The sequence below is a fragment of the Sciurus carolinensis genome, chromosome 4, assembly GCF_902686445.1.
Source record: "Sciurus carolinensis chromosome 4, mSciCar1.2, whole genome shotgun sequence".
NCBI classification, from domain to species: Eukaryota; Metazoa; Chordata; class Mammalia; order Rodentia; family Sciuridae; genus Sciurus; species Sciurus carolinensis.
Window position 1 is genome coordinate 39005571 of NC_062216.1, and position 288358 is coordinate 39293928.

The following is a 288358-nucleotide window of genomic DNA, read 5'->3' on the forward strand; positions in this document are numbered from 1 at the left end:
TCCCTGCAGGAAGTCACTGCCTTGCATGGAATGGGAAGAGAAAGAGTCACCTCAGGAGGCCAGTGTGGAACCTGACATATGTCAGGGGATTTGGAGTTGGTGCCCCAGGGGCTTTCCAGAGAACCCCAGAAGCTGTCCACACTGGACAATCAGCTCCTGGAGATAAAGGGGTACACAAGGTGGCCAAGCAGGTGGTGGAGTGTGGAAGCAGGATGTATGTGGTGGGCACAACCCACTGCAGTGATGGCAGCAAGAGGCTCATGGCAAGGTCCAGCTGGGAGCTGCAGCTCACATGGTAGTGTCCACCAAGCTCTGCCAGTAGTGGTGCCCATGCTGAAGATGGAGTAGGGAGTGGATAAGAGAATGCTGCTGTGGGACACTGAGGAGGTCAGCCTTGAGGGGCCACAGCAGGCTGCGAGACAGAACTGGCTCATATCCATGCTCTTGCAGTTGCTGCTGCTGAAGTGTCCGCCCACGTCACTGAGCAGCGAGGCATTGTCCCTGGTGAAAGTTCAGGGAGCCCACTCAGCACCCCTCTGCAAGTTCTACACCACTGAGGGCCAAGCGGGCCTGTGTTTCTTGTAAAACCTAATCACCAAGAACCACTGGGAGTGTTGCAAGCAGAAAGACCTCCTGGAGCAGATGGTGGCACACATGACTGGAAAGTTCCCCCTTCTGTACCACATCATCTTGTAGCCTGACCTCCAGCCAATGGACATGATGCAACACACTTCAGGTGCTTAAGCTTCCACCAACCCCAAACACCAAGTCAAAGACATGTGCTTCCTTCTGTGCTCGTAGATGCCACATTCTTCAGCCATGGACTCTGTATTCAGAACTGCAGTGCCGACTTCAACATACAGAAGATCATGACGCCCCTTTGCAACCCATCTCCATCTCCATCAGAGTGTCCTGTCTGATTGTGAAGGTCACCTCCTTCAATTGCTGGGTTACTGCTATGTTGGTCTGACCAAGACACCCTAAGCCTGGTCTTGTTGCTGCCCACCCTATATTATCCCAGTGTGACTTTTCAGTCCAACTGCCTCAGTAGGAGGGCCATGCAGAAGTAGTGACCACGGGCTGGGGATATGGTTCAGTTGGTAGAGTGTTTGCCTTGCAAGCACAAGGCCCTGGGTTCAAAAAAAAAAAAGTAGTGACCACACCAGCCACTGGTCATGGGCAGGGTTCCCAGGAAGTTCCTGGGGAGCCAGCATTTTGGAGAGCTTGCTGGATGCAAAAGTTAGGAGTAGCAAATATATGATATTTGACTATACTAACAGAATTATAACTTACAAAGAACAGAATTCAGGTAAATATGAAATTCTAGAGAACTTGATCAAATGACTACTATCTTAAATGCAATGTTCTAAGAACTCTTTTCCTATATATGGTAGGTTAGGCTAATAGTGAGTTCTAATTGTGTGCTAAACTTAGATAGTAAATGGAAATAAATTCAATGCAAGCATAACACCCTCCAAAGAGACAACACTACCTATGAATTATATGTAGCAAAATGAAAACACTGATCAAGGCCTTAGATCTAATATTTTATCAGCCTTCTGATGCTGTGACAAAATACCTGAGAAGTTCAACTTCTCAGAAGAAAATGTTATTTTGGCCCCTGGTTTCAGAGGTCTCAACCCATGGTTACTTGGCCCTACTGTTTCTGAGCCTGTGGTGAGGCAGAACATCACGACAGACAAGACAAGACTGCTTACCTCATGACGTCCATGAAATAAAAAGAGGGAGAGAACAAGATTGAGAGAAAGAGAAGGGGTGACTAGAAACAAAATAAACCCTTCAAAGGCACCCCTATGACCTAGTTTTCAACCTGGTCCCACCTCCTAATGTTTCCACCACCCCCAATAATGCCATTAGCTGGGGACCAAGTCTTTAGCACATAACCTTTTAACATTTATATATCTGAAGAATGTTTAAAGAAATACTAAAATCGAATATAATTAAAATTTAAATTACCATTGTGGTTTCTGTGTGTGTGTGTGTGTGTGTGTGTGGTTTTTTGTTTGTTTGTTTGTTTGTTTTTGCAGTACTCAGGGAATTGAACCAGGGCTGCTCTACTACTAAGCTACATCCCCAACCCTTTATATTTTTTTATTTTGAGACAGGGTCTCACTGTGTGGCAGAGGTTACAATTCTCTTGCTTCAGCCTTCCAAGTACCTAAATTATGTTATTTTCTACTTTAAGATTTAAGATAAGTTTTACTTTGGTCCTTATGGTTGAGGCTTAACCTAGCCTCACCCATGCACATTTTTCAGGGTGCTAACCTGGTCCCCTTTTGCCTTTCAAGGCTCAAGATACTCACCCCCCGAATGCCTTATGCCAACTGCATTATGTGAAGAGAAAGAAGAAACACGCATCTGGCTCAGTTCTGGAATTTCTTCATTTCTCTAACTAATCCTTCCATTCTTCGGTCCCATGGTACTCAGTTATTGTCCTTCTGCAGAATGACACTGCGAGCAAAACAGACCCCAGATTTATTCCTAAAGAAGAAGCCACAAAGACCGCCTTGCAGTCACAGCAGGCATCACTGTATAACCTCAGCCCTCCTCCTGGTGAACAGGGACAACCTTAATTCTTTCTCAACATAGCGTCCTAGGCATCCCCCAGCAAATGGATTTGACACTCAGGGAAACACCGCTCTGCCATTCCTGCCTGTCAAAGAGAACTAGAAGTGGACTCTAGTTAAAGTGGTAAATCCAGGTCTTATTCAGAAGCTATTGCAACAGAGAGGAAAAGAGATGTCAATAGAGAACTGAGTTCAATTGGAATAACAGTGAGCATAAGAGGGAATTTATAGCTGCAGAGCAGGATGGGGGACAGTATTCAGAGGATGGGAAATTAGGAAGAGGAACTATCTAGTGTGTGGGTCCTTGCTAAACTGATTTAACTAATTCTGGGGCAGACTAGGGTGATTTGATACCAAAAAAAAAAAAAAAAGGATTCTTCTGTAGAAGAGGAAAAATATCTTTTCTTGTGTACTTCAAAGTTCTAAGTTGGGACCCCCCTGTAACAAACAACAGATTAGCAAGAGAAAAGCATACAATTTTTTATTTGAGTGCTTTCATAAGGAAATGAAGACCCAAAATAGTGGTTAAACTTTAGTGTTCTCATGAAGAATGGAGAGTTGTGGGAAAGTGAGGTAAAATGAGCACTAAAGTGGAGAATTTTTTAAAAATATTCTTAGTTATAGATGGACATAATACTTTTGTTTATTTTTTTATGTGGTGCTTAGGATCAAACCCAGTGCCTCACATGTCCTAGGCAAGCACTCTACCACTGAACCACAACCCCAGCCCAAAGTGGGAGAATTTTAGCAAAGCTGTTCATTTAGATTCTTTGTCTTTAGAGATTATGATGTTCCTTTCCTCTGGGCATAAGGTCACCTGTCACATGCAGAGTCTTATAACCTTCTTCAAGGGAAGGTCAGAAAATTCTTCTATCATCTTCTGTTTCACAAATTCTATCAGTTCGAAATATTCAAGGTGCCAAGGTGCCAAACTGGGGAGTGGTTGTGTCACTGAACCCTGTCACTCTCTAAACCGACTTAGCAAGGATTTATGCTACAACTGAACTTAGCAAAGATGAGCACAGAAGCCAAGGTCGAGGCCTGGTCAAGAATAGGGCTCCAAGGAGCATAGTGAAGATCTGGTTAAGGTGAGAATCTTGTCATTCCTCAGAGTTTGGAGTATGTACACCTGGCAAGCTAGGAAACAGCAAACTCTAAAGCACTCCATCTGTGGTTCTAAGGAGACAAAGCTGTAGGTATAAATAGCTGCTTTTCACACTACACAGTTCTGGACTGTTGGGGCTTAGAACTGATACTCCAAAATATGGTGCCTTGGCATGCTCAGTATTTTGAGATGAAAGAATTGAGAGGGACTCAGAAGCATCAGGATCTCTCTGTTCCTCTCCCACCCTCTTTGTCCCCTGAAGCATGTCACAGACACTGAAATTTCCTTTGCCCAAAGCAAGATATAAACCCCAGGAAATTCACACTCTGACCTCTTCCCTCCTCCACCAAAGGCCACCATGACAGGTGTCCTGCCCTATTCCTGGGGAGAGAGAGCATCCTGAAAGGACACAGAGAAGAATCTGAGAAAACAGGCCTTGCTGAGTCCCCCGACCCAATTCTTACCATTAAATCATTTTGTGTCCCATCACATTGCTCTGCTACTATCCACTTCTTTCATCAGATTTAATACAACAATATTAGAGTTCTCCCTGGGTCTTTGAGTCTGCATTTCTGAAGGCTCCCATGCCATGTAAAATTCTGTTTAAAAACATCTGTTAGACTTTTTTTTAGTCTGTTTTATATTATGGTATTGTTAGTCATGAATTTTTCAAGGGGTGAGGAAAAGATATTACCTTTTCTCTCTTTGGGGGTTCAAAGCACAAATGGGTATTTAAAAAAATTTTTTTAAATTTAGAAACATGAGTCATACAGCTCAATTTTATTTTTCTTCTGAGACTATACAGATAAAATTGAACAAGAATTTAATAACTTGTTTAAGAAGGCAAAAATATAGAGCACTGAAAACAGTCATATTGAATTACTAGACTTTAATTTGATCCTTGTAGCAGTTACATCAAGAGGAGTCTTTTCTATGGCATTTTCTCTTAGTTGAATACAGTTTTGAAGGCAGATGCCAGTGACAGAGCTGTAGGTGCTTCACTCGACCTATTATGCTGCTGACATCCAGGGCTACAGGTATTAAGCAAGAAAGAAATGTCTTCCTTTTCTCTGGAACTGATTCCAGAAGCGTGATACTGATGATGTGGGAGGAAATGCTTTGCGCTGGTATATTACTGCTAGCATTTTTTCCATATTAAAATTTTTTTTTTTTTTTTTTTTTGCAGTACTGGGGATCAAACTCAGGGCCTTGTGCTTGCGAGGTAAGCACTCTACCAGCTGAGCTATCTCCCCAGCCCTCCATATTAAAATTTTAATAGAATAGGCCAAGTTTTCACAGTCAGCTATCAACTCTGGGTACCTATCACTCTAGCTGTGAGAATTAAGATTTTCTTTTATGGACAGTCTAGAAGACTGGACAAAACATTCAATATTCAGCCACTTGGCAAGTCTCTAGGCCTGCTTTTCCTGCCTCCCCATCTCTAAAGTCTCCATTCCAGATTCTAATTCAGGAGCTCAGAGATATAGGCTGGAGCCTTGATATTTATCAAGCACCCCAAGTGATTCTCATCAGCAGAGAGGTTTGAGAAGTTCTATTCCAGGAAAATCCTTAGTTTGGGGAGTTAAAAGATTTTCAAAACCATTCTAAGGATTTTAAAGAGAACATGCACCCCACAAAAAAAGAGAAACCATAGTAGATATCTTCATCTTGGGTTACAGGACTTACTAGCTGCTGCTACCCCTGTCAAGCCGAGTGCCATGCAAACCTCTTCTTCCATCTTAGCAATGGCAGAGAAAGGTGAAGACTAGGGACAGAGTAGTGTGGAAACATTGCAAGAACCCCTCCCAGAGATATCAGCGACACCTCCCTCCCAAGCCAGTATGCTCCACCATTCACAGGAAGGTTCTGAGGACTAGATAAGAATACACATCTGCACACATTTCTTCTACATTTCAGAGTGAGGCATCACCCTCTATAATGAGGTATTATCATTACTGTTTTTATCAATCTTTTGTGCCTCCACAGTACCATTAGGAAAACTAGGGATTCAATAAATAGTCTAGATGACTTACCAGGGCATCTAGCAGAGAGGAAGTTTCTGAAAGACTGAGGGAGGCAAAGTTGGGGAAAAGTGCATGAGCATGAAGTAGCACAGGAGAAAGAAACAGAAGGAGACAACAGGGGAGAGTGGCCTGGGTGGTGGTGAATGTTCTCCACACTTTACATTCTGGCAGAATTAGCTCTATCAGTTCCTGGAGCAGGAGGCTGAAGCAAATAGATGTCATTGTTTAAGCATCCACTTTGATAAATTCAAACTACAAACAAAAAAAAAAGGAATTTGTTTTGGGTCTTAGAAATTGCAATCCAGGAGGGAGACACTGGTTCAGATAAATCTGAATCAATGTTATTAGGAAGGCAGGAAAGGTGGGAGATTATGTGGACTATTGAAGGTTGAGAAGGAATCTTAGACTATGAGATGTCTAGATGATAAAGAAGGGAATGTACAAATAGAATGGAAAGGCCCATTAAGACAAGGGTCTGGCATTGAGCCCCTAGGCACAATGTAACTGGTTGTTCATGTGGTTCCCGATGCCTGTATCAAAAGGTGGAGGTGACATTTACAGGAACAGCTGGAATCATGCATGAGCTCTGCTGTGACAAGGACTTAGAGGCTGCTTTTACTAAAACAGCAACTCTTCACTTGGGCCTGTAAATGACCGGTGGGTTGCTAAAAGCAGGATAAAGAAATTGGCATTTTGCCTCCACTTTTCATCTGTCTCCTTTGCTCCTCATCACCTTGAATTCCAGGAATAGCAGGCTGATCAATAAACATTTTGTGATGAGTTAAAACTAACCCCCCCGCCCAGCAATGGCAACGTTTTTACCACTGCCCACAAGGTCCCTTCTGGCCAATCCTGAGATAATAACCAACCAGACACCAGTTTGACCAAGACTGCCTAACTGTGTTTACTTCTGGCCCTCCTTGTCTATGTATCTGGGAGCTCATGTCAGGGCCCCTGAAGGCAGGGCTTAGTGAGCTTGTCTATCCAGGATAACTACACTCGTTAAAGTTCCTTTCCTGCTTCCCATCATGGCTTTTTCCATTTGATTTTTTTGGGCAAGTGTTGAACCTGAGTTGTTGGGACTACCAGAGTTGAGCCTCTGACTTTGGACTCTGGTCACACTGATCCCTACTGGCCTCCCAATTCCATTTTGAAGACTCCCTTTATATTATTTTTATCATAATTTTCCCCTTTTGTCACACTTCCCACAGTGATTTTCATTGCTTTTCTGACAGCTGAAAGGGTACCCTGAATCTCCAAAGCACATCTTGAAAGGTAGTTTATATTTAGGCTTAAAACATCATGTGTTACCTCTGTCAGAAAAATTAGTGGTGTTAGGAAGCTAAAGGGGAGAGAAAGAGAGAGAAAGAAAGGGGTGTGGGAGAAAGGGAATTAATTGAGGCAAATTTCTTGAGCAAAATGTTTGGAGGGAAGGAAAGCTGGAAGATGGCTAGAAAGCTTCTCTCTGGGTTCCATGGTGAGAAACCCTACACTGCTCAGTATAAATCTGCATTATTCCTCAAATCAGGAGTCCTACTTCAGCTTTGAATCTCAAATCTGGAATCCAACTGCTGCTTTGAATGCAGCATCATGTAGAGAGACCAAGTCACCAGGAAGCCAGCCTTATACAGGCACAGTCACATTTCCAAACCCACATCCATTCTTGATTGATGGACACTTCACATGTGGTGAAACCAACCAGCAGATAACCCATTTCCTGCACCCCTTCTATCTATTGCATCCTACCATGGAGACAGCAAGTCTCCAATCCCTGCCCTGGAGCTGGGGTTTCTGTCAACTGGCAAAAATGTAGCAGTCATGACACTCATTGAAGTGACCTGGGACCTGCATGTAAAGTGCTAACGGAGAAGAGAGTCTCCAAGGGGATGTCAGAGGCAAGGTGGAGGCCATACACTTTTTAAGTAAAAGCAAGAAATCAGGAGTTCTTTGATGATTTTATTTTATTTTTTTTTAACAATTTTAAGTTCTCTTTAAATAAGACCAAATTTTACAGTGGTATTTCATTTTTACCGGTCCACCCCTTTTTTAAATGAAATAAAGAATATAAGGGAAGCCAAAGAATGGTAAAAGATGTTTTCGCAATTTGGAGCTCTGACTACCAAGAAAGCAGATAAGTCACAATGTGTTGCTTTTTTTCCAAAAGGGTAAACAACCTTCTAATAAGACTCAAACTGAAGAGAAGTTCTGTTTTCATCCCTGTCTCCCTGCAGGAAAACTAGCTCACGCTCAATTGAGGGAACAGAGTATGAGGCCCAAAGCTGGCTGAAGGTGCACATGGTGTCCCAAACGAAAGCAATGTGTCAACAGACACAGCAGAGCAAGCACCAGACTCCAGATTTGCAGAGGGCTATCACTGAGTGGCAATTATGAATGGAGTCACTGGGAAAAGTCACTTGTACTTGCATCACAAGCAAAACTTAAAGAAAAGATCTGATTTAAAAAAAAGGTACAGTACTGCTAAGTATGTCACTTAAGATAAAAAGAAAGAAAGAAAAGTATTTGTTTAAAAACGTTCTGCAAAAGCATTGCAGGAAGCATGGGGGTGGTCTGACATTTAGACATCCGGTCACTTCATTAACAGTGCTGTGCCACATATGTGCCGATGAGCCCCTGGTTTTCTTCTGTGCACATGTGAGCTATGTGTCAATACACTCCTGGTGGATTTTCTCTTGTTAATCTGCCCTTTGTAATAGGAGTCCTAGTAAAGAACTATGGAGGGTAGAGAGAAACTCATTCTTCTTCCCAAACAGGGGTAATTGTGTGTTCCTATGGGCTGGCGAATGTGCCCATCTCCAGAAAGAGTACGGGGTTGCTAAGAAAGCAGGGACTGCCTCATTCCTCCTACCTTATCCCACCCCACCCCTGGCTTCCCACCTGGAGCCATTGGAAGACTAAGAAAGCATCCTTCAGGAATTCGATTAAAGTCCTCCTCAACCCAATGGACCAAACTGACAGAGCGTCTCTGTGGGAGGAGGGAGTTTAGAAGACAATCCCTCTTCCTCCAAATCCAAGGCACGTATATTCCCAGTGGCAGGTGAAATCAGATCCTTGCTCACACATAATTCTCTGAAGTACGATTGGAACTGGTTTCTACTTCAGCCAAAGCTTGACTTTCAGCAAGTTATGTTCTTTTGATGTAAAGCAGCAATAATCAGTTTAGACAAGGTGAGCCTTAAGTGATTGTTTTTTTTTTTTTTTTACTTTCACATGTGACCTCATTTAATTTTTACTTGGTCCTGTGAGAAGGTGATCGTGTTGGTCAGTTTTCCATCGCTATGAAAAAATGCCTGAGATAAACAACTTAAAAGGAGGAGAGGTTTATTCTGATTCCTAGTTTCAGAGTTTTTAGTTCATGGTCAGCTGGCTTCACTGCTTTTAGGCCTGTGTTGAGGCCAAACATCCGGCCAACAACATGGACAAGAGAAAACCCAGCAGGAGCATATTGACACATACCTCACATGTGCACAGAAGAAAACCAGGGGGCACATGGAAAAGCAAAGCTGCTCACCTCATGGCAACCAGGCAGGAGAGAGTGGGGGAGGGGAGAGCTTGCTTTTGTAACGAAGTCCCTTCCTCAAAACCCATTGAGCTATGAATCCATAAATGCATTAATCCATTCATGAGGTCAGAACCCTGGGGATCCAATCACCTTCCTAAGGCCCAGCTCTGAACTCTGCTGCACTGGGGACTAACTTCAAATGTGAACTTCTGGGGACATTTAGGATTAAAAACAACAAGCTGCTGTACTCAATTTAGAGATGATAAGAACAAAAATCAGAACTTAAGGAATTAGCCACAGTCATGGAGCTATCAAATTACGGAACTAGGTGTCTGACCTGGTTGGCTTAGCAAGGAGGAACTTGTCAAAGACAAGTGACCTTTAAGCCCAAATACAAGAAAATTCAGCTGCCATAGCCTTTCAGATCTGAAGCCTTAATCAAAGGAAATGTTCAAACTTTTTCCTCAAATCAAAAATTGCAAGGTAAATTCCAGATAATGCTGTCTTATCCAGTGTGGACTCAATGTCTGAGAACATCACCTGAACCTGAGTAGACTATAGATAAATTAGCCTCTGAATAAATTCAATAAAGAAGGTATAGTCTTAGGGGTGCTTCCTGTTATTTTTGTTTGGGGAAAGAGTGGGGAAGTTTCTTTTGCCATATCAAAAATGTGCATATTAAGTTTGCTTAACAAAATCTATAGCCTATGTAAATATTCCCTACAATCCTCTGGAAAAAGCAATGTAGAAATTCTTCACAAAGTATTTAGTTTCATCTATTTTGGAGGAAGTGTTTTAGCATACTGACTGCTGATTAAATATATTTAAACATGTTAATAAGTTAATCATGTAATCTTTGATTAAGACTATCAATGAAATAAATTATAATTATACAAGTAATAATAATAATGATAATAAAACTTCTAATCATGGCTTAGTTCATTACAGTAAAAAAAAGTATCTGGATATCTGGAAACAGTATGAACTGAAAACAGTATGAACCCTGCAGACTATCCTATCCATGTAAGCCTCTCCCTTTCTTCCCACTATGGAAATCAATAATTTACCAAACACAACACATACCTGGCTCATGAAAAATGCAGCAACACATTCAGAACTGTCTGTCTAAAGATAGTGACCAGAACACGCATGGCCATGTTCATGATCAGCAATAGCTTGGACACACAGGTCTACCTTCTGGAATGTCCAGGCATTCCAACATAGGCCTGGGTCCTCCCACACAGGTCAAGATTATAGCAGGAACAAAACCCAAACACAAGTGGCCTGACAGAAGATGTGTGCCTATTTCTGGATATAAAAGAATAAAATAAATTTCCTTGATTACTACTGTTCTTCATGCAAAGTCTGAGGGTTATTAAAAAAATATGAGCTATAAAAAGCAAGAAAATAATCAACTCACCATCAAAAATAAAACAATCAGCAGAAAAAGGTCCAGGTATAAACAAGATGTTGGAATGTCAAACAGGAACTTAAAATAACCATGATCAATACACTTCAATATTTAGTGGAAAATATACATGAGCAAATGAGTGATTTCATTAAAGATTCAAATAGAAATACTAGAGGAACAGAATCAATATTAGAGATATTGAATTGCAGACCAGCCATGCCTGAGGATAGTGGCAGTGAACTTGAATATAGGGCAACAGAGCTAGCCAGCCTGCAACAGAGAGAGAAAAACAGAACAACAAAACATAGAGGAGTACCCAAGAAAAGTGGGACAAAATTAAACAAACTAGCAAGCATGCACTTGGGGAAAAGAGAGGTAATATTCTGAGATAATAGCTAATAAATTCTCAAATTCAATGAAAGAAAATAAAACACAGATCCCAGTTTAGAGAATTCTACAGAAAAGACATATAAAAAAAAAAACCCACAAAATTAAAAACAAGACCTACATATTATGGTCAAAACCAAAGATAAAAGGTACCAGAGAAAAAAGAAGTATTATATACACCAAAGTGAAGATTTATAAAAGACTTCTCATCAGAAAACATGAAAGCCACAGAAAAAGGAAAAACTTCTTTAAAATACTGCAGAAAAACTGAATTTTAAACAGTGAAAAGATCTTTTAATGATCATCAAGAAAGTATAGTTTTAAATGTGTATACATTTTCCAAATAAATAAAACAAAATTGATATAACTGAGAGGAAAAACAGACTAATTCGCAGAAGCAGCATCCAAAGACAGATCAGTAGTTGCTTGAGAGAGAAATCCATTGGTTCCCGCAGAGGCAGGAGGGAACATTTTGGAAACCTAGAGAAGCACTGTATCTCAGTCATGGTAATAGTTACACAAGTACGCATATTTGCCAAGATAGACTGTACACTTCTGGGTGGGTAACACTTTGTTTTATGTAAATTATGCCTTAGGAGAACTGAATAAAAATTTTCAAAAAGTGTCTTTGAACTTAATTTTGTTTGTTCTTTTGTATTAATATTTCAAAGTAGCTGTGCTTATTTTCACTACGGACTATTTTTGTTCTCTGTGGATATTGGATCTCACAATAGCAAAGCATGATTCATATGGATGAAACATAGAAAAGATTACAGTTGGTATATGATTGACATAAAGTGAATTTCCTGGCTCAACAGATTAAGTATACTTATGGAATAAGCTTTGGTAAATTAAAAAATGGAGTAGAAATGACATGGTTTTTGTTGAGGCTGTAGCTCAGTAACAGAGCATGTGTTTAGCATGCACAGGGTCCTGGGTTCAATCCCCAGCACCAAAAAAAAAAAAAAAAGACATGTTGTAAGAAACATAAATGCAAAAATATTATTTTCTTTTTTTTAATTTTAATTTATTTTTCTTGTAAACAAATGGGATACGTGTTGTTTCTCTAATTGTACATGGAGTCAAGGCATACCATTTGCGTAGTCATACATTTACATAGGGTAATGATGTTTGATTCATTCTGTTATTTTTTCCTCCCCCCCACCCCTCCCACCCTTCTTTTCCCTCTATACAGTCCCTCCTTCCTCCATTCTTGCCCCCCCCACCCCCATTATGTGTCATCATCTGTTTATCAGTGAGATCATTCGCCTTTTGGATTTTTGAGATTGGCTTATCTCACTTAGCATGATATTCTCCAATTTCATCCATTTGCCTGCAAATGCCATAATTTTATCAATCTTTATGGCAGAGTAATATTCATATATATATATATATATATATATATATATATATATATATATATAACAGTTTCTTTATCCATTCATCAATTGAAGGACATCTAGGTTGGTTCCACAATCTGGCTATTGTGAATTGAGCAGCTATGAACATTGATGTGGCTGTATCTCTGTAATATGCTGATTTTAAATCCTTTGGGTATAGGCCGAGGAGTGGGATAGCTGGGTCAAATGGTGGGTCCATTCCAAGTTTTCTAAGGAATCTCCACACTGCTTTCCAGAGTGGCTGCACTAATTTGCAGCCCCACCAGCAATGTATGAGTGTACCTTTTTCCCCACATCCTCTCCAACACCTGTTGTTGCTTGTATTCTTGATAATCGCCATTCTAATTGGGGTGAGATGGAATCTTAGTGTAGTTTTGATTTGCTTTTCTCTTATTACTAAAGATGGTGAACATTTTTTCATATGTTTGTTGATTGCTTGTAGATCTTCTTCTGTGAAGCGTCTGTTCATATCCTTAGCCCATTTGTTGATTGGGTTATTTGTATTCTTCATGTAGAGTTTTTTGAGTTCTTTATATATTCTGGAAATTAGTGCTCTATCTGAAGCATGAGTGGCAAAGATATTCTCCCACTCTGTAGGCTCTCTCTTCGCATTGCTGAGAGTTTCCTTTGCTGAGAGAAAGCTATTTAGTTTGAATCTATCCCAGTTGTTGATTCTTGCTTTTATTTCCTGTGCTATGGGAATCCTGTTAAGGAAGTCTGATCCTAAGCCAACAAGGTGAAGATTTGGACCTACTTTTTCTTCTATAAGATGCAAAGTCTCTGGTCTGATTTCGAGGTTCTTGATCTATTGTGAATTGATCAAAAATATTATTTTCAACAATTATTTTCAACAAAAATATTATTTTCTATTACCTATTTAATATATGACTTAATGTACAATTGTCCCTTCATATTTACAGGAGACTGGTTCCAGAATCCCACACAGATACCAAAATCATTCACATAAAATTGTGTAGTATTTGCATATATTTGTATTTTAATGAGTCATTCACATAAAATTGTGTAGTATTTGCATATAATATATGCATATCCTCCCATATACACTTATTTAAATCATTTCTAAATTATTTATAATATCAAATCAATATAAAGAGTAACAATACTGTATTGCTTAGAGAATAAAGATGAGGGAAAAAATGTACATGTTAATATACAGAGGCAATTTTTCCTGAATATTTTAAATCCACTCTTGGTTGAATCTGTGGGTACAGAACCCACAGATATGCTAGAGAGGTCCAACTGTACCCATATTAAAAATCGCTTAAAGAACTTTTACTTTAAAAATGTTTATAAGTACTTGTCAACCTAATATCTCAATATAAGCACTGATATTCCTTAATTAAATAAATGCTCTGGTATTAATACAGTGTAGTAATTCTAATTGGAACAAAGACATAGAGTAGGACTCTCCATCAAAGATTTTTTAGGCATTTCAATTGGGGGGAAATAAGTGAATACATGATATGAAATTATTAATCATTTCATCACTCATTAAAATACAAATATAAAGTGCCCTTGAAAGTGACATTAGAGTTTCCACCCACCCCCCCAAAAGACTATCTTAGATTTTCATAAGTACAGACAAAGCAGAGATCCCAGCCATTCCCTTGCTCCTCCCCCTTACCTCCATCACGGTCACTACCAGCAGGTGAGCGCTTCTGATGCACCAGGCTGTACTTAATTTCCTAACACATTATACCTCATTTAATGAGCTCAAAAGTCCATGGGGTAGATATTTTCATTATTAATTCCCATCTTATCAGTGCATAGACTGAGGCTAGACAAGATTATCAATTATTTCATGGTTGGTTAAGAAGCAGAAGCAGGAGCATTACAAGTGAAAGGTAAGTGAGAAGCAGGCTAGTCACTCAGAAACCAGGCAAAGAGATCCACATGCAGAAAATATATTTGTCAGTGAGGATCCGACAAAGACCATCACTCAAAAAGGTGAGAGAGGACAGGGAAAATCTAACTGGGGTTATTTTATAGGACTATTTGCGTAGGCTTGCATGAGCTCTCCATGTGAAGCTTTGCGGTGAACTATTCTAGTAACTGCTTGGGTAAAGCCTTGCAGTGGGCACTTAGAAGAACAGAGATATTTTAGTTAAGTTGGTTAACAGGTGATGAGGGGGATGGGGAGTTAGCTGCTAACTTTTGTTTTTTATTTTTATTTTTTGGTAAGTATCTCTCCAGGACAGGAAAGTGAAACTTATTTTAAGCTTTGGACCTAATAGCAAGGTCAAGACCAGCCTGGGCGACTTAGTGAGACAATATCTTAAAATAAGTAAAAAGGACTGGGGTGTGTAGCTCATTGTAGAGTGCTTGCCAAGCATGTGCAAAGTCTTGGGTTCAATTCCCAGTACAACAAAATCAGAGCTGGGTTTTTATTTTTACAGTTTCATATTGGAAATTATCCTTTTAAGTATAACTCTGTGTTGTGACCAATATGGTAATGTGTTTCAAAATACAAATATCGTATACCAAATTCCAGGAGTCCATCCTGAGCCACAACAGTCTTAGGAGAGGGGCTCTGGTCAATAGCCAAGGCAACCAGAAGTTTTCAAACATAAAGATTCCCAGATAAGGAACATTCACCAACACCTAAGGCAGGTATGCCCACAAACAGGAGGCAGAAAACCTAACTAATGCCAGAGAAAAGATAGTAAAACAAATAAAAGTATGCTTTAGAATGAGTATATTACTACTACTGGTGAATATGAGGTGATAGTGCATAATTTTCTTTCTTGTGTTTTGTTTTAAGACAAGGTCTTCCTCTGTTTTCCAGGGTGGTCTTGAACTCCAGGATTCAAGGGATCCTCCTGTCTCAGCCTCGTAAGTGTTTGAAACTATAGGCACATGATACCCTGCCCAGTCAATGAGGGAAATTCTTAAAATTCTAATTAAAAGAAGATTTCCGGGGGGATAGAAACAAGAAAAGATCATAAGAAAAATCTTTGTGTACTCATGTTAAACCAAGTAAGATGTAAAATGGTATCATAATTATTTTTTGGGGGTGGGGATGAAACGGCAAGGAACAGGATAATCACACTACAAAGCAGATTAGTGACAGTGAAATAAGACCTGAAATATCAACAAAGAAGAAAAAGACGAAGATTAAAGACGTTGAAGGGAAAAGATATGGAGGGCAGACAAAATCCAGCTATACAAATAAAGCAAAACTTAATATCTTTTGCAATTTTGGAATAAGTGACAGGAAAAATGTCAAATTAGAGAAGAACTAAGTACTCCTCCAGGTCAAAAGGAAGCAAAATTTAAAAGGTATAAAAATGGCTAATTAATATATGGAATGATTCTGTGCCAATTTAGGGAAATGAAAACCAAACAGCTGCGAGTGATAGCACACACCTGCAATCCCAGCTACTCAGGAGGCAAGGGGCTTGCTCACAAGCCTAAGGTAAAGCTTGCTAATTTAGCGAGATCCTGTCTCAAAATAAAGAATGAAAAGGACTGGGACGTAGCTCGGTGTTACCATTTGCCTATTATGTGAGGCTCTTGGGTTTACCAGCACCTTAAAAAGAGGGAGGAGGAGAGGGAGGAGGGTAAAGGGGAAGGGAGAGGGGGAGGAGGGGGGAGGGGAATGGGGAGGGGGAGGAGGGGGAGGAGGAGGGGGAGGGAAAAGAGAAGAGAAGAGAAGAAGAGAAGGAAAGGAAAGGAAAAAAAAGAAAAAGAAAACCAAAACAATGTGTAGTACTGTGTTATGGCTTAGCTATGAGGTGTCCCCCAAAAGTTCATGTATGAGACAAGATAAGAGTTGTTTGGCGGTGGAATGGTACGGTGTTGCTAGAGAAGGTGGGTCACTGGGGACATGTCTTTGGGGTTATTTCTGTTCCTGATGAGCTGTGCTCTCTCTGCTTCCTGTTGCCATATCCTGATCTGATTTACTTTGCCATGCCCTTCCACCGTGATGTTCTGCCTCACCTCAGGCCAATAGTTATGGAGTTGGCCAACCGTGGACTGAACGTCTAAAACTGTGATCCAAAATAAACTTTCCCTCCTCTACATTGTTTGTGTCAGGTCTTTTGGTGACAAAAGATGATAAAAAAGTTGACTAAAACACACTGCTTTTTACAGATAACAATGTAAAAAATTGAGAGTATTTATAAAACCTAGCATAGAAAAGAATATAGAAAGAGGAACTTGAATATAATGCTAGATAAAGCTATTACATAAAATTGCAAATACTTTCACTCCAGTACATTCATGTTTAGGCATTTACACTTACAACTAGGGAAGGAATAGGGAAGGTCACAGCAATAATTTTAGTCATTATAAAAATCAGAAATAAGTCTAAATTTTCATTTGTAGGGGATTGGTTAAGATTATGGAATATTCATATAAGGGAAAAGGTAGATAGAGACTGAAGAATACAGCAGCTGTCCATTTTTCATATAGAAAGACCCTCAAGATTCATTCCAGTGATACAAAACATATTTAACATTATTACACTATCAATTCATGTATTTATCAAAGGGATATCATTTATATTCATAAAATGTATTACAATCATAATAAGCTGTAGTGATTACATCTGAATTGTACTGAGCATTTGAGAATAAAAGAGATATTTTAGTTTATACCCCTCCTATTGCATTAGAAATTTTAATCACATACCTGTATTTCCTTCTTTTTTAGTGCTGTAAGAATTTAAAAGTTTCCAATTAAAATCTTGGAATGTTTTTAAGGTTTAACTTTTTATGGAGAAGAATATTAATTAGAAAATTAGACTATTCAGAGAGACATTCCCTTGCATCTTAACATAGTTAAGATTTCATTTTCAAACGTGGCTAAGAACTTACGTAACACAGTGATGAATAATTTCTGTTCTTTCTCTCTCTCTCGCTCATTTCTCCATTACTGGGGATTGAACCCAGAAGCATTCTGCAAAGGAGCTACATCCTCAGGCCTTTTAAAATTGTTCTCTTGAGTTAAGTTTTCTCTAAATTGTCCAGACTGACCTCAAACTTGCATTCCTTCTGCCCCAAACTCCCAAGTGTCTGGAATTATAGGCAAGTGCCACTGTGCCCAGCTGAATAATTTCATTTTTATAAATGAATTACTATTCATAAAGGAACATGAATAAATTATATATAGCTATAATTCAAATCTAAAACAAGTATTAGTTGTATTAGTTAAAATGACCTGCATACCATTCATTTTTCTACATTGCTGCAAGAAAATATTTTCTTCTCATGACAATGTAATGCAAGCCTACAATGGAGCCTTAGAAAGATGTCTAAGAGTTCATCAATGGGATTTTAATACCATTGAGATAGAAATTTAGGGATATAGAGAGAAAACTGAGTCTCTAAAGGAAAAATATTACTGTTCAAATATAGAACAAATAATCTGTAAGCAACTTGTGAGACAAATAAAGGGGCCTAAGGGACAGAAAAGGGCCAGAACATAAGGGTGCACTGGACAGCCCATAATTACTTTGTAACTTTCCAGTGCCCTATCAGTTTTCTGGAGTATAGCAAAATAGGAGGAAGACCTCAATAAAAAGAGATCATTACCCTCATGAGGCTAGGAGCTAACATCATGGGACCGTGACCCTCTGACAGACTTACCCAATCTGCCACCCAACTGCCAAAGACATTGGTGAAATGATGAGATCTTAAATTTTTTTTCTATAGAACAGTAAGCAACTGAGATGGATGACCAAAAAGCAAATTATTCTTAAATTATTTATCCTTTCTTATAATATGGAACTTAAATGCAAAGCAAAGCTGCTGGTGCCAATTAACTTTTAGAAGTTTTATTCCTTACGTAAATTTGAAAAGACTGAAATGTCTCCAGATGTACTTAATGCCAAATGGAGAAAGGCACCTACTTTTTCAAACTCTGGATTCATTTCCCCTAACTTTCCTGTGATTCCAACTGTCAAGAAGAATTAGAATACAAAGCCAATGCCCAAGGAAATTCTGTTTTCACCTAAGAGAAACTCACTTACTTGCAGATAACCACTGTCCTCTTGTAATTCCAATGTCAAGTTAACCTGATGAGCAACTTAAACACCACACACACACACACACACACACACACGCACGCACACACATTTTGCTTTGAAAATCTTGGAAAAGCCACAGGACACAGTTTCAGAAAGAAGTGTGTGTTTATTCTACCTAGTTTTTGTTACTAATTATAATAGTTTGGGGTACCTCAAAGTCTTCTCCCCATTGTGCTCGACATGGCCTCCTTTGTGACTAGCAATGAGTGGCTCTCCTTGTACAAAATCCAGTGAGTACTTTAAAGTCCCTGTCAGCTCTTGTTTGAAAGCCCTAGCTCACTGACAAATCAGTAAAGGGAGATCCTATCGGAGAAACACTGAAAGGTTCAGCTGGTGCGTTAAAGCTGAACCCAAGAGCTCCAATTTTTGACTTTCAGATGATCGTGGGAACAAAGTGCAAAATTAGTGGTCTGTCGTTCAGTCATTAGGGATTGATATGGCCAAGGAGAAGTGAACTCTGCAGACAAGATCTGGTTTAGGTTTTCTCTTGGAACGTGAGACTGGTGGACATCATCAGGATAGATGGTTACCTTGGTTTAAATTCTGTGAAACTCCTAAAAAGATGTTTCTAGTTAACAAACAGTTATTTTAGATCTTACTATATTCCAGACACTATTTTTAGCAATTATGCTGTAATTATTAACTTATTAAATCCTTCCAATAGTAACACTTATTGGTGAGTTCTATTAGCCTGATCATTTAAGTGTAAAGAAACATAGATGATTAGTTACTTGCCCAACATCACACAGATAGTAAATATCACAGTTTTGATCTGAACACAGAAGTCAGGATCTTAAATAGTTTGTTAGACTGCTCCTGTGATCAGGATAAAATAGGGTTTCTCTACCTGAGCATTATTGACATTCTGGGCCACATAATTCTTTGTTGTAGAGGGCCATCCATTGTAGCATCTTTGGTCTTGACCCCCTTGGTCCCTGTAGCTCATGCCAAAATTGTCTTCAGTCACTGCCAAATGATCCCTGGAGGAGCCCAAATCATCTTTTTCTGGGAAACCATTCCCTATCTCTATCATGGAAATACAATGGCCGAAACAGAGGAAATGATAATAGAAAATATGAGCTTGCTAAAAATAATTCTACTCTGCCTCCTTGCTTTTGGGGACAAATTTATTAGGAAATATATTAATATAGTTCTTCATTTGATTTTTACTTTGTCTCTCATTCCTATCTTTTTTCTAAACTTTTTTCTAGATTAAAAGGAGCTAAACCTTTTACATAAGCCATGAGTATTTGAGAAATAATTATATTCTCAACATGGTTAGATACTATATATGAACAGAAATATAAGGAGCTACAGACATTTAAGCCTACTTGAAGAAAAATATCCAAAGTGAAATTAGAATCTGCAAAGCAGTCAGAACATTCAAAATGTTGCCGGGCACGGTGGAGAATGCCTATAATCCCAGCGTCTTTGAGGCTGAGGCAGGAGGATTGTGAGTTCAAAGCCAACTTCAGCAAAAGTGAGATGCTAAGCAACTCAGTGAGACCCTGTCTCTAAATCAAGTATAAAAATGGGCTGGGGATGTGGATCAGTGGTTGAGTGCCCCTGAGTTCAATCCTTGGTACCCTCCTCAAAAAAAAAAAGTTCAGTTACCTGGCACAAACCACTTGCTCCATGGGAATGAAGAACAGAATGACCAGTGAGGGCAGTAGTGAGCAAGTTAGGCTTTATGGAGGTCAATGAGTAGAATGTGGGGAGGAAAAGTTACAGCAAAGGCGAACTGGCATTCAAAAGTCATATGATCTGCAGAACATAGTAAATCCCCTGCCCTGCTGCTTGGCTAGAATGGATGGTAGAAGAAGGGTGCAGCGGTGCATGCCTATCATCCCAGTGGCTTGGGAGGCTGAGACCGGAGGATTTCAAGTTCAAGGTCAGCCTCATCAATTTTGAGGCCCTGAGCAACATAGCGAGATCTTAACCCCCCCAAATAAATAAATAAATATGTAAAAAAGGCCTGGGGATGTGGCTCAGTGTGGAGAACCATCCATGTTTAGCAGAATCTGCTTGGCTGAGTCATGGGATACAGAGGTCTGACTCCCAGGAATTGGCAGTCATGGGAGACTATTCCAGACTGTTGGGGAGTGGCTGGTCCTGTCCCTGAGGATGTGCTAATTCCCTAAGCAAATGGTTTCCCTAACTCCACCCCACAGAAGAAGTCCCTCCCAGTCTGGACCCCTTTACCAGTGCAACTATAAATAAAGGTGAAGGTAATCATTTTTAACCAGATACACATACCAAACATTATATTTTACATCATTAATATGCGTAATTTTTACATGGCAATTATGTCTCAATAAATCTAGGGGATAACAGAAAGTGAAAATCATTCTGTATTTGAAAGAAAGAGGAATAGACATCTGTTGCAGTGTAAAAACCACAAAAGAAATAATGTAAGTCCCAAGAAGGGAGGAATTTTCCATGTTTTCTGTGTGATCCCAGAGCCTGGAACATCTTAATAATTAGTGAATGAGGTGAGTACAGTTAATGGTGGCAACAGAATTGGAGTCCAACATCCCTAAATATAAAGATCAAAGCAAAAATGCTTTATTCTCCACCCCTACATAATTCTATATTAACTAGCCTGCTCTAAATTGACAAACTTACCACATCTTGGTGAGTGGTTCTATTATTCAGACTCCCAAGCACAATGCCAAGAATGTGAGCTGTCAGTCAGTTTCCCAGTCAGTAGTTTCCAGAAAAACAGGAGCAATAGGATGTATATTAATTTTATGTGTCAACTTGACTGGACCATGATGCTGAGATATTCAGTCAAACGTCATTCTGGATGTTTCGGTGAACATGTTTTTTGTATGAAATTTACATTTAAATGTGCAGACTGTGAGTAAAGAAGTCTGTCCTCCTTAATGGGAGCGGACGTCATGCAATCAGCTGAAGGACTGAACGTCCCCCAAGCCAGGAGGAATTCTACCATCAGAGAGCCGGAAGGCTGTCTCTGCAGCACTGACTCTCCTTTCATCTCCAGCCTGCAGGCTCAACCCACAGATTTTGGACTTGTCAACCTCCACAATTTTGTGAGTCGGTTCTGTTTCAAAAAGAAAAAGTAAGGTATCAACTTTTAGCAAGATCTGATCAAACTCTATCAAAACTTCAGTGTATATACATTTTTGTAGTAAGATAAAATTCACCATGTTAACCATTTAAAAGTGTACAATTCAGTGTTTTTAAATATACTCATAAAGTACCCATCACAACTAATTCCAGAATACTCTCATCACCACCCAAAGAAACTCTGCTCACTAACCAGTCATTCTACATTCATCCCTCCCCAGCTCCAGACAACTACTATTCTACCTTCTGTCTATAATTATGGGTTCTGTTTCCTGGACATTTCATGTAAATGGAATCATGCAGCCTGTTACCTTTTGTGTCTGACTTCTTTCCCTTGGTACATCTTCAGCGATGTTCTGTGAGCGAATACTGGCATAGTTAGGTTCCAGGAGTACAGGTGAGGCACTGAGGTCATCCGTGTCGCCTCTAGTGTTGGTAAGTTCTCAGACCTTCCTGAGAAATCAGAAAAGAGATAGCAGTCAAATATCCCAATAGGCCAGATTCTGTCCACATGATCAAGAATTCTGTTGAATTCTTACTAAGAAGGGTAATCTGAAGTAACTGGATATTAACTAGTTTTTATTTTGGAAACCAGACTAAATCTAAGTATCCTACTCCATCTATATCAAAATAGCTTATAGGTTGTACTGATTTCTAAGAATATATGAAGAGGTGAGTAACTTCAAAAACAAATAACAAACAAGACACTTTCTGAAATGTAGCTGTATCAGTAATTTAAAAGAATTCATTGTTTCTAAGCTTAAGCCAAAAAACATACATGACTTTAAGGAGGTAAAATGCCTATATCCTTACTCCTAATTTTAGAGTTCCATCATCTCCATGCCATTGAGACAGGGGCAAAGGGGACAAGTAGTCAGCACAGATAGTAAATGCTCAGGTCACAAAGATGAGGGCTGATTACCAAAGAAAAGGAAATGAGTTGCTAAACTAGCCTCTGGGATTGTACTTCCTGGGGTGAGGGGGCATGGGTTGCTAACAACTCCACTTCCTACCCCACTGGTTGCTAACACCTCTAGGGGATAGAACTTCCCAACACAACCCCCTAGGCTGATCCTTCCTGCCTTAGGCAAGTTCATTAACTGAGAAGAAAGAGAAGATGGGGGATTCTGGGGAGTCTATAAAAAAGCAAGATGCTCCCCCTCCCAAAGGCATCCAGCTCTGCCCCCCCCCGCACACCCCCCACTTCTATCCAGAAAAGTCTGTTACCTCTGTTTTGTCTTTTTCTTAAATAAAACTTAATTTCTACCTTGCCTGGCCAACACCATGGGAACAAGTGCTTCTTTCCTCAGAAGGTCATCAGATCAAGACTTGCTGTCTTGGCTTAGACATTACTTCTGAAATCTTCCTTGATTTCCATGGTATCATCTATTCTTCATCTTGCTGACAAAATTGCAATTTCAGTGATAATAATTTCATCTTCTATTTCTGTCATCTCACTAAACCTTAAACTCCTACAATGGTGAATGAATATATTATTTGCTTCCATGCCTCTAGTACCTGGCACAGATAGGTTATAAATAATTTGTATTTCTTAAAATATTTATAAATCTTTAGTTTTAAACCATCATTCTTATGTATAGTTTTTAAAGTCAACTTAGAAACATTAAGTGATATAAAAGGTCCAATTATAGCTATCTCTGAAAAGATTTAAAAAATACTCCATTAATCAGTAGCAAAAATGAAAATGCTTTCAAAGGATAAAATTTTCTTTTTCGAAATCAGATCACACATATTTGCATTTACTTACTCACACAGTAAGCATGCTTTTTAGACATTTATTACCAATAATTCTTAGAAAGGAAAAATTTTCTCTTCTTGCATTCTTATTAGCTTATTCATCTATTTTTATTCCACCAACTTGATCACTCTTTGGCTTTCAGATTACGATTTGAAAAGACGAGATTAAGATAATGAGTCTTGACAGAAAAGACTCTCAAAATACACAGCAGCTCATCAGGGGATCTCTGTAACTTAGCAACCACTGATAACACTCAACGTTCCTTAATAACCTTATAGTTTCAACAAGTAATTTTGCAGTAGGGCAAATGCATGCGATGATGTGTGTTTCATATTTTCTCATGTTGGGAAGGCAGTTTCAACAGAAGACATTTCTTTCAAAAGTTGTTGAAGCACTCCTGCTTCTGTATGAGCCACTATGGATCATAGTGACATATTGACTTTTTAGAGTCTCACCTTTGAAGTGAGTGAAGCCTTCATGGAAATTACTTATTGTGTTCCATTTTCCCTCATGCTTGCAGGGCTTCTTGGGGAAAGCAGTAGATCAGAAGCCAGAGAACCTGGGACATCATTCTATGTGAACTTAAACTTGAGCTGTCTGACCTACAAAATGTCAAGCGTAATGGCTGCTGCACCTAAGGACCCTTCAGAGTGTTAATTGAGAGATGTATGAAAAGGTATCTAGAAAGCATAGCATTGAAATGTGAAGGATCATTACTATTATTTTCAAATTTTAAATCATGAGATTTTCTCTCTATTGGACTAGAAAGATTCAAGTAGTATATATATATTTTTTTTCTGCTAGAGGATGCTGTATCAAGTTTTCAATTTAAATAAAACATCTATTATATTCCTATAATATTGTGTCCTCAAAAACTAGACTCCAATTTTAATTAGTTTTCTTTGCTTATCCCTTTCAAAATCCCAGAGTTGGAGGTTCCATTTGATAATCAATGTATTTTTAAAAGTGTCTAAAATACCCCAAGACCCAGTCTAGTCCCAAGAATCATCAAACCAGGAGTAGGACCTTAAAGTGACATGTGGGTCATCTCTGGACAGAGAGGCAAGGCTGCCATGCTTTTGTCTGAGTCTCCCATCCCTCGTCTCACTTCAAGCATCTTGGCAGGTTTCCTAGCCTTCATAAAAAGGTAACCAAGGGATAAGAAGGAAAGCAGGCGGGACTGGAAACAAACATGGTGAATGACAAAATAAAAAGCTATAGATTTTTATGGCAGGTGTTTGACCTCATTTATGGTCTTCTAGGTTGATACTGGGTATAAAAAAAAAAAAATGGGCAGAGCTTCCCTTGGGCATGGTACAGGAAGCAGGAGATGCCTGAAGCCTTAGGACTTTGGGATGCACATAGATTATCATTCAAAGTGAAAGGTTGTGACCAAATAGACAATCAATCAATAAAGATAACTAACTCTTAGTGGCAGGTACTTTAAGCAAGGAGCTTACAAATGAAGTGGTGACTCTCACCATCTGCTGTCATTTAATTCTCAAAACAACCATATAAGGTAGGTACTATTTTTTTTTTAATCATTTTCCATTTGAGGAAAGTGAGACCCAGAAATTTGAAGTAACTTCCCCAGTTCACACAACTAGTAAGTCAAGGAGCAGGGAATGAAATCAGGCTGTTCGATTGCTGAGTCCTGCCCATATTGTGCTAATCTGTAAAAACAGCTGAGCCTCGAACTCTTCCTAAACTCCACCAGATACTCAGAAAGGCATTCTTCTATACATCGAGGAAGAATGGCCTCGCAGTGACAAAGTCGTTGATGAAGCACTGAGGATTTGGGGAACGACTGGTCAAATGTTCAGTGGCACAAATAAAAAATATAATATGAAGTCAAAAGAAGGATGCATCTTTGGCTTATTGTCAACCTGAATAGGATTACTTTATACAGATGATGTCCCAGGGGCTAAAAGAATTTTAAATGCTTCCTACGGGAAGTAACTCTGCTCCACAATGTGGGTCATAACTAGTTCAATCAATTGTTTATCATTTTCCTGTCCGTTGAGCCTTTTTAAGGTTCCATCATTCTATGATGTTCATCCAGCCAGGAATAAGGCTGCTCTTTCCCTCAGCATCTCATAATTGACTGGAAGCAGCAGGACTTTAATTTTTTAATTTTTAATTGACATATAATAATTATACATGTTTATGGAGGCATAGTTTGATATTTTAATACATGTATACAATGTGTAATGATCAAATCAGGATAATTAGTAAATTCATCATCTCAAACATTTGCCATTTCTTGATGTTAGAAGCACTCAAAATCCTTTCTTGCAGCTATTTTGAAACACAAGATAAATGATTCTTAACTATAGTCACCCTACTGTGCTATAGAATGCTGAACTTATTCTCCTATCTAACTGTGTTTTTGCACCAAATAACTAATTGTTTTAGTTAGATTTTGCATCATTATAACCAAAATACAAGAACAACTTAGAGGGAGAAATTTTTTTTTTAAATTTTTAATTTTTAAAATATATTTTAGCTATTGATGGACCTTTATTTATTCATTTATTTATATGTGGTGCTGAGAATCAAACCCAGGGCTTCACACATGCTAGGCAAGTGCTCTACCACTGAATCACAACTCCAGTCCCAATGTGATTTTTTGGGGGGGTGCTGGGGATTAAACCCAGGGCCTTGTGCATGTGAGGCAAGCACTCTATCAACTGAGCTATATTCCAAGTCCTTTATTCTGAATCATGGTATCAGAGGCCTCAGTCCATGGTCACCGTCTCCTCTGCTCTGGTCCCAAGATGAGGCAGTGCATCATGGGGGAAGGGCCTGGTGGACGGATGCTGATTCCCTCAAGGCAGCCAGGAAGCAGAGAGAGAAGGGGGAAAGGACTGCAGGTGAGATGCTCCTTCCAGGGCACACCCCCAGTGACCCACCTCCTCTGGCCAGTCATTCCCTACCTGCCTATGGTTACCACCTGGTCAGTCCACTCAAAGTCGAATGGACTAATAGGTTACAGCCCTCATAAGTCAACCATTTTACCTCTAAGTATTCCTGCATTAACACAGAAACTTTTGGAGGACACTTCACACCCTAATAATAGCACCAATCTGTCCCCGTCCCTCCAATTTACCCAAACTGTGTTCATCTCTATTCTACTGCCCAGTAAACTGTGTTCATCTCTATTCTACTGCCAGTAATATGAGACCAACTTATTTGGCTCCTTCATGTGAGTAAGAACATACAGTATTTGTCTTTCTGTTCCTCGCTTATTTCATGTGACATAATATTCTCCAAGTTCATTACGTAGTAGGCAAAAGGATTTTTAAACCAAATACAGCTCACAGAGATCTGAACTAAAGGCTGTGGCTTATTAAAGAGCAAATAACAATCTCTTCAGTGGAAAATGGAGTAGTGGTAAGAAGACCTACTATTAAAATTGCCGTAGCCCTGTCTAAATTCCACTTTTATTACCCAAACCCTACTACAGATAAATTTTAAAATAGTCAATTTTTAGCTTAAAGTCTCTTAACTTCAGTTTCCAAAATAAAAAAGCAATCCATAAGACAAGAAGTACAAAAATTGGAAGTTTTTTCTTTGAAAGAGAATTTCTCTAGATCTTGGGACCCCATTTTAAGAGAGAAATGTGGCTTTAACTTCTTTGGGGAACATGATAGAGTATAAAACAAATTGAGGAAGTAAATGCTGGGGAGCTTTATTTCACTATCAAACAGTACATTCTGTATGTGGTAGGAGTGTATCTTCCTCTTTAACCCCTGCTTTGTTTTATGAAGTTACAGCTGCCACTCCCCTCAACAATGACTTCCAACCTGGAGACGATGCTATTCTACTGGGGACAATGTTAATATTAAACAGAAGATGTCGCCAAAGATAACAATGGTTTATAAGGAGACATTTGGAGCTAGCAGAAATTCCCATCACTTTTTCCCCAAATCTTGACTGTTCACTTAATACCTCCACTGCTAACTGCCGTGTGCTGCAAAAGATAAAAAGAAACACAATACCTGATGAAAATCTTTCAAAGTTTTCATTTTTTGCAGAATTATGAGATACTAAAGATTGAGAAATCCTGTAAATAGCAAGATGAAATGTCAAAGTGTCATGGTGTGAACGAGTGCTGTTATGAACTGGATGGTATCCCTTCCAAATTCATATGTTGAACTCTAACCCCCAAGAATACAACTATTTTGGAGACAGGGCTTCTAAAGATGCAATTAAGCCAAAGTGGGATGGTTAGGGTGTCCCCTACCCAATGTGGCTGGTGTCTTTATGAGGAGAAAGAATCAGGCCACACAACACAGAGGAAAGACAAGGACCACGTGAAGGCAGGGAGAAGGAGGTCATCCGCAAGTCAAGTTGGGAGGCCGCAGAGGACACAACCCTGCTGATAGCTGGATCTTGGACTTCTGGCCTCCAGAACTTTGAGACAAGAAATTTCTCTTGTTTACGCCACCCAATTTGTGGTAGCAACCCAAGACAAGCATCCAACTGGCAGCAAACCAAGACAAGCACCAAATGAGTGTTCCAGTCAAACTGTGTTCTTTCTGTTAAAAGAGAGATCATTTTGAGCCTGAGTGGTCAGGTGGGAGGTGGATCCTGAACTCCTCCTTGAAGAATATACCAGACTTGCAGAGAATAAGAGGGAACATTTAGCAAGCCTCAGCAGCACAGTGACAGATACGTGGATCAGCAAAACACTTGGAGTAGTTGACACAGAGAATCAGGAAGAAAGACTGGGCAGGTAGATTACAGGTTAACAGAAGTCTGCACACATTTCTCAAAAGCATATCAACTCAACCAAATATGTATTTCTTTATATGGAAGTTAGCTTACATCCATCTCTAGAATAATATAGTACAGTCATGTCAGCTTGACCTTCTCAGAGATTTACATGAAGCACTTCATTTTTTCATAATAATAACCATGATTTACTTACGTTGCTTTTAAAGTAACCACTTTATCATGAGATCCAGGTGCAATTATTCCTGTAGCTAAAAGTTCAAGAGATAGCCTGCTGAGATTTTTACACTAAAAAGTAAATTGATAAATAACCTAATTTTTTTAAAAAGTTGAACAGCTGTTAAAAACTTAAGTATCACTTTTTCTTATTAAGATATAAACATGAAGCACATGAAGTCAATGTTGAAGTCACTGGTACTTCAATAGCTGAGCTAGTTTTGTCAAAACTTGCTTCTTCCATGTCCTTTCTTCCCTACTGTGTATGCACTAATTTTTATGTTGTGCCTCCAAGCATAATATACTTCTCATGTAAATTAGATTATTCCAAAAGAAAAACTTCTGTCATATAATTCAGAAATTATGGTAACTAAATAGTGTTAGTCAGCTTTATGTCACTGTGACCAAAATACCGGACAAGAACAATTTAGAGAAGGAAAAGTTTATTTGGGACTCACAATTTCAGAGATTTAGTCCATGGTCAGGTGACCCCATTGTTCTGGGTCCCAGTAAGGTAGAACACCATGGAGGAAAGGAGTGGCAGAGGAAAGCTATTTAGCCCCTAGCAGCCAGGAAATGCTGGGGAAGGGAAAGCCGGGTGGGGGAAAAATATAATCCTCAAGGGCACGTCCCCAGTGACCCACTTCCTTTAACCATGCCCCACCTGCCTACAGTTACCACCCAGTAGTCCATTCTAATTATTAATCTCTTGAATGGATTAATCCACTGATTCACTTACAGTTCTTATAATCCGATTTCACCTCTGAATATTCCCATACTATAAGCAGCAGCTTTTCAAGGGACACCTCATATCCAAATCATAATACTACACTTCTAACGATTTTCATTCCTAATATGGTCTAAGACTTTTAAATAGTATTCTGTTTAGTTCTCATAATAAGCTTTGGAGATTGGTAGTTTTTATTGTTCCTTTTTGTTTACTTGTTTCTTACATGTACCTGTAAGGTATTTCTCCTTAAAATCTAAATAACAATAAAGAAAATGTCATTTTTATAGGCAACCAGTGAGTAATTTCATTTCCATGCGACTTTCAAGCCATAATTCCTATGAATTTTGAGGACTTCATATATGGTATACAAATCCATCTCCTGATCACTGCTTACTCCTGTATTCTCTAGGTTTTCAAGACTTCTAATAATCTCTGCTGTTTAAGGATGTGATAGTGTTTTCACTTAAGATTTTGGCTGGATGAAGGACAGAGTCAGATGTTTCAGATCCTTCAATTTGTCTCTCCCCACTGTAATAGTTCTTACCACACAGGCCAAGGTACCGATGTTGGGTACCATTCTACGTATACAAGCTGGGAAGTGCAATGAACATCAGGTAGTTCTCTAAGTCCCAAAAGACTTATGGTAAAATAGAACTGAGGCCTATACCTAACTCACATACACCTACAATCTGAAAAAGAGAGACACCAATGGCACTTTGGATCACTTTGGATCACTTTGGATGACTTTGGTATAAATGTCAACCAGGACCTGTTTTCAGTTCACCAAATATTTGTATATTTTTCCTTTTCCCAGGGTAACACTGACTGAGGAATTAGTGGTAGGTCCTTCTGGAGAAGAACTGGCAGAATCATTACTAGTTCTGTCATTAACAGAACTGTATGTCACAACACAGAACATGATACACGAATGTGAATGGATACACTGAGAATCCCAGTAATGCCCTTCTCACTGGTGAAATACTTACGGCTTTAGTACGTAAGATTTCCTTGCCTGGGCACCAATGGGCATGGTCGCCTGGTTGCTCTCCTGCTGTCTTAGTCATCTCAGGTTACTACAACAAAATATCATAGGCTGAGTGGTCTTAACAACAGAGGTTTATTTCAAACAGTTCTGGAGGCTTGGAAATCCAGTATGAAGGTGACAGCCCATTGGTTCCTGGTGAGGGCCCTTTCCTGGTTTCCAGACGGCCATCTTGCTGTGTCCTCATCGGGGAGAGAGAGCGATGGTCTCATTTTCATATAAGAGTGCTGATTCCATCACGGGAGCGCTATCCTGATGACCTCATCTAAACCACTTTCCAAAGACCCCATCTCCAGATACCATCACACTGAGGATTATAGATTTAAATATGGTCTCTGTCCACATTTCTCCTTTTTTTTAAGATACCAGACATATTGGATTACAGCCCACCCTCATGAACTCATCTTAACTAGTTAAATCTGCAATGACCTTATTTCCAAATAAGGTAGCATTCTAAGATACAGGGGATTAGAATTTGAACATATGAATTCTGGGGAAACAATTCAACCTATATCAGGGATATATAATGCAAAAGTTCAAAACTTTAGTAACTGTACCATAAAATCAAATATAAATAAATATAAATATAAATATAATCAAATAAAAATCCTTCTATTCTCTTATGTATTTATATAAGTATATATATGTATATATATGTGTGTATACATGTATATTATATATATGTCCTATTTTCTATGGAGATATCACTATTTTATATTGATATATTTTTTCCATATTTTAAAACAGATGTGATGATTATTACCATATCAATGTAGTCATATCATACCTTTCCAGATATATGTCTTTAATCCATGTGTATTTTCTGTTGATATATATAATATATATTTATATATAATAAATATTTAAATCAATATAAGTATTTATTTTCTACTTGTGATGGGCTGACAGATCTGACTCCATGAGAATGTTATAGGCCAGACTCTAAGGGAAATGACTAAACAGACTCCATTTTGCTCTGAGACTCCATATTATGTAGGAAATAAGCTTCTCCCATGGGAACACCCTGCCTCTGTGCCCATCATCAGTTGGTGTGACATGTTTAATAATATACAATGGCAACTCCTATGTAGTAAAGAATTGCTCTCTTTTGATTCCTATTGCTCCTAAACAATGTACCATGTGAACAGTGACTGTGTGGATGTTAGCAACCATTCTTTAGTTTGTAACTAGGTAAGGGTCATTTTGACCCACTTCCCCCTCTGTCGATGACCTCATGATGTTAATGTATAATTTCGAATCATAGCAACAGACACTTATGATTAGTGTGATTTTTGGTATAAGAACCCCTACAACCCTGTGGTCAGGGTTGTTCTCCCAACAGCCATTTTTTGGGGCATTGTGTGAGACAGTCAGCTGGGCGGCTTAATAAAGACTCTCAAATTTGGACTTCTCAGTGGTGATGGGTCTGTTCTTAAGTTGCGCCCCATAACATTACTGATATATATTTTGTCTACTGATACATATCAGTAGAAAATAGGAATAGAACTGCCAATTGTAACAATAGGAACAAGCACCAATTTTCAAAAACCTCATTAAGAAATACATGTCCACTAAAATTTTTATTTAACAAATGTCAATATTTTATATTCAGTTTTGATTAATTACATACTATTCATAATTATAATCTGAATTTGTCAAAATGTTTTATACTTTATATCCATGTTCTTTTATAGACTATTTGATTTAAGAAAAACATTTTCCAGCATTAGAAAATACAGTTATTAAAGAAAATTAGGGAAGAACACTAGAATATATTTGAAATTTTTTTCTAATGAGGTAAAATTGCCAATAAAGGGAAGTTTTTCCATATTTTCTTTCAGATTTTCTATTTATTCATGATTAGTCTTGGGAGGTTGTGATTTTAGGAATTTGTTCATTTAATCTAGTTATTCAATTTGTATGCATAAATTTTTCATAGTGCTCTTATAATCTTTTGATTTCTATAAAATTTGTTGACACCTTTCTTTCATTTCTGATTTTTAGTTATTTAAATCTTTTTATATTCTTCACTCTAACTCAAGGTTTTTCAGTTTTGTTGATATTTTCAAATACACAAGCATGTATTTTATCCTTATAAAAACAGACGACCAAGACATTATTTCATTGATTTTCTCTATGGTTCTTCTTTTCTCAATTTAATCTTTCCTCTAATATTTATTATTTATATTGTCTGCTAGCCTTAGGTTTATACTGTCCTTTTAATTTCTTAAAATGTGAAGTTAGGTTGTTGATTTGAAATATTTTTTCTTTTTATTGTATGTACAACTATGAATTTCCCTCTTAGTCTTGCTTTTGCTGCATCTCATGAGTTTTGGTGTGTGTTTCAATTTCCATTTGTCTTATATATTTTCTAATTTCCCTTGTGATTTCTTCTCTGACCTTTATTTGTTTGCTAACTTCCACACATCTGTGTGCTTTTCAGTTTTCCTTCTGCTGTTGATGTCTAGTTCCATTCCATTGTGATTAGAAAGAATGAATTGAATCATTTCGATATTTTTAAAGTTCTTAAGACTTTTATAGCTTAACATAAGGTCTGTCCTGGAGAATGATCCACGAGTACTTGAAAAACTATGTATTCTTCCGTTCTGGGGTTCCATGCATTTTTACAATAGATGTGGTGATTATCATATCAACATCGTCAGTATCACACCTTTCCAGATTTATGTATTAAATCCATCTGTATTTTGTCTATGATGGGAAGAAGGAATACAAATTAATTTTTATAGTTAATTTCTTCCACATTATACACAAAAATAAAAAATGAATTAAAAACATTTATTTTTCATCACTGCAATAAGGTAACACCCATAATGTACACCAAATGCCCCTTCAGACACTTTGCTGACCTATTTTCCTGTTCATGCCCTAATATGGTTCTGCAGTATGCCTTCGCACGTGCTAGAATACGTCCTCTTGAGACTTGGATCATTCCCTCTCTCATTCTCTTAAGCAAGTTATCCTTTTCACACAACTTTCAAAATGCACTTTTTAAATTCTTCAAAAATATTTTCTGGAAATGTGGTATATATACACAAAGGAGTTCTACTCAGCCATAAAGAAGAATGAAATTATGTTATTTACTGGTAAGTGAATGGAACTGTAGAACATCACACTAAGCAAACTAAGCCAGACTTGAAAGTCAAGGGCCAAATATTTTCTATGCAAAAGTTAGAGAAAGGGAAAAAAGGAATAAATAAAGGGATCTCCAAAAATAGAAAAGCAACCAATGGAGTAGAGGAAGGGGATCAAGAGGGAGGGAGGGAGGACATGGGGAAGTGCTGGGGAATGAAATCTACCAAATAACGCTATGTCCATGTACAAATACACCACACTGAATCTTGCTTGTATATATAATTATTATGCACTAATTAAAATAATTATAATAGAAGGGAGATCAATAGAGTAGACCAAGTAGATTAGAGATAGAAAGGAGGAGAGAGAAATGAAAGACCCTGAGGAATGAAATTGATCAAATTATGTACAAGCATGAATAATGGATTTATTAATCCCACTATTATTTATAATTATAATGCACCAATAAAATTTTTTTAAAAATCTCAACTAAACTTAAAAATATTTTCTGGACTATAGAAAAGCAGACTTTAACAAAATTTTTAAAATTATACAAAGAGATTAGGACCTTTGGAAACAATTATTTTGGGCTAGAAACTCCTTATAAAGAGACAATGGAAAATTCCTATATATGTAAAAACTAATCAAAACATTCCTAAATAATCTATCGGTTAAGAAAAATACTATGTAAATATAAATATTTTTATTAAGCTCTTATGAACATTCTGCATATCAAAACTTGTCGGTATAGCTAAAACCATGCTTAGAGGGAGATATGAATGAATTTAAAACTAATAAAATGCATTGGCAGGAAATAAAAGTTTAAAAATTAATAATTTAAGCATTCATTTCAAAAAATTAAGAAATAGCGGTGCAAACTAAACTCCTTTCTGTCTAAAGTGCAAAGAAATAGCAAAACCAAGAGAAGAAATAAATGAAATAACAAGCAAACATATAATAAAGAAAAATAAACAAAATCAAAAGGTGTTTTATAGGGAAAAGAGAAACTACCAATTTGATAGACCCCTGCAAGAATGAGCAAGAAACAAAAAGGCACAGATTAACAAAATCAGGAATCAAAAATGGATAGCATTATATATCCTATGGGCATTAAAAAGTAATGCTAAGATGTAAGAATAGTACCTTGCTAATTTCATAATTTAGATGAAATGGATACATTCTAATGAAAATATTAGGTTAAAAAATCCTGACATATGAACCTACAGAAACAACTGGATAATTCTATATCTTTTGAAAAATTTAAATCATTGTTATTATCATTATTATTATCCTACAATGAAAAACAGGCCCAGATGCTTCATTGGTGAATTTTGCCACACATTTAAAGACAAATAACATCAACTTTCCACGACCTACTTGAGAGAATATATAAAGGGAACACTGCCAATTCAGTTTATGAAGTCAGCATAAACTTGATACCAGACCTAAAGAGATCATTCCAGAAGAGAAAAATGATGAAACTACCTTTTGCAAGAGCATAATGCTAATATGCTAAAAATACATTAACTAAATTCTAGAATGTGAAAAAGAACAAGTTGGTTTTATTCTAGGAAAGTTAGCTACATATTTGAAAATCCATCAGTACAATTCATCATATGAACAGAATAAAGGAGAAAATCTACATTGTCATTTTAAAGCCTAACTGTGGTTAAGGAATAAACTTAGCAAACTTTGAAAGACAGGGATCCCTCCTTTATCTCATGTGGAAAATATATAAAAATTTCTTTGAGAATACCCATAGCAAACTTTACATCTACTGGTGAAATGTCAACACTGGTTTAGTAATTGGAAATGAGACAAAGATGCCTCTATGACCACTCTATTCCACATTGCAGTGGAAAAGTCTAGGTAAAGAAGCAAGAAAGGAAAAGCATAAATAAAAGTTTTCTGACAGGTTAAAAAAAAAAGAAAAAAGAAAGAAAAGGCACAATTTAAAATATAAAACTATTATCCAAGAAAACATAAGTGCACCCGTAATAAAAAAAAATCTAGCTATGTGAATTTTAAATTTACTTTCAAAGTATAAAAATCTATTCTGTTCCTGTACTCTAGAAACAAATGGTTAGAAGATGAAATTTTATAGTATCATAATATTATTTGAAACACCTACTATCTATGAATAAATATATGAATAATTTTTTTAACTTTGTTTTGGAGACATGATCTTGCTATGTTGGTCAGGCTAGTCTCAAACATGTAGGCTCATCCTGTGTTTCAACCTCCCAGGTAGCTGAGATTACAGGAACACGTCACCATTCTAACATGGATAATCTCTAATCTTATATTCAGTGGGGAAAAAAGATTTTAACAAATGGAAGGTCCTATCATGATATGGATCATAAGACTTGGCATTAAGATGACAGTTTGCTTCAAATCAGTTTATTAGAAGAAATGGAATACATGTTGTCAGAAATACTGTCCAAAACATGGAAATTGGAAAAAAAGATAACTGTGGAACTTCACATATCATGCTAGAATATTTTCAATAAGCTGAAGTCATCTGACCTTGAAGAAATTTTAACTTTTTTGAATTAAAATAGACATGTATTTAAACTGATGAGGTTTTTTTTGTTGTTGTTGTTCTGTTCTAAATGACAATCTTAAAGTTTACCATTTTATTGTTCCGTGGGTCATTAATGCGATGTGTATTTAATGTACCAATCTTACTTCCATATTCTTTTCTCCAGTGACTATTTAAGTCTTAATTCTTCATTTCATCTTTGAATTATCTCTGTCACTCTTCAGGTTTCCTCATTAATGAATTAAATGAAGCTTAACTACAAGTTTCCAGTATATTTGTCTGACAATTAGGGACTAAACAATTGAAAATGATAATACTACTTTCGAGAGGGCCCACTGACTTATGCTTATCTATTAGGACACTGAGCAAAGAGAGACCTCAGATCAAGATCCTTGACACAGTGTCCTCCGGGATCCTTTGTTTCCCTGTCCTTCCCTTTCTGCTGAGTGCAGCAAAAACTAGGTTCTATTTAGGGTTCTCATGTGTCAAAGTCAGGTGGTCATTTATGTCTGTGTTCTCAGTAAGATATTGCTGTCTTTAAATGTTAGAGAAAAGATATGTTTCTACAGTATATGACTTCATAGAGTCAGAAGCTAGTTATTCCTTCAGCAATGGTAGTTTATAAAAAATAAAGGTGTCCAATATTTCCTAAATTTTTAATGTACTCAGAAGCTCAAGGTTCAGTCTCATCTCTTCTAGTAACTCCAGTAGATCATTAACAGGACAGTTCATTTGTAATGAATCTCACCTTCATGGTCTGTAAAATGAGGAAATTGGCTTGAACCTAACCTCTAAGTTCTCTTTAATGATCATGGTTATGCAAAGGTCAAGAAAATAGGCTGCCTTTTCCCTCCTAAGTTCTAAGAAAGAAAGAAGTTCATTCTGTGCATGTATACTGACCAAGAAATAGTGATTTCTGGGGGAAAAAAAAGAAAGAAACACATTTGTTAAATAATGCAACAAATCTGTATTTGGACTAGAACACAGCTTATTGGTTGCCTGTGTCAAGGTGGAGCAAAGTTCAATTAAATTCAGCTCCATTCCATGACGAACATGAATATATGAATATGTATGATATAGATGCATGATATATGAACACATATGAATAACTGACTAGTTTAAACTCTGCTAAGAAAAATTCCCCAAACTGGAAAAATAAGTTTTTTGTCCATAAACAGGTACATATCTTAAGTAATTATCAAACCACCCTTCATTTCTTTGTTTGTTTTGAGTACTGGGGATTGAAGTCAGAGTCCCTCAACCACTAAGCCACATCCCCACCCCTATTTTGTATTTTACTCAGAGACAGGGTCTCACTGAGTTGCTTAGCACCTCACTTTTGTTGAGGCTGGCTTTGAACTCTCCATTTCCTTCCTCAGCCTCCCAAGCCACTGAGATTACATGTATGTGCCACCATGCCTGGCCCACCCTTTATTCTTAACCAAATTTAACTCCTCAAAATAACATAAAAACTAAACACCTTAAAAATAGTAAGAAATCATATTCATCTTCATATATGTATGCATATATGCACATGTACACATATATAATTTATCAAAACAATATGTACAAATAAAAACCTCACTCAAGTTCATCCTTGGCAGTGACAAAGTACATACATGGTAAAAAGAAGTAAAGGAATACAAAAGTATACTGTATCATGGCTTTATTTTCAAAAATATAAAATGAATGTGTCTTTTGGAAAAACAGACTTCCTGCAGTTTTATACACACACTCAGGCTGCAAGAAAATAATGACAAGCAGAAAATAATGTCAGAACTGAGGTTAGCATCTTATATTTAACTACTTTGAATTGTGTAAACACTGTCTAAGCAAACATTTACGTTGTAACTCAATGACCACAGAGTTAATGAAGATATTATAGCTCTCTAGGCAGAAATTCTATCAGCTCTTTTAATGGGCAAACCAAATAGCTGAACTGATTCTTCCTCCCACATCCCAAGCATGGAGGTTCATTCAGTATTTATTAGGACAGTGCTCAGTAGATAATCACTTGCCCTTTGTGCACCAAAATTCAAAAGTTCTCAGAGGTGTTGAACATCATAGAGATTGAAGGTAACATTCATTTCACTTTATTCCTCATTTATTTGGAATACTTTATTCCAAACTGGATATATTTGCATCACACACATTACTGCAAAGTAACATTTCTGCTAGAAAATAGAGAATCAGGCTATCTCAAGAAAAGAGAGGCTCTGTGTCTAATTTCTAGATGAAATAGTAATCAATTGGTTTTTCAATGGGCATGTGAATCATAGATCTGTTATCAGAACAAAGAAATGTATCCTCATAATAAAGGAACACAGCATAATCTTATTATTACTAACATAACACACACCTAAGTCTTCTTTTGACTCTTTAAAGCCATAGAAGCTGTTCTTATTTCCTCAGATCAGCAACATTAAAAGTGAAATGAGAGCTAACTGGCTAATGCACACAGTATGCATGCAAACACGTGTGCACAACCATACACAGTCACTTTGTCCCATGGTAAACTCTGTGATGTAAAAACATTTCTAAGTGGTTGTTTCTATTAACTTAAAATGTCTGCTTCAGAGATAGAAAATAGAATAACATATGAGTAAGTCTTGTGCTTCTAAAATCATTCACTTTCTACATTCACTTATGATTGCTTTTCCATAGTTAAATTCAATTTTTTCCTCAGCACTGTGAAGCAAGGTGATTGCACAATGACTCCATCATCTTTCTGGTGACAGACAAGTGTGAGTTGAATCCAATTAGGGCATGTCCCAACATTTCAGAAACTTGATGGCCACAGCCTAGTCCTGGTACTAGTTTAGTTTGTTACTGAATTTTTATCCCACTTGTTATTGTTACGTTATGTGTATACTAAAACTTTGGTTAAATATCTGCCCCTTTTGATCTTTCCCTATGTTTTACAAATTTAGTTTACATTCAATCTTTGGCCTTCTAAAAGAGCTTTGGTAAAATAAGTACTTACTTACCATCAACATAAATATTGAACAGCACTAAAATAACTTTGTTATTGTCTAAATTTTTACTCACATGCAGTCATAGGAGATTTCTCAAAACCTATAATCAATATTGCAAAGTTGGTTTTACATTGACTTGTACATGATACTTTTTTTTTTTTCCAGCATAGAGGAGAGTAGCTGAGCCTGGTGGTGCGCGCCTGTAATCCCTGCTACTCGGGAGGCTGAGGCAGGAGGAATGCAAGTTCAAGGTCAGCCTCAGCAACTTAGTCAGACCCTGTATTTCATTTTAAATACAAAGGGCTGGGAGGTGGCTCAGTATGATGGTGGCAGTGGTTGTTGCCCCTGTCACTGAGTGTTCAGCCTTTCACTCCATAATGAGTCACTCATCTCACTTGTCCTTTTTGTTCATTCACTCATTTATAAATAAAAGGGTCTATTCATTTTTCCATTTAAAATATTTTAACAAGTAAGGGGGAAAGCAGTTATACTCATCCTCAAAATCCCTAGGAGACTTGTTCCAGGAGACCCCAAGAAGATAAAAATTTGTGAATGCTCAAGACCCTTATATAAAATGATACAGTATTTGCATATGACCTATGCATATCTTCACATTTACAGTTTTAAATCATCTCTAGATTATTTATAAAACCCATAGCAAGGGAAATGCTATATAAATAGCTGTTATACTATATTGTTCAGGGAATAACAAGAATAAAAATACATACATGTTCAGTACAGATGCAATGTTTTCCTAAATATCTTCAATTCATGGTTGCATGAATCCGAGGATGTGGAACCCACAGAAAGAGGGATGACTGTACTGTGTTTGTGAAACTCATTTACAGTAAAATAAAGATTTTCACACTATTCCCTTAAATTCATCCAGTATTTTACTTTAACCCCCTACCCCTGAAACATATTCTTCAATTAACATATGATTCTCTGTATGTTCTGGGTTTCTCTTGATAAGCACTTTTTCACAAAGCACACTAGCTCAGAAACTAAGGTAACCTCTTAAGAGCTTCCGTTTCTCAACTACTGTTTTCTAGACCTCTATCAAGAGCAAAGCAGACATGAAAAGGAGTAAGATCCTGAGACACGGACATTGTACCAGAAATGCTTTGCTTTTCTAAACAGAGTCCACCTTGATTAAATTCTTGTTGGTTATCAATGGAGAGGGTTTACATTTAATCTTATCTGCTACATCATTCGAGCTATCGACAAAGAACATCTTGGCTGTACACAGTGAAACTATAATTCTTCTGTATTCCTTTCTGAAATTTTGGTTCAGTAGTCCATATATAATTGCATTGAGGCAGCTATTGAAATATGCCATGTAGTAACTAGTCACAAATAGCCACTCTGGTATCCTGGGCACCATGCTGGTAGGATCTGTGGCCACAATAAGACCAATAAAGTTTAGAGGAGCCCAGCAAATTGCAAAAAGTACAAAAACCACAAACATGGTGACAAAGTTCCGGAAGTCCTGTGGTTTCAGTTTGGGTTTGTTGTCAGACTTCACCCTCCGTCTAACCTGAAGAACCAGGATCCATATTCTTAGGTAGCAGAAGATGACTATGACCATAGGAAGTATGAAGTGGAAAACCACCACAGCTATTGTGTATGCTGAACTGACAGACTGTGCAAACGTACAGGAATAGATCCTCGGGTCATACTGGAGTGTTTCAGTTCTCAAGTTGGGCACAATGGCCACTAGTGTCAACATCCATATCAGGAACACGTAGCAAAGGGAATTCTTGTTACTGTACAACCTGTCGTACTTGAGACTGTGGCAGATGTAGCAGTAGCGATTAATGGCGATCCCAGTGATATTGAATATGGAGCCAATGACACTCAAGCCCATCAGGAAGCCACTAATTTGACAGTGCAGAGATCCCAGGTTCCATCCATTGTTAAATATAGATGTCAGCACCAAGGGGTATGGATAAATGGCCACCACCAGGTCTGCAATTGCTAGGCTCACCACAAATATATTTCCTAAAAGAGAGAGATTTATAAATATAAGTCAATACCAGTTTTGCAGGAGTCGTAATTTTTCTTTTCACAATTAAAGAGCTGCTTAGCTATTTCCACAGCTTGGATGATCTGCCATCATAGCTACTGTCCACACTATAAATGAACGGGAGGACGCCAATTTAACCAGGAAGTAAGCCAATTGTCACTCCTGTAAAATCAAGTCCCCTTTTCATAACATTGCGCATTACCACCACAAGGTATATTCTATATCCCAGACTGTTGTCTTTCAAACAGTCTTGAAAAAAAGTCTCAAGTTTATTATATGTCTTGTATCTTTTGTTTCAGAACCTTCTATATTAACTGAGATATCTCATATTTTGTTATTCTCAAGTCCGCCATGATTTCTTTAAATTCCTGGTCTTCTATTCTCTTTAGTTCCTCAACAGTTCTCAAATGAACCTCCAGCTTCTGTTGTTGAGATCAATGGATCTTTGTCCACAGCTCAACAGTTAATTAAGACAGAAAGGGTACGGGGCGATCCAAGATGGCGGACTAGAGGGTGACTGCATCTCCTGTTGCTCCAGAACCCAAGATTCAAGAAGGGGAGGCTTTAAGAGACTCAGACTAAAATAGAGCGACGGGGTGAGTCTCCCCCACCGGGTGAAGCTCAGCCTGGGCGGCAGGCCCGGATAAGAGTGGCTTCTCAGAGCAGGGCAGGGCAGCTAGAGTCTTCCCCAGGTAACCCTGCTCCCTCCGGCGGTGGGCACCTCCCACACGGTCAGCTTCTTGGAGCAGGCCCCCCAGTGAGAGCCTTTCTGCACAGAACCAGCTCCAAGTCCCGGAGCCAGTGGTGAGCTCCGGCCCATAGGCAGCTTCAGGGACCAGGACAGGGCAGTCAGGGACTTCCCCAAGCAGCCTGCTCCCTCCGGTGGCAGGCGCCTTTCAAGGCTAGCTTCTCAGAGCAGACCACCCAGTGAGAGCCTTTCTGCACAGAACCAGCTCCAAGTCCCGGAGCCAGCGGAGAGCTCCAACCCGCAGGCAGCCTCTGGGACCAGGGCAGGGCAGCCAGAGACTTCTCCAGGCGGCCCTGCTCCCTCCGGCCACAGGCTCTTTCCACGGAGTGATCCAAGATGGCGGACTAGAGGGTGACTGCATCTCCTGTCTCCAGAACCCAGGATTCAAAAAGGGGAGGCATTGAGAGACTCAGACTAAAATAGAGCCACGGGGTGAGTCTCCCCCACCGGGTGAAGCTCGGCCTGGGAAGCAGGCCCAGACAGGGGCAGCTTCTCAGAGCAGGGCAGGGCAGCTAGAGTCTTCCCCAGGTAGCCCTGCTCCCTCAGGCGGTGGGCTCTTCCCACAAGGCCAGCTTCTCGGAGAAGGACCCCCAGTGAGAGACTTTCTACACAGAACCAGCTCCAAGTCCCGGAGCCAGTGGTGAGCTCCAGCCCATAGGCAGCTTCAGGGACCAGGACAGGACAGCCAGGGACTTCCCCAAGAAGCCCTGCTCCCTCCGGCGGCAGGCTCCTTTCACGGCCAGCTTCTCGGAGCAGACCGCCCAGTGAGAGCCTTTCTGCACCAAACCAGCTCCAAGCCATGGAACCAGTAGCAGGCTAGGGGCAGCTTTCTTCAGAAGCACTGCATTATCAAGTTCCTCCAAGACTTCAGGCTACTGAAGGCTGGGAGGTGATACACTGGAAATCTACAGGGACACTATAAGCCAATAGAGGAAATCTGCAATATCTCAGAGTCCCACTGACATCTGACCAATATGAGAAAACAAGGGAAGAAAATGTCCCAAACAAACCTAGAAACTATATCAATAAAACCCAATGACAGCACAGCAGAAGAAATGTCAGAAAGGGAGTTCAGAATGTACATAATTAAAACAATCAGGGAAGCAAACAAGGAGATGAAAGAGCAAATGCAGGCATTGAAGGAGGAGATGAAAGAGCAAATGCAGGCTTTAAATGATCACACCAATCAACGGTTAAAAGAGCAAATACAGGAAGCAAGAGATCATTTCAATAAAGAGTTAGAGATACTGAAAAAAAAACAAAAAGAAATCCTTGAAATGAAGGAAACAATAAACCAAGTTAAAAACTCCATAGAAAGCATAACCAATAGGATAGAACACCTGGAAGACAGAACCTCACACATTGAAGAAAAAATATTTAATCTTGAAAACAAAGTTGAACAAACAGAGAAGATGGTAAGAAATCATGAACAGAATCTACAAGAATTATGGAATATCATGAAAAGGCCAAATTTAAGAATTATTGGGATTGAGGAAGGCTTAGAGAAACAAACCAAAGGAATGAACAATCTATTCAATGAAATAATATCAGAAAATTTCCCAAATCTGAAGAATGAAATGGAAAACCAAGTACAAGAGGCTTATAGGACTCCAAATACACAAAATTATAACAGACCCACATCAAGGCACATTATTATGAAAATACCTAACATACAAAATAAAGACAGAATTTTAAAGGCCGCGAGAGAAAAGAATCAAATTACATTCAGGGGGAAACCAATAAGAATATCAGCAGATTTTTCAATCCAGACCCTAAAAGCTAGAAGGGCCTGGAACAACATTTTTCAAGCCCTGAAAGAAAACGGATGCCAACCAAGAATCTTATACCCAGCAAAACTCACTTTCAGATTTGATGATGAAATAAGATCCTTCCATGATAAACAAAAGCTAAAGGAATTTACAAAAAGAAAGCCAGCATTACAGAACATTCTCAGCAAAATATTCCATGAGGAAGAGATGAAAAACAACGATGCAAATCAGCAACGGGAGGAACTAGTCTAAAGGAATAGCCAAATAAAGGAGAAACCAAATCATGTCAAAAACAAAAATGAGTTAAATGACTGGGAATACAAATCATATCACAATAATAACCCTGAATGTTAATGGCCTGAACTCATCAATCAAAAGACATAGATGGCAGATTGGATTAAAAAGAAAAATCCAACAATATGCTGCCTGCAAAAGACTCATCTCATAGAAAGAGATACCCATAGACTAAAGGTGAAAGGATAGGAAAAAACATACCATGCACACGGACACATCAAAAAAGCTGGAGTATCCATCCTCATTTCAGATAATGTGGACTTCGAGCCAAAACTAGTCAGAAGGGATAAAGAAGGACATTACATGCTGCTTAAGGGAAGCATAAATCAGCAAGACATAACAATCATAAATATCTATGCCCTGAACATTGGCTCATCCATGTACGTCAAACAAATCCTTCTCAATTCCAGAAATCAAATAGACCACAACACAATAATACTAGGCAATTTTAACACACCTCTCTCACCACTGGATAGATCTTCCAAACAAAAATTGAATAAAGAAACCACAGATCTCAATAACACAATCAACAATTTAGACTTAACCGACGTATATAGAATATACCATCCAACAAAGAACGAATACACTTTCTTCTCAGCAGCACATGGATCCTTCTCTAAAATAGACCATATTTTATGCCACAAAGCTACTGTTAGCAAATACAAGAAGATAGAGATACTACCTTGTACTCTATCAGATCATAATGGATTGAAATTAGAAATAAATGACAGAATAAAAAACAGAAACTTCTCCAATACCTGGAGACTAAATAATACACTATTATATGATGAATGGATAACAGAAGACATCAGGAGGGAAATAAAAAAATTCTTAGAAGTAAATGAGAACAAAGACACATCATATCAAAATCTCTGGGACACTATGAAAGCAGTACTTAGAGGAAGATTTATTTCATGGGGCGCATTCAACAAAAGAAGTAGAAATCAACAAAATAAACGACTTAACACTACAGCTCAAAGCCCTAGAAAAAGAAGAACAGACCAACACCAAAAGAAGTAGCAGACAGGAAATAGTTAAAATCAGAGCCGAAATCAACGAAATTGAAACAAAAGAAACAATTGGAAAAATTAACAAAATAAATAGTTGGTTCTTTGAAAAAATAAACAAAATTGATAAACCCTTAGCCACACTAACAAAGAGAAAGAGGGAGAAAACTCAAATTACTAAAATTTGGAATGAACAAGGAAATATCACAACAGACCCGAGTGAAATACAAAATATAATTAGAAGCTATTTTGAAAATCTATACTGCAACAAAACAGAAAACCTCGAAGACATCAACAAGTTTCTAGAGACATATGAATTACCTAAACTGAACGAGGAGGATATACACAACTTAAATAAATCAATTTCAAGCAATGAAATAGAAGAGGTCATCAAAAGCCTACCAAAAAGAAAAGTCCGGGACCAGATGGGTTCTCAGCCAAGTTCTACAAAACTTTTAAAGAAGAGCTCATTTCAATACTCCTCAAAGTATTCCATGAAATAGAAGAGGAGGGAACCCTCCCAAACTCGTTCTATGAAGCCAATATCACCCTGATACCTAAACCAGACAGAGACACATCGAGGACAGAAAATTTCAGACCAATATCCTTAATCGACACAAAAATTCTCAACAAAATTTTAGCAAATTGCATACAAAAATATATTAAAAAGATAGTGCACCACGATCAAGTGGGTTTCATCCCAGGGACGCAAGGTTGGTTCAACATCCGGAAATCAATAAATGTCATTCACCATATCAACAGACTTAAAGTTTAGAATCACAAGATTATTTCAATAGATGCAGAAAAAGCATTCGATAAAATATAGCACCCCTTCATGCTCAAAACACTAGAAAAAATTGGGGTAGTGGGAACATTCCTTAACATTATAAAGGCCATCTACGCTAAGCCCATGGCCAATATCATTCTAAATGGTGAAAAACTGAAAGCATTCCCCTTAATGGAACAAGGCAGGGATGCCCTCTTTCACCACTTCTTTTCAATATCGTCCTTGAAACTCTAGCCAGAGCAATTGGACAAACTAAAGAAATTAAAGGGATACGAATTGGAAAAGAAGAACTCAAACTATCCTTGTTCACTGATGACATGATTATATATTTAGAGGAACCCGGAAATTCCACCAGAAAACTTTTAGAACTCATAAGTGAATTCAGTAAAGTAGCAGGTTACAAGATCAATGCTCATAAATCCAATGCATTCTTATACATAAGTGATGAATCTTCAGAAAGAGAAATTAGGAAAACTACCCCATTCACAATAGCATCGAAAAAAATAAAATACTTGGGAATCAATCTCACAAAAGAGGTGAAAGACCTCTACAATAAGAACTACAGAACACTAAAGAAAGAAATTAAAGAAAACCTTAGAAGATGGAAAGATTTCCCATATTCTTGGATAGCCAGAATTAATATCGTCAAAATGGCCATACTACCTAAAGTGCTATACAGATTCAATGCAATGCCAATTAAAATCCCAATCATGTATCTTACAGAAATAGAGCAAGAATTATGAAATTCATCTGGAAGAATAAAAAACCCAGAATAGCTAAAGCAATTCTTGGCAGAAGGAGTGAAGCAGGGAGTATTGCAATACCAGATCTTCAACTCTACTACAAAGCAATAGTAACAAAAACGGCATAGTATTGGTACCAAAATAGAAAGGTGGATCAATGGTACAGAATAGAGGACACAGATACAAACCCAAATAAATACAATTTTCTCATACTAGACAAAGGGGCCAAAAATATGCAATGGAGAAAAGATAGCCTCTTCAACAAATGGTGCTGGGAGAATTGGAAATCCATATGCAACAGAATGAAACTAAACCCATATCCCTCACCATGCACGAAACTAAACTCAAAATGGATTAAGGATCTTGAAATCAGACCAGAGACCTTGCATCTTATAGAAGAAAAAGTAGGTCCAGAGCTTCAACATGTTGGCTTAGGACCAGACTTCCTCAACAGGACTCCCACAGCACAAGAAATAAAAGCAAGAATCAATAACTGGGATAGATTCAAACTAAAAAGCTTTCTCTCAGCAAAGGAAACTATCAGCAATGCGAAGAAAGAGCCTACAGAGTGGGAGAAAATCTTTGCCAATCATACTTCAGATAGAGCACTAATCTCCAGAATCTATAAAGAACTCAAAAAACTCTACACCAAGAATGCAAATAATCCAATCGACAAATGGGCTAAGGAAATGAATAGACACTTCACAGAAGAAGATCTACAAGCAATCAACAAACATATGGAAAATGTACAACATCTCTGGTAATAAGATAAATGCAAATCAAAACCACCCTAAGATTCCATCTCACCCCAATTAGAATGGCGATTATCAAGAATACAAGCAACAACAGGTGTTGGTGAGGATGTGGGGAGAAAGGTACACTCATACATTGCTGGTGGGGCTGCAAATTAGTGCAGCCACTCTGGAAAGCAGTGTGGAGACTCCTTAGAAAACTTGGAATGGAACCACCATTTGACCCAGCTATCCCACTCCTTGGCCTATACCCAAAGGACTTAAAATCAGCATATTACAGAGATACAGCCACATCAATGTTCATAGCTGCTCAGTTCACCATAGCCAGATTGTGGAACCAACCTAGATGTCCTTCAATTGATGAATGGATAAAGAAACTGTGGTATATATATACAATGGAATATTACTCAGCCATAAAGAATGATAAAATTATGGCATTTGCAGGCAAATGGATGAAACTGGAGAATATCATGCTAAGTGAGATAATCCAATCTCAAAAAACCAAAGGAAGAATGATATCGCTAATAAGTGGATGATGACACATAATGGGGGGTGGAGGGGTTAGTGTTAGGGTTAGAGTTAGGGTTAGGGAGGGGGGCAAGAATGGAGGAAGGAAGGACTATATAGAGGGAAAAGAGGGGTGGGAGGGGTGGGGGGGAAGGGGAAAAAATAACAGAATGAATCAAACAACATTACCCTATGTAAATTTATGATTACACAAATGGGATGCCTTTACACCATGTACAAACAGAGAAACAACATGTATCCCATTTGTTTACAATAATTAAAAAAAAAAAAAGAATACAAATAATCCAATCAACAAATGGGCTAAGGAAATGAACAGACACTTCACAGAAGAAGATCTAGAAGCAATCAACAGATATATGAAAAAATGGATGAAACTGTGGTATATATATACAATGGAATATTACTCAGCCATAAAGAATGATAAAATTATGGCATTTGCAGGCAAATGGATGAAATTGGAGAATATCATGCTAAGTGAGATAAGCCAATCTCAAAAAACTAAAGGACGGATGATCTCGCTGATAAGCGGATGAGGACATATAATGGGGGGATGGGAGGGGTTAGCGTTAGGGTTAGGGTTAGGTTTAGGATTAGGGTTAAGGAGTGTGGTAAGAATGGAGGAAGGAAGAACTGTATAGAGGGATAATAGGGGTGGGAGGGATGGGGGGAAAGGGAAAAAAATAACAGAATGAATCAAACAACATTACCCTATGTAAATGTATGATTACACAAATGGTATGCCTTGACTCCATGTACAAATAGAGAAACAACATGTATCCCATTTGTTTACAGTAAATTAAAAAAAAAAAAAGACAGAAAGGGCTCTGTCACCTGTCTGGAGTAGAACACTAGCCTCATGCCTACTAGCTGTGTAACGGAGACAAATTACTTCACCTTACCAAGCTTCAGATTCCTCTCTGAGAGGGGGATAATGATAGTAGTGACTTCTTAAATTTTATAAAGCACTTAAGGTACAAAAATTAAACTCTAAATATTCTGGATAAGTTTTAATTTTCTATATTAATGTAATAACAAAACATTTTTAATACATAGAAAAAAACTCAAATTTCATAAGATGTTCTACAAAGTATGTTCTTTTCTTTTGTGACTCTTTTTCTTTTTCCTTTTGCAGTGCTAGTGATTGAACCCAGGGTCTTAACATGTGCCAAGCAAATGCTCTACCACTGAGCTAACCCCCAGACCCGCTTTTGTAACTTTTTTTTTTAACCTTTGTTTCTTACTATTCCTTCTGCCTCGAATGACTCTTCTCCATCTTTTAAAATGCTGCCCATTTTTCCATGTCCATTGTAAATGGAAATGCCCAAAGTTTTTGCTGATCTGCCCAATCAGAGGTAAGCTTTTCCTCTTTGAAGGCTCCTAAGTCACTTTATACCACTTGTAATGTGGATTAAATTGTAATAAATTCCATTTAATAAAAAAATTATTAAATGCATACACTAGATGCTGGGGAGACAGGAAAGAGGAGACAGGAAAACTCAGAAAAACAAAAGCACAATAATCAGAAGCACAAGAGTATGCAACTGAGTAAGAGGAAACGAGGAGGTTGTTAGACTGGGAAGAGAAGGGACATTCTAGGCCCACTGATAATATATTTTGTCTTCTACACATGCAAATATTTAGATATCTATTTTTAAACTTTGCTTTTCTACACTTCTATACCACAGTCCCTCAGGTTACATCTTCCCCATTCTTATATCTTAGAATCCAGTACAATGACTTTTGCTCACGTTTGATGATGTAATTTGTAACTTCCCAACATCTGAAATAAAATAAGCTCTATACTTGAAGTTCTTAATTCACTAACTTTATTCCCAATAAATTATTACCAAAAAATGAAGTAAAACAGCAGTCATGAAATGATACAAGAAAAGCAAAGCTTGCAACTATTTAAGAATCTCAGATAAATTGTCATAAAGCAAATGCCTTAAAGATTGGTTATATTGTTCAAGTTAAAGGAAATGGAAAATTAATTGTTCCCACAAATAAATTTCAACTACCAATGTAATATTTAAATTCCAAAGTCAGCATATATTCATAAATTTTAACTGAAAATATTTAACACTTGAAAAACATGAACAATATATGAAATTCAAGTACAAGTTAAAATGTCATTAAAATGGCACCTTTTTACCCAGAGTGTCACAATGACACACTGGCTTAACATAGATTTATTTCTACAGAACTTAAATTAAAATCATTTTTATGGCTTTCATTCTGTGCTCCATTTATTTTATTGCAATTATGCCTCATTACTATTCAAGTAATCATATTAATTAAATTGCCGGTTTAATTTTCTTTGAATTAATCTCATTTTACAAATGTTTGGAGAAAAAATTTAAGTCACAAACTGTATGGAGATGTGGGTATCAGGCAGCTTAGCTTGAAATTTTATCACGTCTGCTCATTTTTGTAAGGCGTGTGTGTTGGATGGGGAGGACAGAAAAGGAACTTTTTTTCATTTAGTTCATTCACTCAAGAACAATTAAATCAATCATAATTACTCACATCATAAGGTCATGTATTCCATTCTCAGTTCTCTGCTACTCCAGATTTTAGCAGTCTACCCATTTTTATAGATATCAAAGACTGTATACACCAGCATAGTAATGTATTCTGAAATTTAATGTCTGTCAGTAGCTAACAATTTCTTTTTTGTCGTATTTAGCTCCAGTCCTTACTGTGGAGGAATTTTGGAATCATCCAGGTAAGATGGATGACCATCTTGTCCAATTCCTACTTAGAGAAAAGGGAAGCAGAAATACTGAGTTAAATTGGATGAAGTCATAAAACTAGTAAGAATTGAGTGTATGACATATTGCTTATTTGTTAGTTTTGCCGAGTGCACTTCCCTAAAGAAGTTCCTGTGCTCCTACAGAGAGCCTCGATAGGCATCATTCTTTAAAAGAACTACCTTTAAAAGTTAGATCTAGAAAATTATAGAGATGAAGCAGGAGGAGAAACCACTTTGAGGTCACTTTTCTAGGAACAGGAAAAAACAGAGCCTTGCAATGATCAAATGCACAAACTATAAAATGCAGAGTAGATATTTGTACTAATAAATTTTAAATTAGAAATTAAATACAGCACAGGAGGCACAAATTAAAAGACAATTATAGAGATGCCTTGTCTAACTGCCTCCCTTGGAACTAGTCCTGTGACTTCCCTCTTGTAATGGCCCAAGTAGAGGGACAGTGCTTTTCTATTTGTGACAATGACTTCTCCACCTTTTCCAGTCTCCTCAAGACCCACACCATCAAATCCACGAGGGCAGTGCCTGTCTCAGATGTCTCCCTGATGCGACCACCACCTTGAACAGTACCTGGCATTGAGTTAGACCTAGTGAATTCACATTGTGTTGACACAGCAAGACTAAAAAGACATTTCCTTTTATAGCTCCAGGCTGGTATTCCCCCACAAGAGACAATTTGCATGAGATTTTATTAAAATGTGAAAATGAAGCGGTAGCCATATTCTCTTGCTCAGAAGTTCTTCATAAGGCGTGAGGTGCCACAGCAGCTCTGGCACTTGAGTCTCTTCTACTGCCCTCTGGTGGTGGGGGGGGAGCATCAGCATGTCCACAGCTTCTCCAGCTTCTGCTGAATCCCGCTTGGAGAAACCCCGGAGACTGACCCATTGAAATGAGTTCAGTTCATCCTCTTGGGTTCCAGTCATTTCTCCAAGGTTCCAGTGTCCCTTGCAACTAACTCCTCTTGACATTTATCTTGCCATATCAACTGCCTTTTCTGTGGACTTTAGTCTCCAATACCAGAATCAGAAACAATAGCCCTAATAAATTATCAGTTTCCACAAAATCTGGACATTCTGCTTCTTGAATTGATGGGACTCTTATTGATGCAGAATTTGGTAGTGGAAGTGAACTAAAAGAACCTTAAGGATGATTTAACTGTATTGGTTCTGGGTTCTATGATAGGACTAGATTGAAAGTATTAAAAACCCTATTTCTAGTAGGAAAAGGGACACTGGTAGTTCATGGCATGCAGTGGCAACAGAGTTACTTAACTTGTCACCTGTATCACCCTCTAAGGTAAAGAAAAAATTGCTGCATTGCCTCTCTTATCACTCAAGAAAAATTTTTAAAAACTGCACGTACCCCATTTTGATATACTACATAAATCCATTTACTGAGTAACCCAAAACACTGTCCATTTTTAAGGGAGGAGGAAAATCCTATGAAAGGCTGCTCTGTGACTCAATCCATGTCACCCAATCGCTCTAGTCTAAAGTGCCCCCACAAATTCCTACGTTGAAACTTAATCACCAGTGTGACAGTTACTGAGGTGAGTTACTGAGGTGAGGCCTTTAGGAAGTGATTAAGTCATGAGGGTGGGCCTTATAAGACAGGTACAGGGGAGTGTTCATCCATTCTACCCTTCCACCCCTTCCACCATAGAAAGACGCAGCGTTTGTCCCATCTGGTGGATGCATCAAGAAAGCACCATATTAGAAGCAGAGAACAGTCCTCACCAGACACCAAATCTGCCTGCCAGCGTTTTGATCTTGGACTTCCTGGTCTCTAGATCTATGAGAAATATGTCAATTATTTTATAATTACTCAGTCTAAGGTATTTTGTTATAGCAGTATGAATAGACTAAGATACCAATAGTGCTTAATTTAGACCATGAGGTTGTAGGGAAGTTTTAGCAGGTATGTAGAAGCAATTTATGACACAGACTCAGGATTTTGCAGCAAATCTGTGCTATCCTCTGCAGGTAAGTATGCTCTATTGAGACAGAGTGGACTTGCTACTCAGTCTTAGTAGAGTCTGAACACTTGACCCAGTGACCATGTGATCTGAAAGGTCCCTCACTGACTAGGTATTTTCTGACCCACCACATCATAAGATTTTGCATGCACAGCATCAAATAGAAGTGGTGCGTGGGAAGAGGCTGCAGAGTTGTGGCGGTGGTTACTGTGTTGGCAGTGTTTCTTGGCTGCCGGAGGGGTGAGATACACAGAAGCATCATGGCCAAGGAAGTACAGAAACATTCTGTACACACACTTGTGTTCAGGTCATTGAACAGAACCCATGACATGTTTGTAGCTGATAATGGAAAACCTGCGCCTTTAGATGAAGAGAGTCGCAAATGAAAAATGGCACTCAAGCTCCTTAATAAGTACGGTCCTGTGTTGCATATGCCCACTTCAAAAGAAAACCTGAAAGAGAAAGGCCCTCAGAATGCAATGGATTCATATGGTCATAAACAATATCCTGCCAATCAAGGACAAGAGGTTGAATATTGGTTACAGGTACCCACCCATATCCACCAGGACCTGGAGTTGCTTTGACAGCGGATACTAAGGTCCAAAGAATGCCAAGTGAATCAGCTGCACAGTCCTTGGCAGTGGCATTACCTTCCTCTCAGGCTGGGGCTGAGGCAAATCGTACTGCACCTGGTGGAAGCAAATATCGACATCCTAGGGCTTCTGACCATTCGCAACCTACAGTGGTGAATTCAATGGTTATGGAGACTGGCAATACTAAGAACTCTGCACTGATGGCCAAACAAGCACCTACAATGCCAAAACCCCAGTGGCACCCACCATGGAAACTGTACAGGGTTATCAGTGGGCATCTTGGTTGGGTTCGACGCATTGCTGTGGAACCTGGAAATGAGTGGTTTGTTACTGGATCTGGTGATAGAACTATAAAGATCTGGGACTTGGCCAGTGGCAAATTAAAACTCTTGTTGACGGGGCATATTAGTACAGTATGGGGTGTGATAGTAAGCACGAGGAGCCCATACCTGTTTTCTTGTGGAGAAGACAAACAAGTAAAATGCTGGGATCTTGAGTATAATAAGGTTATAAGGCATTATCATGGACATATAAGTACAGTGTATGGTTTGGATTTGTAACCAACAATAGATGTGCTGGTAACCTGGAGTCGAGATTCAATTGCCTGGATTTGGGATGTGAGAACGAAAGCCAGTGTACACACATTATCTGGATGTACAAATGCAGTTTCTACAGTGAGGTGTCTACAATACGATTATGGGATCTGGTGGCAGGAAAGACAAGAGTGACATTAACAAATCATAAAAAATCACTCAGGGCTGTGGCTTTACATCCTTGATGTTACACATTTGCAACTGGTTCTCCAGATAACATAAAGCAGTGGAAATTCCCTGATGGAAGTTTCATTCAAAATCTTTCTGGTCATAATGCTATTATTAACACATTGACAGTAAATTCTGATGGAGTACTTGTATTTGGAGCTGACAATGGCACTATGCTTCTTTGAGATTGGAGAACTGGCTACAGTTTTCAGAGAGTTCATGCAGCTGTGCAGCCTGGGTCTTTGGACAGTGAGTCAGGAATATTTGCTTGTGCTTGTGATCAGTCTGAAAGTCGATTATTAACAGCTGAAGCTGATAAAACCATTAAAGTGTACAGAGAGGATGATATGGCAACAGAAGAAACTCATCCAGTTAGCTGGAAACCAGAAATTATTAAGCAAAAGAGATTTTAATGTGGCATTGTCTTCATGGTGGTTTTTTTGGTTGTTGTTGTTGTTGTTTTGTTTTTTGTTTTTTTGTTTTTGTTTTTTTAAGCTCGGCATTGGTAAGGATGTTGGTCATTTTGTGTTCTGGCTGGGAGTATAAAGTAGAAACTCACTTATTGGAATCATTGCTGCTTCATATTTTACAATAAACTGTCCTCTATGGTATGAAATATGGCTCAAGTAAGTCCTGAAGGCACAAGTAGGTTACACAGATACCCATGTCCCACATTCCCGTCACAAAGACCCCTTCTCTCAGTGTGTACCTATGGCTTCATAGGGATTTCCCTTTGACCAGTCAAATAAGAAATAAAGAAGTTCTGGCCTAGTTTACAGAGGGTTCTTCATGATATACTGGCACTCTTAAAACTGGATCGTTGTAGCACTGCAGACCCAATCCAGAGTGACCCTGAAGGGCAAGAGTGGAGGAAAACACTCCCAATAAACAGAACTTTGAACAGTGCTTCAAACTGAATTTCAAACTGGCTATTCATTTTTCCTGGAAGAAGATATGGTTACAGACACAGATCTACATTGATTCATGATGGCTAGTGGTACAGCCAGATGATCAAGGACTTTGAAGAAAGGGGATTAGAAAATTGGTGGCACAGAGGTTTTGAAAGCTTTCAGGATGGTCATTTAGTATGAAGATATCTGTATCCCATATGAATGTGCGACAGAAGAGAAGCTTGATGACGTAACTTGTGGACATCAGTTAATCCTCAGCCATGACTGTCCTCGACCAATGGGCTCATAAAGGTATCACAGAAGCAAGGATGGAAGTTATTCGTGGGCTTAGCAACATAGTAAAGATCAATACATAAATATTGATCTGGCAATGGCCACTATTGCATTGATGAATGCTCAACCAACATTGGAGATCAACATCAATATGGCGCCATTCCGCAGAAAAATTGGTCACTGGTGGTAAGCTGACATCATCAAAAGGGAGAACACACTGTTCTGACTGGAACAGAAGTTCATTCTGGACAAGGAGTTGCTTTTCTTACTCTTTAATACCTTTAATTCTTTTACCAAACTAACATCCATGGACTTAAAAGAATCCTTTGTTCACCATGACAGTACTCCTTCCAGCACTGCTTCTGACTAAGAAATTAACTTTAAAACAAATGGAGTATAACAATGGGGTATGCTTCTAGAATTCATAGGACTTTCCATGTTTCCCATCTTAGAATATCTGGCTGATAGATGAGTGGAGTGGTTTTAAAGATTCTGTTTCACCACCAGCTAGGTTAGGCTATGGGACTGTCCCCCAGGATGTGGTAATGTGCTTTTAAAAAGTGATTAACATAAAGTGTCGTTTATCCCATAGTCATGATTTATGAATCAGAAAATCAAGACTGGAAATGTATTTTCCTTTTACAAGTACACTAGCAATACCCTAGCAAAATGCTTTCAACACCCTGGCCCTAAAACTAGTTTTTTTTTTGGTCTAAAGTCTTCACCAGGAGACAGGCCAATGGTTTTATTAAGCTGGAAGTTGGAATTGCCACCTGGCTACTTTGGGCTCCATACTGCAATTAATTAATTTAAAAATAAGGAAGTTACTATGCTGGCCAGGGTGATTAGTATTGATTATCAGGAGTAAATCAGGTTGTTGTTACACAAAAAGAGCAGGGAATTATGTCTTAAATGCAAGAAATCTCTAGATTGTCTTATTATTCCCATGCCCTATGATTAAAGTCAATGGAAAACTAAAGCAACCCAATACGGGCAGGTATATGAATATGCCAGAGCTTTAGGAATAAAGGTTTCAGCTACTTTAACCAGGCAAGAAACCACAGTGAGTGGAAGGCAGAGTGAATGGGGGATGGTAATTAAAGGTAATTATAAATTCCTATTATGACCATGTGACCAGTTGCAGAACTGAGCATTAAAATAACATTGACACTTCTTCTTTACCATGAATAAATGATGAATCTCTTTCCCTCTGCTCTTCTCCTGCCATCTAACATGGTTAGAAGTGAACCTTATATCCCAGTAATTAAGTTAGCATATCAAATGTGTAATGTGCCTCAGCTAGACAAATAATGAAAATCATGCAAAGATGGACAAAAAGACTATATTGTCTTTTGAGAAGAGGGTTAGTATGTTTTCATTTTTATGTTAATAAAATAATGTTGCATTATGTTATATGGAAACAACTCGATGTTCCCTTTATTTGGATAGACATCAAGATGTCAATTTCCTTTATTTGGATAGACATCAAGATGTCAAGGGGTGGGCTGTATTAAGTTTGTACAGTGTTAACTTAGTAAAATTGGCCCCCAGAATTCCCTTTCCTGCATAGCTATGGGTTAGCATCATCCACAAAAGAATTTTGTAGAAGATTCAGGAGGTGGAAATGCCCAGAAGTTTCAAGCTGGGAACTAGGTACTATAGCAGCTCTGTCATTAAACAGTGAAAGTCTTAGGCAAATGCTTTAAGAATGTCCTATTGTTTGCCAGATTCTTCTGTTTTATCAGTTTGCTGCTTTTTCAAAAATTCTATACTCTGCAAGCCACCAGCTGATTTGCATCTGAATGAATACTTCTGCATCACTTTGCTTTAATGTGAATTACTGAGAAATTTGTCACCCTGACATAAGCAAAGTTTGGGCCTTGAATCTAAGGTTTTCATCACCGTTGTTTCTATGGCACTAGCAATCTTGTTCTAATTTGATGATAATCAAATATCTGCAATGATGAAACCTAAGGATAGTTAATTTCCTTCTGTGTGCTCTCTTCAAAATGCTGACTACAGTTACCCATTACTAAACATGCTTGGTCTTCAGCCTGCTTCAGCACATCCTCCTTGCTCCACAGGCCTGTAGTAGAAGGTGCTAGTGCCTGTCCCAGGTCCCCTTTGACAAGCCTATGCACTCATCCACAAGGTTTCCATTTGGCTTCTATTTGCATCCTTCTCCAGAGATTTTCCTCAGTGGCCAATCCAATGGCTAACCCTGGAATACAGAAGGCCAGTTACCTTACCTCAAATAACAGCAACTCTTCGGATGGATCTATGTCCAGAGACCCCAACTTTTGAATCAAGCCAAGTCTAGGTTTTACCAGAAGTACCATTGTCTTCTGTATTTTTCCCCCCACTCTGTCCTACTTTGGTTTCCTCACTGCTGATAAGCTTCTGCTGAGAGTAACCTTCAACACAGCCTGAAAGCCAAATCTGTCTCAGGTTCTGTTTCTGGAAAATTTAATATAGATCATGCTGGGCTTGGTGGAGCATGCCTGTAATCTTTGGTCCTCAGGAGGCTGAGTGAGGAGAATCTTAAGTTGGAAGCCAGCCTGGGCAACTTAGCAAAATCCTGTGTCAAAATAAAGTGTTTTAAGGTGGTGGGAGGCAGGTGCTGGGGATGTAGCTCAGGTAGAGCACTTCCTAGCATGTGCAAGACTTCAGCTCTGTGACGAGATCAGGTGGTTTTCTAAGGTGGTCACAGGCTTCCTGGTAGAAAAGGAGGAACTATTTACTGTGATACCTTACAGAAACAAAGCTTACTGAGAAGAAGGAACCCGTTCTAAAGGTTTCCTGGTAATACTCTTCAATCTCTTCATCCTCACAGTGTGTGGACATGCTTCCAATCAAAGCAGCACAACACCACACACATTTGCATGTCAGTCTGCCTCCTTCCATCCTGGACTATGGGTATGAATCTTTGCATTCTCACTGTGAGCAGAGAACTTGGCAGATGGTAGGTGCTCAGGAACAGTCTGCCGGATGAATTAAATCTCCTAAGTCTCAAAGAGTCACCCATACAGAGGCAGAAATTAGTTGCTATTCTGAGGATTAAACCCAGGGTCTCATGTATGATAGGTAAGAGTTCTGCAACAGAGTTCTACCCCCAGCCCTTCTTTAAGTTATTTTGAGACAGGGTCTCACTAAGCTGCTCAGTATGACATTGAACTTGTGATCCTCCTGCCTCAGCTTCCTGAGTGGCTGCTCTTTGGCTCTCATCTACCAGGATGCTGGTTTTCTCAGTAGGCCCTACTCACTCCTTAATTCACTTAGGCTGCACTTTAACTGTGTAGAAAGCAAAAGTAGAGACCCACTGAAATACTATTCATAAGAATTAAAAAAAAAAAAAATACGTGAATTCATCAAAGTGATAAAGATCAGTTTTAGTCAGGAAAAAAAAAGTATCTCAAACACTCTTGGGACATGTTTCATTTGTTTTACATAGCAAATCCACAGATTCAGAGATAAAAAGTCTGGTATAATTAAGAATCCATTTATAAACCTGGGTATAGAAAAAAAATCCAAGTGCATAAATGTTAATGGTTTGACAAGGGATAGGTGACAGGCTGAAGGTGGTTGAGGCGTATTTTCTGGTCTTGTGAAGGAACGGGAAAGGCTGTGTTTTTGGACATCAAAGAACACATTCTGAAGCTTCAAAGGACTATGTTTTAGAAACTTGTCTTTTTAGATTACTAGAGGCAGTACGGACCCATAAGTTTAGAAACAAATCTATACCTCTGGATTCAAATCCTGGCTAAGACCCTTGCTAAAATGACCCAAGTAATTCATAGCTTCCCAGTGCCTGTCTTTTACGTGTAATAAATTGAGATTACACAGGCCCTGGTGAGGAGCTGAGAGAAGCAAGGTACACGTTTGGCTCTGGATGAATGCTCACCTTCCTGCCCTCTCCAGTACTGGGGATTGAACCAGGGGTGTCCTACCACTGAGCTACATCCCCAGCCTTTTTATTTTGAGAGAGGGCCTAGCAAAATCACTGAGGCTGGTCCCATATTTGCAATCTTCCTGCCTCAGCCTCCTAAAGTGGCTGGGATTACAGGCGTGCGTGCCACACCCACTTCTTATTTCTGTTCCTCAATGATGGAAACCGGATGTTCTGCTTCACAGAAGGTTCTTCCCCTGGTCAGAAAGTCACAGATAAGGAGGCTCCACCCATCATCCCTGCAATAGCAGGGGTCTCTCCAGGGCAAAGAAGCCTCTCTTACCCTCCTGTTCCCTTGGGTTATCAGCCGCCTCCTCTCTCAACATTTCAAGCAAGGCTGCCCATTGCACAGCCTCTATTTCCTTTCCACCTATTTTTCATCCACCTCCCTCTAATATCTGCATTTTGCCCATAACACATTATATAAACACCCCAGTCCTTTTTACAGTCTCTGAAATATAATATCCTGTTCATATCACACACTGCCCATGTCATTCTGTTTATATAACACTGTCCACACCACTCCTGTTCATGTAACACCATTCACGTCAACCATGTCCAACAACACACTGCTCACATAACACATGCACATCACACCCTATTCATAAAGCACACCATTCATACGCACTGCTCATGTCACGCCTTGTCAACATGTTCTTCATATAATACACCACCCGCATCATTCTGCTTATATAACACATGTCTGAATCACCATATCCTGATCATGAGACACTGCCCACATCACACTCGGTGCCTGTCACACTGTTCACATAACACACTGTCCCCATCATACCCCGTTAACATGATGTCATTCATATAACGAACCGCCCACATCACATTCTGTTTATGTAACATACTATCCACATCATACCCCATTACACAACATACTGTCCCATCTGAGAACATCTTGGCTCTCTTGCTTCCTTGATCCCACTTGTCTTCCTAGCTCCTCAGTCTCGTCCTCTATCTTGCAGCATCCCCAGTTCCTTGTCCTACTCTTTAACTTGATTATTGGCTTTGTTGCCATAAAGAAAGTTGATGAATCGATTTCCTTACTGGCTGTATAATATAATACCTATACAACAAAAGATAATGGTGCAGTTCAAGTCATTTGAAGGAAAGAAGCACAAATAACCCTCTTGTTCTAGTCTGAATTGCAGTCAGTTGTTTTTTGTTTGTTGTTTTGTTTTCTTTTTTTGTACTAGGGTGCTTTGCCACGGAACTACATCCCCGGTCCTTTTTATCTTTATTTTGAGTTAAAGTCTCACTATGATGCTAAGGCTAGTCCCATATTTGCAATCCTCCTGCCTCAGCCTCTGGGGTCACTGGGATTACAGGCGTGTACCACCATGCCTGGTTGTAGTTCGTTTTCAAGGTGCAAAATCCTGCTAAGAATTCTTCTTATTTTCTAGATCTAGTTACTCTTTTCTCAGAAGGATGGTTTAGGAAGACAGAGTGTGTACAACACCCATGTTATAGCTAAATTAACTTCAGCCTTTCCTCCTTATGCTGAAGACAAATTACTGATGTCTGCACAATCACTCACCTTAGAGAATATAAGATAAAATGCTAATGACAAATTTGTAATATTTCAGCCACAAACACAGGCAATCAAAAAAAAAAAAGCATAGGGCTGGGGAGATAGCTCAGCTGGTAGAGTACTTGCCTCAGGCCCTGAGTTCGATCCCCGGTACCGCCAAAAAAAAAAAAAAAAGCATGTTAACTCCTTTTAAGATACTTTATATACTCAGACATTTTCCCAACCTTGAAGGACTCCAGTTAAAAGAAAAAAAAAAATTAGTTGCACTTGATAGATCTAAATCGCTAAATTCCAAAAGAGAACTGTCATTATTAAAAGTAGTACAATCCTAATGTTGCCTATTTATGTAATAAAATTAAATCAATAAGAGAGAAAAAAAAAGCAGGAAAAAGTTAAGATTCTCATAAAAGTAGTTTTTAAAAATTCAAAATTTGACTCTGTTTTTGAAGATGTACAGAGGAGTTAAGGATCTGGAAGTGACAAATATTGCATTCTGCCTCAAAAATAATCATATATTCACCTGCCATACCTCTATGTTAAATAATTTATTCTGCTTGCTGCAATGTTACATTTAAGTCATAATGAACTTGAAGCATAGCAATCCACTTAACTCTTGCAACATCAGTATTGTCTCAAGTTAAAGAGTGGAGGAAACAAAGGTAAGTAACCTGACCAGGATCACAGATAATGGATGGCAGAGCCAGGGTTTACTCTAGGCCATCTGATTCCCAAGGCCGCATTCTTCAGAGGGTACAAATTTTTTTTAAAAAATGAGTCTACAATAGGACTGATTTTTCATGCACAAGAAATGCTTTCCCTATAAAATTACATACATAAATATATATATACATATATATATATAAAACAATCTTTTTTAAAAACTTATTTGGTAAATTAATATGTACACACACACACACACACACACACACACACACACACACAACAGCTGAACGTATTCCAAACTTAAGTAGAAAGGTAAAAAGAGAGAGGGAGAGAGAGAATGTTAAAAAAAGAACCCCCAACCACAAAATCTTCAAGTAGAGGGAACAATTAACAGTAAGCTAAAAGTAAAGCAAGAAACAAAAGGTATAAATGAAATTAAAACTAATTGGCAAACAAACTCTCAAAAGTAAAAATTAAAATGTAAGTCAAATCTTAAATAAAAGCAAATTAACAAGAGTTTGGGTTGCCCCAGAACTGTGTCCCAAGCCCCTTGTCCTCCACTGGCACACAGGAGACATCCAACGGGTATTTCAGTAGAGAAGAAGGAAGGGACACATGGGAGATGAAAGCACATATCCCTTCCAAGGTGACAAGAGAGTTTTGTATTCTGAGACATAGAAAATCATAAAAAGGAAATCACTGATCATCTGCCATGAAATAGCTACATGAGAAATTAAATAGCACTATAAGTTAGCAGGCAGCTCTCAAACCATCCTTTGCCAACAGGTGTCCTCCAGGCTGTGTAATTTCTTCAAAAGATATGGAGCCAATGTATTATTCTCATGTAGCTCTGTTTTGTCTCTATCACTGACTCTTTTTTCTGAAGTGCTTTCATTAATTCTGACTCCAGTAGATGTTATTTTATGTGTGGACTAGTTTTCACATTTCCCTAGTTATCATCTATTGTCCTTTCATCCTCATGTAACAGCTTTTAAAAATTCTCATGAGTGCTTCAGGCTCCAGTTACCATCTACCAACCAACTTTCAAATTTCTCTTGAAAAGCTTTTCTGCTGTATGTTTCTATTCTTCAACTTTTGTTTTCTCTCATGTTTATTTGAAATAAAAAGAACAAAAATTTTAAAGTACTTTGATGGAAATTTCTTTGAACGTAGGAGCCATGTTTTATATAAATTTAGCACAATTTCATTTTGACAAATCATTAAGAATTTACTGATCAGTTACATTCTGTCTCATACTATAGGATGAAATGACTATTTATTCAAATGAATAATCAATTCAGTAAGCACCCAAACTGTTCAGTGTCAAAACAGGTAAGCGCCCTTTGAAACCCATAAGCTCAACAACTCAATTACCCACAATAACCTGAACGGTATTCAGCACCAAGTAGATATATTTTATTTCTTATCCCATCTTCTGAGACTAACTTCTTCAATGTGATTGCCAAATTGTACAGCTCCATGGAGGATAAGACGTTAGCATCTCAACCAGAAAACCCAGAAGTTTACTTCTCATCTGCAGCATTATCAAATTTCACTGGAAGTTAGGGAGATATCATAGAGAATCCTCAGGAGTCAGGTCAACTTGATTGGCCAACCTATTCGAACGGTGAGAAAGCCAGGGAGATGATTAAGGGACTACCTTTATGAAGAGACGGAGATGAGATGATATTGATGATACCACACAGAGTTATGCAAACACACAAACACATCTTTAAAAAAATATCTACTAATTTCCTCTTTGGTAACTTAGAAAACCCTAAGAGAGTATGTGATTTTTTTCTTTTAAAAGACAAAGTGTTTTTAGCGAGCTAATAACTTCAAAATAGTGAGGAGGGAGGGGAAAACTCCAGACACCAGGTAAAGATCTTACTATTCACCTTAGATACTCTAGTTATTATTTTTTAAAGGCGACAATAAAGAATGCAGAACAAACTCCAGAGAACATATGGAGATTTAAAATGGCTTTCAATGCTGACACTTTTCAAAGTAGGTATTTAAAAAGCAGAATCATCAAATGTTAGTAAAAACTAATAGAGGAGGTTTAACCTAGGACTATTTTATCCTTATTTAACTTTCAAAATTGCCAAGAGAAAAATGATCCAGGAAGCTAAAAAAAAGTTCTATCTTATCCACGATTAATTTAATTGTGAAAACTGCTACCAGGAATACTTTCTTATGAGAGAAGCAGCTAGTGGAACCTAAGATCAGACTCAAATTCAAGCATTTACTAGGGAGTCTGAAACTATTGTTCTAAAGTTTCTAGGGGATTCTTGGAATTACTCTGGCAAATTCATAAAAACTTGAAAGAGTTTCATAACAATATACCACACAAACCAGGAAAATTAAAAAAAATTTTTTTTTAAATCCTAACACTTTAAGCAGTTGCTACACATGCAACTTAAAACAAAAAATCAATAGAATATCTTCAAAAGTAAAACTTGGCTTGAATCAGTAAGTTCAACTATCACAGAGAACTACTAAAAGAAAAGGACATTAGTTCTAACAAGAAATCTATCAGACGGGAGACTGTTTGAAGCATGGACTTTGTTGACTTGAAGTCTTCTCCAAGTCTGCACAATAGAGTGTAAGCCTTAACTTTGTGAATTGGTGGTGTACTTGTCCAAGAAAGTTACTGTAGTTTCTAGAACTAATTCATTTAAAATTGGAAAAGTGTGGATAATAAAATCATTAGTCTGTGAATCTGAGATCTGTTTGTTGTGGAGAGATAATGGGAAAATGATAAAAGGGAAAGCTGAGACATAGAGAATTTGTGTAGTATTTGTAGAACATCATTAATGAGCATTAGCTCCTTACATTTCTGGCTGATTTCACTTTTTACCAATTCATATTGTTTGTTTGTTTGTTTGTTTTAAATACACTTAATAAGAATTGAACATCTAAAAATTTAAAAACAACTAAAAATGAATCATAGAATATATAATAGAAATAATACAATAATACTATAATTTGTACAGAACTTTATAACTTCAAAACGGTTAAGTGGAGACTAGGTGGGTGGATGGATGGACAGATTGATTAACCAGCTGACTCTAGATTTATCTTTTCAGTTTATCCCATGAGAATGGAAGTATGAACCCCACTGGATGGATGGAGAAACTAACTAGACCTCAAATACACTACAAATAAAAGTATGCACATATAAGACTCAACTGGCATGGATCTCCTGACTTTAATTCCTGTGCTCCTTTCACTTTACCACACTGGGGTGTGTTCTGAAATAAGAAATGCAGAAATGCAGATCATTTAACTGAATTTGGGGTTCAGATCTCTTATCTGCCCAAGGATAATATGAGCGAATAAAACAAATTATGGGAAAGTGCTTTGAAAACTGAAAAGTGCGGAGTCCATAAATACAAAGCACTAGACATTCCTAAACAAGAAGTTATTTTTCTATCTTATAAAGTCAGAAGTCAGACCAAACCAGCTATCTGTAAAAGCATGACAGGAAGTCCAATTCTACTACCAGTTTTATACTTTAATTTTCTCATGAGAAGCTATGTGGGTCCCAGAGCACCAATCCATGGTGTCTCAAAAATGCTTCCAACGCTAATTCATGAATAAACTTTTAAAAATAAAACTGTAGAATTAAAAACCTAATTTATATAATCATTGGGATTGGTTTGATATGGGTAAACTATCTGGATTTTAAGTAGAAATGTTCAACAAAAAGATGGCCAGCAGTTTTTGTAAAATCGATTACAGGCCACAAAACCAAGAAGGAGGATAAAGTTTTATAGAACTAAATCAGATTTTTCAGGCATACTGTGAATCTGCTCCAATTACTCAGTCCCAAAAGCTAGACTTTTATCTATTCTATTTATCAGATGCTTAGCTCTGATGTCTATTAATATGAGATGAGAGTATAAGACACAAAATAAGTCTTACGAGAAAAAAATATTCCTGATAGGATAAAATGATTTAGAAGGAGCATCCAAAACACATTAAATTTTTTTTTTCTTTTGGAATTTGGACAACTATCTCCTATACAGATATTCTGTTTTCTGATTGTGCTTGTAAAAATCCCACAGAGCACAAGTCTTCCAATCAGCAAACCATGTGGCTAGTCACTTTGATTACCCCAGGAGAGCATCCTGAATTGACTGTGCAGGAGAGATGGTCTGATTCTTTCTTTTTGGAAATGCTCATAACATGGTGAAGTGCTTATCTTCCATTCTCCTTTGAACACCTGGTGAGAGCTACGTGCTCACCTGTGTGAAGCCGAGCCCCGCTGTTCTCCACAGGTGTCTTGTTACAAACTGAATGATCCAGCTAGCAGCCCATTTAAGCCATTCCTCCCCAGTACGTACATCTTGATGGGGTCACTACGCTTCTAATCTTTCACGTTGGCTCAACTAAAGGCAAGAAAGTTAGCTCAGTAAGGAGAATTGCTCGCTGGCACACACCACAGCTCAGAGCTGATCGTGAGCATTCCCTGCTTACCCAGCCCAGCTCATGAGTCCCTGCAGAGGTCCTGGACACCGATCCATGTGTCTCAATCAGAAATGGTCCCACCAAAGGAGGCTTGAATTATCCTGTGTGTTGGTTACGTCATTCTCTTTCCAGTGGGGGAAAAACGTAGGGAGTTTTTAAAACTTGTACACAGTCCTTAGGAAGTAAAGTGGGGGAAAACAGATGTCATTAAGAGATCATTTTCTTGCTAAGCATAATGGTGACTGTAATCCCAGTGACTGAGGAGGCTGATGTAGGAGGATTGCAAGTTCAAAGTCAGCCTCAGCAACTTAATGAGGCCCTAAGCAACTTAGACCCTGTCTCAAAATAAAAAATAGAAAGGGCTGGGATGTGGCTCAGTGTTTAAGTACCCCTGGATTCAATCCCCAGTACCCTCCACCCCCCAGAAAAAGGGAGAATGGGGAGGAGAGAAACAGGGAAAAAGTGTGAGAAATGAACGAGAGTTTAGGAAAAGGGAAGCATACTTTCCTAAAGCCACGTGTTCCCAGATCTCTGATGCCTGTAGTCTATGTATACCTACATGTATGATACTGTATTCATGAGACTATGTATAACAACGTAGCATTATAATTTCCAACTATGTACTGAGCTTAATAATCATGAAAATCAAAGGACTTCTCCATATAATATAATATGATTGTCCCCGAAAGAGGAACAATTTATGAGCATATACTTGTACAGTTATCCCTTAGTATCCACAGCAGATTGATCCCAGGATCCTTGTGGTTACCCAAACCCAAAGGTGCCTATATCACATGATGTGATATTTGCATGAAAACTATGAACATTCTCCTGTGCACTTTACACCATCTCCAGGTTACTCATAACACTTAAAACAAGGTGAATGCTAAGCCAGACACAGTAGCATACTCCCAAAGTCCCAGCTACTCCAGAGTCTCAGACAGGAAAGTCATGTCAGCCTATAATCTGAGACCAGCTGAACAACATAGCAGACCCTATCTCAGGAAAAAACAAAACCAAAACCAAATGTAAATGTTATGTAAAGGTTAGAAAATATTGGCCAAAAATGTCTACACATGTTCAGTACAGATGCATTTTTTTCTGAATGGTTTTGGTCCGCACCAAAATCATTGGTGGATCTGTGGATGCAGAACACACGGATGCGTAGAGCTGACTGTCCTTGTTTCTGCCCCATCTCTGACATAAAATCCATCCTCCATCGTCAGTCTTTCCCTGAGACCTCTCCTGACATTTCTGAGGCAGTAAATAAAGCATTCCTCTGATCCCTTAACCACCACTGTCCCACTCTCACAGAATCCCAAGAGGCCAGGAACTCAAAGCCAGGTAGGTTGCTTCCAGGAGTTCAGAAATCCCAGGTGACTTGACAACTCTGAATATTATTCACATGGTTCTTTGCATGATTTTGTGGACTAGTGTAAGAGCCAAACATGTAAAATTTTCCTTTAAGAAATTCATAAAGGAATTTATAGAATACAATATGCATGTAAGTTTAGGGCTGCCATTTTTTACTGGTACACACAGACACAATTAGGAACCAGAGATTCGAGCGTGGTTTCTACTAAGGTGGAATCCAATTATGGTGATGAAAGAAGAATGGAGGTCAAGGAGTCAGAAGCAGACAAAGGGAAAGAAGGAAGGGAAAACAAAGAGGAGAAAGGAATGGAAAGGGAAGGAGGCAAAGAGAAGAGAAAGTCCAGGGTAGGGTGCACGATGGTCAAGAGCTCAATCCAAGTGTCTCCGTGGGGAAGGCTACAGCACTGACCACATGGTGCTGAGGGTGCAAAGGTGATGGAGAAACCAGTGGGCTGCGGAGAAGCCTGTGTCGCCTGAGTAGTGGACACTAGCAGAGTCAAGTCCCACATGGGCAATGATTTGTTTCTAAATGGTGGAAGGCAAAAAAAAGCAGACTGGTGATTTTCAGAACTCAGGCTTAACCATAAATTCTCGTCGAGTTGTGCAGATTTGTACTACCATCTGGCAATACCTTTTTTTTTTTCAAGTCCTTTCTGAAAAGTATATGCATATATAGAAATGCATTAAGCTGTACACTTCAATTTTGTGCACTTTACTATGTGTAAGTCGTGCTTCAATTTTAAATAATTCTTTTAGTAAGCATGCCTAGGACCTATAAGCATCTTACAACAGCCCTACTGCAGCCAGGGTTCACACCTTGGATCTCAGATCTCTGAGGCCACAATCCACGTTTTCTCCATATTCTGCAGCCTCTCTGAGGCGCAATGCAGCAGGGACAGAAATCATATTCTGTATGAACCTGAAGGGAACAAGTGCCAGAATAGCAGAGCACAGTGTCAATCATCTAGTTGTAGTCACTCTAAGGAATTTTTATTTTTATTTATTTTTTTACAATTACTGACAGTTTATTCTGCTGTGCACCCAGATTTTTTTTTTAAATAAGCATGTATTGCTTTAGTTGTGCATTCTTCTAAAAAGTATTATGATCTTTTCTTCTAAAGCAGAACAAACTGGACATGCGTGCACCTTTCTTAGATGGGTCAGAGTCATAATTAATAAATGGGTTATTGTACTGTAGGGTTTCAGGAGCAGTTAATAGTAAGCAAGGTTGTCTGTTTCTTCAGAGAGCTTCTGCAAAAAGTTATGCTTGTTTAAATTGTCAGACCTACAGTGTGTGTGTGTGTGTGTGTGTGTGTGTGTGTGTAGTAGGGATTGAACTCAGGGCCTTCACCCACACTAAACCCAGGCTCTACCAATGAGATCTCAGGCTCCCATACTTGTTTTTAATGAATCTGTTTCCACTGTGCCGTTTGCCTGCATATGCCTATCTTTCTCTTAATTTACTGCTTACATCAATAGGGATCTAGACCTTAGCATCATAGTTTTATGGAACTCTGTTTTAGAACAAAACTGGATGTGGTTAAGAGCCTGTTATTTTTGCTAATTTCCATTTTTTGGCTGTGTCCTACACAGGTTAGATCTCCAGATAGTCAAATTTTACATAGGCAAGATATTTTAAATTCTCGCTTTATATTTTCTTTAATAAAAGTTGTACAATTTACATATGAAAAGTATACAAGTCACAAGTCTGATTTTTAGCAAACTAAAAAGTAAAAAATACTCAAAAACACAATAGCATCACCGGCTCTCTTCCTTTCAAAGTATTCTCATAGGCTTCATTTTACTAAGTAATTGCAAAAATCCTGTGAGGCTAAAAGATCAAATTATTCTTTGTATTTGATAAATGTGGAAAATGAAATTTGGATGATACCTGATTTCTCAAATCAGGAGGTAGATAACAGCAATGATAAAATCTTAGTATTCCACCACAAGGATCTTCCCAGCATATTATGAAAGTTACTCAGAAAATATAAGGTGAGTATCAATTCTAGTTATCAGATTTTGGACAGGACCACAGCAAACATCCTGCCAGTACTTTAAACCTTAGTGGTTGTTTGGACAGTGTCTGACTTGACTAGCCAATGCCTTTCCAGTCAGGCAGTTAAACATTCTGAATTTCTTCCTTGGGAAGTCAAACACACCAATATACTCCCTTAAGGGGAAGAAGGTGCATAAATAACTCTGTACGTATACCAGGTTTACAAAAGAAAATATTCCTTCAAAGCTTAGATGCCTTAGTATTCCTACCTTGTTTTTCCATTCTCTCTCTTTTCATCTTTTCATCTGTAGAGCCAACAAAAGAAATTTGGTGGCAATGGAGGTCCTGAGCCACCCTAAGAACTTTTAATAAGTGCTATTGTTTGGATCTGAATATTCCCCAAAGGCCCATAAGCTGAAGGCTTGGTTCCCCAAGGCAGCAGTATTCAGAGGTGGGGCTTTTGGGGTGACTGGATCAACAGGGCTCTGACCTCATCACTGGATTAATACTGATGGATTCATAATCTGGTGGCATTATTAGGAGGTAGTGGAAACTGCAGGGGATGAAAACTACTTGGAGAAAGTAAGGCAATGAGGTCATGCCTTGGTTCCCCCTCATGCCCCACACCTCTCTCTCTCTCTCTCTCTCTCTCTCTCTCTCTCTCTCTCTCTCTCTCTCATTGCTTCCATGACCATGAGCTAAGCAGCTCTGCTCCATCATGCCTTCTCCTCATGATGTTCTATGATGTTCTGCCTCACTACAGGCCCACTGGCCACAGAATGAAACTTCCGAAACCATGAGCCAAAGTAAATCTTTCCTCTTCTTAGTTTTTTTTTTTTTTTTTTTTTTTTTTTTTTTTGGGGGGGGGTGCATTTTTGTCATAGCAATGAAAAGCTGACTAATACAATAAGCATCCCAAAACTCATATTTGAATCGACTACTTCTATCACTATTTCAAATTATCAACTATTCTTGAAAGCCTCAAATGGTTTGATTAAAGTTTTCCCAGTCAGATATGAGAATGCAATGTTTTATAAATGGTCCTCTCAAAAAGCTGTTGAGGCAAATAAAATACAAAATAGTGTGGAAGGTGCATTTTTCATAAAAACACACAGGAATCAGAATTGTTCCAGGCATGTGAACATTTTTTGGACAAATGTTACAAAAGATTCAAATTTCCCAAGGGCTGTCGTTACTGGTGCCAACCAAGCAGGACCTGCTCTAGACAATCCTTTTGTGAGTTAAACCCCACACAGTGCTTCCAGTCTATAAGACCAATGTGTGTCCTTAGGTCTCTGTAAAGTGGGTAACAGGGTTGACCTGAGGATTCACTCCATTAACACAAGCTCAGAACCATATCTGACCCCTGGAAAGTTGCTATTTTTTTTCCAGTTCTAGTGATTGAACCTGTGGGTATTCTACCACTGAGCTACATCCCCAGTTCTTTATTTTTTAAGACAGGGTCTCTTAAAGTTGCCCAAGTTGGCCTTCAACTTGCAATCCTCCTGCATCCGCCTCCAGAGTAGCTGGGATTTTCCAGCTAGAACTCTGAGTGCTTCATTTTTTTGGAGGAAGGGTACCAGGGATTGAACTCAGGGACACTCAACCACTGAGCCACATCCCCAGTCCTATTTTGTATTTTATTTAGAGACAGTGTCTCACTGAGTTGCTTAGGGCCTTGCTTTTGCTGGCTTTGAACTCTCAATCCTCCTGCCTCAACCATTCTTGAGGTTGTACATGATGTGGACTGTTACACTGGTGGCATATTTATATATGAGCATAGGAAAGTTATGTCTGATTCATTCTACTGTCTTTCCTATTCCCATCCCTCTCCTTTCCCTTCACTCCCCTTTGCCTAATCCACTGAACTTCATCCGATCCCTTCTTGAAGATAGAATTCCTCTAAGTTAAGCTAAACATCTAAATGGAGGTTATTCAATTTACTAATTCAAATTCAATTCATATTATTATGTCCCTATTAATCCTTGTGCACTGCTCCAAGCATTACAGAAAACAACAACAGGGGGGTGGTCTTCTCAATAGGAAATAAACAAAATTAGAGTTTTCATCGATATCTGATTTAGAACAAAAATACCACTTTGGGCAAATATTCAAGCACACCATTTTTCCCCATCCCTTCTCCCAAAAGTCCGCCTCCAAATAAGGGGCAGTAAACCAAGCATCTCAACAATATTTAGAGGTATGAACATTCAATGGCTTATTTACAAATTGTCCACCAGCTCCTACCCAGGATAAACCAATTTCAATTCATTGCCAGGAGGAAAAAGCAAGTTTAACTGAAGCACAAATTAGCTCTGGCTGTATATTATATGTAAATGTATTCTTTACTACAACTATTTTTAAAATGCAAACTTATTTACTTGCATGAGCAAAAGTGCTTTCCAAAGCAAATTTAGGAGCATATGGGTTTTTTATTCAATTATGTGCTAATAACAGAAAACCACTCCTGACAACAAAGCTAAAACAGTTGCTCTGTCATTTTGCCAGTTTATATATTTTCTCATATTTTAGCAAAGTTGGGAAAACTAATTTATATGTAAAACCAAGCAACTGATGAGTTCATTGATTTGATTTGAAAGGGCGTCTTGAGGAACTTTCTCAACCTGGACCCGATGCCTCTCCGTCTAATAAATCCCAGAAATGGAAATCTAGAGAACCGGTTTTCCCCTTTAAAGAAAAGTGACTTTGGCAAAGTTTTCTACTCCTGAAGGACTGGAGACTTCTGATTGTTTTTGTGAAAAGTCATTTTAGACGGGCAGGCTGAAGACAAAGTAAATCCACATCCTTCAACCTGCAGCAGGAAAAAATGATCCCAATTTTTAAAGAAAAATTTATTTGATCTTTTTAGCTGGGGTGGCGGGGCTACCCTCTGACAAGGTGCCCGGCAAGGGGGCTGGCGCTGGGCGAGGCAGGGGCCACCTACCTGCGTTCCTGAGCTTCTTGTTCCGATACACCGACAGGATGACCAGGAGGTTGCCCAGGATGTCCACCACGATGGTGAAGATGAGGATGAAGGCCAGCGCGGAGGCCTGCCAGGAGGGTCGAGGCCGCGCGCCCTCCTCCCCGCCGGGCGCCTGCTGGGAGGCGTTGAGCAGCGCGCTGCCGTTGCCCTTCATGGTCCCCCTCGGGGCGCCTCAGGGCCGCGCGCGCATCGCCCCGGGCCGCCCGGCGCCCTCCGGTGCCCCAGCGCGGCGCAAGCCGCTGCCCCACTTTTTATGGCTCCACCGTCTACTCCTCATCCCAACTGCTCCTTCGCGACCGTCCTGCCCGCTCCACCCACCTCCCGACGGCACGACACCTACTCTGCACTTGGCGGCCACCGCCTGGTGACACCTGCGGTCCGCCGCCGCCGGGGAACTTGGACTCGGAGGCCCCCGGGGCACGTGCCAACAGCGCCCCCGTGCGGGAAGCCGGGGCGGAGAGCAGCGAGAAGCGGTTCAACACAGGGGACCAGGCGCTGTCGCACTGCCCGGTTGTTTCCTCTCTCTGGAACAGGACATTTCAGCCTGTAGGGCCGCACTCCATGGGCTTGAGCCCTAAATCGAATTGAAGCAGAATTTCTTAGCCACGATGTGCCCCAGTCAATAATCTGCAAAATGGAAATAAAATAGTACCTAATTCATCAACTTCACAGTTTGTAAGATATGAAAATAGTCAAGGAATCTTTTCAGTCTGGTATTGCACCATTTAAGACTTGGGCTGGATGTTTCCGATAATGAAATGAGATTACAAAAGAAAAATGTAAGAATCGGTATTGGCAGATGATAGGAGTATTTCCTAAAACACCAGCAAAAATGAGACAGAACACATAATTAGATAGAACCGACACATAACAGAAATCAATGTAAAATTGCTAAGAAATGGCTTAACCAGCTGTGTGCAGAATGAGAAAGAAAAAAAAAAAAAACTCAAAACTTTCTAGGAATCATGAAAGGAAACTTACAGGGCAACTATATCATTGTTTTCACATTGAAAACTTGACATTTTCATGTTCTCCACAGATTTTATGCCACCTCAATAGAAATACCAACTGACCCTAAGATTCTTTTGAAAGAGTAAAAGAGAAAGTGTAGGGAAAGGAATTTGCATGAGTAGGTGAGAAGTGTGATATATATTAAACTGTACATTTAAAATTATACTAGGTAAGCCAGGAGTGGAGGCACACTATAATCTCAGCCACTCAGGAGACCGGAGGCAGGAGGATGACAACTTCCACTGTGTCCCAAAATAAAAACCGTAGCTCAGTAGTAGAGCATCCTTGGGTTCAATCCCCAGTACAAAAAAAAAAAAAAAAAAATGAATTTACAATAAGTAAAACTTCATCAAAATATAAAATGTACATTGAGAAAATTAACATTTTAAATCAGTGGAGAGAGTGACTATTAAAGCAAAGATGGATTTAAAGAAAATGTCAGTAAATAGTTCTACAACCTTGGGGTGGAAAGGAATTCTAAGCATGAAAACAAAAACAGGATGGAAAATAATCATAACCATAGGAAGAAGGGTAGAAGCAATCGTTGACTGAGCACTTGATTCCTAGCACTGGGATCATTATTTTCTATGCATTGCCTTGCACGATGTTAATCTTACAAGGTCTGGCTTTGCTAAGACCATGTTATGGATGAGAGGTTAGGTAATGTGCCAGAATTAAGCCACAAATAATGGGTGGGGGAGGGATTTGAACTTTGCTCTCTCTGCCTCCAAAGCTATAAGTCTCATCACTAAGTGATAGTGCTTCTTGGCAGTGATAGATTTGACTAAAGAAAAGTTAAAGGTCTTGGCTTAGACATGATGACACATGCTGATAGTCCCAACTGCTCTGGAGTCTGAGGCAGGAGGATTGTAAGTTTGAAGCCAACCTCAGCAACTTAGCGAGACCCTATCTCTAAATAAAATACAAAAAAGGGCTGAGGATGTGGCTCAGTGGTTACGTAGTTAAGCTGGGTTCAATCTCCAAATACCAAAAAATAAATTAAAAAGTTAAAGGTCTTCTATTAAAAAAAAAATCATAAACTAGTAAAAGTCAGATAAACTGGGGGAAAGATTTATGTCATTATGTCATATCTAAGAGACAGAAGCATGAATGACCTTATTTATATAAAGAACTTTTTCAAATTAACAAGGAAAAAATAGAAATATGTCTAAAGGTCATAATTAGACAATTAAAAACTAAAACTTTGGTGTTGGAGTATGTGGCTTAGTAGTATAATATAGTACATGCTTAACATGCATGAGGCCCTGTGTTCAATCCCAGCACCCAAAAGAAACTATAAAGTTTATATGTAACCCTTTTTAAGAAAAAACAAAGTGATAGTATGTTATCATTCCAGCTATCACTTTTAAAACAAAGTGTGATTTTTTAAAATGCAAGGGAAAAGCATTCCTACCCATTACCTGTAAAAATTTTAAGTTAAACACGTTTTACTTATAACGTGTTTTAATCCATCTTTGCTTTAATAGTCAATTACTCTCTCCACTGATTTAAAATTTTAATTTTCTCAACGTAAAATTTTGTTAAACACATTTAAAAGCATTTTAAGTTAAACACGTTTACTCGGTAATTCTAATGGAAAATAATTGAACAAGCGTTCACATATATAAGGACACAAAGTTGTTCCTCACAGCATGGTGTGTAATACAGTCCTACGTCACTTAAAGATGGAGATATGTTCTAAGAAGTGTGTCATTAGGCTGTTTCCTGTTGTGTGGACATCACAGAGTGGACTTACACAAACTAAGGTGGCTACGAGGTCTCTGGGGCATACGACTATATGTGACCACTGCTGTGTATCTGTTCCAAGCTTGACCAAAACATTATGTGATATGTGTCTGTGCTTACAACCTAAACCTCCTATAATTGGAGTTTTGAGGAAGAAATTAATACCAATACAGGAAATGCAATGGTACAGGTGGCTAATTCTCTTCCAAAATGGGTTGCCTAACCAGTGGTGGGGTGTACATAGAATAGCTCAAAATCTCCATAGCCTGGAGAAAGAGAAATGTGAAGTTGGGAAAAGATATCTGAAAAGAATGCAGACATCTCGGACTAGAAGGAGCCAGAGAGGGTATCACCACCTCTCTCCGCCCGCATCAAAATGTGAGGAACAGACTCCAAGCAGCCAGCTGCTGGAGTCTGAACTGAGACTGGAGCTGCCACACAAGGAACAGGGCTATGGTGGTCCCCGCCTACCTTGGACACTACATACAGAAACCAAGAAGAAACTCTCGGCAGAAAAGAGTGGAATCTAGAATACTCCCAGTTAAACATCTGTGCTATCCATGGTACAGCCCAAATTACTGAACACGTGAAGACTCTGTATCTATCAAACATATTCTTAAGATACAACAAAATCAGTCAGATCCACCCCCCTAAATTAATCAGATGTGAACTAATCCCAGCACAGAAATGGGAAATCTCAGGAAACAATTACAAAGAACCAAATGGAAATTCTACCAAAAAAAAAAAAAAGAATTCCTGAAATTAAACTGGATGGACTTAATAGCCAAGTGGGCATAATAAGAGGAAAGAGTAAATATATGTAAAGATAAATCAATAGAAATTATTCAAGCCGGGTACAGTATCACACTCCTGTAATCCCAGTAACTCAGGAGGCTGAGGCAAGAGGATCAGGTGTTCAAGGCCAGCCTTAGCAACTTAGCAAGGTTCTAAACAACTTAGTGAGACCCTGTCTCAAAGTAAAAAATAAAGAGATGAGGACGTGGCTCAGTGGTAAAGTGCTCCTGGTTTCAATCCCCAGTACAAAAAAAGAAAAAGAATTATTCACAGAGAAAAGTTATCTTTTAAAATGAATAATAACAATGAAAAACTCAACACCTAGCAAGTATATTAATTGGAAGACTATCTATAGGGATAAAATGGTATAGAAAAAACATATTTGAAGAAATCACGATCAAAAAAGTTTCCCAAACTGTAGGAAAGACATAAATCGACACCTACAAGATACTAAGTGAATGTGAAGCAGAATAAGCAGAAATAACCACACTAAGGCACTTTGTAATCAAAATGCTAAAAGCCAAAGAGAAAAAGCTTTAAATGCAAAGCGACATATTCCATAGTGGTGAACAATTAACACCAATCAACAGCTGACTCATCAGAAACTATTAATCTTCTATTACTGTCATAACAAATTACCTTAATTAAAGGTTTTAAATGACATCCCATTTACTATCTCACAGTAAAAGAAGTCCAGGTTCAGAGTGGCTCACCTGAGCTCTCTGCTAGGGGTCTTAGAAGGACAAAATTAAGTGGTCAGCAGGGTTATCTTTCTTTCTGGAACCTCGAGGGATAAATCCACGTTTAAACTCCTCTGCTGTTGGCAGAGTGCACCCCCATGTGGCTGTAGGACTGAGGTCATCCTCAGCTTCGGAGGCTACTACATTCTGACTCATGGCCCCTTCTTCCTTCTTCACACCGGCGCTCTTACTTCATCTCCCTAACTTGACCTTCTGCCTCATCTCCTCCACCTCTAGCTGGAGAAAGTTCTCTAGCTTCAGGACTTGTGTGATTAGATTGGGCCCAACCTAATAATTCAGATGAATTTCCCTATCTGAAAAGGCCCTTCCCCAACCTAGTGAAAGATTGTCACTGGTTCCAGAATTTAGGGCATAGATGTATTTGGGGGACAGAGACCTTGAAGGACCAGAGAAAGTTGGAAGCACCTGTAAAGAACAAATTGTCAAACCAGAATTCTACATTCATGAAAATAGCACTCAAGAATGAAAATAAAATAAAGACATTTTTAGCTTTAAAAATCATTAAAATATGCAGGGCACAGTGGGGCACGCCTGTAATCCCAGCAGCTCAGGAGGCTGAGGCAGGAGGATCTCGAGTTCAAAACCAGCTTCAGCAACTTAGTGAGGCTCCAGCAACTCAGCGAGACCCTGTCTCTAAATAAAGTATTTTAAAAAGGGTTGGGGATGTGACACACTGGTTAAGCGCCCCTGGGTTCAATCCCTGGTATCAAAAGAAAAAAAGAAAAAGAAAAACGTTAAGATAAGTTGCTGCTGGCAGACATACAGTATAAAGAATATTAAAGGGAAGTTCTTTGGGGCTAAAAGAAATAGTGCCAGTTGGAAACTCACACTTTCAGAAACTAAAGGAAAGTATCAGAAGTGATAAGTAGCTGGGTAAATACCAAGAATAGTTTTCTCCTTGCTCCTAAATTCTTTGTAAACAACATAATGTTTAAAGCCTAATTTATAACATTGGTTTGTGGAATTCATAAATATAATAACTATAAATCCTGAGGAAAAGGCATGTACGTTTGCTAATTTCTATATTTTCCATAAAGTAGCAAATTAATAACCAGAGTGGACTGAAAAAATATGGATTTTGTAATCCTTAGAGCAATCATTGCAATATGTGTGGCCTGAGCCCTTAGTCCCAGCTCCTTGGGAGGTTGAGGCAGAAGCATGGCTTAAGCCTAGGAGTTTGAGTCTAACCTGAGCAACACAGTGAGACCCAACTATAAAAGGCGGGGGTGGAGGGGTGGGGGGAGAGACTGTCCTTATCAGATGTTCAGGAAAAGGAATGAAGTCGTCACAGTGGGACGGGATTTGTCTGTCAGCGAAGGTTAATAGAGATCTGCTTCTCAAGTGGAGTTAAGAAATTGCCTCATTGATTTCTCAATAAACGTACTTGCTGCCCCTCCAAAAGCTTGCTGTACACAAGCACCAGATACATTAGGACACCTCTTTTTGTTTTTTTTTTTTTTAATCCAGGGAGAAGATGCTGCAATTACATACATTGTAAATTTGAATATTGCCTGCTGTGCTCAAATAAAGGACAATGATGAAGTATAAACACACACACACAAGAAAAATTCCCAGAACCCAGCGGCCTCCAGAATTTGCCTGATGCTAAAGCAACAGGGACTTGTCCAAGATTTGATCAACTTAATTCTGCCTCAGTGTAACACTGAGCTGTGAGTTCATTTCTAGCTGGGCTCAGCCCTCATCTTAAACTGTTGTCCCTTTGATCTCCATAGGGATATTTGTCCAGAGCAGCCTCCACCAGGGCCTGCATTCCATAAGCCATATCATCCCAAGCATCTACTGAGCATTTCTGAGAAATTGCAGGAAATCAGAACATCAGTAACCCAGGGAGTACAACCGTGCAAATAAGGGTTTTTTTTTACCACAGGAAAAGGGTGTGGAATGGCACGTGTGGACGTGTGCTGGAGAGGAGACATGTTCAATGGAGATCGCCAGGTGCAAATATTTCATTAGCAACGGAAGACTGCACAGTGATAACGACAGAGTTTCCACAGGGACATGATTCACCGTGACAATGCATGAACACACCAGACCCAAGGTCCATCAACCCTGCCTCTGCTGGATGTGTTGACAGCAGGTTAAGAGCTCGCTCTCTCTGGGTTCCTGGTGCCTTTTGGTGAACACCATCAGTAATCAGTGGCAAAGTTATGCCTGTTATTGTCTTGAAACTGCAAATTACTCCCACTTGTCCCTGGTTGCCTCATGACTGACAGGTCTCTGTTCTATAGGAATGCAGGACTGATTCAGAATCACGTGCTTTCATTTTGAGGGAACATAGAGAAAACTCATAAGTGATTAGAAAGACCTTTTGATTTTTTGATCTCTGACTTCAAATGTATAACTGTTACTTCAGCAATTATATATACAAAGGCTTATTAGGAATTTGGGAGGAAAAAAAAAGACCCACACATATTTCAGTTTTTAGTCAAAAGATTGCTTCATAGCACATAACTCCTGGACCACACTGAAAAATGGTTTCTCAGTCGACGTCCATGACCGCTACTGGGCAAGTTTTGTTCACTGTTATGTACATAGGGTGTAAGCGAGGCTAGAGGTTGTGTAAATATTTGTTAGTGCAACTCATACACTCAACAGAACACAGAGAATAAAAGAAGGAATTAATGAAGCCAGCTGAAGAATGAGGAAGAGCCTCTGAGTTTCAGGAGCCCAGAGCTCTGAGTCAGGATAAAATGAAGAGTGTGGTTTTTATTTTGTTAAATGAAGCAGGGTGAGAGAATGAGAGCCCAGAGGCAGGGAGGCTGGGAATCTGACCCCTTAGGACACACTTATCTTAGTCCTAAAGAGCAGGGTGACCTTGCTCATCTTTCATCTAACAGCAAAAGTCATGCTTCTGATATTTGTTAACTCTCATAGGTTTTCAAATACAATTTTGAAAAAATGGACAGAAAATGGTGCACTCTGAGACTTCGCTGCACCCCATATCATAGATAATCTCCAGACCAAATGCACCAAATATGTGGAAAATAACAAGGATTCAAATGACCAAGGCTCTTCGGGACTGGAGTCAATCTTTGACCAAATGATCTAAACTAACAGTTTAGGAAACTCTTTTGAGCTGAAGCATGCTCTGTAAGGACACTTAGAAAACTAAGTATTCTTAAAATGTAATTTTTAAATGTTAAACTATTAAAATGCATATTGGAAGACTGGAATGGGGGCGAGGGAGAAAACATTAATTGAACATGGACTTTGTGTCCAAACCACTGCTGTGAGGGGCTTTCGCGATTTGGTTCACTTTACAGGAGATGTTTGGAAAGGAGGTCTGAGGGAAGGAGCTTGGAGCCCAGAGCGAGGGTTTTTAATTTCAGTCTCAACACTGACCTGCAGTGTGACCCTCCAAAGATTCTTACCTCTCTGTGCCTTGGTTTCTTGAAATGGAAAAAGGGGATAATGAGGAGGGCTGCTGGTGGATTACAAGTTCATTGCAGCAGGGCTGGTGTGTAGTGAGCACTTAAGAAGAACCTCTCTCCTCGGGGTTGTTAGGGTTGATTCCTCACAGAACTCCCGTGAGCTATCAGTCATACCTCAGTGAGAGACAGGGTGCCATTGTGAACTCAGGTGTATGTCTTGAAAGCCGGCAGTCTCCACCTGTCACTCTACCAGGGGGTTTGAGTGCTCGGAAGTTGTCCTCCAGCTCACAGAGATAGAGTGGACTGAAAATTGATCTAGGAAATAAGCTGAACCCCGAGGCTGCAAAGTAACTAAACATGCTGTTCTAGCCAGTGATGGACACTCCATCAGAGTGAAGCAGGGCTCCTGCCAGGTACAGGGGGCTCTTGGTAGTGAAGCCAGAATTAAGGACAGGTAGTTAGTGTAGAAATAGGGGATCGGATCAAATCGAGGAAATGAAGCCATGAAGCCATCTGCCTCTGGAAGTTGGAGGCTGCCCCTGGAAAAATGGAATGTCAAGGATCTCCGGAGCCCATTGATGACCAAATTTACCTGCCCTTATCAAGGACTGCAAGCATGGAGCTGCTAATTAATGCCCCCTGGGCCCTTACCTGCCTCAATCACCTTGGCCCTCCCGCTGCCCATGGCTTCTCACTTAATGCAAAACCAGGCCTAGTCACATAGGCAGGAAGGAGAGATAAGCAGGGAAAGGACTGGAGAACAAAAGAGACTTTAACCTATAAAAGATGTAGGGTGCGCTCACTTCTTGGGACTTTAGAACATCAGCCATGGCCCCCTTCTTCCTCCTGGGAGAAGTCTGTATTATTACCTTTAAATAAAACCTGCTTAATACGCTTGCCTTGGCGTGCTTCTCTAGTGAATCTTCAACACTAGAGGGAGCAGAATTCGTCACCGGTAAACAGCGGTATCAGTAGCATGGGCTGTGCCACCACATCACCAAGGTTATGAAGCCAGAATTAAGGACAGGTAGTTAGTGTAGAAATAGAAAATCGGGTCAATTCAAGGAAATGAAGCCATGAAGCCATCTGCCTTTGGAAGTTGGAGACTGCCCCTGGAAGAATGGAATATCAAAGATCTCCGGAGCCCATTGATTACCAAATTTACCTGCCTTTATCAAGGACTGCAAACAAGGAGCTGCTAATTAATGCCCCCTGGCCCTTACCCGCCTGAATCACCTTGGCCCTCCCCCTGCCCTTGGCTTCTCACTTATGCAAAACCGGGCCTAGTCACGAAGGCAGGAAGGAGAGATAAGGGGGGGAAAGAACTGGAGAACAAAAGAGACTTTAACCTATAAAAGATGCAGGGTGTGCTCACTTCTTGGGACTTTAGAACATCAGCCATGGCCCCCTTCTCCCTGCCGGGAGAAGTCTGTATTATTCCCTTTAAATAAACCTGCTTAATATGCTTGCCTTGGCGTGCTTCTCTAGTGCTTAATCTTCAACATTAGAAGAAGCAGAACTCGTCACCGGTAAACGGCGGTATCAGATTTGGAGGTCCCACCGAGATTTACGCCAAGGTAAGTAAGCTTCTCTCTCCACACACCCCACATCTGTTTGAGGTGCATCTTTCTTTCTGTCTCTTTATTTTTGGAGGGCAAAATGGGCACCCGTCGGCTACTTAAATGCAGTTAGTGCAGCCGCCATCCTTAAGACTCGGGTGAGAGGTTTCCCGGCCCAGGCAAGTTTCCAATCACCTGCTCTGTAGGCATGTTGGACTGTGCTGAAGCCGTTTCCTACTTTTCTGTCCAGGCCCGGAGCGCAATTGCCGCCAGTACACAGTGTCCCTAGTCCTGATCTGCCCAGGATGCGTGGAGGTGGAGGAAGGGTTGGAGCAACTGCGGGGTTCTCGGCCCGGGCTACTCTCGGGTGGACCCCAAAGGTTCCTTCTCCAGACTCCCCCTCCCGACAGCCCTGAAGGGTATCCAGGCTGATCGGTAGACAATGGCACTGAGGGAAAGCGCCAATCACCCTTGCCTCCGTATGGGCCGCACAGTGCACAACACTCCCGCAAATCCACTCCCTCCTGGATGCTCCCCTTCCCTTGCCGGTCAGACATTAGGAATTCAAGCTGTAGGATTAAGGCCTGGGATGATTAGTATGAAAATGCCCAGGTTCCCTTTGTTCACATAGTTAGCCTTCACTAGTCTATCTAGAGTCTCCCCATTACTGTTCCCATGCTTAAATGTACTCATGGTGTTCTCTTTAAGCTGCAAGAGGGAGGCATTTAAAAACCCCTCCCATGAGACCCTCCAAGCAAAGGGCGTTATACGCCTAACAACCAATAGATGTCCCCTCACCCTCCGGAGATTCCTTTCGTCTACAGGGCAAGAAGATAGGCAAAAGGCACACTTTTTACTTTTGTCATCATTTTTCATAATTAGGAGTTTATAGTGGCAGGGAGGAAAGCAGTAATGCCCTTAAGTCTGAATCCTCCAAGGGTCTCTAGCACAGGGCAAACTAGAGCCCCAGCACTTTGCCAAAGGAGGCCAGAAATACTTTGGCAAAGCCAGGTAGTGAGAGACGGGTTTTCTGGACCGGATTGAAGCTCAAACTTAGGGAGACGTCCCTGCACATAGTCTCCGGCACGGGCGCCTGAGGTCTATTTTTCTTTTCTTCCACTTAGATGGGAGCTTCTCTCTCAACAGTATTGCCAGGTTCACCACTAGCCTGCATACTGCTAAATTGCAAATGAAAAGTGCCTTTCATATGTTACCATGCTTGACAGCAATAATCTCTACCATGAGAGGAGAAAGTCTTGAGGAATCGCCCACTAAGGGAGGAAAATTGAGGGAACCCTCCCAACTTAAGATAGACAAAAAATTAAGGAGGCTTTTGGAGGATCCTAATAAATATTGAGATGTTTCAAAACTTATGCCAGGTATTTGACCTCACCTGGAAAATTATGCTATTAACCATCTAGAGCACAGGCACTTCCCAGAAACCATCCTAACTGGGATTCAAATAATGAGTAGGATGCCTAAAAAAACTATTATGCAGCCTTCAGGAAAGTACTGCTATTTTCATGGAGAGACTTAGGAAAGCAATAAGAAAGCACACCACTCTGAATCCTGAATCCATAAAGGGCCACCTACTTTTAAAGTATAAATTTATCATTTAGTCAGCCCCAAATATTTAGAGGAAATTTCAAAATTGGCACGTGGCCCTGATCAATCCTCAGATGATCTTCTCCAGCTTGCATCTTCCATTTTTAATAGACATCAAAGGAAAGAAAAGGGAACATATAGGCAAGAAAAAGGACTTATTAAAGATCATTCAAACTGATAGAAACTTTTAATGCCTTGCAATAGCCCATGCAATTTGCCCATTTAGGAGTTAAAAAGCAAACTGCCTAGTCCAAGACCTTAGAATAATGAAGAAGTAATTTCCCCCACCCTGTAGTTCTTAATTCATACACTTTTATCTTGGATTCCAACTGCTGCTTGGTTTACTAAGTTAGATTTAAAAGATGGTTTTTCCTGTTTATGCTAGACTCTGAATAACAATTTGTTTGCCTTTGAGGAACCACATACTGTAGCTCAACTAACCTAGACAGTATTGCCTCAGGATTTACATGGCCCTCACCTGTTCCGGACAAACCTTAGCTAAGGACTTAACAAAATTCAGAGATAAAACATTCTGTGATTGTTCTCCAGTAAGTAAAGTACATACTTTATGTGCCTCCACCCAGGAGGAATATCAAAAGGCCATTGCAGAACTCCTAAACTTCTTAGCTAATAGGAATTAAAAGATCTCAAAAAATAAAGCTTAATTATGTCATCAACAGGTTCAATGCTACAGGAAATAGCCACCATAGCACAATATTCTGCCCCAGGAAGGGGCCTTACTTCAAGCTCCTGTCCTCAGCTTACCTATGAAGCAAGATTTAACCTGTTTGTCACAAAAGGGGAAAATAAATCCTGGATAGGCAGCCATAGGCAACTCAATAACCAATGGCATATCTCAGTGAGGAACTTAGCAAAGTAGCTTCATTCTCTAAAGTAATGGAAAATAAGGTCTCATAATTTTCTTTGACATTCAACCTGTCCTGATGAGATGACTAAAATACCCTAGGCACAAAGTTTCTGTTAAAACCTGTTAGGTCCTTCCAGATCTCAGTCAAGGCTTACATTGAAATGTAAATAAAAGGAGCCCAAAGGCTCAGTAGGAGACCGGTCTCAAACCCAAGGAAAAAAAAAGGTAAAAAAGAGCCTTACTTAAACTCCAGCAAAAGTAAATTTTATGGTGCCTTACTAAAGTAATTAACGGCCGTATCATTTTTCCAGGACTCTTGTTTTTTTTTAATTCTATATATTTTTTTGAGCTCATGATTTTTTTGATAAGTTCTATTTTTTTATTCAACTACAGCTTTTGAACATCTGTTACATTGCAATGGAGATTCACCTATAAAGTTACAAGGCCTTTGATTTTGTGTTATTTGTATGTCGTGCTGTCTGGTGTTGTCTGTATCAAAACTGAGCGCTCCTAAAATTAAAATTTAAAAATGGATCCAAATACTTTTAATTCACGTGATTTAAAGGTTCAATTCAAATTGGGTAAACTAATGAAAGTAAAATGTCTTTGAAAATAACTCGCAAGTCTCTAGGTGGTCAAGCTAATAAAATATTGATGTTAATAAAATGTCTAATATCAATTGTTTCTAGGACTTTTCTTCAACAGGAAAGAGACAGCAAATACTGTTCAGGACACTTGTCTGATTTCTTGGTTTTTACAGAATAAGTGAATTAGAGTTATCATGTATGGGATTACTCAAATGTGTTTGTAGAGACATCTGATTAATTTGCGAAGTTAAAATGCTAATTGTTAAATAACATCAAGTACTCTTAACTCCTTAAATTCCATGGGGTATCATACTTAAACATTATTGGTGTTTTTATAGGTTGGTAAATAAAAGGGTTTAAACTTGCTTTGTGTCATCACTAACCTAAAAACAAGGTTACTAAGAGTTATGTCCTAACAAGTGCAATTCTATATACAAAGGGTCCCAAAAGTTTAACTGTGTTTCAATTAGAGTACTATAAACAACAAAATATTTAATCTTATTAAAATAGAGCAATTTATCTAAATTCAGAAATTTCATAAGAGTTGTTTCAGAATGTGAACAAAAAGGGGTCAACAAATAGGAAAGAGAAAATAAAAGGTTCTGGGTATGGAAATATATTTAGTAAAAGGGAAAAGGAAATGTTTCTGTGTAAGAAAGTGATTGTGTGATGAAATACATGAGGGTCTAAGTAAGTGCTAAGAAAGTCTGTGTAAGTAAAGGGCAAGTTTCAACAAGTTTGCGTGTAACTAAGTTGGTTGTATGTATGTGAAACAGCTAAAGCTATTTAAGGTTTTTCCTAAGGTGAAATACTAATGTTCTGAACAATTAGTCTTAAAAATTTTGGTGTATACAATTATGGTTAAACAACTGTTAGAGTATTGTACTATGTTACAGAGTCTACATTTTTCTTTAAAAACTAAATTTGGTAAGATAAAAGTGTCAAGGTAATTGTGAAATGGTTACTAGTTGTATATTAAATGTGTTCATATTTTCCAGGTATACAAGTTTTTAAAGCAGGGAATTTATCAAGCTGCTATTCTCCAGATAAACTTGTCTGTAATGGTAATTTTAAACTTATAAAGAGTAAATTTTATTGGGGATTATTTCTATCATTTAATGTTCTATTATAGGACCTGTTATCAATAGGGTATATGTAAAATTGGTTATATTTTACACTGAGATAAAGAATTTCAAATGTAAATGTATTTCTAAACATTACAGCCTGACTTGTTTAAAGGTTAATTTTGTGAAACATGAAAATATTTTGCCACTTTGACACACAAAAGGAAAGTTAAAAACTCTCTCAGCCTTTCTTTGATTCATGTTTTAAGTACAATGTTAAATTGTGTTAATTATAAAGTTTATATAGACTCAGGAAACAGTATACATAAACTACTTAATGATATTTAAGGAAGAAGCAAAGATCAACATCAGAATTAGAACACTTAAGGTCTGTAAAGAGCCATGCCTTACCTGAGATAAGGCTCTGCCTCCCACCTTACTGCATGTTAGAGTGACTCCAGCTTATTTATTTGTTAGTCAGACTTCAGCTTATTTAAAGTTATAGTCAAAAGATTGATTCTTGTTGAAAAGTAGTATGATCTCAAATAGGGAATATAATGTGGTTCTCAGTCAAAATTCAAGATAGCTATTATACAAGCAGAATATATTTTTACTCTTGCTAATTTCATTTTGTAAAACTGTTACCTGTTAATGTTTTGCAGAAGTAGCTGCTTCAAGAACACGCAACCTAGGTAACTTGTGATAATAAGCCATCACCTAACAGATAGTGGTAACAGATACCAGAACAGATAGCAGTAACTTCCAGTACTAATGCAGACTCCAGTTAGATAAAAGGGTAAATAACTGTAAAGTTATGGACATTAAAGTTAAAGCCCAGTACTCTTACTTTATGACTGGTGAGACTGGCTTGCTGGATGATTAAGATCAAACTTAGAGATTGGAATTAAATACAGAAGGCAAGATAGACCAGTATTTGGATCTTTTGCTCTCAGTCAGCCTGAACCCAGGGAATAAGAGGACTTCTCTAAGGAGTGCTGCAACTCTGGGTCGCACAACCTCCTGATCAAGGAGATTGTTGAGACTAGAGGATGAAAAATCACTCAGTGCATCTGCTGCAAAGGAGGGTCATGGAAAAAGGGAGACATCCCTTTATGCTTCCAAAGGAAGTCACCTCATCAAGGAGACCCTACCTAACCAATAGCACTGGTGGAGCTAAGAAGCTGCTCTTAAGTTCTCTATGAGTGGCCCCTGTGGAAAATCAGCTGACTCTTTAACAAGACAGGAACCAGGTCAATTTGACCAGCTTGATCTTAGACACCCAGCAAAACAGTTAAAACCAAAATATAGCCATTCTTGGGCATTTAAAAGAAATAATAGTTAAATGTAACTTAAGATGTACACTTGTATTAGCCCACTAGAATAGAGACTGGAAGCTACAAATAAAAGATCCTTCAGCAAATGTGCCTGAAAACTCTCAAGAGAAACTGCCAGAAGTTTTTAGTCAGTTTAAGGTCCTGCAGACCTTCCTAAGCTACACAGGTAGATTTAATCTATGTTTGCTCGTATGATTATCTAGCCCTAAGTAACAGAAGTATAGATATCTCTACTAAACACAGGTTATACCAATAAAGGGATATTATTACAAAAATCAGATGACATTAAGTAGCTTAACCATATTTTTTTTGGGACATCTATGACATTAAGAGTTAAATGTTGTGTTTACATTCCTGATAACCTGGACAATGTTAAAGTTCCCAAATAAAGGCCTTGTCCTTTCCAGCCTTTGCTAGGCCTAGTTATGGGAACAATTTCTCAGTTCTTCCACCGCCTGGTGAGAGATTGACTTCTGTCATTTTCATGATACTCGGTGGCATGTTCCAGATGCTGCAACATTTACTTTGTACTGATCTCATTTCAGTACTCATGTCTTTTTGTTCTTCTATCATAGAAGCACCCACCCCCAGATGACTTTACAACCTGCTATTCCCCAACCAGACTTCTACCTTGGACCCCTCGATTGACCCGATTTTTAAAAAAGGAACTCCAAACTGCTTTGCCCCTCACTGCCCCCTTTCAGCTTCGAAGCAGCCAGAACGACCGACGCCCCCTTTTCCTTAAAGCAGTTAGGAGTTCCTATAGCTAAAGGGGGGAATGAAGCCAGAATTAAGGACAGGTAGTTAGTGTAGAAATAGAAAATCGGGTCAATTCAAGGAAATGAAGCCATGAAGCCATCTGCCTTTGGAAGTTGGAGACTGCCCCTGGAAGAATGGAATATCAAAGATCTCCGGAGCCCATTGATTACCAAATTTACCTGCCTTTATCAAGGACTGCAAACAAGGAGCTGCTAATTAATGCCCCCTGGCCCTTACCCGCCTGAATCACCTTGGCCCTCCCCCTGCCCTTGGCTTCTCACTTATGCAAAACCGGGCCTAGTCACGAAGGCAGGAAGGAGAGATAAGGGGGGGAAAGAACTGGAGAACAAAAGAGACTTTAACCTATAAAAGATGCAGGGTGTGCTCACTTCTTGGGACTTTAGAACATCAGCCATGGCCCCCTTCTCCCTGCCGGGAGAAGTCTGTATTATTCCCTTTAAATAAACCTGCTTAATATGCTTGCCTTGGCGTGCTTCTCTAGTGCTTAATCTTCAACATTAGAAGAAGCAGAACTCGTCACCGGTAAACGGCGGTATCAGTTAGACACCTGACTTGCTAGATTTGTCATTGAGGACAAATGACTCTGTTTTCCACATAGAATATGGGGATGGTGGTACCAAAAATACTACCCTATAATTGTAAAGATCGGGTAGCCAAAGTTCATGGAATAAAGCATGGTATCTAGACTCAAGGAAGTTTGTTATTGTTGTTCTAGTGAAGATAAAACCTAGCCTTGTTATTCAGTGTGTGTGGTAACTGGAAGCCCAGGGTGTGATTCACAACCACAAGATCAAAATTAGATGCAGGAAGCTCAGTGTTCAAGGACCTGTGTGTATTTGAATGCTTTGTGAAATTCCCCATTGGGAATTAAAACTCAGCATCTTTGAGAATTTATTATTAAAAAAAAAATCTATCTAATAAGAGCTTTTAGTCGGAGAAGATTTTTTTTTGCATTTTGGTCACTTTAAGTAGAGGAATTTGTGTTTTAGTAAGGTTTGTGAGTAAAATTTTATATTGTCCATGTTAATTGAAAATATCTATTTTCAATTAAATATCTACTTACTCTTAGGATACCAAGAAGACACAATGGGAAAAGGTTAGTCTCTTTAATAAATGGTGCTGGAAACAATAGGTGTTGGTGAGGATGTGGGGAAAAAGGTATATTCATACATTGCTGGTGGGATTGCAAATTGGTGCAGCCACTCTGGAAAGCAGTGTGGAGATTCCTCAGAAAACTTGGAATGGACCCACCATTTGACCCAACTATCCCACTCCCAAAGGACTTAAAATCAGCATAGTACATTGATGCAGCCACATCACTGTTCACAGAAGCTCAATTCACAATAGCTAGATTGTGGAACCAACCTAAATGCCCTTCAATAGATGAATGGATAAAGAAACTGTGGTATATATACACAATGGAATATTACTCAGCCATAAAGAAGAATAAAATTATGGCATTTGCAGGTAAATGGATGGAATTAGAGAATATCATGCTAAGTGAAATAAGCCAATCCCAAAAAACCAAAGGTCGAATGTTTTCTCTGATAAGTGGATGCTGATGCATAATTGGGGGGTGGTTCAGGGAAGAATGGAGGAACATTGGATTGTGTAGAGGGAAATGAGGGGAGGAGAGGAGGTCGAGGGAAGGAAAGATAGTGGAAAGAGACAAACATCATTACCCTATGTACATGCATGATTACATGAATGGTGTGACTCTACGTCATGAACAACCAGAGAAATGAAAAGTTGTATCTCATTTGTGTACAAAGAATAGAAATGCATTCTGCTTTCATGTATAACTCAATTTTTTAAAAAACGGTGCTGGAAAACTGGATTTCTGGGCTGGGGAGATTTTGTCTTATGTCATATGCAAAAATCAACTCAAAATTGATAAAAGACCTCAAACCATAAAACTAGAAGAAAACCTAAGGGAGAAGCTCCTTGAAACTGGTTCTGGTAAGGGATTTTTGGATTTCTTACAAAAAGCACAGGCAACAAAAGAGAAAATAAACTGATGGGACGACATTGAACTGCAAAATTTCTGCAAAGCAAAACAAACAACAAAAACAATCAACAAAATGTAAAGGCAACCAAAGGACTGGAAGAAAGTGTTTGTGAACCACCTATCAGATAGGAGTTATGGACTAAAATACCTAAGGAATTTGTTTCCACAATGCAACAGCAAAAATCAAACGATTCAGTCAAAAAATGGACAAAGGACTCAATAGATATGTTTCCAAAGAGGAGAGAAAAATGGACAGAAGGTATATGACAAGGTGCTTAGTGTCTCTAACCTTAGGGAAATGCAAACCCAAACACAGGAGATACCACCTCACACCTGCTAAAATGACTAGGATCAAAAAGCCAAGAGATATCAGGTGTTGGCAAAGGAGTGGAGACAGGAAACGCTGTTGGTGGGAATGTAGACTGATACAGCATCAGGGAAATAGAACTAGCAACCTTGGAGACCCGAGTGAAGAAAAAGGAAAAAGAAAAAAAAAAAAAATTAAAAAGGGAAAAATTGAAAAGAAAAAAAGAACTACCATGTGTCCTAGCTATTCTTTTTCTGATACCCAAAGATAATGAAATCACCATGCAAAACTACCTGCCCTTTCATGTCCATTGCCACAGTATTCATATAGCCAAGAATGGAAATAAACCTGTGCGTCCACTGATGGATGAATGGATTAAAAAATAATTGGTATACACACACACACACACACACACACACACACACACACAAAGATGAATATTATTCAGCCATTAAAAAGGAGAGTCTGTCATTTGTGACGTGGAAGACATCATGCTAAGTGAAATGAGCCCGCTGAGGAAAGAAAAATGCTCCCTGATCTCACTTGTATGTAGAATCTAAACAAACAAACGATCAAAAACCCCTCAAATACACAGAAATTGAAAGTAAAAAAGTAGTTTCCAGAGTAGGGAATTTTGGAGGAAAAGGAGAGATATAGGTTAAAAGGTACAAAGTTTCAATGATGTAAGATGAAAAAGCCTAGCCACCTAAAGTACAACACAAAGATTCTGGTTAATGGTGTTGTATTGTATGCTGGACATTTACTCAAGGGGCAAATTTTAGATACTTTCACCACATATAGATCTATGTGAGATGATACATATGTTAACTGGCTTGATTCTAGTAATTAATCATTTCAGTGTGTATATGTATTTACATATGTATATACACATATATGTGAAAACATGTGTAACTTAAATATACATTTTTAAAAATTTTTTCTTGTCAATGAATGGACCTTTTATTTTATTTATATGTGGTGCTGAGACTCGAACCCAGTGCCTCACACAAGCTAGGCGAGTGCTCTTCTGCTGAGCCACAACGCAGCCCCATAATATACATATTTTTTGAAAAAGTATACTTCTACTTGAAAGAAGAAGCAAATACCCATTTAAGGTTAAAAAAAAATTTAAAACACTGTTATGGTTTAGATATTAGGTATCCCCCAAAAGTTTGTGTGTGAGAGAATTCAAGAAATTTTAGAAGTGAAATGATTGGGTTACTGTTCTCTTAACCTTATCAGTAAATTAATCCCCTGATAGGGTTTAACTGGGTGATAACGAGGCTGGTAGAGTGTGACTGGAGGAAGTGGGTCATTGGAGGGGTGTCTCTGGGGTTTATATTTTGTGAGTCCAGTTAGTCTCTCTCTCTGCTTCCTGGTACCATGGCCACAGCTGCTTTCCTCCGCTACACACTTCCTCCATGATGTTCTGCCTCACCTTGGATCCAGAGCAATGGAGCTGGCTGTCTATGGACTGAGACCTCTGAAACTGTGAGCTCCAAAATAAAACATGGCTCCTCTAAATTGTTCTTGGTGGGTCTTTTGGTCACAACAGCAAAAAAAGCTGACTAAACCAAACACTGATCACAAAACAAGAGCATCATTTAAAAAATCTCTCTTTGTAATCCTCATTTGCCTGTAGGCTAACATTTCAAATTTGGTAAAAGAGTAAAACTGTGCTTCTTTGTCTAAGACTAGGGTGTTGACACACCTGGGTACATTATTTGTTCCTTTTCTTATATTCTCCCTTTACCCTAAAACTATTAGTGCTCATAAACATTAAAATGAATTGAAGTAATAGTCCATAGACTTTGAGAATTTCATTTTACTCCTTGACATAATTGGATTACGGCTGCAATTTGGAAAACTGAACTCGAATTTATCATCTCTTCCACATAGACCCTGTGCTGTTAGTTCTTTACAAGATATATTTGGTCTGATGACATTTTCATTCAAATGTGTCGTACATTTTCTTCTTCCTCTTGTCTAGCATCATCTGAAAATACAGCCTCTTGGATGTCCATACTCTGTGACACCACAGTGACAAGTGCATTAATTACCTAAGCGTTCACACGGGTCATAGTTTTCTTGAGAAAAAAAAATACTTGCCATTCTTTTCAAGTGACTCATTCTGTTTGCAGTAGAGGCAATAAACTGCTAGTGAGGAAATTAAATTCTGACAAACAACTCTCCTCTCTGCTGGTGCACTAATTGAAATTGAACTTCATGTCTTTGATGAAGAGCAATCAGAACGTACACAGAATGCCAGTCTGCAAAACAGAAAGAGCAACCCACATTGACCTTCAAACAGTTACTGACCAGACTTCAGCAGACCCATGGTCAGTCACAGCACAGATTGCAGTTCAAGGGGAGACCATCAGCTAACAGACTGGAGGTGGCTGGGGAGAGAGGGGCTTGGATCACTTTCCATGGGATCTGAAGGACAACAAATGTTAACCTTACATTTTAAAAAGTCACCGAAAATTGAATAAAATTAAAGCTAACTTCATAAAGATGACAGGCCTTGTCTAGACTGTTTTTCATAGAAATAAATTCACAGGAAGAGAAAGAAAAGCAGGATTTTCCTGAGTTCTCCATAGCAGAACGTCCTTGCACAGAGATGTTGACCTGATTCTCTCTCTGGGCAGATGGGTGAAATCACAATGCCTAGACCTCTGATGTGGAGCAGCCTAGCCCTTTTATACCACTGTGCAATAAAAATATTACCATTCTCTGCATGTAGCACGGCATGGGAAAATCATTGTCATAGCAATATCACAGCAGACAACTGCATCAGTGTTAAAGAAATCTCTAAACAGTGTCCAACAAAGTGCTACCTATTATGTTATTGGTAGTTCTAGAATTTTGTAATGTTATATGCAATACAATGAAAACAATCTACTTATCTTTAACATTGTAAAATTTGTAGATAACTAAGTTATGTCCATATTAAGAAAAATCATGCAACTCTTAAAAGGTTTTTGCTTTTTTGCAGTAAATGGGGACAAAACTCAGCCTCCAGCATGCCTAGCAAGTTCAAGGCCCCCTGGGGTAACTTAGTAAAAGTTCTTTTGTCAAAATAAGAATTAAATAAAAAGGGCTGGGGATGTGCCTCAGTGGTGGTAGAGTGCTTGCCCATCAGGAACAAGGCCCTGTGTTCTACCCCTGGCATGCACACACACACACACACACACACACACACACACACACACACAATCACATACCTTAAAGTGAGAAAATCAGGGTGCAAAACTAGATACAATATGTCCATTTTGTAACCCATAATTAGGTAGTACATTCACCAGAAAATAAAATTAGATTGATTATACACAGAAAATACGTGTTTCTGGATGATTGGATTATACATCTGTGCTTTTTCAAATAGTTTACTTTTCTAAAATAAAAATAATATGCTATTTTATAGACTGGCAGTTTCTAATGTTGGATTCACTGCATTCAAGAAACCTTAAGAAGTAATCTTTTGGTTTGCGTCCTATAGACCTGTTAATTACAGATTTATAAATACAGTATGAAAACTTTCTATTAAAAAATTAAAATATATAAAACTTTGCAAAGGACTTTCTTCTTACGCAGGTGAATGACAAAAAGAACTGTCAGTTCCAATGCTGACTACTAATGATTTGAACAGAAATATACTGTGTATAACTAGAAACATCATCCTGAAAGATAAAAAAGGGAACCATCTCAAGTCCATAGGCCTTTATGGATGGCCTAAGTTGAGCTAATTCTGCATCATCCCTGAATGTACAAATGCTAAAAGGCGATAGTGAAGGGAAGCTGGTATTATTCCCTTTCTGGAGTTTATTTTCACCAGTTTTATTAAAGTATGACTGACACATAAAATATAAGGATGATTTGGTTTGCATAAACATTGTACAATGATGATCACAATCAACCTAATTAACATATCCATCCCTTCACATAATTACCTTTTTGGTGTGTAGTGAGAACAGTTATGATACACTCTCTTAGCAGATTTTTAGGATACATTAAGTATAGTCACTGTTGTCCATTAACTCTGCAGAATGTGTTCATTTTATAACCAAGTTTGTGACCTTTGACCGACATCTTTTCATTTTGCCTGAAGAAATTAAAGACATTTAAATCTCTTAGAATGTTTGTGTTTAGATGTTTTAAGACCCTAAAAATCTTCCACTATTCTTAGTAAGAGAATTATCCCTGGATTATTAGAAAACACCAAGAAGAGAGACTTCAGGGAAGAGAGTGCCACCAAGCCTGCTGGTGTCTGGCACACAGTAAAGGCTCAGTGAATATTTAGATAAACGCATGAATGAACACATCAGTGGATCACCTCATTTAACACACACCAATAAATTATGCAAGAAGGCATCCTCTTTCAGCAATTATTCTTCATTTTCCACAAGCAGCCATGCATGACAATGATGAAGTTAATATGGTCTTCCAGTTGATCACATCCAACTCTTCAAAGTACCCTTGAAACAGGAAGCTTGGTGGACTTCACTGGGCACCTACCTCGCTTGTCTGCTCCCGTCCTTCCCAGAGCCTTGCCACCCTATTCCTCCTACCCCTGTCTATTCCCATAGTATCTATCCTTCTCTTTCCAGTTGGAGACAGCAAGATTTATTTTTCCCCCACCCCATTTTGAGATTGAGGATTTCAACTGCCTTTTCGCTCCATACCTGGAGTGTCTTACAGCTAAGTAGTTACATGAGAGGAGGCTTTTGACCCCATGGCTTATTTACTGTGTTTCCCTATACTTTCAGATGTCATAAGAGAAAGAACAAATATTCAAGATTTCTGCTAATCACTGTTGATATCTTGGCCATCATTTGGAATTTAAGGTACCAATGAATACTAGTTTTAATGAAAGCAAAATTCTCTCATAATACATTTTGGTAATTCCAAGTACCGATTTCATTATAAATAATACAGAATTTTCATTAAAACTAGTATAAACAAACTGTTGAGTTATCACTCATACTAACAATGAATATCCTAGGTGCCTCGTTCAATCACCACTTTTTGGATTAATTCCCCATTTCTCAGGCTAATGGTTACTATATATGTTGTTGTTTTCCAGAGCTGGGGATTGAACCCAGGGCCACTTGACCACTGAGCTACATCTCCACCTCTTTTTATTTTTTTATTTTGAAACAGGGTTTCACTAAGTTGCCTGGGCTGACCTTGAACTTTCCATCCTCCTGCCTCAAACTCTGGAGTTGCTGGAATTAAGTCGTGGGCCATGCACCTAAACAAGCTAATATTTAGTTTCTTTCAGAAGGTACATTAAAACAGGTGGCATTCAGATTCCTGCTTCCACACATTAAAAGCAGTCCCCCAAAACTAAATCAACTTTTGAAAAGGCATCTGACGCCTATGGGTGCTAGGAAAAAGCTCACTTTCCAGCAGGTTAGTATGATGGCTTCACATGCCATATGATACATGTAAGTATGACAAGCCCCATCCTCTAAAGTGACTTTATTCTTACCATCAGACAAATCCCAAACCGAAACACACCTCAATTTTAAATTTTAGGAGGCAACATTTAAAAAAAAATAATTTTTCACAGATAGAAATTCAGAATTTCAGATGTTTACTAGCAATTTTCCCCCAAGTGACTATTTAACTTGTGAATCTCTTTACTTTTAAACTGACCCATCATTTCCAAGGGTAGCAGATAAAGTTCGTGACCAATAGCAAGTTGTCTTGAAAAATGACATTAGCAAATATCCTACACTGACATAGTTCGGCAAGATTCTAAGGTACCTGAGTTCTCTGAGGGACTCTTAAATGGGCATCTGGCAAATAGGTAAAAATGACATCTAGGGAGGGGAATACTTGCCAGACCCGACTTTGCCTTGCTTATCAAGGGATATGGAGATAGGGCTTTTAGGATCGACACTGGTAGCACGCACTAATTGTATGTGATAGGCTTTGACTGTTCCATATGTCAAAGGAAAGTTTTGAAGAATGACTTTGAGACCTCAAATTGTTTAGTCACTCACTTCCAATTAGCTCAAAAGATGCTATCTTGAAAAACTAAAATACAATGCAAATAGTCTTCAATTAAGAAAAAAAAACCCAAACAAACAAGAAATAGGAAGAAATAACTGTCAAATGGGATAGGAGAATTCTAAGATAACTCCTGGGGACATGGTATTTCTACCTTCATGAGTATGGATGCGACTCGTGAATGTGATGGGAAATTCCCAGGATTAGGACACTCATCAGCTGACTTTCAGTTATTCTGAAGGAAGATTTCTAATCTCTTGGGTGGGTCAGGTGAAATCTTATAACAGGTACAGCTCTCTCCGAAGCCAGAGATTGGCAAGCCTCCATGTTGTGAGAGGGCCAAACCCAAGCAAAGAAACTGTCAAGAAAGAGGGAACCTCAGGCCAGAGAGCAGGAAAAGAGGACCTCAGTTCTAGAATTCCAAGGAACCAACTTGTCCCAACAACCATGAGAGCTTGGAGAGGACCTGAGATAGGGATTTAGGAGAGAGAAATACTGAATCTTAAAGGAAACACCCACAAGCCACTGAGATGTAAAAAGCATAGTTGTAAATCTTGAACAACACGCCCTTGTAAAATGAGGCAAATATACAAGCAAGAAATTGTGCAGCTCTACCCAGGATGGTCCACGTCCAGTCCAGCCCAATACAGCCCTTCTATAAATGTTGGATCCCCAGCTCAAGTCAGGGCTGCTTTCTTACTTGAGACAGCCCGCATTCTCCCTTGAATGTTTATCTACCTTCCTAAATAAACCTCTGTCTGTGCCTTTGTCTGTCTTGTGCTGAAATTCTTTTCTGTCACTTATGCCAAAAACCCTGCTGGTCCCAAGTTGAATTCCCCCTCTGGGAACTCCCCGGACCCTTCTCTGGAGACATCTCTTCTCCCTGGGGACAGATGAGACCTCAGACAAAACCACAAACCAGCTGACAATTTGATTTCAGTCTAGAGAGACTGAGCAGAGAACCCACTCATGCCATGCCAGGGGCTTCTGATCCACAAAACTAGAGCTAATAAATTGGGGTTATTTTAAGTCACTAAATATATGCTAATTTGCCATGGTAAAATAGAAAATTCATATACCAATTCTTTCCAGAACTAGAAAACAATGGTTAAGAGCTTATTACAGACCTGCAGTTTAAGATGGTAGAGTATTAAAATCTCTGCCCTCTTTCTTTTCCTGAAAATCATCCAACAACAAGTTTTAAACTAAATATGATTAAAGAAAAACTTCAGAACAGAAAAAGGGGGAAAGAGTTAAAAGGGAACTCCACTTTTAATGCAACCAGAGGTACTGTCAGCTTCAAATGGACGATGACGGGTAGAAGTGAGAAGTAATGTCTCAGCAGAAAAGGAAACTGCCTGGAAAGGACCTTGTTAACAGGTCAATTTGTTATGCACAATAGGAAGGAGATAAAGAAAGAGGGGAACAGCAGGGGAGCTGTAGGGCTGTGTACTCTCTCCAGGGTGGACTGGGAGACAAAGGACAGAGTGAAGGAAGCAGGAAGTCCCCATGACTAAGGGAATGATAAAACCCTCATTTCCCTTAGCTGACTTCAAAGAGCAACATTCCTCAGGCTGGAAAAAGAAGATCCCTCCCCTCCTCTAGAGAAACCTGTCTCTTCAAGGAGAAGACCTGCAGCAAAGGGGCAAAGCAAACTCTTGTCACCCCTTCTTGCAGGAAAGCCCAGGAGTCAGCAAGCTTCACCTGCAGCTTTCTTCAGCTCAGAGGAGAGCTTCCAAGGGCAAAGGAAGAATAAAAAGCAGCTTGGGAGGAACAGGTAACCAGGAAGTGTCCTCTAAAAATATTACAGTTAGAAAAATGAGATACCAGGGATCCAAGTAATAGGGGGGAAAATGCCTATAGGAATAATCAGAACAAACTCTTACAAATTAAAAATATGTGAGTTGAAACATTACTTTTTAACAGAAGGAATGGAAGATGAAAGTGGAATGGATCTTTTTGGAAGTAGAGCAAAAAAAACAATGATGGACAAATGGAATTAGATTAAAACATGAGAGGATCTATTTAGCAAGTCAAATAGCCTATAGTTTCAAGTATTGGAAAGAGAACTGAGAAAACAGGTATAAAAAATCATCAAAGAAATAACACATTCCCCCAAATGTGGATTTCCACAATTAAATCTGAGTATCAATATAAAGGAAGGGAAAGGGCTCACACCACGACATATTTTCAGGAAATCTACACCATTGGAGAGGAAAAATGGATGTTCCCAAAAGAAAATCTCAAAAAGATTTGTGAGAATAATATTGGGTCACAAATAATAAACAGGGAACGGTAACATGGAAGACAGTGATTCAATGACTCCAGAATTCTGAATGAGATTTACTGACAAACCAGAAATCTAGACCACATCTATTTATTCATCAACTGTGAGAGGGGGCTAAGGGCATTTTCAGAAATAGAAAGTCACACAGACACAAAAATGACCTCTCAGGCACTCAGCGTCAGAAAAAAATCAGGATGTATTCCATCAAAACGAGAGTTAAGCCAAGACAAAGGCATGGAGTCCAGAGTGAGATACTCCAGGTGACAACAAAGGCAAGTTCCACCACTGCAGACATTCCAGGGTGACTGGGTCCCCAGGGAGAAGGGCTGCATGAGAACTGACAGATTTTCTAATAGTTTGGGCATGAAAGACATGCCAAACTTGTCTCTTCTTTGTCTTTGACTTTCTATTGACATTCCAACCTCAGGCCTTGTATCCTAGCTGTTCTCTGCCTGGAGGGCTCATTCCTGAGAGAGCCATATAACTTCCCTCTTAATCAACTTTAGGACTTTATGCAAATGGAACTTGTCAATAGATGGTTTCTCAAACTGTTCACCCTCTTCCCCATTATATACATTTGCTTCCCAAATCCAAATTTTTCTTAGTCCTTGTTACTCCATAGAATATTATATATTTTATTTATTGACCACCAAATATCCCCACCAAATGTAAGGCCCACAAAGGCAGAGAATTTTGACTGTTTCAACAGAATAGTACACAAATATTTTTGAATGAATGGTCACGTCTTAAAAAATGAGTAAAATAAAAAAATTAAGTCAACTCTTTAAGAATGAGAGATTTGCAAAGTCAATTGGAAGTAAGCAGCACACATCACTTAGTTCAACAGTTAATACTAATGCAATTGACACAGTGAAAATACTATGTGGATTAATCCAAAAATTATGCTGGATTTGCGATTATGAATTTCTTTCTAATGGAAGGATAACAAGAGTAATGGAAGTTTGTTAGGTTAAATGGTCTTCCTCCAACATCATTCAGAGGCAACAGGAAATTTCTAAATTCAGTGATTCAAGAAATAAATAGAGTTGTTAAGTGGCCACAGTGGAGTGCACAGGACTGCTATTATTTCATTACCTATGTCAGCTCTCGTAGAGGTTAGAAACTGCATGTGTATCATTTGATAAAAACGAAGTAGGCCTATTTAAAGGAAAAATGATGGCTTTCCAAAGTTTTAGGAAAGGCTGATTCTTTGTTATTCATATCACAGTGACTGGCACATAGTAGTCCATAAACACTTGTTGGATGGATGGATAAATTTTGACTGCATAAAACCACGTGGATTATAGTTTCTGGATTTCACATGAATTTTTTTTTTCCCCCTGGGGGGGTGGGTACTGGGTATTGAACTCAGGGCACTCAACCACTGAATCACATCCCCACCCCTATTCTGTATTTTATTTAGAGACAGGATCTCACTGAGTTGTTTAGTACCTTCCTTTTTGCTGAGGTTGGCTTTGAACTCGAGATCCTCCTGCCTCAGCCTCCCGAGCCACTGGGATTACAGGCATGCACCAACGTGCCTGGCTTTACATGAAATCTTAAGTATAAGTTTCTGACAACAGAAAGATCAAATGCTTTATATAAAGAATTTTTTTTATAAATCATTTAAAAATGTTGCTTTAAAATTACTGTGAATAATTATTAATACATTGAAGACCAAATAAAAGAAAATATTCTTTAAAGTTTTAATAAGAAAATAATTCATTATAGAAGTTATGCTTTAATAGCCACATACTGCCACCTAGTGGCTACGTCTGTAAGTACTGCTGGTTTCTGGCATCTGGAAAGAGGTCTTTCCCATTTAAGCCACAGAAGAGAATATCTCTATATCCATGCTTTCCTCAATACAGCTACTAAATCCTGAACAGAAATACAAGTACAGAGGAAAAACACTCAATAAAGCTAAAGTATTTTATTAATAATTTATTGTCAGTAAGAAAGACTGGCTAATGGTAGTTTTCAGTAAAAACCTTTACAAGACCATTGCATCACAAATATACAGACACTATAAAAACTGTGTCATGGTGGTTTTGGTCCTAAACAGGTCTGCAGAAGGTCCCCATTACACTTTCCAATAATGAAAAATGTTTATAATTCTAAAATACAGCAACCCATTTAAGACATGTCCATGTATCAGATTTTCCCTCATCCTATATGTACAGCTAGAAATAAATGACTATATTGAAATGTGTTAATGAAATGTCATACTTCAGTGGAAAAGAACATATAGTGAAACCCTGGTTATAGTAAAGAATCAGGGTGCTAGGTAATGACACTTAATACCACCAAAATTCAGCTGAAAACAAATGCACAAAGTGTCTCCAAAGTCTAGTTAAAACTATGAAAAAATCAAATCTGTACATAAAATTTACAAAAAAAGAGAAAGGAAAATTAAAATAATCAAATCTATATAAATACACGAACCATGCTAACAAGATGGTAGGACTTATTTTCGCTTCATTATTTTAACAGACAATGTAAATACAAAAAGATGTTCAGAAATGGCACAGCCAATGAAATCTCATCCAATTACAGTGGGTTAGGACACTGGAAATGGCTAACGTCAAGAAGCGCATGATTCAGTGCAGCCATGCCCATTTTAGCTCACCGAAAAAAAGCGCTTAAGCACTGCTGCAAAGAACAATGCAGATTATTGATATAATCTCTAGGTTCGATAAAGTCCAGGCACTTTAGGGGGGAGTTTGAGTGTCAGACTTCTGTATGTTGTTGAGAATCCAGTGGAGGAATTGTCACCTCTTCAAAGTGGCCGTCATCTCCACTCTCATAGTCACTCATCATGACCTCAGACTCTACTTCACAGCACGCCGACACATCGGAGCAGGAAGCTGTGGAAGTGTACACAGACATGGGCATGTTTTCTACAGTGGAGGAGTCAAAGTTTCTTTGATACCCTGGAGGGTAAGGGGCATAGGGTTCTCTACAAGTACTATTCTCACCAGTGCCTTTGTTTTGAGGTTCAGACATATCGACAGGATAGAAATTGGGCAGGTACTGGTTCAAGTTGAACCTCTGCCGATTTCTGGACGAAGACCCCAAGCTACCTGCAGCAGGCATGTCTCTAGGTGGGTGTATAGATTCAAACTGATCGCTGAATTCTGGAGGCAATGGTGGTAATTCATCAGGTGCAGGGAAGTCTTCCGGAGGTGGTGGAAAATCACTTTCAATGTCGTAACCTCCAGGATAATAGTCTGTATCGATGGCATTTGGATCTGCTGAGTACAGGGGTGTATGCTCATCAATAACCTCGTAATTGGGGAACTCTTGAATATCTGGCAGAGGAACACTTGGCATCCAATCTGATGTATCCCAGTGGTACCCTTGGTAGAAAAGAAAACAAGAGATTTCAATGTGTTTTCTCCTAGATTTTGTGCTTTGGAAAAAGAGCTCAATGTTTCAAAGACACAGAGATGCAAAGAATTTATGCGTTCATTCAAAGCACATCACTTTGGAAACCCTTGTCTTTGCCCTGAATACAATGCCCCACCCTGACCCAGTTCTGAAGATCTTTATGAACCTGGTTCTGTTTCTAAAATATGAACTAGTAGTTTTAACACACACCTAACATTCAAAGAAACAAAGAGTTCTAAGAAAAGCAGTATGTAGCATCCAAATTACATGCACTTTTCTACAAACAACTCCATTACCCTTTCAAACTACTTTGTGTAATTTAGAAATCATTGTTCTGTATGAACAAAATATCAGCTCTGTCTTAGGACATGAGTTAAGAAGTTTTTCCCTTCAGAAACAAGGAAGCTCCAGTCAATTAACTATCAAATGTCACTTGATCTGAACTACTTGTCACTAAAACATACTAGTTAAAATAATAAAAGTACTTGTCAAAATAATACTTGTCAAAATAGTAAAAGTACCCTTGAATGTGTTAAATTTAGAAAATAAGCTTCCTTTACAATAACTTAGTAAATGTAATATTTAAAAGCAGTACTATTTTTCATTAGTCCTAAGGAAAACAATGAATTATAGTAGCACAGGTATGTTTCAAAGCATGCTTCCAAATCAAGCAAAAATACAAACAAGTCTTGAAAAACAGAACTGTTTTTGACAGACTACAACAATCGATCTTTGCTATTTTTGAAAGGGCTGAGGATTGTTTGAGTATATAAAAGGATCTTTTTTCTTTTTTTTTTTTTTTTTTTTAAAGAAACACCTCCTCATTTTGGGTTACCCACCCCACTCTTAGGATTTTAAAAATCCTTTAACAGCTAGGAAAAGGTTAGGCAATGCATACTTAGAAAGCAGTGCACAACAACCACAGGACTAGGTTGCTGCTGCAAACACTGAGCAACCAAGTGAAGCAAGTCAGCACTGGGGTCAAATCGTTACCAGTTACTTTTAGTGATTATCAATGAACAACTGGCATGCATAAATCACCTCTTGATTTGCTGAGGTCAGGAGCAGCCAAAGATTCTTTTGGTGGCAGAGTAGAAAGAAAAGAAAACATTGATAATTAAAACAGATAGCTGAAAAGGCAATAAAGTACACAGTACACTGTAAACTGTAAAGGCCCAGTCAGCCATATGCTATGTCTTTACACCATTATCTATAAAAATTCCAAATGGCTGAAAAATCAATGTAGCACACATAAAATGGAAGCGGAAGAAGATGAATGATGATGAACCAGAGGCTTTGCCAGGAAACTCAAACACATTTGACTTTACTTTCCTTGTTCCTGGCAACCTAAACCTGAAAACAGAATTTTCTTAGGAATAAATAAAATCTACAGGTTCTAAAAAACACAAATTGATCAGGTTACTCAGGTGATTATCTGAATACATGTAACGCTACATAATGTGCAACTTGACAGCACACTATAACCTTGAAATGTATAAAAGTCATGAACTTAGTTATACGTAAATAAAAGCTGAAATCTCTCCAAAGCTTATCCAACATTCAATGTGATTTTATATTTACACTGTTAATCTTTCCCTAGGGAGATCAGTAGCTACACTTATTCCTCAACCTCCCCCCCCCAAAAGTATAATTATACCTGCTGTTTCAGGGATGGCATTTATATACAGGACTCTAGTGCTAGGTCAAAGGAAATAGATGTAAATCTCAGGGTCATGGGACATGGCTAAGCTTTGGGTTCTCTCTTTAAAAAGGGCTTGAAAAACTCCCTAGTTGTTAAGAAGATTAAACAACTGTAGTCAAATGCTGTTAGGTACTACTGATATCTGTAAAAGAAGTAATCAAGGTAGAAACAGGGTCACTTTCGTGATTTTTCTAAGTAAGACCAATGCTTCCAATGCACTCTAAGAAATACTTGAAAACCCATGTACATAATAAACTAATTTGGAACAAACAATATTTTATTGATGCTTCTTTTCTAGGAATTCAAATAAAAAAATGAAGACTGATGGTTCTAAAAGTCCAATAAACCAGTATTTATGAAACATATCTATGATTTTGTTATTAAAAATGTAACAATTCCTTTAAAAAATGAAGATTGGCAATTTTGTAACTAAATAAGTGCTTAATAATCTTTAGAATTTAAGCTAGCTTTCAATTTTAAATTCAATTTATACTTAAGAAATTTTTCAGTGAAGGAGATTGCAGCGAAGGAACTGTTTAAATCAGTGTTTAAAATGTTAGAATGTCATTATGTTAAAACTAAAATTCCCTAAGACAAAATAAAGATAGCCTTCTGAGTCACTAAATAAAAACATGGTACTTTTTATGGAAAGCAAACAATGACACTGAAACCTCAACCCTATCCCTTCCTCTCAAATCTGGCAAAAAAAAATTTATCCTAAATCTTGACAGCATACGTTTCTAGCAAAAAGAATTCCTTGAACTTTAGTGATGATTGTTTGCATATATTTGGGGTGGGGTGGGCAGGGAATTGAACTCAGGAGCACTTTACCACTGACCTACATTTCCAGCACTTTAAAAAACTTTTAATATTAAGACAGGATTTCACTAAACTGCCAAGGTTGGCCTCAAATTTGCCATCCTACTGGCTCAGCCTCCTAAGTAGCCAGGATTCCAGGTGTGTATACCGCCTGGCTGGATGCTCTCGATGGCCTATGTAAGTCAACTCTTAGACTATAATTCCTAAATCAGGGACTTTATAGAGTTAAATGGAAATTTGTTAAAAATGTAAATTCTCAAGGCCCAACCCAGACCTATTTGATCAGAAACTCTGGTGCTGGGAACCAGCAATCAGGCTTAGAGCAAGTCCTCCAGGTGATGTGATCTGCATTGCAGTTTGAAAACTACTAGTCTGTGCCTTTCAAGTGTTACTCTAACTTGCAGTAGCACCACATATAAATAAATAAGAAATCTAAAAAAAAAAAAAAAAAAAAACTACAATAAGTTGCAAGGTGTGTTCTATGTCCTTTCTTATAATTCTAAACAGATATAAGCTTCAAATTAAATGGTTTTCACTAAATCAGTTATGAAAATATGCCTCCTACTATTTTTCACCATTTCCTTTGATCACACTCAGAGAAAAACCAAAAGTCAGGGGTCAGTTTTAGGTAATCAGAAAAGTCTTGTGGTAATTAGTTCTATTCCTGTTCACAGGAAGCTTTTTCTCTTAAAACTTTTAGATAAAATTACTTCTCAATTTCTTGGCATTGTACCACATAAAGATAAGTTCTCAGAATCCCATGGGTTACTTCTGATGTCAGGATGAATCACTATGAATGATGAAAACTAACAAAAAGATGTAATGCCCAATGAAATGTTTCTGCAATACCCCTGTACTGTGAATACACACACCCTCGCAAATTAAAAATACTAAAACTGAACCTCCCAAAACCACAAACTGTTTTTCAAAGACATTACAACAGGCAAAGCACAGCCTCCATTTTTACAGTCAGTGTACAACAGAAACACAAAGCACAAGCATTTATGACTATACCTTCTTTAGTCACCGTGTCAACTACAGCATTGACAAGGTGTATTACGGTCACTATGGAAGCTTGTGAAAAGGTACAAAAGGAGTCAATTAGGAAAATCTTCAGTTAATTAGAAAACAGAGTACGAACTAAAATTTCTTAATATTATGCAAATTCTGCCTTTTAATTTAAAAATGTGGAAAACAGAAAGCTCTAGTACAACCATATAATTATGCATGACCCCTGCACTCTTGCTGTTTGCTATGTCTCAGAGTCTTTTCTAATCAAGATATATATATTCGTTATTGTTAATGAAAGGAATAAAGCAACTGTTTTAGTGAAATTTAGGAAATTCTTTTGAGCTATAAAATTACTCACGATTGTAATTACAGGTCATGTTGGGAAAATTCTTATTTTAACATCTCGGACAAATAAATGATTTCATATTAAAGAGTAAAGAAATTTAAGAAAATACATATGCAATAAAAATACAAAATTGGTTTTGTGCTTCTCTGTTCTCCCCCCACACCCCCATAATTTCTTATCTTACTGCAGATGGACTAACAGCTGGTGAGCAAACATACCAGCAGAGAAGTACAAAATATTTGGCTGTTTCCTGGGTAAATTCCCTTTTCATCTGTGTAACAGATTGTTTTAAAATATCTGTGCCATGATAAATAAGTATGCACGTGATGGGCAGAAGGATGGCCCCCCAAAATGTTCACATCGTGAAACTGGGAACCTGTGAAAATGTTAACATATATGGCAAAAGGAACTTTACCAACATGGTTAAGGAGCTCCTAACGGAGGGATGGAGAGACTCTCCTGAGTTATCTGGGTGAGCTGAATGAATTAATAAGGGTGTCTGCAAGGAAAAGGGAAGAACCTTTCCCAGCTGTGGCTGCAAGGAGCTATGACTATAGATGAATGGTCAGTGACAAGCCATTCTGCCTTTGAAAGATGAAGAAGCTGTGAGAGTCAAAAGATGTGGGCCTCATCAAGAAGCTAGAAAAGGAAGCACACAGATTCTTCTCCTAGAGCTTTCAGAGGAATTCGGGAGCCCTACTGACACCATGATTTGAGCCTAGGGCAATGCGTAGTGGATTTCTAAACCACAGAACTATTGGATAATTATTTGTGAGGTTTTGAGCCACTAGGTTTGTGGTAAACTGTTTCAATAGGCTTGGAAAACTATTAATAAAATGTAAGTACAGACTCAGCAGAGACTTAAACTTTCTGATTGAGAATGATTATATTAGGGTGATTATTAAAATATAACCACTCCTGTCTTTTCCTCATACTGTATTAACTGATAATTAATTTTTGTAACTGATCTGGTCATAATATGTTCAAAGAATTTATAAGTATTAGTAAGAAGAATATGGTTCCAACAAAAACAATTAGAAAAAGAAGGATAACTATTGACAACATTCTGAAATGTATTTATGAAGAACATTTAAGGATCAAAATGTGAATTACTGGCAATATAAACTTTTTAGAATTGAAACTAATGGGAGAAATAGTTCTGACTTGTTTTTATTGATTAACAAGTGAAGATATATCCATATACTCCATTACACACAACACAGGTACACGCTGATAGCACATAAAACATGCTTAAAATCAGAAATGACTGGTCATCTTTAGTTTGGAAAAGAGTTCTGCAATGTATTACGGACAATGTGGATTTATGAACTATAAAGATGCAATGTATTATGAACTATGTTACTCTAGATTATGGACTTTATTACTTAGGATCAGATAATTATTTTATTGCTTCTTTCCACCAATAAAATATTTATAATATGTAAACTTTAGATTTTCATGCAAGAAAAAAATTATGGCTAAACCCACAAATTTGAGATTCAAAAATTTGCACTAAAACTTAATTTTACTGTGTCACTGAATATTGACAATTTCTCTACTGGTATGTGTAAATAAGGCAAAGCTGGTTACCAAAACAATTTACCCTAGGGAAATCAGATAAGTATAACTGATGCCACGGATCCCACTGTCAAAAATTTTCTCCGTTAGAAATATAATCAAACTTACTAGCAATCTCTTAAACTGTGCTCTCAGTCAGTACGCTCTGATCCAAATGGGAGCTGGGGCCGCAGTGGAGTTGGGGGAAGAGACAAATAAAACCTTGTAATACCAAAGGTGAGACTGAAATTGAACACTTCACATCGCTTCTTTAAAGGATGCATGTGTATGTGGTGCATGTTGTGTAGTCAAAAAGCCTAAAGGACTTTTTACAAAACCCATAAAACTTCCACAACATTTATTGTTATGCAAAAAAAAAAAAAAAAAAAAATAAAGGAACACAAGATTAGTCAATAAGACAGAAATGATCTTTCAGTTAATTGTATCTTCTTCCCTATTACTGCTGACATGTTGCTACAGTCAAAACACCTATTCATTAGAAACTCTTCAGTATTTTCCCCAGCAGACGTTCATGCAAGTGTGTACAGGTATTACTTAAAGGTGGTCCAAGAGAAATATGGCAATACTTAAGACTTAACTGGGGGCCTGGGGCATCCACACTGTTATGTGACACGGCTCGAGCAGCACTGTGCACAACAGGCCAGGGACCACACTCACCATTGTCGTCACATGATTCAGACTGGAAGGAGCTAAGAGACTGCACTTCAGACAGGCTCTCCCGGGCACTGTAGGGCTGAGAAGGCTTTTCTTCTAGAGGCTTCTTGGAAAGACAGGGATCGAGATCCACCACTTTAGCTAAAAGAGATGAGAGACGGACAATAAGTTCTATGTGGGCCAGGAATCTTCAGTTCTTTGCTGTGCTTTACCAAGTGACTGCCTAAAATTTATTCAAATCAACAAACAACTAAAATAAAAAAAAGAGAAACAAAGAAACAATGAAACAAACGCCCCCCAAAAGTGTGTAAATATTCTGTGATATTCAAAGAACAGAATTTCTCCATAAATAGACTTATGGATATTGTTAGAAAGTATTGTTAGAAAGCAAAAAACAAAATTTGAATTTTATTTTATAATGGTACACAGAAGCTAGGTGTGGCAGTGAGGGCCTGTAATTCCAGCTATCTGGGAGGCTGGGAGGATCACAAGTTCAAGACAGCCTAAGGCAACTTTAGCAAAACCCTATGGTAGAGTGCCCTGGCCTCCATCCCCAGTAGGAGGGGAGGAGGGGTAGAAAGCACATAGAGCTTTTTTTAAAAGCATTAAAATAAATGTTAAGCCGGTCAATTAAATACTGCTATTTCTTCTGGTCATATTAAAAAATAACTCTAATGTGGAAATGCTCCCCTCCCATTACTTTTTATTATAATAAGCATCCAAAGATCCAGTTGAGAGTTTTTATCAGTTACAAAAATGAAATGATTTTTTCGGAACATTAACTGGAACATGACACTGGAATAATAATTGGAACATTCATTAAAATAACACCACAGCCACAATGCTGAGTTAGAATTCAAGAATCCAAAAAAGTTTCTCAAATCATAAGGCTTTCAGATTTTAAGCATATATATTTCTAACAAAGTCTCCACGTTTTGACTTGAATCACCAGTGGTTGGCTGTGGCAGAACTTTTAATTTCACTGTTTATCTCAGTAACATCTTAGTGAGATGAAAACAGTTTCTCTTACCGTCATAGTCAAAGTCCCAGTTAGGCTTCTGTATTGAGTCACTGTCAGAAGGAGAGTTTGAGGGAGGTGGGGGAGGCAAGTTTGGTGCTACGCTGCAGACAGCCACTGCTTTCCGGTGTCCGTGCATAGACTCAGGATTAAAAGTACTGAATTCGGGATGCTCTGGTATAGCAGATCCTTCAAAAGAATTTCTGTCAAGATTATTTCTAGAGTCACTTGGAATGCTCGGAGTGTAGGAGATAGGACGGACAGGCACCTGGGGTGGTATGTCTGAGTAAATGTTCTTATTTAGCTTTGAATCAAAATATGGTCTTTGCAAGAAAGCTGTGGTTGGTCCCAGGTGTTTGTCTTCTGGTTCAGCCTGGTGTTTCTTCTTTCGACTAATCATTTTTCGGCAGAGGACAAACACCACCACAAGTAAAAATGTCCCTGCTAAGAAAACCACAATTCCTATGCCTTCGGCCAATCCGATGTTCCATGGAGTGGACACGTATTGATTGGGAGCAGCATCCTCACAGTGTTTTCCTCTGTATTCCTGGCTGCAGTTGCAGTGATAGGAGCCGTGTGTGTTCTCACAGAGGGCCCCATTACGACAGGGGTTTCCAGCACATTCATCAATGTCACTCTGACACCTGCCAAGAAAGTGAAGAGATGTTTGTGATATGTCAGACCTATAACCCTTCAGAGACTAATGCTAAAATCCTTCCTTAATAAGACATGCCAGAATAAAATCAAGTATGGAACAACCAGAAAACAAATATCAACAATAACAACAACCATAGATCTTTAATCATTTGATTTTATGTTTTGAATGTATATGTATTTGGGAGATGAACTTATCAAGTCAATATTTAACTATTTTTTTAAGGATTCAACAAATTACTAAATCAACCCCATAAGCCAAACATCAGTTTGTGTCTAGTTCTCACAGACAAGCTATCATTCAGAAATTTAGAATGTGCATTTTGAAAAATTCCCAGTATGTTGCAAACTCTTAAAATAGACTAGATTAAATTTCTAAGAAAATGTTTGTGTTTGGGAATATGAGAGTTCCATAAAACATTGTAAAACCATAGAAAGCATTATGCTTCCATTTAAAAATGTTATCCCTGTTGAAAACCTTCCTAGGCTCCTCACCCCTCAGGATAAGTCACAAGCAAGTCCCACCTGCCTTTCCAAACATGGCCATGTTGTATACCTATGCAGATCTGCCTTTCATTTGTGAAATCTATCTATTTATCATCCCTCATACTCTGATATAAAAATTCTGATTAATGATACATTTTTTTCAAATATGCTAAGAGTATTCATTGACTAGAATTAGGAAAGTCACTTTATGAGTTAAGACCATGTGACTAGAGGCAAAACACAGGATTACCATACTACAAGAGCAAAACTATATGGGAACACCTGCAAGGTGTGGCCACCAACAGCCTAATAAGACCGATAGCAAAGGCTTATTTAAATATGCTACGCGAGTTGGGCATGGTGGCGCATGCCTGTAATCCCAGCAGCTTGGGAGGCTTAGGCAGCAGGATTTCAAGGCCCTAAGCAACTCAATGAGATCTCGTCTCTAAATAAAACATAAAAACGGGCTGGGATGTGACTAAGAGGTCAAGTGCCCCTGGGTTCAATTCCCAGTACCTAAACAAACAAATAAATAAATAAGCTACTCTAGGCACTTATAGATAACATGTGCTGAGGAATTTTGTTAACTGAGAAGTCTAACATAAAATGGCATCTCGGGCTGGAGTTGTGTGTGGCTCAGTGGTACAGCACTTGCCTAGCATGTGTGAGGCACTGGGTTCGATTCTCAGGATCACATATGAATTAATAAATAAAATAAAATAAAGGTCCACTGACAACTAAGATAGATACATAATTTTTAAAAACTTGAAAAAAAATGGCTTCTGAACTAAAATCTCTCATCCACTCTTTTTAAGGGGTGTATAACATGCCTCATTTGTATCACTTAGGAAATAGTAATCACCTCTTAGAATTAGGGTAAGGATTATAAAATGAGAGTTGAAAAAAGTTTCTAAGTCTCTATAAATGTTAGTTATAATATATGATGATAAAACGTCATTATCACTGCTCTCAAAGATGGACAGTTCGGCTTCAGAGGCATCTGCTATAGAAAACGATAAACTTACTCCAAGCATTTGCTGCCTGCAAGAGTACATACATTCTTTGTTTATAAATAAAACCTTTGAAGTACAGAGGTACGTTTTTTCAAGCATAATATGTATTAATCTGCTTGTATTTTCTCTTATCTCAAGAGTAAAAAGATAAATTATAAAACTGTCAATGAGGATTATCCATCTCTGAAGCAAAGAAAAGTCTAAATTAATGAAGGCTGGTTGTGTCTGCTACTGAATATAATACCACTAAAAGGTGGAAATACAAATCTGGAAAGAAACCATTTACCTTTCTCCCTTAAAACCTGAATCACACTGACAAACAGCACCATCCAAACTGTCAAAACATGTCCCACCATTTTTACAGGGTTCATCTTTGCAGTAAGGACTAAGCTGGCATCTGAAGAATAAAGGAAAAATATGCATAAACTACATGAGTCTACAACAAAACAAAATACTAACACATGAAGAATGCCGAGATATTTTACATGCAGAATTACATATTTCAAAAGATTTAAAAATATAATTCATTCTGAAATTTAAGAAAAATACACATACCTCTGACCAGTGTATAGTCCTCTGCACTGGCAAACGAAGTCTCCATTGTCTACGATGCAAGTACCACCGTAGAGGCAGGGGTTGGAGGAACATGGGTTGACGCTCACCTCACAGTAAGTTCCTATGTATAAGGCACTGCATTTGCAGTAATAACCTGTATTTGTAAAAAAGGAACAAGACAGTCCTATCATTCCGTGATTCAAAAATAATTCTTGCTGTACTGGTTTTTACCTTTATATCTAAGTGAAGATTTAATCCTCCAAGATCCATAAAAGTTGGTAAAATTCCCATGCCTTCTGGGTGGAAGCCTTATGGACAGCCTTCCACTGCTGGTATAGGATAAGTATCCAAAATGCTGGGATCCAAAGTATTTCAGATTTTGGAGCATTTTAATTTTAGAAAATCTACATTAATACTAGTTGAACATCCCTAACCTGGAAATGCAAAATCCACAATGCTCCAAAATGTGAAATTTTTGAACATCATGTTGGCACTGAAAAAGTTTGGGATTTTGAAGCATTTCAGATTTTAGATTTTCAGTATCATCTGAAAGTGACATAGTGAGGCCAGCCTCCTTGCTGCCCTGATTTAGACAGGTAATTTATATAAACATAATACAAACTTTTATTGTGTACACAACTGGGATTTTCAGAGTGCTACTGGGAGGATAAGCTGGTCTACTCTATTAGCTTTATTGCACACACCCTCTCTCCAAAGAAAATGGCAGACAATCAAATATCTTTGAAATCTCACTTACAGTATAATTTTGAAAATTTTTGCTCTATCAGTTACACAAAGCTCTACTTATATAAAACATGATGGCTGTCATTTTTTCCTGACTATTTTCTATTATAAGTGGCCCAACAGAAACTCTGAGAACGGAAGCTCCAGAGTCCCCACTAAGTCAAGGCTTCAAGACAGATAACGCAGTTCTTCAGGAGGGTTAGAGGCCTTCTGGAAAATCACACTCCCATCTCGAATAGATAGCAAGACTCTAGGAGACCTCTGTGTTGAGCCATTGGATAAAAGGTGGTTCAAAGAACCAAAAAGAACTAATTGATACCAGTTCTAAGTTTTCCACGGTCAATGTCGGTGGAGTTGGAAGAAGAGTTCAGAGGTGGCTGTGGTTACTGGGGCAGGATGAACCGTGTATAGACATGCGTTCAAATACCTCATCCGTGCCTGTAGAACTTCAGCAGCCAGAGAAACAGATCTCTTCAGCCTAGTTGTTGGGAAGAATTTTAAGACCTGCTCTGCTCTCTCTTTTTTTTTTGTGGGGGTGGCAGCCTAAGGGGGGGGCTACTGGGGATTGAACCCAAGGGTGCTTAACCAGTGAGCCACAACCCCAGCCATTTTTTGTGTTTTATTTAGAGACAAGGTCTCACTGAGTTACTTAGGGCCTCGATAAGTCACTACAGCTGACTTTGAACTCACGATCCCCCTGCCTCAGACTCCTGAGCCACAGGGATTACAAATGTGTGCCACCATGCCTGGCTCCTGCTCTGCCCTCATATAATGCAAACTACTCATTTCTTCTGCAGTATTTCGCAATTTTATTTGAATGAAAGGAGGAAAAACAAAAGTATTTAGGGTTCTGCCCCTTAAATGTACACATATGCAACATTTTAAGGATTTTAATAATATAAACAAAGCCTACCTCCAGTAGGTGATGGATTGCAAATGCCTCCATTCTGACAAGGGTTACTTGAGCAGTCTTCTGTAGCTGTTAATAAGCACCCAGGAGATATGTCCACTGACTCTTCGATGTGTGCATAGCTTCTTGGTTTGCTATTTAAAGGTAATTCCTGCCCATTCAAATAAATGGAGTCCATACAGCCCCTGAAACCATTACCAACTTGGGGGCTTCTTCCATTCCTTGTTCCTTGCTGCCGGATGTGGCCACCAAAAAACACATAGTTATCTAGATTCAGAGTTTTCAGAGTTCCTGGGGCTGTGCCCGATGCAGTATGAACTTGGTCTAGAACCAATCTAGCATAGTTTCCATTTACTTCAAGAGATACTGCATGCCACTGTCCATCATTGACTTGAATGCTTTGAACAGAGACAATTCCAGGGCCACTTCCACAGTCAAATTTATATTGCAGTCTTCCATTATGAATCTACAATAAAACAATTACTTTCCATATTACTTTCATAGAATTTTCAATTATAATCTCTGACCAAAAATTTATAGGAGAGGTATGTTTGGTAATGAAGGTAGAATGAGTAAGGCCTTGCATTTAAGTACTATAAAGCACATACTCATTTGTCCAAGGGATCTTTTAGGGGTATCAAGTTCCAGCCCCAACTACATACCCAAAAAACACTATGGAAGTGAACAATTTTTACCCCCTCTCCACACATAACACCTGTACACAAACAAAGCACCATATAGCATTAAATGTCAAAACCCAGTAAATTAAAAAAAAGGAAATTATCACTTCAAACATATGTAGGCCCTCTCTACAAACTGGCTATATAATTGATAATATACAGTATTCAGAGTTTGAATATTAACTCTCACATATGCCTAAAAAGTGTTTGTAAACATGAAATAAATCTCCATATTACTGCAAAGTAAAAAAGAACTTTTTATCCCACAAAATATAAAACTTGAACAAATGTCAATGAAGTCATTAAATATGGAATTCACACATCTTGCTTAATTTTTTAAAAGTGAACAATCAGAACATAAAATAAATTTATATTTTTTAAAGGCTGCCATGGTTAAAGGTGTAAAACTAAAACTATATGATCACCTACCTCCAAGATACTATAGTCAGTTCCTCGAGCATACATTACAACTGCATGAGTAGAGTAGGTCCTGAGCCTCATTGTCAATTTCATCTCTAATTTGTTTTCATTTTCCATTAGACGGTATTTCACAAAGCTGTTTCCAGTAAATGTTATAGATGAACTTCCTGTGAATCACAGAAGAAGCAAATTTAAGTATACTTTTTAAAGTATGAGTTCTCCTCCTAGATGCTGATTTTTAAATTTAAGGTTATAACATTACAAAATTAAATTTCATGGCAAAACATCTAGGTGCTTAATTAACAGCATAGCATGGATTGTTGGCTCTCCATCTGAAAGAATAAATTAGACCACTGTATCAGAGAAATAAATTCAATATTCAGTGGAAATTATTAGAAGACAATCTCAGAAAATGGTTACATAGCCTCAGGGTAGTTTGGTAAACCTTCTCTGGCAAAACAGAAAACAATCTCCAATCTTCGGGGAAACTATAACACAGAGAATGTCACTACTCATAATGTACAAAGTGTTCTACATGTTGGTAATAAACAAGTAGCCCAGACAATCAAACAGGTAAGGTAATGAAAAACAGGTAACCTAATGAAAAGGTAACTACTGAAAAGATACAAACAGCCAGAGAAGTGAAAATTAAAATCACGAGATATCATTTTGTGTCCATTAGATGGGGAGGTTTTTTTAAACTGGACACCATCAATAATGATAAGAGGTTGGGCAATGACATATTTGTACATGACAGGAAGCAACAGGAATTGGTTCAACTTTTTGGGAAATTAACATAATGGTATCTTTAAAATTTTAAATGTACTTAAATCTTTGACACAGCAGTTCCTGGTTTTAGAAACTACTGTAATAGAAAAGAAAATAATAACGCACAAGAATACATATGTAAAGATTTTTTTTAAACAAAAAGATCAATTGGAATCTCTCTACATAAGGAAAATGTTGATTAAAACACAGAAAAGTCATGCTAGAAAATATTTCACAGCTATTAAAAAGAATTAGGTTCACAGGTACTGGCTTGGAAACATGACCATAATACATTAAGAGGAAAAAAAGGCAAGAAGTTAGAACTGTGTAAGATATAATTTTCTTTAGTTTTTTTTTTTTTTATTATTTTTAAAAAGAGAGGATGAGAGAGAAAAAGGAAAAATAATCCTCTAAAATTTACACAATCATTGATGATACAGAAGGGGGAAGATCAAACTGAATTCCAGAACATGTTGTTATAAAAGAGAATGGAAAAGTCATTACCGTTTTTCTTTATTCATTTCTACATTTGACTTGTGATAAACATGCTTTGCATCAATTTTTCTCCAATAAAGAAAAAATTTCTAAGAAATATTAGAACTGATTTTTTTAAATAAAACTTTCCTCAGTCATTGAACTCACCTGGGCACTGACCAAACCTGCCCCCAGGACAGACGCAGGTGTACTTCTCCTCTCTTGGGTCAGCAATACATTCAGATCCTGCAGGGCAGGAGTTGTCTTCACACCCATGGTGGATAGGTGGGCACTTTCCCTCTTTATTTAAATAAAAGAGAGGGGAGGAGAGAGAGAGAGAAAAAAAAGAGGAATTTCAGGAAGACGATCTATATGCTGTAGTCATCAAAGGCTGTACATGAAACACCTGTTCTCATTTACTGACGTGCATTACCTTGGCAGAGACACACTGCTGTTCTATGGTGGCGAGGGGTCACAAAGCTCAGTCTGGCCGTGCTATGCGTTGACATAACATTTTCATCCATGGACACCTTTTCATCACAGAATTTCCAAGGGCAATCCAGTCCTGCACAGAGCTTCTGGAATACATCCAATATCCTAACACCAATGATTTCCTCAATATCAGTCACAGAAGAATTAATCTTATGCAGAAGTTGTTTCGTTGAAAGCTGGGCACTACCTGATTTCTCTACAAAAAGTAAGACGTCCAGATGTGGATGAGGTTCAGAGGGCTGCAAACTAACAATCTGTATGTCGTTCCTCTTCACACCCAGGATGTTTCGTAAAGCTCGCTGGAAGTTGCGCCAGTAGTCACCAACGAATTCTTCTGGAGTGAGATTGGCAAAGCGAATAGCAATGGTGTGGTTCAACATGTCTTGTGTTATTTGTCTGATGTACACTGTGATGTCAGCCACCGTGGTAAATTTTCCATCAGTTACGCTGACATTTAGAAGGTACTGCCCTATATCCAGCTTTTTGTGTGCGATCAGCTTACCCCCTGTGCTGGAAACAGAGAACAGGTTGTCCATTTGGGGGTCAAGACTATAGGTTAAAGTGTCATACACATCTTGGTCTGTTGCATGGATTTTTCCAATGACACCACCGGAGTATTCTTCTCCAAATGCAGTAATGAAAATCTCTAATGGCAGAATTGCAGGAGGATGGATGCTCTCCTCAATAACCCTAATGTCAATATATGTCAAAGATGACAACTGAGGTTTTCCATTATCTGCCACCTACAAGAAAGAAAAAAAATAAATAAATCACTGTCTTTATTTTGTTTATAACTGCTTAATAAAAATACATTTACATTGTTCAAATTTTTAAAAAATCACCAACTGTTTTATACCTATTCCTCTGTATGAGAAAGAAGCCTGTTGAGGAAAAGGACAAATGGCCTTTCACTAATTCAGATTGAAACTCAGTTCCATCATTGTAGATGATCAAGTTACCAGGTGAATAAGGGAGTCCCCTCAAAGTGCAGTGAGACAAAAATGAAGGTGTTGAGAAAAAAAAAAAAAAAAAAACCCACAATCATAGAAATTTTTGTTTTCTCATGAAATGTAAGCTATTTAATGTAGGAAGGTAACTGCCAAGCAGTTCTTCGCTAAGGTTCCCCCATTAAACCAGAAAGACTTCAATACCTTCACATGCAGGAAGTAATGGTCCCTCACTTTCCTCTTTATGGCAGTTGCAGTCAGGAGGATTCCTTGCTGGTTCACTTCAAATGCTTTGTCTTCATTTCCACTCACAATAGTAAAGTAGAAGGGCGGACCATTGTGAGAGGAATCCTTGTCTGTCACTACTAGCTGGAGGACACTGAAACCCACTGGCTTATTTTCCTGCACCAAATTAAAAACAGAACAACGCAGAACAAAAACACTTCAGCATCACCGAATCTATTAGATAAGGGATACTTGAGGGTTTTTTATATAAAATATATATAATATTATTGATGATCTACCAAAAGAAAGAGGGAAAACAGAAGTGAGGTGGAGAGGATTGCAGTGGGGGTGGAGGTGGGGAGAGAGGGCTGGAAGGGGGAGGAACGTCTGTGAGAAAAAGGGTGTGTGGAGAGCAGGCGGAAGGTAAAGGAGGAGGGGTGGGGTGAGGAGGGTGCAGTGGAAAAACTGGAGGATGGAGAGGTGGGAGGGAAGACGAAGGCCAGGCCAAGATGCGGAGGAAGGGAGCAAGGAAAAGCAAGAGAAGAAGACACGACTAGCAAAGCTCTTAGTCCTAGGACAGTGAGAATACCTAAACATCAAAGCATAAAAAGAGGGGAGACAGACTTTGGAAAAGAAAGATATTTCAAATAAGCAACTGAATTCAATGAAAAAGCTCATTTTGAAAGGATTCCATGAATCCTTTGGCAATCCAAGCTTACCTGGATGATCACACTGTAGTTCCCCTTGGAGAAGACTGGAGCATTGTCATTGACATCAGACACATCAATGTTCACAGTCGTGGTGTTGACTCTGGGTGGACTGCCATTATCGGAAGCTTGAACTGTAAGCGTGTACCCTGAAATCTTTGGGGGAGGGGGGACAGAAAATGCACCTTCATTTTCATAAAGCCAATGAGTCAGGATTAGCTGTCATCATTTGCTGTATCCTGTACCTGGGAATTCCCTAACCTACAAATGAGTGAACTAAAAATAATGTGTTTTTCTCAACAGAAAAAGATACCAATAATGATTAGACTCTCCAATGCTTCTCAAAACCACATTCACCTTGTTGAAATGTCTTCTCTTTAAAAATATGCAGTTCCATTTACAGAAATAAGACAGAAGAAATAAAATGATACAGGAAAAAATGTCACTATATCTCAAATGCTGTTGCTTCAGTAGTAACATAGAAGGCAGTCTTCCTAGGGCCTAAATCGCGTGTGCATGCGTGTGTGTGCACGTGCACAAATTACTGGGGATGAAACCTGAATATTCTACCCACAAGCTACATCCCCAGTCCTTTTCTTAAATTTTGAGACAGGGTTTTACTAAGTTTCACAGGCTGGCCTTGAATTTGAGATCCTCCTGTTTAAGTCTCCTGTGTTGCTAGGATTGAAGGTGTGTGACACCATGGCCCCAGCTCCTAGGGCCCAAATCTTGCTCTTAGCCAGAAGAGGACAGGCATGAACTGCCTCTCAGCCTTGAATGCTGACTGCGCTGGACCAACCAGATCACCCTTCCCCTCCATATCATAGCTGTCTAAATTCCTCAAGATAATCTTTTTGATCTCCTACAAAAGAAATCAAGTCAAGTGAGAGAGCTTCCTTCTCAGGACAGATCCTTCTTAAGCTCTCCATTCTAGAATGAGTGGTGGAAGAAGTCAGGAAGCTAGCTAAACCCCAGAGCAATGTTCTATAGAACATAAATCTTGCAAAATGCTCCAACAAAGAAGGGCTGAGAGGGCAAATCAGTTTGATAAACACTACAGTTCATTCTCTGCTAACTCATACAAACACAAGAATATTGTAGGATAAGGGTTCTAGTCTATTAAAAATAAATTTACCTTATTCCAGCAGAATAACAATCCTACATATAATAGTCATGTTTCCCAAACCCTTGGAAAGTCGCTACTCTGAAAAACAGCTTAAATTTTTTAAAAATGGGACTTTAATGAGGTTATCCTGTCATTATATCCTCAAATTCCTATAATCTTAGACGGACCCATAATTCTTTTGAAATTGCATTTTTCACTATCACCTATGCCCTTCTAATTCCCAAAAGCAAGGCTTCCTTCATTTCTTCACATCGCTACCTCTGTAATGCAGCTCTTGCTCTCCATACATCCCTGTCTATCAGTGAGTGGAAATAGGGGTGGGGAGGCTGGCCAGCTAATCATCCTGGCTTGCCTCTGCTCAGTTATTCACTCTGTCTCAGACCCTCGATCACTGCTGTGCTCATCTGCAAGAGTATGTATCATATTGCCAGCTTTTGACTCTAAGTTTGATTAAAATCACCAAACACTAGCTGAGTAATTCTACCTGAATATGTCATTTTCCTCTAAAAATCATCATATCAAAAACCGTGTTCAATAGTGCAACAATTGGGGTGCACTGTTGGGGGGGTTCATTCCAGGAATGCAAGGTTGGTTCAACATATGGAAATCAACAAATGTAATTCATGACATCAACAGACTTAAAGCCAAGAATCATATGATCATCTCAGTAGATGCAGAGAAAGCATTTGACAAAATGCTTTTTGCTCCTTCATGTTCAAAACACTAGAAAAACTAGGGATAGTAGAAACATACCTTAATATTGTAAAAGCTATCTATGCTAAATCCAAGGCCAAGATCATTCTAAATGAAGAAAAATTGAAAGCATTCCCTCTAAAAACTAGAACAAGACAAGGATACCCTCTCTCACCACTTCTATTCAACATCGTCTTTGAAACTCTAGCCAGAGCAATTAGGTGGGAGAAAGAAATTAAATGGATACAAATACGAAATGAAGAACTCAAAACTATTGCTATTTGCCAATAAGATGATTCTATATTTAAAAGATCCAAAAACTTCTACTGGAATTCAGCAAAGTAGCAGGATATAAAATCAACACCCATAAATCAAATGCATTTCTATACATCAGTGATGAATCCACTGAAAGAGAAATTAGGAAAACTACCCTATTCACAATAGCCTCAAAAAAAAATTGGGAGTCGATCTGAAAAAAGAGGTGAAAACCTCTACAATGAAAACTACAGAAAACTAAAGAAAAACTGAAGAAGACCTTAGAAAATGGAAAGACCTTCCATGCTCCTGGATAGGCAGAATTAATATTGTCAAAATGGCCACACTACCAAAAGCGTTAATGCCATTCCTATTAAAACCCCAATGACATTCTTCATAGAACTAGAAAAAGCAATCATAAACGATACTACAAAGCCATGGTAACAAAAACAGCATGGTATTGATGCCAAAACAGTCATGTAGACCAGGAGTACAGAACAGAAGACACAAAGACAAACCTACATAAATACTGTTATCTCATATTAAACAAAGGCACTAAAAACATTCACTGGAGAAGGACAGTCTATACAACAAATGGTGCTGGGAAAACTGGAAATCCACATGTAACAAAATGAAATTAAAGCCCTATCACTCACCCTGCACAAAACTCAACTCAAAGTGGATCAAAGACTTAGGCACCAAAACAGAGACCCTGCGCCTAACAGAAGATAAAGTAGGCCCAAATTTCACCATGTTAACAATACTTCTGAAGTATAAGAAGTAAAATCAAGAATCATAAATGGGATGGACTCTATCTTCTCAGCAAAGGAAATATTAACATGAAGAGAGAGTCTACAAAATGGGAGAAAATCTTTACCACATACACCTCAGATAGTGCACTAATTTCCAGGATATATAAAGAACTCAAAAAAAACACCAAAAGAACGAATAACCCAATCAATAAATGGGCTAAGGAACTGAAGGGGCACTTCATAGAAGAAGAAATATGACTGGTTAACAAATATATGAAAAAACATTCAACATCTCTAGCAATCAGAGAAATGCAAATCAAAACTATTCTAAGATTTCATCTCACTCCAATCAGAATGGCAATTATCCAGAATACAAGCAACAATAAATATTCACAAGGATATGGGGGAAAAGGTATACTAATACATTGGGACTGCAAAATGGTGCAACCATTATGGAAAGCAGTATGGAGATTCCTCAGAAAACTTGAAGGGAACCACCATTTGACCCAACTATCCCACCCAAAGGACTTAAAAATCAGCATACTACAGTGATATGATCACATCAAAGTTTAGTAGCTCAACTCACAACAGCTAAACTCTAGGACCAACCTAGATGTCCTTCAACAGATGACTGGATAAAGAAAATGTTGTATATACACAATGGAATATTACTCAGCCTGAAAGAATGAAATTATGGCATTTGCTGACAAATGGATGGAGCTGGAGAATATTAGGCAAAAATAAGTCAATCCCAAAAAACAAAAGGTCAGATGCTTTTCTGATACGTGAATACTAATTCAACATGGGGGGTGGGACTAAGGAAGTACAAACTTACTTTGGATAAGGTAGAGGGAGTACAGGGAAAGATGTAGGGATAGGAAAATGTAGAATGAATTTGACATTATTACCCTATGTACATACATGACTACACAACTGGGGTGATTCTACATCATGTAGAACCAGAAGAATGAGAAAGTATATTCCATTTAATTATGATGTGTTAAGATGCATTCTACTGTCATGTATAACTAATTAGAACAAATGGAAAAAACCCCACAAAGTCAATGTTATTTATGGATACACTTAAATAAAGTAAAATTTAGAAGTTTATTAACTCCTTTCAGCCCCTATGAGTTCATACCTCATAACTTCTCAACTTGATACTGTCCTCTCAGCATGACTGACATAGTCATTTCTGACATGGTTGCTTTCTATACAGGGCCATAAGTAAGCTTTGTGAATTCTAGTTTTTCCTTTGTAAAGTTTCTTCCTTTGTCTTTTCATTCAATTCTTCCAGCTGCTTTACTAATTTGGCCTCTTATTGCCTCACAACTGATGAACGATCAATAGCCTTTCCTACCACCACCACCCCTCCACCCCTCCATCTCCCACCACTCTGAAAAATACCTGGAAGTACTATCCTTCCAAATGTCTTTTAATATATCTGAGATTGTAAATATTCAATAATTTCCTAATGCCTTCTGCATCAGGTCTGATCCTTATTATGTGGCTCACACTCTGTTCCTAAAAACACTTCTCATTGTATTTCCCTCTACTTCTTGGTATGATCCATTACACCAATAGAACTGGGTACAGTCTCTTGAACATATTCCATGGTTTCAATCTCCATGCTTTTGTTCATGTAATTCCTTCTAGGGAATTTCCTTCTCCTGACCCCAGTGGTTTTCCAAATCTCTGCTCTGATTTAAAACCCAGCTTCTAGTTACATGAAATGTTCTGTTTGGGAATGAGGTGTCCCCCAAAAGCTCCCATGTTAATGTAGGACTCTTCAGAGGTGAAACGGTTAGATAATAACAGCTGTAACTTACTTAGTCCATCCTAGCTTGAACAGACAGTATTAGGTGGTGGCTGTGGTACTCGGGGCATGGCTGGAGGAGGTAGGTCACTGAAGACCTGCCTCTCCCTGCAAGGGTTCATCTTCCTGGGGCCCCTTCCCCTTCCTATCTCTGCTTCTTGGCCACCACAAATGGAGCAGCTTCCCTCTACCACACCCTTGCATCACAATGCTCTGTCTCACTTTGGGCCCAAAGCATGGACTAAACCTTTGAAACCATGAACCAAAATAAACTTTTCCTTCTCTGCTGGGCACAGTGACAAAAAACTGACTAACACATGAAGCATCTCAGGATGATGAAGCCATAAGTGATTTCTTCCTGAATAGAAACTTTCTCTTAGCAGGAAGAATATTTCTTATATTCTTGAGATTTTTGCATTGCAACTGCTTTTCAAGTATTTACATCCTGCTAGTCAGGTTCCTGAGAGGAAGGTTGGTTCTACACTTCTGGTACTTCACATCTTCACATTTTGTCCAACAGATATGAACACAAGGCGTGTCTTTTCTTTTTGGTACTGGGGATTGAACTCAGGGGCACTTGACCACTGAGCCACAACCCCAGCCCTACTTTGTATTTTATTTACAGACAGGGTCTCGCTGAGTTGCTTAGCGCTTCGCCATTGCTGAAGCTGGCTTTGAACTCGCAATCATCCTGTCTCAGCCTTTCCGAGTTGCTGGGATTACAGGCATGAGCCACCACGCCTAGCGGCATGTCTATTTTTTGATTTGGTAATTAATAGACAATTTCTTTTTTTTTTTTTTTTTTTGCGATACTGGGGATCGAATTCAGGGTCTTGTGCTTGCAAGGCAAGCACTCTACCAGCTGAGCTATCTCCCCAGCCCTAATAGACAATTTCAATCCCACTTTTTCACTTACTGTTTCTCGGTCTAGAAGTTTAGTCACTTTTACTTCTCCCTTAACAGGGTCAATTGTAAATGGACTTCCTTGATTGCCTTCTATAATTGAGTAGTGGATGTGGCTGTTGGAAGGTCCATCAGCATCATCAGCCATAACCTAGAAAAGATCACACTCTCCCTTAAGAGACAGTTAAGGAAGGGACAGAGGTCTATGAAAACTAGACTCATTTAACTAAAAATTCTTGTAAAGACCTGGAAGAAGAAAACCGTAAGGGGAAAAAAGTACTCACAGTGATGACAGACTGCTCAAGAACAGCATCTTCACTGATGACTGTGGTATAGGTATCTTGGCTGAACATGGGTGTGTTGTCATTGATATCTGTCACATTAATGTTTACAGTGGCCATGTCACTTAAGGAAGGAGTGCCTCCATCAGTGGCTTCTACAGTCAGGTAATACTCATGGGAACTTTCATAATCCAGGTTCTCAATGATAAAAATGGCTCCTGTACCAAAAAAAAAAAAAAAAAAAAATCAAAATGACTTGCAAATCTTTATAACACTACCACTTTACTGAGCTACTTCCCTAGCCCTTTTTAATTTTGAAATAGGGTCTGATGAAGTTACCCAGGCTGGTTTTGAATTTGCAATCCTTCTGCCTCAGTCTCCTGAGCACCTGGGATTATAGGCATGTGCCATCATGCCTGGCTGTGTTTTCTAATTTCTTCATTCAAATACTTAAAATTCGGAATTTGTCCAACCCTGAAGTCTTACTTATTTCTCTTATTTTCCCTGCCATAAAAATATCCCTGCTATAAAAGTGGTTCTCAAAGTTCAAACCAGAGATCACAACACTTTATTTTAATAAACAAAACAAAATTCTAAAAATTTCCATGCTGTGCTTTTAATTTCCTTTTCCTTCTCATTCTTTTAAAAAGACCTATTCATCCTTTTCATTACAAAAGAACTTCCAAATAACCTGCTATTTACATGTTATCATTAAAAATCCATTTTTTGATATAACAATTCCTGTGACATCTTTCACTGTCAGTTCATTATTATCTACTTAGAGAAAGGGACAAAAGATCCCTAAAACAACAATTTTATGATACATACGAAAATCTCTTTTTAAATAACATAATTACACACTTATTCTTTATCTAAAGTAGCCACATACAATTAAATATAGTCTGAAAGGAGCAACTTTTTATTTACTTATTTCATAACTGCATTGAGGTTTATTTTTCTTTTTTTCCACCTTTTTAAAAAATTGGTTTATTATAGGTGCATGTAATGGTGGGATTTGTTGTTACACATCTGTACATGCAAATATAATTTGGACAATATCATTTTCCAGTATTACCTCCCTCCTCCTGGTCTCTTTCCTCTACTATACTGATCTCCCTTCAGTTTTCAAGGATACCACACCAGGAGGAACAACTTCTTAAAGCATTCCAAGACTGACAGCAACTTCAGACAACAGGTTAACAAGATGACATCAGTGTTTATGCAGTAAGATTAAATAAACAGCACCTCTGACTTTTGACATGGTTGGCAGTCTTTCAGTATGATCCAAAGTATGTCCACTATTATATAACTAGAATAAAGACATCAACTTAATGGATTATCAGATATCTACTACAGAAACCAAGATCTGAAAGGTCAAAACTATGGTTTTACTTAGGAATCTACTTCACCTGTGCTGGATACAGGGGATAAAAGGAGTAACGAACTACACAAGGTCCTCTACTATTATCCATTCTTATCTTTACTAAGTTGTGACACTGTACTTCATCACTAAGCTATTAGAATTTGTTTCCTCTTTTAAGTCGATCTGCTTGTAGTATAAAATGACATACCAGAAATATATCTTATTAAGTAGAGCTATAGTCTGAAGTCATCTAAACCACTTTCACTTACAGTTTAAAAAATAACAAAAAAGGAACACTTGAACTCCATCTTTTTTGAACATCTACTGACAACAGGTGATCCATCACTCTATAAGATTCAGTCTGGCAAATCCAGCCTTTTTGGTGAAATGAAGGACTTCTTCACATTTACATGGTAAATTACCTGTTTTAGAATCTATGCTGAATTTTCCATGTTCATTTCCACTTATTATTGAGTAGGTGATTTCTGCATTTGCTTCAATATCCCGACTTGCTGCATAAACTTGAAGAACTTCTGTTCCAATTAGAATATCCTCAGACACTGTGGCACCATATTCACGATATTCAAACACAGGTGGATTATCATTTATATCTAAAACTGATACAACAACGGTGCCAGTAGCTGTCAACCTCCTTGGCAAACCTTGGTCTACAGCTTTTAAAGTAAGGGTATATACTGCCTGTAGTTCTCTATCCAAAGGCTTTTCTAATTGAATAATTCCAGATAATTCATTAATGGAGAACTGCCCATCAGCAGAGTCAATTAGTGAGTAGGAAATCTTTCGATTCAATCCTGTGAAGATATGAAATTATGTCCACAGGTTTAATAAATATCAAGAAATTTAAACTTAAATTTTTAAATGCAGCATATTTAAAAAATGGTAAAAAGCTAATATACGTTACTTAAAAATTCTTATGAACATGAACTAGAATAAGTAAACTTTGAATTAACAATTTACAATTAACAATTTACTGAGTTATCTATGAAATTTAATTTCAGATGAAATGCAATTACATGTCATAGAAATCTGATGTTTTACGCTATTTTATATAAGAGCAGATACTGTAGTTCCTGGAAGACCTTTTAAAAAAGACATCTATTATTTAGCTTTAATAAAAAAGAATTATTTGAAAAGCATTTTTTGTTTTCTTCTAATTCTTATGTATTAGTATGACTAAAGAAGTTATTTTATTCTTTATTACCAAAGTGCTGTGAATATATATCCTATAGTCTTATTTTCTCCACCAAAAATTTTAAGATTTATAAACTATCATATAGCTTTTGCTTGTTTTATCTTTATGACACCAACAGTGTACTATAGTCACAAAATAATACTTTTCTGATTAATTCAATGAGATATGAAGATCAACTTTTGAAGTCACTAACAAGAATTTTAGTGACCTCACAGATACACTTTATAGCAGTAAGTTCACTGGTCATAATTTTGAGGCTTCAAGTATTCGCTAATAATATATAAATTAGTTTGAAGATTTCATTTTGTGACAATGAGGAGCTACTCCACATGGATGGGGTAAAGTGAGTTCAACAGGCGGCATCTGGGCCATGTTTAAAACAGCAGCTCCTAAGCCCTCAGTGTGCTCTGAAGGCAGAGCATCTTCCAGAGGATACCTGCATCTGCATCTGTGGCCTGCACTCTGGTCAACAGCGTTCCAGGTTCTGTGTTTTCAAACACAGTGATGGTGTAAGGATCAGCAGTGAATTCAGGGGCGTTATCATTCACGTCTTCTAATGTGAGCACAACACTGGATTGACAGAATCTTCCACCTCCATCTGTGGCCTTGACTAGAAGATTATAAACTGCTTGCTCCTCCCGATCAAGGGGGGCTAATGTTTTCAGTTCACCTACAAACAGAAATGAATGGAATCACTTGAAATATAGTTGTGAACTGCAACTGTGCATCCTACTTCTCTTCTCTTACAATTACTAAATATGAGTAACAGTTTTTCCCTGGAGAACAATTTTATCAATGACGACTCAAAAGCTGGATGAGCAGAACAAGATTCAGGGTATCAACCCTACCAGTCACACAGAATGTGAGGTCAAAGCCTCTTACATTACACACAATAACCCTAAAGTAAAACAGCTACCTAATTTACCAAATTTGAACCTTTTAATTGACTAAAAAATTAGACTCATGTTTATAAGTGGTTCTTGAGAAAATAAAAAAAGCTTAAAAGAAAAAACTGTTACATTAACCCAATTCTAACAAAATACAGACTATAAAGATGAACAAAACAATATGGATCATTTTAATTATGGAAAATGCTAAATTATAAATTCATGGTCATAAATTTAAAAAATACACTTTATAAATAAAACAAATGAAGCAGAAAGTTTGATGCATGCTTGTTTTTTAAAATAAACTGTATGAACAATATTTAAATTTAAAATTGTTAGTTCAAGTTAAGTGATATTGCTGCTTCTTGTTTTTAATCTCACCCCAAATTTGACATATTAAATTGCTGTTTAGATTTCTAAAAGATGTCAATTCCATAGCAATAGGGTAAATTTGAAAAGGTCAAATTCTGTATGTGAACTAAATCACCCAACGTACATGATTTTTTAAGAATGTACAATGAAACTTGTCCCCAAACCCCTTCATTACCTGTGTCTGGATTTAGTTTGAATTTTTCTGCCCCTGAACCAAACAATGTGTAAGTAATTTCAGCGTTGGAACGGATATCTGCATCTGTAGCAGAGACCTGCATGATCAATTTCCCAGGAAGAGTATCCTCAGGAATGGTGTCTGAATAAAGAGTCTACAAAGATTTTAAACAAAATTGTTAGAATGAAAAGTTGCATTGACTCTCAAGATAATAAAGAAAAACAAATAATTTCATTTTGGCCATAGAAAACATAGGATATGACTGAAGCTCAGATTCAAAGAGCTTTTAAAACCATTTTTCTCAAAAGAAAAAAAAAAAAAAAAAAAAAAAAAGTAAAATGAGGGGGAAAAGTAAGAGTCACCAACATCATGACTCTGGAAAAGTCTCACCTGACATTTAACCAACAGAATAGCTAACACTATGTTGTTAAGGCAGTTTCACATTTAAATTCTTATAAGAAATGTAAGTAGTGTTCCATATTTATCTACAAAATCAGGAAGAATACTTGTCACATCATATCTACTTATTTCCAAGTACAGGAATTTATTGTGTGCAATTGTTCATTAACATAACCAAATGATTATATTTGGGAGAGAAATGATCCTTATGTTATGGGAAAAAAACAAAGATTTCCCCAAGGTCATAGAGGGGATACCTGCTCCTCTCTCTTCATACCCACTTAACCTTCAAACACAGTAAACAGCTTTTTCCAGTTCCAATTATTAAGGAATTCATGCCATAAACAAAATCCAAAAAACTAAGAGGAATAGATTAAGATTTTGTTGAATGTACTTTCTGAATATAAGTTTATATAAAATATGTGTGCATACATACATATGTATTTTATATATTTATATTTTATATATATTTTTTATAAATAAATAATATGTATATTTTTTAAATTTATTTATTTATTTATTTTTAAGTGCTAGGGATCCAAACCAGGGCCTTGTACATGCTAGGCAAGGACTCTACCTCTAAGCTATACCCCGAGGCCCTTAGGTGAGTTATATTTTATGACTCATGAAACAGGATATTTTGTAAAACTGTTTAATTCAAATGGTTTAGTGTCATAAGTTTATTATTCCCAAAGAAGTTACAGTATTACATTCAAATAATGTGAAAGTGCTAGGAAACAAAATACATTTAGTTTCCGGAAGGGGAGATATATACATAATCCCCACCCCATACTCTCACCCTAAAGTACAAAGAGGGATAGGAATTAACTCCTGGTCCCTCAGGAGTCCCACTTCCTCAAGACTGAATTTCAAGTATCCCCTTCCCTGAGATCCGCTCTGGTGCTTCCAAGGTGGTAACGCCTCCCATGCTTACCGAATCTGCAGCTTTCTCAAACTGCTCTGTCCCTCTTCACATTCACTTTCCCCTCTACCGGTCTTCTCTTATCCTGTCACACTCGTCTTCCTTCCTTTACTCTCAACCTTCTACAAGGTCAAACCTATTTCTTCATTGATGCGCACCACGTGATCTTTAGTCGGGTGTCACTTACATCATGATCCCAAGTCACTCGCAGAACTGAAATGGTCTGCCTCACGTTTTGGCCATCTTTTCTAGCACCACTGTTAACCACCGTCCTCTTAAAAATTCTCTCACCCCCTTGATAACACTGCATCGGTATCACTCTTCCTTCCATCTCTGCTTCCTTCTGCCTTCAGAAAGAACTCATCTCTTCTCCTCCACCACCTTTTTGTTGGTATCCTCCCAAATAAACTCAATGACCAACTTCCAAAAACAACTGCCAAGTTTACATTTCTTTCTCTAATACCCATCCTCAATCTCACCATCTCTAAATGTCTAAAAACCACAACCAAATAAAAGTCCCACTACCTTCAACAAATCTGAAATGGAACTCAACATGCTTCCGCTAAGACAGCTTTCCACTCCAGGCTTACCTTGGTTACTGCCTTGTTCTCCAAACACCGCTGGCAGTAAATGTTCAACTCTTGACTCGACACCCTTGCCGTGCTGCCACATTCAGGCAGAGACCAAATGCTACCACTTTCTTAATGTGGTGCCTTCGGCCCTTTCATTCTTCTGCCAACCTCTTTCTGTTCTATGGGCTTTCATTCTTCCTTGTCCAAATAACAGACAGAACACTAACAAACTGAACTTCGTTAAGAAACTACGGGTTCATATCATCCCTATCTTAATCCTTCATATCTTCTTAACCCAGTTTGACCTTCTACCCGCTTCCCAGGGACTTAACACAATTGGACACTTTATTGATCAGTACCAGGGATTCAGCCCAGGGGCACTTAACCACATCCCCAAACTTTATATATTTTTGTTTTTAGATAAGATATCACCAAGTTGCTTAGGGCTTTGCTTGCTGAGGCTGCCTTTGAATTCAAGATCCTCCTGCCTCAGTCTATGGAGCAGCTGATATTACAGGCATGTGCCACCATGCCTGGGTCTGGTTATATTTTGTTCCCCCATTAAATGTCGAGCTCTGCAGATGCAGGAGCCATTTCCCTAATCTATTAGTTTTTCTACTGTGTAGAGGAACAAGTGCCCCTAAATGATCTGGTAAAGCTAAATGGCTTTGTAGAAGAGCTGGTCAAAAGTTTTTGCCAAAAGAAATTCCCAAATAAAATGATTCCCAAATTAAAGAATCCCTTCATGAACATTTTTTCATGAACGTTTACAAAGTGTTTTTGGAGTTAGACACAACTGTAATCCTGTCCATAATTTAAGAATGAAGTTTTTGAGCAGCTTTCCACTCCACAAAATAGTTTCGGAAGCTTTTCCAAGTCTTGCGTCATTTGATGCCTCTGCTTTTAACAGTAAGTGATTATAATATAAAACACATTTAAATGACAACAAAGAAGTGAATGGCTGTCCTACTGAAAAGATTAAGAAATTTCAATTCTAATATACAGACTTAAAGAGCAGCCTACCTTTTCACACACTGGACTGTTGTCATTTGCATCAAGAACTTTCACTTCAACTATAGCTTTTGATGAGAAGGTCCCATCAGTTGCTGTGATAGTCAGAAGATAATTGTCCTTTTTTTCTCTATCTAGTGGTTTCTTCACATAGACCTTCCACTCATTCTGTATATTTTCAACAGCAAACTGTCCCAAAGCATCCCCTCCTATTAAATCAATGGAGGAAAATGACAGTCAAATTTGTTGAATTAAAGAGAGAAATTTAAGTAACAGGAAAAGTAAATTGTACAAAGGTGTATAGTTACAGTCCAAAAGGATTAAGGATTCTAAAAAATAATTTAAATTTGGCATACATCAACATTTTACAAAATAAGCAGCATTAACCTATGTAAACACAGCATTAAGCAGACACAATTTAAGCTCAACATGACAAGTCATGAAAATCAGTCAAATGAAACAGTTGCGCTTCAGGTAAAGAACCTGCAATGTAGCTTAAGAGATGTGACATCTACTTAATTTTAGATATTATTAACTAAAACTATCCCTGTAACTCCCAATTTCCATAAAATACATATCTAAAATACTTCTAATACGCTTTAATTTTAAATCAAATCATTCGGTTTGAAATTTTTACCTGTGATGAAATATGTAACTTGTCTGTTAATCTCCTCAGAGTCAGCATCTGTGGTGCTTAAGATGGCAATTACGCCGCCTGGGGGATCGTCTTCACTCACAGTCCCCTTATAAATCTCTGCTGTGAAGCGGGGCGGACTGTCATTGACGTCTGTGACAGTAACATCCACAATGGCTGTGGAGGACAGCTGAACCTTTTCACCATAATCCGATGCAACCACTTTAATCTGGTAATTGTCTCTCTGCTCATGGTCCAGTTCCTTCAGAGTCGTAATCCAGCCTGTTTCCATATTAATGGCAAAAGATTCGATGATGTCTACACTTTGTGACTGATCGAGACTGTACATAACTTGACCATTGGTTCCTGAATCTAGGTCAGATGCTCTAATCTGGATGACTCTACTTCCCCCTGGCAGGTTTTCGACAATAAATGCCTCATATGGACTGGACTCCAAGACTGGGCTGTTATCATTTGTATCTTTCACTTGAATACTAACATCCACTGAAGCCACCAGTTCATAGTTATCACGAGTGCACCTGGCAAGTATGGAAAACTGATACCACTTAGTTGTCTCATGATCAAGACTCTTCTCCAATTTTAGTCTCCCGCTTTGCCTGTCAATCACAAAGAACTCATCTCTATTACTTTCAGGAGTATTCCCTTTGATTAGGCTGTAAAGAACAGTGCCACTATGTTCTGCCTGGATGAGATCTATTTCTGTTCCAATAGGCATGTCTTCTGAAACTGTATAGGTATAAAATGGTTCTGAGAATTTTGGAAGCTGTGTTTCTGGTGGAAGTATTTTAACATAGACAGGAACAACAGAGTCTTTTGGTGGAGACCCGTTATCCACAGCTCTAACAAAGAAAGTGAAGAATTCATTTTCTAAGCCAATTAAGCTTTCCTTTGTGGTAATTACGCCGGACAGTTTGTTAATTTCCAAATTCTCCTTAACACTTTCAGAATCTGCTTCAATGGCATAGGTGACATCAGCATTGGATCCCTCATCGGCATCACTTGCAAAAACTTTAAGGACTGATGTTCCTTTGGCAGCATTGGATCCGATGTTCACTTCATACTTGGTTGCTCGAAATTGTGGTGCATTATCATTGTCATCTGTAAGGATAACATTAATTGTGCAGAAAGCAACTTTTCCTCCAGCATCCTTCGCCATTAAACGAACTGAGATTACTTTCTCTGCTGGGGTCTCTCTATCAAGTTTTTCCAAAGTAAATATCTGTCCTCTCTCATTTGTGTAAAATCTGTCTTTGGCAAAGTCATTTACAATGTGGTAAGTAATGAGACCATAAATACCAGAATCCCTATCAGTTGCTTTAACCTCAATCACCAGTGTATGTAAAGGAGCATTTTCAGCTAGTTCCACTTCATATTCATTCTGAAGAAAAACAGGACTGTGCAAATTGCCTCCAATTACAGTTATATGAACCTGAGCTGAACTTCTAAAAACACCATCAGAAACAGAAATGTTAAGACTGTAAAATGGCTTCAAGGTGTGCCGGCGCGGGTTTGAGAGTGTTATAATCCCTGTTTTACTGTCAATGACAAAATTTTTATGATCATTGCCAGACAGAATGGAATATTCTAACTTGTCTATGTCAGAACTGTCTGCATCAAAGGCTTTCACACTCATCACAAAATGCCCATGAGTAGCATGCTCACTAATTTTGGCTTCATAAATTTGTTGGTCAAAGAGTGGAGGATTATCATTGAGGTCAGTGACATCCACCGTGACAATCACATCACTGCTCAGTTGGGGCATTCCACTGTCAACAGCCCTTACAAAAATCTTGTGCTGGTGGAACTGTTCATAATCTAAAGTTCTGATTAGTGAGATGAGACCAGTGCTGCTATCTATGTGAAAATGATCGTGACTTTTGCTGTGATTTCCAAACATCTGGTATGAAATTCCTCTATTTGGTTCTGAGTCAGAATCTGTTGCTCTAACTTGAACGACAGATGTTCCAATTACAGATGCCTCAGAAAGAGTTGCAGCATAAGACTGCTGAACAAACACAGGAGAGTTATCATTGATGTCTTCTACTATTATGTCAACAAACACTTCAGCATGAGCACCAGTCAGAGAGTCAGTTGCTCGTATGCTCAATTTATATGCTGGGTGGGACTCAAAATCCAGAGGAGCTATGACATTTATAACTCCAGTATTGAAGTTAATAGTAAATTGGCTGAAAGGATCTCCATCTGTGATGCTATAGAACACTTTTAAGCCTTCTGGACTGTTGGCTTGTATGTGGACAACCGGGCTATGCATCTGGATATTTTCTGGAATCTCTGCACTATAGAAAGGTTTTTCAAACACAGGCATGGCTTTATTCATAACAGTGATTGGGACTATAACTTCAGCTGAGAAAGCTGGGTTTCCTCCATCTTTTGCAACCACTGTGACAAGATATTCTTTATTTAAGGTGTCAAGTTCAAATTGTTTCTTCAATGAAATTTCACCTGAGGGTCCAATTTGAAAGTGATCATGATGTTCCTTAAGGTAGTAGTGTACTTCCCCATTTCTGCCACTATCTCTGTCTACAGCAGTAACATAGCGGATAACATGGCCCACCTCAGTGTCCACTTTAACTACAGCATAATAGGGAAGGTTGACAAACACTGGTGCATTGTCATTTTGGTCTTCTACGGTGACTTTCACGACAACATGGGCCACTGCTGAAGGCTTATGTTCTTCTGTCACTTCTACAACGACATCAAATGCCTCCTGCTGTTCACGATCAAAGGGTATACCAGTGGTTGACAGCACTCCTGAAGTGCGGCTGATTTTAAATCTGCGGTCTGGGTTGAGGATGTGATAAAACAGAGGCTCATTGATTGGATTCCCAATAGCAGTAATGACAGCTAATGTCTTAGCTTCTGTGGAATTCTCTTTCACTACTGCTGAGTAGAAGTCCTGGGTAAACTTTAGTTGGCTTTCTTTGCTTTCTTTGACGTTAATTTTCACAGAGGTAAAGCTGACAAACCTGCCATCAGAAGCTCGAATGGTTAATTCATAGCGGCTTCTTAACTGAGTTGTGTTTTGCACAGTTATGGTGCCAGTCTTGTAGTCCATCAGAAACTTCTCCCCAATGTTGCCTTCGGTGATGGAGTATATCAACTGTGAGAATGCACTGGAATCAGCATCTGTAGCATTTACTGTGGTGACTTTTACTCCTCTGTATGTTGGCAACAGAAGAGATGCTTCATATAATGATTTGGAGAACACGGGAGGGCAGTCATTAATGTCAATTACATGTATGGTGACATTAGCTGCATATTCAGCAAATAAACGTGGTGTCCCCATGTCATGCACTTGTACAGTAAAGTGAAAAACACTTGTTTCTTCATAGTCCAGACTTTGTACTGTATGAATAGCCCCAGTGCTAGAATCGACAGCAAAATATTTGTGCACAGATGGTTCAACAATGTGATAAACAAGCAAAGCATTTGATTCTTTATCAGCATCAGTTGCTTGGATCACTAGTGGGATATTCCTGTCTGTCAGGACTACACTGTTGATTGAAGCTGATTCGCTGATGAGTCCTGAATATTCTGCCTGCATAAAAACTGGCGAGTTGTCATTCTCGTCCTGCAGATGCACTAAAACAGTTGTATTAGTGGACAAACCAGCCATGTTGGTTCCTTGGACTGTCAATGTATAAATGGGCAAAGTTTCAAAATCCAGGGATTTCTGAGTGATGATACTTCCAGAATGTGGATTAATATCAAAAGCATCACCGATATTTCCATCTTTTATTTCATAGATCACTGATGACTGACTATGGGCTGTAACCATTCCAACAAAACTCCCAATGCTGGTAATTTCACTAATTTCAACAGAGTATTCTTTGGATGTAAACTTAGGGGCAGCATTGTCCGCAATTGTGACAAAGATATGCACAGAAGTCATTTCACTCATTGGTGGATTGCCTTTATCTGTAGCTTTCACCATTAAATCATATTCCACTTGGTTACTTCGATCTAATTCTTTGGCGGTTTTTATAGAGCCCAAGATGGGATCAATTATAAAAGAATTTCCAATATTTCCTGAAAAGGGGGAAAATACAATGTTAGAGAAAAATATGAGACAAAATATTAGCAGTTGGACAAAGACAAACAAAAATAGCTTTAAAAAATGATATTTTGAAATTAAGCAGTAACACAGAGGACACGAATATTTGAATGGAACCATCAAGTGTTTCCTGTCTCATTTTAATTCACCTAAAATAAAGGATGTTTTCCAAAAATTTGACCATAAATTATGAAAGACAAGAAACAGAAGAAATATCATTTTGCACCTAAGGCCAAAATTCACTCTCTGTGGTCTGAACTGGAAATGTGTTGTGGAAAGACACGGTTATCTTTCCATGAAGTATTTGAGTTAATGATTTTCCAATAGTTGCTCAAAATCCTTCTGGAATATATTTGCATTTGCAAATTCACAGGTTCTTATTAATTATGAAAAGGAAGATTTCAATTCACTAAGAAAATTTACATCAAGATTCGAGAGGGTTGTCCTTTATTTTCAATATTTGGGGAACCGAGGGATATTTTGTGTAATCCACCCTACTTTACAGGTTTTAAAGATTCAATAGTTCTTTAACCCTTTTCAGGTCAATTTACCTTCTAGTCAGTGGTTCTCAACTATGGGCAATTTTGTTTCCAAGAAGACATCTGACAATGTCTGGAGACACTTTGCATTCTCCCAACTTGGAGGAAAAGAGCACTATCTGCATCTGGTGGTAGAGACCAGGCACACTGCTAAACATCCTACCCTGCACAGGACAGACCCCCAAGACAAGAATTTTCTGGTCCAAAATGTCAACAGTGCTACAGCTGAGAAACTAGTAGGGTAGATTGATTTGCTTGCTTTTCTTTGAACCTTTCCAGGTACTATATAGATAGATTTAGGTATCACCTCAACTTCACAAAATCCCATAGTTTTGTGTCTTTTCAAGAAACCAGCAGTTCTCTGTGGTCTTTCTGAATAGACAAAGGCAGTACGAAGGTATTTAGGATAGATCCTATTTGTGAGCCCTTCGTCTCTTTTTAGTTTCATAAACAAGATGCAGAATTTAGAGTCCTAAATTTATTCTCCCCAAAAGAACTATTACATTTCCCCAAAACAAAGGTTGCTTGCCACTTAACTGCCCTCCTCAAATTCTTTTTCCTCTAGGTTTGCAATCAGTATGGTACTTCACAGACCAGAACCGCTTGGTGTGATGTGCAAACCAGGGAATTAGTCCGGCACTTCTTTCTCCACATCATTAACAATAAACACTTCCTCTACAGTCTTCATTTCCTTCCTTTAATATGTTTTCCAAAAATCCATGACAATTTTTTGAGGCCAGACCCAGCCTGGTTTTCATTAAGTCTGCCTGGCTCTGCGTCCAGGCCCCAAGGCAGTGCCTCAGTCTGCAATAGGGAGGAGGCCCAGGCTTCTCTAGGTCCTGGAGCTCTGGGCTGAACGCTGGCCCAAGGATGGGGTCCTGCAGCCTCTGCCAGGCTGCTCAGACACTAATATCCGGCCTGTCTCTATTTAAATGGGTCAATGATCCCAAGTTCTCTCTCAATGACTTTTAAGCAGTCATTAGAACTCAAGGATGCTTTTCTCATTCTATCCTGTACATCACCTTTATCTTCCAAAATTGTGACAGACTGCTTGGAGGGACCTGAGAGAACACAGTAACCTCTGGCAGCTGCCTGTTCCACCCCTCAGACTTTCCTGTCTGTACTTAGAAAGCACCTCACTTGCCAAAGTATATATTTACCCACAGAATGTCTTTCTCTTATTTTCTATAGTGAAATTTTATTAGGCTAATAAAACTTCAAATAGGCAAGCCTTCAAATGAATGAATTAATTGACACTCTGGGTGCTAAAGTGGCTAGTGGGGTCACAGCTTGTTCCCAGTGTCCAGCAACACGGGTGCCTTCTTTGTTCCTCCATCAGGAAGGCACACTCTTATCTCATTTGCATTTGGTGCATCCTCTCCCAGAACAGCCTTCCCTAGCTGTTCTCAATCTTCTCCACTCATTTATTTACTCGTTCATTCAGGTTTTACCTGAATGGCCCTGCTTACAGAGTGTGATAGTGAGGCCTTCCTTGACCTCCCTATTCAGTACAGTGATTTCTGTTCTTTATCAGCTTTCTCTACCATATATATGACAACCTTGCTCTTTTTCTGCCATGGGAAATTTAGAAAAATCCTTTATCATCTGGGGTAACTTGACTTTGAAAAAGATAGTTCTGAGTTTGTCACTGATATCAAGAAGGTTCAACAGGAACCTAGCCAGTGATTTAATGTATGGATCTCAATATCTCTCTCTCTCTCTCTATCTCTCTCTCTCACACACACACACACACACACACACACAGAGGCAGAAAGCATCGGATAGATATAGAGGGAAAAGCAACATATTTTTGTGGTAAAACAGTAAGGGCTGCTGACTGGTGTATAACTAACAGTTACATTTGCCAGCACTGAAGACACATATGGTATTTATGAAACAACGAGTAAGGCAGCGAGTAGACAAAGCTCATACTCAGCTGAGGGCTTAGTAATTCACTTTAGTTGAAATATTTTAACTTTAAATTGTTCTCTGTATTTAAACAGGGAAATTATCTGGACAAACATGCCCATTTGTTCTCTTTAGCTACCACTATATTATGTATCTCCCCACAGAGCAAGTAACGGAGATGTGCAGGAGAATCTGTTTGTTCCCGTGACTGACATGCTGCAGATGTTCAGTGAGGGCCTGATCAAAGAAAGGCAATCTTTACCAAATTTCACTACAATTACATTTAACCTAATCTTGGAGAAGAAAGACAATTTGAATCAATAAATGTATTTACTAAGCATATTTCCAGGTGTCATAACAATAGTAGTATTGTGCTAATAATCTACTTTTCAAAATAACCTAAAGAGAAGAAAACACTACACGGCTCAGTATAGCACTGATGTGTCTCTAGTGCATAACCCAACCAATACTGAAAATATCTTTTAATTAAATTCCTTTTTCCCTAAAGACTCCTAATCAGACTAAACCTTTTATTCAATAAATTGCTGCTAATTAAACATACAGTGTTATGGATGGAATTTATAACTAGTCTTTTGAACTTTATTAAATGTAATCTGATACAAATTAGAAGCAGCTGATTATGAATAAACTGCTAAATAAAAGGCAGTAAGAACATTTTATAGTTCATACCATACCAACAGATATACATATGTACAATTCTACTGTATTTTCCTGGTAGTGGTTTCCTAAAAAGTAATTGTTTAGCAAAACTTTATTACCAAAAGTATAAAAACATATTAAAAGCTCTAATTCCACATTAGAATAGCCCATTGGTACTATCTATTCTTTGAGGGGAGATAAGAGTTCCATTCTTAGAATACCAAATTACTAATCCCATCAGTCATTACAAGCATTTGAAGAATGTACATGCCTTTACTCAGACACCAACAATCATATTTTAACCACCCAGTTGTTGAAAATTATGTGAAAGCTAAGGGAAAGTTTAACATTTTCTCCTACATAAACCCAGCCAGTTTGTCTATGACAAAATTACTTTATTGAAATGCTCAGGCATGCACAAATGGAATGTACTGTTTTTCTAACTACTAAATTTCTGAACCAGTGGAAAAATACTTTATTCAAGGCACTAACTATACTACAAAGTATTTCAACACTGAAATCACAGGCAGTATATAAAATCTTATTTGTGAATAATGAACTCAATTCAGTTATTTTAAGGGAAACAAATTTCAAATATGTAAAGAAATAAGAATAGTTTCAGCACATAAAAGTAGATGAGTAAGTATTTTGTTAAAAGTATTCTCCATTTACTCAGATTTTGATTTTATGATCTATAGATAATCTATGCACTATGGAATCTAATGCCTAGGAGAGACCACTTCTAAATAGGTAGAGCTCTGGACTTAACAACAGCAGAAATTTAAAAAAAAAAAAAAAAAAAAGGTGCAAGATTTCATTTCTCTAAAACCATTACAAAGACAAGAATGAAAGAGACAATATTTCTTGTACTAACAATGGCACTGAGGAAGGTGGAAAACCAAATCACCTTCTCAATATTCTGCCACTTAAGAGTATGTGGCTTGAGAAGGGAAGTCCCAAAGCAATGCCATTTCTAACTGTGCAATCACATGCTCTAGAGGAGAAATCTTCCGGAACTATGTGAACCAATGGTAACCTATTACCTATCAAGCACAAGCACAATCCTATGAATACGACACCTGGCACTTAAAATAAGCTCAATCAGTCCATGGAACAAATAAATGAGTGAGTGAATGGCAGCATAAAACAGAAGAGAGAACAAAAACATTTCACTCTGCCAAGACTACTACTTGATGATCCTCCTTGTTATCACCAGCAAGTCCCTAGATCTTTTGTCTGATTATACCCAGAATCACCCAGGTACACAGTTCCAGTTGGGCTTCCGGGCCCTGGAGCCCTCAGACCCCATAACAGCAGGCATCTCAGCATTTTCAACATTTCTTCTAGTCTCAGACCCAACTCTGGCCTACTCTGCAACAACCCAATTCCACTCATGACACAATTTTTAAAGAAACATGGGGGTTTAAGATAATGGAGGGGAGCTAACTCCAGAAGGAAGATGATAGGTAGAAGACACTTAGAAGATAACTAACCCCCAAAGAATGGGATGAATCAGCACTCTATCATGGAATTTCAGACTCTGTACAAGAGGAAAGACTCTCTAAAAAGTAAAATGTTAAATTATTAGGCCAATATTTTCCTAAATGTTTTGTAGTTAACCAGTATTTTAGAGAAAATGATTGTGCAGTTAAAATAATCTCAGAAATACTGGATTGTCAAATAAAGTTTTCTTTTCTGCAGGACTTCTCAGTCTTGAATTATGCTAGTATTGTGACTCTCTAAGAATGCTGGGTCCCAAATTTATTACAACTCAATCTCTGCTTTCTGAACTGTTAAAATTAAAAAAAAAAAAAAAAAAGGAAAAGGAAAAAAAATCCCCTTTTCCTAACATGTAAAATGATAGCTGAAGATTCATTCAAGCAAATTTTAAAGATATGCACAGAAATGCTTCAATATCTAGAACTAATTTTATAAAAGAAATATGCTTTAACAGTTAAAATCGAATGCTCCAAAAATACCTGATTCAATTGAGTAGAGAACTTCGGCATTTTTCCCTTTGTCTTTGTCGAGAGCTGTAACCTGCAGAACGACTGATCCCACAGCTGCTGACTCATAAACCCGCCCCTCATAGGAAGAACTGGTGAACCATGGGGCATGGTCATTTGTGTCACTGACATTAATGACAATCCTTGCAAAGTTGCGTTTTACAGGGACATCTTGATCTCGTACCTAGAAGAAAAACACATTATCAATCCTGTCGTGGTTTTCCTTTACATGGATTAAAAATCACTATCATTCTCAAACACAGGAAACCTTTAAGGAGCTATATGCAGGCAGAACAAGGAGATGCCTACCATGACTGTAAGAACATGCTGGTGAACGGCTTCATGATCCAGTTTTTCAGAGGTACAGAGAGCGCCAGTTGCAGGATCAAGACGAAATTTCTTGAGACTCAGTGGGTCTATACTACTCTGCAGAGTATAGATTAGTTTATTTTTCTCATCCTTATCCACAGCACTGATTTGCAAAATTTCTGTTTCTGGCACTGTATCTTCAGGAATAACAACTTCATATTTTGATGTAGAAAACTGGGGACGATGGTCATTTGTATCTATTACTTTGATGAAAACCTATAATGAATGACAAAAATGGCTCACATAATATTACTAATAATTAAGTTTTAATATTTAAAGAATCTAGACAAAAACACCACACATACATTGAAAAAATCTGTTATTTTAACAAAATGTAATATAAATAAGAGAAACAAAAGCAACAAAAATCTAGAATCAAAAATATCCTTAAATCTTCTCACTGATACATTACTCATTTAAAATATTGCATAAGAAAATAAAACCTTCCTAAATTCTTGAAACTGACTTTGGAGACACAATGATGTTCACATTTAACATTTCTTTATGAAATATAGACAATATAACTTAGATGTCCACACAGAAAACCTTTGTAATTACTCATGGAACAATAGCAGACAATTTACTTTGCCAGGATTTACAGAAGACTCACTTTCTACACTAGATTTGAATCTGTAAATACTAATTTACTGAGGGGAGTGACAGACAGTTCTGCTATATAAATTTCTCATTCTAATCTGAGACTCCAAATTCCTGTTAAGACTTTAAACACTAAAAAAAAAAAAAAAATTGAAATGGTTTTAGGGCCTGGATGGGATTTAGTGATAGAAAGCCTGACTAGCAGGTACTGGGTTTGATTCCTAGCACCATCAAAAAAAAAAGTTTTAAGTCTTTATATTTTTTAACTTGAAGACCTAGATATAATGAATATATATGTTTATTTCCTAAAATCAGTTTAAATAGATTGAAAGGAAAACTGCATTAAGTATGTCAATATAAAACAAAAGTTTTGGAGAAAAAAGAGTCAATGTTAAAAAACTTAGCTCTAAGGTAAATTTAAAAAATGACAACAAATTTTACTTTGACAGTAAAAAGACTAATTTTCAGAATGGAAAGACGTATATGGATAAGGCATAGTAGAAATCAGCACCAATCACAAAAGACAGTTTATTAACAAGAAATCTAAGTGACTCCTTCAGAACAAAAGGGTTTGCTAGTCCAGGTGGTCAGAAGGTCAAAGTCCTAGCACACGTAAAACTGTTAACCACACTGGTGGAGGCATGTGAATAGAGTCCTTTCCATAAAACCACAGCAGTGTTTTAACAGAATGCTACAACATCAATGACAGGTTTTTAACACTAAATTTTACATAAATATTATTAAATACATTTATCAAACAACGGAAAGATTTTAAAAGGAAGTTATGCAAACATTTAAAACTATAAACACCTCACTTACAACTGTCAAAGATAAACCAAAGGCATGGCTAAAGGTAATTTTTTTTTTTTTTTTTTGGTACCAGGGATTGACTTAGGGGCACTTAACCACTGAGCCACATCCCAGTCTATTTTATTTTTATTTTATTTAGAGACAGGGCCTCGCTGAGTTGCTTAAGAGTCTCGCTGAGTTGTTCAGGCTGGCTTTGAACTCATGATCCTCCTCCTTCAGCCTCCCAAGATGCTGGGATTACAGGCCCATGCCCAGCTATAAAGGTAATTTCTACAAATCAAATCATAATATATTCATTTCCAAGTGAACTTAATTTTTTTTTTTTTTACCATGGAGCAGGTATTAGGGAGAGATGTTTAATCCTGCTCCAAGATCAATTAATCACTATTAAAAGAAAGAGCTGGAAGTTAAAACTTAATAAGGCTGCTAAAACATATTCTTTAGACACTTCTGTGCTCGGCATAGCAAGTGTGCAGTAGGTCATTCCCTCGTGAAGTTTTCAAACTCACTGGGCAATGTCTTGCACTATGTTCCAAACATTATCATGTAAGTTTTTAAGAGTCCTGAGACTGGCTGAGATATTCAGAAAACTCCTAAGAATAAGGTAAAACTTTGCTTGAGTAGGTTTTAGGTTGGTAGGTAAATGTACATTGGGAAGAGTTTGGTCAAAGGCATGAAGGCAAGAGATGAGATTGGAACTAAACACACAGCACCTTGCTCCTGAGCTAACGCTAGAGAACTATACATCCTGTATGCTCTGAATCTACTGATCAGAAGAAATCCACCTTTTCCTCCTCTGCTCAGTCAGGTATATCCTTCTAGTAGCAGGCAGCACAAGATGAATTGAAAGGAAAGAGAATGGAGGTAGGAAGGTAAATCAAGTGTTGTGCATAGGGCAACTGACAAGAGCCTGCACCAGTTCTGATAGGCAGCAGCTACCCTAAGTACTTACTGGGTGACAGGTTTTAAGAGCTTTAAGAGCAAGGACTCTTATGTGCCATTTCACTTAATCCTTACAAAAATGCTAAGGGTGATTAACCCTATGCCCATTTTCCAGATGAGAAAATGCAAGCACAGAGGGTTAGAGCTTACACATGGATAAGAGCAAGAGGTAGGGATGAGATTCAAACCAAGTTGCCTGCTCCAGAGTATGCAATGCTCATGATCAAGAGAAAGCAAAAGAAAGCATGAAAGCAAAGCTGTTTCAAGGAAAGAAAGAAAGAAATTTAAAAAGTTGGCTGAATTTGCTAAATTACCTTGAAAGACAAAAAAGATAAATTAAAGCAAAGTGAGTCAAATTAAAGCTGGTCAGTATCCTAAACAGAAAATGGCAGGACAGGAAAGCAAGGAGAGAAGGAGAGTTGTTTCAGCATAACACTGGCATGGACACAGCCCACTTCCAGTGAGGATGAACCATGCGTGAAAGACAATGCTCTCTAATGTTCTCCTAAATCTTCTAAAATCTGGCATTTGCTGAGACTGGCCTGGGTGCAAAAAACCTGCTGTGTTGGTTCTTGGGTTTTACCTACAAATCCAAATCTATCTTGCTGAGTTGCAGTGGCTTATCAGAACTGTTCAAACTTCTGTGTTCCTGTAGTATCTGCTGCTCTACTCTCTCCCAGATTTGTATCGCTCTGTTCTCAGTACCAGACTAGAAATCTAAACCTAATTACTGATTGTTCCCTTTGTCCCACACCATGACGGGTCAACCTAGACTATGTAACTATTCTCTCCCATTCTATGCTTCCCTGCCAGCAATTCATTAGGTTATCATCAAGACCCTCTGAAAATTACTTTAAATAAGTTACAGAAGTATACATGAAGAACTGGAATATAAGAAGAAAAAATTACAATATATTTCCTGAGTTTTATAGGAATTTTAGTCAATGAACATAATATTCCATTACTAAGCATTCAACTGTACTAACTAAAAATATAATTTGGGTGCAAGATATAATTGGTAATTATTTGCATATATATTAAGTGACTTACTGCTTATCCAGTTTCTCTCAATAGATTTCCAGTTAATCATGTAAACTGGACCATACCCAGTTATATTTGTTAAACTTTTCTCTCTGAATTACCCTACTAGATTTATTACTATTTTTGATTCTCACTTTTAGGCTCTGAAGTTTAACATTAGGGGGTTATTTACAAAGAGAGGAAACTGATTCTTGTAGCCTCTAGAATAAGAGTCACTGAGAAAATGGTAACTTTAATACTACAATATAACTTTTACCTGGAAATCTCAAAATGACCCCCAAAGCTTAGAGTATAGCAAACAATATTAATTTTACATCAATTTAAAGGCACAAATATTTGGAGAAAGGAATAAAATAATTTTACAACTGACTTTAAATGATCTACCTACTTATTAATTGAAATATAACAGACCACGATTATTCTTTAGTGCAACAATGATGGGCAGATTATCTATCTCATTTAAGATGTAAAATAATATAATCTAAAGACAGAAAAAAGCATTCTGTTCTCTAACTTTTAACTTCTGTTTTTTAAGGACATATACATCATATAAAAGTCTTGTATATGATTTCTAACATCCTAATGTGAGCTCTAAGGCAACAGGAGTTTTGCCTGTTGCTTCCCATTATTTAGCTTACAAAACAGTACTCGGCACATAACAAGTGTTCAACAAATATTAGTTAAATGAATAAATGAATGACTTGATGCCTCCTCTTGAGACCCCACAATGATTACTCATCCAGGAAGACTCATTTTGTACATCTCCCACAACTCTAATGAGAATCAAAGAAAATTAGTAAGAAAATTTAATTTATAAGCATTTAACATTTAAGTTTGAAAGTCCAGCAATCTGGTCACCTCCTAATCATCAGATAGGAGTGAACAATGCTGTTAAAGGGCTTCTTAGAATTCTTAGGATAATTTAATCAGTAATTTTTACACAGCTCTAGTGGTTAGCCAAGGGGGACAAAAGTGATTTAAAAAGACAAATTAATCACTTTAATCGGCTTTCATGAAAATGACTTGTACACTTCATCCACTATAGTGACACACTTTATGTTAATATAGTTCAGACATAAATATAAAATTAAGGGGATTTTGATGCCATAACAGAGTGTGGTTCAGTTTTAAGTCTTCTGTAAAATTTTTTGAACTGCTTAATCACATGCAAACCCAAATTGGGATTGCAGTTAATTTTCCTTCTCTAAATTGAGATTCTTGTTGTGTATGTGTATAAACAGCAACTACATACTAACTTTTGACTTTGGAAACTCAAAAGGCAAAATCAGCTGCTCCTACTGTCTGTGGGTCCTGAAATTAGAACATTATCTCAGCCATCCTCTGACAATACATCATTAGTAATTCACTTACCTGAGTATGGATGATGCTTGTTCCATCCGTGGCCTCAACTGTCAAATTATAGTTTGATTTTTGTTCTGCATCAAGAGGTTTGGCAACAATGATGGTTCCAGATCCCTTGTCAACATCAAAGTGACTGTCATAGTTGCCACCTAATTTAAATTAGGACAAAAAGAAGAGTCAAAGCAAGTCACAGAATGAAAATCTGTCTTTTACATTGTGGCATCCTAATACTAAATATCAGTGAAAAAAGATTCCATATATAATGATCAAAGTGATTCCAAGGAGCAAGTATTTTGAAAGGCAACAAGACTGACCAATTAGAAAGATAATGCTCTTAAGGCAAAATTGAACCCTAATTTTCAAGGAAGCCATAAATTGAGAGAAAATGAGAAACCAACTTTGTAAATAGAAAAATTGCTAATATTGCCAATAAACCAATTTCAATTTATTTTTCAGAGGTTTGAATATTAACTTATATCAGTGGCTATATGGACACATCACTATTCTTCTAAAAGCTTAATTATTAAAAAAAAACCTTATATTTTCAACCTATTGACTTTAAAAAAAACATTAAAAACAAATGTTAACCCTGAAAAAATAGTGATAGTTAAATCTAATCAGACTTAGCTATTTGAAACAAAATTTTATGTCCTAATACTACCCAAATAAATCCCAATTATATTCTAAGTAAAACTCTCCTTAAATCCATTGCACTTGAGATATTTAAATTGATGGGATGAAAAGAAATGAAAATAAAGGCAAATGGCCATGACGAGTTTCTGCTACTACATCTAACCAAAAACCTAAACAACATATACACACGTAAGGTCTTAAGTGAAACCTAAGGATCTAGGGATGACTGAAAGACGACATGTTTGGAATTGGAATGGGTGACGACCATGTGCACACTATGAAAAGAACAGTAATGAAAAATAATCACTGGAAATAAGAATGTTCTTAGAAAAATTAATGCTTTTATTTTAGATCTCATAATCTGAAGCAAATTATGTGATCTCAGCAGATACCTTCTGCTGTACAGTTCAGGTCACAAGTCATCTGAAAGATGTAAAAAACTTCTCTAGCAAGTGTATCTCCTGGCACAGCCAAAAGAAGCAAGCAAGCATGGAAAGCAAGCAAAGAACAAGAAGAACAATCATCAAACCAGTTCCATACACAGCACGCATTGAACAGTGAAGTCAGATACTGCACAACAGCATCCTGTTAATCTGGAAATGCGGCATAAGTTCAGAGAAAGTAAACAAACTATTTTAATTATAACCATGAAAATAATTTTTTCTATTAAACTATAATGATTTCAGAGGTGTGGTCAATTAACTCTTTCACAAAATGCCCCAAATTGGGGAAAATAAACCAACTGTGTAGTGTGAATTTGAAGAGGAAAGCCTGTATCACATGTACCCTGTGATCCTTGCAGCTTATGCTCCACTCGTTCCAACTTTCTAAAAGAGCATCTGGAGGTAATGTAGCTAAGGTGGGGAAGAGGGAAGAGGAATATGAAGAGCCAACTAGAGATGAATCACATCACATACTTTTGATTTTAAATAGGCCTGTAATTAAAATAGTATGAAAAAACAGAATGAAAAGATCTAAGAGGTCGAAGTCTAACGTACACTTTAAAAAAGTATGTGGAATAAGATATTATATTCTACATGAGAACTAAATGAAATAACAAAAAAGAATTGGGTTCCACATGTAAATTTTGTAAAAGGGCTACTTAATCTAATGAAACCTGCCTCCTACTAAAAATAAGGTGAAAAAACTAAAATGCCTAAAATAAAACTATAGCTGGTACAATAATTTTTAGTTATATAAATCAAAATTTGTAAGCATACATATTCAACACTGACATGTGACAGTCACCTAAGGAGCGACTTTAAATATTCTAATCATATTTACTAAAAATAATGTTATATATGTGTGTATGCATAATTAAAACATTTAGTTTTCTCTGTAACTCCCTGATCAAGAGATTAGTTTAAAGCAAATTCTCTACCCATAGATCTTATTCTAATTTTAAATTGTGAGATACATGCAAAAATCAGAAAACTATATGCAAGTTACCCCTCAGTGTAACCTATACAAGGACACTGAACATGATAAGCAATACTTACCAATGATATCAAACCAAAGGGGAATGCCTGCAGGCTCAACAGATAGCATTCCAATCATATGAGCAACTGGATCACTTTCCATTACAGTGAAGGTAAAAAAGGGTTCTTCAAATGAAATGGGCTCCAGGGACGGTTTGGGTTTGGAGATCCATTCAATATGAAGTCTAGTAGTTGATGACTTTTGAGGGCGACCATTATCGACTGCCTTAATCTATAAAATATAAACAGAGGACAAAAACACAAGATATATTCCATAACTGAAACAGACTGAGCCATCAAACACTTAATATTTGTATCTGAATATGCCACATGTTTAATGCTTGAAGAAAAGAGTAACTACTTCTTGACCATACTCAACATTAATAGGCAACTGGAATGAAAGTTGAAAAGGCAAAGAAAAAATAATCCTGCACTTCCCAAATATTACAAAGCACTGCCTATTATTAGGTCACAAACACTGAAGCTATTTACCAAACACAGATGAAGTTATAAGAGACTAGATTCATAGCCAAAGAATTTAAAAAATTCAGAGACTATGGTCTGAACTGAACTCACTGAAAGAATATCATATTCTCCAGCTGCAGAGAACTTTTTGGATGAAACCATTCCAGTTTTGGGTTCAATAAAAAATTTGCCAAGCTCATTTCCATCCTCGATGCTGTAGGAGATTTCTGCGTTGGGACCTTCATCTTTATCTGTAGCTACAACACGATATAGAGGCTCTCGTTTGGAGTTTCTTTCTGGTTTTTCCCGTTCTGGGAGTCTGATTTTGTAGAACTTCTGCAGGAACTGAGGCTTGTTGTCATTTTCATCAAGGATTTTCACAATTACTCTTGCAATGGTTGATCTAGGGGGAGTACCATTGTCGGTCACAGTAACCTGTTTTTTTAAAGATAACAGATTGATAAATGTTTTTAAGGTATATAAAAAGTAAATACCTTCTTCCTAATGAGAATCACCATTTATATAAACTTACACAGGTCACATAGCAATAAGGTCCATACCATCTTTTCTCATTCTGACAACACTGTAAGGCATCAAGGGCAACTTTTCCCAACTTTAGAGACAAGGGCAGGGGAGCCAGGTAATGGCTAAGAAACATATGCTACCTCTCACTGTTTCCTTGCACTACTATAGCTCTAAAGATAACTTTACCAAATGTTAAGAAAACCAGAAACTTCATATTTTTAGGTCATGGAAGAGACACATAAAGATTCTGCTTTACATATTTAGAGTCCTCTTTAAAGACTGTACGCTTAAACATAAATTCTCCATAATACTACATTAAAATAGTGTCATTTTTAAGCTTAATCAGTAAAATATGCTGAAGCATCATTTTAAAGTATATGCAAAGAATTACACATTTAAATACTGATAATCATTATTTTGTTCGGCTATTTTCTTATATAGAAGTCTTTAATGTTTAGGAAGGTGGACATAAACATTTAAATTTAAGACCAATTTAATGTTTTCAGTAATAGCAATGTAAAGTAACTTCCACTTTATGTAAATTACCCATGTATTAAGTTTAAGGATAAAGATCAGAGATTCTTAAAGACTGCACTGGTAACTGTTTCTACACGCATGAGTCAATTTCACCATTAAAAGTTCATGTTTATGGCAGAACATGGCTTAAAAGTAATGACCTCCGTAATAATTATTCTCTCCTCACCTACACCAACATCTCCTTCCAAATTAATTACTAAAATATTAAAAACGCTAATGTAGATAAGTTTTCCATGAAATTATTTCCTCTTTGAAATTTGGTAGTTTTAAATCGAATTTATAAGTGTGAATACATCCTGATGGTACTTGTCAAGAGTTTTTTTCTTTTTCTTTTTTTAACTACTATGGCTTAAAGGGGTGCTTTACCATTGAGCTATATCCCCAGCCCTTTTTCTTTTTTCTTTTGACACAGGGACTCAACTAAGTTGCCTAGGGCCTCACTAAGATGGTGAGGCTATGAATAGTGGTTACTGGAAGCAAGATCTTTTTTTTTTTTTTTTTTTCTGAAGATATTTAGGGTTATAAATATTTTAAAAATTTAAAAAGTGCTTACTTCTAATATGTGTTCATCTTGCTGTTCTCGGTCTAGTTTTCTTGATGTTGTTGTGATAAGGCCTACAAAATGATAAGACTTTATTAATCCTCACAAATAATATCAATTACAAATTATAAATGAACCATACTCTTATAAAATCTGAGCAAATTTTTAACATCTTCTTAAGGGAAAAAAAAAGACTGGTAAAGAAATTAAAGTTCCAGATATGACTGATTGTTTTATTTGTTAATAACAGCATTACACTTTATTACTTTAATGATTTTTGGACACATTGGATAAATAACAGTAACATTAAGAAAAAAATAAAATAAAAACTCAAATCAGTTTTTTTTTTTTTATTTTTTGGTTATTGCAATAGACATTTTTACCACCAAAAAAAAAAAAAATTTTTAAAGTAAGATGAATTTGCCTAAGATTTCATCTTCACCCTCATCTCTAGCAGCTCCATCAATAACAGAATTGGTGAAAATAACTTCTATATTAAAAAGAACTATTAGGAAACAATCTTACTATAACTTATTACCTTTGAGTCACTCTACCCTCAAAAATGAAAAATTATTAGATAATGGAACTTTCCAGGCCACATGGTTCAAATAAGAGCCATTTAATTTCTAGTAAAAGCAGAGAAACAATTCTCAAAGAAATTCTACATACTATTTTATTTCTTTGATTATTCTACCAAATTAGAACATCTTTAAGTTTCAATTTCTCTGCAGAAATTCAATTCCTGTCTGATAAGCTATCAAAATATAGTGTAACCTAGAAGACCATTAAAATTACATTGTATGCTTCACCAAAAATGCAAGTTGGATTCCCCTAGTGCCTAAACATTTGCTAGAAATGGTGTTGATAAGAGCCAGAAACATGTGGAGCAGATGTGCACATTAGAACTGAAGATCAGGTAAATCCTATGTGGCAAGACAGCTGCAAGAGCTAGAGGAACTCTCCTGCCAAGCATTCCACAAGGAAACATTTTGAATAATCCATATTTAAGACTTGACCTTATCTTTTTAATTCATTTTCTCTTATTAGCTAGTTGCACAGAACTGCCAATTAAAGGCTATTCAAAATGTTTCTCTAATTTGGAAATGAAAAGATTTGTTTTCTCATTCAATTTGGTGTTCTCTTCCCTTAAATAATTACTAAGAATTTCAATCAACATTATATTCCCCACAACTCAATGAAGTGGTATTCTCTTTTCAACAAAAACGACAAAATACTATACTGTAGCTAGACCCTGGGATATTCCCTAAACCATACTTACAGATTAAAATGGGCTCAAGGAATATATTTCACATTGCATAAGAGCACAACATTGTTGTTCAATGTAGCAAAAAATTTTCATTAGTCAAAAACTTTTGAGTTAATTTTTTTTTCCCCCTATCAAAGGTCTACTCTCATATTTCCTCCCCACACACACACACAAATTGGGGATTAAATCCTTCTGGTGCTTTTACCTACATTCCTAGTCTCCCCAGGTTTTTTTGTGTATTTTCTTTTTTTTAAATTTTAAGACAAAGGGTCTCACTAAATTATCAAGATTGGTCTCAAACTTGAAATCCTCCAGCCTCAGCCCCTAGTAGGACTACAGGCACGTGCTACCACATCCCATTTACTGTAGATTTAAGCAGTTGAGAAATGGCAAGAAATAAATCCAACCTAATTGTCCTAATGTGCCCATCAAAAACTTATTACCAATGATAACACCACATGGAGCAACAGCCTAGCATGTTGACAACAGAACAGTATTCGTCTTCTGACTAGAACTTCATTCACCAACAGCCCTGTACAAATAGATCTGTGGGTGAATAATTTTTGCATTTTACAATTTACTCATAACACATGGGACTGCTAAGGATTTATGAATGTCCATATTACCAATTCAATATTAAACTATAAAGTTACCTGACCTCTTTTGTAGATTTGAAATTATTTACATATCCTTTTTTTAATTTTTTTTTTTTTTTACTTGTAGGTAGACACAATACCTTTATTTTTATGCAGTGCTGAGGATGTGTGCTAGTGAGTGCTCTACCACTGAGCTACTACTCCAGCCCCACAAGTCCTTTATGCTTCATGTTAACTCCCTTCTGTACCCAGGAAGAACACTGAACTGATTCTATTCAAAGGCAAAGAACTATAAAGTTCCTTTCTTATTCATTTTAGCCTGACTACCCCTATTCACTCCTTCCCCTTCTCAGCTTAAACTCCTACCCTATAATCCTACTACTGAGTTCTCCAAGCCTTTAAATTTCCTCTATCATCAACAGCATCAACCCACGGGTTAGAGTAACTCATTTTAAACTTTTATTTTCTATACAACAAAGTCCATGAGGACAGAAACTATCTTTCTTGGTTATCTTGCTCAAGTCACTATATCTTGCTTCAAGTCACCCTTGAAGGGGGGGGTGTGTGTGAACATTTTTTTCTTAAAATGTCAAGAAACATAAATAGATGCAGAAAAAGCATTTGACAAAGTACAGCATCCGTTCTCCGTTCATATTTAAAACACTACAAAAACTAGGGATAGAAGGAATTTACCAACACTGTAAAGGCTTATATATGACAAATCCAAGGCCAACAATATTCTGAATGGAGAAAAACAAAGTAATTCCTCTAAAAACAGGAACAAGATGAGGATGTCCACTTCTACTGCTCCTATTCAACAGTCTTTGAAACTCTAGCCAGAGCAATCAGGCAAAAGAAAGAAATTAAAGAGACATGAATAGACAAAAAAGAGCTCAAATTATCTGTTTGCTGACTACATGATCCTATACTTAGAAGACCCAAAAAACTCCACCTGAAGACTTCTAGAGCTCATAAAACAATTCAGCAAAGTAGCAGGATACAAGATCAACACTCATAAATCAATCACATTCCTATATTCCAATGATGAATCTGCTGAAAAAGGAATTAGGAAACTATCCCATTCACAATAGTTTCAAAAAAACAACAAAAGAAAAACAAAAAAAAAAAAGAAACCTGGGAATCAATCTAATGAACAAGGCCAAGGACCTCTACAATAAAAACTGCAGAACAAACACAAAAGAAAGAAATTGAAGACGACCTTGGAAAATACAAAGACCTCCCATGTTCTTGGATAAGGAGAATTAATTTTGTCAAATGGCTATACCCCCAAAGTACTACAGAGATTCATCACAATTCCCATCAAAATTCCAATGACATTCTTCATAGAACTAGTAAAACCAGCTATGGAAAAATAAGAGACCCAGAGTAGCCATAACAATCCTTAGAGAGAAAAGCAAAGCAAGAGTCGTCATAATATCATACCTCAAGTTATACTACAGAGCTATAATAACAAAACGGCAAGGTACCTCCACCAATATGGGCATGAAGACCAATGGAATAGAAGACACAGAGACAAACTTACATAAATCCCGTTATCTGATACTAGACAAAGGTGCCAAAAACACGTTGGAGAAAAGACAATCTTTTTAACAAATGGTGCTAGGAAAACTGGAAATCTAAATACAGAAGGAATGAAACTTGACCCATTTCTCATCCTGCACAAAATTCCACTCAAAGTGGATCAAAGACCTGGAATTAGACAAGAAACCCTGCAACTGCTAGAAGAAAATGTAGGTCCAACACCCCAGCATGTCAATTTACTTCAACAATACTCCTAAAGCCCAAGAAATAAAATTGAAAGTCAGTAAGTAGGATGACTCCAAACTAAAAAACTTCTTCACTACAAAGGAAACAATGAAGAATGTGAAGAGAGAACCTACAGAATGGGAGAAAATCTTCGTCACCTGCTCCTCAAATAGGGCATCCAGAATAAACAAAAAACACAAAAAACTTAACAACAAAAAAACCAATAAGCCAATCAATAAATGGGCAAAAGAACTAAGGGGATGCGTCTCAAAAGAAGAAATACAAATATATTTAAAAAGTTCAATATCTCTAGCAAGCAGGAAAATGCAAATCAAAACTACACTAAGATTTCATCTCATTCTAGTCAGAATGGCAATTATAAAGAATACAAATAACTATAAATGTTGGGAGGATGGGGGAAAAAGGCAAACTTATACATTGGTTGTATGCCCATTCTTTGCTGTTAACCTTGTAAGTATTTAAAATCCTAATAATAGTATTATCATAATTATTTTCCTTTGAAGCATTTATGCTCATTTGCAATATTTTTTGCTAAATCCCTGGAAGATACATACTGAATAGAAGTAATATAGAATTCCAGTGGTCAAGTTCTGGTTCCTGAGACAAAGTGAAGTTAAATTTTTAAATTTTTCCAAGGTCACCAGTAAGTTATTAACAAAGCCAGGATTAGAATTTTCTTCTGAGGCACAGATGAACTTTCTCCGACGCCACTCACACCAAACTGCATAATTTAGTACATTACAGCATTTCGACTCTCCATACACTCTGAACTGTGACTTTCATAGTTTAGGGGGAATAAGAACACAATAATTAAGCAATGTCCATTTTTTTAAAAAGTTCAAAATTAAACTGGGACCAACACAGAAAAATGCATGTGCAAGTGTTTCTTTTATAACTGTGTTTTATTTTCATTTTCTGCAAGCACCTTCAAATTAAAAATAGAAAGGACAAAAGAAGAAAATATCTTCGTATGGTCCAGAATAACACCGAATTCTTTGTACCAAACCTACCACAAATGTGGGCAGGCTGAGATAGCAGGTACAGTATCTTCTCACCAGTTAGCAGTTAAAAATTTACCTCATAAATCATGCAAAACTGAAGAGTCAAACTTTGCTATATCTGATGAATGTGCTTAAATATATTTGTAGCTTTTCAATGTAGCCACTAGACTTTTAGAGAATTGTTTTAAGACAGAATGTTAGATTAACTGTAATGAATCAATATAAAATTTTGCTCTTTGGTATTTCTTACATCTCCAAACTTCTCCAAATTCACAAGATAACATGGACTTCACAAAGTACATCTAGATGAACACTAAAGGACTAGCAGATGAAGATAATGATACACACTGGTGGAGCCATATTTATGCATTTATTCAATCATTTTATGCTCTCCACTCAAAATATAAAGATGATTAAGATAGAGTCTTGTTTTCAAGAAGGATGAAGGCCTAGAACTTGGCAAAGATCTGCATTTGAGAAACATTCAAATGTGTGGGGTACATATAGAAAATAAGAGTTCTTGCTGAAGGCTCTGTATTTCAAGAAAGCAGGATGCTGAGACACATAATCTAATCTTCCCTGCTTCTCCAGCAGACAATCAAGCAGCCATCCAATGTTTGTGTGAGGCCATCCAGGATCAGTTACCCCAAAGCATCCAACCAACTGACCACAACTGTGTGAGAGATCAGCCAAGCCTGGATAAAGCCAGGACTGCCCAAAAGAATCCTAAACCTAAACAATAATCGTTGTTTTAAGACACTAATGTTTTGGGATGTTGTGTTATAACGCAAGAGTTAAATAATACATCAAATGACCCCAGCTCTAACAGTTATTGGGCTTACTGAATATCCAAATACTGTGCATTGATCTTGAAATATATTACCTCATTTAATCTACCTATCTACTGGGTAGTATCTCCATTTTTATAGGCTCGGAGAGATTAAACTCCTTACTCAAGATCACTTAGCAAGTTGGGAGTTCAACAAACCCAGACCACCAGAGTCTAAAGTCCACAAGAAGTAAGAGAAACCAGGGAGGAAATGAAGGACCTGATTCTATTTAAAAAAAAAAAGAAAAAAAAAAAAAAAAAAGTTTTAAATAACAGGAACAGGACTGCAGTCACAAAATGGCAGCTAGAGAAGAAAAGATCAGGATTTCTGAATAGGATTAAAGTCCAAAGGCAATGAGAGAATAAATGCTGTGATCTGGAGAAGGAGTAATCTGAGAAACAAAACTGTAAAGGGTAAGGCCCTGACTTTTTCTGTGGTTAAAAAATCTGACAAAATAACTCAATAACAAATAAATTTCTATCGAAATTCAAATTCTGCAAACAACTGTCTTAGGCCTAATGGTAAAAAATGCAACACTTTCAGGATCTTAGTGTGTTGATACTGCTCTGCCATCTCCGTTCCTCACATTCCCTTGTTAGTGGTCTCCATTTCACCATGCTCAGCTGAAGCTGAAGAAACATGGTTAGTTTACAACTTCACCTAATATCTAAATATCAAGCGACTGTTCAACAATGACTTTTGAAAAAATCACTATTCTACCAGTTTACACACACACACACACACAGCTTCTGATGAGCCCTTGGTAAGGACTAAACAAACATTTTAATAAATTAAATGAATGCTCACAAATAATAATGATGCTTTCCTAATATTTACTAGCTCCAAGTAACCCACTTGTTTAGTCTGTACTGTTATTCAACTTATTTTCTGAATGTCTTCCTCAAAAATGTCACTCCTAGATATATGTAAAAGTCTAAGACAGAGCACATTATTTTAAAAAATACCCTTGCACCTAAAAGGAGGAAAAGAATATTAAACTAATCTCTCATATTTCACTTTTTTAGCCAATTCGATTTGCATACTTCCCATGAACCAGCTATAGGCTAAGCATTTTAAGAATTAGTGACACTCACTATAAAATTTAAATTGTTTGAACAACTTTTAGACTAGAAATACTACAAAAACCAAAAGGGTGAGATGTTGATATAAAATGTGTATTATGTATACATGTAATGTGTGTTTACAGAATGTGTATATAATTTTTACCAGTTAAACTACAAATTATTACCTCTGCTTACTTCTGAGACAGGAAAAATGTGGCCAAAGAAGAGATGGAAAAGAGGAAAATGGAAAGAATACTTCAACCTTTACTTTAAAACACTTCTTTATTGTGGTAATCATTAATTTTTAATGAGTGTATTACTTAAGGAAATTTAACCATTAAAATATTTTAAAGCTGAGAACAGGGTATGGGGATGGAGCTCAGGGGTAGAATGCATGCCTAGCTCGTTCTACCCGCACCACAGTGTAGGAAGAATTAAGAGCAAAAACATACAGAAATACCAATTCACTTGACTGAGAAGTCTCAAATAAGTGATTTTTAAAAGCGGAAAATATATGGCTATAGTTATAAAAAATTAAAAACTTAGACTTCAGTCATATATCTTTTACAGCTTTTCAGGTTGAAGTAAACTTTTAATGAAATGCATCATGCATTCTAAAACATCCTCTCACTATAAAAACAAAGTTTACTAGAGCCAGAGGGTCTTTTAAAGTCCTGCAGCCCGAATCTTACATTTTAACATGAGGAAATGTGGTCCAGGAAAGGTAAATTCTGGAAGAACACAGTTAACAGTAGAGAAGGAACCAGAATTGAGTTCTTACAAAAAAAAAAAAAAAAGATTCAGAAATCTCTTTAATGCTCTAGCTCTTTCCAACCAGAACTGAATGTCAGAATCATGAGGAATGAATGGTTGAACCAACTTCTTCCTTCCCATCTCTACGCCACAGTCTCCAAATCACAACCTGCATTCATGACTGTTTTCAGTCATCGTAATAATTACTATTGGCTGTATTTGGTAAAAAGTGTATTATCTATCTCTTTAAAATACCACCTGAAATACAGAAAAATATAACAAGACTACAGATGTATGAGAGATAAACAGTACTTAAGAACCATAATTAACATCGCAGAAAACACTTCAAAGAAGTGGCCGGAAAGGGCTACCTTATGATTCCATCTGCACTTAAAATACTTATTAAAGCCTAAAACATCTTCCAGAATCTTCTTGACAAAACTGCAACTACAGTCCAAATCATTAAAACCTGTTAGAACATAAGTTAAATGAAATGTAGTCTCTCTGACATAAGAGGAAATCATCTAAATAGCAAAATTTCCATGCTAGCATATTTCCCAAATTTTGGAAATACCTTTTGTGATGAGTTGAATTGGTAGACAGACCCTTACCAAAAGATATGTCTATCCTGGAACCTGTAAATATGACCTTATTTGGAACAAAGGTCTCTAAAGATGTAACCAAGTGAAGGACTTCAAATGAGATCACCCTGAATTTTCGGTAGGCTTTAAATTCAACACCAAGTGTCCTTTGGGGAGAAAGGCAAAGGGGATTTGAGACAGAGACACACAGAAAAGACAGCCTTGTGGAGACAGAGCCATAGACTGGAGTGTCACTGCCATAAGTCAAGAAATGACTGGAGACTGGACTTCAGAGGGAGAGAGGTCCTACTGACCTTAATTTCAGGCTTCAGGCAACCAGAACCGTGAGTTAATAAACTTTTGTTGTTTCAAGGCATGCAGTCCGTGATAATTTGTTAATTTAGCCTTAGAAAACTAATACACTTTAAAAAAGTTAACAGCTTTATTGGGGTATAACTAGTACATAAAAAACTGTACATTTAATTTATATAATTTGATGAGTTTGGATTTGTTGAGTTTGAAAAAATTACTAAGATATAAAACATCCCACAAATTTATTTATCAATTCTTTGAATATATATTATTTCTCATATTCTTTCCTGCTCTATAATAGAAGGGCCTAAATATTTTTTAATAATTCTAATAAACGCAAGCTTAATGCCTATAAAATACAAAGTCTCAATTATAAAGCTGTTTCAATCAAAAATCAAAATAGGAAAGATCCTTTTATTCCAAATAAACCAAAACAATTTGTTTTCAAGAATTAGCTAAGCAACATAAAGGATACAACTATCTTTCCTATCTTAGCTGCATCTCTTGCTCCCTTTATACAGCAGCTACAGAATAAACAGTAAAATACCTACATAAGAAAAGCAAATAACAATTATTAAAATGAACAAAGGAGCTAGAATTTAAATTGTTTAAGAACTTCATGAGATGTGTATTTCAAACCTTGGCTCCTGAATAACTTTTTTTTTTTTTTTAATTTCTGTGATGTACTACAGAAATAGAGCATGCTTTGAGTTAGTTAAGCTATCAAAACTACAGGGACTATCCAAATGTAAGAAAAATAGAGGGTAATAGAATTAGTAATGAATTTTTAAAATGAAGTATGAAAGTACAACAAGGTACTATGAAGCACAGACACAAGAGACCTTTAGGATTCCATGTAGCCCATGACTATAAACACCTGTTCCAAGAACAGTCTAGTCTGCAAATCTGTACCAAATCAGCTTTAGTAAAATGAAAAAGGCCACAGAACAAGGCTGTTCTCCCGCACTTCACAGAGATCACAGTTGACATCCTGAGAACTGCACAGCGGGAAGACGGAGGCTATCACACAGGCACAGAGCAGAGAAACAAACCCTGAACCAAGCACAGTGTTTTATTTTTCCAAATTCAAGACTCAAGACAGGTGAAAGGGAAATCATTCAAATTTGCTAATTTTCAAATCTTTTATCAGTCAAGTGAAAAATAAGCATTAAGCAGCAACCACAAACAGCATTATGCTTAGTTCTACAGGGCAGCAAACACAAGAAATGTCTGGGGAAAGTTCCAGGCCCTTAAGGACTTGAGCCAAGACTGGAGCCAAGACTGGAGCCTCACAAAATACAGCCAAGACCCAAGCCAACGCTGAAGTCAGAGCTGACCCGTAAAGAGTGGCAAGGAGGCAGGGAGGGCACCCCTTCTTATACAAATGGCCATAAAGGCCAGGAGCAAATGTTCAACTTTACTCTTACAATTGTCACTCAGCATCCAAGTCCTTAGCTTTCTACCATGACCTCAGAGATACTCGGCAGCACTGCACTGTCTTTATTTAGGTGTTGTTGTAAGACCACATTTAACCACAGATTGTCAAGAGCTCTTTTGGCAGCTGCAGCCATCTGAGCAGCTATTGTTTGTCACTGCGGTACTGGTGCCGCAGGATTAGGCTTCCAGCCAAAAATGGAATTCTATTCATGGATTGTCAAGGCTGGAAAGCAGCTCAGAATTCATTTAGTTCAGACTTTTTGAGCTCCTCGGAAAACACTAATGAAACAAATCAAATGACCAGTCTAAAGTCACATAGGAAATGGCTGAGCAAGTCACACAGGAAATGGCTGAGCAAGAAGCTGCCTCCAGTATCACTGACTTCTCTTCTGGTTTTAATTCTCTTCCTAGCTGTTTCTTATTGAAAATGGAGTATATTAAAATATAAGATCAAAAGTCAGACTCTGTTTATAGGGAATTGCCTTTAGCATTCCTATAAATATCAGTTATAGCAAAGAGAACAAGGTGCCTAACCCATTATAAGGTTAACATTATATGGACATAAAAGGCTAATTTCACTTAAGCACTTAAATGCTAAACCTTAAAATATAATTTTAGCAAGTGATACTCAGCAACATATTTAAAAACCTAGAATACCTGGATAACATTTATCCTAAGGACTCAATGGATTTTAAGAGGAGAAACATCACCGACGTGTATGTACAGAAAAGGCACTGACAAAAATCTAATGATTTGTTTTAGACTTTAGGAATAACACACTTCACTATAAAATAAAAATTAAAATGAGGAACAGGTATGAAAGATCCCTTCTTAAAAAAAAGTACTTCTACTGTTAAAAACTACAAATAGGTAAACTTTATTACTTTTTCAAAATGAATTCCTGCTTGTAACATGACTGGCCCTTCACTTCCTTCCTTTGAGGCTATCAAATGTTACCGGAAACCCTTGGAAGTTGTTTGCAGCTGTAGTTATTTCCTATTGCACTTTGTTCAGTCTCCATTCCAGCCACAATAAAATGTCACTTACTTGGTTCAGAAAAAAACAGTTGTAAAGTGATGCAGGACTAGAACATGGATGAGTACCCAATACTACTAGCTATTGTAACACTCTGTGATTTTATCATGCTTAGTTAAGGAATTACTATATATATACTACATATTTCTACCAAATCTATCTGAAATCAAATCATATTTCTTATATTGAACAATCACATTTTTATATCTAATATAAAATTGTTCTATAGTAAATACACTGTCCTACAGGTAAACAAACGAAAACCAGTCCACTGCATATTGTTGTCCTCTAACTTAGTAATATGAACATGAACAACTCAGCCCAAGATAAGGAATGGAAAACAATGGAAGAAATAGTAAAGAACTTTTAAGTGTAGAAAGCCAAATATGTAAGCTGGTATTTGTTGCTCTGAATTACTTTGAACAGGAAATACCAGCACGCACGCACACACACAAAGTATAAAAATCTCAAAATTTAAGAATATTTTGTCCTCTAATGAGAGAGAGTTATTTCTCGAAGTAGACTAGCAGTTTATCATCAACTTCCAATTCGATCAATGTGCTACATCTTGAGGTTTCAATCTTGGCAATGAATATTCAGGAAAGTGGCAGCAAATCACACATCATATTTTCTATGCATTATTGCTTAGAGCAATGAAAAAAATTCAATTGTTACTTCAGAAATATCAAATAGTTACCCCCTCATAAAGAAAAGTCAGTAATTTAACTAACTACTAAAAACATCAACATCATCAAAGGCCAGGAAACTATTGCTGATCTTGTATGAACTGCAAGCTAAGAATAGCTTTTACATTTTCAAATGATTAAAAGAAGTCTTTTTTGATACCTGAAAAGTACACAAAATTCCAATTTTAATGTCTATGAATACAGTTTTATTGGAACACAGCCATGCCCATTCATTTCCACATCACCTATGGCAGCTTCCATACTCAAATTACAAAGCTGATTAGCTGTGACAAACCTACGGCCTGCAAAGCTGAAAATACTACTGGGCCCTTAATAGTAAAAACTGACTCCTGTAGTACATGGTTAATGAAACGAAGTGTACTTGGAAGTATCACGTGTTTTGTGGTACCTCAGAAATAACATTATATGAAAGCAAGGGGGCAAGAACTATTATTGTGTTTTCTATAGAAAAGGTAAGATAATATTATAAGGTGTAAGATTGGCTACCTGGAATAATTTCAATAGTCCTGGGGCATAGAGGTTATTCCTCCTTGTGAGGAACCTGGCCCTGGAATGATCTAGACAAAGGGATGGTAGCTCAGCACAATAAAGGAGGTGGTTGAGTTCGGGCTTAGGGTTGATGAGGTTATATATAAAAGTGCACTTCTCAGCGACTCAGAAACTTGGAAAACTTGTGGGAGTGATGCATAGGTTCACTGCTTGATTATGGTGATGGTTTCCCATGTGCACAGATATGTCAAAACTTAACGAAATACAGATTTTAAATACATGTAAATGTACTGTCAATTATGCCTCAAATAATCCTTTTAAAAAATAAAGACCATTATTTGCTTTGTATCAAAAACTTGGAAAATACCAAACATCAAACATGAGAATAAGACTGTGATCTTTTCTAAAGAATGAAAGAGTCTTTACAGTAACCTTCAAAATTATCTGCCAATTAGAAGTTGCATATCACCCCTCAAAGTTCAAACTGATAACTTTAACTAAAAGGGCACTTTGCAGGGTGGTGTTAGTGTCCTGCGGTTCTTTCACATAATGAAGCCTGTAAAGTTTACACTAGTTCTTTTTATTCAGGGCTCCCTTTATACTCTGTGTCCTTGACATACCACAAGGCTAAGAAGCTTTTGGCTTGCAGGAGCTGGGGCTGTCAAGGCTCCAAACAATATAACATTCTATGCTCTTGTCTCTCTCTTGCCTTGAGCAAAAGCACAATTTACATTACAAGAAGCAAATTTTCCCTAACTGATACTGAGCATAATCAAACAAAAAAAAAATTTATATTAGCAACAAAAGGGTATGCATCAGCAAAGGAAAATGGATCAAGTCTTTCCTGTACCCCCAGAAAAAGAAAACCATCACCACCATACTTGTAAACAGTAGAAGTACATGAGATATAGAAAGACAACTCCTGGAACCATAATTAAGCACAAAAACTATGACTATACAGATAAAAAAGCATAAAAAAAATCCATTCAAACTTGTCATTTGAGGCCTAAAATTCAGAAAAATCACTGAAGCAAAATTTAAGAAGGCAAAATTTAAAAACATTTAGTCACATATAATCAAAGTAAAAAAGGTGTTGGGGAGATTTTCTCCTTTCCAAAAGGCTTTTACTGAGGTTATTTAAATTTACACAAAATGTTCTAAGGACTGAATGCAGACTCTCAAATCTCTTTGGTCTCTATCACCCTCCTTCACACTGTCCCCAGTACATAACAAAAAATCCTCTACCTCATCTCCATCAATCTACTTTCACCATTTTTAAAATCAGCCCAAAAGCATTTCCAAAGGGCCTCATTTTCCTAATGATTCCCACCACATCAGTCAGTTTCCCTGTGCACACTACCTTGTATCCACTATTTCTTATGCTACTTGACTTTGGTAGATTACATACTTTCAAAACACCTTTTAAGGTGCTGTGTTCAAAGGCAAAGCTCAGTAAACACCTGATGCACAAACACTTGATGATGATTTAGATTTTCTCTAGTCAGCTGGACATATGGTAATCACCAGGGTCCCAAATTCATCTTTAACACCAAGAAGCAAGTTTACCTATTCTATCAAGTTTGTTTATCTAAGGGAAATACACAAATCTATAAATCTAACTAGATTTTGATAGAACGATCATAACAGAAAGAGGCTGGGGTACCTCTTCTTTTCTTTCTTTCTTCTTTTTTTTTTGGTACCAGGGATTGAACCCAGGGGTATCTCACCACCGAGCTACATTCCCAATCCCAGTCCTTTATTAATTTTGAGACAGGAACTTGTGATTGAACTTAAGATGGAACTTGCAATTCTCCTGCCTCAGCCTCAAAAGTTGTTAGGATTACAGGCACGTTCCACCACAACCAGCTGCTACTACGGCAGTTCTTCTAAAAATGACTCTGGGTACTCTGCATACAAAGTCTTAACTGAAGTACAAAATGCTCATCACTAATCAAAAAACCTAAGGACCCAAAGTTCGTTCCCCCCGCCCCCAAGTACCAGAGGAAAAGTCTCACCATGGCCCAGATCTCTTGATTTCCAGCCCAGTGATTTTCTCATCCAATCATTAAATATTAAGTAACATGACTGAAGGTCTCCAGGTGGGGTTTGGGGTCAGTAAATCACAAATCACTTCTACCAGTGTCTTTTATCACTTTCCACAAACTAGCTCCCATTTTACTCCTCTATTAAAAATAATCTATTAAAAACAAGTCAGCTTCGAAGGTTTTGAGGAAGATAAGGTATCGAGGCATTGGACTCTAAGAATCTGCTTAAATTTTCTGAGTTGGGGGAACAGAATCACTTAAAAGCAGATCTCATGAAGCTGTATGTACTGTATTTTCTAATAATGCCCATGCTAAAATATGGGTATTATTATTATTTTTTTATCTTTAGAGATTAGGTGATTTGTGGAATGATTAGACTTCTTTACTAACCACGTGGTTTATAATATACTTCATAATAAATATGTCCTATTAATATCTGCCCTCAAGTCATAAAATATAAAAATATAAAACCTCTCTGCAAATGCTGATGAATTTTCCTGTGCTATCCTGCCAGCAGGATCCATGTGCTTCCCACCCAGTGGGTAAGAGGTGGTTTGAATTTTCAGAGGGGATTTATTCTTGCTAAAGATAAGGAAGAGCACAGAAGTCTCCACAGACATCTGAAGACCTGTCAGAGGAGAGACTTAAAAGGGAGTAGCAAGGTCATATCAATCAGAGTTCTACAAGACATAACACCATAGCAGTGATACTATTTCAGAGGCCAGGCGGATAAATAACCCAAGTTTCAAGGCTCCCCACAGTAACTCTAATCCATACAATTCCTGTAAGTTTCTTTCTTCTCCTTCTCCTGATATAAATGATGTGCAGACCTATAGTATTTGCTTAGATAATCAAAAGGACATTTATTGCTTACTCTCTTGTCTCTTTGAAGGAGACAATCTAATCTAAAAGAGAGACAGAAGACATAAAAATTTGGAAACATTTTTGTAAGTGGAATTCATCAAATAATTTTAAAATAGGGATAGTTATACATTCCTGAATTACCACTTCAAGGCTTTTATTTCTAGATTCTGCCTCTCAAGGTTTTAACTACCCCTTCTTGCCAGGCGTACTTTCTGGACCCTGAATTCCTCCTCCAAAATTCTTCTAAACTTCTAACTTTCTTCTTTTTTCTTTACTTTTTTCTAACTTTTTTCTTCTGACAATGCCTTCTAAAATTTTAGCTTCTAGTTCTTAGATCTCCTTCACAAAGAAAGGAAGGTGAACTTAGTTACTGTTGTGCAGCAAAAACAACATACAACCACACTGCTAAAACAAGCCTTATATTGTAATCATTTACAGGGGCTGTTCAGGCTTTGCAGGTTCTGGTCTTAATTCCAGCCCTTTTTCTTGGGCTCATGGTCCTGACTTGACCCCCAGTGCTTCCTAATAGAAAAACTCTTCAGATCCTGAAAATTTCACTTTTATATAATTAAATTCTTATTAAGGTTCAATCGGACTTCATAATCAATTATCATTTTCTAAAAACCCAAACTCTGTTAAAGGAACATACTAGAATCTGCCCAAGGGCTAGAGCATAATTGCTCCAAAGCAAAAAGTATATTATACATTTAAAACAGATCTTGAATTTATGTTTACTTTTAATAACTATAAAAAACCAGTGTTTATAAGCACTGGGTTTGATCCTTGGCAGCACATATAAATAAATAAAGGTTCATCAACAATAAAAATAATAATAAAAAAAAAGAAATATGCTGACAAGAGGTTTATAAACTATCATTTTAACATACTTTTTCAAGAGAACATACTACATACACAGATGATCTCTACCAGGTATCTTTCAAATGACTTTTACTACAGAGATCTTAAACTTGGCCTTCTTTCCACCTTAAGAATTGCTTCCTTTAAAGTTGAACAAAATAAAATAAGAAATAAGAATGACACCAAAAAAAAAAAAAAAGTGGGGGGGTGTTAATGAAGATTGGCAAGGAACCTGAGGATTCTTCTTCCTTAATTTTGATGATTGTGTGTTATTTCCCTGACATTTCAAATATACAATCCAGTAACTGGACAGGTCAATTACCCTAGAATAATGAAAGACAGGATAAGCACAGGCAAGATTAACAGTTTTTCTGTTAATTATATGTTACTAGCAAGTATTGACTAACTACACAACATCTCCAAGGCCAATAATCTATTTTCCTCCAAATAAACTATCCTCTCAATATCATACAGTAGTTATTTTAAATGATCAGTAAATCAAAACGTCCTATTCTCCACGTATGAAGTTTTTATCCAAAACCGAAAGTTAAGTTTTTACTATCCAAGTAATAACCACCTTGAACATCTTGTGAAAATAATATGAGACCTAAGAACTAGAAAAAAGTAAAATACATTGTCAAATGTACAAGAGCAAAAATTTTAAGTTTACAAGGATTTGGGAAGAATACTTGGGGATCATGAAACTATCCCTTTGGAAGCAAGGGTCACAGATATTAAAAAAGAGTTAAAAGTTAAAGTCTTGAGGGATTGGTTCAACGAAGTAATCACTCCCAATCTGAAAGCTGGTTAATCCTGATCCCCTTCTGCCTACAGAGTTATAGCACTGCTCCACACACAAAAAAAATTAAAACAACATTTAAAACTAGTGAATTTTGAAATAAATTCTTCTAATATTCTTTACAAAAAGGGGAATTATGAAAATTCAAACAATAACAGAATTTGCTGTAAAATTACATCACTCATTCACGAACTACTAATGAAATAACATCTTTTAGCCTAAAAGTGAAAGTCCATTAATTAGAAATACAAAAATAGCTTTATAAAACTCAAATGTTAAAAAAAAAAAAAAAAAACAGACATCTGAACTGAATTTTAGCTGATAATAAATGTTTGTATTGAATAATTCAAAAGGAAATGATTTACCAAAACCAAAGAAAAGTATGCAACAGAAAAATGCTAATTCTTAATTTCCTCCACCTCAAGAAAGAATACACATAAACATTTCATGTAACAGTACTAACACATACCGGTTTTAGGATGAATTGCAAAGAATCCTTGTGGATTTCCACTTGTAATTTTGTACATTAGCTTGTCATCAGAGCTAGAGTCTGGATCAAATGCCTCAATTTGGACCACGGGTATATCCTTGGGAGAATTTTCCATTATTTCTGGGTAATAGACAGGCTCTGATGTCTGTGGTGCATTGTCATTGACATCCTCCACCTCTATGTAGATCTCTATGAATGATGAAAGAGGCACCACGCCCTGATCAGTTGCATAGACTGTTAGCCAGTAATGGGAGGTTGATTCACGGTCCAATCGATCTGAAGTCTCTATGACACCTAGAGATAAAGAAGAAAAATGGTGAGGTGTCATGCCAAAAACGACAAAAAATACCACTTTGGCAAAGTGTCAACCTATAAACAATTTATTGAGGGTTTAGGTGTCTTTCCTAGTTGCACGACCTTAAGCAAGGTATTTAATCTCTGTGCTTCAGTTTCCTTTTCTATAGAACAGAGACAGAGGCACATTCCTTATGGGCTGATTAAGTGAACTATACATATGTAACGATTAAACATCATGTGGTACATAATGTGGAATATAAAAGCATTTGTTAAAAATTAGAATCAGGTGTCATCACATGGAGCACTTTAAAAAGCGTTAATCTAAGTCTCAGAACAACCCCATGAAATGAACACTAAGAGATCATCTAAAGTCAATATTTTGTTTTTCCAAAGATGAAATGTATGATTGTTTGAGATGTATTAACTTTTCTAGAGGTTAATCAAGAAGCCAGGATGAAACCAGAGCTACAGCTCAGAACCAAGTCACACAGTCTAGCACACCCTGCTCCTCACTCTGCATTCATCCGATGACTGCCATTGTCTGTGGGAAAAGATTGGGAGCACGCTCCTCTGGACATTTTAATCTGACATACACACCCCTTATAAGTGGCTAAGAAAAGAGAGTAAACCTTCCAAGGTCAGAATGAGGGACTGCTCAGGTCTCTCGTGTGCTGAAGTTCTTCCGTTTCTTCAAATCGCCTTAAGTAAAGGGCAATAACCAGTGTGATATAAAAATACACATTCTCCAGCTATGCTACAAATTGCAGAAGGGTACATCCTCCTCAAATACTAGTATTTCTAATACCTTATACAAAGCATAACAACTTCTGGTTAAGTGAACAGACATGATGCATAACATATCTTATCCGGGGTTGATATAAAAATTCCTCAATTGGAGTCGTGATTATTAATAAGATTATTAATAAGAGGTTAGAGTGTCTGCATCATTTTGGCCCAGTCATTGAAACTTAGGAAAATCCTACTTAATGCCAGGATTGCCTCCTGACAAAATGGTCTAAAGTTGTTTAAAATTGATCTATTTTAGGCAAATTCTACCTTTTTATTCATCGGTGTGATCCTGCCCTTTGGCTCCCAAAATACATCACCACATTTTTCTCTCAGACTGATCATTCTGAACCAAGGATTCTTTTAAGAGTTCAATATCCCAGACCAAGTTGGACTTCAGAAATCCTAACACTAATCTTTTCTTTTCAATGCAAAATAGTAGTAGAAAAATAACAAGTATCAATTTTGACTATTTTCAGCAATGAAACAGTATTTACCTCAACCAAAAATATCTGAATTTTTATTTTCTAAGTTGACAAAAATTACGTATACTTATTGTGTACAACATGTTTTGAAATATGTATACATGGTGGAATGTCTCAATCAAGCACATGTATTACCCCACAGTTATCATTTCCCATGGTGAGAACACCTACTCTTTTAACAATATTCAATATAATACATTGTTATTAACTATAGTCAACATGTTTTATGTGTGTTAACATTATTTGAATTTAAGCATTTGCTTATTAAGATTGTTACTATCAGAAAAATTCACTTATAATAAATCTAGAAACTTAACTAAAAAACTAAATGTGAGATGAACTATCCTAAGATGAGTGTTTATGGCTACTCCAAAGCCATAAACTTTATTATTTACTACTGCTTCAATGAACCCTTTAAAAGAATATAATACTTCTAGAAATATGGAATGAAGTCTCAGAACTAAAGAGAAAGAAGCTGATCTCTTTAGGTGACAAACAACTGAAAAGAAACTCAAATATGTTTGCCCTTGAACGCAACACCAAACATCATCTATGTACGCTCAAGTCATTCACTAAATTACTAAAATTATGTTTATAGTTTGAAATATATGCTAGCTTCTCTTATTCATCATGTTCATTATAAAGGAAGTCACGGGCTCTGGGAAGCTTTCTCCAAGGATTACACTGAAACAAAATCAATGTGCACACGGCTCCTCTTGTTCTGCTACTTCTCTAAAAACTCTGTTAAATTCATTTGACTACTGATCATTAGCAAATGTCAAGCAGACAAATACATGATGATTGTCTTCACCACTTTTTAGTTATCATCCTCAAACACTTCATGCTGCTTTGGATTTTTAAAAGGTGTGTCCCTCTAAGTGTCATTATGGGCATTTAAAAATACAATAACCACAGAAACAATTCATTCAATGTTTACTATATGCCAGGTACTCTAAGTGTTTTATATGCATTATCTTCTTTAATCTTTATTTCCAACCTGCCTACACTGTGGTGCTATTATTCCACTTATGAAAAACTCAGAGATGAGGAACCTCCTAGGGTCACAGTAAGTGGCAAAGTTGAAGTTTAGTTACCACAAATCTCTGACTTTGGTGCCAGTCAAATTCCCTGTCAATTCTATTCTTAATATGACAAAAGTGGAGTAAGCAAAACTTAATGTGATAACCTGATCAGACAAGTCAAATTTCATATTTTATCATTCAGATAAATATGCTCATTCATTTACAAGAGTTTACTCTCAGAGTGAAGGGAAGAACAAAATCTTAAATGCAAATATATCAGGGGTTCATAATTATACATAAAAACAGCTACTATTTCCCCTTACATTCTGTTTTTAGACAGGTCTTTAAGTGTCCAGATAATAGATGACACAGAAACTGCTTCTCTCTTCCAATCAATTGGGCGACGGGGGGAGCATCCATACTTTTTGTATAATAACCCCCAATCCATGCTCAGGATGATTCTCAGAGTCCCAAATAATCTCTGACTATTACTGAAGTTTAAAAAGAGAAAACAAAGTGATTCTATTCAAATATGGGAGAAAACTAAGATTGTACTAGCTAGCAATTAAAACATAAATATTAATGAGTGAAATGCCCAATGTTCCTATTTCATGAATTCACTCACTCTGCAGTGTTTAGAATCTAGACTGATGTACCTCTTTAGTCAGGGGTTCATCAGAATCTAAACTGTTCATTACAGGAGTCCTGAGGAGTCCCAATGGCTGGCTTCTAGTAGTCTGAAGCAATGTTTATTCTTTAAGTCACTATAAGTTGCTATTCCTACATTTTACCTTTCTCCTTTTACCAGACCTTCCTAAAGATGCAACTAGCATTTGTAGATTAGAGATGGAGTTCTTCTAACTACAACCGTTACATTAATTCAATAAGAGAAACAAAATTTTAAGTTTCTGTTTTGAAAAATTCTAATTAGTACCTTTAACAAAGAGAAAAACAAAAATAAAACTAAAGTCTCTTAATCATCACTGGATGTGAATCAAACTTTTGCCTTCGTTTTCAAAGTTCTCTCTCATCTCCTATTTCTCTTAGTCCATAATTGCCAATCGACTTTCAATAATTATGTTTTTGTATACAGGGCTATAAAATTCACTTTTCCCAGAAAAAAGGAATCAACAAAAAATGATAGCTTTTACAGATATCTTTCCTCAAAACAGTATTTCATCTTTTGGGTACATATAAACATCCACCTATACACTCTTTTCCCTCCTACCTTCAAATCTCTTTCCCTCTTTCAGCTCCCTTCCTTCCTGGCCACCTCTGCTTTTCTTCTATAATTCCTTTCACTTTCTGAGACAGCAATACAGTATGCATCTGAAGGACAGGTAAGGCCCAGATGTGAGAAAGACAGAAGTGGCAAGCTGAGGCCTTTCACAGCAATCTTTCCAGCCAGATGCGAAGAGGACCAAGGCCACTGAGAAGGATACCAAACACCTTTCCTATTACGAGATTATAGTGCAAAAGCAGGGGGATAAAGATAATAGGATGTATATTTTGAGCAAAGGAGACAAGTTTAGACATGCTTGCTGTGTGTACCACCTAGTAGCGTTACCCTTTACTTAAGTGAAGCATTACACAGAAAATAAATGCCTGACTTTCTAACCTCAAGAACACAATGAAGGCATTTTTAAAAGTTGTTAAGTAGCTGAAAATTTTGAAAGAAGCCGGAAATTTGTAGCTATTAGCTAAAAATATTTATCATTCCAATCATACTCCCTAGGATTTCAAAACCACCACCAGATGTCACTATGGAAACTGATTTTAAACATGCACACAGTGAACAACTAGACGGAAGGGTGAGTAAAAATGAACAACAACAAAAAAAAGAAAATTCCTTGTAATTTCTAAAAGAATTTGACAAATACAGCTGAAAATGGAATTCACATCAAAAATTCCTTCCTGAAGAGATTATGTCCATATAATAAATTAAGAAGGTACTGATGTTATCTTCCCATAGTCAAATTATTCAATATTTATAGGGTACAGTAGCAGAGGCTCAAGTTAATTTGTCAGAAAGTAAAGTTTTCCAAGAACTACTAATTTTTCCATTGATAGCTGTTGTTGCTGTTAACTCATTTACTGTCCTTGTATTGGAAAGGCAGCATTCCTACCAACTGACACAGGTGGAGCAAGATGCTTTCAACACAGCAATTTTAAAAACAAAAGTTCCGTTAGTTACTATATTTGCCAAAAGTAATTTATGTGATTTCTTCCTGGAATTTTCTTACTTTCTTTACAGCCTTATCCCCTGTCAAGGTCTAATGCCAAAATCTTGTTATTTCTGATTCCTCAGCTACTCCAACTCAAAAATGTTTGTAACCAGCAATGAGTTAGACACATTAATTTGCAATTTCAGCCTGCCTTTCTGTTATACCAAGTCACATACGTTTCCTAAAAATGTGTGTGTGTGTGTGTGAAAGAGAAAGAGAGAGAGAGAGAGAGAGAGAGAGAGAGAGAGAGAGTGTTAGTTTTATATTACTGCAACAAAATACCTGAAATAATTAACTGAAAAAGGGAAGGTTTATTTTGGCTCACAGTTTTGGAAGTTTCAGTCTGTGGCTAACTGGCACCCTTGCTAGGGGCCTCTGGTAGCACACAATATCATGGTGGGAACGCATGGCAGAGAAGACTGCTTACCTCCTAGCAGTCAAGAGGAGAAAAAGAGGAAAGGGTAAGGTCCTCAACATGCCCTTCAATGACATAACTTTCTCTCACTAGGCACTAAAGTTTTAACACCTTGAAATAACAAGTTGGGGACCAAGCCTTTAACCCATGGGCCTTTGGCAAGTATTTATCCAAACCAAAGAAACTTAAGGCAGCAATTGTATGAAAAGCTGCTTCAGTCCATCATAAGAAAAAACTAAATGTAAAATACAATTTTTTATGATATCTTCCCTAAAGGCAACAAGGGACTGATGACTACTGTTTTCTCTCCACATAACCAAAGTAACTGTTTTGGAAATAAATGACTTCTAAATATGCAAAGCACTACACACTCAAAAAGAACAGAAATACTATCTATGCACTAGAGATACATTATATGTGCTCTGTAATTTGTCTACAAATGGTTCTTCAATTATTTTCTGCTAATTATGGAAAAAAATCAGAATTCCCAACACTGTCATATTTTATATCAGGCTGCTGAAAGACATTCATTCTTCCTTAAAATTAAAATGTAAAAGAAATCTATAGCTCTATTTGAATGCAAACTCTTTGAAGGTAGAAATGCTTTGTTCACGTTCTTGTAAATTATGTGTATTTAATAGGTATGTGTTGAAAAAGTATGTTTATTGAATCAAGAAAAATGTAACAAACAGCTGAGTGGAATCTAAGACATTAAAATTAAATACAATGTAGAATCCTGGACCACAGAAGGTATATTAGGTAAAAATAGGGAAACCTGGAAAAATCGTTAATATTTATTCTTTAATTGTAACAAACGCTCCATACATGTAAGGTGTTAACAAAAGGAAAAATATATATAGGGTAGGGGAAATCTATGGGAACTCTACTTTCTGCTCAAATTTTCTGTAAACTTAGTAAATATATTGTTTTTAAAGAATGCCTATCAGAGTTCATAATATATACAATAATTTTCTTCCTTAAGTGAAAAAAATTCTTTGAACTTAAATTTTTATCTTACTTTCATTTAATAGTAGATATAGACAAGATAATGCTATTAATATTTTCACACCTTGATACATTGACAGTTCCTAATGTGTAAATGAGAAATTTTATGTTAGAACTGAATATTTAAATAATGAGCTAGTTTTGAAAAGTGTGTTTGTGTATATCTGCATTTAACTTGTAAGTTAACTGTAAAGAAAAAATGTATTATTTATTTGTCTTGATAAATATGATCAACTTTGTAAAATGGGTTTCTTGATATGAAAAGCAGAACTTCTAAAATTTAACTCCTTTTTGAAATAACTACACCAATTGCATAATCATTATTAACCAGTAACTCAAAATTCTTGACTTCTCTTAGAAGTACCAGTACAGTGGATATGTTATGTGCGTACAATGTATACGTACACATAAATACACATCTAATGTTCTTGCCTGAGTCTGCCATTAGTTGGCAAAGCTATATTGTTGTTAAGCAAGAGAAGGAAGAAAAGAAAGAGAATATGTCAGGTTGAAGGCATTTGTTATGGTTTAGATTTGTAATGTCTCTAAAATCTCACATGTTGAAAGCACGGTCCCCAATACAACAAGATTCAGAGGTTGGGCTTTTAGGCAATGATTAAGATTCTGCCCTCATCAGTGGATTAATTCAACAAATGGATTAATCCATTGATGGCTGAATGTACTAATGGGAAATGGAACCTTGTTGGAGTAAGTAGGTCACTGGGGCCCACGGCCTTGGACTACATCTGTCCCTGACCTTGCTTTCTCTCTCTGCTTCCTGGCTGCCACAAGCCTAGCAGCTTTCCTTCACCATGTCTTTTAACCATGATGCTCTGCTTCGCCTTGGGCCCAGTGCAATGGAGTTGGCTGATTACTAACTAACCCTCTGAAACTATGAGCCCCAAATAAACTTTTCTTCCTCTACATTGTCTTTGTCAGGTATTTGGTCCACAGTCATGAAGAGTTGACTAACACAATATTTAAGAGTCTAAACTGGTTATTCATCCCATTTTGTCAGGGAATGAGATAAAAATTTTATACTTTCCTTATTATATTTTTACTTCAGTAGTATTAGTCATAAAACAATGAGGAAAATGTAAGGCTGATTTTTAATGGTCTATTTTGCCAAGAGAATAAAAACAAATTTCAGTACTTTTAAGAACAGAATGACCTATTTATGTATGTAAATATAATTTTTAACTTCTTGAGCTCACATGAATATGGTAAATATTTTGACAATTAAAAACCAAAGAAGTCAAAATAAGCAAAAGAAAGAAAGTCAACAGAGCAGCTTCTCATAGGCCAAGCAAACTGCTAGGCAATGTACTAGTACCCTGCAGAAATCTCCCTGCCCTCTTACAGCTATGATCACAATACTGGATCATTTCTACCTCTCCAGCCTAACTGAAGACATGTTACTGATTACCACAACCCAATCTTTAAAAACCAGTAACTTGTAATGAGTGTCATTTTTCAGAAGTCATCTGTGTCTGCAGACAGAGTGAACTCAGTGAAGTGATAATGGTGATGATGGTAATGGAATAACGGCATATACATATACAGCACTCAATGTCCTCACAGCATTTTAAGTTCTTCTTATACTGACTCATGCACTCCTATAGCAAGTAGATAAATGATCATCCCTGTTTCACCGAAGAAGAAATCGAGAGTGTAAATAACTTGTCCAAAGTCACAGAGTTTTTTAGTGGAAGAACTGGGATTCAGTCTCAAAAAGAATTAGATAATCATGCTAAGCATTTGCAAATCCCTAGTTATCCTTTAATTCAGGAAAGCTTAAGGGAAAACTGAACATAGTTTGCAAATTTCACCAGAAAAGTTCCAACATCAGTAGAATGCAAACATATAGTGGCCAGATGGGTGTGGGGGGACTGGTTTTCCTATATTCCTATCACTTGGGACCCAAGGCAGGGCAGCACATTCTATAATGTCAGGTTTAATCAACGATGGCACATATATATAGCTTTTTAAAAAGGAAATATGTACAGTAACTACACAGAAGAATTCAGTGATATCCAGTCCCAGTGAAAAACAAACCTGTAAAAGAATATTTCAGACTTGTTTAATTATATTTGGGGGAAAAATTTTAAATCATACACAAATACATACAATGACATGTGCAGAGTAATAGTTGTCTAGAATAAACAAGATGATCAGAGGACAATAAAGAAAAGCAGTCTAGTGAACTAAAATGTATTGTAGAATCTGTGAATTCTTTATCAATGGATTTAAAATCTACATTTAAAATACATGCACAAAACATTAAAACAGAAATAACCAGCAATTCTTTACAAGTTTTGTGAGTAGAACCTTCTTGTCTTTTTCTCCTCTGTAGCTTAGTTATACATTCTTTTTGAAAAAGTAAATTTTACAGTTTATACTTCAGGTATATAAACAATGTTAGGGAAAACATACAGAGAGTAAAAACATTATTATAGTGAAGTAAATCAACCTGTCATCTCACATGATCACTCATTTTTGGTTGGTTTTCATGGTAAGATCAATTAAGAGCTACTCAACATAAAACCTAAAAACATACGATTTTATTACCTAAATCTCATGCTGTTTATAAGATCTCTAGACTTATTCATCCTCCATATCTGCTACTTCAGGGGAAATGAGAACATGTACATTTGTTTCCAAGTATTTATCTGTTTCATTTAATCTGGGTACATGCTTAACAATGTATATTCCAACAGCTTCAGCTTCAACAATTAACATTTCAAAGTATTTATATATGAATTACTTACAAAGTTTTAGGTCTAGGAAATTCTATAATTATAGTGCCCAGAGTTAGGTCATAAGTTAATGACTAAAGGGAAAGTGTTTTATGTAGCTACTGTCAATCTGTTTTTTTCCCATTATTTAGACTGTCTTTTAAATCATTTTAATTAAGAAATACATATCTACCAACTCTTACAATTAGAATTGTTGCAGTAACTTTAAAATTAGCTGAGAAAGCCTTTTGACTTGCAAACTTACTAAAGCTTATATTAATTAAGTTCATAATCAGATTTTAAGCATCATGTTTCAAAGCCCAAGGATTTCTTTAGCTTTGCAAAGAGTCATTCCCAGGGCAAGCTCTACTAAACTATGTTTTCATGCTTTGTTGAGAAATGATTCCAAGTTCTGATTTCCATGTCAGAATCATTAATATTGTTAATGAGGGCTTTCATGGATAAGCTCTCTTTTTAAAGAGGATCATCCTTGGGTATTAAAAGTTATCATTTGAACACCTATTAGTTGGGTAGAACTACATAAATATGACGAGCCTTTAGAATCATTAAAATACAAAGAATATATTATACATACCAATGAATGTTTTCATAAGTTTATTTTAAAATTAGAGATCGAGAATTTCAATGTTGATTACTTTTCTTGCTTTATATTTACTAGGTGCATATTTAACAAATGCTTTATATATGCCATACTGTTTATTCACATTTCTTTGGTGAGCTCAATGATCTTTCCAAATATTTTTCACATTTGGAAGTAAAGATTCAGGGTTAAAACGTCACTGGTCTTAAGTAACTTACCCATCATTATAACAGCAATAAATAATCAATGAATTACCTTGCCAGTTAGTCATGTAAGATCCTTTTATCTAAAAGTCCCTTAAGTCTCAAAAGTTGAAGTTAACCAACTCCAGGAGCAAAGAAGTCAGTACCAAAACCTGGTTAACTAGCTACAGACGCCACATGTGACCACCACAGTGCTGTTCCCAAACGGGTGCAGAGCTGTCTAACTCCAAAGTCCTGGCTCCTTCCCTGTAACCCTGGGTTCGTCATAAATGCATCACTATTAACAGGCAATAATCAACACCATCAACCAAAGTTTGCCAGTACTTGCCCATGGTGGGAAGAATGGCATAATTGAAATCATAAATCCAACTAAAGTTATGCCAAACAGATCAACAAAGTTATCTGTACAAAGTTCAAGAATTCCATGTGACTAAGTCTATTCAGGACTTAAAAAAAAAAAAAAAAAAGAGTTAAAAAAAGAATCCAATACTGTTCTAAATTTAGAAAGTTACTACTATATCATCTCTTTATGTAAAAAAGCACTGACTAAATTTATACTAAGTGAAACGTAAGGCACTATACTAATAACACTATATCATTGTGAGACTATCACAACTGAGTTACGAATAGTTATTAACTTTAAAATACTGAATGGGAGGTGGTAAGATCTAGAGTTCTAAATCATAGGCCAGTTGTAAAATTTTGTGGCAGATCAAAATTGATGTTTTAAGGAATACTACTCTTTTTTAAAAATTTTTTTAGGAGTTGATAGACCTTTACTTTCTTAATTTATTTCTATGTGGTGCTGAGAATCGAACCCAGGATCTCATGCATGCTAGGCTCTACCACTGAGCCAGAACCCCAGCCCAGGAATACCACTCGTTGGGAAAGGAATTTAAGTGACTTTTTAAAAATCTGGTCCTCAACACTGACATACAGATTTTTTGAAACTGCCTCCTATAAAATCTTCACCAACAAGGATTTAAGATTATTTATAGTGCCTTGGATTCTGCTAGAAATTAATCTGAAACCTGATATTACTGATTACATCTGCTTCTATTCACTGAACAAACACATGGTTCCTACCATGTGCCAGGTGTAATACAAGGTATTCAGGAAGTCGAGAAGAGAAAAGTGGGGTGTGTGGAAAGGACAGCTAAATAAAAGAGTTAATTTATCCACCAGAAATGCTAGTGGATAAAAAACAAAGCAAAAAAACAAGGCATATGTTTGAGAACAACAAAATGGTACTTCAACAATGAGTTACTTTAAATTATTTTTCATTTGTTTATAAATATATCGAAGTCCTTTCTGAGGTTGTCTAAATTTCATGATGCAACATGCAACAATATGATTAAAAAATAAATTACAACATAATTCTATTTGTGATAAAGAGAAAGGGAGAAGAGGGTACATGCTAAAAGGAATATAGGAGTGAATAAATTTTATTTTTTCTTAGTTAACATTTCCTCTAATTGTTCCAGAAGGAAAAGTCATCTTTCTGTCTGAACTGAATAAAAGTGTTTTTAAATACAACATATCTAAAAGGTTATCAATGGAGTTTAAGAAATTTTAGAAACATATATGCAAACTTTAAAAGTTAAAGAATGTAAAGGTTTTCATAAGCTGAGGAACAACTGCTTAAAGTATCAGTAGAGTATGTCTAGCATGAAGACAAGGCACTATTCAGTGATTAAAATGTCAGTTGAAATGACTAAGCCTCATGCCAAGCTCCTAAAGCTCTCCCTTGCTAACTAAGGAATGGAATGAGCCTCCTTCTGCTACAGTGAAGTATTACCATGGGGTCACTGTATACACAGAGCTCTTTCCAAAAAAGACAGTTGTCTCCAGAGTCCTAGAATGCACAAGGCTGGTAGAAGAGCTAAGGTTTGTTTAGGATCCTACAAAACAAAATTTAAATGCATAAAATGGCAACTACTTTTCATAAAATTTAAGATTCATATGCAATTCAGTTATGCAAAAACAAAGGTGTGTTCTATATGAACTGAATACCAACTGAAGGAAAGAAAAATTCCATTTACTTTTTGGTACATGTGGGAATGGACCCATATAACCACCATCACCCCTTCCTATCCACTCTTTCTTCAAAAGTTTTTTTTTTTAATTGTTTCTCTATTAAATTATATTTTAACCATCAAGCAATTTTCAAATTTATAAAAAGGTATTTTACAAACTGAAGAAAAAATAATTTAGAGGCAATATTTTCCTACTTATAATATCTAATTTGCTACCAAACCCAAAATCTGTTAAGAACTCAGAAACTTAGCCAGGCGTGGTGGTGCAAGCTTGTAAGCCCAGTGGCTTAAGAGGACCACAAGTTCCAAGCCAGCCTCAGCAAAAGCGAGGCACTAAGTAACTCAGCAAGACTCCTCTCTTAATAAAATACAAAACAGGGCTGTGGATGTGGCTCAGTGGTTGAGTGCCCCTGAGTTCAATCTCTGGTACCCAACCCCTCAAAAAAAAAACAAAAACAAAAACAAAAACTAAGAAACTTAATTTAGGTCAAACTAAACTAGTCATAAATTGATTCCCTGACACTGGTAACTTGGGAGAACCTTTAGATATCACATTTTATGCCAAGAAACAATTCAAATACCCCTAAATAATGATCCATGCATTGCCAAGACTTGATTATTTAAGTCATACTAAGGTAAAATACCAATCTGTAGTAATCTCTTAACTCATCTAACTTCAGATTTTCTTATGAAGTGATGTATTTATATAATTAAGGTTTCCTAGTATACGTTTTTGAAATTACAAAAGATAGGGCACACCTGTATCGGTGGATTCTGAAATTAAGAAATGAACATTCAAGAGTTAACAATCTCCTAGAATATACAGTATAAACTCACAAACTGTATAATCCCAACCAAGATTAATTATATTGGCATAGGCATAAAATACCTAATTTGCACTATATCAAGCAACAGAAAACAAATCTCATCAAGGACTCTGAAACACTCAGTTAAAGTATGTAGAGAAAGATTGTTGTTAATTTTTCCTTAAGACATGAAGAGATTATATAAGAAGAGACTGGTGAGTCTCAAATAACTTATGCATCTACATTAAAAAAAAATTAAAGGAACTGAAATTAGGAAAAACTAAAACTACAGAGTAACTGCATATATGATTCATGTTCTTAATTCTCTGCATTAAAGCAAATTTGTATTTTAATAAAGTTCATTAACAAATAAATATTTCATTGAGATGTGATATATTTTCACCTACAATGTTCCTAATCATTAAAGGAATAAAATACAGAATATGAAAATAAATACCCAGAGAGACATCATACATTTGGAAAGTGTACAATCAAATTAATCACTAGAAGAAACATCTTCAAAAGTACACAATTAACTGTAACATGTTGTTTGTAATTGACAAGTAAAAGGGTTACTGAAAAGTATCAAAGAAGAAAAAACAGTTTCTTGATTAAAGTTGTTAGGGTTTGGGTATGAGGTGTCCCCAGAAATCTCCTGTGCTAATGCAGAAGGTAAAATGATGAGATCGTGAAAGGCATAAGCTAATCAGTGGACTGATCTGTCTGGTGGACTAATAACTCATATAGATTACTGGATGGTAACTATAGGCAGGTGGGGCATGGCTGGAGGAAGTGGGTCACCCAGGCATGCATTCAGGGACTGAATTTCCCTGGAGCCCCATTCCCCTTGTGGCATCCTCTGCCATGATGATGTCTGCCTCATCTCTGCCCAGAACGATACAGTCAGCTAACCATGTACTAAATACCTGGAACTGTGAGCCAACATGAACCTTGAAGGAGTTCTGATGTGGTATTTTGATCACTGCAATGAAAAGTCACCTGACACAATGGTATAACTGGCTGTGTGTGCAAAACACTGAAAACACATCATAGCTTCCTCAATAGTCAAGTAAATGGCAATAAAAAGGCATCAGTTCACATTGTCTTGAAAATTCTGGGTGCTCTTCGAAATACTTTTTCTAAAAAATAAACACAAATTCAAAATAGGGGAGGAAGTTTAATGGTAGTTAAAATACTGCTGGCATTTCTAAATAAGCAAAATATTTCTAGTTCATTAAAAGACATTAGAGTTATAGATTCAAAAGAACATACATGATTTGTTATCAAGACTATAGTTTTAAAAATGACTTTTAAAAAAGTGACTTAATTCTAAAATACTAAGTGAACTTGCCTCTTCATTTACTTATTTATGAAAGAGGTAGGGGAAAAAAAAGTCACTGTCTCCCCTCCCCCAATTTTAATACAATGAATGATGTGCTATAACAAACGATTTATTAAAATCTGAAATTGAAAAAAAGGGCATCATTTAAACTATCGTTTTAAACGATCATTTTAATTTGATAAATTCTCAATCAACCATAATTTGAAGACCCAGAAAACGATCCCACTCACTGTGAACTAACATAAACAATCTCACTATGTAATTAGGAAAGAAAAAGAAAATAGGTTTGTAAATTTGTAGCCTCAAAATAAATTTAACCAAACATTGATGGAATTTAAAAGATGTTCACTTTACTAATATATTTTGAAATAATGCTGGCACATTCATAGCTTTAATTATTGTCAAATTAATCTGTTCAAAAGAAGAAATACGGTACAGAGGAATATAATAATAAGAGGGAAAGACTAAGACATCTTTAATAGGCTCAATGTGCCCAATGGTAAATATAACAAATTCAGAGATTAAGAATACAGTATACGTAGTAACAGTCATGAACTATGAATGTGACTGAATTTACATTTACATTTGTTGAAATAATAAAGCAGAAGGTACTTCCTTCGTACACCATCACTTCCTCAATAGTCCTCTCCTCTTCCACCTCCCCTCTGGAAGAAAACAACTGACACACCCTCCCAAATACCTTTCCAAGGAACTTGCAGGTAGGTGACCTCCTATGTGAACCAACCCAAGATAACCTCTAAAGCGTAGCATTCACTTATCTTAAATGACCAAACCAAAGCAGGGAAAAAAAAAAAAAAAAAAAAAGGAATTAAAAGAGGGCAATAAAAATCATCTAGTCCAATTCTCTAATTTTACAGATAAGGAAGTCAAAGTCTAAGGGGTAAATGATTAGTTATTAGGTTGCAGAGCTTGAATGAAAGCCGTAACTGGAACCCAAGTACCTTGAAATCCTAAACGGCACTGTTCAAATGCGGCACCCAGTACAGTGCATGTGCTGCACTAGCCCGACTTCCTTTGGGAGTGAAATATGGCATTTCTGATTTGTGACAGGGATGACTGATCTCAGGAAAAGCAAGGGTCAGCAATATAATCTCAGAATTAATGATTTGCCAACAAAATTCCAAGAAACCTTAAAAGTGTTCGTGGCCCTACCTAACCATGCTATCAATGAGTCTGAATTAATGACACATCCCAATCACTACTCATGAGTATTATGTGATTATTTCAGAGCTAGAGAAGGCAATAAGGTTGAAAGAATGTAGGTTTTATTCTCTAAGTCAGCTACTTCAGAGGAAGTATTAGTCTCTAAGCAATGTAATCAATCATTCTTACAGCATGCCCGTTACCTGTCCCAACAGCATTCTAAAAAATGTGTAACTGGGAATTCATTACCTTGGCTATGCCTCAGTTTCCTCACATATAAGTGGGAAATGCATATGGATTAAGTAAGTAGTTGATACTGCCTCTCATTTATAGCAAAGACAAGTGGCCAGCACTCTCGGTGCTCTGAACTGAAATGGGCAGATATATGCAAAACAAAAGAAAATTTCAATTAATATTAAAAAATGTTCAAGCATCACTGCCACTCAAGTAGGAGTTGAGGTGTATCATGACTTCTCACCCCAGTGCCCAATGAAATACAGAGCTAGTTTTATTAAGACTATAATGTCTAATTTCAAATATGAAATAATTAAAACTAGGAAAAGTAAATTCCCACATGTACCAAAAAGTAAATTTTAAATTTGTGGGAAAAAGAAAATACATTAGTCCGATTTTACTTCTGATACTCTCTTATTTTCATCAAGTTTAGTCATAAATGATTTTAAAACATTTATTTTCAAAAGCAGTTACAGCTTTAGAAGTCAAAACTAAGCAAGTTCAATAGAAGTCATTCCTAGAATATACCATGGTTACTTACAAATCTTAAAAGTTTAACATCTACACAATAGTTAATCACCAAATGTACAAAATTATTAATATCACTTGGAGGAGACAAAGGACATTTGAGGATTTCCTTATCTGAGAAAACCTAGGTTCCACCCAGGTGAGAGAATATGACGCATAGAACTTAAGAATTTATTCTGAATTACTAAAAACTTGAAATGTTTCTAACATGATTTATTTATGAACTACATGCACAAAGATAGAACTCTTAGAAATAGCATGCTTCTGAGAGAAAACAACTTGCTTTTCATGATTTTCTTTAAGTAGTTAAAACAGCAAGCTCATCTGAAGGTTTATATCCAAAGTCTATTGTCAAAGAGGAAAATTGGTTTGGCAAACCATCAAAACTGAAGGGAGGAATAAGAGAGGAGTATTTGCCTTCTTTACTTGTCATCGGTGATGACAGACACCACACAGGCCCCCGAGGAGCCAGGCATAAAGCTTGGACCAGAATACAGCTTAGCAGTGGACTTGTGGCACAGCAGGACAGTGAGTGGTAGGAGAAAGGAGAGGAATCTGCCTCAAAGCAGGGAGTGTAGGCAGGGTGTTATGCTGGCCCTCTCTGAAAAGTCAGGGCTGCCCCCAGGTAAAGGGTCTGGGTGACATGGCTCCCCAGCTGTGGCAGAGTGTAGACCCAGGTAGACCCAGGCCATCACCAGCTGCCCTGAACCAACCATGGGGGCACTGGTGCCAATGCAGATGCCCACTGCAAAAGCTTGCTTGACTCTAATCCCCAGCACTCGCAAGCCCATGACCTCAACCTTCTACTTCCTGACCAGGGGGAAGAAGATGGAAGTGGGGCAGACCTGAACAGAAGTTCCAGTTCAAAAGTTAACCAACAGGGTTCGTATTCTTCCAAAACCTAATCAGCATAAATTTTAACCAAGTACATGAATACTTTTCCAAATTCAGATTAGAATAAATTTGGACCGACAGCGTTGACCCAAGTGCTATATAACTGCCTAGACTCGCACCCTCAAGCAACAATCCTGACCAGGTCCCCTCTCCCTGTGTAGGAGTTCTGTTTCTATGCACACTTGAATAAATCCGACTTTTACACTCATTCTTGTCTGTGGGTTTCATGCTTTGAGTTCAGGAGACAAGGTCTCAGAAAGAAAAAATTGGCAGTGAGCTGCTGGGGTCTTCCACCAAGAGCTGCAACATGTTCTCAGCTGCAAGAGGCATGCAGATTATGCAGACACCCCTCACCTGCCCCCAAGCACACACACACCAGAAGAAATGGAAAAACTCTGGTTTCAAACGGATAGTTTCCCACCCTGGCACTGACTACAAGCATTTTTCTACCACTCACCTTCAGTCACAAACCACAGGCATCACGATCTGGCCCCAGGCCTACCTCACTTACCTCATGCCAGGCTTTCAGCCACACAAGTTTATTTGTATATTTGGGGCTGCTACCACTATCACATTGACCTCCAGTTTCTCCACAGAATTCATAAGCTGAAACTGTGTGTATGTGTAGTGTCTATCTTCTTATCTATTTGATGACAGCTGACTCCTCTCTTCAGAAAGGAAGCTTCATGAAGACCACAGCCTTGTCTACCTTGTGCCCTGTGGAATCTGAAGCACCCAGAACAGGTTCTGGCATGGAGGAGGCAGTCAAATAAACATCCATTACCTAATGAGGAACACATGAATGAACTCTTCACCCAAGCCACCTTTCACCTTCTAAAATCTCACCTCTGAAATTCTCTCAACACTCCACTTTCAAAGACCCCTGATAATTTCCCAAAGTCCTCATCCCTCAGGGTCCCACATGGGGGCTTGAGACGGCTGAGGGCTTATCCCCTTCTCCCTTCCGCAGTCTCATTTCCCCACAGCCTCCTCCCAGAATTCTAGGCCAATTCAGTAAACTGGTTCTTTGCCCTCAGGTCACAGATTCAACAAGGATCATCAGCTTTTATAGTCTGGTTCCTGTTTCTGCTTACTCTCAGTAGTTATTAATCCTTCAGGAGATCAGAGATCCCTACAAAAATGTGAAAATGGTTAAATGCCCTCAGTGACAGTCAAAAAATTTACAAAGAATTTTTTTTTCATCAGAACATTGCATGAAAACATAAAAAAACTGAATTTTCCTGTTGTTTTCAATAGTTACCTTGCAATAAGATTGCTATTTCATTAAATTCAATGAGCCAATACATGCAGGCATACAATTCACTTAGCCAAATAACTGAAGAACAGATTGACAGCTTAGATAAAGTTATAATATATACTCATCTACTTTAAGAGAATAAGCCAAGATCTGCCATGTTCATTGTATAAAGAATGCATTAAATCCATGAAGATAACACAGAAGCCTTAGCTACCCACTCAATTAAATCATTATAAAATATATAGATTTAGTAATGATAAACTACTTTACCTTTTTTTTTTTTTAAACTGGGTAATGTCGATTGAACCTCCTCTCCAAATATATCTATATCCAATTCCAGATCGAGGTTCTACTGTAAGTACTTGTTAGTCCTTCCTACTCGACAGGTTAGAAGGGCCAGGGCGATAGCAATGAGATGGAGAAATTGCTTTTGTCAATTTCCTATTGGGTCCCATACAAGACTCACTAGCTACTGTTAACTGGGCTTCCTCTCTAGAAAAATGTCCCTACCTTCCACACCTGAATATTCTAGGGAACAAAAGTGGAACTGACACTTGGCCCATGAAATAGCTACCAAACTTTTTAAGGAAACTTTAAATAATTACCATATATTTTCCAAAGCAATCAACATTCCTCCCACAAGTGAATGACCATATGTTAATCATTAAGTTTTAGGTAACAAGAGAGGGGAAACCCCCTAGCACTAATGGCAGCACTGTGAGACGCTTTCAAGCAAATAATTGTGAATAAGGGAATAAAATTAAACAAAAATCTAGAAAGTTTAAACAAAAAAGGTAAGCTCTGGAAAGGGTAACATATTAGACAAAGGAGGTGTGGTTTTCATTTAGTATTCTATGTTCAGTTTTGACTAACTGGAAATGTCAATCTCTTAACATTTTGGCAACTCCTTTTATGTTCAAAATCAAGTCATGAATTCAAGAATTAAGCAGGCAAGTCCCATTTGCGCATGAAACACTGTTTCTAAAAGAAAGAGTCAACCAGTGCCCTCCATAATCCCTTGGGCAAAAAAGGTTAAGTTTATAGTCATAGACTCAAAGCCAAAATGATAGAGGTAACTAAGAAGCACATTCCTTTCTTATCTGGTATTATTTTGATTCACTTCACCTTTCTTTCATTACAGGAAGGGCACTCCAAGGGCATTATAACTATGATCAAACAAAACATTCCAAAGAGGCAGACATTCATATTAAGCTCTTCTCACAGGGAAGAGAGAACAAGCCCAAAGTTTCATGAATGAATAAGCTGTAATGAAGTGTTTTTTTTTTTTTTCTGTGTCCTTAAATAAAATTTCTACCAGCCTATGGTATATGGAATTGGAATCAGAGAACCTTAAATGACCATTAGAATAAGGGCAATTTAAGCCAAACCCACCCACCTTTGTTTAGCAAGCACATAAAATAAATAGAGGAAAAATATCCACTTCAAATGAAAATTTGTCATTAAGATTTTCTTAAAATCACAGCAAATTTTATAATCAGCAAATGCAGTGTGGGGTTGCTTTACTTTTTCTAATTGTCTCAAGTTAGGATTATGCAGTCGACATTTTCTTTTACTATAGTTAACTTTTCCTTTGAAAGCATCTCTGAGGTTCCTTTAACTTTTCAAAGGAGTTAACCAGTAAATCATTTTCCACCTGTGTGATGTTTTCTATACAGGGGATTCTGTAATTAACATATAATTCTGCTTTCCATAAAGCCAACATGCATTTGGTGACTCTAAGAACCCAGAAACCAATCCTGACACGGGAACTCTTGTAAGCAAACAGGGAGAGTGTCTCCCTGCAGGATAAGAGAGAAAATGAGAGGAAAAGAGAGAGAGAGCGCCCACAAGAGAGAGTGAAAAGCCAAGAGGAGAGAGCATGAAGGAAGGAGGAGAGACAGAGAGAAAATGGCAGGGAGCCATTCTTAGGCAGTGGAATTCCACAGGCTAACAAGGGACCAACAGCGGAGAAGGATACTTGTACACTGACTGATGAACCAATAGCTAGCTAGGATGTTCAAAGACTGACAGGCTAGGTTGTAAGTTGGAAGGTGGGGAAATGGCTGCAGCATAAAGGGCTGCAGCTTTATATTATATTATATTATATTATATTATATTATATTATATTATAGTATAGTATATTAACTATAAAAGATAGTAAGGACTTCTTGTTAACTTCCACAAGACACTATTTTACTCCCTTCAATTGAGGTAAGAAGTACTGTTCTCTCTATTGAAAAAGAAAACACGGGCAGATCCTGAACTCTTGGTTCTATCTAGTAGAACCACAACATACTAAAGATCTGCCAATGCATTCGCAGTCAATCGCTAAGCATAGGACAAACTCTAAGCACCCAGGTTGTGGAAATCTGTTAAAAGAAAATCCATTGCCTTATTTAAACCGATTGCACCATTACAAAAAGAGTACCAAAATAAATTCATCAACCTCAGATTCCTACTCTAAATCCTTTGACTCTTTTGACTCATGGCAATCTCTAAAGCTAGACTCAAATATCTATGGGAAGTAAGCATTTGGAAATAAAGCCCTGAAGAGCTGTAATCAACCAACTGTTCCATTAAAACAGACAACTACTGTCTGGTTTAGAAAAATAATGGATTTCTTACTTCCAGATGATTAAAGATGCATCCATTCAGTGCTGTGGCCTTTAGAATGAGTCCCCATGGTGCAGGAAGGCAGAAAGTCTATGCACCACAATTATCTGTGAATTTCTTCTCCACCCAAATTCTGAAGAAAATGTGTAGGGATTTATTTTTCCTATATACTTCCCTCCCACCTTTTATCACTTTATCGATAAATCAAGACTATAAAATGCAGTTTTTACAAGTTATTACAATTATATAAAAGTGCAACAATGAAGAAAAGAATAAATATTCGTGAATTTGCACAAGTGTGTTCTTTTTTCCAAGGACTCAATGAAATCACCTCAGCTTATTTAACTCTGTATAGCAACCTCATAACATCTGGGCCTGATTTGCTCAAATACAGCACTGTGACTCAATTTCAAACTTCATTTTCATACTAATTCTTGAACCTACTGCTTAAACTACCAACTTATAACTTTATCACTTTGTTCTTTTTTTTTAAGTTCTCTACACACCTACATTGTGAACAGAACTCTGTCTTTTATCTGTTTTGTAGTCTTTTCTAAATCCTTAACATGAGTTAGTAGCTACCAAAGAATTGCTTACTGCTTGAAAACAAATCTGATAATCTGTTCTGAAACAAGTCCATGAAGAAGGTAATTTATTTTGATTCAATCACTATACTGCTGAGTATAGTCACAGCATACTGAATTAATTACAAAGGGAACTTTGAGAAGAGAGACCCTACATTCTTGGTTTCAAGTAACATTTTTTAAATTTGAAAAGCTTCACAGCAACTAAAACTATAAATTCACTTAAACACACTATTTTATAGAATAAGCAGTATCTAAGCAAGAGAAACAAAAAGTAAACTCCATTTTACCCCAACAATTACAAACTATCTGGCATGTGGGAGACAGTGACTTTAAAATATATCTATATTAATATAAAGAAATAACTTAAGATGCCACTGGGCACAAAAACATGAAAACAGTTAATCTAAATCAGAGATTACTGTTCCAAAGGTGGGTTTATAAAAACCAAAATTTTCAAACACACAACCAGAGTTACAGCCACAAAATTAACAATCATCATTTCAATTATGATAGCTCCTTAATTAAAGCAACTCATTTCACTTACAAAACTCAAACTATTTTTGTTTTCATTTAAATCCAAATATTCAGTGGCAGCAAGAATGAAGAGAAATGAGCAAAGTATTGACAGTACCTTTATTTCTAGTCAAAAATGTAGCCCTTTGTATTAAAAGCTTTCAAAATGTTTATACCCACTGATCCAGTAATTTTACTTCTCAAAGGTTATGCTAGGGCAACAGAGATACACACAAGGAAGGAAACTAAAACTTAAATGTACAAAACCATGTGTTACTTATATTGCAGACTACCTCTGTGATGGCATGCCATATTACTCAAAAATCACACTTTTTGAGAATGCTTACATATCCGAAAAGGCTATGATTAGAAGGCAGTTGGCAAAACAACATGTGTAGCTTATGTTCTCTCTTTTAAAACTGCAGCACACAGTGCTGAAGAGGTAACTGCATGTGTGCCTATACACACAAGTTAAGAAAAAACAGTGCTCCAGGCAGTAGATTCTTTTTTCCTTTTTACAATAGTCTACATTTTCCCAGACTTCTATCATGACCACAATATAGCTTTAAAAAAAAAAAAAAAAAAAGTCATTTTAAAAATAAGGGTAGTCCTTTGCTAATTTTGTGCCATTTCTATGAAAAACCAACATTATGTAATCATCTTCAACCTCCCCTTTCACGACCTTTAAAGAGGACTTCTAAAACTAGGCAGATGCCCCAGCAGGAAATAAATTTGCAATTCAACAGATGCACCCACAGAGATATGGCAAGATGCACCTTCAGTGGCTTTGGCAATAATTTCCTTTCATTATTCCTTTGCTTCCAAGTGCTTTTCAACTCAAAGAGAAGCCTGTAGAAGTTAATAGGTCCTTAATATGTACTCTGCTCCCTGAACTGATTTCTGTTCATAAGGTAATGGAGAGACCCCACGTGGCCCTTTCACACGGGCTTTAGCAAATCCCCTGCAGTGAGATGGCCCCTGGGCAGCTCCGTTTCCACCAGAGCAGGCAGTGACCTAATCAATAGGGTTCCAAGCAAGACAATCCCTACATTCACCAGCCCCAAGAAATGAAGTGGGAGGGAGTTCAAGCTTTATTGAGGAATGCTATTTACCTGTCACAGTGATGGTTCACCCAGCAGGAGTTTTTTTTTTGGTTTTGTTTTTTTTTAAATGACTTTCAGCTGCTACAGCACATTTCCTGACCAGCAGCCACCACACAATAAACATATTTACTTAAGCTTCATTCACAACTTTTGATGTGAAACTGCTGAAACCCAAATGGCAGAATTGTGATATATGAAGTCAGTGGTGACGATATGGCATAGCAAGTTTTAATTCTCTGTGTTCACTTACACTCAATGACATGAAAAGTATCATGAGAAGAATAAGTATGACTAAAAGGTCATCCTAGCATGTACAGTCCCAAATTTACACTGAAAATTCTATATACTGGAAAATGACCTTTTTCACTAAAAAGAATAAACAGGCCATTTAAAAAAAAAGGATCAATTTACAGAATAGCAACTACTTTTCATTAATGTCTCTTAATTTCAAAGAGAAGTGTAAAAATACATTCATGTGAGTTTTTTTAATTGATTACACAATTTAACAGTCTGGAAGCCCACAAGAGCTTGTTAGTAATTACTAAATGTTTTGCTTTTTTCAAAATGGTGAGCCTAGTCTAAATAAATCTTTTGGTACATTATAGTGTAAAATATTACTTTAATTCACCATATATTTATATCACCATAGATTTGTCAAATCTTTACGTGAAAGTATAGGTCAAATCACATTAGAATTATGCTACAAACCCAAAATATGCCCCAAAGAGCTATTTGAATGGAGCAACTTCAATAACAGATGTTTATCCTGTAAAGACATTTGATTTACTCAGAATTTTACAAAAGTTATCACTAGACAATTTTTAATTGAAAACAAAGTTCTGATTTGAAATAAATTGCTGGGTTGTTTTCCCCATATCCATTAACACTAAGTAACAAAAACCCCATGTCAAATAACTGCAAAATGAGTTTCCATTTAGCTTTTTGACACTAGTTTAACATCACAAGACTTGCTTCACTGTAATATTTTAAAAGCCATGCCAGGATCTAGGCCATCAGCATCTTTAACAAAGAAATTTTCTGCAACACAAGCACAATAAGCTTTTTAATGTCCTCACTGAATGCCACTAGAACAGGGTATCTGGCGTCCACACAGCACCATACTAAACATGCAGGACTACTAAACTCTTTCTACCTTCTTCCTCCGTCAGGTTGCGACAACCCATCATGGAGGATTAGACCTTGGGATATTGCCTCAATTGAGTGACCAGGGCCTTGCTTTGTTGGTGGTCAACTCTTAATATCCAAGAAAATACAGGGCAACTAAGACACAAAATAATTTGAGTACTGAAGTCACCACCCCATTAGAAGTTCTCAAATCTTCTTTTGCCCATCACCAAAAGGAAAGGAAAGAGTGGTTTTCCTCACCATTTTATATTTTCAAATAATGAAAGCTGTAAAAAACCAGTTTGCTTTTTTTCCTAAGGGTACTTCTAATTAAATAAAATGTTAAACAACGGAACTTTCTAATAAGTGGCTTCATGGTCTACTCTGAAACAGGAATTGTTAAGTTTTGTTTTAGTTTACTGGAATTGTACTAATCAGGTGCCTATACTCTGCTAGGTTATCTATAATTCTAAAGGAGAGAATTTTTGACTGCTCTTCTCTTAGATAAAATTATCTTTCTGTATACTACTTTATTCAAGATTCACTATATATGAAAACAAACTTTCAGGTCAGCACATCTAGACTAGATTTCTGCCTTTTACTTACTTATTTATTTTTTGTGATGGGGTCCAGGTTAGCTATCTCAAACTTTTACACCTCACCCTCCTGAGTAGCTGGGGTTACCAAACACCACTCTGCCCAGACTTCCTTAGAAGTCTGTCAGCTAAGCTTTTGCTAGAGAATCTAAATTTCAGTCCATATATTCATTTTGATATTTAATGACTACTGAACTTTTCTCCAAGCAAGAAATAATAAACATATGCTTTATTATAGTCACTTATTATTTATCTCTAATGAGAAATTATTTTTTTACTTGATTGCTTTTTCTTATCTCTTTGAACAAAATACTAGCAACTGGAGTTCAACTACTTCTCTAAAAATCTTTGTTAAAGTTGGTATCTAGTATGCTTTCCCATGTCAGTCTATTAAAAGACATTCACTTCAAGAATTTCCAGACAGAAATATTAGAATGCTTAGTGAATCAGTATTTATAAGTTTCTGTTTCAAATCCTGAGATTTGTTTCAACTCAATAGAGTACTTTCCTATTTATTCTGGTGCATATATGGCCTAATAACAATTCTAGCAAAAGCTAAATGTTACATAATACTAAAATACATCTTTAAATTATTTTTAGTACATTTCCATTTAAGTTAAAACTTAAGCAGAGATATCAGAAGTGTGTATCAAGTCTAAAATTCCAAAGAAATACTCCTTTATTCTCTCTGAATTTCAATTTCTATTTCCACGTGCTCAATGTCTTCTGTACACTTCCAATTCCATTTTTCAAGTCTTCCAACCTCTAAGGGAGAGTAATAAGTGAATGAAATAATTTGTGACAAATTAATCAGTGAGAAGCAGCACTAACAGGCCAAAATAACATCTTTAGAACAAAGGCTACTCTGAAGAGCTCTGCTACCTCTTACCAGATGTGGTATCTCTTCCCTTAGCTTTAGAATTATGCACAATAGTCAGTATTCTCAAATTTCCTTGCAGGTAAGAAATTTCAGAAATCCTTGAGCTGCAAACTGAAAAAAGGGAGGGAATGTAGAAATACTGCTTTGGTATCTTTAGACTTCATGCATACCCTTGGTAACTGCTAAGTCTCTAACTTCAATAGAAATGAATTAAAAATAGCTTGAAGATATACTTTAATGCCATCTAATGCCTTATGGAATTAAAAACTTGAAGTAAGCTGACTACATAAGGTAGATGTTTTTAAAGACATCATAGTTATTTTCACAGAAAATTTTCAAAAAACCTTTAACTTCTTAAGCCCATTTAACAACCAAAAAGAATTTCCTCAAAGGGGGAAAAAAAAAAATCAAATAAAAGTGCCTGTAACAGAGTAAAAAATGAATACAAAACTTGCAACAAACTCTTCCTTCCCAGCAAGACGCAGTCTATTTTTTCCTACCTGCTTTTGAATCAACTTAGTAAGCCAATGGAATGGGGGAAACAGGAAAATGTGTGAATTCTGAGCTTAGCCCCAGGAGAACATGCTGCTGCTTTTCCTGGGTTCTGAGGGCCATCAGGTGAACAAATTCAGGGCAAGCTGCTGGATGATGACAGACAGGGCTTAGTAACCCCTACCTGCAGCCAATATGCAGCCAACTGCACAGTCACTAAGCAGAGCCACTAAACTGCATAGCAACTGATCAAACATAAGGGAGTTCAGATGAAACTAGCAAAGGAAAGAGCAGAGCCCTGCCCAAACTGCCACCCACAGGACTGTGACCTATATAAATGGTGGCTTTTTTTCAGATGGTTTCTCAAGGAAAGGTTAAATGATATAGTTGTATGTGACAATAAACATCTCAATTCAGCTTTAGATTTCCCTATACTTATTCTACTTGAGTCCTCTTAGCTCTCTTCTAACTTAACCTAGACATCATCCCCACCCTTTCACAAACCCTAAACGTGTCTCTTCTAAAGTAATTTCTATACAAAGACACAGAAAATCCTCCATAAAGGTCTTCTGTTCTTTCTTTAATCATCCTAAGGAGTAACTAGCTGCTTCTAATTTTCTATTCGTATGGGTGAAAGAGGCTCTACTTAGCAGGAAAAGTAGTGAGAGAGCAAATGTAATTTAAAAAATATATATATTTATTTAAATGTAGTCACTAAAATAAGAAAATGTTTTTAGTTTTCATGCATATTATTCTCCTTAAAATAGTCTAGTCATTGAACACTCCCCCATTTTGTAACCCGGCTTTAAAAGAGGAGTTAACAGCAGTTATCAACAGAAATAACCAATATTTATAATACATAACAGATGGCCTTTTAAAAGGAAATATATGTATATGTACACGTCTACATATGCAGATATTCTATATATAGAAATACACACACACACACACATACATGCACACAAATATATCCAAATACATATATGTATCTCCCTTCTACAGCCCAAGAAAACAATGTCTAAGCCAAGTATATTCGCCTGGAAAGTCTTACAATTTAGAATTCCTGATTCTAAGCTTTGATATTCAATCTTAAAAACCTAAAAAATGAAGTTGTTTCTAGAAAAGGTGAAATATGAACAAAAAGGCATCTGTATTGCTACTGAACTACTTTGTTGTTGTTCTGGCTCTTGTTATTTGGGAGTATCTGCCAAAGAAGGACTTTAGAGTGGAAGAGATGTTGTAAGGATATTGAAGAAAAGGCATACCTATAGAACAAACTTAAAAAAGATCTTTCCCAATAATAATTATTTAGACATTTCCCATTAATATTTTATAATAATTTATTTCAATTTCAAATTTTGTACAAATTGACAAGTGCTTGCCGGGTGCTAATGTGCCTGGCCCAGTTCCAAGCAACAGAGATACAGAGCAGCAGCAGCCGTCTCTGCCTTCACTGAGTATACATTCTGGAAGGAAAAGAACAAAAGCAGATTTTTAAAATAGGAAAATACTTCTTGATGTAGACTATATGCAGAACACATACTTTAAAAACCACTGGCCTTAAGTTACAATTCTTTATAGTCTGTAGATGTGATGCCTCGTTTGACTTGTTTCTGACACCATCATCCTTCATCTAATTAAACCCAAACATGGGTATTCTTCATGTTCATGATTTTCTAATTAGGTCTCTTCTTTTATGAGGCCATCGTACTATTACACACACACACACACACACACACACACACACACACACTTCTTTTAAAATGTTTTTAATCTCCTTTTAAGATACCTGATTTCCATTCTGTTACCTAAACCAACAAACTCATCTTCTCTCTCTTTTTTTTTTTAAAGGTGCAAGCACCTTCAGCTGAGCAGGAAATCCAGAAAAGAAAAACATCATGTGACATTTTATTGGGTTTACCAAAAGATGAACATCCACTGAGTATTCACTGATATGTACCAAGTATTTCTGTAAGAGAAATACAGGAGAAAAACATGTTTGAGACAGCCTAATGTCAAGCAACTTTAATACTAAAAAGGCAAAAAAAATATTAATAGCTAAAAGCAAACCTGCACTAATACATGGATTTTGGAAAATTTTCCAAGAATGTATAGGGAGTTGTTTTTTCACAGGTAAGAAACAATACCTGGAAGTGATAAGTATCAATGTCTAAAAACCACAATTGAGAACATTTCTACCACATATAGGTTGACTTAGCCTTTCTTTTAAGGTGGCTTAATGCTCCTGATAATGAACTAAACCTTTCAAAATAAGCATTACTTATTTAAATTTTTCTTTTGTAACAAATAAGGGGGCTATTTAAAAACCTAACATGGTTTAAACACATTGATTTAAAGTTCACTTAACAAAAAATTTAATCTGTGGAGAACCTAACTATTAGAAGTTTTAGTTTTCTGACAGGTTATTTACCCTAACAAAGAAGGGAATTCTGGTACAAAGCAAGAATTTCCAAGGTAAGATGGCAAAACTAAAGATCAAATTCTGGCCCAGAGAGTTGCTCCACTTAAAGAACAAATATGACAAAAACATATTATTTGTCATATTACTTAGTCATATCAATTGCATATCTTGTACAACTCAATGGGGAAAAAGAACCCTCTGATAAAGCAGGTATTTGAAAAACTGCAGATTATTTTGCCTAAAACTCTCCCAAGTGAATTTCTGTTCAATCATATACAAATACAAAGAAAAGTAATTTTTCCATTGTGAAGTTTTATCTAGCTCATTTATAAAACAGCAATTAAAACTACGGTATTAAAAACATAATAATATTAGATTAAGTGCCATATAATGTATACAAAAATCTTCAGAATGTATAGAGCATTATACTGATACTTATCATTATCATTGCTGTCATTATTCTAACCATTACCCTTATCCTCTGGATCCTCTGTATGAGGGGGAGGCAACCCTGGAATCTCTAGAACAGAGCGACTTAAAACCAGGGTCCAAGGACACTAACAAAGTTCAACACTTTGTGAACGTCATGGTATTATAACCAAATCGCTCTCTCTCTGAAGAAAGAACCTACAGCTTTCAACAAATTCGCTAAAGTTTTTGTGGTGCTAAAAACATTAAAAACTATTGTTTTATCCAAGTATGATGGCGCATGCCTGTGTTCCCAGTGATTCAGAAGGCTGAGGCAAGAGGATCCCAAGTTCAAGGCCAGTCTCAGCAACTTAAGACCATGTCCCAAAATAAAAAATAAAAGCAAAAAGAACTGGAAGGACTGGGGATGCACCTCAGAGGTAAAGCAGCCCTTGATTTAATCCTCAGTATCAGGGGAAAATTAAAAAAAGGAAGAACTACTGTTTTAGACATTTATAAACAGGTATCAGGATGGCACTGGTAGAGAAATTTTGCTTGACCTTTACAACTACAATCATTATGTGTTACACTTGGTTTGCTTGTTCAACAAATGACTTTGTACTGCTATGTCAGCTACTCTGCTTAGAAAAGTGCAGGAAGATGATTAAGGCTAGACTCATCAAGATCAAGGAGACAGACATGAAAGAAACAGGTACCAGCAGTACTCTGAGCCACATACCGTCCGTCTCCTGGAACGAAGTGAAGCAAAGGCTCCTTAGTTCCAAGAAGAGCCTTCTTGAGAAAGACAGCAATAGCTTAGTAGGCCAACCTATCACAGCATTTATTGAATGCCTATTATATGAAGTTTGTAGTAAAAGATTTAGCATCTAACCACAATGAGTTGACAAATCTACAGAAAAAAGACAAGTCAAAAAAAAAAAAAAAGGTGCATAAAAAGACAGTGCAATTAGCTCCATATGAAGAAAAATATTTGTCGAGAAAGTTTTATTTAACCAGTACAGTGGCGCAAACCTGTAAACCCACCTATTTTGGAGGCGAAGCTGAAGAATCCGAAGTTCAAGACTAGGATTGAACTAGGGCCTCAGAAACTCAGTGAGGCCCTAAGCAACTTAGGGAGACCCTGTCTGAAAATTTTTTAAAATAAAATTAAAAAGGTCTAGGGATGTAGCTCAGTGGTAAAATGCCCTGGGTTCAATCCCCAGTAATATCAAAAAATTTTAAAAAAGATGGCTTTATTTAGCAGAATTAAGAGGGATAATAAGAGCTGATCATGTAGTCAACTGCACTGAAAGGCAGGGAAATAGGAAAACAATGGGGCACAGGGCACGGGTCAAAGCAAAGAGGGAGAATGGGAGCAGAACAGGGCAGCACACATTCACTAAACTGGAAGACACAGGCAAGTTTATGGGGGCACTAGAGGCTCCACCACTGGATCTGAGATCATTCAGTGGGAAACTGAAAAGTCTGAAGGAGAAATTCACAAAAGATGGAACAGCTTCATTCAAGAATCATCTCTATGACAAGAACACTCTCACATGCATTACACTTCAAACCACATTGATTTCTACTTTCACTACTTAATTTAAAAAAGAAAAACATTATTTCAAAATTCAATGGCACAAATCAGTGGGCTTCCAAATTCCCATTATTTGTCATATTTTTACAATAGGCCTGAACTATAAGGACAAAGTATAAGAACATCTAATTTTACTCATGCATTACCTTGATGATCCATGGAGTCAGTCTATGTAAAAGGCTTATCATAGGAGTGGTGCACGGTAAGTATTCAATAAATGTTCACTATAATTGCAAACCAATGACTATGGGGAAAAAAAGGCTTACCAGTGGTAAGAAATGTGGACAAATTATCACAAATGAAAATCGAAGTCTGGGTAACTTGTTTTTTTAAAAAATCAATTAGCTAAAGACTATTCATAGTAGACTCTAACCATAAAAAAGACAATTCTAAGGAATCTCATTCAACAGGTTAGTTAGCTCAGTCACTCAGAGAAATAAAACAGGTTCAAAACAGTATCAGATAACCTGAGGAGACAGGGTATAGTTTAACTGGCAAAGTAAGCTAACTGATAAGACCAGTCCTTCAAGTATACATGCAAACAGTTTCCTAGACTTTCTATCACTGCTGTTAAACTGAGTAACTGCCAATTCAACAAGTAGAGGCATGTGCCCCTGAATAAGCAATCTTTCCAGGACCACTTATTCCTACTAAAAAGAAATGAAAGGTGCTTTGGGGTGCTGTGTCTTGTTTGGCGAGCATGCAATACTAAAAAAAATGTTTTTTTAAAAAAATGCCATAAGATAACTGCAAAATAACATAATACATGAAATACCAACTAATAAATAATATAAGCTTAATGATTCCAGCTTTATGATCTAAAATATTCCACAGTCAAAACAGTAGGAAAAATATATAACATGGACAAACACCTAAGTTTTAAATCCATTCAATTCTTATTGTTGTGTAAGGTAGGCAAATGAAAAAAAAAAAAAAAAGACCAGATATGACTTGAACGCTAAATCTCTATTTATACAGGCTACTCATCAAATTATGACATTTCATTCTTAAACATTCTTAGAACATAAAAAGGTTTCCTACCAAGAGGGATGAGGAGAACTGACATTCACACTGGCTTTCTTACCAGACGCCAGATGACTGGTGGGAACAGCTGCAGAAGTCAAGGCACCAGAAGGACAAAGCAAGAGAACAAAGACTGCAAGGAACTCAATTCAAAGGGGAAGTATAAATCAGGCTAGCTTCGGCTTCCCTGGGGACTATTAACTGGTGTCAATATTAGCTGGGACCCCCACAACCACCTGAAACATCATTTCCCCAAGAAAAAACTCCAAACACTTTAACATCCTATCCATCTGATAGGAACTCTTTTTATTGATGGAAAGGATAACTTTTGGCTGCAAACACAGGTAAGGCACTTGTTTATCTCTACACTGTCTAGACCGGGAAGTTCACTATTATTCACTGACTACTTATATTTCGATGGAATAATCTTGAATTGTTAAAATCACCACTATGAGCTCTAAAATCCTATTCTTCTTAAATGAACTAAACAGCAATATGGTGTCTTGGGGAAAAAAGAGTCAGAAGAAATTCTTAGATTCAAGATACCTTCAAGACCAAGTCTTAAATGTAGGATTCAAGTCTCCTACTCAACCTAATCCAGCTTAACCCAGAGTCCCACTCAACTAGAAGTTTTCAAATGGGCTTCCTTAAAGCTCGCTAGATCATTCTTAAGAGAGAGAGGCAATAAAATGTAAGAAATGTAATTCTGCTGCTTAGTATCCAAGTGGTCATGGGCAAGTTATTTAACCTCTGGGCCAATGTTTCTTTTACTAAAACACAGGGATAGCAGTGTCAATCTCATAGTTGTGAGAAATACATTAATGTATATAGAGTTCTTAGAACAGTACCTAGTTGTAATATTCAGTTAATGGACTGTAGTTTATTATTATACTGACGCTCAACATCATTATCATTACCACTAAAAGCACGGGTCAAAGACCATGTTTTAAGTGAGTTATTCCTACCCCATACCCTCCAGGTCCTGTCTCCTACTACAGGTCATTTGGATTTAGATGAAGATACTATAGGCATCATCATACCCTACTTCACAACATAATACAAACTTAAGTTCACAGTTCAGTTTATATCCCAACTCCCCTTCCATCTAGATTTATTCCCTCAGTACTCCAAGCAACAAACTTTTAAATACCATACAAATAACTAAAGAAAAGTTGATCTTGTTTTCTTTCAAAACAAAATGAAGTTTCCTTAGGATTTCAAATTAGATCCTACTTTCACCTTAATCCTTTGGCTTCAGAAGAGGATTCTTTCACCAGCAGAGATTATTATTCTGCTCTGCCTCAACTCAAAAGCACGCACACACAAAGGAGCAGATTTTTACTCCTGAACAGGGCAAGAGTACACTATCATAATATAATTTTTACAGAGCCTGATTTTTCAATTTCACTGTGGCTGGGAAGTAAGTTTCTTTTCTCTTAAAACTTTCCTAGGAGAAGAACAAAAAGAGGACAGCAGCTGCTGCCACTTAAGGGAGGACACAGCAATACAAAAGCCCTTTCACCAGCAAATTTCTTAACTCCCTAACTGGGCCTCCCACCAGTATCTATTTAAGTTCATACTGCCAGGAATTCTAGACCCAGTGGAGAGAAATGCTCATACCACAACTGGCCACACTTTCAACGGCCACCCCGTTCTTGGCCATTCTCAGAGTTTTCAGTCATGATCCATGGCCCATTAGAATCTGCTATATTCCATTTCCTGTCATGAGAACAGGCTGCAGGGAAAACATACATCCTAGGATATATGTAGAATATCCTACTGTATTTTAGAAAACACATTTTTCAAAAGTGAGTAACAAAAAATATCAAAATATTCAGAGTTCTGCCAAATCAGACAGAGTCTCCAGGAACATTTTCCCTCTCGATGGGATCAGTCATCAGGTTAGCCTGGAATGGAATTCCCTTCTGTTTCCACTATACAATGTCCACTGTAAGAAAGGCAGAAGCCAGAGCTGGGGAGATAGCTCAGTCAGTAGAGTGCTTGCCTTGCAAACACAAGGCACTGGGTTTGATCCCTAGCACTGCAAAAAAAAAAAGAAAGAAAAAAGGCAGAAGCCAAGCTCTGGTGATACAGGAAAGGTGAACTAAAACTTCCCCGTAATGAGAACACGGCAATTTTCTCATAAGGAAAAATGTAATCCTCATATTCCCTCCCATATTTCATGAATGGTGATTTATCTTGTCACAACAGCTGTACTTTCATATTAATTCATTCCAAGTTTTTCCACAGAAACATATGTAAATTTCAATACTGAAACCATGATTGAAATTCTAAGATTAACCCCGCATTAATAAGTTTAAAAATCTGCTCTTATCTTAATGAAAAACATGGTCTCCCCAAATAAGTAGAGTCAAAGGGGAAAATACTGTTACTGGATTGCATTATACCATCATCTAAACATTGAACCATACAAAAGGAAACACACCCATGAGCAACCCATCATACACACATCAGGGGAAGAGACTCACCTAAACACTGTTTCAACATAAGTTTCCATTAACAATTAAAAAAGATTTTGGATAAGCATTTTTCTATATATTATCTTAGTTTTAAAAATTAACAAAAAGATGCAACAACTCCTTGGTCCTCAAGTAATAATTAACTTGATGGGTTCCCATCAGTTAAAAAGACTAAACAGGATTTATTTCACAAATCTATGAGGGATGCTCAAGATTCTATTCTGCTTAACTATGAAATGTACAAAGACACCAAGAACATATCTGAAGCAAAAGTGAGGCGAAATAGTATCATTATACTGAGAACGAATAAGTTAGGCAAACCAAAACCTAAATGTGAAATTACACATGCTCCAATTTATCTATTCCACTAAGTATTTTTGTCAAATCTACTTTAGAATTCTCACTGTAGATTTTAAGCAGAGGAATTTAAAGAATCTTAATTAGAGTTTGTGGAGACTGGCTCTCCAACAAAAAATGACTTTCCAAATAATTTTTCATGTAATGCTCTGCCCATCCAAACCTCGTCAAATGGAAGGGCAATCACATGGGCACAGATTTGTCAGAACAGTTCACTAATAATCCCCAAAGGCCTCTCCAGAAAAGGCATATGACACAGTGAAATTATCAAATGAGCAAGTGACTGTTAACCCACAATGCAATTCCATGTTACCTCCCTGTAAAGCCAATTAGCAAAATATGTAAAAAATCCAGAGTTAATCCATAGAATTTTCATTTTTTTAAAAACTACTTTCAGGTGATGTTTCAAATTCAAGCAGATTTAAATAGAAGAAAGATCTTAAAAATAGTAAAAACTAAATTCAAGTTGTTGAATGTTTTCTGATCCATAAAAGGGATATAAAAGATAGACACATTTGACAATGTTGAAATAGTTAAGCCACCACGAAAATCTGGTCATTACTATTCAACCAACACAAGGAGTTTAAAGCCAAAGGGAAGAAGCAAATAGGTAAGTGGACAGGTTTTTGGTCCCCAGAGTCAGAACAGTCTTGCAGAGGCTTGAATCAATCATCCCAATAATTAATGCATCACTGTTGGACAAAGTAAGAGGACAATGGAAGTAAGCAATGAACAGAACAGAGTGAAGCTCTAGAAAAGCGCTAACCAGGCCTGAGCCAAGCCAACAAGAATCCACTCTGAGTTTGAGTGTCCCCTTCTGTGATGTTCCCACAGGTATTTCTAAACTGCCCCTTACTTTTCCTGGTTAGACAGACATTCCTACACACTGCCACAATGCCCTAGAAATTAAACTCCCCCCCCACCAAAAAAAAAGAGCTACCTAATTTCAGCATTAATTCCTGTTGCATGAAAAAAAAAAACTCCTAAAGGAATTTTATGCTGTTACTAATTGTCCTGGCCAACAATCTCTAAAATAGCTTGGGCTGATAATTCTACTGTCAAAAATACATCCTGAAATGCATACCAGTCCAATGTATAAATACCATTTTATCACTTATTCAATTTCAAAAGGCATATATACATAAATCTACCATACACTTGAATATTTTCCTCTGTAAAACTAGGATCACAGAATGACCTAGAAATTTCCAGCTTCTCTCTCACCTTTAAATATTATTATTTATATAAACGCCCAACAGTCTTTCATTCCATTACCAACCACAGGGCCCATAATCCTCACACTCCTCCTCCCTCCCACTATATTACCGGTGGACAAGCCTGGCACTGCTTTTCAACTCTGAAAACTACCACAGACATATTTCAGGACACCGCCTTGTCTGGTTAGCTTCTCCCCCTAACCCTTGTAGTAAGAATAACCCAGCTCCTTAAATTTATAGGTGAAAATTTCTAGTTTCTAAATGATTCTTTTAAAAGCAGCAATAAAAATACACTTTTCATTTGAAAGAAAAACCCAAAAGGCAGCGATCATATAATTTAAGTCACGAAGAGAATGTAAATTAAGATTCAGGTTCTATTTTCTGACTCAACTTTAATTTGTAACAGTTCTTTATACGTTTTTTGAAATCTGCTTTGAGGAAGAAAAAAAGTAGGAATAAGTTTTCTTAGAAAATTTAAAAGAACACATTAAAGTTTCAGCTTTAGTTATTAACTTTGGATATTTCTCTGTGTTGACTTTGTACCTCAAAATTCTAATTTATATTGGACAGTAATAATAAAAGATCAAAACAACAACAAAAAAGGACAGGCATTCTACATTTTTGATAAAGGATTACCAAACACTACTGGTTATGCTGTTTTCTCTTGTAACTATGAAACTTTTAGATGAGGAACATATAATCTGTAGATTTAGTATATCCAACACATGCTAGTGGCACACAATCAATTAGCAAAAGAACATCTTGAATAAAAGCATAATAAAAAAACTACGACCAAAATAACTATTTCTAAGAGAACTTATCATTTTCATGTGCTTTGTGCCTTTAGATGCTCATATGGACACCAGGGTGAGTGTTGACTGAATACTTTTGTTATTTTTTGATGGTATTACTGAATATGTTGAAGATTTAATGTAACCATGAAAGTCCCTTTTAAAATGAACAGATTTATAAAGGAAAGATGAAAGAGATTAGTAAAGAAACTGAAACCCATCTATCACTGTTCAGAGCTACAGTTACCAGATTCCTTTCATTTCTATGGCCATGCTCAGAGAGCAGGCCATTCAAAGCCAAAATATTAATTTATTTACTCATTTATTCTTTTAACATTTATTGAGCAGTGTCTATGTGCCAGGCACTTTTTGCTACGTGTTGAAGATAGAAATGCATGAGCTTATGAAAGCTCACACCCTCATCAAGGAGACTGACTTGTAACTATACTATCTGTGCAGCTAGAGGAAAGTAACAGAAGTGCAAAACTGTACACACTCACATAAACTGGCCATCTTGGAGGTCCTGGTTTTAGAACCCTATTCTAGGTGAAAGAGTATCATCATAAAACATTGCTACCACTTGAAAAAAAATTAATAAACCTAACATGCGAAGAGCTTTTTCCCATGTTATTTTGCTGTATTATCATGCAAATCTTGTAGTAGTTTTGAGTGTCTTCATCTTGCAGACGAAACGTTAGTTTTAAGCAGTATTTCTCTTGTTCAAGATCATACTTAACAATGAGCCAGGTTTACAAGACAGGTCTTTTCAGTTCAACATTCCATTATCCTACATCTGCCTCTTAGACAAAACCTGGGTAAGGTACTAAGTAAAGAAGATTATATTATAGAAGTTTTAATCCATAATCTGTGTGCACCACATAATGTTGGAGGTTGTGCAATAACCTCTGGAAGGCATGCCAGAAGGTGAAAGTGGTTGCTGTAAGAGTCCACAAACACATGAAAAACCTCAGAAGGGCTTCTCTAAGTTACAAAAAAAACCAAAGTGATATTTTTAAGAGCAGAGAGTACAAACTTAAGAGATGAGTATCAGTAGTAACAATTTTAATTTTCTTGCACTCATTTAATGCCCACTTAATCATTTGGACTCCTTTGGTTCCATCTTATTGATTTACGTATCTACATACAGCAACAGATCAACACCATACAGAAGAAGCACTTCTATGCTGGGCCCTAAGAGAGATCAAGTGCGAATTGTGAAGGAACTATCGAAAGGCATAAGTGAAAAACAAATAGGAGGGCTGAGAAACCAGAATTATAAAAACATATGTACCTGTTTCTTCATCTATCTTGAAAACACCAACACCAGAACCATCTCTAATGGAATATCGGATCTCCCCATCTCTTCCTGTGTCCTCATCATGAGCTGACACTGTCATTACTGATGAGCCAATAGGGACATCTTCTTTCACTACACCCTTTTCCACAAAACTGGAAAACACTGGAGGATGTAAGTTCTCATTCACATCAATTACCTCAATTTCCACATAGCAAGTAGAAGACAGAGAAACTGGCTTCCCTTTGTCTTTGGCCCTCACAGTGAGATTGTACACTTGCTTCTTCTCAAAGTCCAACTGTTGTACAATTCTAACTGCTCCACTGAGTTTATCCACATCAAAGTTTCCTTCTCCATGGTCCATAAGACTGTATCTCACTTGACTAGACTGACCTAAATCAGGATCATAGGCTTCTAACCACATGATTATTGTTCCTTCTGGCAGATCCTCTCGAACTTTCACACGGTAATTAGGTGGAATAAACTTAGGTGGGTTGTCATTAATATCTTCTAGTGAGACTTTCAAAAGCACAGTGGAAAACAACTGGGGCTCTTCTTTGGCTTGATCCCTGGCTTCAATCTTTAAGTAATGCACATGCTGTATTTCACGATCCAAAGGGTGCATAATTTTAACAACACCAGTTGTGCTGTCAATTGAAAACCTATCAGTATCTGTAAGAATAGAGTATGTCACATGTCCATTGAGGCCCAGATCTTTATCAGTGGCTTCAACCTGGATGATTTCACTATTTATTTCCTTGTCTTCACTCACTTCAACAAAATAGCTCTCCTGTAAAAATTCAGGTGGATTATCATTGGCATCCAGAACAGTGATATCTAAAAGATGCCAAGCTGCCTTCTGTGGTATACCAAGGTCATATACAGTAATGTTCAATGTGTATCTGTCTGTTGTTTCACGATCAAGGGGAGATAAAATTTTCAGCATTCCCGTTTCCATGTCAATAATGAAGCAACTATCCTCATTTCCTCCAGAAATAGCATATACCAGTTTTCCGTTGAAGCCAGAGTCAAGGTCAGTAGCATTCATGAAAATTATACTGGAACCCACAGGACGGTTCTCCTTTACCTCAATACCAGTTGGAAGAGTACTCCTAAACTGCGGGACATGAGCATTGACAGAGTGAGAATCAAAGAAAATATCCTCCACCTCCCCCTGATTGTGCAATTTATTTGCCTGCAGGAGTTTCTCTGCCAGCATTTTGGCAACACCAGTCTCTTCACACTGCAAGTTTACTGGCTTGCGACTGGCTGCCACAGTTATGTTGATATATAATGGGGTGGCAAAATTTTCTCCATCTGTAGCTGTAATTCTCAAACTGTGAAAAGACACCTTTGCACCTAAGCCATCCATTAGTGACTGCTTTAATGACAACACCCCAGAGTTGGGGTTTAAGTCAAACAAATCTAGTTCATTCCCAGCTTCAATCTGATACCGTACCAACTGAAGTTCATCAGCATCTATAGCAGACACAGTAGTTATTTGCTCCCCTACACCTAGATCTCTGGGAATTGTTCCTTCACAATTAATTTTCTCAAACAAAGGTGTGTTGTCATTCAAGTTATTGAGAGTAATCGTAGCAAGGACTTCAACTTCCCGGCGGTATGGCAAGCCCCAATCTGATGCTCGAATTCTTAAGGTGTAAACCCGAGGCATCAGTTCATAGTCCAGGTTTTCTGAAGTACTCACAGCACCAGTAAAATGATCAATCACAAATGGCACGTGATTTAAATTTGCAATGCTGTAAGTCACGTATCCATTCTCACCCTCATCAGGGTCTACAGCGCTCACACTCATGACAGTAGTACCAGTGGGTGCATTCTCATCAAAGGATGCTTTGTATGCTGTCTGGGTAAACTCGGGGGGATTGCTATTTGTACCTAAGACTTTAACCAAGACTTTAGTGGAGGCTTTTCTGTCACTTGTTGTTACTTCAAGTTCAAAATGGGATGTCTGCTGTCTCTTAATTGGTTCTAAAATGGAAATGAGACCAGTGTTATGATTTAAACTGAATTTAGCTTTTCCAGGTGTACTTTTAAAAACATACTTCAAATGGGGAGAACTAGGACTGGCTTTTACCATGACCACAGGTGTATTGGGAGGAGCAAATTCACTTATTTCTGCTCTGTAAATATCCTTTTCAAACCTGATCGGTCCAGCTTTGAACTGTGGAGAAGTCACATGAATTACTTTTACTGAAGAGAACTGGGGAGGAGTTCCTTTATCTTTAGCCTGTAGGGTCAGATTGTAGCCAGAAGGATGACTGTCCCAATCAATGCCATTAATAGCTTTGATTTTATACTCTTTACTTCCTGGAAAGGATCTCACTGTTCTAAACTGTTGAAGAAGGTCACCTGCCACAATGCTTAAAGAAGCAATTTCCCCATTGGCACCCTGATCGCAGTCATCCACAGTTACAATTGCATATGTTGGGTCCCTGTCCAGTTCTGATGGTGATAACGTCACCGCTGTTATCACAGGAGCACATTCATTGGCCTGTTCCACATGAACTGTTAACTTGGCCATGCTGCTGATACCACTGCTCCCATACAACTTCATTCCACGGTCCACAGCAAGGATCTCCAGCTCATAGAGCTGAGTCTCTATGTAATCAAGTCTACCAGTTAAAACTACTGTGCCACTGGTTGGGTGGATAGCAAACATGTCAGTTCGGTCTTTAAAACTGTAGTAAAATTCTCCATTGGTTCCTATGTCTGCATCTGTGGCACTGACTCGTGCAATACTGGTCCTTATAGCTGTATTTTCAGGTAGGGAAACACTGTATGAGGTGGGGGAGAATAATGGTCTCAAGTCATTTGTATCCAGAACTTGCACCCGGACCTTTGTTCGTGCTTCAGCATTCGTGTTTTTTTCAACTGCTTTGACTATCAACGTGTAATGGTCTTTTACTTCTCTATTAAGAATAGCTGTATTTCCTCCTTTGGTCCTTATTCTTAGAAAGCAAAAGTCTCCAAGAATGTACTCTTCAGCTTTGAACAGGTTTTCGTTGTCTCCTGAGACAATTTTGTACCTTAATTCCCACAGTGGATTTGTAATGTAAATACCCATCTTTACAGGATGCCCAACGTAGGTTTTAGCTGCAGAATTCTCATGCACAGTGACATTGTACTGGAAATGTGTAAACTGTATAGGAGGAGGATGTTCAAGTCTTTGGCTTCCATCACTGTCTCCAAAATGCTGGAGAAGTAGAAGCAGAAGCAGAAGCAAAGTCAAATGTCTCCCCATTGTTTAACTCTCAGAAACCTAAAACAGAAGGAAAAAAAAAATAAGAATTATCACTTGGGGAAATAAAAAAGTGTAAATTGTTTTAAACTTTAAGGTATTTTTCATCTATTTGGAATATGGATAAACACAATCAAATGGGATATTATTTTCTTGTTTTCATATAGGTATCAACATTCTTCAAATAAGTACAGAATGACTAAGTTTGACAACAATCTTTTCATGACTCAAAATCCTATTTTTTCATATGTGATAACTTAATCATAATAAACATTAAAGTCTGACAACTGTAATAACTATATTTTACACTTAAGAGACAGGTAATAAATGTTTACATTTAGTTCATACAATTAATTAAATGCTAAAAATGCTTGTAAACTTAATGCTACTTCAGTATTGCAAGCATGCAAAGCTTCTAATGATTTAGAAAAAAAATTAAAAAATTCAACAGTGGCTTTCCATGACCTTACATAATGACAGCCTGTAGTCTCATTTCAAAATTTATACTGAAATTATAAGTGATTTAGTTCATTCTCTACATAAAACAAGGTTTTATTATCTCAATACTACTTAACTATTCAAATGTATTTCTAAAATCATATCATCAAGCTGAAATAATTTCTGAAACACCAACATGGTCACTCAAAAAAGGTCAGTTTATAATATGAAAATCAGAATTCAGTAGTTAGATATTAGTCTTTCCTAGATCAGCAAAGCAAATCTCACCAACAGCATGAATAGTTTATCACCACTGATGTCAACAACCAGTTGTTCATAATGTCTACAATCTTTAAGACACTAACCTACCTGTCACCCAGGGGACTCTCATTAGAAAACAAGATATACACATACAAAAGCTAAATCAAAGCTAACACATCAATGTAGCAAGGTGGCAGAACTGAAAGAGGGTCAGAAGGTGACTTAAGAAGGAAAGAGGGAAATTTAGGAAAAAGGTGCCTCTAACAAGTAGAAGGCAGGCTAACTTCACTGGGCTGAGATCTGGCCAGAGAAACAGGACAATATTTTCATATCAACCGTTTTATCACGCCAACAAATTCATCTTGTAAATCAATGCAGTTTCACAAAACCCCCTAGCACTGTCAACAGAGGACAGCACTGAACCCTTGCAAAGTTATTCCCAAATTAATATTCACAAAATGTCAGTGCCAACAACAGTGAAAGAAACAGACTGGAGGGCTAGTTTACCAGCTAGATTGAAATTAGTATGGCAACATTAATTTATAGTATCTGAACTCAGCTACTGCCAACTTTGCCCTGTAAGTCATTTCATTAGGAGAAGGAAAAAAAAAAAAAAAAGACAAGACCTGATATACTTAAAGCAATTAGTAGCTTACTTGTACTGAATCACATTCAAGTTGGGCACCTTAACTTGTTCTTTAGTTATCATGCTTTACTCTTTTAGAGATATAATCAGGAAATTAGATCTTTGGACTCTGGAAGAACAACTGTCATTAAACAAGATAATTTTTCTTCCAAGATCATATATAAAACATCTCAATTTGGTCAATGATTCTAACACTCACTGAAACTGAAGTATACAAAATGATTCAGTAATTTTAACAAACAAGTAGAAAATTCAATTCAATTCAACCCACAGGTTTTAAGGACCTGCTATCAGACAGACAGTACCAGGTTAGGTATGTACAGTTAAAGATTAGAAAAGGCAAAGTTCTCAATCCCAAGACATTTACAAACTAGGAATAAAAATACATATGAAGTAAATGTTTTAAAGAACATTAACAAAGATGATGTTAAGTACTGTCTTGGTTTAAGGAAATACATTATGTTTCAGGAAACATGATTATTATTAGCCACTTTATAACAAAGTATCACATCCAGATTCTATTGTAAACACTTAAAAACGCTTTTGCTTTATTCTACATATAATATCATGCAGTCATCAAAAAGATGACATTCCATATGTTAATATGTAAATATGTCCAGATATATAAATAGAAATATTAAGCAGTTCCCATTTGAAAAGGAGGAATGCTAATAAATTGTGTTCACATGCTCCTGGTATATGGGTATGTTTAAACTGGAGAAAAAATTCTAGACAGATAAAAAAGAAACTCAGTGGGAATTTCTAGAGAACAGACAGAGGGAATACACAGTTAAAGGAATGTATACATTTGCATTCTGTTACCTGAATTTTTAGTGTAAGTATATGTTATCTTTACCATCTATTCATTTCTATAATTATTTAACTCTTTCAACAAATATTGAATGAGCATCTACTCTGAGTCAGGTACAATTCCAAATGCTGGGGATTCAAAAGTCAGTCAAATTACCAAATCCTGATGGAAGACACACTTGCTGGTGAGAGACAGACAAGTAACTAAACCCAGAGTACATCAGATGCTGAGGAGAGGGGCTAAGGAGGAAAGCAAAGCAAGGCAGGAAACATGGGTCAGAAATCTGACAGAACACAGAGAACCGCAAATTCTAAAGGGCCCAAGATTCTCAACCTTAGCACTTTTGACATGACGGGCATATAATTCTTAGGTTCTCTGGGACACTATGGGATGTTGAGCATTATTTCTGGTCTCCACCCAATAAAACCCTGTACATCTGTCTCCAGTTGTGACAACTAAAAGTATCTACATATTATCCAAATGTCCTCTACGGTTCAAAATCATCCCTGGTGGAGAAGTAGTTTAGATAAACAACCCAGAGATCATGAAGATTGGAGCACAACAGGGTGGGGGTGGGGGGGGACACGACAGATCATGAAGGTAGGGGTATTTTTAAAATAAACTTTTTTATTTTAAAATTGCTCTAGAATTACAGAGAAGCTGCAAAAGATTCTTTCCCCTGTTAACACCTCACATTAGTATAATACATTTGTCACATCTAAAGAACAAATTTGATACAATATTTGTTCAGGTCCATACTTTACTCAGATTTTCTTAAATTTTACCTAATATCCTCTTTCCACCCTAGGATCCCATCCAAAAAAAAAAAAAAATACATTATGTTCAGCAGTTCTGTATCCTTAGACTCCTCTGAACTGTGGGTTCCTAAGATTTCTCCTTGTTTTTAACAATCTTGACAGTTTTGAGAAAAGTACTAATTAGGCATTTTGTAGAATATTCCTCAGGCAAGATGAACCTGGTATGTCTGATAGTTTTCTTATGCTTATACTGGGGTTGTGTTTTGTAGAAGATCACAAAAGTAGTATCGTTTTCATCACATCAAAGGATGTATCAATTTGACTTATCATTATTGACACTGACCTGGTTCACTTGATTGAGGTGGTGTCTGTCAGGTTTCTCCAGGATAAAGTTTTTCCTTTTTCCCCTTTTCTGTACTGTACTCTTTGGAAGGAAATCCCTGTGTGCATCCCATTCTTAATAGGTGGAGAGCTATGCTACCCAAATCACTTAGAATTTTTCCATAAGGTTAATTTGTTTATTGTCCCCTAATTACATATATATTCAAACTTTTTTAGGGCTTTGCATTTGGTACAAATAAAATGAAAAGCCACCAGATGACTTTGAATAGTGCAGTGACATGATCTTAACTGGAAGGGTCACGCTGGTGTCTACAATGAAAAGAGAAACCAGAGGACAGCAAGAGCAAAAGTCAGAGGGAGAGTCCAGTCAGAGGCTACTGAAATAATGCACATGGGTGACCAGGGTATCTTGGCCCAAAAAGGTAATGGTGGAGATAGGGAGAAGCATCCAAAATTTGGACATTTCAGGATTTGCTGATGAACTGGAGGGTAGAAATAGAGAAAGTTGTATCAAAGAAGATTCCAGGAATTGTGTGATGAGCAGAGAGATCAGAGCTGTCAAGTACCCAAAGGCCCGTGTGTTAAAGGCTTGGTGGCCAGTCTGTGGTGCTACTGGGAGATGGACCCTTCATGAGATGGGGCCTAGTGGAAGGGAGTTAGGTCACTGGTGGTATTCCCTGAGGGAATTTTGGGACTCCAACCACTTCCTTCCCCCACCCTCTTTGCTTCCCAGCTGCCATGAGGTAAACTAGACCTCTGCTACCACAAGCTCCCACCATGATATATTGTGTTGCCACAGGCTCAAAGCAGCAGGGCCAAACAACCACTGAATAAAGCCTCTTAAACCATAAGTCAAAAAAAACCTTTTCTCCTTCTAAGCTGATTATCTCAGATACTTAGTTACAGCAACAGAAAGTTAACTAACACAGAACAGCCTGTAGGTTATACAAATAAAAGTTTTCAGCAGGCAGAGAGATATGCAGGGAAAGTCTAGCCTGGAGGATTTAAGAGTGTCAGGATATGAATGACAGTATTTAAAACAATGAATCGGAATGAGATGACAGACAAGGAGAATAAGAGAAAACAAAGGAAGAATGGAGCCTTACTGCTCCCCAAGAGTTAAGCAGAAGAGGAGAAAGAACGAGCAAAGAGAGCAGAGGTAGGTAAGGGAACCAAGAAACAGTGGTGTGATAAAAAACAATAAGTAAATAAATCTTTCTGAGCATCTGAATTTACTATGAGAAATTAGAAAGGACCCATAAATCCTGGGTGGGGACCATGCTGCCCTCACCACTACTGCTGAAAGGACCTGGGTCACCCTCCCACATCACAAGGAAAAGGCCCAACATGCAAGCCTGCTGCAGTTGTCCTCTCAAGTTACTCAGTTTTTTCACTGACCCTGCCAACACCCACTGGGACCCCTAAACACAAAAATCACCTTCCACAACCCACCCACCATAGTTCTTCTAAGACAAATCACAGTTGGAATAAACTTCCTGAAGCAGATTCATAACTGAGGCTTTTTTAAACCCTGCATTTATTCTGTAAACTTGTCTAACAGAAAATGCCACTAAAATCAGAATGAATTGTTATATACAATCTTTTGATCAGGAAAAATATCTAATTTTGGGGAGATATTATTAACCCTACAGTAACAAAACCAAGAACCGTAAACTCAGGTTTCACTATAAAATCCCATGATCAAAATTATGGCTGTTACTCTATGCTAAACAAATGGTAAAGCTAGGTAAAGGGGTGGGGATACTAATACCATTTCATCTGAAAAGTATATTATTACCTAGAGTTCATGCTTATGAAAATTAAACTCTGAAAACCATTTTAGCCCAAGGCTACACTGTGATTTAGAAGGTGATCATTCCACTTGCCCTAGTAATTTAGAATTTCTAAAATACATTTTCCAAAGTGAAAACAAAGAATGTTTACTTAGTTCAGGCTTAAAGAGCCTCAGGTCCAATGCTTAAATATCTTTAGTATAGATTTCTGAAAATCCATAAATACAGGAAAAAAAGATAATTTTTCTGGTAAAAATAAGATATTAATATCCTCATATTTCCTCATTAGGTAAATTTTCATGTAAAGTGCTCCAATCAATTACTGTGGATGCACATTCTTCATAAAACTACAAACTAGGTACTGAGACTCTAAATGCATCTATCCATATATTTAAATCTCAAGTTTAAGACTTAGACATGTTTCACACACTTCAAAGACAGGGCAGTAGGTAGAATGCAACACTACAAATACCTAAATTCTGTTAAAAATCAGGACATTTAATATTGAGAGGGTGCCACTCTTACATGCACAAGTAGTCATTTTAGTCCTCTACCCATTAGGGAAACATTATTAACCTTTTTATTCATATAAGATAAAACTATTCTCATTTTACATCAACATCAGTGAGAGATCACTAGAATTTAATGTGTTTTTGGAATTGAGAGCTTAATGTTCACTTTAGTGTTACTTTTTTTTTTTTTTCTTTTTTCCTTTGGTGCTAGGCAATGAGCCCAAGCCCTCACAAATGGTAGGCATACACTCTACCACTGAGTTACACCTCCAGTCCTTAGTGCCATTTTAAAAGTACTTTTTAAAGATCTCTAAACTGCAATGATAAACACATTTTCAAAGCAATGTCACAAAGTTTTCAAAAGAAAATAAAAAGTAAATGACTTGCTTAAAAAAAATTTTTATATTGAATAAATGTTCAATGATTTCTAAAATCCTTCAAGAGAAGTAAAAAAATTACTTTATCTTACCAAAAAGTCTACTTGTTACTCGGCTATTATCTATTTATGGCTTCCAGAAAATTTAGGGGGGGGGGCAAAAATCAAAATTAAACCGTCTAATAAATTATAAATACAGACAGTACTTTTAAGAATTTTCTGAAAAACTAATGAGTAGACCCCATTTATTTTCTAGGTGCATACTAATTCATATTAATAGAATCAATACATATTGATAGAATTTTCAGTAAAAATGAGAGGAAGCTATGAATCTAAAAATTGGATAGAACTTTTAGGCTTGACACATATCACTTAATTACTTCTGGTCACTCCATTTATATGTTGTTTAGACTGGAGCTGTAATAAGTCTGGTACTCTAGTAAGACTTTAGCCTTTTCTTCAAATGATCACCTCTGAAACTGGTCTTCAAACTCCTGATACTGACAGTGCAGAGCTGTAAACGTGACTTTCTCAGAATTTAAAACATCTGCATTTACATGATCTAATTAATCTCAAAGTTTTAAAAGTGTTTGCAGCCTTGCCAAGTGAAACATTTTTCAATGACCTCTAAAAGTTAATTGACCTACTACTATACTATATGAACCTACAGAATATTTCCATTGGTATTTTAAAAAATATACATTTTTAATAGCAGGTGGACATAATACCTTTATTTTTATGTGTTGCTGAGGATCAAACCAAGGGCCTCGGGTGGTAGGCTCCACCACTGAGCCACACCCCTGCCCTCCACTGGCATTATGAAAACCACTGTTTCTAGTTGTTCTGTATTACTGTGACATTAAAAAAAATTTTTTTAAAGTCAAGATGAGGGTTGCACATATACTTTTGGCTTGGTGAGACATACCAGTGCTATAACTCTTGTTTCTTCCTCTCTTCAAACTGGAGATATGATCAGTGTATATTACCTACCTCCAATTACTGCATGCATATTCCAGGACACACTTGGCCACTAAGAAGCTCCATGTTTTACTTAGTGTGATTTAAGATTATCTCATCTCATGTATTTTTCTCTGTAACGAGAAACAATTTAAATGTCGTTTTAAAAGGTGGCCTATAATTAACACTGGCCACTTCTTCTACTCCCTAAATAGTAAGGTTTTATTATAGGTCAAATTATGCTCTCTGTGTTCTCAGGAACACACACAAGAATTTCACTAAATAATGGAGCATGAATGTGAATGTTCCAAGTATAGAAAGAAAGTGCGAGTTCATCAGGCAGAAATTCCCTCATCTTCCTCCTTCTTAAAATGTTCTTGCTGCCTATTCTTTTCTCACATCTCAAGAGATGGGGGCCCACCCTACTACCTGTAAATAGATATTCTCACTGCCATAAAAATTCTGCCTCTTCTGCAGCTCTTCTCCCTAAATTATCTCAGGAACTCAAACATGGTCAACAATTCCTTCACTACTGCTGTCACCTGCTGCTGAGTCTACAAACACAGATTCCTCCCTACTTCAAATAAACAACTCTCAACCTGCATTTCCTTTAAACTATTTTTATCTTTCTTATAGTGGCAAATATTTAAGAAGCAAAAGCAAAACAAATATAGTGGTTTCTCTGCATCACCTTGACCTCCTGAGAACTCTTTTAAAAACGCTGCCACCCTCACCTGCTCCACACAAATCCTTCAGATCCTTCTTGGCAAATGAAGTAGCTTCTTCTGGCATCACAAGCTGATGTCCAATCCAACGATCATTTCTCAGTACTCATCTTCCCTGATTTAATGTCACAGTTTGATGCGACTCACCCCTCTCCCCAGCAACCCTGTATCTTTTCTATTGTCAAGCTGCCTAAAACAAAGAATTCATAACATGTAAAGAAAAAATGATTCTACACTTTCCTGATTCTCTTTAGTACTCTTCTATTCACCATATACTGCCTCTTTCCCCTTAAAGTCTGGCATTACACACCTGTGACTTTCAACTCTTCTTCCCATGTCTGCATAAAGAGCTCATCCACTCCACCTCAATCATGAAAGACCATGACTCAACCCACATTCAAGCCCTAATCTCTCAGGTGCCTTGGACCACTTTTCCTGAAATACCATCAGACCTAAGTCTTTTTTCCATCCATTCTCCATAGCAAAATAATGTCATTTTCACTGTATTTTCCTATTTCAGTGAGTTTTAACAATTCCTCAACTCTTTCAACTTTGCAACCATTAAAAAAAAAAAAAAATTGGAATAGAGAGAAAGGGGCTGGGAAACAATACCTGAAATCTAGCACCACTTTGTCTCTAATCAACCATCTGAATTCAAGGAATTACTTCTCTGGACTCCATTTCTTTGAGAAATTAGGGACTGGAATAAAATTTTTATAGCCTTCTACCCTCTCTACATATTCCCTCTTCCCCTACTCCCCCAAATTCAAGATTTCTATAATCTCTTTTTCCTGCCTGTCCAAATTCCATTTCTAAAGAGTTACCTAGACTTGATATTGTCTACTTCTTCAATATCTCAAAACTTCCCTTCAGCCAGGCACAGTGGAACATGCCTACAATCCCAGGGATTCAGGAGATCAAGGCAAGAGGATCCTAAATTCAAGGCTAGCCTCAGCAAATTGGCAAGACTCCCAGAAACTTATAGATTCCTTGCATCAGCGTAAAAAATTAGGACTGGGGATGTGGTTTGGTGGTAAAGCGCCCTGGGTTCAAACTCAAGTATCAAAAAACAAAGCAAAACAAAAAACCTGTTCCTTTCCGTTTCTGTTACTACTTCCTGGTTCCCATATGCACTTGTTTTTAGGCATACTGTTTTAACAGTTCTTTGGTATTCTGCCTATTCAAACTTCTTTGTGATATTATTCACTAGTTTGAAAACAGCATTTCCCATGGGCCTGCTGATTAAGTATATTCACCTTAATCTGTATTAAAGATTTTTGATAATCTGACCTCTACCTTTCCTAATCTGATTTCATTATTATTACTTCCTATTTCAAACCAAAATGGTGTACTTCCCAGGAGGTTTGCAACAAATTGATCAACCAAGCTGTCTTTGAGATACTGGTTTTTTTTTTTTTTTTTGGGGGGGGGGGGGTGCTGGGGATTGAACCCAGGGCCTTATGCATATGAAGCAGGCACTCTACCAACTGAGCTATATCCCCAGCCCAACCAAGCTGTCTTGAGCCAAGGACAACACCCAGAGGTTGAGGCTCAATTAATCCAACATTTACAACTCTTCTTCCCTTCTGAAAGATAATACAAACAAACTGATTTTATTTTTCCTGCCCTCTGCATTTCAGATACAGCTTTCTTTTCACTTTTCAAGGTTTCATTCTTTTCCTCTATCCTCAATCCCTATTATAAAAATAATCCTCCAGGTCTTCGTAATCAATGTAAGTCATTATCATAGGCTTTTCAAAGTTCTACCTAGGCAAAGAAAAAAGATAAATCATAAATCAAGAGAAAACAGAATTATAGTTGCCCTGAGGATAAAAAAAACAACGCTTTCCCTATAGACAGCATGATACTCCTAGTACTCTGGTCTCTTTCCTCCATTCATCACACCATAGTCAAGCCACACCACCTTATACACCTTATTCTACAACTTGCTTTGCACGTGACATTTGCTTTTCTTGACTTATTCCCTCCTAATCCACTCTTTCTCATAACTCATCCTATTTTACATCTACCTATCCCAGATCTCCAGCTTGCTGAGATATTATAATGGACCATCCTGACCCAAATGGCTGCTCTCTTTTAACACTGGACTTTGACTCCCTCAATGGACTACAGTTTCCCTTAAGAGTAGGAAATATTCACCACTGTATATTGCATTTAGCCCAAGGTTTGGCACAGTGGAGATCCATAGCTTGTAGGATTGGTGAATGGAAAGATGGATGAAGGTTTAAGAATGGAGAATGAAAGGCAAGCCTAAATAGGGAAGGGGAGACAAGGAGAGCCAATATGAAAAAAATAATACATCTACCACTCTCAATAGGCAGAACCACCATGCCAGTAACACACTGCAGATGGCCATGCAGATGGCCCTGGATTCCAGCAGCCCCAAAAGAGGTCACCATTCACATCAAGAGGCTTCAAAATTGGCTATAGGTGATGCCAGATGGGTGTCTGTACTGTAGACCTTATCATGAAGCTCTATGTTTTCAATAGTCTATGAAGGATAAGGATTAATGACTAATTTTCCTAGAGGCTTAAGAAGACATGTAATTACTTTATAGACATCTCCACATATACAATGAACCCTGGAATTAAGCCAGAATTTAGACAATATTTAAATCTGAGAATTTCAGAAAAGATTTTTTTAAAAACACAAAAATATGCAATATGCATATTTCTAATTTGATTGAATATATTTTCAAGTATAATGCTCCTCTCAGATGTGAAAGGAGAAAATAGCAATTTTCTAATGTCTACCACCCATTTTTAAAACTCCTTTCCAGAGTAAATGGATAAGCCAACACTTGCAAATTGAACAACTGATACCAGACGACAGAACTTGGTTTCATCACTACATTATCTGCTCAAAAGAACTTTCCTACTGTAAATTCCCACTTATAAAGATTAAAATGCACAATGAGCCTGTGGCTTCTTCTATTAAAGCAGGAGATCCTTTAGGCCACAAATTAGGCCACTGAGCTCTTATTTAATGTAATAATAGTATATTAATTTGATTTGGCTTATTGATTCTATGTAAAATCAGACAAATTTACATGGAAAACAGGTGGTAGCAGACTTTGAGTTAAAACAGTCTTTAAGATCTTTAAAATTTGAAGAAAATTACTACTTCAAAAGTGGCTCCAGAGATAAGCCTAAATATATACCCTTGAATGGCAAGGACCCAGGGGAATAAAGAAGTTCCAATTTGCACCACAAGTTTTAATATAGATCTAAATGATCTACTAAAATGATGAGAACCCAATAGACACTTTAAGTGACAAATTAAAAGATACAAATAAGGGGATGGAGATGTGGTTCAGTGGTAAAGTGCCTGCCTTTTAAGTGTGAGGCTCTGAGTTTGATCCCCAGCATGGACCCCACCGCCTCACCCCCACCAAAAAAAAAAAAAAAAAAAAAAAAAGATACAAATAAAAATACAGGGAGCCTAGTCAAAATGATTTTATTAAGTCCTGTAGCAGTCTTACTTCCTTCCAGTGACAAAGAATTTGGCTCTTCTGAGATGTCAAGTTTTCCAGAAATGGGTATACAAATGCAAGTTTTAATCAAAACTTACATTGAGCTTGTTAAAGGGCCCATTTGACATAACAATAAGCTGCTGTTTTTTAAAACTATATAATGTTTTAAGTATTTTTATATCATAAACCTTCTAATACATAACAAGGTAAAAGGGAATCAGAGCTGTCCTCTTAAGACACAAAGACAAATACCAAAATTAACCTATATAACTGGGGTACCTGAGTACCTGTAAGAACTGAATGTGTTGGATAACATAACCTAAACACTCCCAGAGTGTCATGGACACCACCATTGCCTATTTCCAACACACACAATTATATTCTTAAACTATTCAATACTGAATAAGATGAAGCATTAGGAATCTGCTTTTGGAAAATGTAAGTAATTGAAGGTTGATGCACCTCTTCAGATTTTTAAGTCACTGTAAGAAAACGGAAAAAAAAAAAAAAAAAAAAAAAACTCTTCTACCAGTCACCATGGAGTTAACGAAAGTCAATTAAACCACAGTCCAAACACATGCACACACATACAAAAATTAACTGCATAGAAAATATTTGAGTTTATTTTCCTATTACATACAATTGCATCCTTGTTTCCAAAGCTCTGCAATTCAGATTAGTGGGTTTAAAAAAAAAAAATCTTAAGAGACAAGAGAAAGTTAGCTTCCTAAAAGAAAGCCCTCTACTAAGAAGTACTGTAGAACCAGAATCTCTTTAATGAAAATCTTACAAGTTTCTCCTCCAGAGAACATAGAAACAACTGACAAACCGAATATTTTACAAAGATTTAGTCCCGCAGCGCAGTAGCCTTCAATCTGCATTCAACCAGTTGCACTTAAATCTCGGGGCAGCACTCCTACAGGGCACAAAACATCTAAGACAACTCTGCGACTCCATTTCAAAGATCCCACTCTCGCGACGGGCCTTCCTTTTATCTCACCTACATAGTAAATGTTTCATGATCTGAAAGAGATCAATTAAGCCAGGAGCAGGCAGGAGTGTTACCCGCAAGGAGAAGCGGAGCGGTGCGGGGTGTTCCGGGATGGGGTCACCAGCGCTCACCCTCGGCCACCCGGAGCCAGCGCAGCGCGGCCACCGCGATGTCCAGCAATGGCTCCCGGGCCAGACCCCGCGCTCAGGGCCCGCTGCCGGCTCGCTGCAGCACTAGACCCGGTAATTACCATGCCGTTCACGTCGCCAATTACCCACCCCCCACCCCAGCCACTCCGCCTCCGCATCCTCCCAAGCCGCAACGAACCCGGCGCCAGGACTGAACTTTCCAGGGGAAAAAGAGAGGACTCCAATCCGTACCACCTTCCAGCCGGGCTCTTTCTTTCTACCGATTTTGTGGGACACCGGGAGGAGGAAACTCCTGAGCTGGATAGCCTTAAGGAGGCTCCTACCTAACAGCCAGCCCCAGCGAGCAAGTTGCATGCCCGCCGGGCACAGACGGCTCCAGTCCGACACCCGCAGCCGCAGCGTGGCGCTGCACCCTCACACACTCTTCCCAAACTTCACTTCTTTCAAACTTACTGCAAAGTTGACCCCAAGTGGCAACAGCGCTCTCGGGGCGCGCACCTCGTCGCCTCAGCGCGCCCCCGAGCGGGGAGCGGGTCTGCCGGGGACCTCACTGGGTCCGCACGTCCGCATGGTGCTGGGGGCCGGCCTCACAACTCGCCGCCCGAGCTCCCAGGTTCGAGGAGTCCAGCTCCGCCTGGTGCCTCACGCACTCCGCGTAGAAGATATCCCTCCGCCTGCGGCCACGCCTGCCTGCGCCGGCGCTCGTTTCTCCAGCGCTGAAACTCTAGCTGACTTTCTGCCGCGGCGGGACTAAGGGCCCGCGGATCCCCGGCAACAACAACCAGCCGGTGGTCAAAAGAGACCCTGTCCCTACAAAGGCCAGCTCCGTGCAGAGAGAAAAGCAAGCGCCCGTGCTGATATTGTGGTCACTCCGGGGAACAGCTCTGGGCTTGCTCCATTGCCGAGGTTAGTTCTGGCCAGCACGCAGATGCTGGTGAAAAGAACTAATATGGAATGTTCCCTTCTAGGAAAGGGGAAACATTAGCTTGGCTTTAAAAAAATAAATAAACTCAGCTAAGGCATAAGGGCAGGGTCCCCCTCCGCATCCCTCTAGCTTTTTTAGAACCTTCAGGAAATTCCTGAATCTGCATTTGAATGCCTGGGTTCGGGGTCTGCATCTGTTTGGTAGAATGAACTACTACAGGTCTCAAAAGGAATGTAGTTAAGATAGGAATCTACTTCCTCCTGAAATCTAAGCTAAGTCCGAGGAAAAGGAAGTATTTCCTCTGCGACCTCTCGGTGTATAGACTAGTTAGACCCCAGAACCTTCCGGATCCGACAAGGAGCCCCAGCGCCACCCCCCCCCCAATTCCCGCGTCTGCGGGACAAAGGCAGCCAAGCCACCTCGTGCACCTTCCTAGACTTTAATTCCGCCCTACAGTTCCGCAAACTGCACCCAGTTAACAGCTGCAAGTTCCCCAGGGAGAAAAGGAATCCCCGAGCGCGGCTCCAAACGCCTCCACGCTGGTAACTCTCTCTTGGCTGGGAAGCGCCCAGTCTCCGCGTCCGGGGGCTGAAAGCCCATCCCCTGCACCCGCAGATCTCCAAACGTGGGCTTAGCGCAATTGCGACTCAGCCCAAACCGTGAGCTCGAGAGCCTGGAGAGCGTTAGGGAGCGCTGGGAAGCAGTCCAGGGGAGAGAGCGGACATGACCTCGGAAAGTTTCTGGGGCTTGAACATTTTCACACTGAGGACCAAGAGATCTGATTTCCCTGAGACCGATGGAGACTGCAGGGGGAATGGTGAGGAAGATATGGTTGAGAGAATCTAGTGTTAGAAGAGAGTATTTACTTGGTTCAAAGTTAATGTCACTTCATAAGCTATCTTAAGTGAGATGACTGAAAAAATAATGGTGTCTAGCATGTTATGACGGGCAAGAAAAAATAATGCCTACAGAATGGGTGTGCGATTCGTAGCACCATATTCCCTGGTCACTATTTAGAATACACACAAATTCACACACTCATTAAACACCACCATCCACAGACTTGTTTGGCCACCGCCACAATTGCGCAAAGTGCTACTGGAGTTACAGATCAATTTCATACATGGAACACCTCGAAAGTGGATGACCTGAAATCCAAGCTCAACCGGTTTGCGCCCCTTGCTGATTTCTCCGAAAAATACCACCACACAACAAGGTCAGGCGTTAGAGGGGGTAGGGGGACGGAGGACATGGGGTAGTACCAGGAGGGAAAAGGAAGAATAGTAAAAAGTACAAAAATGCCATTCCATAACATAAGATCACAGAATTTTCTGAGTGGCGCAAAAGAATTCCTGGAGAAAATGGCTATTCATTAATAAATAATAGGATTACTAGAACTAAAACATCTGTTTGAGAATCCCTATTTGCCAGGCTCACAGTGAAACCTAATTGCCTGAAAGAAGTTGCACTTCGTAGCCACCGGATCCAGAGTCTCTGGTGCTGCCAGGGTTTTACTGATCCTTTAGTCCCAACATAACGAAATGGAGATGACTTTTCCGCCAACATCTAATTACTTTCACATACAAGAAAAATGTGGTTTAAGTTCCACATGTGTCCTTTATAAAGAGTCGACCCGATCCCCTGAGACTCATGGAAATTGAGGGGAAGGGGACAGTTCCCCAAACTAAAAACCTTTCCTTCAGCACTACCTTTGTATTTAGTTCACCCCAGCTGATTTTTGGAAATTTACCGCCTGGGTGGGTGGCAAATGAAGGCAGAAGCTGTGGCGACCGAAATCGCGTCCAAGTCCCTAGAGTGCTCCGCAGTCGCAGATCCAAGTTCGCCTTCCGCGCGGAATCCGGTAAGGAGTGCGCTTTGCCGGGTGTCCAGACTAGAGGGCGCTGCGCCACTGCAGATCTTGCGGTCCCCGTTGCGCCCTCCCAGGGCACCATTTCTAGAATAAGTTACATTCGAAATAATGCACAAACGGCATTGCTTCTCAAGTTCTTTTGAACAGTGCTCTGTGTGTATTTTATGAGTTCCAAAAGCTATACACACAGATCTTTTATTCTCAAGCCCTGCACAGCCAGAGTTGTGCAGTTCCCTGAGCGGAAAGACTGCGAGATGCACACATATCCAATACTCGCTTAAAGCCAAACACCCCACGTTATTTCATTTACCTTAAACTTTAAAAAGGCATGCATTAAACAAAGGACTCACCACTCTAGTCCAGTCCTCGGTGCTCCGCTTTGCACTCCCTGGCAGTTGGGTAATTCGCACGCGGTGTGGATATTTGTTAAGGATCGTGTTTGAAGTACCAACTTTGCCTCTCTTGGATCTTCAGCATATCCCCAACCAGAGTGCGATCCGCCCACGCTGCTGGGACCCAGGTGGCCGCATCTCCAGAGGCTTCCGACCAGGGGGAAACTTGAGCACCAAAAGGAGGCGAAAAGAGAATGCGCGAGCGCTGGAGAGGGTCGGAGAGAAGCCAAGTTTGTCAGGACATGTCCAGGCAGCCAGCCGCCTAGTTGAGGAGTTGCGGCCGGGAGCTGCGGCGGATCGCAGCCTCTTTTCCCCACTCCCTCCCTCTTGGAGGAACTGGGGGAGGGGAGGTGACGTCAGCGCCCCGCCTAGCCCCCAGCTCTCCAGCCAGCGAGGGGTTCTCGGACTGGGTCTGCCTCCCTGGCAGTTGCGGCTGCCGGCGCCGAGGCTACCGAGGCCCCCCTCCTGCTGCAGCGGTCTCTGTGGTCGCAGTCTTCCCCTCGGTGAAATGTCTGCACTTCTCCACCCTGCCGAGTCTCAGACTCCGCCGAGCGCTCGCGTTCCTCTCACTCAGCACCTGAGCGGCCCCCGGCCCTCTGCGCGCACCTCTGGGGCTGACAAACCGGCTCCGGCAGCGTTTCCCACGGCTCGGACTGCAGGTGATGCTCTTCCTCTTCTGCAGCTGAAATTCGTCGCGACCTGACGCTTGCCGGGTTTTTGCAGGGAGGAAGCCTGAACCGTCTCTGCAGACTGAACTGGACGACTTGTACTTTATACTCCTCCAACTTCTGGATGTGATATGTTTTAAATACGTCTTGTGCTCTAGCGCTGTTTGTGGTCTTTGTGTTGAAAATCTCAGCGTCGTATTTTAATTCTTAAACCCTTGCCAAATGCTCCTACATCTTTAGACCATACTCTGAAGGTTCTGAGGGGTGGGAGGACGAGATGGGGGAGGAGCCAATTTTTAATGCGTTTTACTAGTCATCCATAGCGATAGGGACTAGTACACCAATCAGTCGTTTACTCCTCCTAACAATACAGATTTAGATAAACGCGAACCCTATTGAAGTTCAATTTATAAATTAATGCGTCGCTTTTATGGAAGCTGTGAAAAAATTTAATGCCATTGAAGTACCAAAATGCTTCTCTGAACAGCATATAATTCTGAGGGAGCCATTTCTGTAAATTGACACTACCCCTAAAAGATTGGCATTAAAATTTGAAGACCCCTGGAAAGGGGGGAGGAGCTAGAGGGGTGTTCTATCAATTCATTTACATCCGTTAGTGTAAATCTATTGGCCAGTTTTTCTAGTGAATCTCTGAAAGGTAAAGAGCAAAACCCTTAGGACACAGGCAACAAAGCAAGGGTTTGAAACAGTGAGGAGAGAAAAAGATTAAGTGGTAGGAGCATTTTGTGTGGTTAGTCTTGAGGAATTCATATAACTGCTCTGTTTCTGCACCCTCATCTGTGATATGGGAATATATATTTATCCATTTAAAAAAAACTTACTGTATTCCATTTATTTGACAAGGAGATAGCATTCACTCATGACTGCAACGCATTTTTTCTGAGCGTAGTATAAAGTGTCTAGGAAGCACACAGTAGGTACTTAATATTAGTTCTCAACTCCTCCCTTCCCCCTTACTTTGCGTGCCTACATTTTTTTGGAAGTGAGGCGAGGGCTTTCGGAAGCTAGGAGATTGAGGGCTATGGGAAAGGACCTTAGAGGCACCCTGCAGACCCCGGAGGCAGCCGGAAGGTGCCAGATTCCTGAGGAGGGAGGAGGGAATCAAAAGAAAGATTGGCTTAAAAGGCCAGCCTGTCAGTGCCCAAACTAGTCCTGCTTCACCATTTTAGCTACACAGACTCACTGCATTTATGTCAATAGCTGAAACTGGAAATAGACCACATATTACAAGTCTTCAAAATAATGACACAGAAATTCCCCCCCCCCATGCTGTTGTGCAAGCCAATTTAGTTTTCGGTGCTAGTCTTTACAGTTGTCATAGATAATCCAAGTTATTTCTATTTTTAAAAAGAAAAAACACAAACTGAAAGGAACTTATATATAATAATTGATGATATTAATAAAAAATAGTTAGAATTAAAAGTAAGAGGAACAGAATCCATTTAACAAAACATGTAGACCTGCACTGTTCAATACAGTAGGTAGTGACTAGCTATATGTGTCTACTTTCATTTAAATGAAATGAATTTAAAATTCAGTTCCTTAGTCTGTCTAGTTACCTTTTCAATATACATATGTGACTAGTGGTTGCTATTTTCATCATAACAGATTTAAAAACATTTTCATCAAGACAGAGTTTCTATCAGACAACACTAGAATCTTACAAAACCTGGCTATTGTTTTGTTGAAAGGCTACATCAAGCATTAACATTGCCATGCCTCCAATACTGAATCACTTCTAAAGTATGGGGACTGGGGCAGAATCTTGTAAGGATTCATTCAGTAAATATTTATCAAGTACCAACAATATATACTGTGAAATTATGTAAGACTGAACATGTAATGAGTTAGGTGTGTTGGGTGATTTAGAAACGAACATGCCTTGGCCTTTTAGTTGTTTTACATCTTTGCTTATTTCAAAACTGGAGAAAGTCGTAATTAAAAACAAAATAGAATTCTAAGTCATTTTTAGGAATAGCTCTAGGACTAAATAGTTCAAAGTAGGTTCACTGACTTCTGGCATCCCACCCTCTCTGTTCCTTTTCCCTGTGCTTGGGCTTATCTCTCTGCATGCTCCTGGCTGCCCACACTTCCTGGAGGTGGCAGGAAGTGCCAGCTCTCTCTCTGCTTCCCCATTCTTTGGAATTATTTTACACTTTGCATTCCAATTCTGCTCTCCTTTTGTATCTTTTTGCACTCTCCATGGGGTCCATTAGAACAGAAAACTGATGAGAACAACGGGTATAAGTATGTTAATATTCCTCTTCCCTTCCCAGCACAGTATAACTAGGAGTTTGTTGAAACTAACTCTAATGATAAAGTGTTTTCCAATGGTGAAATTTCAGATGCCATAACCAGTCAATTGGGAACATATTCAGAGACATTACAAATCATCTATTGATAGCTAACCTTTAGAAAAGAAACAAAACACCAGTACAAAGTATAACTTCATTTTAGGGACAAATACATAGTGGAATAGAGTGACTAAATACTCAGTCCCCACATATATGTAAGATTAATGTCCCAAAGTGTTTGGGAACAGATCTCCCAAAATAAACATAATTTTTGTGGTGTCTTTCCAGATCAGGGATTGAACAATTCCAGGCCCACTTATTTTAAACAGTAAACAAGCAATCATTCAGAGTAGTAGAGAGAGCATCAGATTTAAAGTCAGAAGATCTGATTTGAATCTTCTCTTTGGCAGAAAAAAAATCTAAATTTATATGATTTTATTGAATTTGGGGAGTCTCATTTTCCTCAATAAAGTGAATCTCTAAGATGAACAACAAAAAATATATGTACACACGCAAGTACACACACACACACACACACACTCCATTGGTTATGAGAGATATCAGCAAAGAATGATGATTATGACTATAATTTTTCTCCTAAGATTAACCTACTTTGTCTTACCCTGCCACTTCCATCTCAATTATACTTTTGTAGAATCAATAGTAATAAATAACATTTATTTGCTCTAGAACCAGTTATGCTCCAGACTCTATTCCCAGTTCTTTGTATGCATTCTCTCATTAATTCTTAAAAAATCTTAGAAGGTATTAACAATTAATACCCTACTCCCATTTTACAGATGAGAAACTGAGGCTTAAGGAGATCTCAGGCTGGGTCACCCTTTGGCCTGAAACCTATGATTGGTTAGCTGCAAAGTCCACATTTTGTTTACTATAACACACTAGCTCTCCATAGCTTGCACCTCATTTGCATCACTGATTGTGTTTAGGAATATATATGGAATGTATCCATTATTTGTTTGAATTACTTATTTTCCAAGTAGACATACACACTTTTTTAAAAAATTTTAAAATCATATTTTTTTATTTAAAACATATTGCAAAACATGCCTTTAAAAGACCAAATATTCCATACATACTTTTAAATGCATTTCTTTTTAATTTAAAATCAGCATCTGGCTTTTAACTTGTTTTGGATGAACAGTGGAAAAACACACACCAATGATTCTCAATGAATACTGACAAGTACTATCTCATAGGATTTCATAATCAGCATTTCAATTTATACCTTGTTTTTCCCTTTCCTGACCTGCAGCCATTTATGTTTCTTTACCTCTTCAGTTCTACTCTCTTTCCTTCATTTATGCTTTTACATATGACAACAAGTAGGTCATATCTTTGGAATGTTCCTTCTGTCTATATTCTTTTGTTTTTAGATCCCTTCTCTTTTCCAGGTGGAATTTTTGGTCATGAAAACTAAACTTACATAGAAACTCAAAAGATCCCCTTTGGGAAATGAGGATACTCATATTCCTTTAGCATCTCATTGGCTACAATTGATCCACATGACAAGGAGCACAGAACCATTATGATGGGTTATGTATACCCCTTGTCGTGGGCTTGTGGATCATTTGTAGACAATGAGATGCTAGAGGAAATGCTGGAGGTTTCTGGAAGAAAACACCAATTCTTCCCTCCCAATAAAGATGAACAAGAGGTATTATATGTCCCTAAGGACATTGTCAGGTCAGGATGTCATGTCAGATATTGTTACTGTGATCTTGCTTACTGAGGATGAAACCTAAACTAAGAAACCTAAACCAGTGAGAGCATAAGTTTCTGTATTGTTAGGCTGGATTTTGTCAGGATATAGATTACTTGCAGCCAGGTACGAGGAATTACTTAAAATACAAAGATAAATTGATATATTTCTTTCACTCATTGCTCAATAGAAATTGGGACCAACTCTAATGATAAGATTGAAGGATGCTTTAAACTTTCCCTTATTCTGCTTGGATGCCATAATAAAATACCACTGACTGGATGGCTTTAACAACCAGAAATGTTTTTCTCATTCTTCTGATGACTAGAAGTCTAAGAGCAAGGTGCCACCTGTGTTATTTCTGGTGAGGCCTCTTCCTAGTTTGTAGATAGTACATCCTCCCTGGATCTTCATATGGACTTTCCCTCTGCATTCAGAGTGAAAGAGAGCAAATTCTGTCATCTTTCCTCTTCTTATAAGGTACCAGTCCTATTGAATTAAGGCCTTGCCGTTATGACTTCACCTAATTTTAATTACCTTCTAAAGTCCCTATCTCCACAATTACATGACCATTAGTGCTTCAACTCATGATGGGAGAGGGGAGAGGAGCACAGTTCACTCCCTAACGATGAGAAAGAAGTTTTTAGGTACAAAATGATTTAGCATTGTCGACTACCTCTTTCTTCATAATGGCAAACAGAAACAAGAACATGAAATTTTATTTATTCAACCTAGATTTTTTTCCACTCCTACTACTCTTGCCTCTCAAGTATTCAAAAACTTCCTAGTATATTTTTCAATATTTGTAAAGAAACTCTCAGAAGTAATTTCTTGAATTCTACAGTGAATGTTAACCAAACCTGGATATCCAATAATTACCAGAGGATAAACTAATCAGATGACACCCGCTGTCAGCAAATACACGATGACATTCGGAAATTGAATTTATTGGACCTTTAATTGCCAATACCAAATACCAAGTCAAAAAGTAAAATCAGCTTATGTTAACTATGACCCATTTTGTCCACTCTTTGTTCTTTATTTTATATAGAATCTTATAAACAAACAAAATAAGACTAGTGCTGTGTTTGAAGGTAAGATTCTTTTTAAGTAAGCTTTGTGATTTTGTACGTTTTGAAAGGAATATGAGAAAGTTCTGCCTCACCCCCTTTCTGTGCAATAGTTTCTATGCAAAAAAGTTTCTGTATGGGTGGGTATATGAAAGACAGTTATCTTTCCCTACACTTGATGTTTGTTCCAAGATAGTGTTAAAGATAAAATTATTTGACACTTGTTAAAATGATATGGCAGACTTTATTCAGGTAGTTGAAGAGACAACTACAATGGGGTTTTGCAGTAGGGAAGAGAGATTGGGTCAATGGCAAACACAAGGACAACAGAACTTATAGGCAAGGAAGAGGGTGGGGTTCTTGGATCAAAAATTACTAAGAAGCCATCAGGGGTAAGGGCAGGTTCTGCCTAAACCGCTATAGGCTCCTTGCTAAAGGCAGGTCAAGGCAATCAGATATTACCTAGAAGGTGGTAGGAGATAAGGAAATTTGGTCAGGTATCGAGGGTGGTGGATTCTAGCTAAATCAACTTGTCAGGTTTCTTACTACAACTGGGCAGTGCCGTTCTAACTTGGACAGACATTGAGTCCGAGACCTAGAAGAGGGTTTAGAGGAGGCTGACTGGAGTTTGGTCAAAGAGGGAAACTTTGTCAGGAGCAAGTTCCTTCTATTCTTCCTACTGTACTATAATTGTTTTGTTTGGTTCCTGAAAATTCAAAGGGGAGTAATGTTTGTTATTAATCAAGTTTCCCAGACCTTTGAAGCTTAGTTGTAATATTTGCATGTTAGCATTATTAACCTGTGTCACTGGTTTATAAGAAAACCAAATTGTTGAAGCACCTAGATAGGGGAAGGCCAAGTGCTAGGAGAGAGAAGAGTTAAATAAAGAACCAAAATTTTTTGCATGTGTCTAATGGCAACCATTTTGGACAGTGCAGATTTTAAAGACTTTCTGGATCAACAAATAAATGGCTGTTTCAAAGAGAACACAGTACATAAAAATCATGGGTATATTTCCTCCTCCAGTTGTGACTTTTCTAAAGAGAGACTTGTGTTATTTATGAGGCCCAGAAATGATGGATTGAGTTAAGTTAAGCAATTATTTCCTTTCTTGTGTAAAGAAGAACAATGCATTTTGCAAAACTGGGTTTTCTGAGACTTCTAATAGATTTCTTTTTGCGTGTACATGTGCAATTTATCAGATGTGAAAGTATGGATTCGATTGACTGTCTCATACAACTGGCTAATTTGCATGATTGATTGAAGAGGCATGCAACAAACCAACTGTGCCCACAGGTTCTTAATCACACAGGGCACATTCACCTGGCGGATTAAAGAGAGCTAAAACCTGAGTGTTTCTTGGGACCACTTCATTCAGTGATGTCAATTTGGTAAATATGCAACTCAAAATGCAAAACAATTGCACTAAGTTACTGATTATTATAGTCAAAACTGCCTAGAATTCAACTTCAGTGTAGATAAAATTGTATGTTAGGGTTTGTAGAGTATTATGCATTTCATGCTGTTAGTAGAGTAGATAATCTGGATTTTTTTTGTCTTTTTAGATGACATGTTGAATTGTTCTCTGTAATAAAGCTAATTGTCACTTAAATATTGACTGTATCTCTAAGACCCTTTGTCATGTAAGATCATGCCCTTCTTCCTCAAGCGCAGTCACATTATTGTAAGATAACTGCAGCTTCTCCAGACATTGACTAAGACATGATGAAGGAAAATAAGTTATCCCTATCCATGGAAAAAAATAAATTGCACCCTTACCCAAAACTATACACATTTTTTTATGCATTAAAAGATAAAGCTGTAAGGCTGTTAAAAGATTTATAAGAAAATATAAGAAAATAATTTATTTTGGACTATAGATAAATTTACTATGTAAGACACAATGTTCTAAATTTGAAATAAAAACCTGATGATTTCAATTACATGAAAATTAAGAACATTCGTTTATGGAAAGAAATTAATAAAAAAGTGAAAATACAGGGAGAATACTCATTTAAAAAATATAATTGATTTTCAAAAATGATTATCTTTAATATAAAGAAGTTTTATAAGTCAATAAGAAAATAAGTAAATAGAATAGCTGAATAGGCAAAAATGACAAAAATTATGAACCCATATTTCAGGAAGTGGAAATATGAATGGTGAGTGTATATGTAATAGTTTGAATGGTGGCCTCCAACATTTTTGTCCATGCCCTGATTCCCAGAACCTAGGAATATGATCTGTATGGAAAAGGATCTTTGCAAAATGTAATTTAATTAAGAACTGTGCTTGATTATCTGGGTGGGTCCTAAATTCAGTGACAAGTGTCCTTATTAGAGATGTTCTGGGCAGAGATACATGGAGAAGGAGGTCACATGAGGGCAGCAGCGAGATTACACAAAGCAACCACAAGCCACGGAGTCCCCTGCAGTCACCAGAATCTGGAAGATGCAAGGAAAGAGGCTTCTTCAGAACCATCACAGGGAGCACAGTCCTGCCAACACTTTGATTTTGAACGTCTGACCCCTAGAGTTATGAAAGTATACATTTTCATTGTTTTTAAGGCACCCAGTTGAGGAAATTCATTATGAAAGCCCTATGAAACCAATAGAATGTACAAGAAGATAATTTCATTAGTCATTAGAGAAATGAAAGTTAAAACGTGAACATAATGTCCTTTTACTATAGCATTGCTGGCAAAAATTAGGATGTTGAGTCGTATGATGGGTAGTGAGAATATAGATCTACAGGAACCCTTCTTTTTTTCTTTCCACTTTTTTATTGGTGCATTATAGTTATACACAATGGTGGACTTTGTTGTTACATATTTGTACATGCACACAATACAATATAATTTAGCCAATATCATTCTCCAGTATTTCCCCTTTCCCTCCGCTCCTCCCATCCCCTGGTCCCTTTCCTCTGCTGATCTCCCTTCAATTTTCATGAGATCTGCCCCCACCTTTTTTATCCTTTCTTTCTGTCTAGCGTCTACATATAAGAGAAAACATACAACCCTTGACTATCTGATTTTGGTTTATTTTGCTTAATATAATGTTTTCAAGTTCATCCATCTTCCTGCAAATGACATTTCATTTTTCTTTATTGATGAATAAAACTCCATTGTGTATATATACCACCTTTTATTTAACCATTCATCAGTTGATGGATACCTAGGCTAGTTCTATAGTTTGGCTACTGTGAATTGTGCTGCTATAAAATAGGTATGTTGTATTACATAGTATGATAACTTTAATTTTTTAGGATAAATACCAACTAGTGGCATAACTGGTCATATGGTGGTTCCATGCCTAGTTTTTTGAGTAACTTCCATACTGATTTCCATAGGGGTTGTATCAATTTACAATACCACCAAGAGTGTAAAAGTTTTCCTTTTTCTCTGCATCCTCTCCAGCATTTATTATTGTTTATATTCTTGAAAACTGCCTATCTCAACAGGAACTCTTACGCAATAGCAGGATTGTAAATTGGCACAACTACTTCAGAAAACAACTTGGTATTTCCATGTAAAGATGAATCTGCACATACCCTACAATCCAGCAATAGTGTTATTAGGTTTAGTACACCAAGGAAGAACTGTACAACATGTATAACAGGAAATATCTATAGGAAAATACATAGCTAAATTCACAATATTCAATAACAGGGAGAATGATTAGGTAAATTAGAGCATGTTCATACTATGAAATTTACACTATGAATGTACTATTGCTATTTATAATAATATGAGTATCTCTTAGAAATACAGTATGGAGCTGGGCATAGTGACTCACACCTGTAATTCCAGTGGCTTGGGAGGTTGAGGAAGGAGGATTGCAAGTTCAAAGTCAGCCTTGGCAACTTAGTAAGGCCCTGAGAAACCTAGAGAGACCTGTCTCAAAAATAAAAAAAATAAATAATAAAACAGGCTGGGTATGTGGCTCAGTGGTTAAGTACCCCTGGGTTCAATCCCTAGTACAAAAAAAAAAAAAAAAAAAAAAAGGAAGGGAGGGAGGGAGGGAGGGAGGGAGGAAGAAAAGAAAGAAGTAAATATAATATGGAAAAAAATATAAATTGCAGAAAAATTTCTCAACACCTGCAAAACTAAACACTATGTTGCTTTGGGAAATAATCATAAGATATAGAGCATCTGTTTTTAGAAAGGATAGTGATTACCTAAGAAGAGGGTAGTTCACAGAATGAGGACTCATTGAAAGCACCTGGAAATTACTCCGGATGTGGGAACTCATGCAAGTGGACAAGTAGAGTGTCTGCCCGCAGGGTGAGAGAGAGAAAGAGAAAATGAGAGAGAGAGCGAGGAGTGAGAATAAGTGAGAGAGAGAGAGTGAAAGCAGGTGAGAGACAGGGAGGGAGAGAGAGTGCGTGCAAGAGAGTGCATGAAAGAGAGAGAGAGCGAGTGAGGGAGAGAGAGAGTGGTGGTGGAGCCATTAAGTAGTCAGATTTCACAAGCAAATAACAAGGGTCCAATGGCTGGAGAGGAAGTTTGCGTGCTAACAATCCGGGTTGTAAAGTGGTAAAGTGTAAAGTGGGGGGTGGGCAGAATAATGGTGGCAGCAAATAGCAGATCTGATGCCAATACTCATTACAGTCCTGAATTTCTCATCAATTGTATTCATTTTGTGCTTTTTAACTTAAAATATTTTATACAAACTCTTTTTCATAAATTACTATTTAATATCAAGACAACACAAACAGTAACAAAAAGAAGAATCCTGGACAATTAGACAAGGTCACATAGAGGCTTTTGCCGCCTGACAGTTATCAATGTGTCAGTTTAATACCTTTTTGGCAAGAATTTGAAGAAGTGTGGGGCAGCAAGAATGAATATAACCTCGGGTATAGAAATGGGAAAGAAAACCACTCGGCACGTGTGTTGAAGTGAGAATAGCTATTATAGTAGGAGTAGAGAAAGGGACCATGGATCAGAGGAAGGAAGTAGCACTGCTTAGATAAAAGTCTAATCCATCACAAAAAGCTTTCCTAAGTACCTAAACACATAGGTACTCATCGTCCTATGAGGTACACATAGGTACACATCGGACGAGCCACCAAGTGCTCATGGTGAAAAATGCCACAAGTTGCAGTGTACACAGTTGGGATACTAACTTGGGCCTTTTAGCTAGAGTCCAAATGGATGTAACTTGAAATCCAAACATGTGCCGGTCATCTTAAAGGACCATGTGTGGAAATGTGCAGAATTTGAGCTTATACCTGTGTGCTTAGTCTTTAGTACAAAACCCACGGCCTAAGGAGGTTTGCACAGTCACTGACTGGCTGTAGGGACCTATTCTGTTTGAAGTGTGCCATCTGTTTCCAGTTGGGACCCTAACTGATACAAGCAGGCCTATTAATTATCTCTCTCAAACCAGTTTTTGGCATTTGTGGGAGTGGTTTCCTGGCGGCTATTGCCATCCACTGTTTGACTATACTCCTTGTAAACAAAGATTTCTCTATAAAGCAGCTATTCTCAAATGCACTCTCAGTACAGCATCATTAGCATTTCCTGAGAACTTGTTAGAAATTCAAACATCCACGCCCCACCCAAGACCTACTGAATCTGAAACTTTGGGACTGGGCCCAGAAATCTGCTTTAATAAGCCCTTCAGGTGATTCTGGTAAGTGTTGACACATGAGAACTATTAGCATAGAGGAGTCACAGGCAGAATCACAGGGGATTGTGAGTATCCTGATGCTTGTAGTAGCTAAACACAGACAGAAAGGAGGAGGGAAGGGAAGGATTCCTAGAAACAGTAAAAAAGAGATTCAACCACCTTGAGACAGCAGTAACATGTCCAGTTCAGGGTAACTTCACAGGGAGGGAACCAGTAGCCTCCCTCCCTCAGCCTCCCATCTGGGTTTCCCATTGAAGTTAAAGAGTAAGGAAGCCCACTGATAGTCCCTGCAGCTTAATCTCTAGAGAACCCAGCTGAGTGCAGAAAAGTAGAAGGTAAGAGTAAAGCAAAAAGTATTAAGTACCTGCATTCCGTGTCTTTTATTTAGCAGTTCTTGTCCCATTTTCTGACATCATGCTAGGAAAAAACATCATCATTGAAATTTATGAAAATCTCCAATATTGTAAAAGTGGAAGAAATGAGGAGGGAAGCTTAAAGACTAGGGGGAAAATATCATTACTCAAGATGATTTTAAAATGGGGCGAGTCTCAAGGGATCATTATACCATCGTGTTAAGTGACTCAAAGGCTATTTCAACAATGTCCTAAATAGATTACTTTATTGGAGATTAATGAACTGAGGGATCCTATTGAAGAGAGTTGTTTAATGGAATCATCATCTCACTCTATAGCCCATGCCCTCCCCAAATGTGGGAATGAGTCTGTGTGTAGAGGGGCTAGAACCCAAAATGAGTTCAGCATATGTGATGATTACTCATGTTGAAGTAACAGAAAAAGTAGGCCAGTGCCTGTAGCTCAAATTCAAGAAAGAATGTGATAGCTCATTGAGGAGATAAGAGTTCACAGTATTAATTTTGTGGATTAGTTATTACCTATTACTCAAAACTGACAACAAGGAGGAGAGTGCTTCTGTCTTCCAATAGGATGTTTCATTTGAGGGGATGCTTCAGGGCATTTCGGATACTGCTATAGCCTTTCAGTGCTTTGTAGGGAAGTGACAAACCAATAGTGTCAGTAGGTGATATTATGACATTCAGGAGATGTTCTAAGAACTCTAATCCAGTTCCCTGAAGTCCTGTATATCTCAGACAATGGCTAAAAATGATCCTATGAAAAAAATAAGTTTTTTGGTATCCCATAAATTATAGCATAATATTCCACGATTGCTGTCACCACCCCCTGTCAGTTCTTAGGAATGAAAGACTTCTTGAGGTTTACTTTTTAATGTCTACTGCATGGGCATTATGCCCAAGCAAAGAACTATCAAGACCTCATTGTTCCATCTTTAGTTTAATGCAAGTTACTATTTCTTCACTTTTAACATGACCTGATTTTTTTTGAAAGCCTCTTTAATCATGTCTCTTAAAGACTCTGAGATAAAGCAAATTTTGATTAAATAGTCAGCCATAAAATACACTTACATGTGCTTCATTTGGCACTGACTCCCTGATATCATATTGCTTGGATGTGAAATGAAAGTTCTGAAAATGAACTGAGTAATTTAACTACAAAAACCTTAAATAACTAGTTTACCTTTGCTTATTTTTTGTTTTTTTCTTTTTCTTTTTTGAACTTGTACATTTGTCATCTCTGGCTTATTTTTTTTCCCCCATTGTGAATAGGTAGTGATGAGGTAAAGCTCAAAGTTTAGACACTGAAATTATATATATATTTTACATACATAGATATACATATATATATATTTTTATACATATATACATATATGGTTATATAGATATTTATTTAAATATATATTTAAAGATACTCATTTCCTCAGAAATGTCTATTTAGGTAAAAATCTGTATAAGTTATCTTTAGACTGTGTATATGCATTTTGAATATGTTTAGTTGTGGGAACATTCTAGATCCCCTTTAGGTCCAGATATTTCCTGTTGAATAATATTTTTGAATAGTGAATTTTTGTAAAAGTGTATTTTAAATATAGCAAGTGATTCTGTTAAGAGTGTTAAATTTTTGGCAGACTCTAGTTTACCAATTCAAGTACAGTCATTTCTGAATGTCTTCAAAGTGCACTAGAGTCTTTGTGAAGTTAATATTCTTCTGAAATGTTACATTCTGAGTTCCACTATAGGAACTCTAGGGACAACCTTTTTTTGGTATTCCATTTTATTTTAAACCTTTGTTCTAGAAAACTTAATGCAACTAGGCACAGGAGCATTTCTAAAAGAAGCAGGAATTGAACTGGGCACAATGGCACATACCTATAATCCCAGCAACTTTGGAGGCTGAGGCAGGAGGATTGCAAGTTCAAAGCCAGTCTTAGTAACCGTTAAGACCCTGTCTCAAAATAAAAAATAAAAGAGGTATGGGGATGTTGCTCAGTGGTTAGGCCCCTGAGCCTAATCCCCAGTACCAAATAATAATAATAATAATAATAATAATAAAAGGAGAAGGAGAAGAAGAAACAGGAATTGTAGTACAGAACCCTAGAACAGTCTGCTGAGTGTCTCCTTCTATGTGCTCTCTCTCCACAGTCTGTGTGTGTAGGACACGGTGACTCTGATCCTGATGCTTCTTGAGAAGGAACAAGGCCAACCTGGGATCCAGGAGAGTAGCCATGAACTTGCTATATTCATTAAGCAGCATTTTCATAACTAATTGTGCCACTGTGATCATCATCTTGGCATGCTACACCAGTTCATTTTTGGACAAGATTTCATAGCCAAATGCAGAGAGCTAATTTGAAATACAGACTTTAAGAATACCTGTAAGATCTATGGTGAATGTTTCTAGGCGTTTTATGAAATAGCCCACCCATAAATTCTATTTTAGGCTCAGAGTTGACCCTTGCTTGGGTATGTTTTATTGCACTTCAATGTGCCAAGACTCCCTTTTCATTTGTAGACATTTCATGGAAAGAAATGATAGTGGCAAGAACATGGGTTTTGCAGTTAGACAGACCTAAGTTGGGCTGATACTTGTGACTTGGGACAAGTTACTTAACAATTCTGAGCCTTAGTTTTCTTATCTAAGAATGTGCAGAATAACATTTACTTAATAGATTATTGAAATAAATGTGTATGAGTACCTAGCAAAGTCTGAAATATAGAAAGTATTCAAATTACATGTTTCAACATTCTGTTCTTTATGTATTTGTTAACCATTAACTATTGTAAAATGCATTCAATTTTTATTTATTTGAGAAATAACCTAAAAGTCTGTTTTATGTCTTTAAAAGGCATAGATAAGAAAATTGTTATATAGGAAATTTGATCTTCTAGCATAATACAACTCCTCAAGCTGAACTCTAATAAGCTTTCTTCCATAGATGTGGGTCTTTAAACTATCTTTAGTCCTGTTATCAGTGTTTCAGATAGAGCCATTTGGATGCAAATTAGCCAGAAAATGAACTCCAGTAGAAGTGTTCATTTAGAGACCAATATTGTAGTACTATGATCCAAGAAACTTCCTCAAAAAATAGGATCACTCAAAGGTCAGTAGTAATAAAATAAAAACACAAGTCAAAGTAGAATCTCCCTATAAATCAGTAGTAATATACTCAGTTATCACAGTAATCAGAATTGTTTACCAATAGTATCTGTTGATTTTTTCATGTTTATACAACTTGCAGATATTTTGTAATGTAATCCTTTGTGATGTGGAAAGAATCCTACCACTTAAGATCTATCTATTAACCTATCTGAAAGATACTAAAGAACACTTATGTTCTCATTTTACTTATCTTAAGAAGTTAATTACTGTTAATCCTTTAACTTTTATTTTTGTTGTTGTTGTTGTTGTTGTTTATGCTAATGGTTCTCAAAATTTATCAGGCATCAGAACCAGGCTTGTTGAAACACAGATTGTTGGGCTACCCCCCACTCCCAATTCTGCCCCCCTCCATGAGTTTATGAATTATGGGACCTGGGAATGGGACCTGAAACTCTGCATTCCTAACAAGTTCTTAGGTGACCCTGATGCTGCTGGTTCAGAGATCAGGTTTTGAAAAACACTTTCCAAGTCCTACCTAGACCTACTGCCCTGAAATTCTAATTTTAAACATATAATTCAAGATAGTTAATTTTAGATGTCAACTTGACTGGGTTGAGGGATCCTTAGATGACAGCTGAGGCCTTATTTCTGGGTATGTCTGCAAGTGTGTTTTCAGAGGAGGGTGGCATGTGAGGAGGGTGGCATGTGAGTGGTGGACTGAGTGGGGAAGGTCTGCCCTCAGTGTGAGCCAACATCATCTAATCATCTCAGGGCGTGGGGGGAACAAACAGGCAGAGGAAAGGCAAACTCTACTGGAGCAGAACTCTCTTCTTCTGCCCTTGGACATCCAGACCTCCCTCCAAGTTCTTTAGCCTTTGAACTCTGGGACTTGCACCAGAGGCCTCTGGGAACTCTCAGACCTTCAGCCTTGAATTGAGTTGCACTATGGCTTCCTTGGTTCTTGGATCTTCCAACTTGAACTGAGTCACATTTCCATTTTCTCTGTCTCTCTTGGTTACAAAGAGCCTATCGTGGGAGTTCTCGGCCTCCATAATTATTGAATATTAGGTGTCCCCCTTAAATCACCTGTGTTAATGCAGGAATGTTCAGAGGTAAGATTAGATTATGCGGACTGCAACCCAATCAGTCCATTCTGGTTTGAATGGACTGACTGGGTGGTAACTACAGGCAGGTGAGGTGCCTATAGGAGGTGGATCACTGGGGGTGGAACCTGAGAGGGCTCATATTCCCTGGGTCCCTTCCCTCTTCTAACTTTCTGCTTCCCAGTCACCTTGAACTGAATCGATTTCCTCTCCAGCACCCTTTGGACATGATGTGCCACCTCATCTCAGGCACAGAGCAATGGGACAAACCAACCAAGGATAGAACCTCTGAAACTGTGAGCCCAAAATAAACTTTTCCTCCTCTAAATTGCTCTGGTTGGGCATTTTGATCATAGGAATGAAAAGCTAACATAGATTTTGTGAACCAGTTCCCCTAGTGACTCCTTTGAAGTCAGAATTGGGGACAGGCAGTTAGTGTAGAAATAGTTAGAAAGTTAACCTAGATTAACTTGTGATAATAAGCCATCACCTATAGGGCAGATAATATAGAACCCAATTTAAAAAAAAGGGGATAAATGACTAAAGTCACAAACATTGAATTTAAAGCCCAGTACTCTTACTTTATGACTGAGACTGGCTTGTTGGATGTTTAAGATCAAACTTAGAGATTGAGATTAAAATATAGGGGTCAAGAAAACCAGTATTTGGCTCTTGCCCTCAGAGTCAGCCTGAATCCAGGGAACAAGAGAACCTCTCTAAGGAGCTTTATAACTCTGGGCCATACTACCTCCCGATCAGGGAGATTTGATGAGACCACTGGAGAGTGAAAAGTCAGTGTACCTGCTGCAGAGGAGGATCATTGAAAAATGGGAGACATCCCTGATGCTTCCAAGGGAAGTCACCTCATCAAGGAGACCCTACCTAGCAAATGGCACTAAAGGAGCTAAGAAGCTGCTCTCAAGTTGCCCATGAGTGACCCCTGTGGGAACTCAGCTCACTCTTTAACAAACAAAAACGGGTCAATATGACCAGTTTGATCTTAAACACCTAGCAAAAGAGTTAAAACCAAAATGCCTATTCTTGGGCGTTTAAAAGCAACAATAGTTAAATGTAATTTAAGATATACACTTGTGTTAGCCCCCTAGAATAAGTAAAGATTAGAAGCTACAAAAGAGATATTCTTAGGCAGATGTGCCTGATAACTATCAAGAGAAACTGTCTGAGTCAAATTTTTAGTCAGTTTAAGGCCCACAGATCTTCCTAAGCTATACGGGTAGGCTTAATCTATGTTGGCTAGTATGATTATCTAGCCCTAAGTAACAGAAATATAGAGATCTCTACTAAACACAGGTTATGCTAATGAAAGGATATTTTACAAAAATCAGATGACATTAAATAGCTTAACTATATTCTCTAAGGACATCAATGACATTAAGAATTAAATGTTGTGTTTACGTTTCTGATAACCCTGACAATGTTAACGTCTTCTCCAATCTGTTAGGCCTCGTTATGGGAACAACTTCTCAGTTCTTCCACTTCCTGATGAGAGATTATTGACTTCTGTCATTTCATGATATTGATTGACATGTTCCAGATGCTGCAACATTTATTTTGTACTAATCTCATTTCAGTATTCATGTCTTTTTGTTTCTCTCTCATGGAAGCACTCACTCCCAGATGACTTCACAACCTGTTCTTCCCCAATCAGACTTCTACCATGGACCCCTTGATTGACCCAATTTCTAAAAGGGAACTCCAAAATGCTTACTCCACGCTGCCCGCTTCCAGCTCAAAGCAGCCAGAGTGGTTGTCCCCCCTTTCCTTACAGCAGTAAGGAGTTTCTAAACAAAATGGGGGAATGAAGCCAGAACTGGAGACAGGCAGCTAGTATAGAAATAGGGGATTGGGTCAAATTGAGGAAATGGAGGCCATGAAAGTCATCTGCCTCTGGAAGTTGGAGACCGCCCCTGGGAGAATGGAATGTCAAAGATCTCCAGAACCCATTGATTACCAAATTTACCAGCTCTTGTCAAGAACTACAGGCAGGGAGCTACTAATGAATGCCCCCTGGAACCTTACCAGCCTGAATCACTTTGGCCCTCCCTCTGCCATCTGATGCTCACCTTTTCTGCTATGTCACGGGCAACCCCTGGTCCTAGTCACATAGGCAGGAAGAAGAGATAAGGGGGGAGAGAACAGAACAAAAGAGATCCTAATCTATAAAAGATGTAAGGCATGCTCACTTCTTGGGATTCTAGAACATCAGCCATGGCCCCATTCTCCCTCCTGGGAGAAGTCTGTATTATTACCTTTAAATAAATCCTGCTTAATATGCTTGCCTTGGTGTGCTTCTCTGATGTTCAAACTTCAACATTTGAGGAAGCAGAACTCGTCACTGGTAAATGGTGGTATCACCTTCTCCTGTCTGTATCTATATATCCTATGGGTTCTTTTGGAAAAGACAGTACATTATTAAGTGCATAATTATGGGGGAAATTTCATGACTTGGTTGAGGTAGGAGAAGAGAGATTTTGTGGAGGCAGGAGGGTGTGTTGAAAAATATTTTCAGAACCAACTCTCTGGAGTGATAATGAGGGTCAGGGAGAGTTCTAACATCCTGGTGTAAATATTCTCACCATGGCTGAGTTCAGACTGTCAGTGTAACATCACAGTATGCAAAGTTAGGAAGAGTTGTGCAGTTATTTGTGAAAGCCTGGTAGTTTCTGGTTCTAGAATGCCACTGGAAAGAAGATACGGTGTTATAAATTCAAAAGAAAGAAGAAATGTAATAAGCATGTTTTTCTTTACACAAGCATGCATAATATTTGGTGTTTACTAGGCTACAAGGCAAACCTCAAAAAACAACCAAGGTATTAATAGATTATTGGTTACTTTTGTATACAATGCAACTAAAAAGATACATTTTTAAATTTTATAAAGGAGACCCTGATTTCAGGTAAGATGGAGCAGGTACACTCCATTCTATCTCTCCCACAGAACTGCAATGGAAAACAAAGACAGAGTGCATGGAGCAGCTGAAGACTCTGAAAAGCAAGCACTGTGCAGGCAGACCACAGAGGAAGACCAAAATCCAAGTAGCATCAGACTGGTAGTGACTTTATCTCTTGTCTTTTATTTTTTATTATTTTTTTCCTCTTTCTCTGATATCTCTGGCTAGCCCAGAAATAAGTGCACAGAGAAGTCCAAAACATTCTAGTTCCAGCTCAAAGATCAGGAAAGGGATTGTATAAAGCTCAGAGAATGTTTAGAAATCTGTTTTTTTTCTTCCTTTTCTCTGTTCCCTTATGCCCCAGATTTACAATAGAGCACCAAAGCTTGTCCCATTGAGAGAAAAATTAATGTTTTGTGTTGTAAGCCTCTGAAATATAAGTTAATGCCTCTCAGTTGATTACAACATTACTTAAATCATGACATTTGGAAATGACCTAAATATCCATTAAAATGAATGAAAAAATACATTGTGGAATATTCAAAACATGAAATAAAATACAGTGCTTAAATTTAATGAACAAAGACCATATATATCAATACATAAATCCAAAAATAACATTGAAGAAAAAAGCTCACTACAGAAGGCTATGAAGCACACAATTTATATAAATTTTAGAAAGTGCTAAATCATCTGTATTTCTTATGGATACATTTGTAGTGAAATTATTAAAAGGTGAGCTTAATAATAAATTCTAAATTCAGAAAAGTGATGACATTTCAGAGGGGAGTAAGAAAAATCAGATGACCGTGGGGTGGGTGATAGAACTTCTGTATCAATAAAGTTTAGATTCTTTAAAAAATGAGGAACAAGTCAAGATTTGACAAAGCTGTTAGGTGGATGCATGGGTGTCCTAGTCTCGTCTGTATACTTCTCTGTAGATTGCAGTCAATCATGGCACAGTAAATCCTATCTTTTAAAAGGAAGAGCTTCCTGTAGTCATGTTGTACTGATAATTCTTTACATCAAGCAGTTTTTGGTGTGGACAGAGGAATAATGTCAGGATTTTGAGTTTCACAGATTAGGAAAAAAAAATAGGAATAGGAGGTGAGACATATTTGCAGATTGGCCTTATATGTGTGTCAAACATGCACACAGCTATCAAGTCCTATGGTGACAGTAAGCATTCAGTACGGGTTACTTCCTTTTTCTTGAATGCTTGTTTCACTTACTTGGATGGAAAATTTCATTTGATTTCAGTGAATATGCTTGGATAGGCTTTGGAAGCTTAAACGTGAAGTTCAATTTCTCTTTGCTTTTCTTTTAAAGTGGATCCAAGAAAAGAGAATAACTGGGATAGGTGTGTTATTTCAAAACTTCATCCACTTCCCTCCCTTATTTCAGGGGGAAGGCAAGGGTTCCAAGTGTTACTTCTGAAACCTGAGCGTCTATCAGAATAATCTAGAGAACTTTAGAAAAGTACAACTTTCCAGGATCCACCTCAGATCCTACTAAATCTGAATTTCCCCAATACAAAGCAGAGAATACTTATTTTGTTTATTTTTATGTTTTAGAGACTGCATTTTGATTCATTGTACACAAATGGGGTACATCATTTCATTTCTATGATTGTACACGATGTAGATTCATACCATTCATGTAATCATACATGTACGTAAGGTAATAATATCTGGAGAATATTTATTTTTAAAGACTCCTGACAGTTACTGTTAACTGCAAGGGGGTCCAATCCCCAAACCTCCGACAATCAACAATTTCTCTCCTCAATTGCCAATCACTGCTGACTCGTGTCTATATTATCTGCTGTATAAAACTATAAGCAGATGCTAAACACAGGCAAACTAAGAAATATAAAAAGCAGTAACTTTATCTAGACAGTGAATTGTGCAAGTGTAGTAAACTTGTGTGACTCTGTTAAAGAACAATCCAAATATAGAGTTACCCTACTGAGCCTAGAATTTTAAGTTTCATTTACATTTTGTTATATGTAAAATATTCCCTTGTAGTAATACTAAGAGTGTTTGTGTTCTCTGAGTGTATAAGGTTTCTATCAAAAGTAGGCACATAACTCTTCTTTTCAAGGGATGGTAGCATATGAAAATGCAAAACTTAGAAGAACATTTTTTTGTCAGCATGTGTCCTTTAAATTGAAATCATCATTAAGAATAATGTTTTTACAGTTTTTCTTTAAAGATCTGTGAGGTCCCCCCCAACCCCAACTAATGGGGATCAAACCCAGGGGCACATTACCACTGAATTACATCCCCAGTCCTTTTTATTTTTTATTTTAGGATAGGGTCTTGCTGCATTGTACAGGTTAGCCTTGAACTTGGGATGCTCCTGCCTCAGCCTCTTGCATAGCTGCCCAACCAAGCCTGGCTATCTATGTGCTCTTAATTGACAATTAATATTTTGCTGCTAATTATTAAAATGTTAACATATCTTTCTCACTAACACCTATGTACTAACTTTTGATTGGTGTTAATTTGTGTGTGGTACAACCCCAGGGAAGCAAGAATGAGCATAAAAAAGAACCAAGGCAGAGAAGGAGATAAGGTAACTATCACCAACCAGCTGCAGTTCTAGGAAACATAGCTGGTTTCCTGCTCAGTAGAGATATTGTCTGAGAAGTTGTATGGGACAACTTCAAGATGCATTGCCCTGCATCTTGGAACCACGTTAACAAGAGGAAAGGGTAAAGAATCTTCTAACTCCTTCTCGTCTCTCACTGGTCTAAATTTACTTTCCTGGTTCTCTTCCTGTGGCCCTTTAGGCAGCATGAGTAATAGAGCCAAGGTATGCAGAGCCAACTGGAGAGCAGGTGCAAGTTATGGCACCGTTCCTTGCGGCTTGCAGCCTGCTGCCTGGAGGCTAGCTAGGTAAGCAGGTACAATTTAGAGACGACCTGAAAACTCCAAGTGGGAGAACTCTTTACTAAAGGATTCTTTACAGGCAGGCAGTCTTTAGTAGCAATCTGAGGGGTCATGCCATGAGTGACACAGAGGACTGGAGGCATCTGCTTCTGGAAGTCTGACTAGCCAAGTAGGAGTGAGCTACAACAAACAATTGGCTTCCCTCTCAAAGGTGGTGATGAAACTTAATGAACCTTTCTTAACTAAACCTTTCTGTAGCTGGGGTTGGTGCCAGTTGGACTTCTGGGTGGGTCGTCAATAGCACTGAGCAAAAAATTATGGCCAACCAGATCTAGGGAGGCATATAAATGTGGCCTGGTTCACCAAGTCTGCAGTGCACACTGCATGTGACATGATTATGGGTTATAAAATTGTTGGGCCTGAAAATAAGGAGGCTGTCAAACTTGGCCTTCTCAAAAGGAGACAAGCACCAATTTGAGAACTCTTATTGGCCAAAGAGGGGATATTTAAAAAAAATTATAAAATGGAATGAGTACAGTGGATGGCAATGTATTAAACATATAAAGTCAAAATTCACGAGTTTATAGTGATAATGCCAAAAAACTAGTAGAAATAAAAATTTATAAAGGAGAAAAAGGCATCTGTCCTTCCCTGTCCTGACTTTCACTATAGCCCAAGAGTTGGTGAGTAACATTCCTTCTTTCTAGTGAAATTCCTGCTTATAAGTGGAAAGGAGTGTATAGGATTGTAGAATGTTCATTTTTGCAAGCTTTAATGAATTAATGGATTGATAATCAAAATTTCTGGAAAACATTAGATAAAAAGTTGAAAGGGAAATCTTTCTAAGGGATAGGGCAGTCTGATAACACTCAAACTCACTGATTATTTTCTTTTTGCCTGGGTGGGGTAGGGTGGGTGGGTGGTGTGCCAGGGATTAAATCCAGGGTTTGTGCATGCTAGGCAAGTGCAACATTCCCAGTCTTTTAAAAAATTTTCTATTTTGAGACAGTATCTTACTAAGTTGCCCAGACTGGCCTTGAATTTGCTATCCTCTTGCCTCACACTCCCAAGTAGCTGGGATTACAGGTGTGTGCTTCCACACCCGGCTTCACTGATGACTCTTATCACTAGAAGTGAGATAGACAGCCAGATATTAAGTATCTCCTATGAAATGTCAGGGCCTAAAATGGAACCTGAATTCAATTAAGAATCTTGATTTACCCATTAATGGGAAATATGAGGGAATAAAGGAACATATCAATTGATATCCTGAAGATACAATATGCCAAATAAGTAAAATCCTAAAAGACAAAATTTCTTATTTTTCAACAAGAAAACTACATGGAAAAAAATGGGAGTGGGTGGAGGGAAGAAAACAAATATTTAAAGAGACTTAAAAAATGTCAACCAAATGCTGTTTTAGGAAATTGCTTGGATTTTGGTTTAAACAAACTGATTTTAAAACACACATTCAAGGATTAGTAGCATAGCTCAATGGGAGAATGCATGCTTAACATGCATAAGTCCTGGATTCAATCTCTAGCACCTCAAAAAATGTTTATGAAAATTCAGGAAAACTGAACACAAATTGGGTGTTAGATGATATTAAGGATTTGTTATTAATTTTAAGTGGGATAGTGACATTGTGATTAAGTTCTTATTTGTTAGATATAAATACCAAGGAATTTATGAATGAAATGGTGTGATTTGGTTTTTCAAAATTCAGAAGCGGGCCAAAAAAGTGTGGATGTATTGTAGATCAGAAAATATGAATGAAATGTTCCAAGTGTGTTGAAGTTGGGTGAGGAGACATGCTATTCATTATGCTGCAAACTCTACTATTTGTGATGTTTCAAAATGTCTATAGTGAAAGGTTGTGATGGTTTGAATGTTGAATGTCCCTCTAAGGTCTACCTTTTAAGCAAGTAGTCTCCAGGTGGCACTATCGGAAGGTTCTGTGGACCCTTAGGAGGTCCTTAGTTCATTCGAGGATGTGTCCCAGAAGGAAATATGGGGCCTCGGTCTCTTCCTGTTCTCTCTGTGTTTTCTGGTTCATGAGTTCAGTGGTTTACATGGCCACACACTCCCACCATGATGGGCTTTCCTTGTCAGAGACCCAAAGAATGGGGCCACTTATTCTTGAACTGGAACCTCCAGAACCATGAGCCAAAACAACCCTTTTCCTTTTGTAAGGGTTATAGTGATAGAAAGCCAATACAAAGGTTAAAAGTTAGAATACAGGAGCTGGGAGCAGGGGTGGATGTAATCCCAGCTCTCTGGGAGGCTGAGGTAGGAGAATTGCAAGCTTAAGGCTAGCTGCAGCAACTTAGCAAGGCCCAGGGCAATTTAGTGAGACCCTGTCCCAAATAGTTTTAAAAAATTAAAAAAGGAATGGAGATGTAGCTCAGTGATAAAGGGTCCCTGGGTTCAATCCCCAGTACTCCCCCCACAAAAAATTTAGAACACATGAACAAGTTCTTTTTAGGTCACAAAACATATTCCCCAGTGGAATCATGTAGGTAGAAAGGAACTTGGAATAAAGGAGAGGCAGGTATAGAGAAGCAGGTACCACCCTTACTCCCAGAATCTCAAGCCCCTCTGTTCCCAGTTGCTTTACCATCCACAGATTATTCTCAAGGGCTCAAATCTCCAAATTGAGCAGATGGTACTGAAGAATTCAGGATACAGAACTAAATCAATGTTACGGCTCATAGTTCTATTAAAATTTCCTCTCAGTTATAAGAAAAGATGAATGAGTATTAATATTTAGTTTCTGTTTGCATGAGAAAGCCTGTGGAAAAATTTTAAAAACATCTATAGTAACTAATGCAGAAAATTAATCAAGTTAGTCAATGTTGAGGGCTTGCATTATAGGCCAAAATAAGATTTTTTTTTTTTTTTTTTGGTGAGTGACTAGTTTGAGGATGGAAATTTATGGTATGTTTTATGACACAAAATTTACTACTAATTATTTCAAAGTTAGTTTAATTTTCACCTTTGTATGATACTATGGAAACAGCACTGAGTTAGATGTCCTGAGTCGCAGGCTTTGATTTTCGATTTGTCACTGACAAACCATGTAACTTTCTCCAAGTTACCTTCTCCGGGTCTTCATTTTCTTACTCTAAACAGAAGAAGGAATAGATGTTTGAGATCCTTTCAACTTTAATATTCTCTTTTTCTGTGAATAGACAAATGTCATTCCTTGGCATTCACTATTTATGTCTAGAAATGACCTTATAACATATGTAATTTTCTTATTTATACTTGATAGGCACAGAAATTGAGCGTTAGAGAGAATGAGTGATCTGATGAAGTAGATTCTCAATAAATACTGAAGAAGGAGTTTAGATATGTGCCAGTTTTCATTTTCATAGAAATATCCAGTCATTAGCTTTTCAAAAAAAAAGAAGTGCTATGGTAGTTATTGTTAATAGTTGGGGCTCAAAGGATTTAGGCATTGGAAGTCTGTTGAAACTCTGAAACATTAGAAAAGTTTGGTTTTTCAAAACATTATGGAAATTTGCATCTCAGTTCAAAGCATTATTTGTAAAATATAAGAGCATTTCTACAAATTGATTTCAACTGTGTATGTATGGGTGCATGTGTATATGCACATATATATAAAAGTCACTCTTCTAAAATTTCAAGGGAATTAAAAGAATAAATATTAAGTTTTAAGTATAAGATATTATAAAATAAATGGAAGATCTAGAACTTTTAAAAGATCGAGTATATTCATCTAACAAATATTTAGTCAGCATCCACTGTAGATCTCTTTGTTCCAAAGGAATTCTAATTTTTAGTGTAGCTCAAAATCTATATAGATGGGTTTAGAGTCAACTCTCAGACTCCAATAGAAAAGAAACAATTACCTCACTGACTTCCAAGTCCAATGCCCTGTTAGACCACACAGAATACATTTTGATCCTATAATCAACATCTTGGCAGCCAGGAGAAAGTTCAAAATGCCAAACTATGTGTGGTGCATAACAATAAGTCTTACATATAACACACGTCCTTAATGAGTGAATATTGAATCAAAGCTAACATAAAAATATACTCCTTTATAAAAAAAAAGTGTGGGGGCCAGGCACAGTGGCACACACCTATAATCCCAGTGGCTTGGGAGGCTGAGACAGGAGGATCATGAGTTCAAAGCCAGCCTCAGCAAGAGAGAGGTGATAAACAACTCACTGAGGTCCTGTCTCTAAATAAAATACAAAATAGGGCTGGGGATGTGGCTCAGTGGTCAAGTGCCCCTAAGTTCAATTCCCAGTACCCCCCCGCAAATAAGTGTTGGGGGCCACACATACCTGTAATTCTAGCTATTCAGAAGGCTGCCGAGGGAGGATTGCAAGTTGGAGGCCAGACTTGGCAATTTAGTAAGACCCTGCCTCAAAATTAAAAAAAATAAATAAATAAAGGGTTAGGGATTCCGTGTTAGAAAGTCCCTGGTTTCAGTCCCTAGTACTAGAAAAATAAGAAAGAAAAGGGGAAAGTAGATAACTTTACTTAGGCCTTTCAAGTAGATGAGATATCAAGTGGCCATAAATCATGTTCATTTTATAAGGGCAATAAATACACTGTTCTCTGTGGCTTTTGTGCCACAACCAGATCACTGCTTTCTTAAGGTCCAATTTCCAATTTCCTTAATGACAAACAGAGTAATGATGTTTGCTTTTACTTTATATATATATAAAAAATATATAAATATATATAGAAATGTATTTATGTATAGAAATATATGTATATATTTATGTATTTTTTTTTCTTTCTATTTTGCAGTGCTGGGGATTGAACTGAGGACTTCACACAGGATAGGCAAGGGCTCTGCCACTCAAAGATACCCCCAGTCCTCATTTTATAGTTTTTACAGCACTTTGATTATATCGTCTTATCAGATTGTTGTTTTTTTGTTTTTTGTTTTTTTGCAGTACTGGGGATTAGACACCCCCACTGGCCCCCTGCACCCCCAACCCTGGGGGAAGCGCTACCACTGAGCTACATCCTCAGTCCTTTTTATTTTTTATTTTGTTACAGGGTCTTGCTAAGTGATCTAGGTGATCCTCTTGCCTTGGCCTCTCAAGCAGCTGGGATTATAGCTGTGTGTTACTGGGCTTGACCTTTGACTTAAATCTTTTTTTTTTTTTTTTCCTGCGGTACCGGGTATTGAACTCAGGGACAAATAACCACTGAACCACATCCTCCAGTCCTTTTTTTTTTTTTGTATTTTATTTAGAAACAAGGTCTCATTGAGTTGCTTAGTGCCTTGTTAAATTGCTGAGGCTGGCTTTGAACTCTCAATCCTCCTGCCTCAGCCTCCCAAGCTGCTGGGATTACAGGCGTGCGCCACAGCACCCAGTAGACCTTTGACTTAAATCTTAATGGAAGATGAATGAATTTTCCATTTCTTGTGTGTATGTGATAGTGCTAAAAATAATGGTTGTTTTTATAAATAAGAAAAGAAATAAAAATAAACTCTGGAGGCAGAATTCACATATACATTTTCCAGCAGTCTATGGGTATAATACCAACATTGTTGAGTAAAAAGATACCCTTTGGGGAAAACTTCTTTTACACTAATGCCGCTTATTAAGTCTGAATGTTCTGGTGAAATGGAAGGAAACTTTGAGGGCTGATAAATCAAAAGGCATGTTACCCTGTTTTAAGTTGTATGACCATGAAAATTAGAAGCCTTTGCAAAACTGTTTTTCTAATTTACAGTGCATTTTAATAAGCATAATTCAGTTGTCTAATTCCCAGTTGCATCGAACAGAAAGCAACACTGTAGGTGGCTGATTAATATTTTATGTTTATCTTTAGTAACTCACCATGTCAATATGTGAAGATGTTCTAAAAGAATCAGCATGTTCAAAGCAGACTTCCTTTGCTATGTAATTTCCTTGGGATATTTAATTTTAAAAAGTGTTTATATTGAAGCTCTTAAATTGTTGTGCAACTTATTCAAATAGTATTAGTACCTCACATTTAATAAAATGTATATTAAAGTTTAAGGGTGGAAAATTACTGGCTCAGCGACTGTTTAAAGAACGTTATTTTCCTGTTGTCACCTGCTATATTAAAATCTCTGAGTACCATTAAACTTTCTAAACTTTAACGTACTTTTGAATAAACTAAGTCCAGATCATTTTATAAAACTTCTTGGAGTTTTTCCCAATTTTTCCTTTATGTGCACAATAATCACATCATTATTTCTGACTTGTGTAGTCATGTACTACTGATTTTTTTTTTTATCTCTAACTCCTCACAAAAATCTTCATTTTCCTGGTGCTTTATATTATCTAGTAGAAGCTTTTATCTTTCTTAAAGGAAGTAATTTTAGTCAAAGTCATCAGTGAGATGATAAGTTAAATGCATTAAAGAGAGAGAAAAACCATATTTTATAAATATTTATAAAATATTTTATAAATGCTTATATAATATTTCAAATATTTAGCAACCGATAAGGCTGGGGCACCAATCAATCACAACAGACATACTCATAAAGCTGAACAAAGCCCCACAGTCCCCTTTTGGGACAGATGTTAACCCTTTGGTTGCTGGATGCTGAGAAGGTGGGAGGGGCTGGACCAGGAGAGGCTGAGGAAGGATGAGGAAACTTCCAGGGAGTTCATAATCTTGACTACATGCCGGGGTATCTCCACGTTGACATGATTGACATTTTTGAAAACAACAATTCTTTTCCTGGTGGAGACTGTCCTTTTACTCATGTGCAGATAAATTCTATATTTGTCACTCTCTCCCTTAACCTTGGTGTGAACTTAGAGCTTTACTGGTCATGCATATTTAATTTAGATATGAAATGTGGAGAACTTCACTCAACTGTTGCCTCACCTCACTGCAACAGGACAAGCTGTTGAGACCACGACCACCCACTTCATGATGTTGATCTAGAATTCTTGTTCTCCTGCAACTCCTACATGCAAGCAATAGTCACCAAGTCCAGTTAACTTACCGTCAGATAGTTGGGATTTCATTCTCTCCTTCATATTATCTGCTGCACTGGACTAATTCTGGCCTCCTGACTGGTCTTCTAGACTGTGGCATCTCCTCTCTCAAATCCAAACTTCACACTGCCCTCTGCATCCTCTAAAAGGCAGCTTCATACCTGTTAAAGTGCTTCAGTTTTCTAAAGAATAAAATCTGAGAGGTGTAGCACAGTTTTCTAGACCTTTCCTAACTTGTTCTCTGCTCAGCCTTGAAGCCTCCAGATTGGAGCTGAAATTCCTACTAGAATGCTCTAGCAATTCTGAATAGCTTCTAATATACTGTCACCTTATGATCAACTTGTTCTTTCAACTAGAATTCCCTCTTCTCCTTTTGTTACCTAACCAACTCCTCATCTGTTGGTTCAGGTGACACCTCTTCCAAAATGCTTGGTCTGCCTCATTCTTTAGGACTCAGTAGCTCTCTCATCTGTAGTGCTTGGTGTCCTCCTTAATTGTAACATTCAATCCTGAATTGAAATGATCTGTTTAGTCATTATGTGGTTTGCCAAGAGGGCATAGACTATGTCCTACTCATTTTGAATCTTTAGTCCTTGGCACAGGTACTAAGCAAATGTTTTTAGTGTGATCTCAGTTTAAGAAAAAAAAATTAGATCTACAGATAAAGAAAAGAGAGGAAAAAAATAAAGACTGGAAGGATACCCATGTAACATGCCTAGGCTTGGGTCTATGCTTTGACATTTTATTGGAACTTTCTCCCATTTTGGTCACAAGAAGTATCAGTAAGGGGCTTACAGTATATTACTACCTTATATAAGGAAAATAGAGTTGCTTTTCAATTTTGTGAGGAGGTCTGTAAAGGAATGAGGTGAAGGGGGAGAAAAGGGAGAAGGAAACAACAAAGAGTATAAATTTTGCTCATTGTATAACTTTAAACCTCTCCAAACTTAGAACCACACTGTTACTGGCAAACATTTAAAAAGCATTCACAATAAGTGGGGAGGGATGGTGGGGAGGGAAGCACAGAGTTACTTTATATGAGGTAGAGGGAAGTGAAGGGAGGGGAGAGGGCATGGGGGTAGGAATGATAGTAGAGTGAAACAGACATTATGACCTCATGTACATATGACTGCATGACTGATGTGATCCTGCAATATGTACAGTCAGAAAAATGAGAGATTATATTCTATTTATGTATGATCAAAATGTATAAATGCATTCTACTGTCATGTACAACTAATTAGAACAAATAAAATAAAAGCATTTAAAAAATTTCCTATGATAAATGCAAAAAAAAAAAAGGCATAAAGGAAGTTCAACTGTACCATTCTTTTTAATTCCCTTATACACCAGGAGACGTGCTCTCTCTTTCTTCCATACTACCTTCTCCAAAATCCTCTCTTCTCCCCAAAAATGAATTGAAATAAAAAGTTTTGTGCAGAGTGGGGAAGTGCATGCCTGTAATTCCAGCAACTTGGGAGGCTGAGGCAGGAGGATTGCAAGTTCGAGGCCAGTGCTAGCAACTTAGCAAGGTCCTAAGCAACTTAAGCAACAAGATCCTATCTCAAAGTAAAATAAAAAGGGCTTGGGATGTAGTTTAGTGGTAAAGTGCCCCTGGGTTCAATCCCCAGTAACAAAAAAAAAAAAAAAAAAAAAAAAAAAAATTAAGCTTTGTAAATTTTTTCCTGCTGCTTTTGGGACTCAAGCTCAATTGAGGCCATAAGGCTAGCAGATGGGCACAGTTTTAAAGAAGTTATAATATTTGGGTTGAAATTCCCTACTCTGTTAATTATGGCCCTGAAGACTCCTTGTCACAAAATCAAAATTTCACAACCCCCTGACATTAAGAATGTTGATATTCAGGCCCTAGTGCAGCTGCCTGCACATGAGGCCAACAGATGGGCATTTGGTTACAAAAAAGAAAAGGAAGGAATGAAAAAAGGCTGCATTGTGGAGATTTAAATTCTCTAATCCAGTCACTGAGGCTCTGGACACTCACTGTGTGAAGAGGAGCCGTGCTTCTTGCTCCTTCCCTTTCTGTCTTCGCCAGCTCTGCGCTCAGAGTCACTGGGAGAAGAGTGTTAAGATGTCACAGCCAACTTAGTGTGTCATGGAAGATCTTCCTGGGGCTGGCTTCTTATGATGATCCTACCGCACACCTGGTATGCTGGAAGAACAGAGGAATTAGGAATAAAGACAACAGTGTGGAAAAACAAGAAATGGTCCTATGTTCATCTTATTTCTCAAGCAAGGGTGACTTCAACTTTGCAAATCCACAAGGATCCATGCGATAGTCTGTCAACATACAACCAGAGCTACACACCCTCTTATTTACCACCTTCTGACAGAAATATTTCTTCTCAGTTCAGCTACAAATGTTACTAAGCTTGATGGATGTCATGAAATATGGGATGCCTTCCCTGTGATCCAATATTGGTGACCCAAAGCAAGCTGAAAGCGAGAAGCCACAGGGGATCCTTAGCAGCATCGTGTGGTAGAAGGCATGTGACTTTTCAGTCAGTCAGGCCCAAGTTCAAATTTTTTTCTAGTACTTGCTAGCCATGTGACTTTAGGCAAATCATTCTTTTTTTTTTTTTTTTTTTGGAGCCTCCATTTATTTACACATAAAACAAGAGAAATAATAACCACAGGATGGTTAGATCTTGTTGAACTTAGAGATTTGAGCTTAAGGTATTACTTCTTAGTAACTGGTACCTCTTCCTGAGGTCAATTCAGTTTGTTCCTCTAAGATGTTCTTCCTGTATTTTATAGTCCCTCAGACCTGAACAGGCTACTTGCTTCACATCCTGTCTGGTGGGACTTCAAGAGAGGGACATTCATTTTCCAGCTCTACTTCATTTTAAGTTCTGTAGGTTGAAGCTGGGAGGGAGGGTGTTCAACCCCTTATGGGGTGTTTTAGATGTGTTTCATTTATTTTTATTTTCCTTTTTGAAGGAAGTGAAATACAAATTACTAAGATTTAGATTTTTTTTTTGTTATTTATGTCACTATTTTTTTTATACACATAACAATGTATTTTTTTTAACTGTAAACAAATGGAATACATGTTGTTTCTCTCTTTGTACATGGAGTCAAGGCATACCATTTGTGTGATCATAAATTTACATAGGGTAATGTTGTTTGATTCATTCTGTTAAAGATTTAGATTTCATTTACTTATTTTTAGATAAATTTCCTTGCTCAATACCCTAGTATCACACTTATTTTCATATGAGTTAAAAAAAAAAAAAAAAAAAAAAAACTAAGCTATGAAGAAAGTCCAAAGATATTAGAAACCAAAGATAGTCTTGGGACAAATACTGAAATATTAATCACACATTGGTTATATTGATCTTTTTTGTCCATTTTAAAAATAAGTTGCAGTAGCAGAGTAGCAAGGGCTAAATTCTAAGCAAGGGCTATAGTCAAAGTGGACCACTGTTACATTTTCTCACTGTCAATTTCTACATTCCATTTCTATGGGAAAATGGGTGATGACATCTCCAAACTGCTTCCTGCTGAAAGGGGGCAAAGTTGGGGGATGTCACCCAAAGTCCTTGTTCTCCATTGTATTGCTTTTAATTGGGACTTAAAAACATGCTGATGGAAGAACCTCCTTGTGTCATACTATACTAATTCTGGGCTCTCTGTTAAGTGAGTCCAACATTTGTGGGCAGCTAGATGTAGTTTTCTTTAGTTAAAGAGGAATTTAGTGGAATGAAAGGGGAGAAAAAGGCATAAAGGCAAATCCTTTGTGCTTACTAACTGGTTGTAGCAAAACAAGTAGCAGCAAGCCCTACCTGTCTTTTGCAAACCTGGTTTTATATTTGACTAGGACAGAGGGAGAATCACTTCCTCCCTTTTCATTCATCACCCACCCAGGGGAGTCTGTGGGATTATCTCAGAGCACCTAGTTTAAGGGAAGATGTTCCTAATCCTTCACTTCTGTTGACTCTGGTGAACTGATCTTACCAACAAGATCTGCTCTCTGGACACAATTACACTCTCTCCATGGAGAGTTAATAGAAGTGACGTCTCTTCCTTCCATTTTTTGTCCCTAAGCAATAAACTACTCTAAACAAAACTTTTTCTTTATTAAAAAACAAGTCTTATAAAGAAGAATGGTCACCTAGTTATATGCCTTAAGACTTCATTCCTATTCAACAAACATTTCTGTTCAGGTCTCATATTTGAAAAATTTTGAAGATGCAAAGTTGTTTGGGGGTCTGTACCTCTACTATTTAAAACACTTTTTTTTTTTTTTTTTTTTTAGTTGTCAATGGACCTTTGTTTTATTTTTTATAAATGGTGCTGAGAATCGAACACAGGGCCTCACATATGCTAGGCAAGTGCTCTACCACTGAGCCACAACGCCAGCCCTACTATTTTTTAAAAATTTACCTGTTACCCGCTCTGTGACATCTTGCCCTACTCTGTCACCTTAACCCCAGTGCATCAGTGCCCTCCAGTGCTACTACATGCTGTTACCTAGAAATGCTCTGAATTCAGCAATGTCAAATTCTATTTGAATTTTAAAGTCACAGGAATCAGAGAGACTCAAATATTATGCACAAGGCCCTGTTGTGACATAGAGGGTTCTGCCATCTGTTGATGGAACGTCAGACACTAGCAAATTGGTATGGAGAACTGTTTTTTATTGGACTGGGAAAATGGGATCACCTGATCCCATGAAATAAGTGAACACAGATTCAGTAAACATTAGAATACATGGTGTGATTAGTTGAATTATTCATTATGAGAGGACAGTGGAATCAAATTTAGAATTCAGGATTTTTTTTTTTAATTTGAAAATGCAGAATGAATGATGCTGAATAAGTTATGTCAATATTTGGTTATACCCCTGCAGATTTTGGGAGATTCTTCCTCCCAAAATTTACATCTGTTTTCATTCTTCCCATTTTTCCTTCTGTATAACATCCTCTACCAACTTTGGCCACATACCCATTCAGAAATAAAATAATAACAGCACCGAAACACTTTTTCTTCATTGTATTGAAAAAAGTTCATTTTGAATGTGACATAGTGACCTGTATGTGTATAATCTTTATTCATATGTTTAATTTATAATATCCATTATATATTGTATTGTAAGGAAAGTCTTTCTTTGAGATGTCTACATGAACTAATGGTAAAATTATCAAGTATTATATTTTTGTGCATTTCCTTGGGGTGTACCAATACCATATAAGGCCTTAGTTTCAGCAAGGGTCAATGATACACAGAAATTTGCTTCCCTACTTGTCCTTTCATAGATTGACAACAATAGTATTAACCAAATAATAGGTATCATTTGTTGAAAGCTTACTGGGTACCAGGCACTGTTATAAGCATTTTGTATGATTCTTCTTGGCCTCTCTGTGCAGCATTGCTTCCTCCAAGGTATGGGTAGAACTCCTCTGAAATGAGGGTCTTCTAGGAAGAAGGGAAAGTGAAATACAGTGACTTTTCTGGTTTGGATGGTTTGCTTTGGGGGAGAAGGGGTCCAGTGTCTTTAGATGTGTCTAAGAGGGAAGAGGAATTTTGGTTTTCTACCACTTCAGGGGAAAAAGAGGGGTAAAGGGACAGGAAGGCAGGGGAAGGTCAGAGAGAGGCTACTTCTGAGGATTCCGAATATCCTTAAGTTCAGCACATCAATGGACCATACTTTAGGGCATTGCTTTCTGAGCCCTAGTAACATTGAACCTTTATGAGACAGAAGTCACTGAAAAGGAATATGCAGTGAAGCCGATTCCAATCTTAAACTTGTCTGAGAAGATGCCAGATGTTGCCTACATCTTTGCCCTAGTCCAAGGTCAGTGTCGATGTTCTGCCAACCAAGTGCCAATATTAATCCTGAGCAAAGTGTGACCTCGGGGCCAGAAGCCAGCCTGGATTTACAGGAGAGTTAATTTAATCCTATTCATGGGAACTGAACACCTCTTTTCTTTTAGTAAGAACAATGGATTAAAGTAAGTAAACAAGAAAAGTTAAATCAGACCCCAAAGTTTCATAAAATAATTAAACACTGAGCATGACCTATTGAAGGCCAAATATGTTATAATTAATACTAAATGAGTATCCATAACACATTCTGAAGTATGCTTTGTTTTAATATCTACTATAATTGGATTAAATTCAGTACTTTGCTTGACTTTTTTTTTTTTTTAAATAAGAAGGGATGATGTGCTGAGAACTTGTTCTTTTTTGTGGGGAGAGGATCAAGGTTGGGGGTCTCAGTTGCTCAGCTGGCCTCCAATTCATGATCCTCATGCCTCAGCCTTCAAAGTAGCTGTTATTACAGGCATGTACTACCATACCCAGCTTCTGGACTTGTTCTAATGATTATTTTCATTTAATATTTTGTTATTATAAACCATGACATTCAGCAACATATTTAGTAAGGAGCATGAACTACAAATTTCATCATAAACCAAACTGATTCAATTTTGATATGTGCTTGTACACTGTATTGCTGCTATATAAACTTTGTCTTTTTTTTTTTTTTGGTACTGGGGATTGAACTCAGGGGCATTTGACCACTGAGCCACATATCCAGTCTTATTTTATATTTTATTTAGAGACAGGGTCTCACTGAGTTGCTTAGTGCCTCGCTTTTGCTGTGGCTGGCTTTGAACTAACTCACAATCCTCCTAAGCTGCTGGAATTATAGGAGCCCTAACCTATGTCTTTTGACTTTGGGCAATCTGATCCCCACTTGAACAACATTGCTCAGTAGGAAGATGCAGGCTCGGCTAGTGAGGGGTGTGAATTTAACTTCACACAGACTTTGACTCAGAGGAGTGAACAGTCACAGGTGGAAATCAGAATTATGGAATAAATTGTGCAAGAATTTGTTGACGACTTTGAAGCTGAAGATTTTAGTTTTCCTGCATCATGCCTAAAGAATGAATTTCTCCTTAGTAAAGCACATACTGAGTGATAAGATAATTTTGATTGATCTTTACCACCAGCCTCACCTCCTACCTGTACAATGGTCCTTTGAAGTCTGCAAAGTTAAAAAAAGTGAAGAAAACTCAGCCAATTGTGAATCATAACTTAATTATTCATGAGGTATATGGTGTATGCCAAAGAAAGGAATTTGATGTATTCTGTCTGAAAGATGAATATTAGCCAGGCATGATATTTATCATCATGTAGAGAATATAAAACACATAACAGTCATGTGTGCTTGGCCATAAAAGGCAAAGGAATTAAGTTTTATCTTACCAGCTGAGTAATGCTTTGAGATGGGTGTGTGCATGTCTCTGGCAAACATAGGGCTACCAAATGTGACCTGAAACCTAAAGATGAATGGATTGCTGGTATTTATTCTTTTTGATTATTCCCTGACACTTGGAATATTTGCCAAGGGACAATTTCTACTTGCAGGTGAACTTGAATTCCCACTGTTTTTAAGTTTAGGGTGTTATAGAGATAACAGAGTCAAACTTGAATAAGACAGGTATATAGCACAAAGTACTTAACCTGATAGTATCCATCCACATGTTAGCATGGATTTTGACTATAATTAGTGAACTTCCTAGCTTTGAGCCTTGAAGAAATGAGATAGTGTTAGTATTTTAATCCTAATAGAAATGATTATAATATTAATGACCTGCATTAAATGGATGCTAACCTTGTTCAAAGTGGGAAAGTCTATGAACCTGGTTTAAGTGGGTGGAATCTTCCTCTTAAGAGCTCAGGGAGCCCGGTAAATACGATGATGTCAGTTGACTCTGAGTTTGACTCCAGAAAACTGACTAATTTCAACTGCTTCACAAATTATCAAAGGGTAGGCACAGATTGTAAAGTGTTTCCAAAGAAAATTTAAAATTTTTGAAATCAAAAATAGGCCGTGATCGTATAGTGGTTAGTACTCTGTGTTGTGAAATCAAAAATAATTACATGTTGACTTAATCACTAATCTTGATGAAAATTTTGTCTGAACTATGTGATTTCCATTTTAGGCATAGTAAAAATGAAGTACTTGCCCCTTTCTCTCTGCATGAGTTGTGAATTATAAGCTTCTAAGTACCAATAATTTGACAGGAATGAGCTGAACAAAATAAGCATTTTGATCTCTAATCAGAGAAATGAACACCTGTGAGCAGAAGAATGGAAGGAAATTGTAGGATTCATATTCCTAGAGAATTTAACTGTAGGGGTGAAAAAAACCCAAAGATAATTGCTGCAAATCAATGTTCAATGTTCATCTGATAGGTTCAGAATTGTTTTTAATTTTGTTTTTAGCATGCAATTCAGACAAGTTTTCTTTTCAAAACAAATAATGGAAAAAAAGAGAAAAGTTTGAACATTTCAGCCCAGCTAGTGGGGAAAGGTCCTTTGTTTTGTTGAAATGATTAAAAAGAGCTTGCTTAGATGTATTCTCCCAATAAAATAGAAGGAGAAAGGGTGATATTAGAAAAAGAGAAATCAACTTTGAGGTCTGTAATTATTATGAAACATGACTCTCCCTTAAAACTTTGCAGAAAAATATAAGAAGTAGTAAACACTTCTAAATTATTTATGTTCTCTAATGTGCTCTGATTTTCATTTCTGCTTTCATAAACTTTGATTTTATACTCTGCTTATTTTTATTTACTGGATTATATTATGAATAAATATTATTGCACAAGTGACTTAGACTATAATAAGCTATCCTTTGCGTGTTGTTAGCATACTTGAACATTTTTAAGAAAGTGGGGGAAAGGCTCAACAGATAAAGTTGGGTTTAGTATCCCATTGTTGCTTAGTACCCTGACAATCCTGAATATGACAGCTGCCGACACATCTGGATTCCTAAGGGGTAGTTTGCAGAGGGTGCTGGTGGGAGTCGTGTCTGCAAACTTACTGAATCTGTGTGCAGCAAGTCTGGCCACAGGTCTCCCTCAAACCTTTAATCAAGTACACAAATGGGGCCAGGGCACACAGAAAAGGGAGCTGCAAAAAATTACTGCCTGTGTTGGCATTTTTATGTTGCTTGTGTTCCATTCCAACTCATCTCGTTTAAGTCGGGAGAGACAACTGTTACACTCTTTGCTTTTTTCCGTTTAGAAAGAGAAGATATTTTTGAGCTTTTACGTAGCCGGTACAGCATATATATGTCATGCAGCACACCAGAAGCAGTAATATTTCCTGTTTTTAATGATCAGTATGAATCACTGCATGATTGACAGAACTGCATAGCCTGTTCATTCATCCCGAAGACATCCAGAGCTGATCCTGACTAATCATTTGTTTTTTGCAGCATCACAGGAACCTGGTTAGCCCTTGGTCTCACTCAAGTTCCCTTTTTCTTTTGATGTGCTAGGGTGTGCTGTGACAGGTTGTGAGGCTCCAGGATTTGCTGTGCCTTCCCTGCATTCTCTCTGCCACCAGCAGCATGACAGGCTTTCATTTGTGTCCTCTGCATATCCTTGCACTCTGTCCCTGCCAGAAATGTGCATGGGAAATGGCCCCAAATCCCTGCAACCAACTTCATTAAAAGCCTTTTTCCTCTTAACTAATCAACACATTCAGTGTCTCATTGATCAATTCGGAGACTAATCAAGCAATTGAAAAGGAAATCATCTTTGTCCCCAAGGTTTGCAGTGTTCTGCAATTATTGAACAGGTGGCAGATACTTCCTCTGTTTACAATAACAAAAGAGCCTGCCTGAAGGGCTGATAAGGATCTGTTCAGAAAGGTTGCCCCAAGCCATCTCTCTAGCAGCAGAGAAACTGAAAAACTGAAAACCAGACAGACCTCTGATAAGAAAATGGCTGGAGAACACTAGCATTTACCTTCTAAGACTGAATCAAGTTAGGGAGCTGTGACTGGCAATGCCCCATCTCATCTCGTCCTTTCTTAGCTGGCCACTGTCTTGATTTACGACCTCCACCCCAACAGAGAGAGATTGCTAGGTGAGTTAACTGATATGATCTAAAGGAGATCTAGGTGCCTAACAGGGGAGAGGCAGATCTACGTGCGTCTACAAAGGCACAGAGTTTAGTCAAATGGGTTTTACTGTCTAGCCTGTGAAATAGGAAATTTTGACCCTGGCAAGTCTTTTGTTGTTCTCCTATTTATTTGCAGAATGTAAAACAATGTCACTCTTTGCACCAGACTTTAGATTATGTCTTGCAAAATAGCTACTTTTCCCCATAAGCATCAATTTTATTGCTATTAGTCTCAATGGCACTTTACTAATAATGATTGTGGTAGGCTGAGTAATGGCCCCTCAAAGATGTCCACATCCAAAAGCCTGGAACCTGTACATATGTTACTTTATATAACAAAAGAGACTTTGCAGATGTGATTGAGTTAAGGATCTTGGGTTGGGAAGATAGTCTGGATCATCTGAGAAGGTGCAGTGTGATTGTCAGTGTTCTTACAAGAGGGAGACAGGACTATTACAGGCAGAGAACGGGGAAGCAACAAAGGAATGGGAGGTTGATTGTTTGATTTTGAAGACTGGGGAAGGGGTTATAATCCAAGTCATGCAGGCCACCTCTGGGAGCTGGGAAAAGCAGGGAAGAGATCTCCCACGGAGCCTCCAGAAGGCATGTAGCCCTGCCAATACCTTGACTTGAGACTTCTGATTTCCAGAGCTGCAAACAAATGGGGTTGTGCTATTTTGAGCCCTAAGGTTGTGTTAATTTGTTATAGTGGAAACAGGAAACTAATATAATGTTATTTTTAAAGTAATTATGTACTTTCAACATTCTCGTTTTCATTTTGAATTATGACAAATACCTAGATATGCAATATATAAACAAAAAAGTGCTTAGGAGTCCTCTGTAATTTTTTAAAGTGCCAAGTAATTCTGTCACCAGAAAGTTTGAGGATTGGTACCCTAAGTGATGGAAGGCTTAGATATGATTTGTCACCCAAACTTGTATGTTGGAAACCTGCTCCTCAGTGTGGTGGTTCAAAGTGGCAGAAACTTTAAAGTGGAGCTGAGGGGAAGGTAATAAGGTCGTGGAAGCTCCACCCTTGTGAATGGATTCATGTTGTCTTTCAGGAGTGAATCAGGTCTTCTGGGACTGGATTTGTTCCCTTGAGAATAGTTTATTATCAAGTGAGGTCAAAGTATATAATTATTCCCTTCTGCATATGGCTAGGTCTCTTTCCTTTCTGCTTATTCGCCATGTTGTGACACAGCCAGGGTATACAGACAGTATCAACTTCTATCCACCATCATCATGAGCCAAATAAACCTCTTTTCTTTATAAAGGATCCAACCTTAGGTTCTTTGTTACAGTAACTGAAAATGGAATAACAGAAAAGCAATAAGATGGAAGAAGTATGAGTCCCTGGATGAGTTCTTAAACTCAACCGTCTTGCCAGACTACTCTGCATATCTCTAAACTGCTGTGTATGTGAGAAATAAACACCTATCTCATTCAAATTACTGCATTTGGAGTTTCTTTGTTACAAAAATCCAGCCCAGTGACTAACTAACATATTAACTATTGCTATCCTTAGACTCTCTTTTAAGTGTAGAATCAATCACATTTTAAAATCAACTCTTAGTTGATGTGATGAAGATCTCATCTGATTTTCAATGGAAAATGGGCCAAAATCAAATTAGTGATAGTTTTAGAAACATGTGTCTTTTCCCCATCAAATTCTATTTCTTACTAATATTGAGATACACTTTTCTCTGCCTTCGAGGAACAAAAAGGCTTTAGTGTAATTTTCATAATAGAATGATATGAGAATTTTTTTCAGTGATTATTGGTGTGATCTTTTGATGTTAAGTCTTCTGTTAATGCTTGCTAATCTTTGGATCTGTCAGTAAATTTAAATAATTTTAAGGAATTAAAATAATGATGTCTATGGTTTTGCCTTTTAATATACCTTGACAAGGCAGAATGAGAAGACAGTATTTCTTTCCATTTGACCAGTGAGGATGTACCAGAAATCTAGAAAGTGTAAGAGACTTGGCTCTAATGAAGGGACTATCTCCTGGCAGGGCCAGACCAAAACCAATTTTATACAGATACACTAAAAGACCATCTTTTTTTGTTGACAACACATAACTGGCTTTTTATAGAAGATTTCATAGGTTATTAACTGGTAACTGAATTAGAAATAAATGCCTTTCAAGTCTCCAATAATATGTCTAACTAGCTTTTTAAATGTATAGTTTCATTCTTATCAGAATTCCGGGACATGATCTAGGCAGCGACTATAAGTAATAATCATTGGAATGACAATTTAAGTGCATTAGCAAATAGTGCCACCATATCCTTAACTGTGCTATTTACCTAAGAAAAGACTCAAAGCCCAGGAGCAATAAGTGAACATTTTGAAGCCCAGAAAGTTACGTCAATAAAGTAAAAATAAGCTAGAAGACTTCCACAGTTAGAGAGACCACCAAGTGTGTATATAGGAAAGGATGCAGTGAGACTAGACAAGATGTCACATCACAAGACATATCCTTTGTGAGAAAAAGCTAAGAAATTCAAAACAAAAATGTTTGAAAGAACTTGCTTGTATTCACATGGCACATGACATTATGATTATTTTCTTCTGACAGAAATAAGTTATATAAATAGGACATCAAAAGGAGAATGTAGCTTTGATCTCATTTCTAATTAATTGCACCCGGGGAAGATTCAGATCACATAAGCAAGGGATAGTAAGTGTTACTTATGTAAATAATTAATAAGCATCTATGATCTATTAGGCTTTTATCTGTCCTTCCAAAGTGGGGAAAGTTATCTACAGTTCAGCCAGCGAGAAGCAAACTTGTCATTTAAATCTCTTCCCTGAGCTTATTTCTTGGAGGGATTTCCTCAAGAGCAAAGCCATTTCTGTAATCTCATTTAGAAGAGCATGTTCTAGAGTACGAGCTACAATTAAGAGTTTCTTTTTAAAGATTCTTGTGGCAAAGATTTTTTTTTGTTTGCCACCAACATCTGTGTTCTTCTTCTTGTTCCTTAGAAACGGAGCTACGGTTTCCACTTTCCTAGCCAGGAAGGGCTTTTATAGGACATATCAAAGGAATATGAATGGAAAGGAGGTGTTCGTTTCCATCTGACTTCCTTTCAGAGGAAGGTTTTATCCGTGGGCAACTAGTGATGCCCTGAACAGCCTTGTTAAAGGTAGAGGAGGTGGAGGAATTGTCGTCAGCCTGGGTCCCTGAAATGCTATGTGTAGTCATGGTATGCTCACTTCAGACAGTAACTTGGCAGGAAAAATAAACTTTTGTGTTCTGTAATATTTTGGGAATTTGCTGTAATAGCTTAGCTTGCTAATGCATGGGTGAAAAATTAAGTTGCATCAAATAGGGGTTTTGATTTTTTCCAATCCTTAGCTATACTTTATAACAATCTAATTCTGCTTATGTAAAGTAAGTGAACTTTGACCATAAAAACAGATCTTGGTGATTCACCACACTCTCTGTTCAGGGTAAGATTGTGTTGCCGGGAATAATAAAAATTAGGGCCATTCTTTATAAGCACCTTCAAATTCTATACATCTGAAGTTTTTCTTTAAATAGTTCTCTTTCTATATTCTTCCCACCCAAGATCTTTCTATTACTTATGCACTTTGGTAACTGGCTAGATTGCTTTTTTGCTTTTTTGTTTCCTCTTTTTTTCCCTTGGGTGTTATATTCTCTACCTTGATCTTTTCCAATTTATCCTGATATGTACTCACCTCTTCTGCATGCCATAAAGCATCTTCTTGTAGTTATACTTCCGTGTTGAGTCTCCACCTTATCCTTTTTTCTCTTCTTTTATCCTACCTTAACTTCCTCAAAATTCTTGAAAGAGTATTCAACCTTTCCTGTTCCAGTTTCATAGAATTTGTTGACCAACTTCCTCCTTCTACAAAAAAAAAAAAAAAAAAAAATCTTTCCTTACTAATCGTGAATTTGATGGTCTTTGTGAATGTTCTTTGAGAACTTGTACTGTACCAATTGCTGTTATCTTTTTGTTCCATCCATTCTTTTCACTCTGCTTCTCTGACCATTTTAGCCTTCTTTAGAACATTCATTTCTCAGTACAATGACCTTTCTCTACTTTGTTTCTTTCTCTACCTGTCTCAACAAATTTATGTAATGCCTAAATTCTGGCCTTGAACTTTTTTTTTTTCCCCCCTGTCCATAGTTTCCTTTGATCTTTGTCTGCTACTGTGGATTCTCTTATGAGGGTAAATCTTGATCTGTTATATATTTACTTCAGATGTTTACATAGATGCCTTATCAGCAACTCAAGTTCAACATTTCCAAAATGGAAATCACCTTTCCCTCACCCAAATGACCTCTTACTCCTAATTTCCATATATTTGATTATGGTAACATTATTTTCCCTACATTTGGGCTTGAAAGTTTGGAATAAACTTTTTAAAAGCTTCTCTTCTTTCCCAACATTTAACCATTTGCTATGTCTTTAAGGACTCTTTGTCCTTTTCCCCACTACTTTTGAAATAATAGTCCTAATCATTCTTGTGTTCATCCCCCACCCTGACACTTTAATACAGGTTTGCATTCTTATTTTTCCTGAACTTCAGCAATATCTTCCTCATGTACAACATCATCCCTTCAATTCCTCTTATGTAGCATAAGTTTCCTGTTGTACAAATTGCAGCTTAGCATTTGCCCAATCAAAAGATTACCAGTAGCCCTCCCATTGCTTACTAAATAAAATGAAGATGACTTTGCATGATTTCCAAGGCCCTTTGCATTTTGCTTTCTAACCCCGTATTGTGTAAGATGTAACTTGTTATCCAGTCTGATTTGAACCCCTGATCTTTCCCTGTGTGTCCTGTTCTTTCCCACCTCTGTGACTTTCCTTTTGCATCGTTCTTCCTGGAATATTCACCCAATCTGCATGGATGAACTCTTACTTCCTCTTCAGGCTTAGCTTTAATGACATCTCTTTTATCAGATGAAATCTTACCTTTGTCTAAGCACTAGAGCAAATTTGGTGACTCACTTGGTGCAATTGAAGCAGCACAGTATTTGACTGCTATCTTGACTCTACCACTAGATAAGTAGGCTATTTCAGCTGCGGCGAAAATATATCCATGTAGAAAATGGAGATAATAATGTCTATTCTACCTCAGGGTTTCTCAAAAAATTAAATTAAATTAGGTATGTGAGGGAGTTTGGTAAATTATTAAAGACTTTACAAGCATTTTGTATTCTTCTTTGTCATTATTAGTATCTTATTTCCTTAAATATATCTCAACTTCTTAAAGGAAGAATAATGTGTTCAAAAACTTTTTGTTTGCTGTAATGATTAGCAGACAGAACTTGTCATAGAATTTGCTTAATTATTTGTTAACCATCAGCAACAAAAACAATTAGCATGATAACCGAAAACTAAAACATTCAAACAGTCTGTCAGCATAATATTAAACACCTGATCGTAATGAAATAGAGTTATATGAAACTTTATTTTGTATTTGATACTTCATGTCATTTCTTTTCCTTAATATTCAATGTGACTGCACGTTTGCCTACAAAAAGAAGGCAAAGGAATAGAGGTAAGTGTACTCTCCAATGTTGAAATACCTAAAATATTAGATACGTAGAGAGAAATGATTTTCCTCCTCTTTAAAAAGAACAAAGATGAAATGCAGGTGGAAATACCACAACAGAACATGTCAGTTCCTTTGGAACATTAAGTAGATGATGCTCATTATTTCCAGGCAAATCTGAGCAAGTGAAATCATCAGACAAGCATTTGTTGATATCTCACAATGATTTGTAGAAATCAAAACAAGAACACCTCTGTTCAGACAATAGATTCCTCTGGAGATTGATTAGAATAAGAGAAATTTTAAAGAGGATTAGAAGACAATCTTCAGCAGGAAGCAAATTGACATATAAAAATACAGTCATTAGCATTCTCTAGGGATGAATAAGAGACAAACTAGTAGAAACAAGGCATTCTGATCTCTGCTGAGGGACTTCAGAATTAAAAGCCAGAACCATCTTGTCAAAGACCAAGTGCTTCATCTATAATTGTTTTACTAATAGATTTATTTCAAGCAGTTTCTAGATCTCTATCTCCCAAAATGAAAAATAATGTACTTTAATCCAAATGAGCATAAATCATTCAAAGTAACTGAGAATCTTATTGGACTACTATTTTTCTAACGAAAATGAACTGTATTTCGCATTGGAAACCCAGGCTAGATGGATGACTTGATTTACAGGTAATCTCTCAAATGGCAATGGGAAAAGGGTTCTCCCACAACTCTTGCCCACCCCTACCCCAGTTTTTTCTTCTCTGATGGGCACAGATTCTGCTGAAGGGAACTTTCACACAGTCTCTTTCATGCATTTCATGCAGTTGTCAGGTGTGCTTTTTAAAAAATAAATCCCATGTGTTCACTGGGCCTGGGTGATGTTGCTCCACACACAGGACAATGAGCTTTCCTATGGTTTTCTATACCAGACTTAGAATTTTCTGGAATCTGTTCTGTGAATTGCTGCAATCAGGAAGGGTCCCTCCATTATGCTCTTCTCCTGTTCTCCGTTTTATCCTTCAGGTCAGGAGCACCAAAAGCACATCTCAGAAAAAGCAGGCAGATAGTTGCTTCTTTTCTCCAGGGGTTCCAAAAGAGGCACCATTGCTACAGGTTTTTAAGGGAACATGGTGACAGAACTGTTGTTAAAACTAAAATGGAGAAGAGGTTGGAAAAAGTCACGAGAAACCAAGACCCTGAAATCCACACAGAAGGGAGTTCAGGGTGTTGCTTTCCATCTGCTCCTTTTCCCACATACTAGTGTAGGCACAATACCCCACCCTTCCCAGGGCACACCAAATCCAGTCCTCTTCCAGTTCCACACCAGGCTTTCTCCTGAGCTCAGATTCTACCTTCTCTGTGCAACATCATATTTCTATCATGTCTCTCTAGGCTCTGAATCCAAGCTGTGCAGTTCTACCTTATTTTGAGGAAGACTAAGGGGAGGGCATATATATATATATTTTTTTAAGCAAAACTAATTCTGGAATGTTCCAAGTGAAGTGGTAGACCACAACACTCAGGCACTCACTTCCCCAGAGGAGTACAATTCCTCCTTAAACCACTCCTGGGTCTTTCTTGTTTCCCTGGGCAGACTTGTTGGAGGCCCTTCCTTTCTTGTTGTTTTTGGTTTTTGTTTGTTGTTTGCTTGCTCCCTAGCTGTACTTAGTATCACTGGGACCTCACATTCAGTGTTTGCTTTTGGTTTGGGCCTCTCTGTACACACACATTTTACAGTGTTTTGATTTGGTCAAGCGTTCAGTGGAAAATTATTTCGAAAGTAGAAATACACTGTTTCACTTTGTTCAGAGGCATATTTAGATTCAAAACTATAGTATACTAGAAGGAAAATGGGTATGGATATATACACACATGCTCTTTTCCATATATTTTTTAGTTTTTTTTCTTTCAGGGCTAGAGATTGAATCCAGGGCCTCACTCATGCTAGACAAGTGCTCTACCACTGAGCTTCATTCCCAGCCCACCATATATTTTTAATATGTTATTTTATTTTTTAACATTGAGATTATTCTAATACTTAGGCACAAAGATGACATGGTCATTCTCTTTGTTGTTGTTGTTGTTGTTTCTAGGTCTAGAACTCAGGGCACTCGACCACTGAGCCACATCCCTAACCCTATTTTGTATTTTATTAGAGACAGGGTCTCACTGAGTTGCTTAGCACCTTGCTTTTGCTGAGGCTGGCTTTCAACTCGGGATCCTCCTGTCTCAGTCTCCTGAGCTGCTGGGATTACCAGCAAGTGCCACTGCACCTGGTGCACAGGATCATTCTTGATTTTCCATTTGGAAACTTTTCTCCATTAAATATATTGGTTCAGATTGCAAATCATTAAAAACAAACACATGTTTTTCTATAGCCTAGTGAGTGCTAGACAAGTGTTTGGCATTTATAGGTTTGGGGACAAAGGGAATAGGTTGAGGGAGGAGAGATGATCTAAAAGACATTAGTCCTGCTATGGAAGACTCCTAATTTAACAGGGCATGAGACAGAAGAGACAGACATATAAATAAATCATTTTACTTTAACTCATTAAGTGTTGCAATAAAAGTAGATATAAAATCCTGAGGTGGTAATTACCAGGGAATGACCAACTGTGGTTTAAGGAACCAGGAAATGCCTCATAGATGAGCCTAATAATTATGATGATTCTGCCATACTTCACACCATTGTTTAAGATTCATGCCCAATCTAATACCATATGACCTAATCTTTTTATTGCTCGGGGCTGTCCTTGGGGAAGATGATGAAGGGAAGTGAAATGGAAACTGACTCAGCCACTCTTCTGCTCCAAGATTGATGCCCAGTCTTATTTTTGTTAAGTTTCTGTACCATGTTTACTGCAGAAGAGAAAGTTTATTCCTGGGGAGGCAACTGGAGATGGCGCCTGAGGTTCAATAGGGCGATCCTGGGAAGACTTGGGGAAGTTTGAGGACATGGAGTAAATAACACATTCCCTGACGGTGAGAACACTGCTACCTGGCAAATCCTTTTTACTCTCTTTGGTGCCTGGTTATGTGAACAATGCTTATCTGAGAAGACTGACTCGGTGACAACAGGTGGGCCAGTCCCCTTGTTAGAATTCAAAGCTTGCAATATATACATCATCAGTCTTTCCCTAGGTTTCTGCTGAAACGACCCCATACATTTCTTGTGATGTTTCATGAATTAGTGTTTTCAAAATATTGCACCCATCCAGACAACTCTTACACTGGACCTACATCGTCATAGAACATATGTAGGCGATTTGTCATTGGCAGAAACAAAAATGATTCAATCAATAAGTATCATCTTTAGCTGTAGAAATCCCTCTTTGAAGTCAATATAAACTATGCATATTTAGGTAGGTTAGATAGAAATGTCATTTTGCAAACAACCCTTGGAAAGGTTCTCTCCTCACTGCACTTCTGATGACCACACATGTGCGTGCCAGGCTCTGTCGCTTTTACTTGTTCTCTTCCAGCACATTCGGGGCAAAGCCCTGGAAAGAATTTTCCAAGAGTTTACTTCTCAGCAGTCTCCACATCTCCTAGTGGCTTACTGGGGCTGAATTTGGAGCTGCATTTTTTTCCTCCTGGGAGATATAAAGATTGTCTTTCCATACAAAGCACATGCATTTATCACATTTTTATTTGGCCCTCCATTTGTTTTCCAATATATTTTCAGTGTCTTTCCCTAACCTATCTAAACTGTTTTCCTCTAAAAAGTCAAGAAATGCCATTCCTAACTTGTCTTGTCTAAGCCTGTCCCTTCTCCTACTAACAGTGCTTCAATTGTTAGAGAGAGGTTTATGTTTCTACATGTCTTTTCTGAGCCACAGATCACAGTATTTAACATGGTAAGATAACTGCTGGAGTTATTCAGGAAATGAAGGACATTAGTGAAATTCTTTTCATTAAGAAGAGCAAATAAGAAGGAAACAGCTTATCTTTTAATTCAGTTATCTGATTACAGAGATTTTGTTTTCATTTATTAAAGCCAAGAAAAAAATACTTTCAAAAAATTACAATCCCACTTAATTTATATTTTATTAACTTTGGCTCATGCGTGACACCTAAAGCAATAGTAAGTCAACCATCAACTCTCTGAGTTATTGTTCACTGTATTAGTACTGTTGAACCATTGGATTGATATATTCTTTACTTTTTATATATTTTAATTTTTTAATATGTGGACTTACAAGATAAGAAAAATTGACACCTATTTCTTTTGTCTCTGAATTCTGTTTTATTTATCTTCCTTTTCAGTGGCACGTGTTTAGAAGAAGTTCAATAAGCATCTAATTTCTCTTCATAAAAACTAAGGATTAACTATACGAGAATTAATTTTGGTCTTTTCTTCTCTTAATTAACATGACATATTAAGTAACATCCCTCAGAAGATAAAGTTTTATTATTTTTACCTTTTTTCCCCTTAGATTTACTATTAGGGACTGCATCTTTAGGCTTCCTACCCGCTACTTCATATGCTGAAATCCTCCCAGCCAATGGGGTGGCATTAGGAGGTGGGGCCTTTGCTAAGTGATGACGTCATGAGAGAGGAGCCCTCAGGAACGGGATTAGTGTCCTTATAAATGAGAACCGAGAGAGCTCTCTTGCCCTTTTTTCCACCATGTGAGGACAGCAAGATGACAGCTGTCCATGAACCAAGAAACTGGCCTTCACTAGAACCTGACCCCATGGGCAACCTGACCTTGGACTTCAAGTCTTCAGAAATTTAAGAAATAAAATTCTGTTGTTCATAAGCCACACAGTCTGTGAAACTTTTTTGTCACAGCCTAAGCAGACCAAGACACATCACACACATTAACTGTAGTCATATGTGCAACAGCTGCATGGAGTCAGTCGTTGTTACTCCCATCACCGTAACCTAGGCTGACCATTCCAACAGAGATGATATTACCATTTCCAACAACACTTCAGTCACAACCTGAATCACTGTTCCTTAGCAGTTCTTAATGGGGTCATAAAGCTGTATTTTGGTTAATAAAAATAATATCACTTTCCTGGTAGCTGTGCCGTATTGCAAATATTTCAAATGTAAAGGAGATGAAAAATTACGCCCAGAAATTCTTGGAGTGCTGTCCCAGGGGAACTAACGCTGTGTCGCTATTTATGACAAACAAGATATTGCCACAAGAGTGCTTTGTAATATTCCAGACTATATTTTTACATCTCCTTCCTGTTCTCTTCAATTTGCTTCTTTTCCCCATGAACATTTGTCTGAGGTCATGGTCCTGTTCTTCCAAGGTACTGGTAAGCAAATTATGTAAAGATTATCCGATAAACTAATCTGAGCATTAATACTAATGACCCAGTTTGTTTCCCTATCTATTTAATATCTATATTTTTAAGCAAAGTTTTAGGGTTTCATATCAGATGTGTGATCAGTGAGAGAGTATTAGATAGTCATATCCTGATATATCCTAATAAATAAATGTCTATTTGGGTTATGAAGTGATTCAATTAAACTGATTAATACATATATCACCTCACATACTTTCTTTTTCATTTTCCTTTATTTTTTTTTTGCAGTGAGAACATTTTAAATCTGTGCTCTGAACCATTTTCAAGGTTATACATTGTTATTAAGCACAGTCACTCTTGCACACTTTGTGCAATAGATCTCCAGAACTTATAATTATTACTGTCTAAGAGAAACTCTTTGACCAGTATCTCCCCATTCCCTTTCCAATTCCATAGGACCCACTCTGCCCTCAGCCTCTGGCCACCACCATTTCATTCTTTGTTTCTGTAAGTTTGATTTTTTTAGATGCCACAAACACATGAGATCATGTAAGATTTGTCTTTCTGTGCCTGTTTTATTTCACTTAGCGTAATGTTGTTGTGAATGACAGGACTTACTTTAATTTTTAATACTAATAGTATTTCATTGTGTGTCTATAAGATTTTTTAATGAATATATTTAAGGTTTGCAACATGATATTTTAATATACAAATACACAGAAATGAAAAATTCTATGTATTTGAGTGGTTAAGAAATTAACATATCCATCATTTTATATAGTTACTGTTTTTAGATAAGTGTGTCTAAAAATCTACACTTGCCAAATTTCCAGCATACAATACAATATTATTAGCTATAGTCCTGGCAGTGTATATTTGATCTCTAGGCTTACTCATCCTATCTAAGAGCAGTTTTATAACCTTTGATCTACATCTTGTTTCCCTTACTTTCCTACCCCTGGTAACCTCTGATCTAGTCTGTTTTCTTATATTCAATTTTACCACATTCTCCTTTTCTATTCTCAGTTTGATCCCACGTCTTTGGTTATTGTGAGTAATGCTGCAATGAACACAGGAGTTCAGATATCTCTTTGACATTCTAATTTCATTTCCTTTGAATATATATCCAAAAGTGGTATTGCTGGATCATGCAGTAGTTCTATTTTTAACTTTTTGAGGAACTTCCGTACTGTTTTTCATTACAGCTGTATGGATTTACATTCCTACCAACAGTATGCAAGGATTCCCTCTTCTGCACATCCTCACCAACACTTTTGATCATAGTCCTCTAATGGATGTGAGGTGATATCTCACTGTGGTTTTGATTTGCATTTCCCTGATGATTAGTGATGAACATTTTTTTTCAGATACCTGTTGGCCATTTGTATGCTTTCCTCTGAGAAATGTCTATTTGGGTTTTTTGATCACCTTTTAATCTAGTTATTTTTCTTGTTAACTTGTCTCAGTCCATTCATACCACTAAAACAAAACACCTGAGACTGGATCATACAGAATACAAATATGTTTTTTATATATAATAGAAATATGTTTTTTTCACAGTTCTGGAGGCATGGAATTACAAGATAAAGGCCCTAGCATTCAGTCCCTGGTGAAGGTCGCTCTCTCTGCTTTCAAGATGGTGCCTTAATGCTATGTCCTTACATGGCAGAAAGCATGTAAGGGCAAAAAGGGCCTAATTACCTCTTCAGCCATTTTATAGGGCATTAATCCCATCCATGAGGGTGAAGACCTTCATAAAGTGATCATGTCCTAAAGACCCCACTCCTTAATATTGTTGCTTCAGGTCTTAAGTTACAACTAATTAACGTGAATTTTGAGGGACATAAACACTACAATGATAGCAAATACAATGATATTTACTTCTTAAGAATTAATACAATTACTCATGCTAAGAAGGTGTCAGGTCGAAGCAAAAATTGGGATGAAGTCAGGTTCATGTGGAAAGAACAACCTGGAATCAAGGTAAGCACTGAGATGAATTGGAGCTTGGTGCTTTGAAAAGTAAGCAGAAAAATGAGTTGGGAATAATGCTGGTGGGATGAGATATGAGAAAAGAGAAAGTTTGATGGTCCTTTTTCAGTATAAAGTATTTAGCCTTAATGGGATTCAATTGTAGTCAATTTAATTACAGCCCTTCCCTTTGCCCACCCTAATTTTTTCTTTCTTTTTTAAAATTTTTAGTTTTACAGATTGCATTTTGATTCATTGTACACAAATGGGGTACAACTTTTCATTTCTATGGTTGTACACAATGTGGATTCACACCATTCATGTAATCATACATGTACATGGGGTAATGATGTCTGTCTCATTCCACTATCTTTCCTTCCCCCACCCTCTCTTGCCCCATTTTCCTCTACACCATACGAAGTTCCTCCATTCTTCTCTTGCCCTCCCCACCCCTGTCACCTCCCTCCCCTGTTATGCATCATCATCCACTTATCAAAGATATCATTCAGCCTTTGGTTTTTTGGGCTTGGCTTATTTCACTTAGCATGATATTCTCCAATTTCATCCATTTACCAGCAAATGCCATAATTTTATTCTTCTCTATGGCTGAGTAATATTCCATTGTGTATATATATCACAGTTTCTTTATCCATTCATCAATTGAAGGGCATCTAGGTTGGTTCCACAATCTAGCTATTGTGAATTGAGCAGCTATGAACATTGATGTAGCAGCATCACTGTAGTATGCTAATTTTAAATCCTTTGGGTATAAACCAATGAGTGGGATAGCTGGGTCAAATGGTTGTTCCATCTCCATACTGTTTTCCTCCAATCAGGGTGAAGAGTAGCACTGCATTAGGGATAAAAGCAGGCGGACTGCCCACCCAAGTGTGCTTGCTAGCCAGGTTCAGTAGCAGCCCTCTGGCAGGAGTGAAGTTTGCCTTGGTTGCCTACGTCAGAGCCTGTATTTGATTTCTTGCAGTGCCTTGGTATTTCTAACAGAGAAGAGTAACTTTCAATTAAGGGCAGACAAAATCTTCCTTTCATAAAATATTAGGACCTTTATATTTAAACCCATGAGTAACTATAAAGTACGGACATACTAAGATGCGAAATTGGTTTGATGAGTTTGACATTTTTAGAAAGGACATTCTGGATCTTTCCAGTGGACACTCAAGAGGACAGAAGGGAATATACAAATACCACTTAGATGCTTCAAGAGAGGAAAGAAATCATTTTAGCCTGGTATAAAATAGAAGCAGTGGAATGGAGAGTTTCATAATTTTTTTGGAATGACAGAACTAAGTGACTGTTTTGTGTGTGTGCGCGAGTGTGTGTGTAGGAAGGAGAAAAGGCATGTGACTGAAGATGAAAAGTCCACGGGGTCGCCAGGTCTCTGATCCAGGGTAATAGTGATGGCATTGTCTGGTACTGAGAAGGAGAACCCAGCCTTTGAGGGAGGGTGAGCAACAAGGAAATCCGTCTTGGATAATGGTGTTTGAGGAAACAACTAGATATTCAAGAGGAGTTGGTTTTTCAGGGTGCAATTGGATATTTGGGTATGGAAATTGAAAGAGCTCCCAAAGGAAGATCTAGGTGAGGGTGTTTTGGCTATAAAGATCATAAATGAAACTCTGAGAATAAATGAGATTGTTCTTGGGATGCGGCTTCCTGGCTACCAAGCCTCGCAGCCAGCCTACTGGTCCCTGCCAAGAAGCGGCAGCAGAGCCATGGAGCGGTGGAGTAGCACAGGAACAGCCCAAGTGGGCTGGAGCATGTGGCCATGTGGAGTGGCCCATGTAGGCAGGGTGGGCCTGAGGTGCAGTGAGCCAGGGCTGAGGGGAGCCAAGGTGTGCGGACCTGTCACCAGAGGTGCACTCCATGAAGCCAAGCGCGGCAGCTCCAGAAAACCCATTGAGCATGCGCAATTCAATGACTTCTCCCTCCCACTTCTCCAAGTGGAAGGAAAATGGGAGTAGTGGAGAATGAAAGTTGAGACTCAAGCATTGACCAATAGCGCTAGTTCCTTTCCAAACACTAATTAGCATAAGCTTGGACCAATCGCATTGGTACTTCTTCCAAAGCCTAATTAGCATAAATCCAACCAATTGCCTGACCCAAGTGCCATATAAATCCCAAGACTAGCACACTTCACTGCAGAAAAGGGTCCCCTCTTCCCTTGTTCCTGTTATGTTCCTGTTCTTCAATAGAGCCTATCATTACACTCACTCATCCTGATCTGTGGATTTCATTCTTTGGATTCAGGAGACAAGAACCCAAAAGGAAAAAGAAATTGATGGTGAGCTGCTGAGTTCTGCTGCAACACTGGAGAGCATGGTCCACCATTAAGAGCTGCAGTACTTCTTGGCTGCAGAGCCCAGCAGCTTGTGCAGACCCCATCTGCAGCATAAGCAGGGGATCAAGCACTGCCTTACACTTGGAGTGGACAGAGTGACAAACTCATGCCAGAACTCCTGTTTTTTAAACTGAGTAAGTCTTATTTTATTTTATTTTTTCTTTTCGTTGTAGACGGACACACTATCTTTATTTTATTTATTTACTTTTATATGGTGCTGAGGCTGGAACCCAGTGCCTCACACATGCTAGGCAAGTGCTCTTTCACTGAGCCACAACTGCAGCCCTCTGAGTAAATTTTTAAAATGAATGGCTGGAGGAAAAGACAGTTGCAAAGGGAGGACAGAGAAGAGCTTCCAAATGAGTAATGTGACAGTGTTTTGTGGTATGCCAGGAAATGTGGATGTCATGAATTAGCAGGCCGTACCAACCTGGCAGGGTAGAAGTATCAGGCACACCTGGGCAATGCTGAGCAGAGATCATTCCCCAGCCATGCAGAATATCAAACACCGAAAGTTCATCTGCATATCTTCAATTCCATCAGTAAGGAGATAGGCAGGCCCTCAGCAAAACCCAACTAGTTGAGTGAAATTTGTGTCACACTCTTTGGACTTGCCCTTTCTATTTCCGTACCACCTCTCCTCCTATTTCAGTTCCTATTTTATGTTTAGCTACAAAAATTCTTTTCAATTAAAAGATGGCAGGCTCTAATTACAGTTATTTATTTTTTATGAGGAATGTGTTTATGCCAAACTGTTACATTCTAGGTTTTTTTAAAAAAAACTGACATTTCTCATTGACCACTAAAATTCATTTTATTTTAAATTTATAAAAGAGCACTTATTATTATTGGATTATTGGATCGATGAAATTTTTGAAAACAATAAATATTACAAAGAATGCTGGGGTAAGAACATACCACGTGGTGTGCTCCTCCTAGCCTTCCCACCTGCCTAGAGAGAGATCTCTGGGTGCAGGTGCTGGGTTTCGTGCTGAGGTCTTGGGACCATTTGACATGCTTTGGCTGTATTTTTAAAGCACTGCTATAGAGTATCCTCTCCTTCCTTTGGCACTCCAGGTGTTTCCCCTTCGTCTCTCCCAGATCATCTCTCTGCCTCAATATGCCCAGAGCGCTATTCAGAGAACATTGTCCTGGGGTTCTTCTCTATCTTCTTCCTTGATCCCTGGTCAAGATTTCTCACTCTTTCAGGCTAAGAGATGCCCCCACTGCCTCAGTTGTGGAAGACAGGTAAATACTGGATATAAACTTAATGTCATTTTTAAAGCACATGGAATCTCAGCCTTGGAACATCTGGATATCACAGTATACAGTGGAGAGAGGAAATTCCAATTGCTGAGAAATTACATCAGGAAACTTTGCTTGTTTACACATGGGGAATTTCTGTGTGTGTGTGTGTGTGTGTGTGTGTGTGTGTGTGTGTGTAGGAAAACAAGATAGAGTGGGATGGATGGGACTAGTTGGTGCCAGGTTAACTAAGATTAATAAAACAATACAAGGTTTCAGATTTTACATATTTACAGATTTTGATTATTAGACTGTAGAAGAAAAATAAATCTTTGATTAAAGTAAATTTTAATTTTTGTTATTAATAGCATTAATAACATTAGTGTTAGACATGTGCAGAATAATTATATATATGCATATTCTAGTAAATAGACAAAGACATACATGTGTATACACATACACATGTACACATGTGTATTTAACATGTGAATTACATAAACATACACATATAGATCTTTGATCAGATAAGAAATTTTGTATTAGCTGGAACTTCTACCTTGTTTTCCATCATCCACCAGAGATTCCCTTGAGCTTCCATCTTCTTTAAGACCACATTTTCAGGGTATTATCTATGGAAGATGCCAAAGGGAAGGTTCACCTCTTATTAATAGGTTTACAAACATAGAGCCTGAGTTACTAAGATGTTGCTCTCTCCTTATTTTTGAAATCTAATTACTCGAAAAATGGTAGAAAAGTTAAAAGTAAATTGTTGAATTCTTTATGGTCATCTCAAACCATCTAAGTGAGAAACTACTGACCACATATAAAGAATGCAGAAGGGATTCCTGGTTCTATAGAATGGTTGCCATAGAGTGGGTCATATTTGTCATTTGCAACCCTATCTTTCAACTGCATTCATCTGTGACAATAAATTTAAGACTTGCTCCAACAAAGAGAGTGGAGAGAGAAAAATGAGACCATTTGCCAGAGCTAGGCTGGACAGCTGTTATATTTTTGTTAGGGATGTAAGAGTTTATAAGAAAGTACCCCTCAAAGAATGGAATGCTTACATGTACATTCTTTACAGATGAGACTCCTTAGGAAGAAAAAAAAAAAAAAAAAAAACCACTGATAGAATCCTGTAAATATACATTTACAGAAACATGTGCAGGCATAGATGACACTATTTAAAATTTTCTAATATATACTTGCAGTACAGGAAAGCACATTTAAAAAAATCTATTCTTTCATTTTCTTTAAAAAATCATTTATCTTTCTGCTTCTCTTCAAATAATGCCAGAATAGGACAGTACCCCAAACCTTTGAACCTCATTGGAAGACCCAGACTGCTCTCCTGAATGGGTTAGTGCTCCTCATCTCTGGACAGGTAGAAGTTCCGGTCTGCCTAACCTCTGGGTGCTTTAAGAAAGTGCAGGTTTCTAAGTCCTTGTCCAGGATTCTGATTTAGCAGGCCTGGCATGGACACAGGAATCTGTGTGTTTATCAAACAAACCAGTGAATTTTAATACAGAGGGTTTAGGGAATGATACCAAGTAAACACCGTCTTACAACTAATCTTGTTATTAATTTATTGTTGTCAACTAATGGCATTCCTTCACTGGAGATGAGAAAAATACCCTAAACTTAAAGCTTCCAGAAAACTTTCAAATCCAAGATTATTTTCAAAATGATTTTGTTCCCTGAATTTTGAATAGTTCTGCTATCCCAAATAGTATCATCCCCAAAGTCAAAATTGTCACATCATCAAAATAGTCAAATTCTCATAATCAGAAATTTTTAGTCTTTCATTCTACGTAGAAAGAACCAGAGAAAGTCTCATGCACAGCAGCTTGATCTAGAGTCAATTTAAACCTTCTGGCTCTGACGCCAGGACTCAATGCACACAACTGATGTTCAGAATTACGACTGGAATTCTGTAGCGTTCTGGAAGTTAAATCATTGCAGGGGTTCTTAATTATTTCCTTAGGCTAAATTCCTTAAAGTGGAATTTCTGGGTCAGGAGCTAACGTTTAAACATTTTTGTTTGTGCCATAAGTCACAATATTAAAAATAATAATAGTAATAAAATTAAATATATAAGTGCTTATAGTGTGCTGGGCTCTGTATCTCAATCTTTATAACAACATTACAAATTTAGTCATCATTACATGCATTTTAAAGATGATAAAAATGAGGTTTAAAGGACTTGATTTATTGGCCAAAGTCATATAACCAAGAAATAAGAAAACTGGAACTGGAACTCAGACTCTTGCTCCTTAACCACTGGAATATGCTGCTTTTTGAGAGATTATATTAATTGACAGTCTCACCAGAAGTACATGAGAATTTCTGTTTTCCCACACTTCAACCAACCCAGTTTCCTTTTAAAATGACCAGTTCAGTGGGAACAACTATTTCTTTAAAGGATGAATTATTTGACAGCAGTTTGAGAACTCAATTTAGGCAACTCCCATTTACACCCATATACAGTATAGAGATTCACTCCTTCCCCAAAGGTTTTCCACCATTTGCAGTCTACATACTTGAGTACTGCAGGTTCTCAGACTCCTCCCATGAACGTGTTCACTGGAACTAGATGCCATGGTGAGATTGGAAGTGATGAACTTTGTATATCTAGGGCAAGAACTTTAATTGGCTGTAACATAATCTCTGTATGTGTAACTTCTGAGCTCAGTTTCTACCAAAAGAGACTTGATACAGTTTTGAATGTCCACAGTTTCTTCCAGGAGAGATTTGATACAGTTTTGAATGTCCAATACACAAGAAGCAGGACAAACAGAAGGAAAACAAAAGAAATAACTTTAGTTGAACAGAGAGGAGCAGATATGTCTGGTGTGTAGGACTTGTTTACGATATCAGCTAACTACTAAATTTAGCTCTATGTTCCAAACAAAGCAAATACAAAGAGTTCTATAGTTTCCATTGTTCTCCCCAAATGAAAGCATGTAAATTCTTTCAGAGAACAAACTCCTAATGATGAACTATGGGGCTTTAGGAGGGACACCGGGGAAATCATGAACAATGCCTTCATATCTCAGTGTTGCAAACAGAAACAATCTTTATATGGGTATTTTCATGTTTGATGCTAAATAGATATAGTTTTAATATAACAATATTTGTTAAAGTTGTCTCATAAATTTTTAGAATATGAGGAAATAGCTTTCTCCAAATGGGAAATAATTGTCTAAATGATTCAATTTCTATATGATTTAATCCTATCAGTTTTCTGACCCATAAATGTAAGTTGTCTGTCATTAAGGAAGACACTAAAAATTATCTTAATTTAGGTCATTCATGCTTTCAAACTTATTATTTTTTTGAAGCTTTTAAGTACACCTGAGTGGTAGATATTCACAGAATTTTCTCTAACCACAAGTTCATAACTTCTACATGAAGTCTATCTTCCTGAAAAGATTTTGCTGTGCAGAACTGCTCTTTGGATACAACATAATGAAACTATATTATTATTTTGTCTTAGGTCTAAGGTTAATTATACTCTTTCAAAGACTATTATGGACATGGTTAAAATCAGAATGGTAGAAGTCATCACTTCATCTAATTTCCAAAGTGAATTAGCCATTAGACTTTATTTTCTTACATCTTGAAATATATTTACATATGGTTACATTTCACAGGTGGGTGCTAACTAAATTACTTTGAAAAACCAGACATACAGTCATTCTGTAAAATATAATGTTGGAAACTTTTGATTCAATACTTCAACTTCTCGATGTCCATCCTAAAAGTATATTCAATAGCTGGGCAAAAGTTTTGATCCAAAGTAGTGCTATTTGTAACAAAACTGTGGACCCTGAATACTTGATAGTGTGGAAGTACTGAATTATGTACCCTAGAGTATTTAGCTATTGATTAGAATTTAAAGAACATTTAGAGTCTAAGTCTCATGAGGAAGGTAATCTTGTGGGTTCTATTGGTTCCTATCTCCCTGGTATCAAAAAGTGCTGATTAAATAGGAATACTCTATAAATGCTTGCAGGAAAAATATATAATCGGTCACTACTAGCTAAGTTTTATACTGGGCTAGACTTCAGTGGGTGCCTGGGCATTGTTCTAAGAACTTTCAGTGCAACAATCGTTTTCATCCTGATCTCATCGACAGGAGATAAGGAGGCGAGTACACTTGCTGTCTTCATTTTACCAATAAGGATGGTGAGACACAGGAAGTTAAGGAATTTATTCACTGTCATACAGCTGAAAGAGTTTTAGCTGGCATTTGGACCCATGAACCCACACACACATTTTATTTCCAGTGTCCATGTTCTTGACAACTTCTGTCCGGTTTAGTAATCCCTACAAAATGATAGTTTGAAAGAATGGAGATGTATTTTTATCATTTAACTTGTTTATTTGGTTAGACTGTAAAATATTTCTCCCTGGTATAAAGAAAGAGAAGCTTCCTTTTCTATGTTCATGTTATGATTTGGTTTGAAGGATAAGGAAATGGTTTTAAAAAAATTGAGCCTAGTGACTGGAATTGCCTGAAATAATATGCTAATTTACTCCACATTTACCTCTTTCATACCTGCCTGGAGGTAACAGTAAGATTACTATAGCAGAATCAAAAGTGTTTTACTGCCTCCCTAGCAGGCTGTATGGAAATCCCAAACCTGCTCAAATCGTTTTAGAATCTTCTAGATTCCCTTAGGGGATGCTCTGTGGGGAAACTCTAAGAGGTTGCTTCAATTTTTTTTTTTTTTTTTTCTTGGCTGGTTCTTTATCTTTGTTGCAATTAATTCTGCCAGAGGGGCTCTGCTGAGTGGCACTACCTGGGGAGCCCTTCTTTCCTAAAGGTTGTCTCCTGGGCTCCCTGGCAGTTGTTGGTCCTTTTCCCTCCCTCAATCAGCTGCATTCATAATTGTGATACTTAACTTGAGCTACTTTCTTGCAGAAATGATAAAGCTGCACTGTCTAGTAGTGCTTTTGTTCTTAATGGTTTTGTAATAAATGACTCTTTTGGGTTTTACACACTGTTTTATTCACAGCTCCTTTCTCTAGGACTCAGGGCATGGATCCATGGACTTGTACTGAATAACATGTGAATGATGGAAATCACTAGGTACTCAGAATCACCTCCACAAATGACTCCCCCATCTTTTTTCTAAACACTGTGTTCAGGTCCGTCTTTCCTTAAGATGGGCCTGTTTCAAGGAACCTTCTCACCTGTCATTAAAAGAATCCTGTAAGACCAATTAGTCTTCCGAATATGCCCAGACATGTCAAATCCTAGGTTCAACATAAATTAAGCCAAATGGAGGGATGATACTATGCTAATACCAATTAAATGAAAAGTAAGAAGGATTGGATTTTGCATTTGATACTTTTTCATGGTTTTAGTGTGGTGTTCCCTTCAAAACTTCTATAGGGGAGAAAAAGTGTATTTTTTCTCACTCATTGCTAGTTTCATGGTTGAGGCCCTATAACAAAAGATGGATAAACAAGAGAAAACATACAGATTTATTTAATGTAAATTTTATGTGACATGAGAACCAGCACAGAAAGGAAAACCCGAAGAAACAGAGAAATTTGTGTATTTTGTTAAGTCTGATGAACAATGAACTTTGTACAGAACTGATTGGATAAAAGGGATATGATTGAGTGGTAATAAACTGGAGGGAATTTGGCGATTCCTGTTTGTTCAGATTCTTCTCTGTAAGTCCCTGTGTTGGCAGAGAAATGGACATTCCTTTCTTTAAGGTATAGGGACAGAATCTCTCTCATGAAGTTCTTATGACCTATTTTAGAAGAAGATCAGAGAATTCTTTTATGGCCTGCTGGAGGGGAGAAGATCAGCGAGATCTTCCTGATTCTGCTGTTTTCTCTAATGCCAAGCTGCCATATTTTAGTGCAGTGTGTCCTGAACTCCGTAACTCCACAATGGGGGGAAAAAGTTTGCGCTTCAGAAAATTAAACTAATAGGTCAATTCTTTTTTTTTTTTTAATTAAAAAAAATTTTTTTTTGGTAGTAGGAATCCAACCCAGAGGATCTGAACCACTGAGCCAAATCCCTAGCCTTTTAAAAATAGTTTATTTATAGATAGGGCCTTGCTAAGTTGCTGAGGCTGGTTAAGTTACTTGAGATCTTCCTACCTCAGTTTCCCCATCTGCTGGGATTACCAGCTGTACCACTGAGCCTTTTTTTAATTAATTATTTTTTAATTAATTATTTCATATCACAGGAGAAAGGAAAATGACGTTTGATTTGTGAGACTGACTGCTTTGAGTTCGGTATGTGTAAGGAAAGAGTAGCAAGCATGTTAATCAAAAAAGAGCTTGGGCAACAGATGGAGTCTAGGTAAATGAAAAACAAAGTAACCAAATATGGCAGAGTCAGCTAGTCATGCTTGGAAAGACAAGAGCTTTGGTCAAAAGACTTCAATTATTCCTGTGTCTTAGCAAGAACATCCCTGTTGAGGATAAGGTACATGATGTCTTTCTGCAAAGAATGTTTGATCCCACTGGCAACACCATACTGTTTGTAAGAATAATCAATGAGATTATCATGCCTAATGCCAGAAAATATTTAATTTAGCTCTTCCCCTTGTTCTGATCCATGTACTTTAACATTGCAACTCTTGTTATTGCAGCTACTTATTGATCCTTTAGAATGCTGAATCTGTGATAGGCATTTATGGACATTATTTCATTTAATCTTCAGATCAACCCTAAGAAGTGAGGATCATCATCCTGAGCATTTGGGTAAAGAAAATGAGGTTCAAAAACGTGAGTCCAGATTTGCCTGGTACATTTAACATTTTATTTAGGATTTGACTTCAATATGTATTTGTTGAAAAATAATGGAAAAGCAATTGGACATTAATTTGTAAAGCAATGAAATTCTCCTTTGAGGATTAAGGGAATTATTAGCATTAAGGGTCAAACATTACATGTTCATGTGAGACAAATAGTTGCCTGGATTTCCAAAATAATAAGATTTTATTTCTTTAAAATAAAACTGGACTTCTTTAAGTTACAAATTTTACCTTTTTGCTTGGGTGTAATTTATTGTTGTAATAATGGTAGAAAACTATATAGAGTATGAAAAAGTCAAAGCTGATTTATTATGGAAATTGGCTCACGATAGCCAGAATTGATTGTTTTTGCCCTGTGAAGTGTACATTCTTTCTCTACTTTGGCTTATGATTCCTTTCTGTCTCCACACACTTCATGATTATTTTGCTTTGAGTTCCTGCACAAGGTTAAAATTGATTTTTCAGAACTTCCAATAGCAATTTATAAAGAATATAACTCCAAAGGTGGCATTTCTAACTGTAGTGCTTAGCTTATATCTGTTAATTTAATATCACAAACTCCTTTGGTTAGCACAATAATTTATTTCTTAACAGTGGATGTGTGAAGGACAAAAAGTGTGCTAAGTTAAATGGTACTATTTCTGCCAAAATGTTCTTCAGACATTCACATTTTATATGGAATGTAATAACCACTATCATTAACTTCCAAGTGCTTTGATGTGAAGGCAGATCTCTCACTAACACATACTTAACATTTATACTATGGTAGTTCTGTAAAATTCAAGAATTATCTTCTGAGTTATATAGCCTCAATTTAGTAACAGTAGTACATATAACTTGTGCACACGTACATACATATATGAGTAGCTATTTGTGACTTATAAATTTTTTAATGTTACTTTGGCTGTATTGTTCTCTGAAGTCATTCACGAGTGTTCTTTCTTTTCATTTTTATATCTTGAGAGGCTCTGCACAAATTACACTACATGCCAATCCTGGTCATTGCTAACACTAGTCTTATAAGTAAGAGAAGCTTTCAAAATTTAGAGCAATATAGTACAAGAGGAGTCTTATCTATATGTTCCAAATGTCTTACTTTCCTTCCTTCCTTCCTTCCTTCCTTCCTTCCTTCCTTCCTTCCTTCCTTCCTTCCTTCCTTCCTTCCTTCCTTCTTTTTCTTTCTTTTTCTTTTCTTTCTTCCTTCTCTCTCTCTCTCTCTCTCTCTCTGTCTCTCTCTCTCTCTCTCTCTTTCTCTCTCTCTGTCTCCTCTTTCTTTCTTTCCCTTTTCTACAGATGTTTTTCAATCATGCTATGCCATCAACTTACTTCTTAATTTCCTTTTGGCTTATTGTTTTCTCTGTATGGTAACATTTGCTCTTATTGTTATTATCTAATGTGGTTTAGGGTCACTGCAGTAATATCCAGCATTGAGGTAGCTTTGGGACTTCATTTCCAAGGATACTTCTCTAAACTATTAAGCAACACTGTTAAGGAGTATTTGTAATCATGCTTTGAATAAATCCTCTGAGCCTCTATTACTTCAGTGTGCATATCTGGCTTCAAGCACTTGTCGGTCAGAACTCATCTTGGTTTTCATAGTGCCCAGGATCTAACGCAGCCTTTCATGTGCATCACACATCCTGAAAGAATGTCAGTGGAACAGATCTGGGTGCCCCTGTGAACAAGATCACTGATACTCTGCAATCAGGTTTTCTTCTCAGATATGTCTTAGAAAGCTGTTTAAAGTCTTTCTTGGGACCCTTTAAAGAAAACTACAACATTATTAAGCCCCACGTATCTTAGGTCTTGTTTTGTTATTTGCCAATAAAATAAACAACTTGTTAGATTATATGCTACAATGTGCTAGGAAATTTCTGCACTTTCTTTAAAATTTTAAGCTAAGTGCGATGGTCTCAGAGCCCAGGGAGTTGGTGGCTCTAGCTATCTGTATATCAATGAGAAGACGTGTAATTAGAAATGAACACTTCAAAAACAAACAAACAAACAAAACCCAGTATCTCCATTTATTAAGCATCTACCATGTGCCAGCTGCTATGCTGAGGACATGAAGTCACAACCCCCCCCCCCCCCCCAGCTCAAAGCCATTGGCTACAGGTCCTATTGTCATTCCCTTTTGTTCCAGTAAAAATAAAACACAAAGAGGTTAAGAAAATTTTCCAGTATGGCACAGCTGGGTAAGTGCTGGAGTTGTTTCAAACCCAAATTCAGTTGATTCTTGCTGTTTGAGGTAGTTAACGTTCTATACATTGTCTACACTGAATTAGAGAGTACTGCTCTGTTACTCCTATGGGACCTAGGCTTAGGTTTCTGCAAACTTCTGGTCACAACGTTAGAAATTCACTCAATTCCAGGGAATGAACTCTTCAAAATTAAGATGTTCTTTGTCCATTTTGTACTCTAAGTTTTCCTTGAAGCCTTTTGTACTTCCTTTCCTCCCTGCAGTTGTTCTTAATCACTTAATGAGTTGAAGACTTCATCAATTTGTCATGAAGTGAGATTGTTCTTTATTTTGATATTGGTCTCTTGTCTGTTTTGCTGTGAGACCATACTTTCTTTCTTTTGTCTTTATTTTATTTTATTTTATTTTTTTGGAGTACCAGGCATTGAACACAGGGTGCTTAACTAATAAGCCACATTCCTGGTCCTTTTTTTTATTTATTTATTTAATTTATTAATTTATTTATTTTGAGACAGGTTCTTGTCAAGTTGCTTAGAGCCTTGTTAAGTTGTTGAGGCTGGCTTTGAACTTGCAATCCTCCTGCCTCAGCTTTCCGCATACTTTCTTTTTTTTTTTTTTTTTTTTTTTGAGATGATTGTTGCTAAGATGATTTTTTTCTTTTAATAAATGTACTTACCTGACAAAAGTGTTAAAGATCAATTGCTTGACTTTAATTCCCAGATTTGTATTTTAAATCTCATTGATCTATGTATTTCAAAGTCTGGCAACCACAACTCTAGACACAACCTACAAGTGAGTTGTAATATTTACTTCCAGATTTTCCTGAAAGAGAACATATTTGGCAACAGAGACTAGAAATGTTTTCAAGGATATGACAGACAATTTTCACATCAAATAAGTGATAAGTCACCACCTGTCAGGTTTCCTCTCAGCTGTTATCTTCCCTTTAGCATTTATCCTTGGTACCCTGGTAATACATCAAGTCTTGTATTTTTACCCTGAATAGTCACCAATTGGGTTAAACACCAAGGAAAGAAGGCTAGCAGATTTTTTTTATCTTTTAGTTCTCATCTCATTTCAAGTTGTGATTTACAAATCATGTTGCTTAAACCTGGATGCGACTCAGTTGCAAGTATAAAAGAAGTTTTTAACACTTCTAATTTTTAAATAATTATCTGATCAGGAATAAAACAGAACTGGGGGGGTTACTTACATTGGAAGGTTTATTTTAGAGTCACGGTTTATGACGAGATGGGGAGACATTTTTCTCTCTAGTTTTCATCAGGAGAAGCGCACTTGGTAAATCTAACCATCTGCAGAAAGATAAATGGGGATTTTCAGTCCCAAATGTTCCATTATGGTGATGTTAGATCTTTTCTCCACCTAACCGTTTAGGGTGATGCACAAGGAAACAGATGAAATGCAGAGTTTCGTAATGCTACTTATGGAACAGGACTCTGATATGAACAAAATAAAGTGAATTGATGGTCTGAGTAAAGAATGTTATTTGCTAATATAAAAACTGACTCTAACAGGCAGAAGGGGATTGTCTAATCTCAATTTTCACATAGGTATTAAAAGATTATTTTATTGATATGCCCCTGTGCCTTATACAGGGAGGACATTCAATAATTTTTTGAATGATTGAATGATTCTGTTTATTACCAGTTTCATTTTATCGATGCAAACATTATACAGAGTTGTATTATATAAAATCATGCCTTACTTTCTGTCAATATGAACTTATAATTTGCCAAATGCTCGAAAGTCTGTAGAGAAAAAAAACCATTATATATTATTCACACTTCAAATATTTCTGAAGTTATCTCATTTTCACTGTTAAGTAATACATAGTTCGATTTTCATCTCGATTTTTATCCATAAATAGCTTATAAAATAGCAAAACAGAATAGCAAATTTTGAAGTGAATGTACGATAATATTGTATCTTCCCAGATATAGGCAAGAT

General features: G+C 37.5%; 3 protein-coding genes, 1 non-coding gene and 1 pseudogene across 16 annotated transcripts; 2 read left to right on the top strand and 3 right to left on the bottom strand.

Moving 5' to 3' along the window:
- Positions 1 to 37363: 37363 nt before the first annotated feature.
- Mtnr1a (melatonin receptor 1A) lies at positions 37364 to 71848 on the bottom strand. The gene is made up of 2 exons (XM_047549988.1): positions 71545 to 71848; positions 37364 to 40669 (listed from the first exon to the last, which is right to left on the bottom strand). The coding sequence occupies exons 1-2, from the start codon at positions 71735 to 71737 to the stop codon at positions 39801 to 39803; spliced, it is 1062 nt and encodes a 353-aa protein (XP_047405944.1). The 5' UTR covers positions 71738 to 71848; the 3' UTR covers positions 37364 to 39800.
- LOC124983081 (pleiotropic regulator 1-like) lies at positions 52306 to 53834 on the top strand (annotated as a pseudogene).
- Positions 71849 to 99620: 27772 nt separating the features above from the next.
- Positions 99621 to 222923, bottom strand: Fat1 (FAT atypical cadherin 1). Of its 9 annotated transcripts, XR_007108138.1 has the most exons (31): positions 222289 to 222923; positions 203626 to 206911; positions 166074 to 166388; positions 149191 to 149252; positions 147687 to 148010; positions 147132 to 147342; positions 146025 to 146093; positions 145009 to 145148; positions 140188 to 140463; positions 139852 to 140062; positions 130673 to 134740; positions 130048 to 130244; positions 127132 to 127285; positions 126134 to 126367; positions 124907 to 125296; positions 123125 to 123339; positions 122854 to 122991; positions 117308 to 117451; positions 116568 to 116765; positions 115358 to 116159; positions 115093 to 115224; positions 113692 to 113849; positions 112586 to 113048; positions 110929 to 111082; positions 110660 to 110770; positions 108233 to 108864; positions 107206 to 107343; positions 106657 to 106709; positions 104628 to 104687; positions 102134 to 102169; positions 101035 to 101061 (listed from the first exon to the last, which is right to left on the bottom strand). XR_007108138.1 is itself a non-coding variant. In XM_047548021.1 (30 exons), the coding sequence occupies exons 2-30, from the start codon at positions 206891 to 206893 to the stop codon at positions 100433 to 100435; spliced, it is 13926 nt and encodes a 4641-aa protein (XP_047403977.1). In that variant the 5' UTR covers positions 206894 to 206911; positions 222289 to 222912; the 3' UTR covers positions 99621 to 100432. The 9 variants fall into 9 exon arrangements, 7 of the variants coding, with proteins under 7 accessions (XP_047403977.1, XP_047403975.1, XP_047403976.1 ...); XM_047548021.1 differs by lacking the exon at positions 106657 to 106709 and having other exon boundaries at positions 99621 to 101061; positions 115093 to 115221; positions 222289 to 222912; XM_047548019.1 differs by lacking the exon at positions 106657 to 106709 and having other exon boundaries at positions 99621 to 101061; positions 222289 to 222909.
- Trnam-cau (transfer RNA methionine (anticodon CAU)) lies at positions 215939 to 216011 on the bottom strand. The gene has a single exon. It is a non-coding gene; the product is annotated as a tRNA-Met (tRNA).
- LOC124981952 (uncharacterized) lies at positions 219882 to 223163 on the top strand. Of its 5 annotated transcripts, XM_047548030.1 has the most exons (4): positions 219882 to 220049; positions 221130 to 221284; positions 221772 to 221929; positions 222413 to 223163. In XM_047548030.1, exons 3-4 carry the CDS (start codon positions 221837 to 221839, stop codon positions 223031 to 223033), a joined length of 714 nt encoding a protein of 237 aa, XP_047403986.1. In that variant the 5' UTR covers positions 219882 to 220049; positions 221130 to 221284; positions 221772 to 221836; the 3' UTR covers positions 223034 to 223163. The 5 variants fall into 5 exon arrangements, with proteins under 5 accessions (XP_047403986.1, XP_047403983.1, XP_047403985.1 ...); XM_047548027.1 differs by lacking the exon at positions 221130 to 221284 and having other exon boundaries at positions 221790 to 221929; XM_047548029.1 differs by lacking the exon at positions 219882 to 220049 and having other exon boundaries at positions 220989 to 221284.
- Positions 223164 to 288358: the final 65195 nt, after the last annotated feature.

What these genes read in the sequence shown, in the direction of transcription:
- Fat1 (XM_047548019.1), bottom strand. Translation starts at nt 206,893, where the DNA reads ATGGGGAGACATTTGACTTTGCTTCTGCTTCTGCTTCTACTTCTCCAG. An exon ending in AGCAGTGTGTCTCTGCCAAG is followed by an intron (nt 115,225 to 115,357) that starts GTAATGCACGTC and finishes ATTTAAATAAAG; the next exon opens with AGGGAAAGTGCCCACCTATC. An exon ending in TCAGGTTTTAAGGGAGAAAG is followed by an intron (nt 108,865 to 110,659) that starts GTAAATGGTTTC and finishes CTTTCTTGGCAG; the next exon opens with GTGTCAGAGTGACATTGATG.
- LOC124981952 (XM_047548030.1), top strand. Translation starts at nt 221,837, where the DNA reads ATGAAGGCAGAAGCTGTGGCGACCGAAATCGCGTCCAAGTCCCTAGAG. An exon ending in CGCCTTCCGCGCGGAATCCG is followed by an intron (nt 221,930 to 222,412) that starts GTAAGGAGTGCG and finishes TTGGATCTTCAG; the next exon opens with CATATCCCCAACCAGAGTGC.
- Mtnr1a (XM_047549988.1), bottom strand. Translation starts at nt 71,737, where the DNA reads ATGAAGGGCAACGGCAGCGCGCTGCTCAACGCCTCCCAGCAGGCGCCC. An exon ending in CAAGAAGCTCAGGAACGCAG is followed by an intron (nt 40,670 to 71,544) that starts GTAGGTGGCCCC and finishes TCTCTCTTTTAG; the next exon opens with GAAATATATTTGTGGTGAGC.